The 288,358-nt window shown below is 40.9% G+C and overlaps 1 protein-coding gene across 3 annotated transcripts; it reads right to left on the bottom strand.

Annotated features, from left to right (window-relative positions):
* Nucleotides 1–70,831: 70,831 nt before the first annotated feature.
* On the bottom strand, nucleotides 70,832–250,282 carry Man1a1 (mannosidase alpha class 1A member 1). 3 transcript variants are annotated; one of them, XM_041653404.1, is made up of 13 exons: nucleotides 250,036–250,281; nucleotides 248,953–249,807; nucleotides 206,595–206,691; nucleotides 201,351–201,466; nucleotides 186,889–186,969; nucleotides 146,294–146,388; nucleotides 100,542–100,665; nucleotides 99,322–99,415; nucleotides 91,307–91,422; nucleotides 86,658–86,877; nucleotides 85,701–85,873; nucleotides 74,031–74,146; nucleotides 70,832–73,675 (listed from the first exon to the last, which is right to left on the bottom strand). In XM_041653404.1, the coding sequence occupies exons 2-13, from the start codon at nucleotides 249,559–249,561 to the stop codon at nucleotides 73,549–73,551; spliced, it is 1,968 nt and encodes a 655-aa protein (XP_041509338.1). In that variant the 5' UTR covers nucleotides 249,562–249,807; nucleotides 250,036–250,281; the 3' UTR covers nucleotides 70,832–73,548. The 3 variants fall into 3 exon arrangements, with proteins under 3 accessions (XP_041509338.1, XP_041509337.1, XP_041509339.1); XM_041653403.1 differs by having other exon boundaries at nucleotides 250,058–250,281; XM_041653405.1 differs by lacking the exon at nucleotides 70,832–73,675 and having other exon boundaries at nucleotides 74,027–74,146; nucleotides 250,058–250,282.
* Between the last annotated feature and the right edge of the window lie 38,076 nt (nucleotides 250,283–288,358).

The following is a 288,358-nucleotide window of genomic DNA, read 5'->3' as shown; positions in this document are numbered from 1 at the left end:
CAGAAACCAACATTTATGAAATACAGCTCAGTGTGTGTTAGTGTTCTGTTACTGTGGCATACTTGAGAAAATTAGTCTAGGTGGTGGATAGTCTATCTTGGGTCATGGTTTTTGAGATCATGTCTGAAATAGGTTGGCCCCATTACCTTGGACATATGGCAGCAAGTTCTGGAAGCACAAGGTAGAACAGAAAATTACCCATCTTATGGCGAAGATATCAAAAAGAGAAACAAAGGAGGGAACAAGAGTTATACAGTCCCCTTTAGAGTCATGCTCCCTGGTGCAGGAGAATTGCCTGTATTCTGTCAATCATGTTTTAAATAAACGCTGATTGGCCAGGCAGGAAGAATAGGTGGGACAACCAGACAGGAAGTAAAGTGGGACAATGAAAACAGGAGAATGCTGGGAAGGAGGAAGCCCATTCCTCCCCAGTCCTGTCCAAACACCGAAGAAGCAGGATGTGACCTGCCTCACTGAAAAAGGTACCGAGCCATGTGGCTAACATAGGCTAGAATAAGGGGCTAACATAAGTTATAAGAGCTAATATGAAGCCTGAGCTAATGGGACAATCAGTTTATCATTAATATAGACTCTCCGTGTGATTTTCTTTGGGACCTAATGACTGTGGGAACCAGGCAGGACAGAAACCCAAAAAAGGGGGCCCTCATGTTACAGCTCCCAACTTCTCAAAGGCCTTCACTACACCATTTCCTTTCTAAAGACTCCAACACTTCCTCATAGAGCCACATAGGGACCAGGCCTCCAATACAGTGGTCTTGGAGGACCACTAGGATCTGATCTCTAGCAGCCTCAAAATACAGTTTATACATACCACCTACATAGGCACTGGTGAACAACCTCATATTTCTAGCCGTGATGACATTGGCCTTGTAAAGGATGGTTTTCATTGAACTCTTTTTAATTGGGAAATACCATCACTATGTTAGTTAATAAGTGTTTATTAAAATGAAGGTGATAGCCAAGGATATTGTTTAGTTGAAATGACTTTTACTCCTCAGTTCATTTGCCTTAATTTCATTTGGATTAATTTGATGACCCATGATCACTTAAATCCCAGCAATGGTAAGCTTATTCCTGTGCTTACTTAGCAGCAACATTGAAGATGTCTTCCATATGTGAACCATGCAAAGAGCTTTACGGCATCAATGTTCAGATCATGAGTTCAACAGCTTCTACGGACTGGCAATTCTTTAGGCAAATTTTAGAAATCAGGCCATGTCAAAAGTTGTGGTGGCATCTTTTAAATGTTTAAATCAAGGTAGTAATGATTGTAAGTAAATTATCAGCTTTAACCTTATGTCATTCAATGTAATTATACTTTAAAAATCTACATTTATTTGTAATATTTTACCTGTGGATATGAAAGCCTTCTCAATTTTTATTGAAATGATGATGGTTTTATGTGTAAGTAAAATGAGCCATGCGGAAAACATTGCTTTACCAGGGTTTATCTAAATGAGGATGGATGTAAGAACAATGTCTTTTTTCCCTATCAGGAAAGCCTAATAATACTTGAAGAGATGTTAAGTCACAAACAAATAATCCAATTAAGACCTCAAGTAAACCATGCCCCTAATGGTTTATTTTATTATGTCTTACAAGTACTTTTGGTAACCGTTATTAGTTTCTATATTTAAATGGCTACTGCCACAGAAACTTCACAATATAACTATTGGATTTGGCCTTCTCGTGGTTATAAATCTGATGAAAATGATAAACCTGTGACTCTAGGAAGAGGCACGTGTGTGTATCTAATTCTACATAAAGCTCTAGGAATATATACCTCTTTAGAACTCCTGTTTAATTACAAAACAAAACAAAAGCCCCGTTCATTGTAGCTAAGCAAACTTTCCTATACTTTAAAAAGTGTCCATAAATCATTGTTTTTATATTTTACTTTGCAGGGTCTCATGTAACCCAGTGAGTCCATGAACTTGCTATGTAATAGGGTGACCATGAACTTCTAATCTTCCTGTCTTCTTTTCCCAAGGGCTAGGAGTGTAGGGGTGTGCACAACCCATAGTTACGAAGTGATGGGGTGCTATGGGAGCTCCTTCTGCTCCTTCAGCCAATAGCCTTTAAGATACCAGCCCACTTGGGCATGATCTCTTAAACTGTAAATGCAGCTCTAAAGTGTGCACTCTCTCTTGCTTCTGGCTGCTAGACTCTGTTCCTGTTTCCCATTCATGCAGAGGACTGTTCTCTAGGACAGTGGATATGTAAGTTTCCTCTAAATAAATAACTCTTTATTATTCATAATTCTGAACTAGTGTGGGATTATTTTGTGACTTCTGCCTTCACTGGGGAATCAAACTTATGGCTTCACATATCAGAGTAAACTACCAAATATTACATTCTGACCCCATAAATTATTTTCATAAGCATTCTTGGATCTTGACATTCAGACACATTAATTCATACCAAGAAGTTGCAACTACATAAATAGCTTGCTTATGCTATGTCTTCAGAAAATTTGCTTACAAATCTAGCCTATGATGTGCTGGGTTCATTATCAGTCACTAATACAAGCATTATTACTGTTTTTTTTGTTTGTTTATTGTTTGGGCGGGGTTTCTCTGTAAAGCCCTGGACATTCTGGAACTCATTCAGTAGACCAGGTTAGCCTTGAACTCAAAGATTCTCCTGCCTTTATGAATGCTAGGATTAAAGGTGTGTGCCACTATCGCTTGGAATAATTATTGTTTATAAAGCAAGGACAGTGACATACAGTATTATCATCTATTGTTATATTATTACTATATAAACATTACCCTTTCCTTTAGGCTTATTTAATTACATTTATTAAAAATCAAGCTATAAGTACAGAGAGACAAACCATAAGCTATAATATATATGTATTTCACTATATATGTAAACTATGGATCTATTTATACTCATAATTGGCAGGAAATATTTGAGGTTTTTGTATGTGTGTATGTAGATGTGTATACTTGTGTATGTGTATATATGTGTGCACATATGTATTCATGTATGTATTTGTATATGTGTGTGTGTCTGTGTGCCTGTATATGTTTGTGTGTCTCTGTGTGTGTATGTATGCATGTGTGTGTATAGGCTAGAAGGTGATGTCAGGTCCTTCCTCAAATACTCTCCATCGTAATATTGAGACAGAGTCTCTTTCTGAATGTGGAGCTCATTGATTTGACTAGAGTGGCTGGTGAAAGAGGAAATTATCTGTCTCGACGCTTCTCCCTTCATACTGGCATTTCCAACTTTTACAGGCGTGTTGGGGATCCATACTTAGGTCCCTGTACTTGTGTGCCTGGCACTTTACCAATAGAGTCATCGCTCTGGCTCCTGAAAAAGCTTAAGTTTGAATGAGTTGAAGGGATTGGCATGTATAATGGCTACCCTCACTGTATTATGGGAAACATAGCAAAGAAAATAGTTGTTTCAGAGTCCAAGAAATCATCCCCCAAAGCCAGGACCAGAATATTGTCTGTGGGCACAGAGATGAGGCAGATTAGGAGGAGATGTGGAGACTAGAATCAACAGCGGGCACACAAAGACCAGGTTCACAATGTTGTCTGTAGTCACAGAGAGAAGGCAGATTGGAAAGAGAAGTAGAGACTGGAATCCTCAGTGGGCACTGGTGGCAACGCACACATCTCCAGTTGCAGGTATCTGAATGTGACTGCATCTAGAATACACAGTTGTCTCTTTGTGCTATTCGATGCTTCTCTGTTCTCAAGGTCTGCCAGTTACACCACACTAGAACACTCACTCCTCTGGGATGCAATAGTCCACTGGTAATAGACGACTCCAACCAAACACATCTGCATTCCAGAGTCTGGCTTCCTTCTCTACTGATGAAGGATGGAAACTGGATGCCTAATGGCTGATTCTGAGGCTGGCCTTCCACAGCCCAGGGAAATTACTCAGAGATATGCTTTCTCCCCAGGCAGCTGGGGCTACCAGCCTTGGTAACAGAACGGTTGACACTGACTCCGGAGGGCACTCCATATTCTGACCAAAGGCTTCCCCCACAGAAGACTGCTGACCTATTCCAGGTCCAGGAGTAGGGCAGGCAAGAAACACAGGAGTCATTCCCAGAAATTCAGCTCTCTACTGTGATGTCTCTAGAATTTTCACAGCATCAAGTTACCTGACCTGAACACGGGAAATATTCAGTCAGATTCAATTTTCTTTCTTTTTCTCCTCTCTACGGAAGATGAAACAGGTACAGGCAATGATATGGATTCAACATAAAATGCGGATGTGTTCTAAGACCTCTTGTTCTCCATGTTTGGAAAGTACAGTCACTGGTGTGAATCTGAAACTGTGTAGATAGCAATCTGCAGGGGACAGCCAGGACAGTTCTGTCTCTGGCTCATATTCTTATGTTTGCTCAGAAAGCTGACAGGTGAGACTTTCCCATCATTTCTGGGTCTAGGGTGATTTTTCTGGAAGGCAAAATGTTGTTTTATGAATGCTTGCTGGTTTTTGTGTTTTCATTTGATTTCATTTGGAAAGGTTTAAAGTATAGAAAGTGCAATTTATTCTATTCCACTAGAGGGAACCAGAGGGTCTACACATCGCAGCCAACAAGATTTGTCACAGAGAAGTTCCCAGGGTTCTTAAAGTGGGTTGACCTCCAGAAATGCGAAAGAGTATTCTTTGCTTTATAACTTTATTCTCATTAAATGTTAACTATTTTTAGAGACATTTTACGTTTATGGAAAAAATTTAACAGGAAGAATTGTAAAAATACTTACACTTCTAGGTGATCCTGGTCTTTAAAACCCACAGTTTTGGGGATAAAGCCTAGCAGGGGCTGGGGGACCTCCCTATTGTAAACATTGGTGGAATCTTTGCTCTTGCTAAAAACCCACCCTGCCAGGTAAGTGGGAAGCCCAACAAGAAATGAAGCGACTGAACATTTTAACTTCACAAAGCAGGATGTGAGAACAGATGCTCAGTGGTTTAGCGTAACCAGGAACACCTGGAGATTGCCAGTATTTTGAATATGAGTCATGTGTTTTTCCAATGGAGCAACCCCAACTATTAAATTGAATCCATGTGATTTACTCAGACAGAGGAAAATCCAAAACTATCTTTTGAGGAACTCTTCCGGCTCCAAAAATGAGATGTTAGGGAGCTCCTAAATCAGAAAACGGGGTGTTATTTCTGAAACAAGCCTTTCCCAAAAGATCCAGTGAGTTCTGTAATACTTATGCAGGGAACCAAAATAGATGCCCTCAATCCAGCTGCCATTGACACAGATGTTTCCCTCGTGTCAGCTACATCTGGCAAACTGGCCCAGAGACAAGTCGTGGGATTACATGAAGAAAAGAGGCCACAGGGTTGTCACATGGGAAGACTCAACACAGTCAGTTCCTGTAAAAGGCAAACAAATAGAGATAATGATTTATACGAAAGTTTGTTTGATAATAAAAATTTCCTAAGAATATATATGTTATATACAAAATAAATAATGAATAAATATATGTGTATGTGTACTATCCAGTTTAAAAAAATCTAGCTCTTAGCATTGGACTATCTCCATGTATAAATCTTGGAGCATTGTGGGGGGTCCCCTTTCCCCTGTTGGCCCCCAGGACAAGAGGGCAAGAGGCAGTATCTGCAACAGAAAGTTTTGTACTGTACTTAGCCCATGAGCATGGACAGAGACAGCTCTCCAGGAGACAGACTTCAGTGAATCAGCTCCAGGGTATAAGAACCTGAGGGCAAACTCTAATTTGCATTGAGTGGTACACTCCTCTTACAATACTTTGCATATGACAGTAGGGGTCTATCAACATGGCTAGAGCATTTGCCTAATTATCATGTGGGTTATCAGAGGAAGAACATTTGCAGGTAACTGTGTCAAGGGTCACCCTGGAGATAATTCAGGCATTGTGGGTCAAGAGACATTCTAGACAGAAAAGGGTGGGTAGAGAGCAGGAAACGTTGCTGGGGATGGGGAAGTTTCCATATTATGAAGCTTAAGAAAGCTGCCAGGCTATGGTAGACTGCCACCTCTACCTGCCAGCACCATAGAAACTTATGAATGTATTTGCTTAAACAAATACCAAATAATTCAGATCTACGATATAAACCTGTCTTTGAAAGAGGTCTCTGAACCCATGGCTTGAATGTGGATGGATGGATTGATAAGGTTGTGTGAAGGTAGCCACAGAGGTTGGACTGGCACAGCCGCAAGCCATTGGGTACCAATGACTGTTGCCTCCCACCAGAAGCTGGAGGATGAATGGGATCTGTTAGCTGCAAAACTATGCAGGTCCCTTTGTGAGTGGATTCTTAGACTGATGCAACTTTGAAGTGTCTTTTCCTTTACCCAGCTAAAATTTCTTAGAAAAAGCTTAACATGCCTAGAGGTGTTCCTGTCTACTATCTTTATAATAAAACTCTATCTTAACATGCCTAGAGGTGTTCCTGTCTACTATCTTTATAATAAAACTCTATCCCCAGATGCAGTACTATTAGTCTTCATTGTGGTGAAGACTGGACATATCCAAATGGGTTCTTGTTCATGAGATATCCTTTCATGGACTCCACAGACTTGTTTTAAGCCTGCCTCCAAACGCAAGTTAATGTGGGATGCCCTTCTGTATACTGTGAATATGTTTTATTACCATTGGTTAATAAAGAAGCTAATTTGGCCAGTAGCCAGGCAGAGTAGAGTCAGGTAGAAAATCCAAGCAAAGATACAAGAAGAAAGAAGGCAGAGTCTGGGAGACACCAACAGCCACCAGGGAAGCAAAATGTGAGGTAACAAGCCAGGAGCTTTGTGGTAAAATATAGAATAATAGAAATGGGCTAATTTAACTTGTAAGAGTTAGTTAGAAATAAACCTGAGCTAATAAGCCAAAAAGTTTGTAATTAATATTAAGCCTCAGCATGGTTATTCATGAACTGCTGGGTGGGACCAGGTGGGAAGAGAAACCTCCAGTTACAGATAACACCAACACAGTGCACATATATCCATATAAAGTCTAAAAAAAGCTTTTTAAAAAAGAGGGTTTCTAAACCCACAACACCAGGAGTCAAGTGCAGCTTCTTGGTAGCTACATATTTTCAGATAGGCTCTGTTGGCTTCGAGCAGATGCGTGGCTCCTTTAAGAAATGGCTTCCTGGTTTGTGCTGGTCAAATAGATGTGCTGCTAGAGAGCACCTGAATGGGGTTTGTGGGCACATGCTATAAGCTGCTTGGTGGCAGCATGGACTCGCCTCATCCTTAGAATTGGGGCGGTGAGCATAGCTCCCAGAGCTGGTTGGTGAACAGACCTCCATCATGTTGGTAAGTCAAAGCCTTGGCTTTAGTCCTTCCTAGCCATACCTGCTTAGCATTTTAAAAACTTTCCTGATCAAATAATTACAGATTACAGATGCATAATGAAGACAGATTCAGACAAAAAGGCCTCTAAACAGGTCATAATGTGTTTGATAAATATGGACAGACATGGGGGAGAGAGGGTAAAGGATTGACAAAATCATAGATTAAAATAATCATCTAAAGATAGTAAATGAAATTCTTAAAAAAAAGAATAATAAAATTATAATAAGCCATGTAAAATGGAAAATACACAGAGACTCTGAATGATGTATACTATTGTATTTTCTTTGAATTTTTGACTATTAATGAGCTAACTGCAGAGAGACATTTCATTGTGGGGGCTGGTAAGCTAAATCAACATAAAGGTATCTTGAATTCAAAATTTGGGTTTAAGGATATGTTGCTATGGAAAAGACATTCTGCTTTTGTTTCCACGGAAGATGAGAACCTGTGGATTCCTTCCATGCTAATACGGTTTGATTAAGACCCCCTGGAGAGTTCTCCATGGGAGCAATTGCCCAGGTGATCCAATATCCAGAACAACTTAAAGGCAACTGAATGAGACTATGCAGCCTCACAGACCACTACAGCCAAGATTTAACCATAACCCTAAATTTTCTCAGGTTCCCCATAAGATTACCAGCACTCCCAATCAGTAGAAAGTAGTATAGAAAACTATGCCCAAATTCCCAAAGCATTGTTTATAAATGTTTATTTTCATTTAAAGGGGTTGGTTATAAATAATTAATGATCATAGTCAATCTCTTTCTACAGAAAAAAAAGGGGGATATGATATAGAAATAAATACTTTACTTTGGTATGGCTTTTGGTTTATTGATTTAAATTTAAGGTCAATTTTGTTATACTATATGTATATTTCTACTCTTGTTTGAGGTGTTATGCTTAAACAGTTCATTTGAAAATGTAATGTATAGTTAAGAAATCAAATGAATAGTCATCTATAATAATCAAGCTTATAGATATGTTAGTTAGGTTTTCTAGATATGCAAAGATATATTTCAGATGGATAAGTAATCTCCAAACACTTCAAAGAACTACAGAATATGGCCTTTAAATGTATTAAGAACTTAGACTTTTCTCAACAGTGAAAGACGTCTGCTCTTGGCAGTACCAATTACTTAAAGAGAATGATAGACATTGAAGAAGTTCATTATGGTGTTTGCTTTTAATGTAGGGTTCCTGTTTCACATGGAAGAGTCTGCCAGACATTCTGCAGGACACAGAAGAAAGCAACTGAAAATTTTGCCAAAATAGGTGGGACAGATTTTCAGATTTCCTTTTTCACTAAGAAATCTGCCAGACACTCTAGGCCTATAGGCTGAAGATGGATGCCCCAATGTTACAGAAGAACTTTGGGTGACTGTCCAGGCAGCCAGATGCTTTTGTCATTTCTAGAGTTTTCGAAGTTGCTTATAATGTATTTCCTGTTAACTTAGATAATATTATATTCTTCTGGGGTCTTAGATGAAGTTGAAGACTAGATAGTTATAATTTCCCTTAATTAAGATAAAAGATAAATTAGATATAAAACTTCAGATTTACAAAGACATAATAGATGATAGAATTTTTTAATTTTGTCAAATACAAATAAGTTAAATATAATTATAATTTTGTTTGATATCTGTTTTGTTATATGTAATTTTACAATGTTAAAGTTAAAACCTTCCTTTTTAGTTAGACAGGTATATGTATGCTGTGAATATGTTTTATTACCATTAGTTTATAAAGACGCTGATTTGACCAATAGCCAGGCAGAATAGAGTCAGGCAGGAAATCCAAGCAGAGATACAGGAATGTTGTAGGTGCCTGCTTGTTTGTTCCTGGCTACTCAGCCCTGAAATAACCACATAGAAACTGTATTAATTAAATCACTGCTTGGCCTATTAGCTCTAGTTTCTTATTGGTTAGCTCTTACATCCGAATTTAACCCATCTCTATTAATCTGTATACTGCCACATGACTTTGGCTTATTGGCAAGGTTCCGGCTAGTCTCTTCTGGGCAAAGGCTATGTGGTGTCTCCAGACTCTGCCTTCTTGCTCCCAGCATTCAGTTTAGTTTTTCCCACCTACCTCTACTCTGTCCTATCACAGGTCCAAGACAGGTCTTTATTAACCAATGGTATATACAGCATACAGAGGGGAATCCCATATCACAGGGAGAAAGAAGGCAGAATATTGAAGATGCCAGCAGCCACCAGGGAAGCAAGATGGGAGGTAACAAGCCACAAGCCTCATGGTAAAATATAGAATAATGGATATGGGCCAATTTAAATTGTTAGAGCTAGCTAGTAATAAGCCTGCTAATAGACCAGATAGTTTGTATCTAATATTAAGGCTCAGAGTGATTACTTGGGCTGGAGAGATACATCCAGTTACAACAAGTGACTACTTTCTCTCTTGAGTTATGACCTTGAACTGAGGAAGCTTAAGAGTATAGTTCCTGACTGAGCATGCTCAGGAATGTGCTTTCCCCAGCAGTGCTTAATTGCATGAGTATTTACAGGTCCCCAGATTAAACCACCGTGCTTCCTTTGTTTGAGGATGGCATTGGAAATCACTCCTGTCCTTTATCTACTTGGAGCAGGTAATGGATATTCTTCTTAAAGAAACAATACGTAAGCAAAACTCAAAGCAATGTTCTTCTCTCTCCAGAGTCCATGTCTACCTCATAGGATGGAAAATCTCATGCTATGAGTGATATTTCTTGATACCAGTGTATTTTGTAAATCAAAGACAGAATGGAGTGCCTAGTGCACTTACTTTACTAAAGACTGACATAAAGATTCAGATCTAGTCAGACTTAAAGAACTCACACCAAAAAGTTATTCGAAATCAATCAAGTCAAACAATAATTTTAAAAATGTTGTAAGAAGCAGAAAAAAAAAAACCCGACATCTCGAAATTTGCAGGCAAATGGATGGAGCTAGCAAACATCATTTTGAATGAGGTAACCCAGACCCAGAAAGACAGTTATCATATGTACTCACTCACAAGTGGTTTTTAAACATAAAACAAAGAAAACCAGCCTACAAATCACAATCCCAGAGAACCTAGACAACAATGAGGACACTAAGAGAGACATACATGGATCTAATCTACATGGGAAGTAGAAAAAGACAAGATCTTCTGAGTAAATTGGGAGCATGGGGACCTTGGGAGAGGGTTGAAGGGGAGCATAGAGGCAGGGAGGGGAGCAGAGAAAAATGTAGAGCTCAATAAAAATCAATAAAAAAATGTTGTAAAAAAAAACCCAAAATGTTGTAAGGGCCAGAAGGTTCAATAGACCCTGCTAAATGAGAAAAGCAGGCTGCCCCTTCAAGCTTTTGTCTGAAGAATGCTATCAGATTTATAGGAATCAGCATTCTTCCTTACTCCTTCTTCAAAAGTTTGATTGCAATTTGTGGCAACCTCTTCGATAGCCCAATCTATTGGGTCCTAAAATGCAATTCTGTAGGGTGCTTTGTGCTAGAATGCATTTAACTAGATAAAACAGTAGAGTGTTTGAAGATGGGGCAAGGAGGGTGTGCTGGACAGTTTTCGTCAACTTGACACAAACTAGAGTCATCTGGGAAGAGGAAACAGGATTTTCTTCATCAGAATGGTCTGTAGGCAATTTGGTGGAATGTTTTATTGATTAGTGACGGATTCATGGATGGCTCACCCCACTGTGGGCGGTGCCATCACCAGCAGGTGGCACAGGGTTTTATAAGAAAGGAAACTGCCCAAGACTTGGGGAGTAGAGTTCTTCTGTAGCTTCTGCTTCAGTTCCTGCCTCCGGGTTCCTGCTTTGGCTTGGTACTTTGTACTGTAACCAGGAGGCGAAAGAAACCCTCTCCTACCCAACTTGATTTATCACAGTAACAGAAACCAAGTTAGGAAGACAATTAAAAGGATAAAGATGTTCTTTAAATTCTACTGAGATAGCTTTTTGAAGAGAGGCTACATTATGGAGAGCAGCAATATAGACATTTCTATATTTAAATCTTCTAAGTGAACCCTGAAAATAAATAAAAATCTGACTAACTTGATAATGCTTCCTGTTTTGCATAATATGCCTTATCAATATGAAAAGAGTTAACATTTGGTCCCCACAAATATTTAAGCTATTTATTTCTGCTTTTAAATAATAAATGCTAAATTCTACATAGGTTTCAATGATACTGATTGCCAGAACACGTCATTGCCTTCATGATAAAGAATGAGTTTACATCATTAGATAGGTCCTAAAAATTGTAAAACAACTCAGTCACTTGTCTCTCCAGAATTCAGGGTATTTCTCCCCTAATAGCTGGTGACAGCAGAAGCAATACAGTTGGAGACACCGTTGGCAGCAAACCTGGGTAACCCCTACTAAATGGGCTTGGCTAGTGGGTAAGTGCTTTTGTTTAAAGTCGGCGTATGGCACTGGTGTGGACCGCATGGCAGCCATTGTTGCTTGACACAGGTCCAGCATTTCAACATTGCAGACCACACTTCTCCAGAATCCTTTAAATGTTATTTTTTGAATGATTCTCACTATTAATGCCTTTCCTTTTGGGAAATTTTGTATGGGCTTTAATAAAGAATTAAATGTATACATTGGTAGCTTTTCTAAACAAAATAATTCTTTGGGGGGGGGACCTTGCCTCCAAAGAACCAGGAATTCCTTCATGTCCTCTAATTATACCTAGAATAGAATGTTCGAGATTTACTAGACACATCAGATCCCAAGGATGAACAATTCAGATCCAGAGTTTGAGGACATTAAAGGCAAGAGTCCAGTTAATAAAGACAGAGAAAACGGAATGGTATGGTGTGATGGGGGAAAAGGATAAGACACCAGAACCTTCCCTTTCGGGAGCATTATGAGAACAGGCTCATATAGTAAAACTAAGATGTAGTAGGACGTCTGCTCCCCAGAAGTCATTTTCCCAGGTCAGGCATTCAGCTAAGGAGTTTCCCTGGGAGGCTCTGAGGAAGTACTGATAAAGTACTCATTCTTATCTCTAGCAAGAGGAACTTAAGGTCCTTTCACTCTAGTGCCTATTGTCAAGGTCAGTGTTAGATTCCTCAACTCCTAGTCTCAAGCCACAGCCCAGATCTTGCATCCCCTCTCCAGTTTAATCCGTCATGCACGTGTGCAGTATAAAAGTTGTAATCTTTTCTCAACTCAAGGCTGCTGGCAGCCACCCTTTCACCCTCAGACTGTGTCCATCTCTTCCTTCTCTCTCTTCCCCCAGTGACTCCACACAACCTCTTTGGGACCTGATCCCCTCTGCCGAAGCAGGTCTCAGGCATGGCCCCAACTCCATGAGACTATTACAGGTATCACCTGGTGCTGTGACAGATGCCCGGATCCCAGTCTATTCCAGTTTTAAAGAGAAAGGTAAAATTGCAGCCCTTTCGTTTCCTTGTTTCTTCTCTTAGCTACTAAGCCTCCTGCTTACTAACACCGTTAGCCACTTCCTGCCTTTGCTCTGCCTATACAACCTGTGAGGAATACCTCTAACAGGTTAGAGATAAATGAGGCCAAGGTCCTCTTATCCTTCCAATACATGGTCCTAAATCTTTGAAGCAACTTCATTGGAAGTTAGCTCTTGAGGCAAAATCTACTTATTACCTTTGGTTTAAGTCATGTCTTTGGGAAACCTTAGATTTCAATGAATGTTTCCCTTGGTGAGGAGGAGTTTAGAGAATGGGTTGCACGGGACACACGTGTTCAAAGAATGCTGCCTTTGTTTCAGTCAGTGCTTAGAGCTGAAAATACCAGTGGACAAACAACCAACTCAAACACAGTAAAAACCAGTCACTCATGAGCACACTGACCTGACTCCTTGTCGACTGGAGAAACTGGGGCACAGTAAATCTTCTCTGAGTCTTCTCGTTTGTACTCAATTGAGGGTATTTTGTGTGGCCAATGAGTGATAGTCTCATTAGTGGTTTGAGAATTAGTAAATTCCCCGGTGGAGACGTGTCTTTATAAGACTAATCTTGGTAAAGCACTTGGCACACAAATGACCTCTGCTAATTGGTAGCTGCCAACGGCCTCCAACAGTCTAATTCCCACCTAGCTGTTTTCAAGTAAGTTTTATTTCTTCTAGGTTGTTTTACTAGTCTGTGATTAACTTGATTTTAAAATGGAAGCTGTATAGTTCTGCTCCAGGTAACAGTGTAGGTAAGTCACCCCCAACATCCTTCCTATTGGAAACACTGAGGCCTTGGCTAAGGGGTTTAACATATTTCTCTACCAGAGCAGTGGTTCTGAGACAGAAGAGGGAGTAGCTGGTAAGCTCCACAAACTGAACTAGAACTCAAATCCATCTGAGGCATTTCCACTAAGTGACATTGCAAAGGGCTGGATTCTTAGTGTCAGGAAGCAAGACCTCCCTGCGAGGAACCCAATGAAGAGCTAGGAACTCTCTGGAGATTTCACAACCTGATGTTCTTCTGTATGACTGATATTCTGAACTCATGATGCCCATATGACCTAAATATCTATCCTCCATATGCCCCCCCCCATGTGTGTCTGTGTCTCTGTGTGTGTATCTGTGTAACATAAAGTGGTTCCAAGTTAGTGGTGCCCTTGGGTGACTGGCATACAAGTGGCTTCAAACATAAAAATGGAAGAGTTTTCCTTAAATGATCTTCATGAAGAGGAACTTTGATGTTTCTGCTTACCGTGAGGTAAGGTAAAATGATCACAATTGGAAGCCCTGCGATACAGGGAATAGAAAGCAGACTGTTGCTAAATACGGGGGCGTGTATAGACATGTATTGAATAAATACACAACTGTTTTATTTGTGGAATAAAAATAAGGTTAAATAATTAAATACTATATAGTTTACATAAGTGTGTGGGAGTGAAAAGTTAATATTATCTAATGCTCTTATTTAGGACACGAAGAAAGATATTGATTAACAGGAGTTTTTAAGGTAAGTACGTTAACATAGCTTGGGTTGCCATTAAAAGGCTGGAAATAGTGTGACAAAAATAGACAAGAAAACGAAATGGGAAAACAAAACAAGTCTCTCTCATGTAGGAGAGAAAGCTAAGGGGTGGAGAAAGTAAGCCAAGTAGATCCCACAAATTCTTGCTTTCCTGATTGGCCAAGATCAAAGGAAAAGGGAGGGCAATAAGTTGGCTCAGGGAGGGTCATTTCCACAACATTCCTTTACACACAGAACTAAAGAGACAAGCTCCCAGTCAATACTGCAGTTAGAGGGTGTTCGAAGCTAGGCAGTGGTGGCGCATGCCTTTAATTCCCACAGTAGGGAAGCAGAGACAGGAAGATCTCTGTGAGTTCAAGGCCAGTCTGGTCTACAGAGGGAGTTCCAGGACAAGCACCAAAGCTACAGAGAAACCCTGTCTCGAAAAACCGGGGGAAAAAAGGTTAGGACTACTGAGAAGTCAAGAACAATGACACTGGGTTTTGATCATACTGCACGTACTGGCTTTGTGGGAGCCTAGGCTGTTTGGATGCTCACCTTACCAGACCTGGAAGAAGGTGAGAGGTACTTGGACTTCCCACAGGGCAGGGAACCCTGACTGCTCTTTGGGCTGATGAGGGAGAGGGAGTTGATTGGGGGAGGGGGGTAAATGGGAGGTGGTGGCGGGGAGGAGGCAGAAATCTTTAATAAATTAAAAAAAAAAGAAGTAGGAATAGGGGCGTCATAATAAAATGCAGGCTCCTCCCCAAGCTGGATGCCTGGGGAGTGACTTGGTTTACTACAACCCAAAAGGAATCAAGGGCTCAGAGGCAGTTTGGAAAGGCCAGAATCACCCGGGATGAAGCCAGGAGGATTGTCCGGGGGGGGGGGGGTGGGGATGATGTTTGACAACTAGGGTGAAGGGATTGGTCTCCCCATGCTGGGATTTCCTCACCTCCAGTCTGACAGCAAAGAGACAGCAACATAGGCAGGATCAAGTCTTCCACTGCTACGTGTTCTACGCATGCGGTGGAGGCAGCTCACAAAGGCTTGTGACTGTACTGCTGCCTAGTTTACCACCAGGGTAGAGTGCTCCTTGACCTCCTGGTAAAAGTTTGTTTGTAATTCATGGTTGATCCCTGTTATCTTATTCCTGATGGCATCCATGGCCTGGCATTTATATATTTTATTCTACACACATGTTTTTACATTGAAAATTGTATTCAGTATATTCTGATCACAATTTCCCCTTTCTTATCTCCACTCAGATCCTCTCCACCTCCCACCCTTCCAAATTCAGCCTTCTTGCATGCTTGCTAAAGAAACAGGTAAAAAAAAAAGGAACATTCAAAAACCAAATGAACAGAAGAAACAAAGCACACGAAATACATACACATGTAGAGACACCAGCAAGATCCATAAAAACAAAATTGGAAGCCATAGAAACAAGCAAAAGAACAGTAATATAAAAAATGACCCAAAATTATGAGACAAAAAAACTCTCCAAAAATGCATTTGAGTTTGTTTTGTGTTGCTCATCTAATGTGAGTGTAGGGCCTGCCCTTAAGTGTGATTTGTCTATCCAGTGAGACTCCCTTCAAGTCACTAAGTTCTCCTATGTGAGCCGTGTCCTTGGAGGTAGCTTTTTGGTTGGGACTGGAAGTTGAGGGCTACTTCCTCATCTCAGCGCTAGACCCCATTGTGGTTTGGACCACATGCATGCTGCCACAGTCTCTGTGAGTTCCTAAGTGCATCAGTGCTGTTGCATCTGGAAGATACTGTTTCCTTGATAGCATCCATCCCCTTTGGCTCTTACAATCTTCCTGCCTTCTTCCCCCACAGAGATTCCTGAACCCTGAGGGGAGGGATTTGATGCGGATCTACCATTTAAAACTGGATGTTCCCAATTCCCTCACTTTCTGCACATTCTCCAGCTGTGGGTCTCTGTATTCGTTTCCATTGACGGCAGGAGGAAGCTTCTCTGATGATGGCTGAATGAGACACCGATCTATGAAAATGGATCTATATATCCTAACGATCTAGCAGAATGCCATCAGGAGTCATTTAATAGCTATGTTCCTTTAGTGTAACAAGTGCATTTGGTTTTCCTCTAGGTCCCCAGCTTATCTAGTCTCAGACTATTGGTCAGGCATGGGTTCCATCTCACGGGGTGGACCTTAAATCCAATCATACAGTGGTTGGCTGCTCTAACAACTTTTGAGTCACCATTGCACCAGCATATCAAGCAAACAGGTCGCCATGTAGACTAAAGGGTTTGTAGCTGGTTGGGTGGGGTCTACTTTTCTCCTCTGGTAGCATGCAGAGTTCCTTTTATTCCTATGAACATCATGAACACTAGTCGTTGAGGTGAAGGCTCTAGTTAGGCACCAGCTGGATTTTTCTTATTCGGTGAGGTATAGAGGTGCTGTCTTCAGGAAAAGGGCCTGACATAAGTTTGTGGAAAGCAGCCAATAACCTTGTCAATAGTCTGAATTGTTTGGGGTTTCCATGGGACCCCTTTGGCCAACAACTCAATAGAATATAACTCATTCCTGGTACTGGAGGTTTCTCTTGATGGTAAAAAAAATCTAGTTAGGGCTTTGTCTCTCTCTGGTATTTGATGATTCCATTTATCTTTCTTTTATGTATGTATTTATTTTAAGGAGTTTTTACCATAGTAGGTCTCCATGGACCCCTCAGAAGGCCCATAGCATTAGCTGTCCCTCCCTACGTTCCTTCCCTTACTCACCCTGCCCTCTCCCTCTCTACTGATCCTCCCACCCCAGACTCTTCCCCCCACCAACTAGCCATAACTATATAGTTTATTCCCCATCCTTGAGAGACCCTTTCCTACCCCAAGTTTCTTATTCTATACCCAAACTTTGTGGTTTTATTGATTGTGGCATGCCTATTGAAGGGTTAAAATCTGACATATCCATATAGGATAATACATACCATATTTGTCTTTTTGGGTCTGGGTTAACTCACTTGGGATGATTTCTTTTCTAGTTCCATTCATTTACCTGTGAATTTCATAATTTCATTATTTTGGGAACAGTTGAATAATATTCTATTGTGTAAATGTAGTACATTCTGTAATCCATTAATCTGTTAACAAATGTCTAGGCATTTTCCAATTTTTGGCCATTAGGAATAGAGCAGCAACAGACCTGGATGATCAAGTATCTCTGAAGTAGGATATACCATTGGGTATCTGCCCAAAAGTGGAATAGCTGGTTCTTTTGGTAGACCTATTCCTATCTTCCTGAGGAGCTACAGCACCGATTGACAGTCACTGTGCAAGCTCACACTCCCACAAGCAGTAGATGAGTGCTCCCCTTACTCCACATCTTCACCAGCATGTCATCTGTCATTTGTTCATTCATCTTGGCCATTCTGACTGGTGTAAGATGAAATCACAAATTATTTTTGAATTGCATTTCCCTGGTGGCTAAGGGTGTCAAAACTCGGCGTGTTTCACGGCCACTGTGTTTCATATTTTGAGAACTCTGCCTAATTCTGTACCCAATTTTAAATTTGGTTATTTGGGTGGTTTTTTTTTTTTTTGATGATGACCAGTTTTTCTTGGTAGGTTTTAAAAATCTACCCTAGATATTAATCCTCTATCATATGTGTAATTGGTAAATGTCTTTTTCCATTTTATAGCCTGCCACTTTGTCTAAATGACAGTCCTTTACCATACAGAAGCTTTTAAGTTTCATGAGGTTCCTTTTATTAATTGTTAGTGCCTGTGCTATTGGTGTCCTATGCAGAAAGTCCTTCACTGCGCCAATGAGTTCAAGGCTATTCCCAGCTTTCTCTTTACTCAGAGTCAGAACATCTTGCTTTATGCTGACATTTTTTTGATACATTTGGAGTTGAATTTTGTTCAGGGTGGTAAATATGGATTTATTTGCATTCTTGTACTGCAGCCCTCCAGTCTGACCAGCACCATTTGTTGAAGAGGTTTTCTTTTCTCCAGTACGTATTTCTGGTTTCATTATAAGAAAAATCATGTGTCCATAAGTGTGGATTTATGACGGGGTCTTCAATTTGATCCCATTGACCAATTTGTTTGTGTGTATGTGTTTATGTGTATGTGTGTGTTTGTGTGTGTGCACTTACCAATACTATGTTGTTATTAATATTATTACAGATAGTTCTGTAGTACAATTTGAAATTGAAGATGGTGATATTTCTAGTATTTTTTAAATTCTTCATGACTGTTAGAGCTATCCTGGATTTTTTGTGTTTCCATATGAACCTGAGGATCATCCTTTCAAGTTCTATGAAGAATTGTGTTATAATTTTGATGGGGATTGCATTGAATCTATAGATTGCTTTTGGCAGGATGATCTCTTTTACTATATTAATCCTATTGATTCATGAGCTTGGGAGATTTTTTTGTATTCTGATACCTTTTTCATTTTCTTCAGTGTGTTAAAGTTTTTATTGCATGTTATTTTCTTCTTTGGTTAGAGTTACTCCAAGATATTATTTGAGACAATTATGAAAGGTCTTGTTACCCTGTTTTTATCCTCAGCCCATTTGTCATTTGTGTATAGGATGGCTATTGATTTTTGTGAGGTAATTTTATATCCAGTTACTTTGCTCAAAATGCTTATCAGCTATAGAAGTTTCCTGGGGGAATATGTATACTATCATAGTATATGAAAATAAGGATACTCTAACTTTTTCTTTTCTAATTTGTATTTCCTTGATCTCCTTCAGCTGAAGAAGGCCAGCAGCACTCCAAGCAGCTTGGAGAATTTCTGTATCTAAAAAACGAAAGAGAAGGCAGGGAGCTTGATCATTCCTAAGACTGTAAACAAGACAAGAGGGCCCATTCTTACGACATCAACCCAGCAAAGTATACTAGTTAAGAAAGAGAAAAAGCAGTTAAGGACTGAAAGGCGAAAGTGAAATGACATAATTTTAGGAGATGTAATTGGTTATGCAAAAGATAACTGATGAATAAATGCAATGAAAACATTTGTAAGAACTATTGGAAGCAAAGTAAATTTGAACATATATACATATATAAATATGTATGTCAGTCAAGTTTTCATAAACAAGCAATAATTACATAGAAAACTTTCTATAAAAGTACCACTGTCTGCATAAAAATATATGTAACTGGAAATACATATAAAATGTACAATTCATTTGTGGATAAATGATGATAATTAAAATGGTAAAGAATGCCTATATAAATAAAAATATAATGCTTATGGAAAGGAATGTTTTGCAAATATTTTATCTGAAGTTAACCTATACATTTGATGAAGTCCCATTAAAACAAAAACCTGTGTTATATTTTTCCTGGAATTTGACAGGCTGACTTGAATATCTATATGGAAGAATCAAGGAGGAAGATGGGTAGGAGAGCTGCACTGGCGGACATGAGAGCTCACCAGACTGTGTAATTAAAAACATGATACTGATAGCAGAACAAATCAACAAGTGCATTGGAGCAGAGCAGAAGAGTCCAGGAAAGTCCATTAATTGCAGAAACTTATTTGTGCAGATCTACAGGGAGGGACCAGACTATTTAATAAATGGCTCACCTTCCTAAATGATAATTTAGCTCATTTGTCTATCATCTATCTGTCTGTCTGTCTGTCTTCTTACCTACCTAGCTAGCTAGCTATCTACAGCTACACATACATATACATATAGGAGAATACATACCATATTTGTCTTTTTGGGTCTGGGTTAACTCACTCGGGATGATTTTTTTTTTTCTAGTTCCATCTATTTACCTGTGAATTTTGTAATTTTATTATTTTGGGAACAGTTGAGTAATATTCTATTGTGTGAATGTAGTACATTCCGTAATCCATTAATTACACACACACACACACACACACACACACACACACACACACACACACCTAATAAACTGATGAAAGTAAGAACTCTCTCAGTAGGATCACAAAGACAGCTCACAGGCACTAGAGTTACTGTGCTGTGTGGATCCTCTATCCTTTTGCCATTCTTTGGGGAGAAAGAAAGCATTAGAGCTATGGAGGCACATGTCTTTCCTTGGTCTGAGGACATGGAACTGTTGAAAGGCTATCTCCTGCTTGAGGGAATATAAACTATCACTCCCATAATGAAAGAATATTTGCACATCCTAGGAGAATTATACTTAGCATGTAACTCGGAAATATCACCCAGTATACACTTTAAATGTCTTTCTTTAAACATATTTATTTGTAGTTTATGTACATTGGTGTTTTACATGCATGTATGTTCCACATGAGGGTGCCGGATCCCCTGGAGCAGGAATTACAGATGGTTGTGAGCTGCCTTTTGGGTGCTGGGAATTGAGCCCAGGTTTTCTGGAAGAGCATACAGTGCTCCTAACTGCTGAGCCATGCCTCCAGCCCCCAGTATGTGCTTTAAAGAAACTTTTGTATATGTGCTGTCGATAATGTGTTCACAGAAGGCTGTCTCTTCCGAGCCAACCATTTAAGAGCTTACCATAGTAAATAGACTAAAAGCTGTAGGGGGCTGCTCATTCTTTTCTAGGCCACCCAGACTTTGAAAATCATCACTCAGAAATCTCTATTAATTACAATACTGTTTGACCAATAGCTTAAGTGTATTTTTAGTTCGCTCTTACACATTAAATCAAGCCATCTTTATTAATCTGTGCATCACCACAAGGTCATGGCCTACCAGCGTTTCCCTGACTCTGCTTACTTTCTTTAGATATCTTTTCCAGCCTGGATACACTCTGTTAACATTGGCCGGAAGCAATTCATTGCTTTATTCATTAACCAATAAAAGCAACACATGTACAGAAGGACTTCCCACATCAAACAGTGGTATATATGGTGGTTTAAGCAACGCTTAAGTTCCCTAAGGACCCATGACAACTGAAGGATTGATCTCCAAGGGAGGTAGCAAAACCTTTGGGAGTTGGGGCAGAGTGGGAGGTCGTTAGATCACTAGTGTGCATTAAGTGTTTCTTATGTGACCCTTAAGCTCTTCTGGCAGACTGCTTCCAAGGACCAAGTCAGACTTATCTTTGCATTTCTTTTCTGCTCTTGCTCAAAATGTGGTCAGACATGAGCATCTTCTATGCTACTGATGTTACTGCCATTGCCATCCAACGCATGGTCAGGTGGCCTTCACAGGACTAAACTGATACAGTCATCGTGACCTCTAATTTCCTAAACTAAACTAAACTATTCTTTTTACGAATTTAGCTGCACCAGATATTTCACTGTGGTAAAGCTATTTTTTTGGGGGGGGGAGGGGCTGGGTTTTTTTTTTGAGACAAGTTTCTCTGTGTATCAGTTCTGGCTCTCCTGGAACTCACTTTTGTAGATCAGGCTGGCCTCAAACTCACAGAGATCTGCCTACTTCTGCCTCCTGAGTGCTGGGATCAAACACATGTGCCACCACCATTCAGGTGTGGTAAAGCTAATTTGATTCATAAAATGCTTTTTTGAAGTATAATACTATGTAATTATGTCAAAAATCAGTGGTGAACAGAAGACTAAAGTCACTAAGGATCACACATAATATATATGTAGGGAAATATCTAGATACATCTATGTCTATATCTATCTATCTATCTATCTATCTATCTATCATCTATCTACCTACCTACCTACAGATCATTCTTTCTCTAATGAAAGGAAAGAGGATGATCAATACAAAAATATAGCATGGTAGTCATTTCTTTGAGAGAAGTATCAGGAGGTAACTGAAGATAAAGATTAAAAAAAAAACTCCAAGGAATTGATCACGTTCTATTTCTCAAATGCCATGAGAGCTTATTATTATTCTTTTTGTGCACAACCATTTTCATAATAATACATTATTTTGTTAAAATGATATGCTTAACAATAAGAAACCATCAAAAATTAAATGTTCGTTAAAAAAAGACCCAGTTTAAAATGTCAGTTCTATTTCAGGAAGGAAAGAAATGTTCTTAAATATTCATTACATACCAAGCGTTTTCCCTTCTCCATTCCCCCATTGAAACAGAAAGGGAAAAATGTCCCCAGCCTGGGACATTACTGCAAAAGTCCTGGTGGTTTTCCCTCAGCACCTCCTCATTCACTAGCTCCCGACCTCCTGTGTGGGTTTTCAGGAGATGGGGAAAAACACCAGACGGACAATACGCCCCTGTCCAAAGCTGATGCAAAAGAAAGACAGAATTCTGAAATTGATTTGCTAGGTGAATTCTACTATTTTGTGACCTGATTCTAATTTTACAACACATACTGCTCTTTCGATTTTCCTAATGATGATTCAAATGTTTCAGCAGAGAAATGCCGTCAATTCCATTGTTAACTACATGGGCCCAAATAGTAAGGTTTTCCTATTGACAAAAAACATCATCAGAAAGATCTCTAGAAACAAAACACATGTTTTGTTTTCCTTTAAAAAAAAACTTTAACCTTTTTCTTTGAAAATTACATATGATATACGTAATTTGAAAGAAGCACATTTTTTTTCTAATGCACACACTATTTACTAAATTCAATTTTTGTGTGTTCATGCTGTGATAGGTATCCGGACATAGCCTAGCTGTCCGACTCCCCTCCCCTCCCTCTTCTGAGTGCTGTAGGCATATCCTAGACATGCGCCACCACGATCAGTTAATCACTTAACTTCTTATATTGTCAAATTCCTGCCAAATTATAAATGGCTTTCAATAATGTATGTTCATCCTAATTGCATACTTAGCTAAAAATAACTCACGCGTGTTTGGAACTGGAGCACAAACATGAACGACGCTGTGCTCTTCAGAGCTCTTTGGTTGCAAGTCACCAAGTTCAAATTTGACGGACTCAAACTAAAATGACTTTGATGACTGACACTTCGCCTTTTGACTAAGTTCAAGTGAAGAATTTACGAGAGGGAGCTGGAATGTTCCTTCACACTGGAAGCAACTGACCAGCCAGGTAGTGGAACGGGCAAGCATTTTACTACCTCCAGCAATCTAGGCAATGCGACGTTTGGGGTCATAACTTTTTGTAGGTACTATTATCAAAATGAAGTGTCAATATTTTTTGATTCCTGTGTCATTCATTGTGTTCAACTTTCAAATTCCTGGCATGTAATAATGGCCTGGTTAGCGAAGACGCGATCTTTTATTTTCTTTTTTAAAATATGGTTTAATTGACAGTTTTACCAAGATTGCAATCACCACACAGCTGGGTGTTAAGAGATGGCCAGACTTTTTCAAATGATAATCAAAGTGGCCTTACTGAGAGCTGGGAGTACTGACATATGGCTGGCAAAATGCTGGTATCTATTGTGAACTATTAGTAGAAATTAATTTTGCTGGACTCTTCTCCTTCAGAACCATTGCATAAGAAAAATTAGTGCTGCAAACATTGGGGCTCTGAACAAAATACCATGGCCTGCTTTATCTGAAAGAGCAGATGTGGACTTTCTCATGGTTTTGCTGACTCAGAGTCAGAGCTGGTACTGACTCAGCAGGGCTCTGGTGAGGACGTCTCCGCAGGCCTGCAGGGATTGGCCTTTCCTTCCTCAGTTTAAGTCTGTGGACAGCGGACACTCTCTTTCATTTCTTCTAAGGGGACAGATCTGAACAGATTAGAATCCCACCATCACATCTTCTTGAACTCAGGAAGCACTGCCTTCAAATGCACCTCACTTACCATTGCACCTCATTTAGTCTGTGCTCTCTTCCTAAATACATTGTAACATAAGTCAGTTTATCACTTCTGAGCCGTGTGACTTGAGGAAAAATGTTTAGGCCTCACTGAGTTCACTTATGCCACCGCCTCCTTCTTATCTCCACATTTTGGGTTAGGTATTGGAAAGCCAGGGATATGAGATATGCAGCTTGTGAGAGCTTGTGGTTTGGTGAGCATCAATAGACCTGGAAGATGGGAGGTCAGAAGTCTAAGCAGACATCTTAGTTATTTTTGCTGTGATGAAAGAGCCTGACCAGGACAACTAATAAAAAAAAGCATTTAATTTGAGACTCATGGTTCCAGAGGATCAGAGCCCATGATCATCTTGGCAGAGAGCATGACAACAGGCAGACAGGCCTGGTGTTAACACAATAGCCAAGGGGCTTACATCCTTATCTGAAGCTAGGAGACCCTTGGTTAAGGGGAAGGGGAAAAGAGAGGCTGTTTATCTTTCAAAACCTCAAATCCCACCCCTAGTAACATATCTTTCCTAACAAGGCCACACCTCCTAATCCTTCCCCAAACAGTTCCACCAACTGGGGACCAAATAAATATTCAAATATATGAGCCTGGGGGGGTTAATCTTATTCAAATGGCCACAGCTCAGTCTCCATTCTCCCTGAACCCTGACTGTGAGCTAGACCCCAGTATGACTGTATCCTGGAGGCTATTGGGGGCAGAAGACTTTTCTGAAAACACACACACACATCCAATTTATGGCCCTTTGCATGTTACACATGTGTTTTACCACTGAGATACACCCGCAATTCAGGAAAGGGAAATAAACGATAGGCAAGGGCCACCGGTAGCAGCAGTGGAGAGAGGAGACCCTTTCATGAGAGAGGGAAAAGCAGGAACAAAGGCCTTGGATGGGAGGAGCTTGGGAACTGTGATGGAGGGTGGAGCTGGGCAGCAAGGCAGGCAAGGGCAAGAGTTCTTTGGCCGGCCTTGCAGTTTGTTCATTCTTAGTACCTGTGGCAGGTACAAGGGAGAGGCACGCTCCATTGTGCGTTTTTAAAAAGATTACTCAGACTAGAATATAGTCATAGTGGTGACTGTGGTCATCTTAGTGGAATGCCCAAAGGGAATAGTTAGGAACAGGGTTGCAAGAAGAGGTACATAAATGTTCTAGTTTTTTTGTCACAAAGCTCACTGCATTGTATTGCAACTGCCTTACCAGAGTGTTCTTTACTGACCAATGTGGACAACACATTGTACTAACCAACCAACACATGTGATATGATTGTAGGTACTGAGGGCACAGAGCCTAGAACAAAATGAAGGCTCTGTCCACGAAGAGGCCTAGCCTTTAGCAGTGTAATTTACGTGTGCATGGTTGCTGGAGGACCAAGTGTGGTTTCTGAGCATTCACAGCACAGTGTGCAAGTGCCCACAGCGTGATATGTGAGCACCCACAGGGTGGCATGGGAGCACCCACAGTGTGGTATGTGAGCACCCACAGTGTGGTATGTGAGCATCCACAGTGTGGTATGTGAGCACCCACAGCATATGTGAGCACCCACAGTGTGGTATGTGAGCACCCACAGCATATGTGAGCACCCACAGCATATGTGAGCACCCACAGTGTGATATGTGAGCACCCACAGTGTGGTATGTGAGCACCCACAGCATATGTGAGCACCCACAGCATATGTGAGCACCCACAGTGTGATATGTGAGCACCCACAGGGTGGCATGGGAGCACCCACAGGGTGGCATGGGAGCACCCACAGTGTGGTATGTGAGCACCCACAGTGTGGTATGTGAGCATCCACAGTGCGGTATGTGAGCACCCACAGCATATGTGAGCACCCACAGTGTGGTATGTGAGCACCCACAGCATATGTGAGCACCCACAGCATATGTGAGCACCCACAGCATATGTGAGCACCCACAGTGTGGTATGTGAGCACCCACAGTGTGATATGTGAGCACCCACAGTGTGGTATGTGAGCACCCACAGTGTAATATGTGAGCACCCACAGTGTGGTATGTGAGCACCCACAGCATATGTGAGCACCCACAGTGTGATATGTGAGCACCCACAGTGTGGTATGTGAGCACCCACAGTGTGATATGTGAGCACCCACAGTGTGGTATGTGAGCACCCACAGGGTGGTATGTGAGCACCCACAGTGTGGTATGCCAGCACCCACAGTGAGAATGGTTGCTTTGGGATCTGTAGCTCTGCAACTTTCCGAGAACAGGGATTTCTACCTGTCCCCTGCACTAGGTCCCTGTGGCTGTGGTAACAGCGTGCTACAGCGAGGCTTAAAAGGACATAAATGCCTTGTTTGAAAGTTTGAAGGCCAGAAGTCTAAACCTGTCCTCAGTGAGCTAAAGTTCCAGCGTTGGTTCAGAATTTCTGGAGGCTCTTGGGGAGAGTCCATTTTCTTAACTTTTTCCAGTTTCTAGTGATTGCCTGTGGTTTTTCCTTAGGGCCATTTTCCTTCTTCATAGTCTGCATGGTCAGACAAAAACAAGGCACGATGACAGACATTTACTCCACTTCTTTCCCCATGGGTGGGGATTCTTGTGATTATGTTGGGCCCTCCTGGGAAATCCAGCATTCCTTCCCATCTGAAGACCCTTCATCCCATCGACAGATCCCTTTTGTCAGGTATGATGACATAGTCACAAGTTTGGGGGACTGGGGTACGGATATCTCTGGGAGACTTCATCAGTCTGTTTTTCCCACACATCTTCAGCATGATCAGGTCATGAAACTGAAGCAAGTCTCCTCTTCTGGACTTTTGACTTTCTTGACAGTGTGGAGCTGAGCAGTAAGATGACCGAAATGTGGGTGACCAGAGCTAAACTAGTGTCTCTTTTCCTGTGCCCAAGAAGCTTCAAGGGAGCTCCAGAATGTTCTACCTCATTAGGGAACCCTATGACAAGCCATCAGAACTTCCCAGTGCTGGGGGGACATGGGCCCAGCATGTGGTTTCAGGTTATTATACTTGACTAACAGTTCACAGAGTATTCTGGCCAGCTTTTGGAAGTCTTCACCCAAGAGTGCTCTGTGGATCAAGATTCCTGTCTATGGGAAAAAGAGACAGGCCTTTTAAAAGATATCGGATACAGTTTATAGCAAAGAAAAAGATTCAGTCGAATAAGAGGAAATAAGGAAACATGAAACTCCTTGCCTTCTGGGGGAAAAGATTCCAAACTCTCCCCTACAATGTTGAGCTTTTCATAAAACAGAGTATTTAAGATATGAAAGCAGTAAAGACCACTGGGGATATTCAGTGACTCATTTAAAATGAAATTGACTGGCACTTCCCCATCAGGGGCTCTAAAACTTTCTTCCCCTAACCCCTGTAGGGGAGCAGTTATGAAAGAGAAACAAAGGGTTGCTGTCTAGGTCCCCTTTCCTTTAAATAGATTATAAGGGTTCTTGGGTCAACACGAGCCCTGTGGCTGAGTCACAGTGAGTGAAAAATGAGCCCTTTAGGTGCACAGCTGGGTGAGAGGCAGTCAGATGCTGTTATGAATTTGGGTGCTTACCCCTTGTTTCTGACAGCCGAATGTGAAGGGAATTGACCGGGGCTGTTTGAACCTCACATCCCTGAGAGTCAGAGGGCTCAAGGGCTGGACAAAAGGCAAGAGTAAAATGTGTTCGTGTGAAAATGGGCTGGAGAGGGAGGTTAGAGGCTAAACTGTTCAAGAACATGAGGTGAGCGGGGCTCTCTGCCCTCTTGAGTTGTTGCCCCAGGAGTGAAGGTAGAGGGTGTTGACATGGAGGGTGTGGGGAGAAAGGCGACAGGAAAATGACCCTTTGGCCAAGTGTCTTTAGAGGAAGTGGGTCATTTCCCACGAGATTCGCATCTCCAGTCAAAGGACTCCCTGTCTCCCCTGCTCACCAGAGAGCCCTGAGAGAGACAGAGGCACTAACTTCAGGTAGGATAAGCCTCTCCCTAAAGGGCAACTTCACAGGGCATTTGTGTCTCCCTTTCTCAGTCACCCCCCAGACCCCTGCTCTAAACTTTCTTTCAGCTCCTGTAATCAGCTTGATCTCATCTGCATTATTCGGTCATTAGGAACAATGCACACGGCTTGGCTTCCTCCCCGCCTTGCTGGCTCAAGTCTCAAGGGCACCAGAAGAAGAAGGGAGGCTGTTTCTGCTAGAAGCTGGGAGTGTCCTTTCCCACATGCTGCAAGACAAATGGGCGACAGACAGAGAGGTGAGGGGAGAGCCCCTCTTTCCCTTTCAGAATCCTGGCATCAAAGCTTTGCTGGGATTTACACACGGCTCTTTATCGTGCATTGCTGTGTAGACTACAGAGAACCCATTATCTGCTAAAGCCAGAATTGATTCAGTAGGTAATAAATGAAGGAATCCGCCCTGGGCTCCCCGGCAGAATTCTTTATGCTATTAGTAGCACTGAGCAGGCTTTTACAATGGGAGATAAGCCACCTTAATGTTCTCCCTGCCAGGCTGTGTGGAAGTCAGGTGAACTTCACACAGCTGAGAAATGGTGGCAGGTGTGTGTGAGAGAGAACACTGTGCCCACAGCGGGTATGTGTGAAGTGTGTGCTGTTGTGGTTATAGTGTTTCTTTAAAGGAATTAAAACATGAATACTTTCTAGGCACAGATGATCATCCCCCTAATTTTATCTCTTCTGGAGATGTTGGTTGTCATATGTTAGGGAATGAAGGTCCTCTAGTGCACAGCACATGGGCAGATAAATCATTTAGCGGCAATATGGTTAGAGTGTAAGGAGTTAATCACTTTTACTCCCATTTTTTGTAAATCTGTTTTGCTGTCCCCCAGCTTGCAGGACATTATGCAGGGCAAGGGCGAACATCTGCAGACAGTACATCAGTTGGGCAGGCTGCACCTTCCTGGTGTGTGGTATTACTAAATGGGGCACCATTGAGTGTGCAGGGGAAGGACATAATGACTGCAGGATCTTGTGGTCTTTGACTTCGGGATGCCTTGTCTTCCAGGACAAGGGGAGGATGCAAAGCAGTAACAGTGTGCTCTTCAGAGACCAATAAATTAACAAAAACGCTTAAAGACCATGCTAGATTCCTGAAGTGCATACTCAATGTTCTTCCCCTTCCTAGGGGTGAAAAGGACATTGAACATTTAGCCTCTCACCGTTAGTATAGTCTTGGTTGGAGTCAACATGGCCGTGAGTCAACATGTATGGACAGATGGCTCCATAGTCAGTATGGGGGAAGGGAATTCCAGCATTCAGAAGATATATAAGCTGAATGTCAGCTGTGGCCATGTTTCCTTTCAGTATGATGGTGGCGCTCTTAGAACAGTGCTTCTCAAGATGTAGGTCGAGACCCTTTAGGGGATTGAAGGACTCTCTCCCAGGAGTAGCCTAAGACCATTGCAAAACACAGATATCTACATTGTGATTCATCACAGTAGCAAAATCATAGTTATGAAGAAGCAATGAAAATAATTTTATGGTTGGGTTCACCACAACATAAAGAACTGTATTAAATGGTGGAAGCATTAGGAAGGTTGAGAATCACTGATGTAGGTTATCAAATTCCGAAGAAATTCTGGATGGCTTCAATCATGTCTCCCAACTGAATATGTTAAATATGTTGAAAATTTAACCTTAGTATCTGTGAATGGGAATTTACTTCAAAATCTAGCTTTTGTAGGTATGGCCAAGTCAAGTTCACACTAGATTAGGATGGCTCTTTTTGTTTCTTTTTTTCCTTTTTAGTGTTCCAAAGTACTTTAATTAAAATAAATTATTGAACATTTATACAAATTGATAATTAACTATAGATTTCAATGATTCCAAGTAATTCTCAGGTTACATGTGAATCTAAATAACTATGAGTAAAACCTAATCTCATTATTAAAAATTAAAGTCACTAGAAAATTTTATTTTAATTGTGTCCATTATCTTTTTTTCTTTTCATTGAAAATAGTTTTTTTTCCTTTACATAATATATCCTGATTATGGTTCCCCCTCCTTCTGATCCTCCAAGCTTATCCCTATCTACCCTCCCACCCGGATCCATCTCCTTACTGTCTCTCATTAAAAACTAACAGGCTTCTCTGGGATTATAATATAGCATATGATATGATATAATATGATAAAACAAAAACTATCCCATTGGAATTGGACAAAAGAAACAAACAAAAGGAAAAGAGGGCAAGAGAAGGCACAAGAAACAGAACCCGACTCATTCTCACTCTCTGGAATCCTGTAAAAACATTAAAGTGGAGGCTGTAATATATGTGACAAGGACCTGTAAGGTAAAAAGAGAGAAAAGAAAAATATATAAACAAAATAACAAATAATAAGATAAAATTAAGAAAGGAGGAACCCTAACAGAACATTATGAGACAAGGAACCTTTAAAGCTGATGCTGACTTTATTTTCTGCCAGGCATCCAGCCTGCCCTTAAGAGTAGTTTGTTTTTCCAGGGGACTCCCTTGGAGGAAACTAAAGTTTCATTTGCAAGTGGTTGTCGATTGGAAATAGGTTCTGGGTTAGGGATGGGGGCATGTGTCCACTTCTTCTTTTAGCTCTAGGGCCCCATCTTGTGCAGACCTGTGCAGAACCTGCACATGCTGCCTCGCTTTCTGTGAGTTCCTATGTGCATCAGTCATAGTGACTTAGAGCCTTGTTTGTTTTTGGTATCCTTCATCCCCACTGGCTCTGACATTCTTCCTGTCTACTCTTCTGCAGGCTTTCCTGAGCCCTGAGAAAAGGGATCTGATGGAGAAATCCCATTTAGGGCTGAGTGTTCAAAGGTCTCTCACTCTTTGCATTTTGTCAGGCTGTGGGTCTCTGTGTTCCCATCTGCTGCAGGAGGAAGCTTCTCTGATGATGACTGAGTATACTCATGACTGATTTATGAGTATAGCTGGGTGTGACTAGCAGATTAGGAGTCATTTTACTGCTACATTTTTCTCTTTTCTCCTTCTTCCCTCTCCTTTCCTTTTCTCCCCTCCCCTCCCACTATGCTCCCCTTCTCTTCCTTCCTTCTTTTTCCTCTTTATAATTTTTATAACAGTGGTATCTGGTTTTACCTTAGGTCCCTGGGATACCTAATCTAAGATTTGTAGTTACCCAAGCATTATCCAGCCTGTATGGATTCCATCTTGTGGAGTAGGCCTTTAACCAAACCAGATAATGGTTGGTTATTCCCACAGACTTTGTGCCACCAGCCCAATAGCATATATTTCAAGCAGGACACTATTGTAGATCAATAGGTTTGTGGCTGGGCTGTTGTTTGCTTTTCTTTTGGTAGCCTGCAGAGGACCTTCCTGTACCAAAGATGCTGACATGTAAGTATGATGACTCTCTGTAGGCACCAGGTCCACTTCTCCATAGTCAGTGAGTTGTATATTTGTTGGCGTCATCAATGGGGCCCTGCCATTAGCTGTGGAAACTAATCTATAGTCTTGGCAACAGCCTGGATTATTTGGGGGTTCCCATGAGATCCATCTGGACAACAACTACATTAGATGTAACCCAGTCCCAGTAATAGAAACTTCATCTGGTGACAAATGGTAGCCATTTGGGGGATCGGTCTGCCTCAGTTTTGGGCAATTTCATTCAGATTGCCTCCATTTAGAAAACTTCTTCTACATTAGGTTTGCATATTGCCCTTCAGGTGACCCTTAATTTTAGCTATCTACGTCTTTCCTCCTTCATTTCCCTTTTCCCTTCCCCTCTCCACTTGATCCTCATGTTCCAGTCTGTAGTCCATTCATCCATAACTATTCTAGTCCCCTTTCCTGGGGATAGCTATCTGTCCCCCTCTAATTGTTTACTTTATAACTAAACTCTTTGCTATCATTGACTTAATAGCTAATGTCCACACATATATAAACAAATACAAGCCAAATTGGTCTTTCTGGCTCTGAGTTACATCATTCAGGAAGATTTTTTTTTCTAGTTTCATCCATTTATCAGTTAATTTTGTGATTTTTTTCTTAAATGGCTAAGCAATAATAATTACACAATAATAATCATTGTGTAAATGTATCACACTTTATCCATTTTTCTGTTGAGGTACATCTAGGGCCTTCTCAATATCTGGTTATTATGAATAAAGCAGCATTGAACAAGATTGAGCAAGTGTATCTGGTAGGATAAAGTAACCTTTGAGTATATATCCAAGGGGGGTGGAGCTGGATCTTGAGGTAGATCAAGTACCAGCTTCCTAAGGAAGCGCCACCTTGATATCCATAGTGATTGTACATTCCTGCCAACAATGGATTATTGTTTTCCTTACCTGACATCCTCACCTGAACTGTCATTTGTATTCTTGATCTTGGCTTTTCCGATGGGTGTAAGATAAAATTTCAAAGTAGTTTTAATTCACATTCCCTGATTAAAAACATTGACTCAACATTTCTTAAGTTGTTTCTCGGCCATTTGAGTTTCTTCTTTTGAGAATTCTCTGTGTAGATCTGTACTTGATTTTCAACTTGGATTATTTATTTTCTTGATATCTAGTTTGTTGAGTTCTTTAAACAGTTTGGATATTAGCCTTTTATCAGATGTGCAGTGGGTAAAAGTCTTTTCCAGCTCTGTTCCCTGACACTTTGTCCAAATGATAGTGTCCTTGGTAGTACAGAAGCTCCCAGGTTCTTAAAGTCCCGTTTACTAATTGTTGATCTTAGTGCCTGCACTATTGGTGTCCTGTCCTCTCCTGTGCCAATGGATTGAAGGCTATTCCCCATTATCTCTTCTGTCAGGTCCAGTGTATTTGGTTTTATGTTGAGGTCTTTGATTCATTTGAAGTTGAGTTTTGTGCAGAACGATAAATATGAACTGATTTGCATTCTTGCAGACATCCAGTTTGATTAGTCCATTCTTTGAAGATGCTGTCTTCTTTCCACTGTACATTTCTGGTTCTTTTATTTTAAAAAACCATTTTCAAATGTATATGGGTTCATGTCTTGGTCTTCTTTTTGATTCCATTGATCAATGTGTCTGTTTTTTGTGTCAATACCATGCCATTTTTATTGCTATAGCTCTGTTGTGCAGCTTGAAATTGGGATGGTGATACCTCCAAGTAAAAGTATCACCTTTTTACTTGGAGGTGATACCTCCAAGTAAAAGATACCTTTTACTATGCATTAATTATCCTGGTTTTTTTTATGTTTCCATATGCAACCAAGAATTGTCCTTTCAAGTTCTGTGAAGAATTCTGTTGGAATTTTGATGGGGATTGCACTGAATCTGTAGGTTGCTTTTGGTAGGATGGCCATTTTCATTGTATTAATCTTACTGATTCATGAGCATGAGAAATCTTTTCGTATTCTGATATCTTTTTAAATTTCCTTCTTCAATGCCTGAAAGTTTTTAATTGTACAAGCCTTTCACTTCTTTGGTTACTGTTACTTCAAGATATATTATTTGAGGCTATTATGAAAAGTCTTGTTACCCTTGTTCCTCAGCCTGTTTGTCTTTTGTGTATAGGATGGATATTCATTTTTGTGAGTTCATTTTATATCCAGCTACTTTGTTGAAAGTGTTTATCAGCTATAGGGGAATTTTTAGGGTCTCTTGTATATACTATCAGGCCACCTGCAAATAAAGATATTTTGATTTTTTTCCAATTTGTATTATCTTGATTTCCTTCAGTTGTCTCATTACACTAACTAAGACTTCAAGTACTAGAGTGAATAGTTATGAAGGGGCGGGGCTTGTCTTGTTCCTGATTTCAGTGGAATTGCTTCAAGTTTCTTCCCATTTAAGTTGATGTTAGTTATGGGCTTGCTGCAAACTGCCTTTATTATGCTGAATTATGTCCTTTGTATCCCTAATCTCTCCAGAACTTTTATCATAATATGACTTTTATTCAGTTACTGGTGTCCCTTTAAAATGAAGGGAATTTAGGTTACCCTAGAAAAGAGAATGCATCATGCACACTCAGGTGCACAAGAGGAAGAGGAGAGATTTCAGAATCATGGAACTGCATTCTGAGGACTCCAAAGACTTCTAAACTCAGCCACCAGAGACTGGGAGAAAAAGGTGCAGCATCACCCTTTTCTTCTGAGTACTCCAAAAGGAACCAATCTTTCTGACATGATTAGGAATTTTTAGTATCCAGATCTGTGAAAAAGTATATTTCAAGTATCTAACACACACAGTTGTTGGGGCTTTGTTATGATACCCTCAGGAGTCCAGTCATGTGAGTTACCACTCGTGGGAGTGATCTATACAGGTTGCTGGGATGTTAAGGAACATGTCCAAGAGTGTATAGCCTTACAGCATTGAAATGAGTTTGCTTTCCCTTTTTCACTGCCAGGTCCCCTGCCTCCTCTTCTGCTGCACTTGGGATTATCCTAAGACTTCACACATGCTAGCCAAATGTTTTATCATGGAGATATACTCCCTGCCCTCAAATGGCATCTGAAACCCCAAAGCTGTAATGTCAAGTTTGAGATTATTTCCCCCATAACACCTTGTTTTATGGAACCCACATTGTCCTGTTCAGGAGAAAAATCAACTCATCTATAACTCCAGAACTAGTTAGATTGGAAGTGAATAAAAAGCTCATATAACAGTGATTCAATCCATGATCATACTCAAAGGAATTGAAAACAAAGAGGTTTTTGAAGAGATCTTTGTATATATGGTCACAGCATTATGAATGATGGCTAAGAAGCAGAAACTACCTGAGTAACTTACAACAGGTAAACAGATAAACAAGATGTAACCACACAGTAGACTATTGCTCCATCTTAAATATGAGCAAAATTTGGACACCTGTGACAACGTCAATGAGCCATTGGAACATTATGCTAAGTAAAATGAACCACTCACAAAAATAACTTATGACACCATTTATGTGAGTGGTGTAGAGAAGGTGAAATGAAAATGGAAATGGAAATTGTTTAATGAGTGTAGAATGTCCTTTCTCCAAGATGGAAGGGTTCTGGAGGTTGGTTTTACAAAAATGAGAATGTACTTAACACGACTCCACTGCGTGCTTAAAAATGATGAAGATGGTACATTTTATGTGCATTTTATCACAGCTATGAATGAGCATGAGGGAGGTGAAGTTAGGGCTTGCTTTGATAATGGGACTGTTAGTCAGGTCTTACTGTGAGAAAGTAGCAAGACAGAGCGAGCTGCTTTCTTTACTGGGAAGGCAGTTTCTGTCTGCTTGGAACTTCACTCAGCAGAGGCATTCAAAGGGAGAGGTTGCCTACCCTACCATAATGGGCTCTGGATGCCCGTGACACTGACAGGAAATGACTTTGCCTTCGCAGCTGTATGTCTGCTGTTATTATTCCAAACTGCTGCAAAAAGTTGGCTCATGTGTTCAGCCCCTGCCCCTGAGGCAAGCAGAAGACTTATTCATGGTAGGTTCTCTGCTCCCTCACTGTTGGCTCCATAGGGGAATGAGGTTCAGGGCCCTTTCATGACAATGGACAATGGCTACCTTAGGTCTCCAGCAATAACTTGTTTCCTTTGCCTCCCTGTCTTTAGAGCTATGGCAACTTCTTATGGTTGTTATGACCTTGGTTTGGTTTTGTTTGTTTCTCTTCCCCTCTGTAAATACTTCCTTTGGGTTTTCACTGTTTTCTGTTGGGATTCTGACTGACTCTCAACTTTTTTTTTCTCCTCAGATACCCAGAGAACCAGGTTCTAGGAAAGAGCAGGAAATATTAAATAATATTAAATAAATCCCCCAAAGTTGTCTGATATACTGCCTTTGACTTAGTGTCTTGGCTTTTCAGCATGAGGTTCAATAACTCCATTGACCTTGTCTTTTAAGTTTGGTAGCATGTACATCTTTTGATACATCCACCCTCAGTATATTCTGACCACCATTCCTGTGTATGATCACAGTGTGAAAGTTTTGTAAGATAGCTACCGGAAGGAATATGTGTGCTCGTGGCCCAGCTTAAGGGAAACCTATGTTGTTGATGATGATAATGATAATGGCAGCTAACATTTATTATTTATCATGTGTCAGGTAAGGTGCTAAACTTTTATACACACTTGCTTTGCATCAATTCAGTGAAGCAAATACTTGGTTTTAGAGATGAAGAACTTCTGAGGATTTGTTCATAATTTAAAAGTGAAAGATGAACCCAGTTCTTCTGACACAAGAGCCTTAACTGTTTTGTGAGCAATTCTCCAAATGTGCCCCCAGTTTTGCTTTGGGGGACTTAAAGTGAAGAATGTGATTGTTGTACTCACGCAATGTGATGCATTTATGCTTAGTCTTCCATTTTCTTTTCTCTTTAGAGACAAGGTCTTATTCTGCAGTCCAGACTGTCCTGGCATGCACTATGTAGTCCAGGCTGGTCTGAAACTCTCAACGATCTTCTTCCTTCATCCTCCCCAGTGCTGAGATTAGAAGTGTAAGACATTACATGTGGCTTGGCATTCCATTGGCCGTAGTTGCTGAGAGCCTTGCTCTTAATGGCTCCAGTGATCTGCGACAGATGCATGAAGTCTTGTGAAATAAAGAAAAGTCTGGCCACCTGTTTCAAACAAGTGACCCAAGATAGCCTGAGCCACTTTTACTTACACAGTTTCGATAGTTTGCCTGCCCAGTTTTACAATCACATTTGTTTCCTTAAGTTTCTAATAATAACTACAATAATTGCCAGTTTGTTCTTTTATCTCTTCTTTCCGTCCCTCAGCTTCCCTACCATTACCTACTTGATTTGTATCCTTAATATTAGAAGCATAAGCAGTATAGCAAGCCACAAAGAGAGTTTTCTAACCAGACATATCTACAGGTGGAACAGTGTGCCCAGTTTGAAGCATTTTTGGCTACAGTATCATGCAAAGTGAAAGAAAATTAATGTTTAACTCTGCTCAAATCTAGACTCTCGTGATCATATCATCAGCCAAGGCTAAAAATCAATTTTTTATTCTCTACCATTCTATCTCCTATGGGGATATACCAGATTTTCTCCTATCATCCTATAAGCTACAGAACTTAAGAGCTTACTCTTAATATTTGGCAGTTCTTATTCCTCATTCTCAAATCCACTTCTTCTCAGCTTCCCACAATATTGACTCCCACCTATTGGCACAGTGATGGAAATGAGGCTGTTGTGGGTTTCCGTGATTCCCCTTTTCCTGTTCTTCATTTCCTGTTCTTAGATGCCTCCCATTAGTTCTTGGTATCCTCTATTTATTTGCCTGACTCTTAGACTCCTGTGGTTAGAATCATTCTCTCCAGAACAATCCTGCAAATATGTAATGTCCCGAACAACGGTGGCTCTTTCAGACTAGTCATAAGGTACATTGGAAAGGCAGCATCCTCTTCTTGAGAATCCTAAATTCATGGCCATACTTGAAACATCAACGACTTTAGGAGCCGAATCAGATCCACTGTATATTTTTAGTAACATTCCCCTCTGGCTCACCCAGAGGAGAATCATCAGGGGAGAGTTTTCCTAATACAATAACCATTTCATCTATGGCTCTAAGGAAGTGAAACTAAAGGCAACCAGCAATCATTTGTGTAGGGAAAGCAAGGAGAGCAGGTAGCACATATGCTCCTGGGCTCACGCCCAGAATTATATAGCAAACTATCCATTGGCCTTGCCAAAAATGGGTTAAATTCTCCCAGGCCTTGCCGAAAGGAGAACTTGTTTGTGCTATTCTCAGGCCTTGTCCCCTGAAGAAGTCACATGGCTCCCGGCAAGTAGTGCTGGAATTTCCCTTTCAAAATCAGTCTAATAAAAATAATGAAATAAATCGAAAGAAAAACATTGAAGAACTATTCAGGTGGGGTATAGACAGAAATAAATTATGCTCGGGATTTGTGAAATGTTTTCTCCTTTTGTATCAGCCCTCAAGGAGCTGATTCAAAAATTGCTGGAAACTAAAACAAATATGCTCCTACCCAGAACCAACTTCCTTTCTAGCGAAGTTTTTTGCCCATTTCCAGAAATAGCTTATGGTACAATCCATTTTGCTACAACTCGGGGTTCTGTGTCGCTGCTCAATTTATAAGAAATTGACAACTGAACGCCAGTCGTAGATGAGAAGTGTGTATGTCCACCTCCAGTTGAACGCTGTGAAGGTGGGAAGTAAAGCTGCCAAGAGGAGAGAAAGGAACTGTGGCTTTGTTTCCGCACAGATTAGGATTATTTCAGATCTACGTGAATTCAGCAGTATGTATGCGTTCCCTCTTAGAGATGCTATGTGTAAGGTCTGGAGCTGCATTCCCAGCAACACAAAAGAAATGAAAAGTTCCGCCTTAGAGATGCGAGCCTCTGTGCTTTTTCCAGATTATGGTTATAGCTCAAAAATCAACTGGATCAGGCTAGCACGGAGATACCCACAAGTCCCTGATGAACTCCCTGCACTCCCTGCATGTCTCTCACCTTTCCCAGCTGCTCTCAACATCTGCCACTACCCTCGTCAACCTCAAGCCGCTCCCTCCTCTCCTCTCCCTGCTATTTATCTCTTACAGCCCCTCCCCCCCCCCCCCCCCCCCCCCCCCCCCGCACAGGACTAAAGCAGCAGATACCTGAAGTGTTCGGCTACTAGTCAGGGAAGGTTCAGCATGAGGCCATTTTAGGCTCTGTTATTTCCCAGTGGGCTTCCTCATGGTCCTAGCCACTCAAAGGCTTGATTCTGACCAGGGATAGGATAGGGTGGTGCTGTGGTTCAAATCTGAAATGTCTACACAGGTTTCTCTGTTAAAAACTTGGTCCCCAGCTAACTGTGCTATTTTGGGAAGTGCTGGACAATGTGGGTCACAGGAGGCCGGGGCATGTCCTTAGGCTGGATCTTGCCCTGACCTCTTTCTTTCTCCTTGCTGCTTCCTGCCTAAGGGGGAGACCTTGCTGCTGTGATAGTCTATCTTGCCTCAGGCCCAAAGCAATGAATCTAGATGATGATTGCCTGCAACTGTGAGCTAAAGTGCATGTTCCCCTCTTTGGATGTTTCTGTGTGAGCTTGTCTGTCTCAGTGACGGCAATGAACAGATTCGTGGTCTTTTAGCAGTTCCAACTGTGGCTCAAAAGGAGGTCTCCCAGCACTGACCACTTGATTTCAGGCAGATTATTGGGTTGGAGCCACTCAGAGCTAAGAGACTTACTATAGAAATGGACCAGCCCTTCTGTAAATCCAGACTTGCAGGAAGCTAAGTCTATCTCTACTGACAACTGAGGATGCACGCAATATTTCTGCAACCAGCCCCACATGGCTTGAATAGTGTCTGCCGGACTCTCTGGGTTTGGGCCTCACTTCCAACTGAGGAAAAGTCACAGTCTCAGACAGCAAATATACACTTACTTCCTCACCAATCAGACAGAAAGGGTCTCTTCTAGCCCCTGCTAGGGACACTTTCTCACTTCACCTGTCATGTTCACCTCAGGACATCAGGAGTTTCCATCTCCTCGACTACAAAGCAACCCATGCCGGTGGTGTGGTGTCTGCCAACATACAAGGGACAGTGGACAAGCTTGTCTTTTCTAGCTTGCTTTGGCTTTCTTTGTTTTCGCAGAGCCCGCTTATCCCCCTCCACGTCTGTCTGCCATAGGGTCAGAAAATACAACTCCAGACCTCATTGTCTCCAGTGTAGAAGATTCTGTTCCCTGTTGGAAGTAAAGGGACACAGCAGAAACTGTCAGCTGGAGCTTTTTACCTTAGAAGAACATGCTGGCAGGGCTTGGAAGACTCAAATGTTCCCTCCAGGGAGAGAGATACAAGGGACAACAGATTTTCTGAAGAGCCCCTGAGTGACCAGGCTAGATGTAATTGGATTTCAGCTCAGGCTCCTTCCTCATTTTCCAGTCTCATCCATGATATGATGGTTGCAGCTCATTCCTACCTCTGTGGAATCCTTCTTTTCAGGGATTAGAGCTGTGTGTTGAGCCTAGGCCTATCAGTGTGGCCACAATCCCAGAGGATACATTTTCTCGCGGTCTGGTTGCTTACTATAGGATCCACTCCTAAGCCCTGCATTCTCCCCACACCACACACCTGCTCTGCTTCCGGGGAGCTCCCGGGTAATTCCTTCCCTGCCTCCTCTCCAGCCCACACTGTTGCTGTACTCCACATGTGACACCGGCCAGCAATGCCTCCCTCAGCCTTCTTAACCGAATGCAGTCTGAATCCTGTAGCCTCTCTTGGCCAGGTCAGGCTCTGGCAGGGCTTCTGAAGAAATTGAGAAGCAGCCACATGATGGCACTATAAAACTATAGATGCTTCACACTGCCAAACCCCAGGAAGCCACGATCTGTATTTGCTCCCCCTTGGACTATCAGGAAAGTGAAAACTGGTAATGGTCCACAGTCCCCTGAAAGTCTTAATATTATCTTGCCAACAAGTCCACTTGCTAATCAATAGCCATCCGTGGTTGACATTTGTCAAGCATTAACTCTGCTTCTCCAGGAGCTGAATACAGACCCCTACTTTGCTTTCAACACATGAAAATTCCTGTCCTATTCTCCCATGTGCTACCAAAGCAGAATCAGATGCACCTAGACTGAAGAAAGTTTTAAATGCCTTCCCTAAACATGAGCGAAATGATTTCATGTCTGGGTCCATCGTTATGCCAAGTAGATAGAAGCCCCTTTCGCTTTCCACATACCAACCCGAGCAAATCACAGGCACAAATGAAAAATGCCCATATCGAGAAAATTCCTTCCACTGGCTGATTAGTCACTAGGCATTTACATAGCACCGGCGAGGTTGCCAGGTAATCACACAAACATTTGATAATTCCTTCCGCCTTCTCTTGGCTGATGCAAAATCTTTGGGTGCGAGGCTTGTTTTGTGTGTGCTTTTAGGAACAGAGCACTGGGGGATTTATCTGCACTCCGTATTTCTTAATGTAACCTTATGATAGTCGGAAAGTCCCCAGGCTCTATATGAAAGGCAGCTTAGCACGGTGGGGGAAAATAGATCTTCGGGGTCAAGTAGAGGTGGGCGTATCAGGGGGCAATTCACATTCTCTTTCAATCTGTACTTGTGTTGTGACCTTGGCCAAATGTTCCTCATTTCTTTATTCCTCCATTTGCTTCTCTGTGAGCTGAGATAAAATGTGTTGCTTTTCTAAGTTGTTAGGGTGATTAAATGAAATAATATGCCCACTAGGTGCTTAGAGATGGATAGCGAGTTCTGAGAGCAAAGTGGATGACCACTGAGTACAGCTCGGCGAAGAGAAAGTCCTCAGGCTCCTTTGGAAATACAGGGTAGCAAATAAGACAGCTGGAATTTGTAACCCAAACCTGGCAAGGCAATTTATGCAATCGATTTAGACAAGGCAAGCAAAGCTTTCGAAGCTTCGGTGTCTCCATTTATAGTCAGGGCCCCGCCTGTGGTGCTCAGTAAGATGAAATGCCCGAGATGATGCTCTGAGTCCTTAGAAGAAAAGAAAGTATTGAACTAAGAAAGATGCCTGAATATAGAAAACTGAAAAATGAAGGCACAGATAGGGTGATGCATCTGTGAGCCACAAAGACCAGAGGCTCAAAAACAAACAAATGAATAAACAAACGAACGAGCAGGTTCCCTCCCAGAATCCCAAACGAAAGATTCTCAGAACTCAGAGGTCATTGTCTCTCACTTAGGAATCCAAGGCCAGGGGTGCGGCCTTGGCCAGCTACTCTCTAATTGGACTTTAGACTTAATCAACAAGAGGGAAGCCACGCCTGGTACTGGAAACCCAGCCAACCCCTAGAGCAAGGGATGCCATGGATCTTGGAGGAGAGCCTACAACTGCCACTATACTAAATCAAAATAATCCCTAATTACCTGTTAAATGTTTATCCTTGTACCCACAGGTAAACACAGTCTTCACCCTTCCTCAAGGAAACTTCTCTTTGCAACAGACGGACAGAAAACCCCATCAAGTGAAAATGCAGATTTCTGGAGCCAGTTTCAATGCATACATCTAGAACAACTCCAAACACCCAAGGCTCAGGGGATCTTGGGGAAGAGGGGCAGAATGTAAGAGACAGAGGATTAGGGAGCTGCTGTGAGATTGTCTCTGGTCATATTAGAAGCTGCACCCCTAAAACTCTCACCAACAGGACTACCCAACCACAAACGGAAGAAGGACGATTACAATAGACATGCTAAAGTGGACATAGAGTCCTGTTTTTTTGCTAATATATCTCCAGGGAGTGGACAATAAAATCAGGAAAAGTACCATTAGAAAGATGTTAATAACCAAGGTCTGAGGTTATCCAGTACCAAGTGGGTCAGCCCTGAAATCAAATGCATTGAGCAGGCTGAGCAGGGTGTGTGTGTGTGTGTATTCGTGTGTGTGTGTGTGTGTGTGTGTGTGTGTGTGTGTATACTAAAGAAAAGGAGCCCATAATTTTGAGAGAAGATACAAGGGAGGGCACATGGGAGGAGCTAGAAGGATGAAAGGGAAGGGGGAAATGATATATATATAACTCCTTTTAACTTAAAAGGTAAAATATGTAAAAGAAAAAAAAGAAGAGACAAGAAAAGCACCATTTCCACAGCTGGGCTGTTTCAGGGCTGCAGCTTTCACCCTTGCTCTGTGGCCGCACAACGGGAGCCATCTTGTTCCCTCCGTTCTTCACGTGAAGGGCCTCACAGACGACAGCACAGAAGTCTGGGGAACCCATTTGGTTTGTCTCTTGACTTTGTATCTTGATGTCCACGTTCTCTAGGGTACAGAATCTCTCGAAGCACTCACACATCAGGGAAGGTAGTCCAGTTTCCAGCTCATAGAGATATGCAGCCACGGGCATTTGTTGTAAAAGTCAATGATGTAAAAATAAATATGTGTTTTAATCTATTCGATTCTGGGACATAAAGATCATTAGGGCAGCCTCACAGGCATTTGCAACTGGAGCAGGAAGCCTGGGAGGTCTTTCTGTAGAGAGGAAAGTTGTATTTCCTTCTCATTCAATGCAGTGTACAGACAATCCCTAGATGAACTGTCTGGAGTCCCTTGTTTCTTAATTAATCCAGTTTTGCTAGTTGGTATAAATGGGATGATGTTTGGGCTAAGTGGTAGTACAGGGGAGTTTAGGAGATACAAACCAAGGAGGAGGTTCAACTCCCTCCACAGCTGCTGCTCGGCTTTGCTTTGAATTAGATTTGAAAATTAATTTTTCCTTTGAAACTGCTCCATATCCCCCCTCACTTTTCTTTAGCTGCTGACCTCCTACAAGTATAGGAGTAGAAATTCTACTTTCTCTATCACCTGTCAACGTTCCCACCATTTTTTCACCATGTAACTGGCAGATGGTGTGTTAGTAAGAGGAATGTGGTATGGCTCACCGAGGGTTACTGATATATGAAAAAGATGAAAGTCTCCTCTATGTGTGTGTGCTTGTGTGTGATTCTCTGACGTGTCCTGTTTTGGTAAGGACCGTTATCTTTTAAACATTTAAAACCCAAATACCTAAGAACACAGCTTTACCCAACTCGCCACTGGAAGGCTGAGGCAGTAGTATGGTTTAGCCATGGCCTCCAAATTGAAACAGTCTCTCCAGGAGGGAGAGGGGGACTCATGAGGCACACAAAAAAGTCTCCTATCAGGAAAGAGGAAACTGGAAGAATCTAGAAGGCTTCTCGGTAGCTTCATAAAAGTGGTAAACACCTGCTGGGGGAGAAGGGGAAGCAGACTGAGCTGGGGAGCTCTCCGGCCTGTGGAGCTGCCTGTAACCTGCGCGCCAGGACTGCATCTTTCGTGAGCCATCACCTGGGTAGAGATGGGCTTTTCCATGATACAGCTGTTTGTTTTTTCCCATGACTGCTTCTGTAAGCAACGCTTAGTCCACACAGACCCATTCGTAACTCCAGTAAACACTCATTGGTTTCCCAGGTTGCACTTTGGTGTAATGGTTAATTTGATTGGTCATTGGTTTCCTTTGTCGGGTGAGGAGTCAGGTGTGTTTTATCTTCCCAGGAAAAGTCCATCACACAACAGTGAGCTGTCCTTATAGTTCCCCCCTTTTAAATGACAACATGTGATGTATTTGTTGTTATACAAACAACATTGTGTTGAAACCCAAACCTCTAATCAAATATGGTTTTGACCAGTTGATTACAGGCACCATGCATGCTAAGGAAAAAAATAATTCCAAGAGTCAGGAAATGATACACAATAGTTAATAGTACATAGGAGGTAAAAACAAAACAAAACAAAAACTCAGGAAAATATGTTCAAGAGGTTGAAGAGGAGTTGTCATAATTCAGCTTTGAGGATGACTGTGGGAGTCTTGAAATGTCTAATGGCAACAGTTAAAATATAGGGCTGTGATCAGAAGGAAAGACTGAGCCGTCTATGACAGGATGCGTGCTGAGTCTCCTGTAGCATGAGTACTGCGAGGGGGCTCTTTCATGACTAACACACTGCTCTCTAGCTCTTAGCTTTGGCCTGTCAATCTTACACCTTTATTCCCCATTTTCTATTCCATGCCTCCATACATAATGGCTAATTTTAATCGTCACTTTGACTGGATTAAGAAATACTTAGGAGCTAGGAGGTGGTGGCCATTGATCCCAGCCCTTTGGAGGTAGAGGAAGATCTCTGTAAGTTAAAGGCCATTCAGGTCTACAAATTGAGTTCCATGACAGAGAAATCCTGCCTTGAATAACCAAAACCAAACCAAAACAAAAAAACAAGAGAGAAAGAGAAAGAGATACTTAGGTCTTGAAGGAGGCCAAACATTGGGTTTTCCTGTGAATGTGCTTCTCTTGTGCCCAAGTGGGGACCCCCAGAGAGACACCACCCAAATCCAGTGAAGTCCAGAATGCAAAAGCAAGTTTTTTTTCAGAGCGCTCTCCAGCCAGGCTTGGGGACTCGACCACTACTCACAACGCAGTAGAGTAGGGAAGAGCCCCCTCATCATTTGGGGTTGACATTATAGAGGCAAAAACCACAAACTAGGTTCATTTTGCGTCAAGGGAGTTAGTTGGTCTTGCATAACAGCAGGCATGCCTTACTTCTAACATGCTCCCTCCCCAAAATGGTTATCTCTAGCAGCACCCCCCGCCAAGCCCTGGATTCTCCTGCTTCCTGATAGACCACAGAACTAGGTGTTAAGAGGTGGCCCACTGCCAGGAACACTTTGTGGTCTACACTTTGAGCTCAGCGTCCTAGTTAGCGTCCTGTTTTAAACCAGCCCTAGACATCTTGCATTTGAACCCAGTACCCTAATTAGCTCCTAAGCAAGCAAAAAGTTCCTTAAAATTTTCCATGTCCTTACACTTCCATAATGGAGATGGAGGAAGACCTGCGATGGACACAGCCAGTGCTAAACCTCGAACTGAACTCACAAGATGAATAAAACGGAAAAAGCACGATGTTGGCTGAGCACCAGCATTTGCCCGCCCCCCCATCTGCATCTTGATCTGCCTACATGTGAGCATGCAGCCACCTTCAGCTGGGCCTTCTCCGTGATTGAACTTACCCTGAAGTCATGGGCCCAGTGAACCCTTCCTCCTTTAATTTACTTTCTTTCTGTCAGGTATTTTGTCACGGCAATGAGAAACGTGACTAAGACATCCCACCTCTTCCAGCAGCAACAACAGCAACACCAGCCACCAAGCAATGACTTCCTTCAGCTGCCGTGCAAGTAGAGGGAGGTAGGAAATGGTCTCTGGCTTTGACCAATATTACAAACGCAAAGTTGTCATCCTACCCAGGCTTTCTGGGATCTTCTCCCCAGATACTCTGCTATGCCAAGTCATTTAAGCAAAGGATTTTTACCCACATGTTACCTAAGACTCTTAAAGTTCATGCAGGGGGCAGAAAGAGACGGTAGAGGCAGAAGGCGGACATCAGTAGGGAGTCTTCCTTCCTTTCTTCTTTCTTTCCCTTCCTTCCTTCCTCCCCCCTCTCTCTCTTTCTTTCTTTCTTTCTTTCTCCCTCTTTTAATTTATTCTTTGTGTCTTTCACATCATGGATCTCCATCCTATTCACCTCCCCATTCCTTTGTATACACCCTCTGCCCTTGCAACTTCCCCACCAAATAAAATAAAATTTAAGAGACAAAGAAAGAGAGAGAAGGAGCTCATTCTTGTCCAGGAAGCTGTAGTGGGACAGTGAGTCACACAGTAAACCATATATTTTTACTTGCAAGTGTCCATTGCAGAGAATCATTGGTCTGGTTTGAGGCCTCTGGTTTCTGCTACACTTTCCCCTACCCTACCTCCATCAACACCTGAGGCAGATGGGAAAGCTGGCCAGATAGATGCTAGATCCTCACTGGAACTCTTCGTGGTTACCTGATGTTGCCCTGTGTTGTAGGGAGATCTTGCAGCTCTGGTTCTGTAGGACTATTCCCTTCCCGTGCCCCAACAGATGGGGTGGATGCTGGGGTGGGCCTGAATCTGGGCCTGGTCAGCCTGCCAGCTCTCCTTTGTCCTAACCACCAGGATGAGCTCTCTTGCATTGCCCTGGTGAGTTCACTTTTTGCCCCAAGAGCAAGAGGAGGGACCAGTTCTCTTGCTTTCAAGCCCTCTGGGCCAGATCTCCACTCCTACAGCTTCAGGGCCAACTGTGTTGCTCAGGTGTGGCTAGAGGCCACGCCCCTGAGTGCTGCAGCTGAGGAGGGGCAGGACCAGCTCTCCTGCTCTTGTGACCAGAGCCAGCTTTCCCATCTGCCCCAGGTGTTGATGGGGGTGGGGTAGGGGAAAGGACGTCTCTAAGGGAGGCTTTCTCTGCCTGGAGTGCTAGTGGGGTTTGTTTATTTCTCTTGATTTCCTCTCCACGTGGTTATGCTAAACCAGGTTTCTGCAGGGTTCTCAAATGAACACTGTAGACTCCTCTGCTTCAGAGTTGGATGGATTTGAGCAGGGAAAACTCAGTCTTTCTTGTTTCCCGTGAAAAACAGAGCTCTTCTGAACTGACCTATTTTGAATGCAGCTGAAACCTCTTAGGTAGAAGGAAAAATGAAATAGCTAGTGTGAGCCCAAAGCAAGAGCCCATAAGGAGTTGACCTGCACGGGCTGGGGGTGAGCCTCTGCCCAGCAGTCTGCAGTCCAATCTTCCCTTACTGCTTTGTAGGTCTTCGAGCTCATCCCCCAGTCATTAGTGTATCTGCTCTGCTTTCTGGCCTTTTACCCCTTATCACCAGTTCCCAGCAGAATCGTGCACCGGAAGTGTAGGGAGGTGGTTGTTTCTGTCTCTCTTTCTAACCACTGGGAGATATTTAACATATGTGTCAGTAGTTTTAAATATGAATAATGTATTTTGATCATATCTTCTCTCATTCCTCTTTCCTGTCCACCCACTTCTCACTCACTCTGGAAACTTCTTCCTAATAGATTTCCATCCATCCATCCATCCATCCATCCATCTATTCTTTTTTATATATAACCCATTAGATTTAGTTGAATTTGCTTCTCAATTCATGGATGTGGGGTTATTTATTGATTATGGGCAATTTAACATTGGCTGCATCCTGAGTGAAAATAACTCCTCCCCTCTTCAGCTAAGACTACGGCTTCATGAGGCCCTCTTTAGCCATGCTAGAATATTGACAGGCTTGATCTCATGCAGATCTTCTGCAGGCATCCATGACTGCTAGGAGCGCCTGAACATAACAACCGTGTGTCAGTAGGGACATCTTTCCTGGCAGGTCAAGATATTACAGCATGTAGTGCTGGGTGAGACCATGACCTTTTCTCTTCTAATGGTCTGTACAGTGCTTCTCAGCTCCATGAAAGCTTGGCGGTAGTGAAGAAATTTCCAGGTAAGTCCCAGCTTAATTTCTCTATGTCCTATGATGAAAACACAATGATCTTCAGTGGTTTTGGGAAACCAAATGCAATGGCAATAAGCTATATTGTTTGTGTGTGTGTGTGTTGGGGGGCCTTCTCCGGACACCCTGACCAATAAGTCATATGGGAATAACCCGTGCCTGTCCCTAGAATTTTTACTTAATAACATGTCGTCTCATAGGAGCATTATCTATCCACGCAGGTACCTTCATTCTAACTCCTTCTTTTAAATTACATTTTGAGAATTAGCTTACACATTAGTGGTTTCCGTAAGGCCTTTCAAATCCCCCAGTTCGGGTTAACACTCCATCCCCGACCCATCTGTTCCCAGACCTGGTTAAAACTTTTCTACCCTCTGTGTTCCTCCCACCCTCTTCTCTCCACATCTCCCTGCCTCTACCTACATTTCAGATGGCCACCATTGCCGGGCGGTGGTGGCGCACGCCTTTAATCCCAGCACTCGGGAGGCAGAGGCAGGCGGATCTCTGTGAGTTCGAGACCAGCCTGGTCTACAAGAGCTAGTTCCAGGACAGGCTCCAAAACCACAGAGAAACCCTGTCTCGAAAAACCAAAAAAAAAAAAAAAAAAAAAAAAAAAAAACAGATGGCCACCATTTGTATTTCTTCCTCTAGTCTCATATTCAGTGTTCTATTCTCCCTTCCCCTGCCCCTCAGCATCCTCCCCAATGGCTGCTTAGTATTCTGACTTATTCAAAAAACTAGTGGCAACAATTGCATATCACTATGGGATAGCATGTAGTAATGTTACACATGTGTATAATATGTAATAATGAAATCGGTCACAAACATGTCTCTTTCTTCAGTGTTAATTATTTTTTGTGTCGGCATGTTTTTCTAGTCATTTTTGAAATATAAAATACATGGTTCTAATAAGTAGCTGTCCTGCTCCACTCTAGAGGAATTAGGACTAATTCTTCCTCTCTCGCTGTATTTTAGTGCTCCTTATTGAACTGTTCCTTCACCCCTCTCCACCCTTCCCCTTTTCCACTGACCACTCTTTCATTTGTCTCTTCTGTGGGATTGACTTTCTAGTTTCCACTAATGAGTAAAAGCACATGGTATTTGTCTCTCTGTGTCTCTTTTACTTCACTTAATGCAATGACCTCTGTTTCCATTCCTGTTGTGGGAAATAACAGGACATCATCCTTTTATGTCCCTGAACAATACTCCATTATGTGCACACACACACACAGACATGGACACACACATGCACACGCACCAGTTCATTCACTGATGGACAAATTGAGCGAGTTTGCATTTTAGTGAAGAGGGCTTCAATACACAAGCGCAAGTGTCTGTCCTGTTCCAAGCTCTGTTTCCTTTGGCTGTATACCAGGCAGCAGACTTACAGGATCACGTGGTGGTGCTATTTTTAATTATTTTAGGAACCTCCTTAGTGCTGTCATTAAGACTCTGGTAATTTGCACTCTCAGCAGTAGCGTGGAAGAGTTCTCTCTTTCTGCATCCTTGGCAACACTTGTTATTTTTGCTTTTCTTATGATAGCCTTTTAGGGTGGGATAAGTCATTTGCATTTCCCTAATGGTTAGTGAGACTGAACAATTTATTTCACATACTTCCCTACTTGTGGGACTCGAGAGAAGTATATATTTTGTTCTTAAGAGTAAAAACACCAAGATTGTTATTACTGGCATTCAGTTTTTATGTTCCTTATATACTCTGGCTATTAACTATTGGTTATTGGTGATGTGTTATAATTTCAGTTTATTACTGATAGAATTTTCAATTTGTTTACTATTTTAGATAGTATTGCAGTGAAAAACTTTGAACATAAATTTCATCGCTGATTGTGTGTTTGGATTTCTAAATGCCTTCTTTTTTTCCTCCAAACCATCGAGGGCACCTTATCTGAGTCATGCATTGCTATTTTGTGCCGGCCATTTGTGACCCTGGCTAAAACTGAACACACTTGCTCACTATTACTGATTGCTCCTTTTTAATGTAATGACCCAACGACTTCTACTCCTGCACCCCAAGCAACCATTTGCATTCCAGCTAGGTTTAAAATACTCATGCTCCTCCTCTGCAAAGTCTGGACACTCCCGACATGCCTATGACAGCCGGGGAAAGGCTCTGTAAAAGTTGAGATTGATGGGCTCCATTCAGAAGGGTGCTCTTTAGGTGGAAAGGATAAAAGGTAAGTGGATTTTTATGGTAGCTTTCAGTCACCCTAAACACCTATTGACCTAACCAACTCCCTGAGTTTATGCCCTGGAAACCCCCTCAAGAGGGCTTTGTATTCTCTTCTAAGAGTTTCGACTCGAGTCTAAGAGACTCAAGGACAAGTTGATTATATAACACTGTGCCAGGCAGTGGCTCATCCTGCCTTCTTACTGTCTAAAGTACCCATGAAAATAAATGATGGGTACCTCTTAGTCTAATAGGGCATAGAAGTTACTCTAAATTCCGTAGCAGGAAGGGCACTGTTGGATGAAAACAGTCCATTCCCAGCTAAGACTTACATGGCTGCACTGATATTTTGTTTGTGCTTTAGCAAATAAAGCTTTTCTGGCGATCAGAGTGTGGAGCTAGCCACTAGTTAGCCATAGAAGCCAGGCAGTGGTGGCACACACTTTAATCCCAGCACTAGGGAAGCAGAGACAGATTGTTCTCTGTGAGAACAAGGTCACCCTGGGCTACTCAAGATCTGCTCAGTCTAAAAGAGAATTGGGGACAGGTGGTGGTTGGCTCACACCTGTAATCCTAGTACTTGGGAACCACGTGCCTTTCATTCCAGCACTAGGGAGGTGGAGACAAAAAGGAATATAGCTGAACAGAGAGAGGAATATAAGACAGGAGAAGATAGGAGCTCACAGCATTCAGTCTGAAGATTCCTAGAGACAGGATTGCCCATTCCATCTGAGGATTTGGTAGAGGTAAGAACTAGCAGCTGGCTGCTCTGCTTCTCTGATCTTTCTGACTTGGGCTTATTATTATTAAGACCAATTAGAAATCATGCAACACATGATCCTAGATTTTAAACTTACCCAGAGAGAAATTGCCATGGGTTAAAAGCTCAAAACTCGTTGTGAGCTGTGCACTGACACCTGTGTAAACCCCTCCCCCACTGGCCTAGACACTTCAGTTGGCGCCAGACTAGGGGGTGAGTGACAACGTAGGAAGACACAGCTCATGGTACAGGATGGAGTTCAAGATCATCTTGGGGCTCTCAAGAGGGTCAAGAGAAACACTCGCTTTTCCTTTGGTGATGTTTCCATTGATGATGTTCCAGTCCCCTGAGAGACTGACTGGCCCAGCAGAAAGGAGTCCTTAGGGATTTGGGGGAATCCCGGTGAGGTGCTGAATGTGCCCACCCCGAGTGTGGGATGAGCAGAGGCATGGTGAAGGTTGCCAGTTAATAGCCAGTGTGCTCAGGTTCATCGCCAAGTTCGTTTTGCCACTTTGAGAACTTTTTGTTTGAGACTAAAGGAAACTCTTAGTTTGGAAATAGATGACAGGGAAGATTAAATCAGGCACTTATTAATTCATAGCATGGACTTTAAATAAGTGATACATAAGCTTAACTGTAGCCCAAACACCATGCTTTAAAAAAAAATAATTACATAGCCAACAATCCTTGCCAATATATTTTTACAAGGCTGTTAAATACTGCCAACACTCTGTGAGGTTGAGCCAAATTATTCTGGAATATTGCGGTACATAGCACAACACTATGTTTTTGTGAAAGACTAAAGATATCAGGGGAACAATCATTGCAGCTCGTAGCCATATTGGGGAGATCCGGAGAGCCAGTAAGAGCCGGCTCCTCTGTGCTGGAGGTATCACATCTGTACCTCTGACATTGTGAAAGCAGAGTCAGGTTGATTGGGAAGCAGAGAAGCCAAGGCCTGGGGGTCTGGTCTTTAATACCCTCAAAATGTATTTCAAAAGTAGTGTTGGGGACGTCTCCCAGCCTAACCTTTGCTTTAATAGGTGCCAATGATTTTCCCTTTAAGAGACAAGTTCAGCCCCGGGAGCAATTCAGCTTGCAAGGGCCTGGAGCAGATCTCCTTGAGAGCGTTGACCTCCACAAAGCATTAGTATCCAGCTTTCACCAAATGCTCACTGCATCTGTGGCCAGACCAGGCCTGCTGCCTGCCCTAATAGACGCTGCTCTGGCCAGCATGGCTTCCCACCTCTTCCAGTGGGACTTCCTGCTGACTGCAGCCCCTCTTAGTTCCCTGACATTCAGCCAAATTTTATAGTTAGTACAACAGTAGTGTAGCTTGTGCTTGGAGACGCAGAGGTTGGGAATTTGGCTGAGACTTGAGTCGAAGGCAAGAGCGGAGTAGAGCTATGCCTGGTGGGTGACGGGTTCTTTCCAAAGGTTCTTTCCAAATGGCGTTTTCCACGGTTTCTTCAAGGACATGGTATAAAGGACATGATCATGGAGCCTGGGTCAGTATCCTTTCTGTAGCAGCAGCCTTACTTCTGACCGCAGTGTGTACCCTTTGAGGGGATGCATCATGGAAAACACAAGCTCATGGCTAACATCACAGAGATCCATTTACTGTTTGTTTTGTCCCCGTCTGTTTTGCTTTGGCTTATTTATTGAAACCAAGCCACTGCAAACTGATGTAGAAGGCAGAGGGTAACTCAGTACACGGTGTTTTGTCCCTCTTTTGTGGGGTGGGTGGAAATCAGGAGGAGCTGGGGGAGAGGACAAGGGGTGGCTGTGAGCATCTGGTGGTGGCCTGGAGACATTACTTGAGCTTGGAGGCAATGACCTCAGAGGCCGTGCTCCCCATCCTTCCTGTCTGGCTTTTCCCATCTACCCCAGCTCTCCAGCATGAGATGTTTCCTAAGCCACTGTGCCTGGAACCTGGACATGCAAAATGAAAGAACAAGAGTGTGAGGTGCCAAACAGTGCAGCTTGAGCTTGCTATATGTGAGTTTCCCGAGTGGTTTTTCTTCCAGTCTCCCCTCCAGGGCCTGACATTACTTTCATATGCACAACTCCCCATGGTCTGGCACCTCTCTCCTGTTGCTAGCTTGGTAGCTTCCCCTGTGATCTGACCCACTCCAGAAGACGGTTCCCTGCGGAGACCCCTCAGTGGGATCCTGGCTGCCTGTGCTCTGTGGATAAACCCGGTGCGTGCCATTGGCCCTGCGTGTTATTTGAAGCTGAGAGAGCTGCACAGCTGTTATTTCCCCATCAACATCAGCACGGCACATGAAACCTCCAGTGACCCTGAGTTTCCTAATGGCTGATTTCTAAGATGGGGAATTCTCATGATCCTCTAGCTCTCGGCACTGCGCTCAGCCCGGCCCCACCCGGCTTATGCAAGTTGTTTTTCACTTGTCCTCAACAGCCCCTCCTTAGCTGGATCTTATGGGACTCATCAGTAAAATTCTCATGTTCCATGGACCCGTGTTGGTCTCCTGATGCTCACCCTTTAGGACAGTCAGTGGGAGACAGCTGCCTGCCTTCCTCTCCCAAATGTACAGCCTGATTTCTCTTGTTAGCTTTCTTTTCCCTCAGTCTTAAATCAGGGTGCTGATTCTCCCTATCTCCATCTTAGTAAATACAGATAAACAACATCAATTTGTCAAAAACACATCGGCACCTCCATGGTTGTTATAGCATTGCTCACGACAGCCAATGATATGGAAACAATTACAGAGGAATAAGGGGACAAAGAAACTATGGTGCATTCATACAGTAGAATATTATTCGTCTACGAAGAAGGATAAAACTCTATAGCAGCCTGAATGGAATGAGGTGGTATTATAGTAAGTGAAATCAAATCAATCAGGCATAGAAATGTAAGTGCACAATAACTTCCCTCATTGGTGGGAGCTAAAAGTTTGGTTTTGTAGAAGAGTAGTTACCAGAGGGTCGTATGGAACACAGAGAAAGTCAGATAATAGATAGCAAAACATGGTCAAATAGAAAGATCCAGTTCTCAGGCTCTTCAGCTGGTAGACTGACGGAAGTCTATGGGACTAAAAGAACCATAAGATAGATTATATAAAGCCAAAGCAAGAAAACAAAACAACAGTATAAACCACAAGGAAAAACAAAGGGTGGAGCTTCTCTGGGATAGGAACTCCAGGGCAAGGGACCTATGTTCTTCGCTGTCACCCGCTTTCAGTGGAGAGGGACAAGCAGTTACTTCTTTTAAAGGGAAGGAAAACAGTTGGAACTTACTTCCAGAGAGACACAACAAGTTCCCTGAGAGACAACAGCCTCCTGTCTCTTCCTCCTTCCATGGCCTTCCTTTCCCTTGAAGGCTATATTTAGGGCTTCACTTTGTCCCCAGATTCAGTTGGAAAGGAAACCATAGCCCACTGTGCTTCTGGGAAAGAGTTCACAACACTTCCCTGTGTTCTGTGTTGGCTCTCTAGGGATATGAGCTATGTGAAGATATTTTCCAGAGAAACTGTGAGTTTTGCAACTCTTCCATAGGCTCCTTCAAGAATCACCTGCACACTTTCCATGGTGTGAAGACGGGATGCACCTTTGTCTTCTGCTGCCAAATCATAAAATAGAAGAGTTGGTGGGCTGCTCCAGCTTTATTTCCCCATACAGAGTGCAGGGCGGTAGCACTCCAGATGCCACGGAGCCACACACTGCTCTGTCAGGGATGCTTCTCATCGGCTCTCTTCCTCTTTTCAGTGTGACATCGTTGTTCCCAAGAATGTTCTGACTCGTGCTTGCTTCCCTCCTCCAGGGAGTAAGTGGAGAGCTCTCGGGCACACAACAGCCCTCCAGCATGAAGACCCACATTGACGAAAACTGTTGTATGTGTTTTCCCTCTTCTGGCTTTTTTAAGGGGCTCACAACCCAGTTCCCAAATACTTGCAAATGCCCAGCCTTAGCTTGGCTTGTTGCTTGCCAGCTTTTCCTAACTTACATTATCCTGATTACCTTTTGCCTCTGAACTTTTATTTTCCTCTATTTCTGTATACCTTTCTTTACTTCTTTTTCTGTGGCTTACTGTCTAGCTGGGTGGCTGGCCCCTGGTGCCTTCCTCTCCTTGTTCTCTTGCTCCTTGCTCTCTCTCCTTCCAGATTTCTCCTTCTCTTTATACATTTTGCCCACCAGCCTTGCCTGTTCTTGCTCCTGCCTTCTTACTGGACATTCAGCTCTTTATTTGACCATCAGGTGTTTTCGACAGGCAAAGACTCACAGCTTCACAGTTAATCAAATACAGTAGAAGCGAAAGTAATTCACCTGAAAATGATGTTCCCCAACAGAACCCTGTGCTGCAAGACCTAAGGGCTTCCATGGAGGTTGGAGGGTGAGGGCACAAAAGGGGAGCGGGTCAGCTGAGTGCCTTGTGAACCAGTGTTTCTCCATGAATTCCCTCTTGGATCTTGGTTTGCTTGGTTGCCCTATCTCCATCCATGGCGCGTGGAATGGGGGAAGGAATCAACGTGGCCTTGAATATTGGCTCTTAGTTGGAGTTGAGAGTGTAGAGTAAGGAAAAAGCTCAAAGTGATTGTGGCTGAGGAATAAGTTTTGTTGGTGTTGTGTTTGCTGCACTTGAGTTCAGTATGCAGCACCCATGGAAAAAGTTGGCTATGGGGCTGTGTGCCTGCAAAGCTGAAGCTGGGGCTGCAGAGACAGGAAGAGCATGGTGGGGGGTGGGGCTCATTCGCTAGCTAACGGGTGAGGTCTGGGTCCCAATGGGAGGCCCTGTCTCCAAAAACAAAGAGGGACGGCTTCTGGAGAAACAACACACAAGGTTAATCTTTGGCATCTAAGTGTGCACACAAGAGCCCCTTCCACTCCATGTTCGTTGAAGAAAACTTTAAGCATGTTATTAAGGAAGGTTTGCACACTTCACTACGTTCTTTAGTCTGAGTTTGGGGCTCATTTGAACTGATTATGATTTCTGGGTAAAGAAATGAAAGAAAAGAGTTCACATTTATGGAGGCCTCACTGTGTGTTACAGAAACCCTTCCCCGGCTACCCACTTCTCACAGTTCCTCGCAGAAGAAGAAGTGAGAGGCAAGAGGGAGGTGCCTGATCCTGATAGTGGTTTCCTCATTGCCCTCCGCTGTCATTTTTAGGCCCTTGGTCAGTCCTCTACTGCCCCGTTCCTCTTGTTGCCCCTTGAGTTTCCATACCTCGCCCTGCCTAGATATCTCTCTGTATACAACACTCTCCTCTGGGCATTTTGAATAACCTCTTGGCTTCTTCATCTCCCTCATGCCTTTTCTCCAGTCTCACATTCTCAGTGAGACCCATCAAGAGCGCTCATTCCTCTGACTGGCACAGTGTTCACAGTCCTGGTATTCTGGATTGTCTTTCCTTATTTTCCCTTAAAGAGTTTCTATAGTTCTTGTCAACTCTTACTGCATACTCATTAAACTGTCTTCTAGAATGTAAGGTTCTCGGGAGCTCAGAACTTGGTCTCTTTTGTCCACCGATGTTTTCCCAGCATGGGAATCGTGGCTGGTGGCGACAGGCTCTGACTGAATAGCTGACGAATCCATTCAATGAGGAGAATGTTAGCTTCACTTTACCTCATAAGTGGCAGAGCTGGACTCAGACTCCACAGCTTGTCTTCTTACCACAGAACCTGTATCCTGTTTCCTGGCTAAACAGGAAATACCCTGTTGCCTGTTATCCTTTAGACTATTTTCTTGTAGCAGAGTAGACACAAGCCTTTACCGTGTGTGTGTGTGTGTGTGTGTGTGTGTGTGTGTGTGTGTGGTGAAGAGAGAAATGGGGGGGGGGATTGAGAGAGAGGTTGAGAGAGATTTATTTGCTCCATGGGTCTACCCAATGCCAGCATTATGCTCCAAGAGGTGACACACTCTTGGTCACAGGGTATCAAACCCCATGGCTCCTGGAAATACTGCAAAGGCACCCTTTCTGGAAACAGCACACAAGCTATCAGGCACATACAGGATGTTCAAACCCTGTGCCTTAGACCCTGCCAAGTCAGATACTGTCAAATGCAGGGTTGGTTCCTGGCCTTAGCTCCAAGGACTTGCTCCCTAGGAGATGATGGAGGGAAACAGCTGGGGCTTGTTAGATAAGAACTGGAAGGGCCAGGGCCGACAGAGCTAGGAAGAGCAATGGAAAAGCCAGTGGGGCAAGGAAACCACTTATCCTCTTGAGTGGCTGTTCTGGGTGGTAGTTTTCTGGACAGAAATGTATTGACTGGAACCTGGCTACTGTAGGGGTTTAGTTCTGTCATTTATTTATTCATCCATCTGTTTTTTTTAAACATTTAATTTTCTATTTTTATTTTTTGTTTTTTTTTTTTTTGAGACAGAGTTTCTCTGTGTAGCCCTGGCTGTCTTGGCATTTGCTCTATAGACCAGGCTGGCCTTGAACCCAGAGAATCACCTGCCTCTGCCTCCCAAGTGCTGGGATTAAAGAAGTGCCTCACCACTGCCCAGCAATATTTAATTTTTAAAGCATGTGTGTCATGTCTGCACAAGCACACAGCATGTGCGTGCAGATGTCTTTAGAGTCTGTGATGTCAGATTCCCCTGAGGAGGAAGTTAAAGGTCACTGTGAGACACCTGCTGCAGGTTCTGGGAACTGAACTCATGTCCTCTGCAAGAGCAACAGTGGAAGCATCTCCCTGTGAAGGCAGGATAGGACCAATTGGGGTCCACCAGGCTTAAGGATGTAAGCACTTTAGCTATTTATCTGTAAGCCAATTTCCCCAGTCTCTCTACTCACCTGACTCTCCCGTATTTTGCTTGTGGCTCTGTTTTCTGTTCACTTCTTGCTTTTGTTCATGTTATTAGCTGGTTTCATTTGTGGTAGCATTAAGAACAATTTTCATTGTAATCTCAATAGCTTGGAAATAAAAATATTAACCGTTGTATGGTTGCTAGGTGAGAATATGCAATTTATTCTTATACTTCCTGGATCATGGCTAGTTTCTAGGATATCCAGGGAATTAATGTTTTAATGAAGAGTCCAAACGCCCAAGAATAGCATTCTGGAACATATTAACCCAGTCAGCGAGCAGCCAGTTAGGCTGGTACTCAGTCAACAAGAAGCTTTTTTTTCCCACAAAAGAGAGTAATGGGATTAATTTAGCGTTTCCTAGCTTGTGGCATCTGTTTGGACATAAATCTCTGTATGAAGATCAATTGCACATATAACTATAAAGCAAAGTATTGGGGGGAATATTATGATGAGAAAAATCAGAACACAAGCACAAATCAGGCCTGGGCTTATGACAAACAGGAAACCAATATATGTCTTTGCAAACGATGCTCTGAAAATGGACCCAATGAAAACGGATGCTTCCTATATCACTTACCCACCACAAGTGGGTGATGTCTGCAAATGTCTCAGTACCTGGAATGAGTGTGGCGTTATTTCAGTTAACTGTAGATGGTTTGCTTAGCTTTGTACCCTTGGCATAGACATCCTCCCTTCACCAGTTGCTTTGTAATTTTAATATGTGTCCAGATTCATATTGTCACTTTTGGGTCCCCTGAAGTGTACATGAAACCATGGTGGGGCAAAGAGCATAGTCAAGAGCACTTGGAATTATGCTGAGGCCAGGGCCTCCGAAACCCATCATCAGTTGCTTGAAAATGCCTTTCACATACTTACCAGATGAACATCACAGTTTACATAGCAGGACAAAGAAATAACATTTGTTAGTATACTGTAAGGGGTGGCTGTTTCTCTTTTGATGGTGTAGCTGACTGGGGTGTATGTCCTCTGCTGTACTGATATTGTATCTTTTATGTTTTAATAAATAAAGCTCGACTGAAGATCAGAAGGTAAAACTAAGCCACTAGAGGCCATGCAATGGTGTCACACATCTTTACTCCCAGGATTTGAGAGACAAAAGCAGCGGGATCTCTGTGAATTCAAGGCCACCCTGGGCTACACAAGATAAATGCAGAAACAGATCCAGGTGGTGTGGTAGCTCACACCTTTAATCTCAGCACGAGAGAGTCATATGCCTTTAATCCCAGTACTAGAGGGGAATATAAAATGGGCGGAGACAGAGGCTTAGGGCTTAGTCTGCAGTCACCCAGCCTTGGTAGAGGTCAGGCTTCTCTAGTGGCTTGGCTGTTTTGCTTTTCTGATCTTCTAGCTTGAACCTCCATACCTGTCTCTGGGTTTTTATTATTCATGCTACATTCTATTGCAGCCTTCAGCATGTGAGCTCATCATACTACACATCACTACCCAGGGAAGGATCAAAGTTCCAAAATTCGAAGTGTAGTTTCTACTGCATGCTTATTATTATTTTATTTATTATCATCATCATTATTATTATTATCATGTGTTACTACAAAGGCAAAAATTGATAGATTTAGCCACTCCTAATATGTATTTTGAGTACAGATTTCCCTAAGTTTACAGTCCACGGCCCACAGCCCATATTGATAAACGCCCCTGGGTTAGCAGAGAATTCTCTGGGTATTCTACACAGTAGCAGCTTTCTTCTTCCCTCGAGCACCTCTTCCTTCCTGTTTCCAATAACAGGTCTTAGATATGTAAAGAGGAGGCTCATGGTGCTCACAGAATGTGACCTGAAAGTATAAAAGGAGGTTGGAGCTCATAGGAGGAAGTAGGTCACTAGGAGGTTTAATTGCCTGGCCCTACTTCTTGTTCATGCTCAGCCTCCTGCTCCCACCACCATGCCTTCCCAGACAACTTCTTTTCCTCTTCCCCACCACGATGTACTGGATCCCTCTAGGACTGTAAGCCAAGATGAACCTTTTCTGTCTCAATCTGCCTTTTTTAGGGGATTTTATCATCGCATTGTTAGGGTATTTTATCATAGTATTGTTAGGATATTTTATCATTGCGATCAGAAAATAACCAGGACATCATGACAGAAATGTATTGTCCTTATAAATTCTCTGGGGTGTACTTTAGAAGTGCACCATAGTTACATTGCTTATCTTCAAACATATACACACCCTACATACATAAATAAAGGATATATTGCCCCACTAAAATGAATAAATAAGGTCATAAATGTGAAGTAATATATGTCATAAAAAGTTAAGTATGAGAATGCTGATATCATTGTTTACATTGACATTTAAAACTCAAACATTTGGGACAGTGGTTAAGAGTGTTTGCTACTCTTGCAGAGGACCTGACATTGTTGTGCTCAGATCTTGGATTCCCCCCAAAACCAACTATGAGATCGAGTTCTGTGTGTAAAAATCAATGAGCCTTTATTCTTACACAAGTCTGCAAGCTCAGACTCTCCCAGTGTCCAATGTATTGGATTGATCAGAGAGCCCTGTGCTCAGTTGGGTTGGGTTTTTATAATAGCAAAAGTGGGATAAGAGATTTCTAAGGTTCAGGACCCCGATTGGCCTAGGGGTATCCTGGTGAAAAGCGATGGGTGTGTGCTGGCAGGTGATCCTATCAACAGTGGTTGGAGCTTTAGGAACTTCTTTTGGATGTTCTGTTCCTGGGTGGTGCCTGAGTAGTCTCAGTTAGTATCTTTCTTGGAACAAGGTACTGCCTTAGGGTAAACAACTGAGACTCAGGCCTCTATTGAGCTTGTCAAGGCTGGGTCCTACAGACATAATTCTTAGTACCACGTTGCATGGATCTCAACTATCTGCAACTCCAGATCCAGTGGAACTGGTGTCCTCCTCTGTCCTCTGAGGTTACCATACACACATGACATCTCTCTCTCTCTCTCTCTCTCTCTCTCTCTCTCTCTCTCACACACACACACACACACACACACACACAGACACACAAACACAGACACACACAGACACTTAGAGATACACACAGAAATACACAGACACACACATTAAAAATAATAAAAAATAAGCTCTAAAAAATCCAACACCAAAGCTTCAGGATAACTCATTTTATGGCAACTACTGTAACTTTTATGATTATAATCCCCAAATACCTCTTTATTCTTGTTTCAGCCAGATGATGCATCTTAAAAAGCATTTACTTATCTACTTTTGCAGGAGAGATACTGCTGGATACATATGTATTTTAATTGGTGTGAGGGCCTTCACATCATGTGACTGAGAGAAGACATTTCTCCCCAGTATTCTGAGCAACTTGTTCCTATTAATGCAACCAAGGTCTTGTCAAAATTAATTACACTCAGTCCAGAATTAATAATTTTATTAATTACATGTTAAGCAAGCCAAGCACTTGTTTGTTTAGCTGATTTCGTATTATAAACTGATTATAGACCATTAATGTTCATTAGATACCAAATTGGGTTTTGCGTCTCTTGCAGCATATGCAGGAAATAGCCAGTGAGCACTTTTCCAGGAGCGGCTATAAAAGATGCCTTTCACAAGGCTGTGGAAGCGCTCAAGAGCCATTTGCAATGATATTCAGCTCAGATATGAAGAGCCCTCAAGAGTGTTTTCCAGGTGAAATTTTTAGAGTTGGTCAGAAAATAATTATGAAGTGATAACTGTCTTGGCATTGGGATTATATGTACAATGAGCTTTATGTGGAATATTTGGAGTAGAAGAGGAAAGAAATGAGAGTAACTGGAAATGGAGGAAGCAGAGAACAGTAGCCAAGGGACATCCTGTACCTCCTATATTGAAAAATAGCGTGTTAGCTTAGAGTCATTTGAACTAACGCATTCTTTGAGAACAGTGTTTCTCCACCTGTAAGCCATGACCCATTTGCGAAATGATCCTTTCACAGGGGTCACCTAGACCATCCTGCATATCAGATATTTATTTACATTACAATTGATAACAGCAATAAAATTACAATTATGAAGTAGCAACAAAAACAATTGTGTGGTTGGGGGTCACTATATTAAAGGGTCATGGCATTAAAAAGGTTGAGAACCACTAATCTAGAATCTAGAGATGTTGATAAAGACCCCTGGGCAGCCAGCAGAGACACATCTCTAGACTGCTTAAAATACTAGGAGCTACCTGTTGATACAGAGTGAGAAGGAAAAGGAACACAAAGTTATGTCTTTACTGGTTTACTAGATGTTTATTGTGTGGTATGATCTAAAAAAGTTGAAAACAAATAGGCATAACCATTTTTCTATAAAAGGAAAATATGCTTACATCCTATTTTCCATAAAATAAGGTTTGTATTTTAAAGTTTTTAAATTTCTTTCCTGAACAGTTGCTTCAATCAGTGCCCTAAGTTGTGTGTTTCAGTTGTGACTTACCTATATATGAAAACAAAGTAGTAAAAAAAATTAGGAAATGACCCAATTTCATTTTATTTTTTGAAAAAGGACAAAAAGGACTTAAATTCCATATTCTAGAAGTATCATTAAATAACCCAATTCTGCGTCCTAATTATCAAGTTTAGCAACAGGGACTAGTGGTACTCAGTTTTCAGCAATCTGTGGCACTGACTAACATTTAGTTGTCCAATTCGTCAGGTGAAATTGCTTTTGCTGGCTTCTCTCTTCAGCAGGGGAGAGAGAGACTAGCAATGACTAACTGCAGCATCGTGCACTGTGACGGCTATTCTTGGCTGTCAGCCTGACTGTATCTAGAATGAACTAAAGTCCAGAAATGGCGGGCACACCTGCGATTCTGAACTGGAGGCAGTATGACTACCAGCCTTTGCTCCAGATAAACCTGGAAGATACACCTTTACTCTGGGTCACACCTTCTGCTGGAAGCCAATATAAGGTCAATGGAAGAAGGAAAGTTTCCTTCTGCTTGCCCTTGGCTTACCAGCAGTCCATTCCTTCATTGGTGTTGGCGCCTACTTCCTTGGGATTCCAGCATAGACAGAAGGCTAGCCGAGGCAGCCAGCCTCGTGGGACTGAGCAACTATGAGATTCTTGGATTTTCCATTCAAGCTACCATTGTTGGATTAGCTGGACTGCATCCTGTAGGTCATTCCAATAAATTCCATAATTTTCCATATATATATTCATTCCATAAATTCTGTGACTCTAGAGAGAGAACCCTAATACATGCACTAATCATACCTACAAATGCTTGCCTTATGCACTAACAGAACAGATTATTCGCTAACAGAACAAAGGGGAGGAATGCAGAAAAAGTTTCCCATGTAACAACTGGACTGGTCTTGAAAGAATAGTTCTTGTCCTTTAACCCCATTAAGGAATACAAAACCAACATTCGAAAATGTCCTTTAAAATATAATCAAATAAAAATAAAAAGTTGCTGAATAGTATTAAACTAATAAGACCAACATCCATAACCAATATATATTCTCTTCCTGGCATGGTCATTTATCTTTCTCCGTTTCCATGCTCAACGAAGTAGAGTAGAAACTGATATGTCTGGTCTGGCAGAGGAAGGCTCAGCAAAGCTCTCCCGTCACTCATGAGAAAACTGGGAGTTAGGATCAGCTGGGACTCAAAGCAGAGCGATCAAAGTTTTATCACGGGTATCGACGATGGTTATTTTGATGGCCATGCTGTCTGCAGGCTTTATTTTACTTCTATCTGGTCTTCTAACTTGAGAACAAATGCTTTATGGGCTCATAAATTTCTGCTCTTTGAAAGCAGTTGTTAAATATCCTTTTTTTTTTTTTTGGAACTTTCCTAGGTGCACGAATGTACCTTTTCCCTGTGAAGCTGAGTATTGAGATGTAAGAGATACTGCCTCAACAATATGTCTAGTGTGTTTGCTGGAGCTGAGAAGGAACTCTTAGATTGCAGTAATAAAATTGCCAACTCTATCAGATTCTAGCAGCTGGGGACTTGAGACTTGTTTATCTTGTTCAAGGCCTCTCAAGCTAAATAGAGGGACCACATGGTAAACACTGGATAGCTTTTGACAGCTTGCCTGTTTCCTCTCATTTCTACTTGAAACCGTACAAGGCAGGAACTACATTTCCCAGACTTCTTTATTGTGCCCTCTTGGTACTCTTGACCAATGGAAGGCACTGGTAGATGTCAGGGCAGGTGGTGTGGGATTCTCCTCTGTATGCTTTGAATATGCTTTCTTACCATTGGTTAATAAAGAAGTTGTTTTGGCCAGTGGCTTAGCAGAGTAAAGCCAGGTGGGAAATCCGATTAGAGATATAGAAAGTAGGCAGAGTTAAGGAGACACCATATAGCTGCTCAACAAGACAGATACCAGAACTTTACCTGTTAAGTCACGGCCTTTGGTGATACACAGCATAATAGAAATGGGTTAATTTAAGATGTAAGAGCTAGCTAGAAATACACATAAGCCGTTGGTCAAGCAGTGTTGTAATTAATACAGTCTCTGTATGATTTTCAAGTCTGGGTAACCGGGAAATGAATGAGTAGTCTCAGTTTACAGGCAGGGGACAGGGAGAAGCCACCATGTCTTTTTCCTGCACCTGCTTCATCTTTTTTAAGGATACTTCCCTGTTGGGTCATTTCTTTTCTCCGTGGTATCAGTCCGACTGGAAAGTTGGCAAATGAAGGTCTAATTCATGTTCTGGCCCTTATTTCTGGAATGTGGTAAGATCACTTCCACCTGTGGCTTCCAACTTTCTCTTGATGGAACAACTTTTGAATTCTCATCTCGTTCTACCTCCTGGCGTAGCCTTTCTGTCCCTTTAATTACCTGTGGATACTTTCCTGAGTTGAGTCTTTCAGTTTTGAGATTGAGTAATCTCAGGCTTCTGTGTAAGAATTATAAAGACCATGAACATAAACAACCTTGAAGGAATCCCCATTTCAGGCAAATCCTTTCACTGTGAAGCATGCTTCTCCAAATTCTGTCTAGGAACTTTTATACATTTGTCATCACGAGAGTCACAGAGAAAGAAAGGTTTCTCTGGCATCTTTTCAGTTACAAGGCCCGGGAGTATTTTACAAAAAGGTCACTAGGGAACCGTCCAATGATTTCTGCCCAGGGCAGTGTGAATTGGCTCTTGGTTTTGGTTTTTCATCTCAGGAGAAAAACAAACATATAGCTTATTGTTAAGTGGGTTTTTTTCCCCTGCCTGCTTCCACTCATGGGTGAAAATATTTAATTATATTTCCAGGTTGAGAGGAGGGGTGGGTGAGTTTCATTTTCCCTTCATGCCCTTTACCTCAAAGGAGAAGAGAACATTTACTTTAACAGGTATTCAGGTTTCATTTCAAACAGAATGCCCTCTACAGTTAATCAATAGATAAAAATGTTGAAGACATCTCTGCTCCTGTCCGGACATGCTGAAGCTCTTCTTTAAAGAATGAGCTGAATACGTGAGCCAAAAATGCTTTTTGGTTTTGTGGTTTTTATCTGATCTTTGGGAGAGGTTAAAAGCCCAAATACACACTGTGGAAAGTTAGAAACATCTCTAATGCGATCATCATTGTGTGAAGGCAGCCATAAAGAAGAAAGCAATCTATCCCACTTTCTTAAAACAGCCACAGAAACTGATGACCTTGTTAAAATTCATTAAGTTTATCTACCTTTTAATCATGGTTTTGACATATTATGTGACTTTTATCTGGTGTTTAAAGAAATTCTGTATATTGATTTATAATAGTGACAAAAGTCACTTTTGGGTTTCCGTAGGGACTGATAAATACCTCCAAAATCCTTTGTTTTTTTTCTCTCTCTCTTTGTTCTCCAGTCACTTATATTAGCACCTGTTCAAGAGGTTGGTGAAAAGAAGATAAGGTGGCTGAGGGTAAAATTCCAATCAGTTATTTGTGTCACGGGTTAGAATGACTGAAGAAAGGCTAGCTTTAGAAAAGGAAGCAGAACTTACTTGAAAAAAAAAAAAGTAACAACGTAATTATTAATGGCTTTCCTTCAGCCCTAGAGTCCTTTGTGCCATTTCTAGAGAGGATTACAAAAAGGTTGCTGTCCCTCTATAGAAATCATTTGTTATTTACATCACTGATAGTGCCCTTCAAGTACTTACTCTGTCAGGCCAGGCCTGTTGCAGTCTTTATCACAGTGGTCAAGCATGAACTCCACCCCTATCCCATGAGCAAGCTAGACTCCAATGGAGTGGAGCATGTCTGACAAGTGTTTGTAACAATGGGAAGCCATAGTCAATTACAACAGGGACTATAGCTTGGAATCTGGAAGGTCTTCCCTGAGATAGCTGATATGCTTGGAGCACTCAAAAAGTGGGAAAACGGTCCTATTTTTGGTTAAGTGTGCTTTTGCAAGTACAGTAATGAATTTTTTCCTCCCATTGACAGCTTATAATTAGGTATCTCAGAGTTAAGGTAAACATAAGATTATTCACTGAGAAGAGTTTGTATTCAATGTTGCAGCCTGAAATATCACATTGAATTAGCAGACCCTTGTTAGAGCTGTGTCTTATTGTAGGTACAGTGTAGATGAAGATTATGTTTATGTTTGGACGAAAAGAATGGGAGTTTCTTTTCATTCCTGAATAATTTGTTCACTCTTCAAATTATCATGGGGCCTCCTGTGTGGAGGACAAAAGGAAGCTACCAAGTCAGAAACAAATGCAGTAGTTTTCCAAAACTGCGAGTATGTCTGTTTCAGGGATTCTTTTGCTGTGAAGAGGCACCATGGCCACTGCAACTCTTATAAAGGAAAACATTTAATTGGGTGACTTTCAGTTTCAGAGGTTTAGTCTGCTTTCATGGTGGGACATGGTGGCATGCAGGCAGCCATGGTGCTGGAGAAGCAGCTGAGAGTGGAGAAGGAGCTACATCTTGATCAGCAGGCAACAGGAAGTAAACTGAGACACTGGATGTGGCTTGAGCATATATGAGACCTCAAAGCCCACCTGCACAGTGACATACTTCATCCCACAAGGCCAAAGCTATACCTAATAGTGCAACTCCCCATGAGCTCATGGGGGGCCAATTACATTCAGACTGCCACTGTGACATGTGCCTGCCTCAAAGGACAGATGATGAGTATCAAGCCCTAAATACAGATGGAGCTGGACCGTGAAAGATATATTATACAACTCAGAATGGTACATAATTTAAAACTTACCTGATTCTTCCTCCATTCAGGTTGTCCCTGTGGCTGCTTGCTAAGGACTGCTGCCTCCTGGCCCTATCCCTCTCCCTGGGACTCATAAGATTTCAGCTTGTTTTCTATTACTTTCAATTTTCCATGTAGCATGACATGGAAACACAGCTAGGCTACCCAAGCTCCTCTTTCCAGCCACCTCAATTTGGTATGTACCCCTCAAAGCCTTGGGGTGGACAGAGCCTAGAGCATCAAACCTTCTAGCACTAAGAAAGCTTCCTGCTAGGAATGAAGCTTCCAGGTTGGTGCAAGCTTGATTTCTCCAAGTCCAGTGACTCAAGTATGTTATGCCTTCAGCAATAGGATCTTACCATCAAGTTTTGGAGAGAAAGCAAGAGTACTGGCAATAGTCTGTGACACTCGAGGCTGTCTATGGGACCACATTGACCAACAAAGTCTGTGACACTCGAGGCTGTCTATGGGACCACATTGACCAACAATTTGAAAAGAAGTTCCCCCTATCTGATGATGTCTGTGTCTAGAAAAGGCATTCTCTTTGAATGGGAACTTTAGTTAAATTCCTTTTATATATGTATACATTTCAGGAAACTTCTGCAGTAGTGATTTCTATCCAGTATCTTCAAAGATCTTCAGTGCTAGTCAGCTCTTTATTAGACCAATCAGGTGTTTTCGACAGGCAAAGTAACACAGCTTCACAGAGGTAAACAAGTGCAACATAAAAAGGATGCAATGTATCTTTGCATCATTAAACAGATATTCTACAGCATAAACAAATGTACCATCTTTAACTAATATTCGACGGCAGGTAGATGTGGTGCATGTGTGCTGGTTCTTGTATGAGTACCCAGCCTAGCAGCTCTACCTGACTCACTACATCGCTACTTAACAAAGAGACTGAGATATGGGCTTGAAATGCTCTTTCCAAGTCACACAGCCTGTTTAGAATGGATCTCTGTTTGGGACCCAGTTGTCTTAATACTTGTGAAATTGGTTTTCCACTGACCCAAATGTACCTACTTTCCCTCTCTTTTATACTGTATTGCACATAGAAAAGAGACTAGAGGGATCTAATATGTTTTTTTAATGGGGGTCTTTAAGATGTCTGTATCTTGTAGCTCCTGGCAAAGACTTTGTCAATCACGAAGTTAGCAAGTAGGCAGCAGCAAGATGGAAAAGGAAAATGATGAGAAGAAATGCTCTTGGGGCTCATTGAACACGGATGCTAAGGTGCTACTTGGAATCACTTTAAGAAGTGCATCTAAGGAAGAAAGAGTCAGCTTGTTTCTCCTTTGGCCACTTACTAAGTGTGCTATTGAATTATAACCAACCAGAACCACGTCATCCTTGAAACGGAACCTGCCTGCCTCAAGGAGCTGGCTCCAAAAGGTGATGCCAAGTCATGCTTTTTCTGTTTTCCATAGAGACTTTCAAGGGTTGCAAGATCAAGAATAAAGATCCCACAGAATCTATGAATGAAGTGTTTGTTTCTCCCAGGAGTTTAGAAACTTCACTAAGAGGTGCCAGCCGTTTTGGAAAATGCTATTTGCAACACAGTACATTCTATGGCTCTCTTTCTCGAACTGTGAATTAATAATGTGTTCATAGCCTAAGGACAACATATCCCAGGATGTGAAAAAGTCTTTTTAAAAGTTTTACATCTATCACCGTTTTCAAATGTTTCATGGAAATTTGCATTTGCTGGGGAATTAAATGGATCTGTGACACAAATTTAAGTTAATTTATTCAGCAGGTGATGACATATTTTAAGGGGATTCAAGGTGATCAAAATAATGGCAGGCCAACAAATCTTTTGAGGGTCAGCCTGGAAATGAATTTAAAAGAACCTGGCAAGGTGGAGGGGCCAGGAAATGAAGGTGCTCTTCAGCGCTCCTCCCCACAGATGCTGCACACAGGACATTATGCAAAGCCAACTCAGGAGTCCCATGGATCCTGTGAGAATGAGTCATGTTAAAATCAAGAACAGAGTAACAGGTTGAGAAATGACTTAAAAAGCAGCCACTGGAGAAAAAAAGCTAACAAAATGGTCACTTCATAAAGCCAGGGGTAACAGGTTAATAATTTATACAGATTTCCCCTACAAAGAATTATGTTTAAAAATCCAGTATGACTCTGTTTAAAAGTTTTAGATTCACCACTCTTTGCTCAGAAACGCTTTTGTAGAAAGAACAAATGTTTCCAAAGTGATCAGAATCGTCAAAGTGTACTGAAGTGTCAAGCACCAGAACTTTGTGCTTGTTATAAATCACAAGCTTCTTGGGTTTTCCATCACTCTTTGGCTTCCTATCCTTGCGGGTGTTTATGCAAAGGGGTGATAGAGTCAGTTGAAAGCATTGCAATCTCGTTGAAAGTGAATGAGCACCATGGAGTCTGCATTTTCCATGAGACGCAGCTATAGGTGAATTGTAGCCCACGGCTTCATAGACATATCTAGTGTGAACTCTGAATCAACACCTTCATTTTGGAGTGCCTGATTGGATGTTCATCTGTTGTTTTTCTCTTTAGCATAAAACCTTACCACCCCCTTAGGTCTGGTGTCACAGTGTAGGATAGAAAATGGTTCCTAATGGTGAAAAACCCTCCGCAAATCCTCATCTTTAGAATAACAAAGTTGGATGAAACTCTGTCTTGACTTTCATGTTGTTCTAATACTTTAAATGCACATCTGGAGTCTGGCAAATATTTCCTGAGTGACTTACTTATTGCATAGTGTGGCCGGTGACCTTGGGAAAAATGGATATTGACCTTTGGGCCATTAAATCAGTTGAGGAGTTCCAATGAGGTTCTTTATATGACCCTTACTTTCTGGTATCATCTAGAGAATGACAATTAGACATGCAAACTCTACGTCTAAATGAAAAGATTTATCTTGTTTACTTTCATTAAAAATTGTAAGCATACATCTCATTTTTAGAAAGTAGATGTACTGCCAAGATGCCATTTCTGCAGAGACAGCAGAATAAGTAAAAATCATCTTTAGAACAAATTTTAATAAATCTGCCACCATCAACGCAAACACAACGGATGCTGTGTATGTTACAAATAAATGAACTCAAACGGCTCCCATTTGACTATGTTAGCGCTCAACTGTGTTTGATGCTATTAAAATTATTATATTAATTGTTTTCTATATGGGGCCAGGGCTATGAGATCCAGTCACATGAATATGTAATAGGTTTAAAAAAATAGAGTAAAGAACAAGGGCTGATGGGAACGCGACAGCAGCTTGTCCAATGAGATGGGAGGGGAGGAGAAATGTGAAGAGGGTGAGGGAAGCATTACACAGTGAAGAGCTGCATGGGCCAGAGGGGTAGCGGCTTTCACCAGCCAGTGCAGCTCTTGTCTGCTGGACCTGAAAGCGTGGGCAGACGGCGGTCTACTGCTGTACACAGCCTCACTTCAGCCCCACTGGACTTTTATGCGTGAATGAAACAAAGAAAGCAAGGACCCAAGGAAGGTTGCTTGAGTTCAGAAAAACATGATCAGAAAAACAGGTAAATGAACGCCAGCAAGCACATGCTGAATAGCAACAGAGCAGCCCTTTCCCGGAATGTCCTCAGGGCAGGCCAATCTAAACATGGTTGCCTGGCATGTACTACAGGTTACAGGTGGGAAAGCGAGCAAGGCAGAAGGCCATAGCCAGATTCAGGTTCTATAGCTAAATCCTGACATCCAACAAGAATAAACATGTCTTATGAGTTAAATATAAATGTTCGTCACAGGAGGCAAGAAATCACATCCAAGAACAATCCAGGAACCAAAATGCACCTGAGGTAAAAGGCCCTCTGCCTTTTCCTGGAGTCTCTCACAGTTCCCCACGGCATTGTGCCCCGTGGGTCATTCTTTTGACTGTGTTCCAACAGAGGGGTGGAACATTGGCCGACAAAAGCACCACATAAAATTCCAAACCTAGGTTTCCCATGAACAGCTAAATTCTCTTTTCACTCAGCTTTTCCGAGATCCTGCCTCCCTCCCCCAATTTAAGGACGATTAAGAATTTAACCTATAAAGATCACAACTAAATGCCATTTTGTTTTAGGGTGACTGGAGTGGGGCTAGTTTGATCTTTTGACCAGGTCACAAACTTACGAACACATACGGCATTCTCTGTGCCTTTTCTGACGTCAGTTTGTTCTTTCCCTTGTACGGCCTGGCGCTGAACTTAGGTTGGATTCCTAGTAAGAGAACCCAGTTTGCCAAAGGCCATGTGTACCAAATCATTCTCAATATAGAGTTTTTAATGGTAACTGTTTTCTTGGCAAGGTATGTAATTGTTATTAGGATTTGTTACTTCCATGTGTAACCATATACACCTATATACACAGACAGAAGAATCCTTAAAGTCAGAAAAATATGGCACAGGAGAAGATATAGTAAAAGACTTTATTCACAATAGAGAAATTTTACAAATATAATTTTTAAAAATTATGTGTCAATCTATTGTTTCCCATAACATCAGAGATTTATATAAAGTTGGAAATGACAGAATGCACTTATGAACAAATCAAAAACGATCAATGTAAGAATGATACACACAAAAAATATCCTGATAGAGGTCATTGGGTTCTATAAATTGGCATCCAACTCAATGTTTATAATGTTAACTGCACAAACTATATCAAAACATATTTCACAAACACAAAAGTAGGTGCTATTTTAACTGTCGGTCTTTAAGGATGTGGATGACACATGTAAATTAAATTGCACAGTTTTGTTGAAAATGAATGCGTTGATGTCTATTTGGAGACTTCAGTTGTTTAAAATTAACACAAAATATAAGCTTAATTTAGTTACATTACTATAATATTAATCTCTTATCTTGTTTACATTTTTGGTGTTCTGGTATTTAAAAAAAAAGTCCAAGTTTTAAAACTGAAAAAATGACTCTTGCCATTGGAGAGCGACATTGTGGTTCAGCTTCCTGTCTGCTCATCCTGGGTCACAAAAGGCACACTACAGTGTAGTCGGCACCCAGAGCCTGACTTTAAAACGCCACCTACTGCCGAGTACTTGCCCGCTTTGTGTGCTCCTTCAAATCAAATGCAAAGAAAATGAGTTAAACAGCTCATCCAAAGAGAGTGAAAATTATAATTGAAATACATTGGGCCACATGTCTTGGCAGCAAATTTCAATATTTAACATTGGAGTTCTGGGGAAAGAAAGGTTTGCTATTCACTCATTCCCCCTATAGAAGAGAAAAATTTTACAGTCAAATCAAGTTGTGATTAAGCGGTCAAGGCAGGCTGTTTCTACTTAGGTTCATGAAAATGATGTCACAATTCATGAGCTCCATGGATTAGATAGATTACAGGAGGAAGTTACTCAGGTATGCCGAGAGACTTTTTTCCATTTACTAATTTTACAAATTTATGTATTTTGATGTATTCTAATGTACAATACTGGAAACAACCAGGCCACACAAGGTGGTGATCCTACATGGCATCTTTTGAAACCCACCTGAAAGCTGAAATGAGTAAAACTATGGTTTACTGAGATTTCACAAAATAATTCTCTCAAATAAATATGTCCAACAATATGAAACTGACAAAATTAGAAAGTCTGAAGAATATAAATGCACAGAAATCTATACTTCAGCCTAATCCATGGGTTATACTATTTGCTTTGCTGTTGTTGACCACGGTGGGGTGAAGTTGAGATGGTTAGAGTCATTGTCCCTTGGTACATACATAATCACGTCGAAGTGGTTTGAAACTTTATCCCTTAGTACATACATAATCACATTCTATCTTTCAAATAAAGAGCAGGTGTGGTAATGCAAGTTATCACCAAATCTGTTCTTGGGAAAATAATTCATATTTCAAAATAAGGTAGAAGAATCATACAATTATTTGGATCGCCTACAGAACAAATTATGAAGGCATGTGTCTGTTCCTATACATGTGTCTGTTCCTATACTTCTCAGTTAAGATCTTTATGCTGAATGTAACCACACGAAGCACCTGTGTCCTTAAGAGCAAATCAGATTTTCCTTAGTTGAACACGAACAGATACATTGGTAATGTTTCTTTCACTGGGTAAAAGCTCTTTTTCACAAACTGAAGTGAAGTAATTGACTACATCTGGGAAGAGCCCTTTTCAGATCTGAACCAAGTGCAATGTTTCCTTTTCTTAAAGAAAAACCACAGAGGCAACGCAAACACATGAACCAGTCATATGGACTCCTCAGCCTCTTGTTAGAGACCAGATTCCAGGATGGACTGGATTCAGTTAAGAGCAAAACCTGGCAGGTTAAAAGTTGCATCGTTTCCCTTTCAAAAATGTAATTCAGTAACAGGGCGCGCTGCAGAACTCAAGGGCTCACCTTGCTGTGTAGTGGGGAATGGAGGAAATTAAGCGGTACATGATATAGAGACGCCATAGGGCATTTAAAGCAAAAGGAGAGAAGAAGTTCAACAAAAGTGTGGAAACACTAACATAATCAATACTGAAGACACACTGTGCTTCCTTTGATGAAACGAGGTCAACCTGGCCGGCTCTCTCATTTGAACGGCAACGTGAGGGGAGGACTTATAAGACATCCTATCAAATAACGATAGGCCTCTAAGAGGCTGTCACAGTTATGAGATCTGTCTCTGGTGGCTAGACAAACCAGACTAACATGAACTTGAAAAGGAAAAAAAAAAGCTTTTTAATACTTAATTTATTATTATGGCTTTTTGCAACATGGCAAAACATTACAGCTTAAAGCAGACACCATCTCCTCATAGAGGAGGAAAAAGTTTTGCAGTCAAATCAAATCATAATTAAGAGGTCACTGGTAGACTATTCTATTCTGTTTCATGAAAATGATGTCACAACTTCATGAACTCCAGAAACAATAGATTCCTTAAAAAAAAACCAGACAAACAAAATCAGGTATTCCACTATCTGAATAATATAGTAAGGAATTGAGGTTCACTTAGGCTTATAGTAATAAACACAAAAGACTGCAAAACGATTTTAGAACTTAGGATAATCATAGACTTTTATCGATCAATAAAAGTTCATCATGTATCTGATAACGAGGGAAGGAATTATTAAGGTATGCAGCAAGGGAACGAAGCAGAGTAAAATAGAAAATGTCTTTTATTTCTCTTTGACTTCAATTTCCTTCTTCTCTTCTCGGAGGACAGGGAAAGGGTGTGCCTCGGTATTGAATATCCAGTGTTCTAGTGGAAGAAGGTCATCATCAGAAAATATCAAGTACAAATATCTGGAGAGAGAGAAAAATGAGACGATGAGGCTCAAGAAACCATGTCACAAAGCAACCCATGTCTCTGTACATTTTGTAGAGACCCACTGACAGCAGTCGATTCTCACACCCACAGTCCTCAACATGGCGTCATTCATGCTCTGGGTGCTAGTGCATGAGAACCACACAGAAACATTCCGGGTCAGCAATGACCAGAGGCAACTGCACACATAGACTGTGATGTCAAGGCACCTCATCTGGGATGGGGATTACACACTTTGGTCATAATCGGTGTATGATAAATGTGTTCATGGTGAAGACATCTGTAGAGATCTCCTTAGGGACCTGAGCACAATCTGAGGAAAACTGTACTTACTTTAGAGTCTCTGCCAGGAAGAAACTTTGTTGGACGTCATCATAACTCTCACTAGCAAAGTAAACATCCCGTAGGCCCGAGTAGCCTCCGTTCACTCGGCAGTGACTTTCCAGGGCCTGGATGGTCAAGAAGAGGGTGAAAAGTCAGTAAAGTTATTATCAGGGATTTTAAATTAGACTGTAGACTCAGATAGGACAAGGTTTCAAAGGAAATGGGAGCTTGTGTTTTTGACAGAAAATTTAAAAATTATGCCATATGGACTATATATCTTGTCTCAAAAGAAACACTTGCACATTTGGTTTCGGAAAAGTCTGCACTCATTTCTAGCACTGCCACTTTTGGTCTAGAGCAATGATGGCCGCCAAGCTGTGGGTCATGACCCCATTGGGAGCTGACCAACCTTTCACAAGGATCCCTAAGAGCAGCGGAAAGCACAGATATTAACATTGCGCGACCCTTTAATACATATTGTGGTGACCTTCCCAACCACAAAATTATTTTCACTGGTACTTCCTAATTGTAACTTTGCTACTATTATGAATCATAATGTAAATGTCTTTGTTTTCCAATAGTCTTTGACGACCCCTGTGAAAACATAGTTTGATCCCCAAAGGGTTTGCGACCCATAGGTTGAGAAACATTGCTCTAGAGTAAAGACAAGACCACAAGCTACGTCCAACCCACTATTTATTTCTCTATATAAAGTTTTATTGAACTATGGCTAGACAATGTTCGCTTTTCCCAGAGGGAGAGACTATTCAGTTCTGCACAGCCCTTACAGAACAAGTGTCTGTCTGGGGCTGTCCTTAGTGTCAACTGGGACTGTAAACCACCGGTCAAGAAAGTGTGCCGGACTCCAAAAGTTTCTACTTTAATCAAATATATTAATTCTCTCTCTGTCTTTCCAGTTAAGTCCCATGGGATTGAAGAAACGGAGTGTGGTGAACTACTAATGATAGGAAAATGTCTGTAAAAGCATAAACGCCCCCTTCCATTTTGTTATCTGTCCGTGAATTTACTACTGTTTGTTACCTTGTTTTTCAGAAGATCTCTTTATTTTTATTTTTCTTTGTTTCATACTTTTCAACTTTACTGACGCATTGGTGACAAATCAAAACATCATATATTTAAGATGAATAAATGTGCTGCTTTATGTATGAATTGTGAAATGACTACCACAGGCAAGCTAACCAGCATACCCCTAGCATCATGAGTTGATGTGGGTTTCCCCTCTGTATGCTGTGAATATGTTTTATTGCCATTGGCTAATAAAAAGGCTGCTTTCGGTCAATGCTTTAACACAGTAAAGCCAGGCGGAAAATCTGAACAGAGATGGAGAGAGAGAGTAGGCAGAGTTGAGGAGACACCATGTAGCTGCTGAAGGAAACAGATGCCCAGGAACCTTACTGGAAAACCATGAGCCTTGTGGTAAAATACAAAATAATAGGAATGGATTAATTTAAGATGTAAGAGTTAGGTAATAAGAAGTCTGAGCTAATAGGCCAAGCAGTGTTTTAATTAATATAGTTTCTGTGTGATTATTTCAGGTCTGGGTGGCTGGGAACGAACAAGCAAGCAGACTCTTTCTACAGTGAGTGATTTTTTTCTTTTTTTCTTTTTTTCTTTTTTTTTGGTGGTGAGAATCCTTGAGAGTGACCCACATGCTGTTAGCCCCTGGTGTCACCACGCTGTATAGGAAGCCTTCGAAAGGCTTCATCTTTTAGCTGAAATTTTCAAACCCTTTTATCAGTAAAGGTCCTTTTCTTTTTCTGCCCCAGTCCCTGGTAACTGCCATTCTGTTCTATACTGTTAATTATCCTAAGCTCTACACGGAAGTGCTATCTTACAGCATCTTTCCATGTATGGTTTGTTTCTGTTTAAGACAACGTCCTCCAGGTACATCCTTGTTGTTGCAAAGGGCATCTATCTATCTATCTATCTATCTATCTATCTATCTATCTATCTAAAGGCTTTGTGTGAAATACATTGGCTATGCATCTCACATCTTTATTTATCCATCTACTGAGGAGCATTTGGTTGTTTCTGTGTTGGCTACTTTGAATCATGCTGCAACAAATGTGGGATTGCAGAAAGCCTTTAGATCTCATTGCATTTCCTTGGACATATGCCCAGAAATGGGACTGCTTCACCTTACGACTGCTCTGTTTTTAATTTTTAAAGGAACCTCCATACTGTTTCCTATGATGGCCATACCAGTTTATATTGCCACCAACAGTATACAAGGCTCCCCCTTTCTTCACACCCTTGACACCCCTAGTAAACTCTTGATTTTTTTGATAATAGCCATTTTCATAGAAATGAGGGGATCTCACCATGGTTTTGCTTTGGATTCCTCATGATGAGAGATATTGGGACCTTTTTCATAAAGCTTTTGGCTCCTTATATGTCTTCTTTTGAGATCTGATTGAGATTCTTTGGCCTATTGAGATTCTTTGCTCATTTTCAAAATGGGTCTCTTTCATCACTGAGTTCTATGAATTCACTGTTTTGGATATATCCTTATAAGATATATTCACAGAGTGTGCTTGCAAAAACTTAGCCATGACACCACTAGGCAATTACATCTTATGGGACTGCCACCATCCGTGTGGTCATAAAGAAAAGTCAACATGCAGTTGTGTGGCTGCAAATGACTGAAAACAATCCCCATGCCCTGTTGCTTCAGCTTGGTTGGTTGTTTCCTCTGCTGTGCAGAAACGTTGTAGACTGGTATGGACCTGTGTGCTTTATTTGACTTTTGTTGCTGTGCTGAGAGTGTCAGATCCAATAAAGTCATCACCAGGTAATAGCAAGGAGAGTTTTTTCTCAACATTTTCTCCCAGGAGTTTTATTTATTTATGATCTTATATTTAACTCTTTAACATATCTTTGTTTTTGCATATTGTATGTATTTTCTAAATTATACAGGCCGCTTGCCTTGTTACCAAGCATATTTCCTTCTAGCCAAGTTAATTTTATTAACATGGCAAAGTAAAAATTCCCACTCTGCAAAAAACTGCCACCCAAGACCTTGTTCTGATTCAAAGCAAGCTGAGATGGTTCATTTTCACTGTCAGCTTGACTATGTTTGGGATCAGTTAGGAAACACACCCCTGGAAATGTGTGTTTCCAGAAAAGGAAACCAAGGAAGAAAGCTTACTGCTGAATATGGGATTGACCAATCCGTTGGGCTGGGCTCTCAGACTGAATAAAAAAGAAAGCAGGGGATGGATGAGAATCACCATCCATTGCTCTCTGCTTCCTGGCTCTGGATGCAGTGTGAGCAGCTACCTTATGTTTCTGCCGCCATGACTTCCCTGCCCTGATGGACTCCTTCAATAGGAGGCCAAATAAATCCCCCTGCTTGAAGTTATACTTGTTGGGATTTCTGTCACAGTAACAAGTTCAGGAACTAACAGAGAGGTTGGCACTGAGGAGTGGGGCTAGTGCTGTGATAAATGTGGTCACATGGCTTGTAGGCTCGTGGAAGTGTTGGTGGGGGGGCTATGAAGAGGTTGGAGAGGTTGGCTGAGGAGCCCCACAGTGCCATAAACAAAGCTTAAGGGGCCCTTTTGGGAAAAATGTGGACAGAGGAGATCCAACTCATGATGATGCAGCAAGGAACAAGAATAAAACTAGGAACAAGGCTAGAAGATATTTTGCTGCATTGTTCTTTTGTCCAGAAAATGTGAGTGAGCTTGGAATTCAAGAAAAATGGAAGCCGGGCGATGGTGGCGCACGCCTTTAATCCCAGCACTCGGGAGGCAGAGGCAGGCGGATCTCTGTGAGTTCGAGACCACCCTGGTCTACAGAGCTAGTTCCAGGACAGGCTCCAAAGCCACAGAGAAACCCTGTCTCAAAAAACCAAAAAAAAAAAAAATGGACTAAATTATTTTGTGTGTGGAGTGGAATCTGAAAACAGCATAACATGTAGGCTGGGCTGTGATTATTTCTTAGTACATGCATCCAGATTTACAGTCAAAGAGAAGAAAGTACAGCAGAAAGATTTCAAAAATATTAAAAAGATTAACTCATCTAAGCTACTTCACACCTTGCCCTGGGACTATGGGAAAAGTTCCCTAAGGGTAAGACCTCATCACCCAAAGTTGGAATTTGTAGAATTAGTTTAGAAGGAGAAAGCCTGGATTGAGAATGCTGGAAACCAACTAGCTTGGAAAGTGATTCTCTGTGTTCAGTTACCAGAGTACACACAGGCCACTACAGCCAAGGCAGAGGGGAGCTAGACTACTCCTGAGCTGGCAGTAGACCCTGGCGGTGCTGTCCATACAGTGGTAGTTCTATAGGCACGCAAAACACAAGAAATCCTGGGTAACTAAATTGTATATCAAGATTCCAAAAAAGTGGCTGGGGCTAGCATTGTTGGGCAGAGTTGGATTCCACACCAGGAGGCTCTGAGAGGCCCTTACAAAGTCTAAATTGCAATGGAGATACCATGATGTTGGGTTTGCCTAGACTGTTGGCCACCTTTTGAGGGTAACAGTAGGCTTTATGTGAAACAGCCCAAGGTGAGGGCACATGTGCTGCAGTTTACAAAACTGAAGAAGAAGGGTTACTTTATAGCTTTTGAATCCCAGATTATGCCACTGAAAACCCTAGATGCCAGGCATGGAGCTCTAGGTTTTTTGTTTTCCTTTTCCTTGAGTTTTGGTTTGTTTGATCAGTCTTTCTTTGCTATATACTCCCATTCCTCCCTTTGGAATGGAAACCTTTACTCTATGTCCCTGTATATTGGAGGTATATAACATGGAATTTTGGTTATGGAGAAGATGATGGTTAAAAGATTGCTTTAAGTCTCAAAACTCTGGACTTATGCTTTTGAACAAAACTAGAATTGTTACAACTTAGTGGATAGATTCTTGCAGGTAAATTTACCATTTTACATTGTAAGTGGCCCTGAGTCCTTTCAGAGGATAAGGGGAGAATGCTGCAGATTAAAGTACGGTTGAGTACCAAGTTGAGTTGTCAAGCTGAACTTGTGATGGTTCACTGTCTACTGACGGATTGAGAGCCACCTATGAGAAACACCTCTGAGCATATTTGTGAGGGTGTTTTCAGAGGACTTAATTGAGGAGGAAAGCCCCACTCTCGGTGTGTATGGTACCATGGATACAGGTCCAACAAACAGGAGAAAGCATCATTTCTCTCTGAATCATGTCTGTGGATATAAATAGCAATTCCAAGTTTGCTGTTCCCACCATGATGACTGTAACCTCAAAACATGATCTTAAAATTGTTCTGTTTTAAATTGCTTTTGTTGTCTATTTTGTAAAGCAGACAGACAATTAACCAGTAAAGCTATTTACACAAAAAAGCAAAGATTGAGATTAAGATCACAATACTATAAGGGTAATAGTGAAAAGCAGAAAATATAAGCAAGGAAAAGTTACCCTTAATTTCTCATTCTAATTTCTAGGAACGTTTGTTCTCTCTTATAAATTACAATCTGGTCTTTCTTTTATAAACATGTGTACATGTATGTTCATGTATGTGTGAATTTATGTATATGGAGGCTGGAGAATAACTTCAAATCTTAATCTTATGAAGGCAGTCACCTCCTTTGAGAAAAATCTCTCAATTGCCTGAAGCTAATCAATTAGGTTAAATTGACTGGCTATCCATCATCAGGGATCCTCTTGTCTCTACCTGTAATGTTGGGATTAAAGGTGCATGCTGTTGAGCCTGGCTTTTTGTGGGAATGTTGGGAATTGAACTGAGGTCCTCATGCTTGCAGAGCAAGTACTTTATTAACGAAGCCATTCTTTGGCTACTCTGATGTGGGAGTCCCCTCTGTATGCTGTGAATATGTTTTATCACCACGGATTAATAAATAAGCTACTTTGGCCTATGGCAGGGCATAATAGAGCTAGGCAGGAAAACTAAACTGAATGCTGGGGAGAAAGAAGGCAGAGCCAAGAAGAGCCATGTAGCTGCCGAAGGAGAAAGACGCCAGAACCTTACTGGCAAGTCACAGTCTTGTGGGGATACAGAGATTAATAAAAGTGGGTTAATTTAAGATGTAAGAGCTAGCTAGAAATATGCCTAAGCTATCAGCCAAACAGTGTTATAATTAATATAGTTTCTGGGCAACTGGGAAATGAAAATACAGTCTCCATTTACACTACTCTTTTTACACATTTAATCATACTTCACCGCCCCCACCAGACATTACATGTCTTTTCATGTTAGCTGAGAGAAACTTTCATTAGCTAGAAAAGGGGTTTTAAAAAATTATGCTTTAAAAATGGAGCTCACAAAAGAAGAAAAAGAAAGCATATAGCAGCCACTATGGCTCATGAGCAAGCAGGGTCATTATACCTAGTGCTCAAGCAGATACGGATAATGAGGCCATTGGGTTTTCATATCAGGGACAGAGAACGGAAGAAAAGAGAACAGTAATTCCTAAGGAGAAGCACTTAATTGCTAGGTTAAAGAAAACCCCGCCAGTATGACACATGAACAAAGAAAAATTCTCCATGGTTTAGTTATTAAAAATTATTCTAGAAAATGAAATAATAAGCTTAAAAGGATGCTTCAATTAAATTCCAAATATTACACAATAAGACCAAATTGAGGGAGAACCCTAAAGGCAACATCCAATTCCTATTACTTTTTCCTTTTTTTTTTTTAATTAGGAAAGGCTATCAAAAGCAGCCAAGTATTAGATGCATGGACTAAGCCAAAATTTATTTGTAAAAGGGGAAAACAGTCAGCAGCATTTGATAAAGAAACAGGTGAGGTTACTCTGGAATATAATGGAACCCACTTTCCAGATATTTCTTTAAAACTACCTTAGTCACAAAACCTTTTCTTGGTTATTCCCTTGAAGCTCTTGGGTAATGACCAGCTGAGCCAGCCAGGCACAGTGATTAGCTATCCTTTCTGTACATGGAAGTTTCCATGAATTCGCTTATTTGGTGAAGATGGACAGAGTGGCACAAGCCTCTAGTCTCAGCATGTAGGAGGCTGCGGTAGGAGAATTGTGAGTGTGAGGCCAGTCTGGGCTATCTAATGATACTCTGTGAAGTAGACAACAAAAATCCAACTATCTGCTTATCTAGTCATGCATCTGTCCAACCAACCCCCCCCCCCCCAAAGTCAGAAAATGAAGAGAGATAAAGAGTTGTCTTTGGATATAGCAAACGCATAGACATCTTTCTTTACAGTTTGTACCCAGACATTCTTTTTCCTTCCATAAGTTCTCATAGGGCAACAGGCACAATAATTATGCTGGCTAGTTTATGTCTAATTAACATAAGTTATAGTCATATGAGAGGAGGGAATTGAGAAGCCGCCCCCATAAAATCAGGTTGGAGGCAAAGCAGGGAGAGCATTTTCTTAGTGACTGAAGTGGGAAGGCCCGGTTCATCGTGGGTTCTCTAAGAAAGTAGGCTGAGCAAGTCAGGAGGGGCAAGCAAGTAAACAGCACCACTCCATGGCCCCTGCATCAGCTCCTGCTTCCAGGTTCTTTCTCTGCTTGTGCTCCTACTCTGACTTTTGCCAGTGATGGACAGCGATGTGCAAGTGTAAGCAAAACAAATCCTTTCCTACCTAGTTTGTTTTTGGTCATGGTGTTTCATCACAGCCATAGAGATGCCAACTAAGACAATAGTCAAGCATGCAAATTGGGGAGAGAGGGACACTGACCTCAAGTCTACATTTCCTAATCATGGGCCCTGAGATCCCTTAACATGAGTAGTGCCCTCAACATGGGTTTGCAGTGAGAATGAAAGAAGGCCAAGGAAAGGGTGCCACAGTGCAAAGGCCTTTCAGCGGTCTAGCTATTTACACATTTTTGAGGCTCCATGTAAATTAAAAATAATTTACAAGTGAGGATAATGGGGAGCACACTTTTTACTTTCATATAACTGAAGACCCCATGCCAAAGTCTAAATGCACTCGTATGCACGGCTGGAAATGCTATCACGAGCCCTCGTTTCTTGTATAATTAATATGAGCTAATAACAAAGTCTCCAAACAAAAGTCTAAATGTTGTCTTATCAGGACTGTGAAGCTGGGTACAGCAGGTTTCCTGGGCCTACACGATGGATTCCGAGTCTAGCCATTTTTCAGCAGTGGGTGCTGTCACATCTTGGGCAAATCATTTCATTAGTCTGCTCTGGTGGTACTTGGCCTCTGGGCATGTTGGGCAAGGGCTTATTTGATTAGGGGCCAAATGTGCTGCAAAATGATCTAATAGCAGACGGCAGGACGTAGAGACTGATCAAAGTGACTGTAGCTCGAACCCATGGATGTAAGAGAATCTTTACCCTAAATGATTATAACTTGGGGTTGGGTCACATAGGTCGATAAACAGCAGAATGAGGCAAACTCTTAGGAAGCATTGCTGTGAAGACAGGAATTGGATAGTCGATCCATGGAGATTTGCAATAGTATACCTCAAGCTGTAATGCCACTAAGGCTGTCTGTCGGCTTGAGATTGCTCTGGTCTCAAGGACAGAAAACAAAGACCCAGGTAACACAGACACATCAAAGAGCTCTTGGAAAGAGGGATTAAGTCTGGGGAGTTGGAAGCAGAAATGGGAGCGAAACACTGCTCTCAGATTCAGAATGCTGGTGTGGAAAGGGTGGGGCCCGAGACATAAAAGAAAACCAGAGAAAGCAGAAGTCCCACCAGCTCTGATCTTCTGTGGATCAGTATGAGGTATTACCGGTATGAATAAACAGGCACAACTATTATTCAGATAAATCCTCTGCCAGCTGTCACATAGTCAGTTGGGACCAATGCAATCCAGTTCTTGCCATTGCTGAGAGATAGCAAATTAAGTACCAGCTGCAGGGTTACTTCGTTAGGTGTGTTCACCAGTACCTGAGCGAGATGACTGGCAGACTGCTATGTATCCAGGAAGGCAGGCTCCAGGGGCATATATGCTATCCTAACTTTTAGAAATAATAATCCTATTTGATGAGACGTGGAAATCAATTTTACTGAGTGTCTCAGTGAAAGAATGCTGGGAAAAGGTTTTTTTTTTTCCTATTGCTTTGTTTTGTTTTTGTTTTCTGGTGAGGCAAGATGGCGGCTTACGAATGCTTTACAGACTGAGAGTGGAAGTGAAAATAGTCCGGAGTGAAAGAGCTAGAACTCAGCTCCGGTAACTAACATTGCGGGGCCATAATGTCAGTGTAGGCCAGAGCTTCCTGAATCAGCCAAGAGAACAACGGGACCTTTGGTGAGGGAAATCACACTGCAGAGGGTGGAAGGCCACAGCTGGAAACCATGTCAGACTGGCCTGGTAGAACTTGCTGTCTTCAGAAGACTGAAAAACTGAAATGCAGAAGAACTCCAGCTCACCAGACCTTACGGATTCTGGCTTCAAAGCAACTTCTGTCCATTCAAATTAGGAAATGAACAACTTTGTAGTTAAGTTCTTTCTCCGTTAATGCAAAGTCTTTGAATTGATGAGGACTATCAAAACACAGCAAAAATTAAGGAGGCGGATGTTGTCTTTCAAATTTCCCTCTCTCTGTATGTGACAGTGCTGTCACCTCAATATACTTTTATAAGCATCTGGGAGATGGACTGCCTATGGGGTATTATCTTAGTATCTTGTACTTGGTTGGAAGACCCAGGGAATGGCACCATTCCCTGGATGGGATTCTGGACTACATGCATGGAGAAAGGTCAGTAAGCAACAGCATTTCCTAGTAGTGTGACCAGTTGCTTCAAACTCCAGCTGCCTTGACCTCCCTCCACCATGGACTGTACCTTCTGAACTGTGAGTCAGAACAACAGAATAAACCCTTTCTCCCTTAACTAGCCTTTTACCACCACATCAATGAGAGAAGAAACTAAGACTGTGTGTGTGTGTGTGTAACACAAGTCAGAAGACAACTTTGGGTACTGATTCTCACTTTCCATCTTGTTTGTGATTTGGCTCTCTTGTTGTACGCCCCAGGGTAGAGGGCCCATGGACTTCTGTGGATTCTCTGATCTCTGCCGCTCACCTTGTTGTAGGAATACTAGGGTAAGAGGCACAGCTACCATGCCGGGCTTTATGTGGGTTCTGGGTTCTGGGGATTTAGACTGCTTGCCAGGTAAGTACTTAACCACTGAGCTACGTCCCTAGCCCAGAATGCTGTGTTTGAGGAGACAGTTACATAGGTGATTTTTGACAAGTTCCTACATTTTAGTTAGTTCTCTTAAAAAATAAACACAAACAAACAAACAGACAAAAACAAGCAACAGAGGCTGCAAGTAGGAAGTTTACTGAGTATTCTGTTAGTGAATAGGGAAGAGGAGCAGGGAAGGAGTAGTTCGTGCAATGAGCCGGTTCCAGCTGTGTGCAATGGAGGTCAGTCCCAATGGACGTGACAGGAGGGTTGTACTACGCATCTCTATTTTAAGGTAGGATCTCCTGTAGCTAGAGGTGGTTTCTGAGAAGGACACTGAGCTTCTGATCCTGTTGTTTCTGGAGTGCTGGAATTCTGGGCATGCATTGTCATGCCCAGTATGTGGTACAGGAGTCAGAACCCACATGTGCTGTGATGCAAGCAGTCTAGCAAACGAACCACACCCCCAACCCTGGGATTAGATCTGATGAAATATGATATTCTTGATGCTTCCAGTTTAAACCAGTCTTTGCAATTCAGGCTCATAATGCCTTTTCAGGCCAAGGCACAGCCAGCCTGTTATCGCCGAAACTGATTGGGAATTCACTTTTAACGCATTTGCTTCCAGAGGGGGAAAATGTAAATTTAAACCCATGGAATCACTACTGATTGAATATAATTGGAAAACTGAATATTTTACTTAAAAATGGTTGACGGTTAGTGATAACAGACACACTCAGTAAAGAGAACAGCAAGGAAGGTTCATCGGTGGTTTCCTCAGGTGTTAGTTAAGCTTGCTCGGACTTCCCAAGACCTCTGAGAGAAGACCTTCAAGCTCAGTGTGCAAGCTTTCTAACAAGGACTGGGGAGATCAGAGTGTAATTAAAGCATTTGCTTCTTCTTATTCTCCACGTTTCCTCTCGCTCCTTCTAGAAACATAGCCCTTAAAACTAGACATGGTTTGATGTAGGCAGCTGAGGGCTGCTCTGGCACCTAGCACAACCGACTAGGGAGATGTGTGGTAGGAAGGGACCCAAAAGAAACCGCTAATGCACCACACTGAGACAGATTAGAGAAAGGCGATTAATTGGTGAGGAACCCTTGCCCAAGGAAACCGTTCTCTTGAGTTCTTTCTAGATGTAAGTGAATGACTCATTCCAGGTGAAAGCACAGGGTCAATGGGAAGAGCATGGATTCTGAAGTGGTGACTTCATGTAGCTAACGGCCAGCGCCGAACATCCCGAAGCTGTCCACAATCCCAGTGGAATGAAGCAACCATTCTTTCTACAGTTAGGGTGACTTCATCCTGTCACATGCCCTTCTAGGTCTTCCTGTCTAGACCTATGTCCTCCAGTCTTCTAGTCTCCCTGTAATACAGTTACACCATTGTTCCATAAAGCAAACCCATGGAATGACTTAACCGGCAACAGTCAGTCCTGAACGGAACAAACTTGAAAAAGCTAGGGAAATCTCAGAAAAGTTGCCGTAACAGATTGGTAGACCATGTTGAACATTTTTTTTTTTTTTTTTTTTGTGCACCAAGAAACTGATCTGTAAGAAACACACAAACGCAAACGTCACCTCTACGGCTTCCCAGGCCCAGGTCCTGTACTTGGGGTCATGAGTCAGTCGCCACATGTACATGTAAGTCTCGATGACTTCTGGCCGTAAAATGTAGTACTTCTCATTCTGCCTTGTGGCAATGGCTTCTACACCGCCATCAAATCGGAAAGCTTCTGGTCCCAGCTTCATGTCTAAAGCACAAGCAATCGCTTAATAAGGGTCACCTCCTGAATAAGGCTACACGGTCTTGACAAAATTGTCAAGTACTTGGTCACACTGAAGATAGAAGCAAGAGTGGCCCTTTCAAGGGCTGGTTATACACACCATACAACACACAATAGTCAATAGTCTTCTAAGTCTGAGTTATCCAAAGGAATCTATTTGAGAAAACGGCAACGATTCCTTTTTTTCCTCATTATTTATTGAACACCCACCAGGTGTTTATAAACTTAAAGTTTATCAAGTCCCGCAGCCATTTGTTAGGTAACTGGAAGCCCAGTGGTTGAGAGTTCTCTTAGTATGTCACGAAAGGCCAGTTACTTAATCTTCATGTTTAAATGCTTATTTTATAAATAGGGAGCAGGACATATAGTCTCCTTATGGAACTTTCAGGAAGTTTCTTTTTGTATCAGAGCAGAGACCTTTACTCAGTGTTATTGACAGCAAATGAGACTGACTTAACTTGTATGGCCAGTTACTTGACACACTGAGATGTGCATTTTGTATAAAAGCAATGACTTTTAAGTAAAGGCCCAAGTTCCTTTAAGATATTAGCATCATCAAACTTCACCGTGCTTTTCTTTTCCCCCTCCCTTCCATCCTTCCTTATTTTGCTTCCATCTTTCGTTCCATTCTCCCTCCCTCCCTTTCTTCCTCATCCTCCTTCTTGTTGCTCATAGCTATGGAAAAGCTCTTTATTGCGTACAATCAAATTATGGGGGAATGGACACCGAACGAAGTACAACAAGTACTCACAGGTGCGATTGTAAGATTCATGACAGGTGCGGGCAATTTCAGCTCCAAGTTCAAGGTAATGTTGGGCCCGGGCTTCTGGAGCGCCATCTGCCCCAAGTGCAAACATGCCCCCTGCGAAGCACGTCAGGTGGCCCATTTTGTGTTCCAGGAGGCCGCCCTTCCACTCAGCGATGTACGTTAGTCCCCCGCTGGACTTGCGGATCAGGTGAGTCTCAATGGCCTGGAAAGAAAACATTTTTGATAGTCTGTGATTTTTCTAAAATTTATAATGAGTTCTATATTATCGTCGTATCATCAACTATTTGGTTTTCTCTCATCTTTTTCTTTATGAGACATGGGTTTGCCACAGACCACTGATTACCTTGAACTCATTATGTAGGGTAGGCTGGCTTCTCACAGCAATTCTCCTGCCTCAGCTTCTTGAGTGCTAGCATAGAGGTACGTGCCAATGACACTCTCAGTTTTATACTATAATTAAAAATGTATGTATCCATCCATCCATATATATAGAAAATACTACTTGCTATTTGAGTTTGTTGTCACGAAGCTAAGCTGATCTGAAACATTACTGCTTTCTGTGTTCTATCCTCAACTCCTGCTTCATTTATTTACCTAGTTAGAATCTTCCCTGTTGACACAGCCCCAATGGCTTTGTTTGGCTGCATGACCAAACACTTACAGTTCTCATTCACTAAATGCCATTCCCTTCTCACAGAGAGGACACCGAGGCCATGTCTGAGTTGATTCTGTACAAAGCTTGTGTCCCATTGTCGATGGCGAACAGAACATGCTAGGGTCTTAGTTCGAGTATGGTGGCGTTACTGTTTTCTCCCACATAAGCTTGAACAGGACAACAGAATGGCAAAGATGGGTTGTTCTGGAGTCAGATCATATGGCTCCAAATTATAGCTCTGACACTGTCAAGGAATGCTGCAGGCCATTTATTTCCTGTATCTATGTCTCAGGGTACTCCTCATCTGTAAGATGGGAACAATGCTCTCTGCTGTGAAGATTACAGCAGTTTTGTTTTTAAAAGAAGTCTGTATTGAAACCAGGAAGTCACTTAGTTACATCTCTTCTGTAGTAGCAAGAAGCTGATTGGAGGGTTTGGGGCGATGGTTCAGACAGGGAAGCTGGCAACAAACTGGGAGTGGTGGCGCTTGCTGTAATCTCAGTGTTGGGGAGGAGAAACACAGAAAAGCCTGGGCCCTGCTTTGCTGGCCAGCCTGTGTAGCCTCACCAGTGAGCGCCCGGCCAATGAAAGACCATGTCATACACAGAAAAATGAGGTGAATGGCTTCTGAGGAATGACTCCTGAGTTGACCGCTGGCTTCTCTAAGCTCACATATGCACCCACAGATACAGAGGGAAATTAAGTCAAGCTCTTCCCCTGTTTATTCTATTAAGGAATATATTACTCTATAGTTCAAATTTTAAAACAAATGAATATATTTAAATCTAGGATAAAAATAATATTTACAAAAATTATTTATGTGACAGAATATTTTATTTATGTCCATGAACTATTGATACTATCAAAAACTAGATTAGAATAAAATAAGCCTTGTATTTAAAAAGTCAAAAAGTATGAGGCATGTTCGAAATGACTAATTTCCAATGATCTTAGTAGAGGATGATCCACACATCGGGACACAGGAAGGAAAGGCTCAGGTGGGATCTGCAGTGACTGGTGCTGTCAGGAAAAGGAGGGTTTTCAGGACGCACGTTGAGAAGACAGAGAGGAATGATGGAAAAATATGCCAACAGATGAGACCTTCTCTACCTTTATTAGAAATAAACAAACGAAAGCAAGACAGTAAGAAATAAATGAAGACTGCTGTGCTCATTAGCTGTGCTTAAGCTAATTTTATTGATGGTTTAGTTATTACATTAATATTTCATTCTCATTTAATGCAACCGAACATCTTAGCTATTTACACTTCTCATAACACAAATTGCAATAAAGTCCTTCAAGCAGATACTTGTTCATCACCCAAGAAATTATTCTTTCTACATGGCAAGAGTAATAGCTTTTGAGCACAGATTAAAGAAACATTATTACCCTGCCATGGAGAGCGAATAAAGTACTATATTATTTTCGCATGATTCTGATCAACTCGCTGCCTTCTAAAATAAACTCGGATGAAGGTCCGTGCCTAAAGCCATGGTTTTGTGTGGAAATGGAAAATTGTAATACCCTAATATAACTCTAATAAATATCTTTTTGGGGTCAAATCTATAGGGAATTGACTGGAGAAAAGAGCATGATATATTCTGTGACTGGATTCTTCCATATCTGTATTAATTCGGTGAGGCCTTTGAACTCCTAAATGATCCATCACCTACCCATATATCTTGCCCTACTATGAATTCTTAGTGTTCAGGGAGGGCCATAAAAAGCCAGCTGAGACATCAGAGAATTGTATAGTTAAAGCACACTGCATGACATTCTATCTGAATTCACCGAAAGCTAAAACTTAGTGACCACATTCCCAGTAATTTCACAGTTCAGAACAATAGCATATTGTATCCTTCTCTTGATACAGGCAGGTTTTTGTTTTTCTTAAGTTCTTCAGGCTGCCCTTGAACTCTCCAAGTCAACTGAGCCTTAGGCCTCAGGTGTCTATCTCTGCCCCTGCCTCAATAATCTTGAAAAAAATGTGTTTTATTTATACTTTGACGTTTCATACATGTGTGCAATGTATTTTGATCATATTTACTCCCCAGTTCCTTCAAGTTGCCCTCTCCCTCCCTTCCCTTCTTCATGTCCTCTTTAAGAAAACAAACTAATAATGCCCCCCTCAAACCCCACAAAGTCCTTGTATAAGTGGCTGTGAAGTCATCCCCTGGAGCATGGGCAGCCACCAGTGGCCACAACCCCGAAGAAAACTGACTTTTCTTCTTCTCCCTAATCATCAACTGTCAATAGCTCCTCAGTAGGAGTGGGGGGCTTCTATGCCCCCTCCTAATCCACACTGTAATGTTTATGGTATGCGATAAAGTATAACTTTGGTCAAAGAGATTCGGCTTCGAAGACAATACTACTTTCAAACTCAGAACTTTGGTTTTTTTCTAATTTTGCTCTACAACTTGAAAATATAGAATGGATTGAAAATGTTTTCCCAAGTAAGAGTCACAGGAAACAGTTTGTTGCATTTGCTCTTAATGGATTTTCCTGTCAACTATTTGTCTAATAATGGTTAGGTGGGTACAAGTCTAGAAACTGGGGGAAAACACTTCACTGTTTCAAAATGGCTTTTCTTGGAATAGAGGGCTACTCCTACTCTAAAAGTGAAACAGAGAAAACGTCTGCTAGGATGGCAATTAAGATGACACAATGCAAGCTTGATCATATTGAAAAGGATTCTTCAGATTAATACCTGAAACTTCCCTGGGAGAAGGAAAAGTGACCCTGATTAGAACGAGCTCTCGAGTGCCACCAAATGAGGACAGGAGCACAGGGACCACAGCCTAGCTTGCATTTGATGCTCATCTGGAGCCTAAGGGATTTCTGATGTCTGTGTGTGCGAACTGAGGGTTCTAGTTTGCTCTCTGAAGCTCTCAACTGATCTAGGGAGGGACACAACAGAATGCTCAATTCAGCTAGCCAGGTCAAAGCAAGCTACCATTACATATAAATAAACAAATCACCCAGACCTATTAGAGAAGACAATACTTTTAAGATAAAGACTTAAAATAAGTGGTGTCACAGGTTTCTATGGCCAGGTCTGTGCCTGAAATCCTGGCACTTGGGGGGGGGGGGGGGAAGCAGGAAGACCAGGAGTTCAGGTCATCCTTGGCTATGTAGGCTCCAGGTGATCCTGGGATATAGGAGAGTCTCTCTCAACTCTCTATCTCCAAGAAAAATAATTTTTCCTATAAATCAATAGTATCAATTATAAAAAATATTCTGTGCATTTAACAAAAAGTTTAAGTTTATGTGGATTTAGCTATAATTTTATTAGATCTCCAGAGATGGGTTCAAATAGCAGAAGCACTGGAGTGTCAGTGATCTTCAGCAATTTTAACTTAGTCGATTTTCAGAGCATACATCCAGGACTTCTTTCCTCATATGTAAAATGTAGCTATAAGGAAAGAACATAGCAAGGGATTGCTCAGGGAGAGGGGTATATTCCAAGCAATGCGCCCTTCAGCAATGTCACCATGTGGATGTAACAGAGACGCCGCGATGAGGCTAGAAGATAGTATCACCTTCAGGGAGCACTGTCTTCCACATGATCTGCTGTTGCCAGACTGGAAACTGGTCCACGACTGCCTTTCCTCCGACAGGTGGTTTGTAGCTCAGGCTGACTTGGAATTCACTACGTAGCCCGGTCAGACTTCAAACTCAAAGCAGTCCCTCTGCCCTCCACCCCCAGTTGCTGGAAGCCCAGGGGGTTACCACTATGCCTGGCTGGATATATGGCTCTTAGGGGAGATTAGAACCATACCTTCCACTGCTCTGGTAGAACTAAAAGCCAAGTATAGCTACTAGTGCCATTATTACACTGCGACATTGAGCTCTCCCAACTGGAAATACTTATAAGCCACTCACGTTGTATTCTATTCTTTTCATTAAAGTTTGATTAATATGCAAGTTGCACGTTAGTGCTGACTAGCAAAGACTTAAGATTTAAATCTTGGCTTACCTGAACGGCATCAAAATACATCTTCTTGGCTTCTGTGTCGGTCTTGTCAGACATTAGCCAAGCCTTGAGCAAATATTCATAAAAGCTGTCTCCAAGTCCTCCAACTGACACATGATCTGAAAAAGAGAGAGAAATGGATTTCAGGGTGACTCAGCGTTTAATTCCGATAAAGTGGCAAAATCATATTAGCAACTAGGATTTGAAGCCCGTCAGCTGCAACTCAATGGACCATGTGAATTCCAACAAATCCCGGTTTCAGAAAGAGCTGAAAAGAGCAGAAGGGCTGTGTGGTCATGTGATGTAGCTGTACTAGTCACCTGGGTGCCTTTGCAGACATGATGAGAAATTATGTAAAGTCACTTCAAATTCAAATCACCTGGTTCTCTAGTTAAAACAAACAAAGAAAACCGGATTAAAGCGTTCCAGAGTCTATATTTAAATATTTAAAATTTAGTTTAGATCTGAGTAAATAAATAAGTAAATATAAAACTCTGTCAAAGCTTTAGTCATTAAAAACTAAAGTTGTTAATAAACAATAAAGAGGCCTCTAGGTTCATGTTATTTTTAAGACTATATGATAATTCTTTTGGTGTCCTAAGTCTGAGGGGAAAAAGCTGATGGGCAGGAATCCTAAGAAGGAAGAAAGCAGAACTATCTGTCTTCCCACACGTCAGTCCCACAGTACACCTCCACTGCCATTGACGATGCTCGGTCTACTGCAAAGACCATGTAGTATGTCTAGGTGTCCTCATCCTCGCCAAAAAGAAAACGGGTCATCTAGGCCAGAAGAAACCACAGTGCGTGAGCCATTGCACTCCATGGGCCACACAGGGCCCTACGTTTGGATGTTTGCTTTTCATCATACAACATCAAGTATAAATAAGTCTTCATTTTAAAAACACATCTGCTTCTAAAACCACAAACACAATTGATTTGAAACACCATGCCCAACATTGAGGGAACTCGAACATTAACAAAATGGCCTTTTAGGGTTTCATAACACAAAGCTAAATCTAAAATTAAAAGTCTATTTCTTGACTTGGTTGCTCAGAAAATTGAATACACCAGAAATTAATTTTTTTCCCTTTTCTTTTCTTCTTTGGCTTCAATTTCGCCTCCTGCTCAGGTTTCCATCCTCCCATTCATATACACCGGAATTCAGGGGAATCAATGAGACTGGGAAGGAGCTCAGCAGGCCACTTACCCAGCATACACTAGGGTTCTGGGTTCAGTTTCCTAGCAACACAAACTTCAACAAAATACAGCAAGAGTCATTAAACAGTCATTTGACAAATTATTTTCTCTGACTCTGCCTTCCCACGAGCAGTGAGTTCTGAACTCTACACTCTATCCCTCCCAGGTATCTTTAGAATCCCTGTTCCCCTCTGTTCTTGCCACTCTGATCCTGGCTCAAGCCACTACTACTTTTGTCCCAATTAGCCTGAACCGACAGCTTGACACAGCCTGCGGTCACCTGAGAAAGGACTCCCAAATGAGAGACTGGGACATTGCCCAGGCCAGACCGACCTGTGGGCATATCTATAAAAGACTGTTTTCATTATTAGTTGGTGTGGGAATACCCGCCACGTGTGCTCTACCTCTCTAGGCGGCTGGTGCTAGGCTGCAGGTGCTAGGCTGCGTAGCTCAGGCCTGGGAGCGAGCCAGAAAGCATAGTTCCTCCACGGTTTCCGTTTTAAGTTCCTGCTCTGACTTCTCTTAATGATGGATTGTGACCTAGAAGAGGGAGCCAAACAAAGCCTTTCCCTCATGAGTTACTTCAGGTCGCAGTGTTTCATCGCAGTGACAGGAAGGACACAAGAACAGGTCCTGCTTGTCTGCCTGTCCACTGCAGTGACCTGCTAGCTCATTTCCTGGCTATTTCTACTGAATTTTAGTAAACATGAATAGCAAGGTCAGTTCCTCAATTGTCCAGATGCTCAGCAACTCTCTGCAGTCTTGCCCGCTGTGCTGGACAGGAAGTCAGCATGTCCTTAGCTCCAGGAAGCATGACAGTCTCTCTCCCTCCACACTCCTGCCACCCAGCCTCCTCACAGGTCAGTCTGGTCACCACGAACTCAAAGCCCTTCAACCCCGGCTTTCTGGGGACCAGGGAGGACTTTATGATTCCACTTTTCTTCCTGCCATTGGTCGCTTGGACTCTGCTCACCTGTCATATAGACCTTTGCATCCTTGAAATGTTCAGCTTCCATCTATCACCCTCAGGGATTCTGTAGGCCTTGTTTACTCAGATTTCATATCCAGGGTCACACAATGTTTCCTTTAAGAGACCGTCCCTGAAAACCTCTCAAGGTCACCCTCCTTCACAAGCTTTTGGACGGCACACTTTTGCCGTACGTTTCCTTCCAGAATGTGGTCAAAGTACCTTGCCTCCTCACCAAGTCATGATCTATGAGAGCAGAGACAGGCCTTTACCTTTCTAATCCACAGTGGGCCCTGGAAACCTCATATCCTCAATACTAATGATGTCAATGATCCAATGTCTTGTTCAGCAATGTTACTAAGTGCTGTACCTCTTCCAATTCGTATGGCTTGATTTGAAGGGTTTAAATATGCAATTTTCTTATTACAGAATCCAGAATCGCAGGAATTAAATTTTAGGGAAAATATGTTTTTAAAGTTGTAAGTCTGATTTCTTAAAATAGCAGCACATGACCTTTACGGCTTCCTAAATAAATTACCACAGAAACCTCTGACATTTACAAACTAAATAGACTAAGTAGGATCTCATCAATAATAAGTCCTGCTGTTGTAAGCATGACTGTAGGAGACAAACGCAAGTGATGCATGGCAAAGCAAATCCCTGTCCGGTTACTGTCAAAATAACAAGGCCAAATGAAGTTAGAGGGAATGATGGCCACGGTCCAGACATGCCCTTCAGAGCCAGAGCAACGAGAGCGGAAAGCTAACAGCCAGGAGCAGCTTGCTATTGCCCCCTTTGGCTAGAATTTCACAATAATGGAAGAACAAGCTTGGGTAATTTTAAAGAAATAATAAAACAAACAGGGGAGGATTATTTTAGAGAAGATGGGGTTATATAGTAATATATTTATTTCAGTGAATTTTGGTGTTAATTAAATTTTTTTCTGGCTATCAAAAAAAAGGTACATCATGTTTTGACAATTTAGTATCTCATTATTGAGCCTCCCCATGTCTGGATGACAGTTTATGTGGTACCAGACTTCTCTGTAAATTATTTGAGGCCAGAATTTTTAGGAGGACATGACCCCCGACTCTAGAGAAAAATTTGGTATTTTCCTGCCTCACAGTTCTCACAGAAATGAGTAATTACTTAAATCTTTTGTTCTTCTCTAAAGGGGCAAATTGTGACTTTTTTTTTTGATAGGAATAGGTCCCATAAAAAAGATTCCTAAAAAGAGAAAACTAAAACAAAATGACAATACAAATAGTAAAAGAATCAAGTACAGGAGGATCAAAATTATTAATAATTTTCCTTATTTTTTTAATCGGCTTTACATGAATCTAAATTTATCTGTCCAAAGCAGCATTTCAGTACTGCTAGTGACACACAACACACGTGCGTGCGCACACACACACACAGATGCATGGTGCCTCTCATCTAGAGCAATGGTCACAAAGCCTGTTTCTCCCCTGTGCATAGGCTGTGATGCTTTTTAGCCAGATCTAAGAAGCAGGGACAATTGTTTACAGAAGTGTAAATAGAATTATTGCTGAAAGGGTAAAAGGTCAGATACAACACACAGGGATATGCAAAACATTCAAGTAAATGATCACTGAATCAGTACAAAGTACTGTATTCTGGGTTAGCAAACAAATCCAATGGCAAGCTTACTAACTTTGAAAGCTTTGTATCCCTAGGAAGCTGGGTGTGTGTATCAGGAAGGGGACCGTGGGTAGAAATGGCCCAAAGTGTTGTGCTGGAGAGGAAGACACAGAGGTGTAGAGGATGCTAACCAATTCCAACAAGAGCCTGGAAAGGGCTTCTGGAAGAAAGGACATGAGGTCTGGAGCTTAGTGAAGGAGCTAAGTAAAAAAGCTGAGGAAATAGTATATAAAAGGCAAAACAAAACAACAAAACCCACAAAACCCCCAAACTAACCAACCAACCAACCAAACGAACAAAAAAACCTCCAAAACAAACAAACAAACAAAACCTAAGACCTAGAAATACAAATAGAAGTATTTTTTATGACTGGAACACAGGATGGAGGATGGGAGAGAGCAAATTTGAGACTCATCAATCCTGCTTGTTTTTCCATCAGAAAATTGGCTGATAAGCAATCCAAATATAAAAGACTCTTTGTACCAGGGAACAGAGCCAAATCTACAGCATATGGGTGACCAAGACGGTGAAGGCAGACGTTCTGGAGTAACTGCCTCTTAATATCCCTTTCCATAGTGATTTCTAAACCCCAAATTAAAGAAAGGAAGCCAGAAACCGAAGAGACCTTTCTTAAACTTTTGGAATATGAGATGAGAAGAACTCAGTTACCCTTTTAGAAAATTCTACCTAATTGTGCAGTATCTACATATTCTAGTGGGCCTCAGACATTTGATATTAATCTTTGGGCCCCTCACAATCTTAAAGATGAATGAGTACTCGGAAAAGGTGCTCATCTGAGTAGTATCTATCAGTTGGGGAATACTATTTTAAGGTGTGTGACTTTTGTTCATGCTGCATTTGTTTAACTCTGTGAAGCGGTGTTACCATGCCTGTCTAAAACATCTGATGGTCTAATAAAGAGCTGAATGGCCAACAGCAGGGCAGGAGCAAGGATAGGTGGGGCTGGCAGAGCATATAAATAGAAGGAGAAACAAGAAAAAAAAAGAGCAAAGAGAGAGCAAGGAGAGGAAGATGCCAGGGGCCAGTCTCCCTTCCAAACAGCTAGCCATGAAGTAAGAAGGAAAGTATGACGTACAGAAATAAGAAAGATAAACGACCAGAGGGAAAAGGTAGATGGGTTAGTATAAGACAAGACAAGCTAACTAGCAACAAGCCAGGCTAAGGCTGGGCACTCATAACTAAGAGGAAGCCTCCGTGTGTGTGTGATTTATTTGGGAGATGGGTGGCGGTCCCCCAAAAGAGTTAAACATCCCACAACATTTGTCAATATTAATCATGGTGGAAAACTGAAAGAGAATTCAGTAGCAATTTTGTTGATTCATTAAAAGTAATAGTTACTAACAACAAATGGTATTTGTCACAAAAAATATTATTTTACAAATGAAACAAATCAGTGGGAAGAATGACACTATTTTAATTTTTTTTTTTTTTTTGCCAGTCTCCTGAATGTTTGCTTTACTGCCTGGATGCTCACGTCTGATCCAGGTTTGATCCATGGGCATACATTGCTTTGGCTGAAGTATACTAAGAAAAGTCAAGCCTCACACAGTTATACAGCTGGAATGGTATATCTTAATCATCTCTTCAGGGGCTGGAGATGGAGCTCGGGTGGTAAAGTGCTCATCTGTTCATCATACAAGAATGGGGACCTGAGTCCTCTGAACCCACATTTCAAAAGTTGGGCATGGTGTCACCTGCCTGTAATACCAGCATGGAGAGAGCAAAGACAATCATGTTCCTGGCCTACTCAGCTAGCCTATCCCAGGAATCCCAGGCCAGTGAGAAACCTGATCTCAAAAACCAAGGTGGATGGAATCTGAAGAACCTAATCTCTGGCCTTCACCACACACACACACACACACACACACACACACACACACACACACACATTTGGATGCATGCACATGAGTATAGTCCCCCATGCACATGCAGTTATTTTAATATACATTTTTGATAAAACAACAAAATATAACGTGATGTTTAAAAGGTTAAAGTGTTTTTTAAAGACTAGCCACAATGTAGGGTTATAAATTATACCAATGAACTTTAAAAGATCCATTATTTTATATTGGTCTGAGTGCTTGCATGTATGTATACATATCATGAGGAGGCCCAGCGTCCTCATTAGCCAGAAAAGAAGCGGATCCTTTGGAACTGGAATTATAGGCAGTGTGAGTTATCAGGTGGGGGTTGGGAACTGAACCTGAGTCCTCAGCCATCTCTCCAGCCCCTCAGTAAACTTTTATACACTGTTACATTAAAATCTATCGACTATCCTGTACTTTTAATGATTTCTTTTTGTTATGCATGATTTCATAATAGCATGAACTGGTTGTTTGGAAAATATTGATTTTTTTCTGAGTTATGTAGCTATGCCATGTTGACATATTTTATTACAGAATAAAAACAAAGAACACTTTTGTTAAAGTCACCACCAATATCATCAGGAAACTAATGGAGGCAAGCTCATGGTCAGATACACAAGTTTTCTAAAATTCTAATTTTTAGTTAGAAACTCAAAATTTACCACTAATGCAAACACCATTTTTTTTCTCGATCTTTCAGAACCAACTTCCCAGATTTGAATAACAAGCTGATTTTAGTTGTATTTTAAAGATGGCGACTCACGAAAGATAAACATCCCATAGCAAGCAAGACTATTAGAAATAACGTAATCTTGGAACACAAGATTTCCCCCGACACCCCGGGTATTTCCCATCCTGCATCAGAAATGCTTCTCTGTCCGTTCATTTCCTGACACAGAAAGTGACTGTGATGGCTACTACTGATGGTAGACTCAGCCAGGCCTAGAGTCACATAGGAAACCAACCTCTCAGCACGTAGGTGAGGGAGTTTCTAGACTGGGTTAACTGAAGTGGAAGACCCAAGTGAGGATGGTACTGTCTTGTGGGGAGGCTTCCAGAATAACTACAGAGAACACAGAAAGTGGAGCATCTCTCGCCCTCGGATGCTGTCACAAGCTCTTGCCACCATATGAGAGATTATGCTCGTGATCTGTGAACCCAAACAGACCCTTCCTTCTTTAAAGCTGCTTTTGCCAGGGATTTGGTCACAAGAAGTTGCTCACGTGATTCTATGGCCATACGGGTTATTGTCCACGAGGATCAAAGTTCCTCCTCTGCTTTATCAAAGCACGTATCAGTGAAACTGGTATATTTAAATTATGATAGAAATCACAGTGAGCAATTACTACCCTTTGGCGTCTGTCTTGATTCTCTTACTGAGTTTACCAGTTCCCCCCGCCCCCCAACCTCTCACTCAATGTAAGTGCAAACATGCACAGGAGAAAGGCAAAATGTCCCAGTATTCATAAAATCAGGAAAGGTGCCCAGGATTTCCAGTGACCTGGAGAGCACACTGAGTGGGAGGCTCATTGGTCTAAGGCAACTAGATCCAGGCTCTTTGTAGCGATTACAAACAGGAGACAAGGATTTAGCAAGATTTTTTTTCTTCTTATTAACTTGTTCTTTCAAAGAAGTACTTCTAAAAGAATAGTGAGACCTAATTATCTGAGAATATGATATGTAATATAAAAAAATTAGAGTAAAAGTTCAAGGCAGCGTTACTACCTCCACCATAACTAGATGTCTCACTTGCTTTCAATTGCTACTTAACCTTTCATATTCTTTCCAAATTAGCCGGAGAATATTTCTTTTTACAAATTCCAAGCCTTTCTACCTCTGTTGAAAATTATCTGGAGTGCGGGCTGCTGGCATTAGACGATCTTGGTGGACGCTTGTTTCTATGCTAAAGGTAAGTCACGCACCAGACATCTTTTTCTGGTAGCTTAAAATTATGAAGAGGAAGACCTCTGTCCTTGGTTCTCATTTCCCAACTCCCAGTGGAAAAGGTCAGAAGTCGTCTAGCTCTGGGTAGCCACATCACTGGCGTCAGCACGGAAGACCCTGCTTTCCCTCTAACCCCAGGGCAAGCCTGAGGTCCCCCACCTGACACACACTGGCCAGTTCTTCCTTTTTCTGACTAAGAGTTTCAAATATGCTTACAGTAATGTCGTCAGACCCATGGCTATCAGAATATGAGCTGTCTGGTTTCCCGGTAACGTCTTGCTTCCCCCATCAATGTTCCTTAACAAGAATAGCACGGTGCTGGGCCCCCAGAAGAGAGAAGGATTGCTCAGCTTTGGACTTACGTTGACCCCACTGTCCACTACTGGGGTTCAGATAGTTAGGATAAAGGCCTTCTGGTTTGTCCAGCTTGTTCAGCACTGTTCGAATATTCATTACCTATAAAAGAAGAGCCGTGTTAGTGTGAAAACCTAAGATAAAGTTCTTTCTATCTTGCTCATTATTATTGGTATTATTTGGTCAGGGTGGGAAAAAAAAAGTCGATAAAAGGTTTCAGAATTAGGAGCGTTGTGATTGTCTTATTGTTACGCAAAATGACAAGTGCATATAGACATATCTATTGAGAACCCCAGATCCCAAGCGGAGACTGTGATCTATATAGTAAGGCAATATCAATTAACTCCTTGTTTGGAATTGGGCATCTGACTAGGATCATATGGAAAATAAATATAAATAGTAGGTCAAGAGACGACCACTGCTCGGGGTGGGTGGGGGGGAGAAGGGATTATGTAAATTCTTCTTCATTGAGTTCCACCCCTCAGCCTTAGTGCAAGGGTATTAGGAGTTGGGGCTCTGAGGGATATTCATGAGGGCAGAGCCTCTTTGCCACCCTTGCCGCCTGCGCCTTGGCAGAGGCACACAAGAGGCCTAGGAATGAAATCTTCCTGACCCAGATTCCAGCTGTAGACCTGCAGGTCGCCATAACACAACAAGTGAGGTTGTTATGAGCCGCTCCTCTAGGGCGGTTTTGGCTGTAGAAGGGTGAGTTCACTGGGGCAGAGGCTAACAGGACAGAACCTGATGGGAGGGAGCATGGCTGTACCATGGAGGTCAGGGGGTCTGGGAAGGCTGCGGTGTTTGAGGAAAATTTCAACAAAGTGAACGACAACTCTTTTCTTTCAAGGAGTTTTGTGTGAAAGAGGTAAGAGCTAAGAGCCAAGTGGTGAAATAGAGAAGTTTGGGTGGATTTGCTTCTTACTAACAAATCCATTCCCCTGCCATAGCATATTTGTGTAACATTTTAACCTCTTACATATTCGCTTCATGCACAGTATACACGATTACATATTTTTAGATGGAAAAATTAATACAAATAAGTAACTTATTTAATGTCCAGCAAGCCCCATGGGGGAAGGCAGGCCCTCTCACCATGAGTTACACAGTATCACAGAGAGATGAGGTTGACTGCCTGATCAAGGGAAATCAGGCTTATTCCAGAGCTTCCTGCAGTTACCCAGACCTCGTTCCTTTCCGCTCGCTTTGCACAAGTACTCTCAGGACTCACCTTTTCGGCGAAGATGGGGTTTCCTGATAAGTGGCTCAAGTGCATGAATTCCAAATGCAAAGTTCCAAATTCTGCCAGGATACTGCTGCCCCCGGAGGCCCAGGGCCAGTTCCGTCCAATGCCACTAAGGAAGAGAAGACACAGGAAGACACCGGTCAGGTGAATTCCATTTTCCAAGGTTCTAAATGGCCCAAGTGGCAAAGCTTTAGATATATTATACATTGTTTTCTCAGAAGACTGGTTTTAAGCTTTGACTCCTATCTTTAACCTGAAAATTGTGTTAAGTCAGAAAGTCACTATGTGTCCATGTGACATATTTTGGAACCCAGGTGCTATGCAGCAACATACATATACTCTTTCAAATACTGCCCAAACACTGCCCATGCCCCGTTGCCACATACAGCTCTTCATTTCAATGAAGATTCCAAGTGGTTTTAGATATTTACATTATACTCAAAAATCTATTTGGATAGGAGATGCATTTCAAAGATTCTTTACCTAAGTACTTCTGTCCTTCTCCAAATCCTCCCTCCAATTCCTAGACTGAATTCTTACCTAGCAAGACATCATCCTGGGCCCAAACATGAATTGCATCTTGAGATATGACCAGACTCTTGGGTATGTGCTGTGGGACAATGGTCTATACCCTGTCAATTGCATTTTAATAAATGCTGATTGGCCAGTAGCCAGGCAGGAGGTATAGGCGGGACAACCAGGCAGGACAACAAGAACAGGAGAATTCTGGGAAGAGGAAAGCTCATTTCCGCAGTCGTTACCCAGCTACAGAAGAGGCAAGATGTGACTGCCTCGCTGAATAAGGTACCAAGCCACGTGGCTAATATAGATATGAATAATGGGCTAATATAAGTTATAAGAGTTAATAAGAAGTCTGAGCTACTAGGCCAATCAGTTTATAACTAATGTAGACCTCTATGTGATTTCTTTGAGACTTAACAACTGTGAGAACCGGGCAGGACAGACACCTTAGACAACAGGCATGGTTTGTTTCTGGAGAAATACTTAAAACTTCAAAACATATTCAAATAAAGAATAAAGTCAAATTCCTGACTGATAGTTCATATTCCTTTGTCTGCAAATGCACATCTAGGTTTTGGTTCAGACTTAGGTTTCTTGCATATAATTTGATACACAATAGTGACTGTGAACGGCACACTGAGCCTGCAAATTGCCCACCCGAGAGACTCTACAGAGCAAAAATAGGAGGCAAGTATTTGGGTAGAAAGAAACTCCAGTATGGTATGTAAATGCCAAGGCAAAGGCGAGAAGAATTCCTGGAGTGTCTTGCACGAGGATCTACATTGCAGCATCATAGGCACCACAGGACACTTCCTCTGGGAGGAGAGCCCAGAGTTGAGGCTTAAAGGATAAGATATTGCAAGGAAAGAGCAATGAGGAGGTGAATCTGGGCATGTGCCCACAGCAGAAGGAACCAAGTGCAGAATCAGACAGACACTGCAGATCGAGAGAGAGGTGGCAGGCATAATGGCTGTTGTACCTGAGCCTGGGACCAGAGGTCTGCTGGAAGTCTGATTTCTCTCTTTTTAACACTGACTCCTTTTAAGTGCTTTTCTTGGTGCCCCCTAACCTTCTAAGCTGCCTCCTTCTACGTGGGTAAACGTTCCCAGGCCTGTCACTGCCTCTTATGCCAGGCTGTTGAAGAATGAGGAAACTATGGGGAAACTCTAGGCTAAGCCTCACTCCTATTCTCTTTCCTTTTGGAGTCAATTTTAGGTTTTGTTTTAAAGCTCACAAGTACGGTTGATATACCTAATAAAAGGGAACACAGAGAAGTGTTCATACATTTTAGACAATGTCCTAAATTTGTCAGTTATTGGAATATGAGCTAGGCTTATTTTATAGTTAGTTTAATAAAAGGGATGTTGAATTACCCGAATGGAATGAAAAGCTACCTTCGGGCTTTGTTAACTCACAGCCAGAGAGTCAGTGCCTGGAGCCACTGGACATTTCCTGTCATGACGGATCAACAGATTTATTCTACACATTTCATCGCTAAACAAAGTCCATTAAGCAAAACTCCAAAGTCCTTGGTTGTGGAGAAGTATTAAAAACTAATAAGTCCATATCAGGATAAGACAGACTGACAGCTTCATCCCGAAGAAGGAAGAAAACAGGATGTAGCACTAAGTTCAGCCTACCTCCTGGAATCTCAGGAACTGGTTCTTGTCAGCAGAGGAGATTAGAACATGTGCATACGCAGAAGTGCTAATGAAACAATCTAAGGGCACTTAGATAAAACTCAAATTTATTTAGTATCCATACATTTATTTCTAGTAATTTATGTGATGTGTTAAGAGAAAACTGGCGACCCACTGATCCTTTTTCTGGTGTTCATGGAATAAGGAAAATCACGTTCTTTCCTTTGTCCGCTGAATAAGGAGTAAGAGCATGAAAAGCATGCATCATGCTAAGAGAAAGGCAGCTGGCTTTAGGATAGGTGTGGATGTGGAAGAATGGCTTCGATTATCTTTCAGCACCCAGAATTAATGTATTTCAGGAAAATTACCTACAAGATGAATTGCTGTGCAGGATCTTTACAACTGGGAAGTGGGTTGAAGAAGTCAGAGAGGGACAACTCAACCTAGATCTCATAGACAAGTCTGCAAAGACCAGGAGATTGGCCTGGAGAGGATGGAGTTGACAACACGTGACAGTGACCCACGTAACCTGGGAGACACTTGCTTCCATTCTGGCACACTATATACTGAATCAAACCCAGATTTTTGCTATTCAGAGAGAGGAACAGAAAATTTCCTAATGTTGTTTCACTTAGCATTTTTTTTTTAAAAAAGGACCTGGCCTAGATAGATAAGGAATTCACTTTGATGATTAGACTGACCTTGAACTTGTGATCCCTGTTCCCCAAATGTCTGGACTGCAAGCACCCACCACCACACCTAGTTATTAGGTCCTCTTTGTTCCAAATTCTGAGTCTACGGATGAAATGATGCATTCATAAAGCTAAAATTCCTACATGGACCATGGACATTTGTTACTACAATATGGAGGGTGTGAGAGAGGAAATGAGTTCACGGAGAAGTCTGCTCTCTTGATTTGGAAGTCAGGGTACTCTGGGTAGGCTGCTAGCATAAACCTAGTATTCTAGACCTTCAGTTCGGAATTACTCTCATCTATAGAGTGAGGGATTTAAAATGTGATGTGGGAGTGTCATATATCAATCTGTTGATTTCATTGGTTAAGCAATAAAGAAACTGCTTGGCCCTGATAGGTTAAAACATAGGTGGGAGGAGTAAACAGAACAGAATGCTGGGAGGAAGAGGAAGTGAGCTCAGAGAGACGCCATGCTCCTCTCTCCCGGGCAGATGCACGCGATGAAGCAAGCCGCCAGGTTAGACATGCTGCATCTTTCCCGGTAAGACCGGTGCTCACAGACTATTAGAGATGGGTTGAATGGGATATCAAAATTAGCCAGTAAGGGCTAGAGCTAAAGGGCCAAGCAGTGTTTAAATAAATACAATTTGTGTGTTGTTATTTCAGGGCATAAGCTAGTCAGGCGGCTGGGGTGCTGGGGACCCAGCCCTGCCGCTCCCACTACAACAAAAATGGGTATTTTAGAGGCTGCTGTGATGTTCTTTATCTGGCTTGTTTTACAAACATGAATAATATTCTAGAAAAGTATGTTAAAGACAAAATAACAGCTTGTGTTAAAAAATTATTAGCACCACTAGACCATCCTGAAGGGGAGGGCCATTTAAATATTTCCAACCTTGTTATAATGTCTACATTTTAAGCCAAAATGATGAGATGGTGTGTAGAAATGTATACATAAAAAGGCAGCTAACACGATCAGGGCAGCTCCCAAAGGTTTGGTCCAACGTAGCCTGGGGCAGAATTCCCAGCCCCTGTGTCACTCTCGATTCACATCCTTCCATTTGCTCCAATATCTAGCTCCTCCACTAGAAACAAGAATATTACTTAATACGTGTGTTTCAACTTTTACTTAGCTCTAATTTCCAATATTCTAGTAAGGTCATTATTATTTGAAAATAAAACTTAACCATACAAATAGTTGATTTCAGCAAGTGAAAATAGGAAACTCTTAAAGAAGAATGGACTCACTGGGTCCTTTGGAAAATGTGAAATTTTATTTTCATTACAGAGTTTCTGTAGTTTATTAGCAGTGGCAATACACCCTGGCTATATTGTACTCAAAGCATTTAAGGGGGATTATTTACTGGCCTCGTTCTGATGCTTGGGAATAATGGGCAGCAGGGCCAGAGGAAGGAGCCACATCACCAATGGCCCCATGCTAGTCATGTCTGAGCCCCATAGGAGATACACTAACTCTTCCTGGAGCCTGAAATGATGTAAGTAGGTGGAGGGTCATTCTGAATTGATGGTCTATCCTTTCAAATAATCCCAAATGGAGGTAACTCAGGGCAGTATATGTTATTGTCCCTACCCAGAGATAATTTGGACCAGTAACACAGATAGTTGGCAATGTAGCAGGATCAAATACAACAAACACAGAATTTATAGAGCTGAAATAATTCTCTAAAACTATCAGATTAATTTACAAACAAAGCATTAAACAGCTATACAGTGTCCATTAGTTATGATTTTCAATTTGCTCTTCCTTGAGGCTTCCTAGTTTATGTAAAATGGAAAACGATGCAATTTTCATTAAAAAATGAGGACTAAAACCCATAATTTTTTGTGAGTATTCTTGCCTGAATGGTTTCTGATTAGCTGATCAGTGAATAAACTTTCTTTAAATTAACAGTCTATAATATAGTTTACTCCTTGGGGTTATGGAATCATCAGTCTTTGGAAGAAAAGCTCCCCACATCCTATATATTACACTAAAGCTTCCCTCATGCATGCAAATGGAATGCCCTACAGGGATATTGAATTCAAAAGAGAAAATTAATCTGGTATTACTCCTTTTGGACTTTTCGCCCCAAATTAGGAAAGAATAATTAGAAATTTCATCAATGACTGTTTTCATTTAGCTTTATCCCCAAAGCTAATCGATTTAGAGATGTGTCCATTTCGACTGCATGTACCGATGCCTCCTTCCTGCAAAGGTCTGAAGAACGCTGACAGCTCGGTAAGAGCTGCATCCAGGGGCTGCTATAGTAACCCAGGTCAAGAATGCCCCAAAGCCCATTCTAGAAACACCATAGAGGGCCACCCCTCAGGCAAGGGTGGCTGCTTAAATCTCCCAAGAATTTCCACAGAAGACTTTTCACAATGACTACCACAACACTTGAAACTTGCTATTTTCTGCTCAGTGGCATCAGATACAACTATTTTAGGTTGTTTTAATTTATTCTGATTCTTGTGACTCTTCTTTGTACCTCGTTATCTAAATTTGGGGCTTGGAATGGTAAGTTTCAAAGACTGAGCAGCTAAGGAGCACTTCTCAAGTAACCCTCTTCTGTGATCCCAAGACGCCATCAGCCTTCCTTTTTTGTTCATCCCCTGGGTAGGATCTCATTGCTAACTGCTGTCAAGTGACAGCGGGGTAGGTGAATTCAGCTGTCTCTGGATTCTTAAGTGAATGGTACATCCTATTATTGGGTTCCTGAAACACTATAAGGGCTAGTGGACCTCACGAGAAGACACTTTGGCGCATGTAGGATGTACGAGTGAGCACGCATATTTCTCTATTTTAAAGAAAACAGAATGGCCAGTAGTGGTGGCACACACCTTTAAGCCAAGCACTCAGGAGGCAGTGGCAGGCAAATTTCTGTGAATTTGAGGCCAACCTGATCAATGAGAGCTAGTTCCAGGAAAGGTACCAAAGCTACACAGAGAAACCCTGTGTTGAAAAACCAAAGAAAGAGAAACAAAAGAAAAATAGAATCATATTCTTTACCTTGCTTCAAGTACTCCTCTATTGTATTCCTTTCATTTTTTTTTTATGCCAAATGATGTACATACTTGTTTTTTTTCTTTTTTACATACTTGTTTTTGTTGAGTGTAGTTTCTTACTGAGCGTATATGTTATTTATCAACATACTTATCTAGAGACAAGGGCTCATTGTGTACCTTTGGCTGGCCTCGAACTCAACTGGTTGGCCTTGAAGTCAGATTTACCTGCTTGTACCTCTCAGGTCCTGAGATTAAAGGCTTATGCCTCTACTTTTGGCCCGTTTGACTGACTTAAAACTCACACTAGCAATGGATACTGAAGCACATAGCTTTTATTTCCTGCCACTGTTACTGATTCAACAATATGTGTAGTTGTACCTTTTTACACCAACTCATTTCCAGACAGAAATGGCCACACAGCCTCCACCGTGAAGATGGTAGTTTAATCGGCTACACTGAAAAAGGACCGATTTGGGAATGTGTAGCCGAGGTGCAAATGCCTATCTTTATGTCTTTCTTGTCACATGGCGAGAAATGGAGAACTCATGGGATTTCTCTCCTACATCTGTTGTAAATCACTGCACTAAGCCTTTAAAGTGCAGCCGTTAAACTACTCTGTCACTGTGTACACCTCGGAACGGGACAGAAGTGTGCTCCGGCTCATTGCAGCCTCTTACTCAAGGGCTTGTGCAGTCAGCCCCTGAAAATTTGCACTTACTTGGATTTTTCCATACAGTTGTCCCGCTACTCTGTTTTCCACACACCACACATCAAGACAGAGAAATGGCCATGAGATTTGGCAATGCTTGTTCACCCGAGGGTCAGCGGGGGGATGAATTGTGAAATTAGCTCAGATTCCCGGTTGCTATCCACTCTCCAAATTCTGTAGCACGGTTGTCTGTTGTTGCTATAGTGGACAACTTTTCACTGGGGCATGTAGTCCATATAATTATGAACTGTATCAATCCTAAAAATGTATGAGCTTCACCGTGCTATTTCCATATGTGCTTTGATCATGTCTACCTTACCCCTTAATAATTATGGATATTTTGCTTGTTTCACAAGAGTTGAAAGTCTAGCATTATTTGCCTTAGGATATCTGCAGCAATGGAGCAATTACTATTGGAAACGATAGCTATCTGTTTTGCCAAAACTAATGTTAGCCTTTTGCAGAAAAATCTGTGACCGATCAGTACAGTATTAAATGACATTATTCAACAGGCTAAAGAACAAGCTCTTGCGGATGTCCCTTGCCAAATGCAGGGACAGAGCCAGTCGGTCCATTCGAACTCACTGAGAGCGTACTCTGCACCAGTTAGCGTGTGGTACATTGTCAAAGTCTGTGGAAAATGTGCCTAGGTATTGTTAAAGTTAATCTGGCCTTCACTGAGGGCTGAAGTCTCAACCTCAATTCAAGTAAGGTTTTGTCCAGCCAGAGAAGCAGAATACACAGTTTGGGGGAAATCATTTTTGTCTTTTCTATAAGCATTTCCTGAAATCAAGTGGGTTCTAATGACATTTTTATAAATGTGAGCTTTTTCTCCATGTTCTGTAAAACACCCTGATGGGTTAATACTGAACTCAGTAGATCCTCACTGTTGGTCCCTTCTAGACTTGTGGGAGTAACGGAGGAGGATTCCTTCTTTAATGTCAAAATGAGATGGGTAATAAATTGTTTTTAAGGCAAGATCAGCAAAATGGATACTAAAGAATCTATAGGGAGAAAATGTAAATACTGTAATTATTTTTTAGGTTCACAAATGATGAATTACAAAATGGCTCAAGAAAACAGATGATGTTTAGATAATCAGAACCAGTAATTAGGGTGTTCTTTTAAGCTGTGTTATACAAACTTAGACATCTCTGTTATAACATATAATGTAAATATAATTTATAATGTAAATATAACCAAGAAAAGAACTATCTTATAATTTAAAATGGTAGCTTTTCTTAGATTTGAATTTGTATGTAGAAGTAACACACAAGTATGTTCATTGCTTGTGGTAGAACAAAATGATCCAAAGAGGGGCTTGCTTGGTAAAGTGTTTGTCTTCTGAGCACGAGGACCCAGGTTTGGACCCCTAGAAACTTCATAAAAATATTGGGTGTGGTGATGCATGCCTTAACCCTAGCAATGACAAGGTGAGAGGTGGAGCCAAGAGGATTCCTGGAAGCTGGTGGTCCGGCCCACTTAGTCTAGTCTACTTGAAGACTAGGTCAATGAGAGACTCATCAAAAGAACTCACAGGAGTGGCTGGAACTCACAAGAGGAGTGATACCTGAGGTTATCTTCTGACCTACACATACATATAGACACACAGACACACAGATACACACAGAGACATACACAGACAGACACACGCACACACGATGGGGAAGATAGATATTGAGAGCCGGCTACAATTTACATTTTGGATGTCATTGGGATTTACGAAATAGTTTGGCCACCAAAGTTTTAGACAAAAATTACAACAAAGAGTAAAGAGGTCAGTGAAGAATATAGAGCACAATCAATACATGTATTCTTCTCAACAGAACGGTGATTACTAGCATGCAATCAAGGGGCCCTGCTTTGTCCTTTAAAACCTCCGTACATAACTCAGAGCCAGTGCTGTGGGGCAGTCCGCCATGTATCACAACACACACAGCTTTGCGATACCTTGTGGGTTTAATTTTTCATGCTTCCTTTACCCCCAAACTGGAGAATAAGATCAATGTCAGGAGGACACCTATTTGCTTTGCTCCCCATCTCTCCTCTGCATAAACATTCTCAGGACAGGTACCCAAATTTAACAACTGTTGCATTTATATATGGCAGTCATTAATCCACTTCTAATATAATAATCTTTAATGCTTTCTATGAAATATAAGAAGTACTTCAAGCAAGATTTATTACTCACAGCTAAAATATTTTCTATTTATGTATGGGCAGCTTACATGTTTAATTTACACGTTTACATATTTTCAGTGATTAAATATTCTTCATTTTGGAAAATCATTAAAAATGTAATTGAGTTTCAGGAAATTCTACAAAGGAAGAATCACCAAAACATTCTTATGTGCTTAACGTTTGATAAGAAAGAAAACAGAAGGAAAAAAAATCAAAGTCTGCCCTGAATTTCCTGAGAATAGTGTTAGGTCTTCATGTGACCCTAGGTAACAGTGCATGGCAAAGACTGTGGGAATTTTGATAGCATGGCCTTTAACCTTTGGAGATGTAAATTGGTGATGGGAACAGAGTTTGAAGGTGTGCGGAAAGGCAAGGGTGAACTCCGAACAGATTCTCACAAGCCAGTATGATCTAGCCCGAGAAGGCCTACTGTGAAACAGAGCGAATGGGAGGTGCAGTGGGCTTCCTAGGTTGGGTCTACTCCTGGTACAACACAGCTTAGGATTGCAGTGAGTGCCTGGTTGTTCCTTGAATGTCAATTTAAGAACAATAATGGTGTTTATGGGCTATTTTTTCCTTCATTCAAAATGAGAATGCTTTCTTAGATCCCATGAGGAAAATGTACATTCTTAGAATTTCAGATTACCTACTTCAGTTAATAGCAGAACGCCAATGTGAAAAATAGCACAATTATCTTGTAATGTGAAAAGCTAAGAAGAAAATAAAGCAAGATGATGTGACGGGGCCTGACGGGCCGCTTCTGCAGGCTGGTTTGCTGGAAAGAGCCGTGGTAAGGAGACTTCCATGCCGGTCATCGCATGGACCTGCTGGTGCAGACCTGGGCATGTATTTCCCTCAAGTCCTCAGGAGGACACCACTGCCAAGTATAACAATGTACTGCTGGTTGGATGGAAAGAGGACGGGCAGTGGTGGCATCCGGCACCAGGGATCCACGAGGGCTGATGAAGAGACATAGAAAGCAGGGCCCTGAGGCCAGGGCTACATCAGGCATTTAGTCTAAGTGCCATGAGAAGTCGTTTCAAACCAGATTTTCATTTTAAAAATCAATCTTATGAACTGCAAAAAGAAAGGGTGGCATGAAAGAAAATAGGAAGTACATATGAAAATTGTCCAGAGTGCTTGCATGGCATCTGTAAGGTCCTAAATTCAATTCCCAATACCAGAAAAATAAAAATTAAAAGAGGAAGATTGGGGTAGTTATAATTATCACAGAGAAAAACAATTCTGTGACTTAGATTTTCTGCAAAAAGCTCATTTGTAATTATATGTATAAATCCAACTTTGTGCACTTAAAAATTTCCCTTTTTAGTTTTCTTATAAAGTTCAATTTATTCAGTTGGAGGGGCGCTAGTCTGGCAACAGCTTTTCAGAAATCATTTAAGGATTGTGAAAATAACATGCAATATGGCAGAAAACTGAAAAGATGGAAAAGATTATGTAACAACTGAATCTGCCTCACACAGTAGATCCTATTGTCACTTCTGAGGAAATGCCAACAGTTTAGCCAAGTCCCTCCCTCTCAGCTTCCTACATGGACATGTAGCAACAGGGACAAATCACAGTGCATCTGGATGCGCACTGTGAGCAGCGCACCACGTTTCAGGGAAAGGAGCCATCTTCCCAGTCCACCTCATCACAGTCACAGTGTAGGCCAGTGTGCACGTGCGGTAAATCTGACACTTTCCTGTTGTGTGTGTTCATGGTTGAGAATGCACCTACCCATGCAGCTCTGCAGGCGTCTGCTTGCACGAGGAGGTCAACTTCATGTGCCAGGAGTCCTGCTTATAGGATTGGCTCTCTCCCTGGCCTGGAGTTTGCCAATGAGGCTAGGCTGATTGGCCAGCAAGCCCCAGAAACCCACCGATTTCTGCCTCCCCAGGGCTCGGGGTTCAAGCACATATCACTATGCTCAACTCCTTAATGTGGGCTATGGGGATCAGACAAGGGTCCTCAGCTGTGTGGCCAGCATTTTCCTTGACATTTTTCATTTCAAGTTTTGCTACCATAGATAATGTCGCTACTGAGTAAGTCTCCAGAATAGAGTACCGGAAGTGGAATTATGGGCCCAGAGTATGTGTTTAACATTTAGTGATCCCCACCCAACAGTTGCTATTGAAAGCTTACCCCAAAATACTCCACATAGGCACTAGAATGGTCCAGCTGCTCATTAATTGGGCATTCAGCTAATTTTTAAAACTTGCTCAGTCTTGTAGGTTAAAAAGCAACCCTTTGCACTTTCCACACTTTTATTTCTCTATTATAATCTTCCAATGTTTAGTGAACAATACATTTCCTTTCTTGAGAATTATGTGTATGAACTTATTTCTATAGGCGTTATTGCCTCTTTTAATATATTCTTTATAAAATTTCAAAAATTACACGATACGCATTTTAGTGAGTGATACAATGAACAAATGATTTTGGAAGGGATCAGTATTGTCTTCTCCTGTATCTGTAATTAGCACTGCACCTCCACCAGTCAATTCTACATACCAATGTTACCTATTGGCCTTTCAGACAAATGGAGTAACATACACTATCATGAGCTGGATATACTGTTCCCTCTAAAAGAGACTCAAGGATGTTTGGCCTCCAACATCATGTCCATTTTTGGGGAAATGACTGCATTTTGAGGTCTCTAGCCTAATCATTGGAGTATCAGGAGTTTAAGGTCATCCACAGCTATCTAGTAAGTATGAGATTAGTCTGGGCTACATGAGATCCTGTTTCAAAACAAAAAACCTAAGACAAAAAGGGAGTGCAAACTTTACTGGGAAGCAGGTACAGAACATTCATGTTTTGGAAAACAAAACAAAACTTATGACCACTTTGCCCATATCCCAATACTTTGCTTACATTTAAAGGAGATGAATTCATAAATCAGCTGTACAACACAGAGCAGTATGCAAGGCTACAACCTGGGTCTTATTGACTGCTTTTACCCAGATTACAGTGAGAATCATAAGCAAACAGCAGAGTGGACATATTTTAAACAGTTTGGCTGCAAAATAAGAGTGGAAATCAAGGGCCCAGGGAAGTTATCTCAGCTAAAGACATTCACGCCACTAAAAAGCCTCATGCTTTTCAGCCCCTGGTAGGAAGGATATTCAGAGGGTATCTGAGGGATTCCCCACAGATTCTACCTCATGGAATCTCTGAAATATGAACTAATTTGAAAGACTTAGGATTTTGTTTTCCAGGATTTATTTCATGGTACCCAGCCACTCACATGCCAGTATAGTGATGGTTTGGGGTGAGGGTGGGGCTTGACTCTATATATTCAGGTGGTATCAGATCTTAGAATTGGCCACATGATTCTGCGTTGGTAGGCATAAAGAACCCAAGAAGTGTGGCTCCATGGAGGTCTCTACCAGATTCCGAAGGTAAGCCTGCGAGGCTAGGTATCTTTTGGCAGAGTTGGAAAGCCTGTGGGCACCTTCTTTGAGGGTGATGCATGAAGCTATGGGAATGAAAACGAGCGAGCAGTGGAGACACCCAGAAGTTATATGTCAGTAATGTGGAATGTCTCCAGAGGAAGACAAGAGAACTCGTAGAGATAGTGCAGGAGAGCGGCCATGTGGGCTGGAGCTAGTAGGTCCAGTTGGATACCTGGGGTGCCAAACATGGAGCTGCTGGATTTAAATGTTTGTCCTGATGGGTTTCAATTTTGTTTGTACCCCTTACTACTTTCTATTTCTATTTATCTCCCTTTAAAAAATGGAAATATTTACTTTACGATACTCTATGTTGGAAATTCATAACTTGTTTTTTAACTTTGACTGGGTTGGAATCAGAGTTTGCCGTGAGTCTCGGAGGAGACATTGAGCTTGACCTTTAGTGCAAGGCTGGGCCTGTTGACACTAGAGGAACTCTGGAGTGGGACTAATTGCACTTTTCACTCTGAGGTGATCATAAAGGCCTCAGAGTCAAAAGTGCATTTAGTCCCACTCCAGAATGCTATGGATCATAAAGGCCTCAGAGTCAAAAGTGCATTTAGTCCCACTCCAGAATGCTATGGTTTAGACATCATAGCCCCACAAAAATCTCAGGAGTTGAAGGTTTGCTCCCCCATACAATATTTCGAGGTATTGGTTTGAATAAATATAGGATGCGATAATAAGGGCTTTGACCCAATTAAAAATTAACCTATTGGCGGATTCATAATTTTATGTCACTACACTGGGAGGAGTTGAAAACTAAGGGTTGAGGACTTGTTAGGGGAATCGTGTCACTGGGAAAATGCCTCTGAAGTACATAGTATCTGTGCTATCTACCGCTCTGCTACTCAGTTGCCAGTGTTTGTACTCTGGCCACCATGATAGGCCTCCTCAGTCACAGGCCCACAGTCAGGAAGACAGCTGACCCTGGATTGGCAGTGAGCCCAAAGTAACTCTTTATTCTTATAAGATTTGTCCTCATGATTCTGTCACAGGCATGAAAGCCTAGCTTTCTCACACACAGGGCTTGCCATCCTCAATAAAATGGGATTATATTATGGACAATACTCAGTAACATGCCTGTTTCAATTAGAGCTCTTCACAGACATCTTTCTGAGACAATCACTTTTAATAGCTATATAACAACATTCTATAAAGTGCCTAATCACATTTTATTAAACCCATCTACTACTGACAGGCAGGTAGACCTTTTCTCATTAAAAAAAATGTTATAATCATATCACATTAGCCATGAATATTTATTGTAATTCTCTCATAAGGAGCATTTATATAAGGAACGCATCTTTCATCCATCCCATGTTTTGCAGGTATTTTAAAATGTGTTCTCTTTTGACTTTACACTTATCTTCGTTGTAGCTAATTGTCAGATGATAATTTCTACTGACATCTTTGCCCCTGCACTGTGTATGCTCTGAGGTTTGTGCTTTAGTTAGAAAGCCCTTTCTCTATACCCAAAATTATATTTCAAAAATCTTGAAAGTCTGGGAGATAATTTCTCTTTCAGTCAGGTACAAATGTAAAAATTATAGTAATATGACAAGAATATGTACAAATTTATATTTCATAGCTATATGTATTTTGTTTTTCATATACAATGCATTTAAGTGTATGATGCTTTCCTGTTTATAATAGTCTTGCTAGTTATGGATGCTGAAGAATTATTGGTGTGGGAAGTCCCTCTGTATATGTGTTGCTGTTATTGATTAATGAATAAAGAAGCAGATTTTGGCCAATGGCTTAACAGGTGTAGCCAGGCTGAAAAAGCTAGAGAAAGTAGGCAGAGTAAGGGAGAAACCATGTAGTGGCCAGAAGAGAAAGGCATGAGCTGCCAGCTGGAACCTTGCTGGTAGGCCATAAGCCTCATGGTAAAATATAAAATAATAGAAATGTGTTAATTTAAGATGTAAGTGCTAAGCAATAAGGAGCTAGAGCTAATAGGAGAGCAGTGATTTGATTAATACAGTTTCTGTGTGGTTATTTTGAGTCTGGGTAGCTGGGAATGAACAAGCAGTCTCTGCCTACAATTTATGTATTTTAAAGTTAATTTACTCTTTGGTATTCCTTTTTCATTTAGATTTTACTAAAGACATTCACTGACTGATTGCTTCTTTCTTGATATTTGGTAGTTTCATCAGCATTTCCAATTAGTAGAGACAAAGCTAAGCTGCATTGAACAGTGGAGAACATTATACCCAGAAGGACACAGAGGAAGTGGATGGTCAAATACAGGAACAAGAAGATCACCATTTAATGTTATTTATTTATCTAACGCATCTCAGGAGTGGGCTTGGGTAAGTTTTAAACCCTACAGGGCAGTTGTTTCTTAGTGTAGAAACCAATGTTGCCTACCTCACCTTGTAGGGTCTCAGGATCTCTTGTGGTGATTAAGTGATATGATACACACAGAAAGTGCTTTGGCCCAGAAAAATAGTTTTGTCTTTTTAGATGAAGCAACTGGCATATAGCTAAACCAAATTGGTTTTTCCTTTCAATTTTAGAGATGTCTACTCAATAAAAATAAATTCACCAAATGTTCACTTGGAGACAGAAATTACAGACAAGTAGTAATGAAATAATGTTAGACATTACCAAGATTCAGAAATCTAACAAATTTTTACTGTTAACAGCCAATTTCTTAAAGCAATTTAATTGGTATACAACCACCAATATGTATGCTTTTAAAAAAAACTCTAATGCCTTTTAAATCTTTAGAAAGAGGTAATTAAAATACTTGAAATTATGACAGATACTCATGACACATTAAATGAGGTAATAGGAAGGGCCAGGAAACTCCTGTTCAGAGACTTTTCTCCACAATGGTTAAAACAAATTTTATCCTGTCTTGGCATATACATATCCTTTGTGTAAGATGGCTAAATAACCAATGATAACTACTTATAGATGCATAATTTAAAATATACATTTCTTGTACATTGACCTGTTTTAGGGGGGAGTATCTTTGTGTTAATTGATATTTAATGCAAGGGGAAGAGTCTCTGATGAATGTTGAGAGATGCTCTGATCTGAAATTTCAGAACTGGAGGCTGTAGAATGCTCGAAAACCTGTACTCCATAAAAATTGGAAAACGTAAAGAAAATGGACAATTTTCTTGATAAACATCATTTACAAAAATTAAATCAAGACCAGATAAGGAAATTAAATAGACCTATAACTCCTTTTGAAATAGAAATAGTCATCAAAGTCTCCCACTCAAAAAGAACCCAGGTTTTAAGGTTTCAGCATAGACTTCTACAAGATTTTCAAAGAAGAACTAATATCAACACTCCTCAAATTGTTCCACACGATAGAAACAGAAGGAACATTGCCAAACACTTTTTATGAGGCTACAGTTACGCTCATATCCAAACCACACAAAGTCACTACAAGAAAGAGAATTATAGACTAAATCACTCATTAACACTGATGCAAAAATACTCAATAAAATACCAGCAAACTGCATCTAAGAACACATCAGAAAAATCATCTACCATGACGAAGTAGGCTTCATACCAGAGACATAGAAATGGTTCAACATATGAAAACCTGTCAATATAATTTACCATATAAACAAATTGAAAAACAAAAAAAACCCACATGATCATCTCATTAGATGCTGAAAAAGCCTTAGACAAAATATAACATCCCTTCATAATAAAGGTCATGGAGAGAGCAGGGATACAAGGATCATACCTAAGCATAAAGGCAATATACAGCAAGTCAACAATAAACATCAATCTAAATGGAGAAAAATACTCAAAGTGATCCTACTGAAATCAGGAACAAGACAAGGCTGTCCACTCTCTCCATATCTATTCAAAATAGTACTTGAGGTTCTAGTTGGAGCAATAAGATAACAAAAGGAGATAAAGAGGATACAAATCCAAATAGAAGTCAAACTCTCATTATTTGCTAATGATATGATAGTTTACATAAGTGACCCCAAAAATTCTACCAAGGAACTCTTACAACCCATAAACACTTTCAGTAATGCAGCAGGATATAGAATTAGCTAAAAAACAAAAATCAGTAGCCCTTCTTATACATAGGCTGAGAAAGAAATCAGAGACACATCACCCTTCACAAATAACATAAAATATCTTAGAGTAACTCTAACCAAACATGTGGAAGACCTGTATGACAAGAACTTTATATCTTTGAAGAAAGAAATTGAAGAAGACACCAAAAAATGGAAAGATCTCCCATGCTCTTGGGTAGGTAGAATTAAAAGTAAAAATGCCAATTTTACCAAAATTGTACCAATCTCCAGATTCAATGCAATGTCCAGCAAATTCCCAGCAAACGTCTTCATAGATCTCAAAAAAAAAAAATACGCAACTTCAAATGGAAAAGCAAAAATCTCAGCATAGCCCAAACAATCCTGTACAATAAAAGAACTTCTGGAGGCATTACAATCTCTGACTTCAAACTCTATACAGAGCTACAGTACTGAACACAGCCTGGTATTAGCATAAAATCATGCAGGAGGACCAATGGAGTCTAATCAAAGACCCAGTAATCAATCTACACACCTACAAATACCTGATTTTTGACAGAGAATCAAAATAGATAAAATGGAAAAAAGAAAGCATAATCAACAAATGGTGCTGGAATAACTGGATATATTAACATGTAGTAAATGAAAATTGATTCATATCATTTGTCATACACAAAACTCAAGTCCAACTGGATCAAAGATCTCAAAATAAAACCAACCACACTGAACCTCATAGAAGAGAAAGTGGGAAGTACACTTGAACACATTGGGACAGGAGATCACTTCCTAAATATAACCCCCGTAGCACAGACACTGAGAGAAACAATTAATAAATGGGACCTCCTGAAACTGAAAAGCTTCTGTAAAACAAAGGACATGGTCAACAAGACAAAATGGCAGCCTACAGAATGGGAAAAGTTCTTCACCAACCCCACATTGGACAGAGGACTGATGTCCAAAATATATGGAGAACTCAAGAAATTGGTCATCAAAAGAATAAAAAATCCAATAAAAAATGGGGTACAGACCTAAACATAAAACTTTCAACAGAGGAACCTAAAATGGCTGAAAGACACTTTAGCAAATGTTCAACATCCTCGAGGAAATGCAAATCAAAACAAGTCTGAGATTTCATCTTATACTTATCAGAATGGCCAAGATCAAAAACACTCACGACAACTTATGTTGGAAAGGATGTAGGATAAAGGGAATACTCCTCCATTGCTGGTGGGAGTGCAAACTGGCACAGCCCCTTTTGAAATCAGTATGGCAATATTTCAGAAAATTAGGAAAACAAGCTACCTCAAGATCCAGCAATACCACTTTTGGGTATATACCCAAAGGATGCTCAATCATACCACAAGAACATATGCTCAATTATGTTCATAGCAGCATAGTTCATATTATAATAGGTAGAACCTGGATACAATCTAAATGCCTCTTGACCCAAGAATGGATAAATAAAATATGGTAATTTACACAATGGAGTACTACACAGCAGAAAAAAATGACATCTTGAAATTTGTAGGTAAATAGATGGAGAAAACATCATATGAGTAAGGTAACCATTCAAAATGCATTGTATAAAGTTCTTGAAGAATTAATAATATTGTTAGAAGTCTATGTTCTGTTGAATAGCTGTATAAATAGGAAACATAAAATATTTTCTTAAATTATCCCCTATTAGAACAAGATTTTTAAATTGTTAGAGTAACTTCCAAAAGGATACTACATTAATTCTTTTAAGGCCCAAACATGTTCCTTATGATGATTGTTGTCCTATAGGTAATATATCATGTTTCTAAAGAACACTATGATTTGTCAGCACCACTGAGTCAATCATCTGTGAATCAATGAATTAAATAAAATAGAAAAATTCAAATCTTAATTCTGAAGTGTAAGTTTAACAGGCCAGGATTTTTTTTTTAATTTGGCAAGTTTGAAGATGAACTGATTAAATTTTAATTTAATTAAAATCACTTTCACATATCTTATTTGCATGTGAAATGAATTAAATTACTTTCTCATTAGATTTGCCTATAAATAGGGATAGTGACGTAGAGAACACTGGCCTAGGATGTGGGAGGCACTTGGTCTCATTCCCCCGGAATGTATGAAAAGAAGAAAAACACAAATAAAAATACGAAATTCCAATGAATAGATAAAAAATTTAACAATGTTAACAAATTTCACCTCTTTTTTGATTAGTCAATAATCCACACTTTAAAAATAAGCATCATAATCATCATCACTACTAGAAACCATACAAAGATTAACCAGTGCATTTACATAAGGTCTGCATAAATGAGACTTCATTTCTACAATTCAGCTCCTCTTCACAATACCCAGGTAGACAGCCTTCATTAACACCGGGGAGGCTGGCCCTCAGCAGGGTCAAGTGGCTTGCTCCAGTTACTAAGTGGTAAGGACAGGGTGGGCTTCTACTCGGGTACTACAACTTGTACTCTGCCCTTTTCAGATGCTGTGTGCCGTCTCTCTTCCTGCTCCAATCTAGGCCGGCAGTTCCATTAAAGAATTAGCAGTGAAATTCATAGCTCTACAAGAGGAACTTCATTAGCACTAAAGATTGAGGTATCACAAAGCTGCATTTATTTATTTGAGAAAGGATGACATTTTGAAAAAAAAAAATAACACACCCAAAATGGGCTCACAGGATAGCTTCCTTTAAAACAAAATCATCCAAGGAGAAATGCTATAAAGAGATGCTAACGGGCAAATAAGTAAAGTAGGTCCATTTAAAAGCATTCTTTATGCAAATTCTAAACGGGCTGTCATCAGGTTAAAAATGGTTGCTATATCCATCAGGCCGGCGTTTCCCCACATTTGAAAATTCTCTGGAACATAACCTATCCACCCCCTCTACTTTTAAGGCTCTAGTCTTTAACAGAATGTTGTGACTGCATTCTCTCATTCACTCATCCACCCGTCTATCCACACATTCATTACTCTCAACACTGTATCTTTATTGGGAAAAAGTTTCAAAATACAAAAAAAAAGTGAAACTGTTTTACTTCCAGTCCTGAACTCACTTACTTTTCCTATCTCACTCTCCATAAACCACTGTAATTTATTTACTGAAAACCATTCTAAAGAGATTAGTGTGTCTACAATAACAAACGAGTAAAGACCTCCTTTACATAAACACTAGTAGACCAAATATGGTATCAAGACAATATTCTTATTTCTTGTCTTGACTACTCAAATCTCTTTTCTGAAACTTTTTAAAAATTCAAATACAACAGACAAGGCAAAGCATCAGGAGAATAAATACTTAAATGTTTCCACAACCACCAAGAGTTGACAAATAATAACATTTATTTTTGTTATAATTTCTTTGCCTATATACAAGTGAACCTAACTTTGGGGAATTATTATGAGGAAACATCAAGTCACTAAATATTTTAAGATGCATCTCCACAAAGAAGGCACATTTTCTGCAGTCATGAAAGCGTAAGTCTAACAGGAGCATGCGCAACTATTTCCTCATGTATTATGCGATGCTTAGTTCCTGTTTGTTTCAGCCTCAAAATGTGAGCGATATTCTTTAGAGAGCCCATTTTCTCGTAGTACTGGTGTGTGTGATAAATACTGTATCTTAATCAGCATGAGAAATTTGCCTTACAAGGTTTGGTTTTTGTGGCTGTTCATTACCAGTTCACTCTAAAAAGAGCATATTTTCTTAATTCCACTTCCATACTAACATAGGAAATATTTGCCATGATTAGCTTCTTACAGTTTACCGCACATGAATTTATCTTAAAAAGCTATTTATGCATCGCAGATAAATTCGTGGGCAGAGCTAGAGGGCAGTGGAAAAAAAGCAGTTCCTGTTATCGCAGGAACTTCCTTCTCTACTCACTCACCTTCACAGCACACCTTTGGAATCACTCTATTATTATACAGTGGATGGGGAGTTGCGGTGATACACAACTCTATGAATATGCTAAGAACCCCTGACCCGTATACACCTCTGAATTAACCATGTCGTGCATGTCAATAAAGTGGTTTAAATGGGAAGAGGATGCAAAATAGTAATAACAAATTCACCCTAAAATATCTTCTAAATAAAAGTCATTCCTCAAAGTATAATTTAAAAAAGTCTCATGGATTTATAATTACTGATATAGAAGACTGTTATTAGAAAGCCAAGGTCCTGCTCCCATTATCCTGGCTACACAACCGTATTCCAAGTGTAACTTGCCAGAGTAAACAGCAGGGGCAGAATTTCCTAGAAGAGATGATTCTGGAATAGTTATTTGGCTTTAGAGAACTAATCAGTTCCATTAGCAAAGCCACAAAACATTATCCAGCCCTACAATAAACGTAGTCATCTTGCCTCATATGTAGTAGCACCGAGAGCTAGTACAGACATTCTGCAGGGCCGTTTAGCACAATTACCGAAAGCATTTGTCAGATTCTTACTCACTAAATTAATAGTTCCATTCCCAGTAATTGACCCAAAATTGTTATAATTTTACTCCTCAGTAAAACTACTTATAATCTCAAGTACAAATCTGCGGCTTGTGCGTTACAGTAATATTTATACTATTTTTAAGTCTGATATTCTTAAGAGCTCAGACAGTGTGACGGTTAAGATTGTCAGCTTCACAAAATCTAGAATTATCTGGAAGACTGAGAATATTTCTTGCTGAGAGTTTCCAGATTGGGTTGAGGTCAGAAACCAATCCTAAATGTGGGCAGTGCCATGCCTGGGGTCCCAGCCTTAGTGAAAAGGGAAGAGACGTGAACTGTTTCCGGAAGGGATACCATGTGACCAGTTTTCCCATGACTTCCCCACCAGGATGGACTGTACCTTCAGACTGGAGTCAGGCAATCTTTCCTCTCTTATGTTGCCTTTTGTCACAACAACAGGAACAGGAACTACCATAGGTGTCTGATGAGAACGAGGTTAACAATTACAGCCCATGGAGAAGATCTACTGATATATAGGCACTGCACTGCAGATAATCTTGTAAGACAGTATAATAGTAAAGAAACATGGAGAAGCTTCTACTTTCATGGATATCTACCTGCCTACCTACCACTATTTAAAGGCATTGGTATGTGACCCAAAGCAGTCATAAGCTTAGAGCATTAACCACTGAAATACAGCAACTTCAACAAATCCAAGTTTAGTTTTTTTTTCTCTTTTTTAATATGGCAAAGGAGTATAGGGTAGGACCCCAGACATAAGTAGGCCACAGAATGGGTGGCACCCACGGTCTGAGTATAATCTTCACATGAGCACAAATAAGATGTGTGCAGTGGCACCAGCTGACAGAAAGCAGAGGATATTTTTCTGTGAAATACCAAACGGCACAGAGGAAAGAGGGTCCGCCAGCTGCTTTTCTGACTGCGGGTGCTCCTGAGGCCAACCTAACTGAGGAGGCAAAGAACTAAATTCGGAGGGATTTGAAATGTCAGAGGACAAACCCTGCTCAGACCCTTGGCCAAATGCTCAGCCGTGTAGTCCACAAAGGACCCCCAGGACTCCAGGCTCAGAAACAGTGGCTGCTGCAAAAGGAAAGGACGGAGAGGATGGATGTATCTGCTGCTGCCTGGCAGGGCAGAGCTGATGGTTGGCGCTGAGAGTTGGCTCCCTGATGCACAGCTATCAGACCACCCTTGGAGAGTCCTGTGGTTTGCTACTGACCATATTCATAACCCAGATCACAGAGAAGCAAGGAAATAGGAGAAAGTGACCTATGTTCGAGCAGATGAACATCCAACAGAAACTGATGTTACTGGGTCTAAACGTCAGATTTAGGAATGACTTCAAAGCAATTCTTTCAATGCTTTTAAAGAAATAAAGGAAATACATTAAATGAATGGGCAGAAGCAACAGCAAGTTAAAAGAAATTAATAAAAATGACTATGAAAAACATAGAAAAGAGATTAAATATAAATGAGCAATGCTTAAGAGACCCGTGAAAGTATGACCGCCGTTCTGGGAGAAAATAATGGGCGCATTAAACAAAGCAACAACACCAAAACAAAATACCATCTGATGCCATAATGGTGAGAACTCTAAATCCTTTAGAATTTACTCTAAATCCCCAGGGAACTCAAGCAGAGTGAAAACAAAGAGGCCCCCACTTAGCAGACACGCGCATCAAAGTCAAACTTCTGATAGCCCACAAAAATTCTGGAAGTAGCGAGAAAATGAATAACATGTTACCCACAGGGCACTGACAAGATTGCCTTATTCTTAGCAGAAAGCACTGGAGGCTACAAGACTGCAACGGCAGCTTCAGAATAAATCTGAGGGGCTAGGCGATGGCTCAGGGGTGAAAAGAGGACTCAGGTTCAGTTTGCATCACCTATTGTCAGTGGCTGACAGCCACATGCAACTCCTTTTCCATTGACCTGGGAGCTCTTCTAGCCGCTGTGGGTACCGCATACACAGAGTATATATAGACAGGGCGCGCGCGCGCGCACACACACACACACACACAGACACACACACACACGTGCTCTTAAATTAAAAAAAATCAATTTAAAAATCTGAAAAACAAGTAACTCAAATAACAAAGATGCTTTCATCCAAGAGTGAGAGGAAAGTGTTTTAAGATAAGCAAAACTCCAAGACCATATACCACCAGCAAATATGCAGTAAAATAAATACTAGAAGTACTAACAAAGACAGCTTCAGGAGTTAACATATCTGACAGAGGGTGTTATGGGTGGTGGAAATAGTAAATTATGTTAGTGAACATAAAATCTATCATTCTATTTATCTATCTATCTATCTATCTATCTATCGATCATCTATCATCTCATATATTTAATCAATCAACCCACCTATCAATCTGTCACCCATCTGTCTGTTGTCTATTTGTTTATCTTCTTTTTGCTTTCCTTTTTTCCCGTTTTTCCTTCCTTATATAAATCTACCTACCTGATGTTTCTGAATTTTCCCTTTCTAAAGATAACATCCTATTTCGAAGGTCCTCTAATTTACCCAAAATTCAATTTTGGTTCTAAGTAGGCTGTGACTCCTATGTTAAAAATAGATTTGATTCCCTAGCTCTTAGTTTAATGCATTTAATTAAAACTACACACACACATTAGACAATTAACACATCAAAGATAAATCAACTAAAAACAAAATAGTAAGAATCTTTGATTAACATGAGAGATAAATATGGGAAAGAAGAAACTGGGGTACTGCAGATGGTGGGAGCTTCTCACCTCAGCTCTCCTGATCGTCTACATCACACAGGGTAAGCATGGCTGCTGGCAGTAGGACCACTGTGTTTAGAGTAAGTGTTAATGTCTTTTAAGTGATTGCTAGTAGACCAGCCCAATCTCTGGGTAGAAAAAAAGTGCTGTCAGCAAAAACTTAACCCACTGACCTAAGATATCTTAGTCATTTCATCTTCTAAATTTGTTTACCTTGGAATCAACACTGAAAAAGATGAAGAATAAAAAATGACACGACTCAAGAATTCTACTGCCACGCTTCTGCCTAAATGAATACATGAAGTGTTCACACAGAGATATGGAAATGAACTTTCATAAAAAGCCATTATTATGGTCCCCCCAAACTGGAAATGGCACAAATGTGCATAAAAAGGCAAATAGCTAAAGAAATGATGGTACATGTATACAACAGCATGCTGTTCACCAACAAATAAGAATTATTAAATACATAGTAATGTTCATGAATTGTAAAAGCCATTCTGCAAATAGAAACCTGATAGAATACGGAGTCAGTAGTTCCCTTTGCTAAAGGTGGTTCCCGGGGAGGAGGGGAGCAACAGAAGGTAGCACTTCCTCTGGAGAGTTTTGTGGAAAAGTTGTCTATCTTGATGGCACTCTGAACTTGACAAAATGCACTGAAATTTATATTTCAGATGGGTGCCTTTTTGTATGTAAATAATAACTGGAAAAAGTCATGAAAACGTTCTATGCCTTAGCACCAAGCTTAATGCATTTAACTAAAAGTTAAACAGTGTTGATGTAAACCTGTGAAAAGGCGCAGTTCAGGGGCACTGCTGTAACACAGCTCCTCCGTAATTACTTATCGATCGTTCGCCAGCATATTTATTCCTTGTTAACTTAATTGAAGAAAATTTTACCTCCAGTTCAAGAGAAAGAATCTGATAAGCTCCATTCTAACCTACTGGTGTTTCACATGTCTACAAGGAAGTAAAGCTTCAGTCAATACAAATGATCATACTGAAAATACCATGACACTGTAGTATCGACCCAAGAGTTTCTTTAGTAATATGTATTGATCGCTCTTAAACATCATTTTATTATCTTTTTTTTTCTGCTGCTATTTTTTTTTCCCTGGGAAATTTAGCCATCTAAGCTTGTCATTTCCATGTGAATCATGGACTACTTTATTAGAATACATAAGGCTGCTGCTATTCAGGAAAGGAGAAATCTATGAATAAATACCTCACATTTGTTTCACAGGTTAGATCCTTAAAGAAACATTAGGGGTGCTTGAAACAGCTGCAGGAATCATAATATTATATGTTTAGCTAAAATTACTTGATACGTATGTGCATGCATGCTCATTAAAGAGTTATGATACTAGAGGTGATAATGTCCCACTTGAAGACAGTCTAACAAAAACTCTAGTATCAGGCGTGCGAAATTTCCCTTCCAGCCATTAGTCAGGAGAGTCCAAACAATGACAAAATAATAGGACTAATGCTGGTGCCTTTGGTTGCCTCTCGGAATTTATTCTGAAGACACCACACACGTCGGACACAGGATTGGAAGACGTGAGCTGGAGCTGATCTGGAAGTTTCTCTGAGGACGAGCTTTCATAGTATCTCAAGGCTGCTAAGAGAATAAAGTAATTAATGGTCCTACCTAGGCGTGACACTTTGAAATCAGAAAGGGCCCAAAGGGCAAGCTATCCTCAAAGCTGCAATGGTGGCAATTATAACTTGAAAGTAACCAACAGCTATAAACTGGACTGAAGGGCTGATCAATAGGAGGGAATCCATGCCTGGTATTCTCAATGGAGCCAACACCCTGTGACTGGCCAGGTCACTGAACCTAGAGGAGAGCCTGTTATTGCTACCACATCCTCACACAAGTGGCACCCTCTAACTGCATCCCTACACACAGTGTAGCTCTCACCCTTATCAGGGAAGCTTCTTTCTGCAGCAGACACACATTACCACAGAAAGCTACAAGTAGTCAAGATGTAAGGGATCACCAACCTTGCTCAGCCCCAACTGAAACAGCTACAACACCTAAGGCTCAGGGAAAACAGTGGGAGAGGGGGCAGAGAGACTGTTAAGACCCAGAGGGCCAGGAGATCTACTTTGAGACTATTTAAAATATTTATGAAAGGGAACATAGCCACGGACTCTCAGCAATATTACTGCTTAAACAAAACATGAATAATGGCAACACCGGTTGACATCCCGATGTGGATGGGGGAGTCTTAGAAGGTCCCACTCCTCAGTGAAGGAACAGGGAAAATATGCATTTCCCTAATTAGTTATTAAGTACCAACTGGTCAAGCCCAAGAACATATGCATATAAGTAATACTAAATGGATTTAGCATGTTATATTTATATATTTATTCATATAGACATAGAATAATAAGAATGAACAAAAAAGAGATCATGGATTTGAGGGGGGGGACATGGAGTGCTGAGGGGAGGGGGGTTATGTAAATAAACTATACATATATGAAATTTAAAAAATCATGGAGTAAATCTAGCCAAGCAAGTGGAAAAACAAAGAAACTGTGAAAAAACATAAAAGGAATCTCTTACTTTCTTAGTCACGAAGTTACTACAAACTGAGAATCTAAACAACTTTCTAAAAGCAATAGAGAATGGCATATTAAATTCTTTGCATAGATACAAGTGATGTACATACTGATCAATGAAGATGGAATTAAATACAAATGACACAGGTACTCATCAATGAAGATGGCTTTAAGGTTTTATAAATTGTAAGCCTCATTAAGAAAACAAAAGAGGGTAAGAATAAGTGTATACACAGTCTTTTACACGTGTTATGTGTGTGCAATTATACCTTTGTCCCTATGACACTCTCATGTTCAATGTTTTTATATCAGCCAACTGCAAACCTGATTTTTATTTTTTTTATTTTTATTTATTTTTTATTTTTTAAATTTATTTATTAAGGATTTCTGCCTCGTCCCCGCAACCGCTTCCCATTTCCCTCCCCCTCCCCCGATCAAGTCCCCCTCCCTCATCTGCTCGAAGAGCAATCAGGGTTCCCTGACCTGTGGGAAGCCCAAGGACTGCCCACCTCTATCCAGGTCTCGTAAGGTGAGCATCCAAACTGTCTAGGCTCCCACAAAGCCAGTACGTGCAGTAGGATCAAAAACCCACTGCAATTGTTCTTGAATTCTCAGTATTCCTCATTGTCCGCTATGTTCAGCTAGTCCGGATTTATCCCATGCTTTTTCAGACCTAGGCCAGCTGGCCTTGGTGAGTTCCCAATAGAACATCCCCATTGTCTTAGTGTGTGGGTGCACCCCTCGTGGTCCTGAGTTCCTTGCTCGTGCTTCGTCTCCTTCTGCTCCTGATTTGGACCTTGAGATTTCTGTCCGGTGCTCCCATGTGGGTCTCTGTCTCTGTCTCCTTTCATCGCCTGATGAAGGTTAATATTCATGAGGATGCCTATGTGTTTGTCTTTGGATTCACCTTCTTATTTAGCTTCTCTAGGAACATGAATTATAAGCTCAATGTCCTTTATTTATGGCTAGAAACCAAATATGAGTGAGTACATCCCATGTTCCTCTTTTTGGGTCTGGCTTACCTCACTCAGGATAGTGTTTTCTATTTCCATCCATTTGTATGCAAAATTCAAGAAGTCCTTGTTTTTTACTGCTGAGTAATAAAAGGAACTTAAACATAAGCAAAAATGCAAGAGTCTGCAAAGGGAACTCTTTGAGATTATTCTACTTTCTATATTATTAGTATATAGAATTCTCATTAGTATATAACATAAATGACTTATCTCCAAATTACTTCTAAATATATCTCGGTAAGCCCTGTATTCTTAGGACAATATGGTCACCCAGATGACTATTTGGAAGGACAAATAACAGCACTCATCCAAATTAATGATTACCGAAGAGCATCCGGGGGTCAGGGAATGCAGATCAGTATGCTACCTGCTGTTCTGGATAAAACACTCTTCACAGGGAAAGCAGCTTGGCAAGGCTTGTCTCAGACATTAGCACAGACACCATAATTCCCAGAGACGGGGATATGCACTGTGCAAGTTCTAAACTAAACCAAACCCAAGAACAGCCAACGAAACCCTAACTGGAGTATTTATGACTTAAAACACTGAATTTTAATTAACAGTTCCAAGGCTGTACTCTGGGTCACAAGGCCCTTCAACTTCCATGGCTTCTGCTTATGTGGTTTCTTATCTGGGTGAACACTCGAGGACTCTTAGCACAATAAGAAAAAGAAGATAATGGCTCTTTAGAATTTTAACCAGTGTTAAAATTGGTTTTTTTGAGGGTGTGTGTGGGGGGGCTTTTATACAAAGAAATTTACCTTCAGTTTAAAAACAAAAACAATGACAAGACATGCACTGTAAGCAGTGGAAAGCAGCTGTGACTGAGGGGGACATCTCCACAGTGTTTTCACTTTTATCCTTCCGGATGTGCTGCGGGACCAAAGACCCGTGGTTACACATTCCTATTTCCCACCCAGTCATTTGATTAAAATGCTTGCATGCTAGCAAATGATCAAGATCAGTTTGCAAAAAATCAGTCTATCTTCATTTTTAAAAGAAGTTCTCATTTATATTTGAGGTGAACAAAATATTTTGATACCACACATACTCACACACTGAAATGGTTACTAGAGTCAAGCCAGTTAACAAATACATAGTGAGCATTGGTGTGTACGTGCATGCATGCACACAAATACATGCAAGTGAAATGGAGAGAGAAGAAACTGGCAGCCCGTAGATGGTTTCCACAGCTTTTGCTCATGTGCAGAATTGACTTGATAGAGGCTCAGTCAGGGCAATGAAAGGGAGATGGGAAAGAAGCCTGATTATGAGACGTATCAAAATATAAAAATATAGTGCACAGGATTTGATGACACACTGGATGCGAGGGGAAAGTATTTAAAGATGACCTCAGGAGTATGGAACTAAGGTGTTGGTAGTACAGGAAAAGATTCGTCAGGGAGGGAAGTGGTGTGGGGGTTGAAATGATGCCCAGGACTTACAGTAGGATAAGTTTAGAAGCAACATCCGCTGCAGCTGGATCCAGACTTAATTCACTAGTGAAAATAGCACTAAAATTTGGAATAAGGAGTGTCGGGATCTTACACATGGTAGAGAGATCCGTGATGCATTTGCTTCCAAGGTGTTGAGCTGGGGCAGCAGAAGCTTCCCTATGTTCCCCCACTTCTTGAGTCTACCCTGATTTGAGGTGCAGACCAGCTACTTACACTAGCTACCTGCCACGCTCCAGAGTTGCATTAAGATGTGTGTCACCGCCTTCCCATCGCTTGCAGTTTTTCACTGATGCTCAGAGGTAGCAATGACCAACTAGATACTAAACAATCTGGACACACTCTACTGAACTGATCCAAGAGAGCATTCAGGTCTGGTGAGAGACGTCATGTAGCTGCTCAAGGAGTCAGATGCCAGAACCTCACCCTGGAAGCCACAGCCTCGTGGCGATACACAGATTAATAGAAATTGGTTAATTTAAGAGGTAAGAGCTAGCTAGGGATATGCTGAGTCATAGGCCATACAACGTTGTAGTTAATATAGTTTCTGTGTGATTATTTGGGCCTGGGTGACATGGGAAAAGAACGATCTGTCTCTGTTTATATCAGGGAAATATGGAGGATGAGTGTACTAGCCAGGACTGTAGACACGAGCAGAGGGGAAATTCCTTGGAAGTGGTAAAGACTCATGAGCTTGAACACCAAAGTAAGAAGGGAGGTTGTTCTAGACAGAATAATAGAAATATACAGAAAAAAAAATGGACTTATGACAACATTGAGAAAATGCAGAGATCTGTCTCTCAGAGGAATAGATTATGTAGTATTTTTGCCAGGTAACTTTGGTTTCATAAATAAGGCACCAACTAAACACTGAAGATGAGACGAGAAAGTGATAATAAGATCCTATTAAAAACAATTTGATAGTCTGGGACTTCGAGAACTGGCTTAGAAACGAGCAGCAGGAAGAAGCATTTGTTGAAGTAAACCATAGTGAGGGTCTGTGATGGTCAACTCTATGTGTTGACTGGTCTGGGTTGAGATACCCAAATAGTCAAATATTGCTGGCTGTATCTTGAGAGCATTCTTTTTCTTGAGGTGATCGAAATTAGAATTAGATACCCCCTCTTCTGCTGGGTGAGCAGCACCCAGCTCACTGAGGGCCTGGATAGGCCACAAAGGGTGAATTCAGTTCCCCTAAGACATCCATGTTTTCCTGCCCATGGTTGTGGGAGCTCCTGACGTTCAGTGTTTGAATTGCTCTCACCGCACAAAGGCTCTCTTGGTTCTCAGGCCTTCAGAGTAAGTCTGATTGCAGCACCCACTTTCCTGGGTCTCAAGCTTGCCCCAGGAAGACAGTAGGACTTCCTGGTCCCTGTAGTGGGATGCGCCAATTCTCACAATTAATCTTCTCTCCCATTTCTGTTTCTCATTGTTTCCCCTACCTCTAGATGGGAACTGAAGGGAAGAGAAGTGTGGGAGTCATGGAAAACAGTGGAGAACCAGCCAGAGAGAAGAGAATTTGGCAGAGGGAAGACGGCCCACAGGACAAGCTTTCAGGAGGATGTGAGTGTGTGCGGAGGGCTTTTCGGGGGGGAAAATGAGGGTTGGTGTAAACAACCTTTTTGAAGTAAGTAAACAGAACGGAAGTGATGTGTACAATTCAGGGCTCATGGATGACAGTCGCTGAGATGTTTCACGGGAGACAGCTCACAGATGAGTGTGTACAGAAGTCAAGGGTGAGGAAGGCCAAGGAGAGGCTGTGAGGAACAGGAACCTCGAGGCAGAGTAGGGAGAAGGTCAGGGGCCTGGAAGGAAGGGATGGAACTTTAGAGAAATGTGCCCTCCATCACAAAGACGCCTCCTGAATATAGCTTCAAAATGTGTTCACTTTTCACAACTGGGGAGGCAAGAGCGAAGAAAGGGACTTACAAAGATTGCACAGAGGAAGGAAACCTAGTTCTACAGCAGACGTCTACAAAGACTCAGGTTAATTTATTTCAGAAGAGAGATCGAGGAGATTTTCATACCCTTATCATTTTTATTAAGAAAGATGCTACGAAGTTTCCCATTCTTAACTTTAAATAAGAAAAGATTTATTTGTGTGTGTGCATGTGCCTATGTGTGGGCACTTGAGTGCAGATGCCAACGGAAGTCAAGGGCATTGAATCTCCATAGAGCTGGAGTTAGAGGTGGTTGTGAACTGCCAGATGTAGGTGTTGCAAACTGAACTCTGGTCCTGTACAAGAGTAGCACACTGTTTTAACTGCTGAGCCACTTATATTTCTTAACTCAAGTATACACACTGTAAATTTATATTTGCTTTTAGCTTTAAATAATGGGAACGGGCATAACCAAAGGTAACGGCCATAACAGCAATGCTTAGGGTTACTGATGAACTTTATCTCTGTGAGTTATGTTGATCGCAGTTGGATCTGTGGAGAACCTTTCATAATCGGCAAAGTGTTTAACTATGAATAGAGTAGTTGCAGACAGACACTTGGAGAGCTCACAGTCCCAGGGAAGCACAGAGAAGGTTTTCCTCCGATCTTCTCCCAGTGGGAAGTCAAAAGGTACAGAATGAATTCAGTTCCAACACTTCTAGAACTGGACATTTATTTCTCCACCAGGTTATAATAAATTAACAGGACTTTAAGAAGCCTTCGAATACTGTGGAGAACAGCGGAATCAGGAATTAGCAGTGGCTGTCAGCTACTGTGGCCTGTGGCACTTATTGTCTTAGGATCAATAGAGCAAGAAACATATTTACCCGGCAAAGGGACCTAGGTACTACCACCATCTTTTAGGAAAGCTCACAAATAAACAGTTCTTAAGGATTATTCCACACAGGACTCTGCTTGTTATACGGATTCTATCTCTTAAACTTCTAATATAAGTATGCAGTGAGTGATTACAAATCAGATTAGGAGTTTGATACTTTAACTGTAGCAAAAACCTTGGCCACTAGCACCAATTTAGCTGTTGTTTTGAAAACAGCACTCCGCACATACATCCTTCACCATTTTCTGACTCTGCAGCACTATTTAAATGGTGTGTGTTTCTCCCTTTCTGGGCTATTTCCAATGATAACAACACAAGGAAGAATCTTTGTCTAATTACCAACTTTTACAAGCACACCACCGTGGATGTGGAGCACACCACCATGGATGTTCCACTTCAAAGAGGAGAAAACCGAGACAAGTCAAAGAGAATGTGGCACCAGATTATTTAGTCTTGTAATATTTACATCAAGTTAAAAGTAACTGAGGACTTTCCTCTAAGCCAATTGAAGAGTTCTCAAGAGTAATCTAAACAAGATCAAAGGCCACTTAACATAATGAGACAATGTAGCCATTACAGAGCGCCAAGTGATGAGAAACTGGTCTGGGCTCAAAGGTAAATGACACTTTGGATATTTACTGTTTATGGCAAGAGCCTTTGAAGCCAAGAGCAAGACTTTTAATTAGAGTACAAGGAGAAACTATCAAAGCTGCTATTTCTGAATTTTTTATCTAAAAGTAAGAAAAAAAGAAAACCTTCATTAAATGAAATATTCAGACACACACTGCTCTTCTCCGTTGGTGAGTCCTAGAGGTGACATAAAGAGATGACGTGATGGGAAGGGGGCAATACGCAACAGCTTTCAATGACCTCTGATGTGCTGTGATTTGAGTCCGGCTTAAACCAACAGACAGCAGAACATTTACAGCACCCTTGCTTCCCCGAGAGCAGGAAGCTGACCCGGATGATGCTCTGCAAGAAGTGGCGGTTTAATGCTCGTCATCCGGAGAACTTCTGAATCGAGAATGGCCACATCACAGTAAAGGTCTCCTTGCCAGGCAGTGGTGGTGCGACATTTAATCCCAGTACTCGGGAGGCAGAAACAGGCAGAGCTCTGAGTTTGAGGCCAGCCTGGTCTACAGAGTGAGTTTAAGGACAGTCAGGGCTATACAGAGAAACCATGTCTTGGAAAGCAAAAAACAAAAGTGTCCTCAAATTTGCTCATGCTTTTCTTTCCTTCCTTCCTTCCTTCCTTCCTTCCTCTCTCTTTTTTGTGGCTGCTGGTAAGCAGCTTAGTTTGAAAAGAAGGAAAGAAAAAGGAGAAAAATACACCTGCCCTTTCAAGTAAAAGCTGCAATTTTATATGAATAAAATAAAAGGCCATTGAGGAAATTGGTCTAATAAAAGAATACTTGGAAACCAGGTGCTTATGAAAATGTTTTGTGAGGTAGTTCATTTATTTTTTTAAGCATATTTGTGTAGGCTCAAAAACAGACATTTCTGCCTTGTGTTTTCAGAGGCAGTATTTCAGGGCTTCCTGATTTCATGAAAACTGTGTGTGCGTATATATGCATAGGTATTTATTATAATTATATACACAAACCATTTGCCCATTAATTTACAGAATGAACAGTATCAGGAGTAAAACTTCTTAGCAATACATTTAAGAAAATTCTTTATGTAACTGGAAAAATAGATCATTTGAAAGTGTACGTGTTTTAGGGAAGTCTGGCAGCACGCCATTTTCCTTGTGCATTTGTGTGCTCTCTGTGTGTTTGCGGGTGTGGGTGTATATGTGCATGTGAAGGCTAGAGGTCTGCAGCAGGTGAGTCTTTTGCCTTACTTCCTGGGGCAGCATCTGTCACTGAACCTGAGGCTCAGCGACTTGGTTAGACCGGCTGGCCAGCCAGGTCCAGCACTCTGCCTCCCCAGCACTGGGGTTACAGGTGTGTGCCACTGCACCTGGCTTTTATGTGGGTGCCAGGTTTTCATATTACAATAGTCATGGTTGTGTGTCCAGCATTTTATCAATTAAACCATCCCCCAACTCTTCACTCCCCCCTTTAAAGATAGAAGAAGAAGGCACATCAGCCTGTCTGTCCCAGACAAAGCAGGAAAGAGAAGGTGGGACTGAGTGGATTAGAATGAGATGCTGACGTCCCGTCTTATCTTCAGGTTCTTTTTGAACTTTTCACCAGATGTAAAGACAAAATAGCTCACTCTACTGACATACTCTTGTATCTGTTCTGCTTGGGACAGAGGTTAAAGTCCTGTTGTGAGATAAGCATCAGAAAATAAAAGCATTAAATCACAACGAAAAACAAACATTTAAAAAAGAATGCCCTCTCTAAACCCATTCTCATCTGACAAGGTCCTTGCTGAAATTGTTCTTAATATAGTTTATAAACATCTGTTTCTTCAGCTACTGCTCACTTTTACCGTTTCACTTTTGAAAGTCTAAAGACAATCATGGCCTCATACAGCACAAGTATACATAGCTCATAAATACAAAGGCATATTTGCATTTTTGAGTGGATACACAAAAACATTTTACTGCTAAGAGAGCTTCTGGAAGAATTTAAAGTCTACTGCTCACAATCTTGATGTATTTGTGGAGTGCCAACCTGCTAGATCTTGCAATTAGCTACAGCAATTCACACATAAATAAATAGCTAAAAGTGCTCTCCTTAATACATTGCTACCATTCTTTTTTTTCCCTACTCAATTTAAGAAACACAACTAGATACCTCTCAATATAGGCAATTGCCACATTATTCCTTATTCCAGTCTCATTTCTGAGTATTTTAATAATTTAAATAATCCTTCTTCAGCTGGGTGGTTTCATTATTCATGTCCTTTTGTTGTCCCAGATGATAACAATTACTCCCAGGCCGTCACAATACTGCCTGGTTTGTGGAGGGCTGTGCGTTATAAGCTGAGTCCACGGAGAGCTGCCAGAATTACAAATGTGTGCAGACATCACACACACTTCTTTACACGAGGGGCCAAAGGCAACGATGGCCCCCACCCTGCTTTGGGGAAAGCTGAAAGAATGCTAAACTGGCCACAACCACCTGGGGAACTGAAGTGTCGATGTGAACTATTCTTTTGGGTGCCAGAGAGCACCCTTCCCATACCCCGCTGGCCCTCTTCATGTTAAATTTCAAGGTCCTGTGGGAAATATTCTTCCTGTCAAACTGATACGACATAGCAATCCTACATCCCCCAAAAGGAAACCCACAGCTTAGAGAAAGATGACACTTTGGAAATGTTCGATAAAACAGCACCTTCTATATGGCTTTAGTGTGTTTTGATTTATGCTGCTGGCCTTTCTGCTGCCCTTTCTTTCTGCTGATCTTACTTGAGCACAATCACCAGCATTATAGGAGTGGGCACTGTCAAATATTTTAAAATTATGGAAAATCTGTAACAGACAATTCATTAATTTTCCAATGTCCATTTACAGAGTGCCTGCCATGTACAAAAAGATACAGAAGTGACGTATCTAGGGGACAGAAGAAGACAACACAGGTCAGGGAAGAGCACCGCAAGAGCCCTCCCAAGAACCTGTAACAGTCTATCCAAGAAACAAGGAGGACCTCTTACAAAGAGCTGGGCAAGCAGATTCCATGACGTCTGAATAAACACGTGTAATCATAGCTGAAGAGAAACAAACGAATGCATGTGGATTGGGCAACTTCCCCCACACAGCTGTTAGAAACGGCATGCACCGTAAGCTGGCTTATGGAATTTTGATTGTGCTTCCCGGGATGTGTGTGTGGAGGGGGAAGAACAGCTTTATTCCTAAATTTCGGACAACTGTTCACTGTTAAAGCCATTACAGTAACTGCGCCGGGTCTGTTTATTAATTTGTCACAATTAAGTCAATACGAGCTTTACTAATGTTCTATTACTTGATTAGTTTTGAAAGTGATTATCTTAAGAACTCAACTTAATTGGAAGCCTCTCAATTTACAAGGTACATTAAACTCTCGGTGGCATCTTAAAATTATTCAACACATGCAGGTCAATTACCAGTAATCACTGTTTTGTACAAATGTTCCATAGAATCTATGACATGGTATGACAAAGCGGGAGAGCGAAGCTTAATTAATCATGTTAAACTCCCACTGACATTTGCCGGATAAAAGGGCAATACGAGCACTCGCAAGAGCCTTTCTGGTCCGCTACTCAAAACTGCAGAATGGGACATGCGCAACTCATCACCTCACATATGAAGATAATTTGTCGTGATTGCAAAATCACCAGCTCGCTCCGCCTGTACCCATGCCCAGCTGCACGCCGATTTCCAGATTCGTAAATTACAATTAATTCTTGGGACTGCCCCATCACTTTTCCTTCTGTAGCTAATCAGAGCCCGCTCTCAATTATCACTCATCCCATTTTCCAGAACGGATCGACTGAAGCTTTCAGTGCACAAACAGGAGACACCGTGCAGTTAATGCACCAGTGAGACAGGGAGGCCTTCAAAAATTATTGGCTAAGTCTGAGTATTTTATATCATGCTTTCAACCTCCACCCAAAGACTTAGTGCATTATGTTGATTATTTATAACGATTCACAATCGTAAGGGCTGATAAAGTACCTTTGTGCCTGGTGTAATTTTCAAATGTCTTTTTAAACTCCTTCATAAACTTTCCCACTCGATTAATTGCATATCCGAAAGGCCCGCCCCACACTAACAATCTAGTCTTGAGATCAATCATAGGAAAATTGACTATTAGCTCATTAAAAACCCGGGGAAGTCAATTCCTTGAAAAGTGCACTCCATTGTGCAAAGGCACTGGACGAATTTATCTGCTGTGACTTGTCCCTAATCTAAGTTCCACACACAGCAGAAATTGAAAAGTGCCAGGGCTGATTTGCTAGCAGTTGTATAAAAGTGTGAACAGAGTGAACCGAGCTGAAGCTGTGAAACACTAGCTCTGTGCATTTAAATACTACTGAGTTCCTGGTACCCAAGCACACATGAATGTCATTATCTAACACGGGGCGACGTAACTATTTAACTACTATGGGAAAGGAACTGACCACACTGAACAATCCACTCTGCTGTGTTTTGAAATAAGGTTCTCTGTGCCTGTAACTGGCGGGTAAAGTAGGCTTCTGTAGCTGGCGCCTGCCCTTTGGTTGATACATAAGTACTTTCTGAAGGGGTTTAGGTAAGCTGGATACCACCTGTGATAAATCTTTACACTTAAGTACTCATATTTACCCTTAAAATGAGTACTTCCTAATGCAAGTACAAAAATACCTAAAAACACCTAATTCTTGGTTGAATGCACCACCAACTAAGGCACTGCATTCAGATGGCAATTTTTCTGCCCCCCCCCCCCACACCCCATGGTTTTAGAAGCATAGCAGGTGTCTGTGAGGATGAGAGTTTGGTCAGGAGGGAGGCTGGGGTGCAGAAGGACTGAGCATCTCCAAGTGTGTGCTCACTGGCAGAGAGAGTCTGCTTCTTCCATGGGAGAATAAAGACACTTTAAAATCCATTTACCTGTGTCAACTTCGATTATGACAGAGGTGGGAAGAAAGGAATGCTTAGGCATCCTATGGCTCTTCAGATCCCCACTGCTTCACCCTGGGGGAGCAGCAACACCAAAGCATCCTGTGCTCAGACCGTGAGTTCTTTATTTTTTCATAAAGGAGGCTGCACACAAACCACACTGAGAGCGTGTGCCGCTATTCTTACCACCCACCACAATAAATAAATGTCTTTAATTTGGTTAAGCTTCTGAATGCATGGCAGAGATCTAAGGATTCAAAGATCAATGAGAGGATTAGCTATTCTCAGAGAGATCTTGGTCCCCTTCTCACCTGGTGGGAGGAGGGGCCTTTTCTCTCTTTGGGTCCTCCTTCCGGATTCCTTACTGCTGCTAATGAAGCCTGAAGCCCCAGCTATGTTTCTTCTGGAAGAGGCTTTGCTATTAAAGAGTTACCCTGAAGTTCTTAATTAAATTTAATTAAAAATAACTTTCCTTTTGTTCTATGCCAGTAAGGGTCAATTTTCATCTTGTCTTTACATATAACTAAAAAATCAAAAAGGAAAAAGAAAAAAGAAAGGCAGACAAGCAAAGTATGGGAGTAGTACAAGCAAAATCTACTTTTTTTTTTAAAATCAGTATTTGAAGTTAACTTTTTTTTCTTTGAAAAGCAACAAACTGCTTAGAGGCAAACGGGAAATTTGCAGAAATACTAACAGAAGCAATACAGAATACGGCACCTCCTCTCAAACAGTGGAGACGCCCACCTTGAGAAGTTAGGTTCTAAGAACCGCTGAGGCTTATGGATTTTTCACCATAAGGACGGCTTTCAGAGTCTCGTCCTGGACCAACAGCAGCTTCTGAATCAGACTGAACATGGTTAGAAAAGCAGGTTACCAAGCCTAACTAAATGCCACTGCACTGTAAAGCGGGCACAGGGGATGCAGCACCCAAACAAGCTCTCCAAGCCACAAACACTGTGAAATTTGAAAAGTTTGGTTCTACTAAAGTTGGTTTTTATACACTCATTTTCTGGTATTTGTATATTCAATAACTAAATTGACTGCCATTGAATAAAGAAAAAAATTTCTAAGGCAGCTGAGATAGGAAACAAAGCTATTCTTAGAGGCCTTAGCTTAATATTAGGATGCCCTTAAGCACTGGGACCTTACCCTAAATTGATTTATACAGATGGGACAGAGGATGATGGAGACAGAGTTTAAAAATTTTCCAAGGTATCCTAAAAGGTAGAAGCTGAGAGTCAGTAGCATAAAGTAACTATAGTTATGTAGTTGGAGGCTGCTCGTTCGTTCCTGGCTTCTCAGACCTGAAATAATTACACAAAACAGTATTAATTAAAACACCACTTGGCCAATCACTAGCTAGCTCTTATATCTTAAATCAACCCATTTCAATTATTTTATATTTTACCACAAGGTCGTGGCCTACTGGTAAAGTTTTGGCTATTGCTGGTGAGGACGTCTGTCTCTTGTGGCAACTACATGGCTTTTCCTTGACTTTAGCTTCTTTCCTCCCCTGTCTGCTTGGAATTCCCATGTTGCTCTATTCTGCTAAGCCACTGGCTGAAACAGCTTTATTCATTAACCAATAAAAGCAACTCACAGACGGAAAAACTTCCTACACCATAGTTAGCAGAATTAGCATAACCTAAGAACTGGGAAACAGGTCTACGTGAATATTGACGGCTATAACACACACCTTCTCAGCAATTTGGTTCGTAGCACAGTAATTAGGCAAGAGATAGTGTGTTGGGCCTGGGAAAAGAGCATAATACTTATTGCACCAAATTAACTTTGAATTAGCAGTGCTAATTAATAGAGACAGAAAATTAGAATTTAGGCAATAGCTTCAAGCCTTGATCTCATATATTAGACCCAAAATAACAATAAAAAATATTAAGAGCTTGAGCATGGAGTCGCATGGACTACACAGAGACACTCTTTCTGCATTTCCTGTTAGATCTACCAGCTCCTTTCTTGGCTAAGGGAAGAAGAATGTGCTTCAGAAAGGGGAAATTCATGCTTAAAAGCCAAAGATTATCATAAGGGATTACTCCCACCCCTTTAATTCTGGCTGTCCATTATGGTGCTGTAGAAGAGACCCTCTGCCCTTCACCTCAGTTTTTCTGTAAGCTTTTTGACTACATGTAAGAACCCCATTAATACAAAGTTGATGAATAGGGAAAAAAGGCATTCAAGTCTTTCACTTTTTTTGCGTAAGGGTGAGTCCAAAACAAAATGTTTTATACCTTTCAGAGAGAACAGCAGAATGCAAAGGAATGGCAGGGCACGTGAATGTCTCAACTAGGGCAGTCAATTCCAGGGGTTCACTGAGACATCTGGAGAGGAAATACTAGTTGGGGGTAAGGGTCATTCCCATGAATTTTAGCTCATTCCAGCACCAAATACCATTCTCTGGTAACTAATGCCATTTTTTCCCCATTGAATGTGGAGGGCAGTTCTTCCCCCCAAATTACTGAAGGTGTTGCCTATAGGAAAAGACAGGTCAGCTGGTCCTTCTGCTCCTTGCTAAGTTCAGCTCGAAATAATTAATATGCCAATTCAGTATATTTTGAAATGATACGTCCTTGACTACTTCACTTTATATGCCATTTTTATGTATCCCATTATCCTCAATACTGAGAGTAGGGCCATGCATTAGGAATGAATCCAATGTGTATTTCTTTCATATTATTCTGCAGCATTTCTTTTATGTATTAATTGGATTTCCACAAAAATCTTTTGAGTTCAACTTTATTGCTGGTATTTTAGATTTAGTTATGAGAATACAAACTTAAGAGAGCAAAGAGAATGGCCCGTGTTTTAAAGCTACAGTGATAATGTCAATACATACTAGTTTTAACTATGGCCAAGTAGCAGCTAGAAAGAGGTTGTCATTCTGTTTATTTTTTTCTCACTTTAGAGATTATTTTTATTTTACAAATTTGTACCTGGTAAAGTAATTCTCTGCTAATTAGAGTTGTAATTTCTAAAAGAAAAAAAAAATTCTGTAGCCGGGAAAGCAGCTTGGCTGGGAGAATGCTAGCCCAGTATGCTCCCAACACTGAATAGACTGGGTGTAGTGGTGCTGGGCTGTAATCCCAGCACTGGAGAGCTAGAAGGATCGGAAGTTCAAGGTCATTCTTGGGCATGTGAACAATTTGAGGCCTGCTTCATATATGAAACTCTGTCTCAACTGCAAGAGAAGAAGAGAAGAACCCCATCAAATGGCTGATAGACTAGTTACTACAGTCAACTAGTCCAGACTTGTTAAGGAGAGACGTTTAGTTTTTTCAGGACCTGCACGACTAGGGACTCTTCAAATAATATGAAAGCATGGGCCAAGGACTTGCCAATCGTATTCTCGAGTTAAAATAAGAATGTCTGACTTGCATGGGTCAGCCAGAGTATTCGAAAGGATTACGGGATGGCCCAGGAGCTGAGGCTATGTATAATCCCAACAAAGTCCCACCGGGGGAAAGAAAGACAGCCTCGGAGATGCCCAGCTCACATGCAGATGCAGCCTTCCTGTCCATGACTTCACTTACTACATTCATTTCTCTCCATAGAAACCTTTTTATAGATCTGAGTTCTGTGACAAGGTTAGGACGAAACTGGCCGTTTTCCTGACCACTAGCATAAGTGATTTCCTCCCACTCACCCTCCTCTCCTATGTCCAGGCAGCTGTGTGTTATGCAGAACCAAACCTTGTTCCTACGAGCTGTGAGATTCTAATTCATGACATCATCACTAGGCATACCAGTTTAACGATCTTCAAGCAAGGTTGACCGACATTTTCTGGAGAATCGCTGTGGCTAAGTGAATTAAATATTTAAGACAGAAACCCAGTAATAACAAAATTCAATCTGGGGAAAGATTAGCTCAAAAAAGGAGGTCAACTTAAAATACGTAGAAAAACTCATTCTTCTGGAGTTGGTAGAAGTTGTTTTGGGCTCCTAAAGGCTCCAGAGAACATAAATAAACACGAACTGTCAAGTGAAGCTTTGTGTTTATACGTGCTTAGATGACTGGTAAAATACTGCAAGATAATTAAGCAATAAACTGTCTTTACCAGGAAATCACTAAATCAGCTTGCTCTCCTTCTGCTCAGAAAGTATTTATTGATATTGTTAATATCCCACCTATTTAGTTAAAGTATAGAGCTGTACTTGGCTTCATTTGCAAACAGTGCTCTTCCTTTAGATCTGAAACTTAAAAAAAAATGGGACTCAAATATAAATAAACATTGAAATATACACGTCAATGACCAAGTGAAGTCAAACGTTTAAAAAAAATTAAAAATAATTTAGGCCAGGAAGCAATTTTCTCTAATTTGTCTGTTAAAATTCCCAAGTAAGAATACATAAGCATTTTTACAGCATTCAAGTATTACTCAGTAACTCAGTAAGAGGGTTATCACCATCCATATAGGATAATCTTTCTTTGTTAGGAAACATTAAGCTATGTATTATTCTTAATTAAGATGGTATTTCAGACAAAGAAATTTAAAACTTAATTTTAAGAATATAAACTATAATGTAACTCATAAGTACAAGTATGTGCTTGGCCAGATAATTAAGATAGTGGGTACATAAAGTTTTATCAAGTGGGAGGGAACAGGTGAGGGAGCGGTCCCACGTTCATCATCCTGCAGACTAATGAGACCGTCGCTGAAGAGAGAGCAGTCTGGTCCCAGCACATCCCCTGACGGTGAGCAATAAAAACACACGCTGCAGACAGTCCCACTAACTTAATATACCCACCCCACAAGTGTCTGCTCAGAAAATTCACCAAGAGAAAGAAGGGATAAAACAATATAGCTAAAACGAACTCATTTATCAAGAGAGACGGAATAATTATTAGGAATGCCCAGGCTGCATGTGTGGTGATAGACATGAATAATGGGCACATTAACTACATTATTTTAAATTAAGAACACACTTTAGGAAACCAAAAACCTAATAGAAGCCTTCTCCACACCCCTGCTTGACTTATGCCTAGAAATAAAGAAGTGGTAAAATGCTTGGTTCCACAAACCAGAGAGGTGAGTTTCTGTGGCAAGGTAGAGAAAATTAAATGCCAGGTCCCCCTGCTACCAGTAGTAGTGACATCAGACATCAAACTTGGACATCTATCATTACAGAAACTGGGTTATACAAAAATCTAATCTGCTAGCACAACATTGGTTTTCGTTTGAAAGAGGCATTGTGTAACTTAACACAACCACCCTCTACAGCACCACTGGGGAGGCACACATGCTAGTCTGGTCATCTCTTGTAACACCGAGGCTATGAAATGACCATTAGTTACAAAATCTCAGTTAAAATGCAGCTCTTGAATAAGAATTTGTTCCAGCTACAAGAAAAGCTGCCCCCGTCCCCGACACCCCCCCCCCACTGAGTTCCCAAGACAGCATATAAGGAAATTAGGTTCTCTACATATTTTCCAGCTTATACATAAATAACGAAATTCAATTTGTTCTATTGGTATTTTGGCTCCAAATATATAAACCTTCCCAATTCAAAATACTGCTTGTTCTAAATTCAACCCAGTATGCAGTTATCTATGCTTGGCAAAACTATCCTATATTTATAAATTACAAATGTGAGTGTACAACACCACACACAAAATATATATTCTGTTTTAACAACCGGAATTGAATCCTGAGGGAGTGGGCCTGTCTGTTATCCTCTTCAATAAAACCAAGTGAACAGAAGTAGAAAATCTTCCCAAGATTTAGAACAAAACATTGCCACAGGAAAGACACAAAGAAATGCTTATTTTTGACAAAAGAGAAGTAAAGAAACCAATCTTTAGGTGATGACCTGGATATGTGCACACGTCATAGCAATAAGTTCACGTTCTGGGGGATGTTGGCAAAAAATAGTATTCCTATTTTCAAACCTGAGAAGTACTACATTATAACAACACAGCCATCACTCAATGCCTCCTTCAAGAGAGCCTGTGCTGAGTTTCAAAACCAGTCAGCAATGACAAAGTGTCCTCAAAGCCCCCCAACCCTTCCCCCAGTTACATACCTTGGGCATTTGACAAAGTCTACATTCTCTTGTTTCGAGAAGATAATTAAGAAAATATGGGTTTAATGGACTCAATTCCCCACTTCTCCTTTAAAATATTTACTAGTGGCAGCCTTCAAAAATTAGAAAATTCCCATTGCCAGCTGCCCCCTTTCCTTGAGCCTCACTGTGAAAATATGAATTCAGAAAAAAAATGCCCACTACTAAAATAACAGCAAGACTGCTGCCGATATATGCAAAATGCCATTTCCCCCTTATCCGAAAAGTTTCAGATGAAATCTCAAGCTTTTCAGTTGGAGACTGGGGTCATTTTATGTACTTTAATTAGACAAATGAATATGATGAAGAATCCTACGCTAATTTTGCCAATGCTTATTTTATGAATTTGGGGCATGTCATTGCTATTTGGTGCACAGGACTGAGAGTGGATAAAACATTTAATAGCGAAAACAGCAAAAGCTCATCTAAGTTGGCAACGAAACAAAGCAAAACAAAACAAAAACAAAAGCAACCAAAAAACGTCCCTATCAGCTGCCAGGTGATTACATCATTTCCTTCAGTTTAAATGAAAACATTGGAAATATATAAATGAAAATAATCATTTTTTTAAAAAAAATATACAATATAATCTTTGAAGTGATGTCCTAATGCAAAATATTGTTCAAAATAGGGATGGTCATGAAAAATTTGAATGCCCCAGTTAATGAACTCTTGACCATCATAAACACACACACACAGAGATTCACAATTTAATAAGTATTCCTTTGTGTACTGAAAAATATTTCCATAGTACACTAAAAATCAATTTGATTAAGAAAAAAAATCTACTTCACTATTAGAAATAAACATGAAATAAAGTTAATATTTATAATTATTTCAAGATACATCACAATGTTATAAAATGTTCAATGTATGCAACGTAGGCCCATACCTTTCCTGCTAGTTTAGAAAATCTTTGTTTAATTGCAGAAAGTCACAGTATTGGCTCCAATGAGTCTTAGAACAAGTTAGAGTCATCATATACTCCAGGTTCTTAAAGCCAAGCCTCAGGTCCTAGGTGGACTCCCATGGAATGATAAGGTTTTGGAAATTGGTATGATTTGATTTTCTAAGGAATATACTTTTTATCAGAAGAGCTCCCCATGGGTTGATCAAATCTTAGTTCATGAACCTGGGAAGGGTCACCAAAGGACTAGTGAATTAGCCTACCTTCCAGTTTATAAGGGAGCCTGTAGACTGTAAAGAGATGGTTTGAAACAAAATCTTAAGAAGCTGGAGAGAACCAAAAAGCAGGTCTCTCGGTAAGCAATTAGTTTACCACTATGCTCATAATAGCTTCCTCAGAGGACAGGGGAAGGGAAGGAAGGGAAATTGAATGAAATAATGACACGGTGTTTTTGTGACCAGATCTTACTGAAAGTAAGAAAAGAGTATCTTTGTCAGGATGTTACCTACAAATATCAAGTCTGAAGATACGGGAGGTAATAGAAACGGTCTACATGGGCCAAATACAAAAGGCATCCAAAAGCCAAGCTACTGCAAGCCAAGCTCACATGCAGTCTTGCCTTGAGATCTTGCAGAACATGGAAAGATAATTCAAGTTCACAGATCCACAAGCTGCGCCTCAGGAGCCCTGGTGGGGAAAACAGGTCCTGAGCTATCTTACTACCTGGTAGAAAAAACTAGCTCAATTTAGTACTTAATAATACTTAATAATTCTTAATAATACTTAATAATTGAATAGCCCTAGAGTAGGGCTTCCCCATCTTTCTGCTGCAACATGCTCAACATACTTCATACTTAGACACAAAGATTCACTTAATGAGTTAGACACAATTTCCAAATTTAGTTAGTAATTTACAAATGAAAATAAAACACAAAATCTTGGGGGTTTTCTTTTTCTTTTCGTTTTTTTACTAAAGGAAAAGAGAAAACAATCTAATGATGATTAATTTCCATGATTTTTCATGACTTAGTTGAGGATAAACTGTTGCTAAAATAAGTAATTATATGTTGTTCTACTTTTATCAAACCACTCTGTTGGTTCTTACGGTATTTCTAAGGGAAATAAAGCATTTTTATGAATACGCATGTACGTGGACATAAACATCTGCCATTGACGTACTGTCTGATCTGATAGATTGATTACCAACCTCTCTGTGACTCTAGTTCCCTATGAATAAAACGGAGAAACAATTGGGGTGACTATATTGGGCTCTTCTGGGAGCTATATGTGTAACATCTGGAAGAACTGATCACATTTTATGTTGATCATTGCAGCTTAAAACAGAATTATTTAATTGATGAAATACTAAAACCACAATGTAAACTCAACTCACTCCCTGGGAGAATGCTAAAAAGTATTTGGCTGGCTTGTTCGTTTGTTTTTTAATTAATTGAGACAGCATGCCAGTTTTCTCTCTGCAGAGGGGCTGGTTGATCTGTCAATGAACCAGCCCCCTTCCCTCTTTACAACTGTGGGCCTGACAGTCTTAGCTGCTCCCAGCCTCATAGATTCAGATAGCAGCTTTTTAAAAGGTCTGATTAGTCTAAGTGTTATTTCTCTGTAACATCTCCATCTCCAAAAGTTTAAACAAAGTAAAAAAACCCTAGCGATTTGCTTAAACAAAATGCTTTCCTGACTACTCTTGGTATTTATGGAGTGGGACAGTATCACTCAGACAAGAGTCCTATAAAACAGAGCCAACTTGGGCTCAAGTCTGTTTTGCATGGTTCTGCTAGGACGATGGTAAGTCACGCCAGGAGCCCATTCAAGTTCAGAGAACACTGAAGGCGTAAGAGCTTCCAACACAGTTCTAAGACACTCAATTGTCACTCTCTGTCAGCAAAGTATGCATGTAATAAACCATCTCACAAGGCCACAGTCTCAGATATTCCACCTTAAAGTATGTTGTTGAAAATGAAGACTTTTACCTTTTCATATTCAGCAATGCCCAAGGTATTCCAGAGGGAGTATGAAATGCAGGTAGCAATTTTACCCCAAGTTCCACTGCTTTCTTTCGAAATATCTGAAAAGTTAAACAATTACGTAAGCTACTATTGCATGTAAAACATAACGCTCTCCACTATTATCCATTTTTAGCACTTTACAACTCATCTGCAATCACAATGAGTAGAGATGAACTGATCCAGGGGCCAACGCACTGGGGGTTCTTATGCACTACTTTAGATATACCTTAATAGGAGGGCGTGAGCACAGCACGATTCAGACATGCGTGTCTCACGTCCTCAGTCTTAATTTCTAGTTTGAGTCTGCTGTTTCGGGCCTTTGGAAGCATCATAGACCATCCAGGTAATTTCTATGGGTATGCCAGGAGGTGAACTCTCTGGTTTTGGACAACATTTCTTAGATTGAGAACTAGGTGGGCTACTCTAGACACAGTTTCTTCTTGGGGCATAGGGAAAAAAGAAATTTTAGAAAGACATAATCTATATGTTATCTAAGCCCTTTCGGGTTTTTAACTTTCTGTGATATTGAAGGAAACAGGTAAAAGTTAAATTAGGTACAGATTCTGTCCATAGTGTAATAGGAAGATGATTCCCATAAATACTTAAAACACAGATAAAATAACAGGTGGGGATGGCTAAATCCTGCAGGTGTTCCGCTGGATCATCAAGGCTCTGTGGTGGAGGTGGCCTTTAGATGAATGGTTATGGCACCGACCTGGGGCTAATGAGAGAATGCGGAGAGGTATTAGGGGTGGACATGGTCCTCCCCTGCGGGATCAGTCTATCACAGATGGATGCATGATGAACCTGCAGGAGAAATAGTATACCTCATCTGACCAAATGGGTACACTGGCAGGTAGGGTGGTGTCTACAGTCTAGGTCAAAATCATAGAAAATCATACAATCAAGAGTAAGCTTTTTTGTTGTTAAAATAACGAAGTGCTTGGAAGCAAATTTGGTTGAACTGTGCTTTAGGAAGGTCGATTGAGATGACATTTGTTCAGTCAGTTGTTCAAATCAAAATACTGGCAGATTCACTGAAGGAGGGCCAGTTACCACCTTCCCTGTAACAGTTATGGCACTGGTACCTTGTACCTTCAAACGGTATGACGTCATTTAGTGTACTGCTCATTCCTACTACCTCCTCAACATGGAAAAGGCTGAACTAATCCCATGGAGGACGATGGCAAGGCCCCTCCTCCACCCGTGTGTGAGCATTGGGTACAGGGCTTGTCCAGGAAGTCCTATGTGTATTTCCCAGGGAGAATGGTTCCTCACAATTCCCATCCCAAGACCTGAGCCTCTCTAAAGAGAGACCCAAGGACTTGGCTCCAGAAGGGATGGGGACCTAGTCATTCTAACATGGAAACCCTCACACAAACTCTACCCTTTCAGAGTCTAAGTCTCATTTAATAAGGAAAATTAGAAATGAGTTTCAAATGAAAACCCTGGCAATCAACTGAGGTAAACTGATATATATTGTATATAAATTAAAAAAACATATGTTTGTGGTACATAGAAAGAATAAATAGAGGCCTTTTGACCTACAAATTATCAATTGTCATCAAAAGAGATAATTTCCTGCATCAATAGTGTATGGAAAACAGATAATAATAATAATAATAATAATAATAATAATAATAATAAATAATATCCATGGCTCAATTTCTCCTTCCCATTCTCTGCCTCATCCTGAGAATTCTAGGCTGTTTTCTATGGTAAGGATTTATGCTACCACTGCCTGGCCATCTGTGGACTTTCTGGTTTCCACCCAACTTTTAAAACTGTTAATTAACTCCTTTTCAAGACAGTTACATAAGATAGAAGGCAAACTATGCAATTAAAACACCATCTTGGATATAAGCATATGGCTGTAAGCTAGAGACTCAGGCTTTGAAGGCACAGCGCCTGTGTTTGAATCTCTGCTGTACTGCTGCAAGCTGATTCATCTTGGCCCCATTGCTTAATCTCTCTGTGCCCAAGATTTCTTGCCTAGAAAATGCAGATAACAGCAGCATTTGCTTTGGGAAAGTTGTGGAGAGAAATAAACAAGTCATTATGTTTATGGACCTTAGAGCAAATAGTGCCCACTCCCTAGGTTAGGTGTGGCTTTGATGATCATAGTAACATACATCTCCGAGGACTTTGCACAGTTATAGTCTGAGGCTATTTCTTTATATGATTCTGTTTCGGTCAGAATTATACTCCCCCACCTCCAAGGCTTGATTGAGTTCAAGAGCTTAGCCCCAAGTTCTCATTACCTAACCGCATCCCCATCCTCTTCCAATTCTTTTTCCAGCTCTTCCCTTCTACTCCTAGAACATAGCACAATTTGGGTATCTTGCTGTTTTCTGAAATCTAATCCGTCCCACACTGAGTTAGTAATTGAATATCCCAGATAAACTTGCCTAGTTCCATCACTGATGATGTTGAGCGAATCTCTTGGACTTGGGGTTTGATTTGCTAACCTTCAGTCCCCACCAGGTGTACCAGGGTTAATTCTGACGTGTCCTGTGCATAGCTCACCTGAGATTAGTATAGGCCATGTTCTCACCACCAGGTAAAATAAAAAAAGATGATTATAAAAAAGTTTTCCTATCCTATCCTCAGGCTTTCTCATTTACATTATGCTGTATAATTTTAACATTTTTTTGCTTAAGAAACCATTATGATTTTGGCTGTCCTACTATCTTTGTAACAGCTCCTATGAATCAGGCCTGTCTATCATCTCTGTTCCCTCAAAGACTGCTCTGGCTGTAGCTTGTGAGACTTCATAGTCACAGATTCCTGTGAATGGTCTGACAGTATTACAGTCTTTCTTTAGCCAGTTCTCTCATTTTACTGCCTCCTTGGAACCCATCAAATCCATTCATTCTCCAAGGCCCAAGTCAATTCTCAACTCCAAGATCTTTGCCTTCCATGAACACCGACTCTGACAGCTTGTGTCGCACAATGAGGTGTTTGCAAAGGCATGAAATAGATCTCTAAATGTTTTCATGTCACCTAATAATTTCCCCTTCGTTCTGAAAGTAGAGAGATTTCATTTTTTCCTTCACTTCATGCTTTAGTCAATCCAGAATACCCATTTGCATTTAAATTCGTTAATATCACCACATCATTCAAACACAGAAAGATAGTTTTAGGGGGCTGGAGAGATGGTTCAGCGGTTAAGAACACTGGCTGCTCTTCTAGAGGGTTCAATTCCCTAGCACCCACATGGCAGTTCACAACTGTTTGTAACTCCTGTTGCAGAGGATCTGACAGCCTCACACAGAAAACACCAATGGACATAAAATAATAATAATAAAAAAGAAAGATAGATATAGTTCGTTCTCAGTTAATGGACAGGAAAGTCGTGACTTTCCAGCTCAGATGTTGGTCTTCATGAGGATGGCTCTCTGAAAGCCTCGGCTATTCTTATCTCTGGGAATCATTTCAATATCCCTCTCAAGAGAGTTCTTCTAAACAGCCCTCCACCCAAGTTGCCCATATTTCTTCAGTATTTATCACATTATCTTGTATGCTTCTGTACCTACTTATCACATTATAATTCCTTATTTACTTATTTGCTTTCTGGTTTGTTATTTTGACAACCCAACTAGATACCAATATAAGAAAAGCACTGGCTAATATAAAGCAAAACACAACGCAACACCACATCAGCAACCCAGAAGCTGGAATTCAAAAGGCCCATTTAATAAACGAATGACTGAATCAAAGGTTAATTTACAAGTCTGAGACACAGTGATAAGACATCACTGACTTTACAGTGTTTGTAATGTGGGTCAACACACTTCACCAGTCTGCTATTTTTAAAAATAAATTATCTCAGGAATTCTGGAGTCTCAACCCTGGATGTAATTAGGGGGAAAGTGCAAAACACTTTTGGAGAAAAAAATTGATTGTCCCATTGATGCTTTAGGTAATAAATGTACTCAATTTCAATTCTCACTGTTATTTTCCAATATTTAATTTTTTATTTTAAATTTTATTTCTATGTGTATGGGCACTTTGATTGCATTTTATATGTGAACCACCTATGGTCAATGCTGGAAGAAGTGACAAATCCCCTGGAACTGGAGTTACAAACAATTGTGTGTTGACATGAGAGTGCTGAGAATCAGACCCAGGTCTCCCCCCCCCCCTTTTTTAAATTTATTTTAAAATTATTTATTTATTTAAAATTTCCACCTCCTCCCATCCTCCCATTTCCCTCCCACTCCCCACACTCCCCCTTCCCCCACGTTCTCCAGTCCTAAGAGAAGTCAGGGTGCCCTGCCTTGTGGGAAGTCCAAGGCACCCCCCTCCATCCAAGTCTAGGAAGGTGAGCATCCAAACAGACTAGGCTCCCAAAAACCTAGTCCATGCAATAGAATCAAAATCCAGCATCATTATCATTGGCTTCACAGTCTGCCCTCATTGTCAGCCACATTCAGAGAGTCCAGTTTGATCACATGTTCGTTCAGACCCAGTTCAGCTGGCCTTGGTGAGCTCCCATTAGATCAGTCCCACCATATCCGTGGGTTGACGCACCCCTCACAATCCTCACTTCCTTGCTCATGTTCTCCCTCCTTCTGCTCTTCATCTGGGCTTTGGGAACTCAGTCCAGTGATCCAATGTAAGTCTCTGTCTCTATCTCCATCCCTCGCCAGATGAAGGTTCTATGGTGATAAGCAAGATATTCATCAGTGTGTCTATGGGAGAAGGCCAGTTCAGGTATCCTTTCCTCTGCTGCCCATGGACCTGGTTGGGGAAATCCCCTTGGACATCTGGGAACCCCTCTAGAGCCAAGACTCTAGCCAACCCTAAAATGGCTCCCTTAGTTAAGATATCTTCTTCCCTGTTCCCATATCCACCCTTCCTCCATCTCAATTATCCAATTCCCCCAAGCTCTCCCCAATCCTCCCCTTCTCCCTTCTGTCTCCCCATCTCCCCTTCTCCCCAACCCACCTCCACACCCCTGCTCCCAATTTTTGCCTGGTGATCTTGTCTACTTCCAATATCCAGGAGGATAACTACATGTATTTCTTTGGGTTCACCTTCTTATTTAGCTTCTCTAGGATCACGAACTATAGGCTCAATGTCCTTTGTTTATGGCTACCCCAGGTCTTCTTAAAGAGCAGCCAGTGCCCTTAACTGCTGATCCATCTCTCTAGTACTCCTCCTATTGTTTGAAGAAAGGGTATTTGAAAGAAGAGTCCAGACTCAAGAAAAGAACATCTTTCTCCCCCTCATGATGTGCACATAATAAAAGTAGCTTATAAAATTAACACTGCTAAGAGAGTGGAGGAGGCATATCACAAATCATTCTAAAAGGCAATTAAGCTCCAAGCGGCCCATCTTGGATGATGTGCTAAGCCTCAAATTATTACAAAAGCACACTAGATGGAATTCTGTTGGTTCTTCAAGGGGCACAGCATGATGGCAGGAAGAGGGCTGGTTACAAGTACCTGGGGTCCAGGGCTGGCCCTTTTCCTGCTTCTGTCAGTGTCTGGCTTGATTTCCCCAATATAACAAGAAAGTTGGCTGACAGACTTTGTGTTTTATCATTAGGAGAAAGTATTGCATAGAAGTCACTAAACTAGAACTAAAGTATACCTGACCATATGTGTGTGTGTGTGTGTGTGTGTGTGTGTGTGTGTGTGTGTGTAAATGAGAAGCAAAATCAATGTCAGCTTTTCAAAAGGTTCTGCTAACGTACCACCAAATTCTGAGTCAATCTTGGTTTCCAAGGTTTGTTGGCACTAAACTTGTCAGGGAAGATTTAAATTGAGAGGGCAAGATGGCAGCTCATAAAATATAACCCTGCTTACAACCGAGGACTTTCTATTCCCTCACCCTTCTTCTCCTAAAGACCACTAAAAGAAAACAGTTTTTAATAACTACCCATCCGTTGAAGGTGCGCAGACATTTTAGGATCCAGCAAGAGTTTTCAAAAACATTTTGTGTGATAGAGATTCTGATTGCATTCATAGCAAAAGTCAAAACCAATATAATTTGCTGAAAGAAGGTCAGCAATATGATGAAATAGCTTCTCAAGTAATCTTTCATGCATGTAGCTAACAAATATCTTTAGATAAGAACTTTAATGGCCCAAAGCTAAGAATTTCAGAACAAACACATCAAATCCAAATCTTTTCATTACGTTTAAGTAACATCACCGTGGTCTCATTGAGTTTTGGTTCAATTTTTTAAACACTTGAAAAGTTAAACTCCATCAAGTAAAACATTAATCTCTTTACTTTACCCTTACAGATAGGATCAGACAAGGCTATAAACAAGATGTATTCCTTTCCTTGTCTTTGTAGTTTACAGTTCCCCGAAGAACTGTATGAGAGTCATATATACAACAGAGCAAAGAGCAAGGGAAGAAGAAATGAGTAAGAACAGATGGCTGCAGAAGGGAACACTCCCACCCTGGCATGCTCCAGTTTGAAATGTATGCTCCTTACCGAAGTCTTTCTTAAATTGCTTATGCTGAAAACTTCATTGTCAAAAGATCAAACACTAATTCTCCATGAACATAAACCGAGTTTACCTCTATTCATTTTTACTACATACAGCCTTCAGTGAAAGGTGTCATCATATCTATGACAATATCTTCTGGAAAAGAAGTGAACTGATACGTCATTAAGTGAGGTGATTAACTTGCACATAAAATGAGCCAAATTCAGTCACTCAACCAATTTGCACTAAGAAGATACTCTGGCTTTATTTTTATTTACGGTTAAATTTAGAAAGGTTTAAATATTAAACAAAGATACATAGGAAAGCTAATTTAGCAGACCTTAAAACTCAGTGTTGTCAGAAGTCAATGACGTCCCTATGCTTATAGGCAAAGACCTTCTATTCAGCTTAAATGCTCCTATATTTCACTCACAATTCTATCAGTGCATAGAAGCTCTAGCCATCTCTTTTCATGTCATTCTTTTGTTTTTAATATGATGTGTATGTGTATGCACGTTCCCATGTGTGTCTGTCCACATGTGGTATGTGTGTGTGTGTAGGCCAGGGGATGATGATGGTATTTTCATTATTCTCCATTTAATTTTGTTTTAAACACTTTTTAAATGTGTGTGTGTGTGCACATATGTGTATGTAGGTGCCTACATACATCTACCATGGCATGTGTGAGTATGGAGCTCAGAGGACAACTTGTGGGAGTGAGTTCTCCTGCCTTGTAGGTCGTTTTCAGAGACCAAGTCTGATGGCAAATGCCCTTACCTGATGATCTAGCCAAGATTATTCTTTATTTACTTGGCTAAGTCTTACCAGTTCAGCTCGTCTAGCTTGTCATCTTGCCGGGGGACCCCCTTCTTTGCCTCACGGGCTCTGAGGTAACAGGCAGGCCACCACACCTGCCTAGCTTTTACGTGGCTGCAGGGGAACTGAACTTGTCTTTACCTTTGCATGGTATACCTGTCTGGCAAATGGCTTATCCACTGAGCCACCTCGCTAGCTCTCTTGTAATTCTTTTGCTTAAGAAGGCCTATCCCATGTGTGTCCCACCTGTGTGTTCCTCCTCCTGTATCTTTCCTTTACTTAACAAAACCTAAAGCTGAAAGATTTTTTTAACCTGAGAGCTTTAGCATATTTATCAAACTGTATTATGACTTCATTTAGAAACCATATGACTCTTTCGTCAATTGTTCGGCTACGCTTCCATGTGATTTTCTATGCAACCATTCAACTTTTGGCTTGTAAATAATTAAGTGAGGAGAGTGTTGTGCATTTAAAGCATTAATATCTTTTCGACTTTCCACAGAAATGATGTGTATGGTTTTTAGGTCCATAACCATGGGCCATTGTCAAAGAGAATCCATTAAAATCCCAGAGACATGGTATTTCTCACATATGGAAGTACAGAGGTCTAAGTGAAATAAGAAACTTCAGATTTTAATTTTAAAATGCAAATGCAGATACTCCAGCGAACAGGCATTTTAGGTTTCATCCCCACTGGAGATCTCACAAGGCATTGTACATGCTAGGCAGGCTCTCTACCAGCGAGTTATTTCTTTACCCTGATCTAGAAAAGATATTCTTTTTGTCATAAAAAATTTAACGGCTAGTGAAGTTTTAAAAAGAACTTGCTTTTATGCTTTCCTGTAGTCAAAATGAATAAATGTTGATAAATGAATAAAATTACATTTGATATTGATTTTTTTTTTCCTGAGAGAGGATGATTTCATTGCCTAGCACTTAAGTGGAGGAGGATTTAAAGTCAGGCGGGCAAGGTGGAAAAAGGGAGAAATACTGGTGAGAATTCTAGCTTCTGTCCAAGGGCAGGCAAGCTACCACTACATCGTCTGCTGCCTCCTCCTGAAACAAGTCCTTTGGATACCCTGAGTAAACCATGTCAAGGTTGCCTGGTGACAGGCACAGTGAGCTGGGGATCAGGTACTCTGGGATGTAGTTCAGAATTTGCTGGTCACCAATTCAAATATGAAAGAGGAGTCGGTTTGCTACTTTTCTCTTTTTGTCAAAAGAGGATAGTAGAGAAGATCTGGGGAGTTATCTTTCTGTTGTATAGAATATGGTTTTGAGATATAGTAAGCACATACTCCTGCGTTGTGAGATATTTATACACTGTGTGAAGGTGCATTGCTGTGATTGGTGTAAGAGAAGCCTGAACAGCCAATAGCCAGGCAGAAGGTAGAGGTGGGATTTCTAAGGAGAGAAAGGAGAAGGTGCACAATAGATGCCAAGTGACATGGAAAGGAAATAGGAGGTACAAGATAGAAGAGAGGTGATGTCATGTGACAGAATGTAGATTAATATAACTGGGTTAATTTAAGTTATAAGACCTATGTAGGAACAAGCCTAAGCTATAGGTAAAGCTTTCATAATTAATAAGAAGTCTCTATGTCATTATTTGCAGGCTGACTGGTGGGACAGAAAAAGACTTGTTATACCCCTGATTACTGGTGTGGTAGACTATTAGGAGAGATGGTATAAAAAACAAAACAAGTTTCTTCATTCAATGGGATTCACAAGCAGGAAGGCAAGCCTGGTGATTTAGACTAAATCATGGAAGCATCAATATACAGCATAGGTCATAATGTAAACCCAAATTCAGTACAAGAATCAAAAGGCAAACACTTTATTGTGGAAATGAAAGAGGACTGGTGTTTTGAGAAAGAGGAGGAGAGATAGATAGATAGATAGATAGATGAATAGATAGATAGATAGATAGATAGGAAGGATTAGAGACATGGACCTTGATGTGGGAAGTCCTTCTGAATATGTGTTGCTTTTATTGGTTAATAAATAAAGAAGTTGATTGGGCTTATGATAGGGAAAAATAGAGCTAGGTGGGAAAACTAAACTGAATGCTGGGAAAAAGAAGGCAGAGTCAGAGAGACACAATATAGCCACAGAAGGAAACAGATACCCGGGAACGTTACCGGTAAACCATGAGCCTTGTGGTAAAATATAAAATAATAGAGATAGGTTAATTTAAGATATAAGAGCTAGCTAGAAATATGTATAAGCTATTGGCCAAACAGTATTCCAATTAATATAGTTTCGATGCGATTATTTTGGATCTGGGCAGCCAGGAATGAACAAGCAGCCTCTGCCTACAGGGACTCTCCTTCTACCTTTGTGTAGGTTCTTAAGATTGAACTCAGTTATACCTTCTGAGTCATCAAACTAGTCCCAATTTGGGTCCTTAGAAGCATTTACTCAAAATGGGGCCTGGAAGGAAGCTGTATGATGGATGTTATCTTTTTTCAAATCTGTATTCAATATGAATATTACAAGTGCACAGAAAAGGCAAAGGAACTATGATGGAGGAAGGTCATTGGTTAAATAAAAAGAAACTGCTTGGCCCTCATTGGTTAGAAGATAGGTGGGAGGAGTAAACGGAACAGAACGCTGGGAGGAAGAGGAAGTGAGCTCAGACTCCACAGCTCTCCTCTCGGGAGCAGATGCCTCAGACAGACGCCATGCCCTGCTCCCGGGCAGACACATGCCATGAAGCTCCGATCCAGGATGGACATAGGCTAGAATCTTCCCGGTAAGACCGGTGCCCACAGATTATTAGAGATGGGTTGATCGGGATATCAGAATTAGCCAGTAAGGGCTAGAGCTAAAGGGCCAAGCAGTGTTTAAATGAATACTGTTTGTGTGTTGTTATTTCGGGGCATAAGCTAGCCAGGCAGCTGGGGTGCCAGGGACGCAGCCCCTCCGCCCATAATTACTACAGAACTATGTAAGGTTTAGCATGAATATGTGGACTTCATATTGCATTATTTTAAACTTTCACCTTCCAAAAAACTTTCTGGGAGTAATAAATACTAAACAATAAAAAGAAAAATGAACACTGGCATGAGAAGCAAAGTCACTGCCGCATCTAAAGGTGGGCTGTCAAGTTGCTCATTCCATCTCAACTGATGTTTCAAAGATGGGCAAATCATCAGCATGGTGTTTGGAAAAATACACAGCATACAAGGAATTGCACTTAATATCATTAAGTATGCCAAATAGTTTCTGACCATAGAGATTACATAAAAAAAACTTACCTTTGTTTCAAAAAAAAAATATAATGCCTGCTGCAGCAACAGAGAACTATGAAGCTTCATATGTTATTAAGAAATAACTTTTAATAGATTTCTGTGGAATATACCCTATAGAGGTTATTACCCAATGCATTACCATGGAAATACCAACTGGTATATTTGCCAATGCTTGTTACAGTAAGCATCACAAGCTATTATATATATATATATATATATTATACATATATAATAATATTTATATATATAAATATATGGGCTTGTAAATACTTATTTGCTCAAATGAGATAGAAAACCAAGAGCCTCATCTCTGCAGTCCCTGACACTTCTGAGTTATGAGGCATTCCACGCCAGTGAATCTTTCCCGTTAACTGGACTTCACCTTCTTATTTATATCAGTTTTAAAAGCCAGTCTACCTGTTCTTCTTGATTTAATGGGACACACAGCTATCCCGACTTGGTGACTCAGCATCCCCGTCCTCTTCAGATACTAAATAGGGACCAGGTAACGTGGCTTCCTCACCTGAATGGTCTGTATGATCCTTCATGCTCATCTAAAGCCCTTGATGCCTCAGTTTCTAAGTACGTGGATGGGGAATCATTTTTCCAAACCAGGAAATGGCTGTGATTAAAGGCACGAGAGCTCTTTAAAGGGCAATAATAGTTACTATCATCTTTCTTTGCTGTACTTTAGTGGTTCCCTCAGGAATAATAGACGGTAGTAGGCTTTCCGGACACACACTAAATGGTCCAAAAACTGCTGAGCTTTTATGCCTGTTTTCTATGGCCCTACTCATTCTTTCTGCTGTCAGCGATCAGTTCATTACAATAAAGACTTCTCATGTGGTAGCGTATTTATTTGCTCTCCTTTGAGTTGCAGATTTTTTTCTGTGAACAGTTACCTGCATGAGGGCCTGGGGATAAGTCACTTGTCTCTTTTGTGTCTTCTTTACACGGAAGGGCATGAGCTTCAGAACATGTGACCTTTCTGAGTTTGTGCCACAGTTTGAACTATTAACTCTGCAGGTATGAAAACGCAATGGATTGCTAGACTTATTAGCGGTGGCAGTTTGAAAAAAAAATGTATAACTATCTAATGCACATAGGTTTCGCTTGGTCTGTATTTGTGTGTAAATGTATGCGGCACACATGTCTATGTGGCAGTGGTCAAGGTTGATGTCTTCAGTTGCTTTCTACCTTACTTATGTATTCATTTTTGTGACAGAGTCTCTCACTGCTCCTGGGGCTCACCAATCTGGCTAGGCCGGCTAGGCAGCAAGCTCTCTGGCTAGCACTGAGACGAGACGACTGGTATGTGCTGTCATGCCCAATTTTTGACAGGGTTCTGAAGTCTCCAGCTCAGGTCCTCACGCTCGTGCCCATGGTGCTTTACCAAATGAGTCAGCTCCCCGGCTACAATCACGTTTTGAAATGCTCAGTATTAAGCTATTCATTTTTTCATTCTGCCTAAGCAAACACACACCTGTCTGTCTTCAGGTCATCACAATAGTCTTGCGGTTTTGATTTCATTCATCATGTATCATATACCTAATACCCGCAGATTGCTTCTGGGCACAGTGTTCATATTTCATGCAGAAGAAGGATGAATGTTTTAATTTATCGAATGGTGATGCTACTACAAAGAAAATTTGACAGTAATGCTGCTTTTGCCTTATGTTTTTGTCCTTTCATGCAAATTAGCTTCCCTCTCCCAGCCTCACTTCCTCATTTCAGAAATAGAGAAATGCATCTTAGATAAATACAACTTAGATAAAATCTTTCTTCCTCCAATTCAAATAAAAAATTTTAATTTTTCCATTACACAATGAGTACATTTTCATTATTGAAAAGTCATAAAATTAAGTAGGCTCTCAAATATAGGATGCTATTAACTTCTCTTCCTAACTAACACGAAGATTGTAATACCTTAAGTGTCTACCCTGAGCAGGACAGAATACACTTTTAAGTGGCATCATCTCTTATGTGCTTTGGTGTGCTTTCAATTCACCCTCATCAACTTAAGTCACTCCCTACACAGCATTCTGTACTAAGAGTCTTCAGTTTCTGTAAAGACTTACATGGTAAGATTTCCAGATTGGCAATCACATCGTCTCACGGTCTCATGTTTGTTTTCTTTTATGTTTCTTTAAAAATGTAAAAGCTATTCTTAGGCCTGTTTTCAAAAATCAGTCTGAGGCTGACTTTAATGAGGGCCTGCTGTTTTAAGTCCACAGAACCTTTCTGTAATACCCCACCCTTTAGGGCAAGTGCTTGGGATCGAGCCCAGGTCTTGTGCAGGCTAAGCAAGAACTGTGTCATTGAGCTATACCTCTTAGTCTGTAATAACTGTTAACAATTTCTACATGGCAGACCAATAAAAGAAGTAAGAAAGAAATTAGGCAGCTTATACATCATTAATTGATAATTAGGTTTTGACTGATTTGATTATAAAAATGGCTGTGGAATGAAAGTCTCCACAGATACTTAGATCCATGGACTTTACCAACATAACAATTTTCTCAGGAGTGCTTCAATGTGTACTTTCTGGTTAGAGGAAACTCAGTCACTCATTTACTCACTGTTTGCAAGGTCAAAGTGCATACGCAAGGTCAAAGTGCACAGACCAAAGGGAAAATAAATGTGTCTGAACTTTGCCAGTCCCTGAATGAAGTTAGCTTACTTGAAAGCATATTAAATTTTCTTGTTTAGAGTAAAAAATCTTATGATATTTTCACATATCTTATTACACGACAACCCCACATATGCAATTATACACTAACATTATGTTCTACAAATATTCTACAAGGTTAAGTGACACAAAGCCTTAAATTAACAGCCACTATCCCCAGAATCAAAATAACCTCTAGTTTAAAGGAGTTCATGTCAGGAAATTTCAAAAATATCAAATCAAAGTGTTTGGGAAAACCTTTCCTCTTCAACAACCAAAGAAAACACAATTGTATGTCCAGCGCACCCACTGAAAATTGTGTTTTGTTTTCCGCAATGCTCTTAAAACCCATCGCATACACCATTTCAACATAATTTATATTTTCTAAATTGTAAACTTTCAAAGAGGAGCCTCCTTTACAACTGTGACCTTTTAAAAATGTCAATTCATTTACTCAGCAAATATTTATTGAGTGCCTATGCACTGCTGTGCAGGCTGCACAAGACGTGTGGAATACAGAAGTAAAGAGGACAGCTGTGGCCTGTGACTCCCAGCAACACAAACAAGCCCGAGGAGTAGGAGCTCACGATCTACAGAAAAGGACCAAGAAACAACGTCCATTTCTTCTTCAAAAGCAAATGAAGTCTAACACTGAGTACATCCTGCAGTAACCAGGCAAATCCTCATCCTTGCTTTAATCAAGAGAGTGGCCAAATAGATCCCAGACTCACAGAACGACAACTCTATTAAAAGCTATATAGAGGAAGTTATCATTTGGGTGTATCTGAGGATCTTAAATTCAATCCTTGGACCAAGCAGACTCCTACCAATATGAGTAATACACACAATACAGTTATCTTCACTGAAATGGCCAGCATCTTGAAGGCTATCCATCCTTCATTCAAAAATCACCCTTCGGGACTTACAGTGCTTAAAAACCAGGAAGACCCTGGGTTTGATCTCCAGGTCAAATGAAAGACAAGGAGGGAGAGGGATGGAGGAGTGGAAGGGAGGAAAAAAAAATAAGTTTGAAAGATTGACAGTAGGGAAGCTTCAGATCAACCCCATTGGATAAGGCACAGACACCTCACAGGGATCAGTGATTTGCATATTAAACGACTGTGAATGCAGGGAGGGAAAACAGAATAAACTCAGGGCGCTGTCACTCAGGCATTAAATTTAGTTACTGGAGGCCAGCACTCTTGGGGAAAAACGACTAAAATTCCGGAGAAAGATAAGCTATTCATTACACTCTAATGAAGATAGAAACCTGTGTCATCAACTAACCAGGGGTTTTGAGAAGATGTCTGCTATCTGATTTATTTGCTTAACTGGCATTTTCCCAGATGTAAATAAAACCTCTAGTCATTTAATATTCTATTAATAGATATATTATTCCCAGGCCTTTAGCATAAGATCTTAATTATAATATCCCAGACAGGAAATGCTCTCCTTAATTGTTGGCCTGGTGGCCTCCACAATGGCAAGCTCTAAATTCTAATATCTGTTTCTTAGCTCTTTTTGGAAAGTAAGCATATGATAGTTGAAGGCAGGGACTTTCATTATATCCAGTCAGTGGTTTTCACTGTGGTCCTAGGAAAGGCAGCATTGGCATTACCTGGATCCGGGAAGAAATGGACACTTCAAGGTCAGACTCAGATCAACGGGTCTAGAAGCTGTGAGAAGACTACAAATCTCTGCTTTCACAAGTCACGTGACGCGGAACCCTCTAAATCCCCACTTTCAGTCATTCTGAGATGTGCAGTTCACTTGTATCTCCCATTGCCCTATGGTGCTGCACAATGACAGAAAAATATTCTTCCCTGAACTGTACTTTGGTACCCACGACTCCTTCCAACCTCTCCACTACCTCTCCCTTTGGATTGTGATGTAGGCCACAGCTGGACAGCTACACAACTCAGCAGATTTTGGTTTCCCACCTAAGCATGGGAAACAGGCCAGCTAGAAACCATACTTCAATATGGTTTGTTAGCACACTGCACCATACCGCTTCTGTAGTGACAGAGCAGCGGGATTAACAATCTTTAAGTTTAGCCAACAGCACTAGAGTATAAAGCCAAGTGATAGTGAACTTGCAGCTTAACCGCAAGCAGCTATCTTCAAGAGCAAATGGCACAGCCACTTCGTCAATGCAAGGCACAACATCACCCTGAAATCGCAGGTTTTAAGTGCTGGCCACTGAGGTTCAGGCATTTATTTTACTGTTAAGTTATGTCTCTAAACCACTTAATAGCAGTAGAATGAAAAGATACAGTCAGATTTATGAGGCCAAGAAGGAAAACCCTGCGAGCCCTTTGTCCCAGAATGAGAATCTAATTATTGGTTCGCAACACAGCATTTATTAGGTTTTTTTCCTCACTTCAGGCAGACTGTGCTGCAAATCAGCGTCTAATAGTCTCTGGTTTTAAAAGTCCATTTGCATGTAAAGTAGCTATTTTATCTATTTGTGACAGTTCATAGGTAAAAAGAATTCTATTTTAGCATACTATTAGTAATAGAAACTTAAAATACTTTTTCAATAAAACTATTTCCACAAGAGCTATGATTATACTATAGATTCAGAACAATGTAATTAGGAGACATTTATAAAAAGAGACATAATTTCCACTGCTAATATATTTAGATATAAATATACAATGTGTAACAACAAAATCAAGGTAATGAGCATCTCAAATATTATGTCCCATGCTAGGGATCTTCTACGTCTTCCCTTCAGTCATACTGAGATGTACAATTCACTCGTTTCTCATTGCCCTGTGGTGCTACACAATTCTAGAAAAAGTTCTCTACCCTTGAGCTGCATTTTGGTACCCACTACTTCTCTCTCAGTATTGCTTCTCTGTCTCCCTTTAGTAACCTCTACTTTATATTTCACACAGAACAAAACACTCACAAGAGGGACAAAAAAAAACAGTAGACAATGTTTGTAGAGAAGAAAGAGAAACAATAAACAAGTAAAGGAAGAGATCCTCTCCAAATTATCAGAAATATGGAAACAGCAGCTGAAATACCAATGCATACTGATTAGAATCACCTGAATCTACAGCACTGGACTGCTGACTGCCTTGCTATCAACTGGTATTCTCTGATATTGAGTCTCTCAATGTTACAGCTACTTTAGGAGATGGTTTGATAATGTCTTATGAAACTGAACACAATTTTAGCATACAATCTTGGCTGCCACCCTCTTTGGCATTTATCTACAGGAGCTAAAAATTATATCCATCAAAATCCCTACAAACAATTATTTATAGATGTATTTTTATGACATTTAGAGGATTTACACATCATGTTTGAAGATTTAGACCTAAAATATAACTATATATATATATATATATAACTATATATATATATATATATCAAATAAGCTAAACAGATATAAATCTTATTTGTATATATAAAACATTAATTAAACATTCTCAGACAGACAGACATAGATCCAAAATAAACCCCAGGAGCTGCCAATGGCCCTGTCCCAATCACAGTTCCTTCTTGTTCTCCCCAAAGAATTCACATTCTGGCATTTACTGTCTTTATTTCTTTAGAGTTTGACCAACTAATTCTCTGTTGTAGGTAGATTATAAGACATTGTTACATTTAAAAACTTGCTATAATTTTCTTTTAAGTCATTAACTCCTTGTTTATCCCCTTCTTTTCCTTACAGTTTGTCTGGACAAAGGACATTTGAATCACAGGAGACACAACCTGTGTTTTCCTGGTTGCACATACATCATGGAATCTGACAGACCAAAGACTGATATAGGGGCAAGACCACAGGTGATATATTCCATCATCAGGAGGCATCTTGGTGACTGATTCTCTTGAGCCATCAGTAGCTATTCATCACAGGTTATAAACATGAGGGACTTACTCTCATGGTTCACATCCACTAATGAATAGAGATAATTGAGAGGCAGTTTACTATTTACTGTTTTATCCCCAGAGGCATAATTGATAGAGGGAAGAAAAAAATGACTCATTACTCCCATTGACCTGTTTTCAACAATTTGCTTCTCAGTCATTCTTTGAATGTGATCAATGATCTTCACTTTTCAATATTATTTCAATTCAACTTAAACAGACTCAATGAGTTTTATCTGCTACATGTCTAGATTTTAACGAAACTCAAATCCTTATCTCTGGTCTTTTCCAGTTGACTCTTGAGTTTGCGACACATCTTAGTTCATTTTTGGTCACTGCTTAGTTTCCTGGCTTGTTGAGTTGCTTTACAGCAATCTTATACATTTCCAGGTTCAGTCATTACTCGAAAAAGTACTTTCTGTTTAGTACTACAAGCAAATTCAACCTGGGACCTTCATATTAGGGAATTCTTATAGCCCCAGTTCTCCTTTCTCCCTGGCTAAGATGTTTGGAGAATGCAAACATACATATGCATATGTATACATATCTGTAAAACTTTAGATAGAATACCTCATATATTCATAATAAAGATTTCAATAAAATTCAGAATTGTTAAAAGTTATTAATACCATTACCATCAAATTCAACCATTAAAAGTGTATATCTTAGTGTATTTAGGATATTCACACTAGATTAGTTCACCAATATCAATTTAAGAGAAGAATCACTCCTGAATTGCTGGTGGGAGAGCAAGCTGGTACAGCCCCTTTGGATGTCAGTGTGGTAATTTCTCAGAAAATTAGGAAACAACCTTTCTCAAGAACCAGTAATACCACTTTTGGGTATATATCCAAAGGATGCTCAATCGTGCCACAAGGGCATGTGCTCAACTATGTTCATAGCAGCATTGTTTGTCATAGCCAGAACCTGGAAACAAACTAGATGCCCCTTGACCAAAGAATGGATAAGGAAAATGTGGTACATTTACACAATGGAGTGCTACACAGCAGAAAAAAAATAACAACATCTTGAATTTTGCAGGCAAATGGATGGAGCTAGAAAACATAATCTGAGTGGGGTAACCCAGACCCAGAAGGACAATTATCACATGTACTCACTGATAAGTGGTTTTTAAAAATAAAGCAAAGAAAACCAGCCTACAAATCACAATCCCAGAGAACCTAGACTACAGTGAGGTCCCTAAGAGAGACATACATAGATATAATCTACATGGGAAGTGGAAAAAGATAAAATCTCCTTAGTAAATTGGGAGCATGGGGACCTTGAGAGAGGGTTGAAGGAGAGGGAAGAGGCAAGGAGGGGAGCAGAGAAAAATGTAGAGCTCAATAAAAATCAATAAATTTAAAAAAAGATGAAGACGCAGGACAATAAGTTATAAAAAAAGAGAGAGAAAGAAAGAAAGAAGAATCACCACATTTATGAGCACTCACTCCTGACACTCAACCCTCCCAGCCTATACAATTACTATCTCCAGACTGTCACCATCAACGCACACTCAATGCACCCACAAATGCACATGCACACATTGGCTGTTTGAAGCATATTCTCTGGTAGAAACAACCAAAAGGCTTCTATAAAGAAGACTCCCTACGTGTTTATAACAGTCTGCCTAAGCCCTCTGTAACAGAAAGTCAGTTTAACTGGGTATAAAATTTCTGATGCTTCATTTTCTGCACAGCTGCTAGAATTCTCTTTGCGTTTGTCATTACAATAGGAGATGCATCTGTAATGGAATGCAATCTGCACTGATAATTATGGTAAGAAAGGAGTCAAGGCTGTGGCAATTCCATCAGTAAACAATCAGCATATGTTCCTGACTACTGTGTCTATAACAATTCACCATTTTTTCTCCTTGGGTGCTTATTTTCTTTAATATCTCTATCCTGTTAACTAGCCAGGTTCTAGCCCATAGAACAAAAGTTGTATTTTTGAATGGCCAAGTTTTCAATATCTTTTTCATTTCCAAGTAAACTTACATTTGTATTATCTAGGCATTATATAATAAGAAGTCAGTTTAACTAGAAAGAGTTGTTTGTTTATATCAACAATATAGGTTATGAAATTTCAAATACAGGAGGAATATTTCTTCCACCATATCCCTTATAACAGTCTAAGAACTTGAAAAATCAGTGTAGCTTGGTTCTAGAAAACCAGATTAATGATGATAGTTTAAAAAATAAAAGAAATAATGATTCCATTAGTTGAAATCAGTGAAAAAGATCATACTAAAAATAAAGGGTTTACTTTGGGAAACACAGTGAGTCAAGATCAAACAGTGCCTGAGGGACTGGGCTTCTAAACGTAGAGGAATGCCCATTTCACTCATATGAGATATTCTCAGCTCATTAGGTGCCTTTTCCCGTACAATGACTACTTTAAGAAGCCCTCTAATTACAAATGGTTTCTCTATAGGCAAAACTTGGCAATTTAGAATTACAATTAGAAGTTGGAAGAACTTTAGATCATTACTTAAACGTCTATTTCACTTACAAATTCTCAAGTGGTTAATATCCCATAACAGCCAGGGTGGGGGCCACAGAGTGCCAGGGTGCAGCTGACATTTACAAGTCACACTAATAGGTTTCCCAAACACATTTAAATAGTTCAAAAATAACAAAAAAAATTGCAAAGTCTTTATACCTATAGTTAGGCTCTACCAATTCACACTGCAATCTTATATTTATAAATTTGCTTTGCATTTCCAGAAAAAAATATTACAGACTTGACAAAAAATACACTTTCTAATTACCTTGGGTTTCCATAGTGAAGCGGGTCCAGTTTTTGATGTGTGAAGCCTCACCAGTTTCTGGTAGCCTGTGTCCTCCCCTTTCGCGGGCACCTCCTTTATCTCTCAGGCCAGGCTTCCTTTCCTTCCTGGCTTATTACTGAACAGCTTTTCTCCCATTACCTTCCTCCTCAAGCAAGCATGCATTACATTTGAAGTTCCTTAAAGGGACATTTCCTGCTTGTGGCAAAAGGAAAAAGGCTCACCATTATGTCCTCCCTAACACTTCCCTTTCAATTATATTCTTCCAGGAAAGACAAAGTCACAGAAGGTGCCAGATGCCTCAGTCGCCCCCAAGCCCTGCTACAGAAGCAGTGAACAGAAACTTTGTCATCACTGGAGCCTAAACACCTTTTGAAAATAATTGTGCTCTTTCCGCTTTTAAGTTGATAATGGAAAATGCAAAGAGACTTCATTGCCACACTAAGAATATCAAGTGTACTGTGTATAATGACGTCATACCTGGTGTTGGCACATGTGCATATGTGTAAGTATGGAATCCTCCTTTGTCTTTTCAAGTTGCTTTTGTTAAATGCAAAGCCTGAGTAATTGGATCTGAGGCTGGTCAAAGACTCATGACCAATCTGTTTACTTAAGCCTCTAATCCATTTTCATGTGAACTGAGTATCCTATTAACAGTCATTTGACATTGCTATAGATAACTAACCTTCTGAAACAGACTGGCCATAAAGAAGGAAATTCAATTATCATTAAGTAAAGTCATTTTGTCAGGAAGGGGGGGAAAGGTGACTTTCAAGACTATATGGTTTATCACCTAGTAAGTAAAGTTTTAAAAAGTGAAATTTTAGAAAAGGTGAGGACAATGGACTATTGAGTAAGACTGGAGTCAACGTTTACAATTGACTTTTTGCCCTCCGAGTTTGTTGTGATTTCTACCATTTGTGTGTTCATTAGAGCTTCCCTATGAAACTCATAGTGATATGGGGGAAGATCATTGAAACACAGGGTTCAATAGCGTTACAGGTTAGCATTGTTTCCTATGCATTTCTCTGTCTTGCATAGCTGGACTCATACTATACAAGGAGTTTTGTAGCTTGGTTTATTTATTACACTGCTACTTGCCCATGCCATTAAGTGAACTAACAAGCATACATTTTAAGGCATGCTCAGTAGTCCATGATTTACTTGCTTCTCCAATCCTTTTCTTTTGAATATTTTGGATGCTTTTCTGTTTGTAAGAGCACACACTCATTAATTGCTTGACATCTTGAGTATTTCCTTTGGATATATCCCTCAATGTTGAATAACTAAACCTAAGTAAAACCTTTTTTTTAAAAAAAAAAATCAAGAATGTTCTCATGTACTCACGAGTTTAGATCAGTGGTTCTCAACCTTCCTAATGCTGCAATCCTTTAATATAGTCCCTCATGCTGTAGTGACCTCCAATCATAAAATTATGTTCGTTGTTACTTCAAAACTGCAATACTGTTACTGTTACTCATCATAATGTAAGTATCTGTGTTTTCTGATGGTCTTAGGTGACTTCTGGCAAAGGGTCATTTGACCCAAAGGGCGCATACCACATAGGTTGAGAAGCACTGGTTTCGAACAATGTAGCAAATTCTATTCCTGCCACACATGAGGGAGAATAAGTCTTTGCTTTGCTCTTGCCAAACCTGGTGGTTACCATAGTTTAGTTTTTACTTCTTTATTTTAAATAATACGCTTTATGCTTTCAAAGTGCCTAGTTTTATTTTTTTGTTAATTTGTTAATTTGGGAGGAAGGGCAGTCTTAAGTATTGAAGTTTTATTTTAAATATCTGTAAAGTGGGTATGTAATCGTGGAGGTTGAGTCTCTCTGGGAGGGCAGCAATGGATAGATAAGTGAAATAAGTGGAAAGAGTAGCAACAGAAGTGGACAGAGCCTGAGAGTGGGGGCTGTCCTCCCATCCCAGTGCTAACTGGGCTCTGCAGTCCCAGAAATCCTAGCCCAGGACGCACCTCTGTGAAGAACATAAGAGTTCCAGGTCCCAGCATCTAATTAGCTTAACCACAGGGACACTGCTTGAAACTTCTCTTTTGAGGACAAGAACAGCATCCACAGAAACCACTGTTAATCTTTAAGATGAGCAGACGTTTTTGGCAGTTACTTTTATAAAATGATAATAAATATGACTTTCCCTTTCTCACTTTGTGTAAGTGAAAATAATATAAAAAGCAAATCGAATAGGTTACTGGACTTCAAATTTCTATTCACAGTCTGGAGGTATTTATTAAAGTGCTGTCAACACATGGTAGATTTTTATGCTATTTCTAAATGCTTTCTGGAATTCTCTAATTACATAAAAGCATAGCACCTGCATTGTATTTGTGTCTATCGATAAAGGCAAACTATGTTGTTTCATTTGAAATGCAAAAGTGCTACTTTCCCCTTCATCTTCCTTTCTCAGAAAATACAACCCAAACACGGAGACAATTCTAAGGTGTATACGTCCATATGGTTTAGCTAGTGCTCACAATTAGTTTCACCTCAATATGCCTGACTTATAAAGAAAAGGTTAAATGTATACTTTAATTTTCGGTGTAGATACAAATTTTATTGACATTTTGAATTGCACTTGATCCTAATTCAGAGTAGAAAGGCAGCTGCAACGCTGAAATCACAATTACATATTGTAAGCATTTGCTACTTGTATTTATTGGACAGTGAAAGCACTTTACCCCATTGATGAAGGGGATGAAGGATAAAAACACTGAAGGAAATGGAAATGTTCACAGATTTCTGAATAATCTGAGTCCCTTGTCTCTGTGTTTTGAAACAGGTTTAAGTATCATGAACAAATAATTTCAGATGCAACTTAAATAAAAAGTATGTTATTAACTCTTAAGTGCTCTGACTATATAATGATTAGTTTTCCTAACTTAAATTATTCTTTGTTGGTGAGAAAGCAGATTTTATTGGCTTCAGATTTCTGCTACCTTATTTTATAAGGTTTATATGTTGAGCAATGAATCATGGGCAGATAAAGAAAACTGGTGTCATCAACCACAGTCAACACTGGGTTTGGTCATAATATGGGCTCGGGACCATTGATTTTTAAGATCAAAGATCTAATCCCAGTTTACTGACTCATTAACATGGATATGAAGAAACTTCAGTGTGTCTACAACACAGAGGTTATATTTTTCTCCAGTACTGATGTTGTTAACGAAGTGATGTGTACACACACAGCAGACAAGCAGATACACACACAAGCACACACATGCACACACACAGCTACCTCACAATACAGTCTTCCACTGTTATGTCTTCCTTTCTTTCTCCTGTTCTTCATCCCATATTTGAAAAAGCCAACTCTAAACCCAGAACTCTTTGTGTGACTGTTTAGAAAGGGATTTCCTCCAACTCTCCCAAGGCTGGCTCATGTCCTTTCACCTGTGACTCCGATTTCACCTAAGGTTGAAGATTCATCAGCTCCTAATTTACCGCTCATAACTGTTCACCACGTAATTCTCCAGTCTGAAGTTATCATGTGAATGTACTTAATATTATTTATACTGCCATAAAAATGTCATAAAAGCAAGAGCTCTGTCTAATTTGTTCACTCCTGACTCCTCCAGAGTCTAGGACATAGCCAGGCACACAATAAATGTTCAACACATGCTTGCTAAATACTGAGTGATAAAAGGCATAATCAGGCTAATCACAGGGTCTGATCAGATTAATAGGGGAAGACAATCACAATTAATTCTTCAAACTTTAACTTTGAGTTTTTGTTGTTGTTGTTTTTTTTTTAATGTCTTGTTAGATGCTGAAACAGAAAAAATATAGCACAGCATTGGAGTGGCTGTGTGCCGTGATAGGTAACCCTGAACTGAATAAGCACTATGCTTTCTACCTGATGGGGTGAAGTGCAGAAGAGAAAACCCTACAGATGAAGTTGTTCATTTTTTTATTTCTGCTGCTGTGGATTGAATCCAGGACCTCACATACCTGAGCATACATGGTATTCCTGGGCTACACTTTCAGGCCCTAGTGATATCACTATTTAATAACTGTCATGCCAAGTAGCAACCAACTATTAAAACTTGGACATTAGCAGTAGATTGTAAATGAGAAGGAAACTGCTCCCATGGCTCTAACAAAGGCATCCACAAGTCTCGCAAAATAGGGTAAAGCAAGCAAATGCATCAACCCAAATAATGTTTAGATAGCCAATGAGACAGCCTCTCCTTCTCGTCCTTTCTAGTCAATAGCAAGAATGAAAAGCGAAGGCATTGAGGGTGAGCAGCTGTAGAAAATTCACATATTCTCTTACGCTTGCTTGTCCATTAGAGCTCTTGGCAGGACCCTAGAGCTAGTCACTAACTGTGCTATTTCAGAAGAATGGGGTACTTCAAATAAAGATAAACGTAACTTCTTATGTCTCAAATGAAACATTCCTCTCCACACTTATGTTTACTTCAGTATCAATGCAAATTAATTTTCAGCTAAATTGTAAGACCAGAACTGTTTGGCTTACTCTGATAGAGCAGCGAACCTCTCAGAGAAACATATCACAGTGTAGCAGACACGGATTCTGTTAATAAGATGATTAACCCTAAAGTCGGCCGATGATCCAAATTCTAAAATGTTTTAAAACTAGAAACATATAAACTCGGTCTGTGGCAAAAAAATTTTAAGTCATTTTGCAAACAAAAAAATCTAGAAAACTTACTTTAGAAGGAATCTAATTCCCAAATCAAGAAATTTTAACCAAAACAAAATTGTATATGATGTGGGAGGTCCTTCTGTCTATGTGCTGCTTTTATTGGTTAATGAATAAAGAAACTGCCCTGGCCTGTTGATAGGGCAGAACTTAGGTAGATGGGAAAAACTAAACTGAATGCTGGGAAAAAGAAGGGGAGGGTCAGAGAGAAGCCATGTTGCCCTGCCAGAGATAGATGCCAGAAGTTTTCCTGATAAGCCACAGCCTAGTGGTGATACACAAATTAATAGAAATGGGCTAAGTTAGTATGTAAGAGTTAGCAAATAAAAAGCTAGAGCTAATGGGCCAAGCAGTGATTTAAATAATACAGTTTCTGTGTGATCATTTTGGTTCTGGGTGACAGGGATGAACAAGCAGCCCCTGCCAACATTTATAGATACATTTATAAATTAGGTAAAGCTTAATTTATAGAAAACAGTCAAAACAAATTGATATCACTACCACATTTCATAGAATCATTCATGCAGGTAAAATTCGACGAGTAAGAATTTGAGACAAAGAATCCTAGATCAGGATGCTTGTATTAAAACCAGTTCATTAGCAGATATGTATTTTGCCTACTTTTTTTCTGCCGACTCTAATCATATGTATAACTTTTTAAGGCCTCAGTGTCATGAATGCTTGCTTGACCAACAAACATTTAAGTTTCATTCTACATGGATACTTTTCCTGTTTTTGTTTCAATTGTAACCTTGACCAACATATATTTCCAACAGATTCATAAATTCTATGTAAAAAGTATTTATATCTGAGAAATTTCAATCTACAGGTGTTTGGTGTGTGTTTATATGTGTGTATGATTGTTATACAGTAGTTATATATATTTAGTAACAATATATATTATTTTTCAACTAAATATATTTTATAATCAGCCACTCACGGACTCTGATAAATATCTCCAATCAGCAGTCTCATGATTCTGTCATGGATTTGGAACAACTCAAAGTGTCCTGATTTTTATATTTCTTCCAATCCATACATCCTACCTTATAAGCTAGACATATACCCCTCCAGTCACCAGAAATGACCTCAACCCCCTATATTACTTCAGGCCAATTAAGTAGCCCATCTCCCACGACAACTCTCCTGGCCTCATCTCCACTACTTCCCACTCATCCGACCTTTACAGTCTGCAATTGCGATAAACTTTTCAATACCTTAAAATCTACCCAAAACTCAACTGAAACTGCCTTTTCCATGCTTGTGTCTGAAGTGCTGAACAGTAACTGAGAGAGAATTCATGGCCGGCACTCTAGCTAGCACCCAGAAACACTCTTCTCCAGAACAGCAGTGTCACCTCTCATCTGTTCGTCTAAAATATCCATCTTCTCCCCCATGAGTCTCAGATGATGACTCTGGCATGCCATTCTTGGAGCCCTTAACAGGGCCCTCAAGGTGATAATTTCCTAATAATTTTACCACCAGATTTACACTGGCTTTAAAGGGTACTTTCTCCCCTACTTCTTATACTGCAGAAGAAGAGGGGTCCTCTCACCAGACCATGGTCATCTGCATCCCACATTCCTTATCTGCTTAAAGACCTTGAAATAATCTTCATTTCCTTCCACCAGCCTTTTACTAGAATCAGATTGATTCTAGCCCACTGCTTCCTCAAGAAGACCCTCAGAATACAGTAGGAGATTCTTCTCTAGTTGTCTACCTCACATCCCTACTCCTAAGTAGAGGGGTCACTGGCATAGAGAAGAGTGGGCAGTTACCACAGTCCTTGGCCACTCTGCCGTAGCCCTGTTAAATCTGAAATGCTTTTATATTGCCACATCATGGTAGCCATCTGATAGATACAATGTCAAAGATGAAGAGTAAACAAGATTATTGCTGGAAAACAACCTGTGTTTAAAACATTCCATAAGAATAACTCACTTCCAGGAACCCGTATCTATATGACTTATGTAAAAAGAATATAAATGAAAATGATCTGAAATACTGGTTTCAAGTAGTCATTATGAACTATGAAGTCATTCACACAGAAATGAAATGTAAAATTTGACCATGGTGGTACTGAAATGTCTTCTTTACAGGGTACATTAGAGAAAAATATTGTCAGCTGTATTATTTAAAATCAGAAAGGCCAATAGAGAACCCACAGAGCAGAAGGTCCTACTTGGAGAAGCAGTATTTTGTAAACACTGGCTAGAGGAGCAGCCTTTCACATGACAGTTTATAAGCATGGCATTCCCATGTCAAACCATGACGTTCCCATGTCAAACCATGGCATTCCCATGTCAAACCATGATGTTCCCATGTCAAACCATAACGTTCCCATGTCAAACCATGGCATTACCATGTCAAACTAAAACATTATCATGTCACACCATGATGTTCCCATGTCAAACCATGACATTCCCATGTCAAACCATGACGTTCCACTCTCCCTCATCTGGTGCTCCTCTTCCAGCTCCCTGATCCTTTTGGAAATCATTTACATTGTTTCTCTGAAATAACAGTGATCCTTCCTCCACTTGGCAGAAAGGATGCCCAGCTTCAACTTAAGCCATCTTGTGAAAGCAGCTCAATGCTTCACCTAGATTTGCTAGTAATAACTGCATTTCTCCAACCCTTTCGCTTACACTAACCATGTGACTTACATGCTCTGGCCAACGAGTTTATGATCTGTGTGGTGGTTTGAAAGAAAATGGCCCCCAAAGGAAGTGGCACTATTAGGAGTTGTGGCCTTCTTGGAGAAAGTGAGTCATGGTGGGCCCTCAGAGTGACAGTGTCAGTTGACTTTCTCTTGCCTGCAAGATGTAGCAGTCTTAGCCCCAGCACCATGTCTGCTGGGCACCACCACCCTCCCCATCACAATGGTAATGGACTGCACCTCTGAAACTGTAAGCGAGCCATCCCAATTACATGTTTTCTTTATAAGAATTGCTATGGTCATGGTGCCTCTTCACACCAATAAAAATCTTAACTGCGATGACCTGCCTTCCAGATGGAAGGATGACAAGCCGGTGGGATATTTTCCTAGCAGACTGTCACAATCCAGGTAGACCATGAGGTAGACCAGGTAGACACTGAACCGCAATGAGAGTGCGCTCTCAGCCATCTGAATTGGAAGTCCCATGTAAAGGAACTGTGCTGACTGAAGGGTCAGGAGCTGCTCAGCTCATCAAGACACAAACTTGTTTCCTTTCCTTAAGGTGTCACTCACATGGCCACCGGTCATAGGCTGGACCAATTTTGTCATTTACAGATAACTATAAATAAGCTTTACAGGTGGGCTTACTAATGAACTGGGTTCAGAATGCTTCAAACAATGCTGGGGCAAATTCTCACACTGATAAAACTTCTAAGTCTTTCAAAAATGACCATAAATCCAGGAGTGAGGTTTATACAGTATAAACTATGACAAAACCAAGGTAAGAAATACGTATGATTCTTGCCCTGGAATTTAGGGCAAGAAAAGGCAGCAATTTCATTTAGACTAAAATGCATGTAATTTCAGAGTCAATTCAATATACTGGCATATCACTTTTAAAGTACAAATTAAACTTACCAATTATAATGGGATAGTCTATGTGTGACAGCTATAACTCACCAGCCATGAAAATTTAATTATAAATATAAGCAAAGTGAGTATTCTCTAATTTTTTGCTAAACTAGACCTTTCTATATGAAAATATTAGTTATTTTCATAAAAATTTCAGTAATGAATGTCAAATACTAAGCTAATAAGATGTATGCAGAGACCAATCTAAATGTTTCCCGAATCATAAGGCTAAACACATTAGTACAAAATAGCAAAGAAAGACCTTCATTTGATAAATGGGATTAAAATTGTTCCTTTCCAGGAAATTAACATGAATGTGGCATGAACTGGTTCAGGCAATTTGGTCTGGTTTGGAAAGTTCCCTTCAATTGAAGAAAATGTGCGGGATCCCTTTCACATTTCCTCCTCGGCTTGTAATTTCAGAAAATGCCCCAACAATGTCATTCAATTTAAAAGATCCACAATAAATGACCTAGTATATTTAATAATGATTTAATTTAGATAGAGTCTCTAGCTCACTGGTTTTCAAAACTTATCTCTTTTGGAGAACCACCGTGCACACAACAGATAAAAAGGCAGATGGAAGCTGGGGCTGAAGGGATGAGGAGGGAGCTTGACTGAAGGTGGAAGTGGGTGGAGCCACAGAGCTTAAGAGAGTGGTTTGTGACCCCTGGGTGGGGGGAGGTTAAAGGTCTTTTTACAGGGGTTGCCCAAGACCATTAAAAAACACAGTTATTTACATTACAATTCATAAGCGTTATAATTTAAAAGCAGCAGGAGAGTCACACCATACAAGGCTCACATAGGAAGAGGATAGAGAAGAGGCAGAGAAGCAGGCTGGGGGTGGGGGGGGTAGGCAGATGATAAAGAAAGAGACAGCGAGACAGAGAGAGAATAAAGGAGAGAAAGAGAGAGAGGAGGTTAGTAAGCCCTGCCCCCCTACCCCCCTTTTGGTTTTTCAAGACAGGGTTTCTCTGTAGCTTTGGAGCCTGGAACTAGCTCTTGTAGACCAGGCTGGTCTCAAACTCACAGAGATCCGCCTGCCTCTGCCTCCGAGTGCTGGGATTAAAGGCGTGTGCCACCACTGCCAGGCTAAATCCTGCTTTTTATAAGGAAATGTGGCGAATGTGCACACGGGGTGCTCTTGGTGGCTGCAGCTGGGGACGTATCCTGTCAGGACCCCGCGGGCAGGCCAGTACAGATGCCTGAATACTAACGATAACAGTAGCAAAATTATCAAGTAGCAACATTAATAATTTTATGATGGGGTCACCACAACATGAGGAACTGTATTACAGGTCTCAGCACTAGAAAGCTTGAGAACCGCTGTGATAGCGACCTACTGGTCGTGCATATTTCCAGTCACCTCATTACATCGTTTCCCTCTCACCTACCCAAGACTTCCAGGCCCGCTGCTTGTTTCTGTTGTCAATACACAAATTCTACTACACAAGTCCTTGAAAATCATTTCGGTTGGCATTTTAACAAGTAAAGGTCACAGAAAATTTAATGAGGAATTCAGAAAACTTATTAAATGCTTGCACCAGGCACACAGAGTACTAAGTAAAGCCATACCAAAGCAGCAGAAACTTAAACCTTTATTTTGAAATTACGTTCATGGTATTGGGGAAAGGCTGGTTGGCTTTTCTCAGCTGGGCATACACCTAGATACACCCAGAAAAAAGAGGAATGGCTTCCATCGGATTGGCTCATGGGCATATCTGTAGGGCATTTGCATGATGGCTCATTGTTGTAAGATGGGTATTATCACATCCATCATTTTGGTGTCAAAGTGAGAAACTGTCTGTAAAGATGCTGGAAATGTTCAGGCCCCTCAGTTTAAGGGAGGGGGCAGGAGGGGGGCTTCAGTTAGATTTTGGTGTATTGTCTCATCATACCCAAACGCAAGCAACCCTGTTTCTTTAGGAATCTGTTCAGGTTTTCCAGTTTGGGATTTGAAAGATGTATTTTCTCATTAAAGCTCAAGGCCCACTTGGGCTGTTTAGGACTCAGTAGAGTCTGACACAGGGCTTGGCACTCAGGACACAGTCTGCGGGAGAGATGTGTGGCTTGTCCCACTGCCGTGTAACAGCTTCATCAGACACTGAAACATTCCATCCTGCAGGGAAACTCCTTAAATTGAAAGGTAAACAACTTAGAATAGCTCCAGAAAATCCCCCAAAAGGATGAGATTCACTAGGCCCCTCCCTCCCAGAGGAAGCCATAAAGTTGCAAAGAAGACTCTCAGACAAGCCCAGCTGCAAAGAAGATCCTGAGACTAGACCAGCTCCCTGGAAGAAGCAAACATCAGCAGAGCTACTTGGAAAAGGTTTAGATCAACTGCGGCACCTGGGAAGGACACTTTTCAACATGTTGACCTGGCTGCAGGCTGTGCACTGTGCTCCAGGGTCCCAGCTTTGGGAGCTGTCACCCATTCTGGGGATGGGCTGTGGCTATGTAGCTGTCTTTGAGTCATTCTTGCTGCTGTGAATAAGCCTTGACCGTTTTCCTGTAAGTAACTCCCATAGTACTCAATGGCTCACCAAGCTGGACTCTGCTCTGTCTTGGGTTCCCTCCCTTTGTGGGATGAAGAAAAGTGTGTGCCTTGGCTCCCAATGAAAAGCTTTGTCACACAATACCCACATCATGACTGTTCCTTGAATGCATCTCAGTGCTACATCCAAACACTGCCCCGAAGAGAGCCACCATGGTCAGCCTGGGTTGGGATGACCCAAACATACACCTGAGAAACCTTCATTTTGAAGGGAACACTGAAACTGACACCTCCAACTCCCAGTCTCCTAGTAGGTAAATATTTGGTTCATAGTGCTCTGTAGCTCTTTGCAGGCAATTATCTCAGTGAGGATGTGGATCTAAGAGATAGAGAGGAAACTTCCAGCATTTTCCTTTACAATCTGTGCTCGTACTTTCCATGATGTTGCTTTTTTCTTGGTAGTTTTTTAAATTCTGAAATATTTAAAAATATATATATATATATTCTTAGTGTAGATATTTAAATCTATACATCCCTATAAAACTGACTACAAAATTTAATGTGATACTTAATTTTGTATTATAGATTCATGTCCTGATCTAGCTGTCATTAAATCTGTTATTTAAAAAAAATTTGAATTGTTTGTTCATTTTAAAAGTGCGTAGATTCCTAATTTTAGGCTTGGTGGCATAATGTTTGCATTACTAAAATATTTTTACTGTACTATATGATAAATACTATAAAAATTTGATGTAAAACATTTTATATATCATACCACCGTGCCAATCTTTACTTTAATTTTATTATATAAACTGACTATTCATTGCATTTCATTTTCAGGATGTTATAATCAGTTTTTTTGTAGTTCTTTTACAATTATGCCTTTAGTTGATATTGAAACATTTTTATTTTTCAGTTTTTAATTTTGTAAGGGTGTTTGACATGAATATGTATGTATGTGTACTAGGTATGTGCCTGGTATCCATGGAAGTCCAAAGAGGGCACCAGATCCCCTGGAACTGAAGTTACAGATGGCTAGGATCTACTGTGTGAGTGTCAGGAACTGAGCTTGGGTCCTCAGCAAGAACAAGTGCTCTTAACAACTGAGCCATCTCACCAGCCCCTCTGTTGGTATTTTTGCACTGTAATTACATTTTCAGAGATCGTAATTAAAATACCTTTCATGTATTTGAGAAAGAGGATAAATTTGAGCACATTTTTTTGAATAGAACTTGTGAGTATGGCTAAAAGTGAATCCAATTACATCAATAGATTTTGTTTGCTTATATTATTGTTCTTTGCTTTATATAAAGTTTAGTGTATACATGCTTAAAATTATATGTAGGTTATGTTATGTTATCAAATTTTAGTTTCAAAACCACAACCACCAAATAGCTGTTAAATCTCTTTTCATTTTTGCTCTGGTCGCTAGGAAACCTGCAGATACATTTCTGTCCAACGCTTAGATGATTAACAAGTTGGCAGAATCTGTGCTAATCTTATCTGCAGCTATCATATGCCCTTACTTTCCACAGCTCTGCTTGATCATGCAATATTTTCTTTAAGTCATTTTCATTTCTTGCAGAATGATGCAGGAGACAGACGGCTGGTCTGGGCGTCATCTTTTGCAAGCAGATTGTGACAGACTGAGTGTGAAATAAAGCAACATCAATATATCATCATTTTCTAAGGGATTTCTAAATAATTTTGTGATTATCCACCACTAGCATACATTCCAAAAACAATTTCTAACCTTCACAACATCCCAAATGTCTGCATCTTGTCAAGCAAGAAGGCCCTCCACGATGCACATCAGTTTTTCTCTCTGCTCAGCTTCTCAATCTCACCCTACTCCACGCTTCGCTCTTCCTTGGTGGCCTTCAGATTCGAAGACATAAGCTATTCCTCTTACTCAGTGAGTCTTCAACACCATTTTGTATTGGTGTCTTAGCATGTCAGATAAGGTTTAGGGAACTTTTGTAGCCATAAAAATAAAGATCACCCTCTGTTTCTTCCGTCCTGGACCAAATACCCTCTCTCCTTTCTGCTGGAAGGATATTCTCCCACCTATCATGGAAGAAGTTCTCCCATCATGGAAGGATAGTCCTCCAACAGTTTGGTATCCATGAGATTGGTTATGATTTTCTAGATAGACTCAGCACCAGACTGCTTCCTTCAAGATTAAATGCCTCTAAAGGTGATTCCTTAAAGAATAAGATAGGTTTTAAAATCAGGCAGGTGTTTCGTTAATAGTATGCCTGGCTATGTCCTTTTTCAGTTTTGATCACCTACATGGATTTATATCTTATTTAAATATTTGTTTCTCTTTTAACAGTCACCTAACTCCCATTAGGTGATTATCTACACTCTGTTACAATTTGCTGCTGTAGGATCCTGCAAACCTAGTGACAGCTTCTAGCACAATCCTTTTATCTCAATGCTTTAATTTTATTTTATTTTTCTTTTTTTCCTCCATGGACTTGGTATTTTGAGCAAAGTCAGACAAGAATAGAAGAAATGGTCTGTTTCCTAATTCGTGCTGTCTCAGAGGGCAGTCAAGCTATGGAAATCCTCTATGGCAATGGTTCACAAAGTTCTTAATGCTGCCATCTTTAACACAGTTCCTCATGTTGTGGTGACATCAACCATAAAATTATGTTCACTGCTATGTCATTATTGTAATGTCGCTACTATTGTAAATCATAATATAAACATCTGTATTTTCTGATGGTCTTAGTTGACCTCGGTGAAAGGGTCATTCCACCCCAGAAGGGTCATGACCCACAAACTAAGAATCACTATTCTATGGCAACCAGTGACCGTTTATCCAGATTCTCTTCAGTTTTCTCTTTGGGAGAGCACCAGTGCCACCTTGTTCAACTAAATTCTAAATTCACATCTAGTTCAATATAGTTATTGTTACTTTCTATCTGTCTAATATGAGACAGTGTAGTTAAAAAGCCCAGGGCTGGAGAGACGGCGCAAGAGTTAAATCTGGCTGCTCTGGCAGCGGGTCTGGCTTTGGTTCCCAATGCCCACATGGTGGTTCCCAACCATCTATAACTCCAGATCCAGAGAATCTGATGCCCTCCTCTGACTTCTGTGGGTACCAGATATGCATATGGTACACATATATGCATGCAGGTAAACATACACATCAAATACATTATTATGTGTAATTGTACACATGAGCACGCCACAAGGCATGTGACGGTCAGAGGACAATTCTGTGGAGTCGGTTTCTCCTTCTATCTTTATGTGGGTCCTAGGGATTAAACTGAGGTCATCAGGCTTGCGTGGTAAACTCCACGCATTGAGCCATCTTGCCTGCCATAACACGTAATGTTCATATTCCCTCTTTTCTGCATGTAGATACTTGTTTTGATATGCTTTCCTTAAGTTTATTTTAATCATCTGTATTTGTAAATTTTCAAAGCCATTTTTGCTTTGGTTAATCATATTCTATAGCATCAGTTCCTGAAAATTGCTCCTGGAGATAATTCCACTTTAGTGTTAGCAGAAGTTACATTTTAAAAAGTGAAATCTTATACTTAATTAAGTGCATAAAATACATGGGAAAAGAAAAATTAGGTTAATTCTGTACACTGAAATTTCAAAAATTTACAGAATGTAGCTTTTAGTACATACAAAATTACAGACTTATTTGGCCACCTCAAAGATTCAGGTGAGTACATTCTAAATACTTGTATATTTACTGTCGTCAGGGAGGATACCATTCCCCTGGAGTGTACTAGAGAGCTATGCATAGCATTTTTTATTCTGTTGTTTGCTTTTCGAGGCAGGGTTTCTCTGTAGCTTTGGAGCCTGTCCTGGAACTCACTCTGTAGACCAGGCTGGTTTCAAACTTGCAGTGATCGCCTGTCTCTGCCTCCCAAGTGCTGGGATAAAGGTGTGCACCACCACCACTTGGCTGCATCTTTTGTTCTTAATAAAGACCATTCTATTTAGTATTTATCTTACCTCTTCTGTATGTGTATAATTATTGTGATTGTTTGAATTCCTTATACAGACTTTGGAAAACGTTGTGGATTGACTTAATGTAACTACAAACTGTCTTAATTGAGCTAAGACACTTTACATTTCTGAATGCGTCTATAAGCAGTTTATTGCAGGTGCTTCCTGTCACACTCACACAGCAGGAGACAAGAGTTCCCTTGCACCCACACTTCTTGTTTCCTGTTTCTAATGATACTACTTCCGTGGAGTGAAGTTCAAATGAGAGGTGCCGCTTTCCTAATTTCACAACATGAATCTCAGAATTAGTTTTTAGTTGATGTCAGTGTAGGGCTGCATATATCTACCTGATAGCAATCTATAAATTTCAAAATATTCATAATCCTCAGTGATGAAATCAGAATCCTAAATTATAGCTGCTCAGAAACTCAATGACATAATTTATGGAGAAGAATTTTTCTAGGGAATTCTAGGGAATTCTTTGATCTACATGTGCATGTAGAGAACTTTATGTGTATATGAAATGAAATTATGAGTAACTAGCCATGTTGGTGATATTTCTATGAACTGACTATGTTTTCATTTTGACACAAAGTCAAATAACTGGCTTGGGGGTAGAATAAGGTTTCCTGGTCGCAAAATTCTTGTAAGGCAATTCTCCTGAGTGCACTGGAGAAACAAACAGCAGTGTCAGGTGACAAGGTAATTAGGAGGAAGAGGAAGGGGAGGGGTCTGTTCAACCAAATTAGTACTAACTACTTCTCATAAGCAAACCACACTTTGGAGATCAATTATGTACCGACAGATTATTACCATATTAATCAAAACAGAAATACTGGAAATGGCCTAAATCTCAGTATTTACAGAACACTCATGAAAAAGATATGTAAGAAAATAAACCTTTACGAACCAACACTTAAAAATTCTCTAAAACCAGAAAAGTAGGCATATTTTCCCTCATCTAGTCAAGAAAAAATCTTGACTTTTTCTTAAACAATGTAAAAAATTCTGTAACTAATTTTTACACAGGGAAACTGACAGACAAATATGGAAAAATGATAGTTATTTACCCCCAAAAAGGCATTCTTCATAGTTAAATATAGCATCAAAAACATCCTTATAGCCTTGACCTACAGGCTGCTGACATGCCACATTCATATGTGTCCTGGGTCCCACACCCAGTGCCCCAGCCTAGTCTAGTCACCCCTGCCTGTACCACTTCTACCAGGATCACAATGCCTCCTCCTGACCCAGGCTCCTGCCACACCTTATTCAACCTCTCCAGCCCAGAAACTGCATAGACTTATCAGGGTCTAACCCTGTGACTCTGCCTGATCCTGTCCTCCACAAACACTCCCTAAACCCTAAATATAACGCCACACTCAAGGCTTGAACGGGATGCACACACTGCACAGCAGCCCAGTCCCCTGGGTCCATCTGACTTCATTTCATCTAAGCCACACCCAACATTTAGACAAAACCTCGCCTGTATATCTTCCCTTCTGCCTCAACCTACTCTGCCCATAACAGACACAGAACTAATAAGTTCACATGCACAAATCTCACTGCAAAAATAAAAGTAATGTGAAAGATAAAAGCAGTACCTCCCCTATAAAATTCAGCAGTCCTGTAGAAATGTTTGCCAAGTGAGGTTTATGTAGATGAACTCAGGACACAGAATTTAAAAGAACAATTACAAACTTCATCAAAGAATTCAAGAAGTTTAAAGAAGACACAAACATCTCAATGAAATAAAGGAGAATGAAATGAAGGAGAATATGTACCTGAGTGGAACCCCAAAAATATTAGCATAATATTGATGAAAATAAAAAGACAATCCAGTACTTGAAAATGGAATTCTATAAAGAGAAACACTGAAGAGGACTCAAGCTAAAATGAAATTAGAATTGAAAAACCCAATTATTCAACTAGAAAACTCAAAGGAAGCCTTGCAAGTAGGTTGAATCAAGCAGAACATAAAATAGAAGAATAGAAGATCTCGACCAAATGAAAAAGGAATATTAAAAATACAGAAAAAAAATATACAGGAAATGCGGGATACCATTAAAAGACCAAACCTTCAAGTTATAGAATAGATGAGGGAAAATAAGCCTAAGTCAATGGCACAGACCAGGTATTCAACAATATCATAGAAGAAAACTTCCCCAAACTAAGGAAAGACACATATCATATGTACAGATACAAAAAGCACATAGAAATGCAAATAGACAAGACCAGAAAAGAATATCCCTACTTGATATTCTAGTGAAAATAACATACAGAATGAGTAAAGAGTATTGAAAGCTTCTGCAAACCAGCCAACCAACCAACCAACCAACCAACCAACAAAAAAGAAAACCAAGCACAAGTCACATGTAAAGGAACACCATCAACTTAACAACAGATTTCTCAATGGAAGCTCTGAAAGTCGGAGGAGCCTGGGCACCACCTCACAGGTCCTAAAAACCAGGATGGCCAACCTAGGCTAATACACCCTGAAAAAGTACCTGCCATAGTTGAAGGAAAGAGAAAAAATTTTTCAGACATAAATAGATTTTGTGTGTGTGTGTGTGTGTGCGCACATCTAATAAATCAAACCTTAAGTAAATATATGGACTTTATTAAAAATACATTGCCATTTCAATAGATCTAGAAAGAAGGTTATGATAATATCTAACAAGCTTTATGATAAAAGTCCTAGAGAATTAGGACTAAAGAGAATATACCTCAACCAAAATAAAAAGCTATATATGAGAAACTAACTAATATCATCTTAAATGAAGAAAATCACGAGACGACCACACTGAAGTCAGGAACGAGACAGAAATGTTCACTAGGACACCCTTTTCAATATTGTCCTTGAAGAACTATCTGGATCAACAAGGCAAGAGAGTACAAAGAGGGAAAGAAATCATACTATCCCTGTTTGCAGATGGCATGATATTACTTATTGAAGAACCAGCCCCCCACCAAAATAAAAAACTCAAGAGAAAATTTCTAGAAATAATAAAAAAAATCAACAATATGTCAGGATATAGAATCAACTTGCACAAATCACATCTTTTCTATACATGAACATCAAATATTCTCCAAGAAGTGGAAGGTAAGTCTCTACTAGTGAAGATACTACACAGGGCCCAGAGTCCCCAGAGCTGGAACTGACCTGAAAGCCTCAGGTTTCTGAGGATTAGTTTTTCTGGCACCAGAAGGCTCCAAGCAAGCTTCCAAAGGAGGGAAGCAACCCAGACTCTTATCCAGCTACTGTACATATGAACCAATAACAATGACCAGCATAGCCCAATAACCCCAATGGTACAGTCGTGAGTGCTACATGCACCTTGGCAGTAACCACAGATCTCTAGTCGGAGGTAAAGACCCATTCAACAAGAAAGAAATCATGCCTAATACTGGAATCCTAGTCAACTACTCAACCCAGAGCTAGTGAAGTCATGGATATTAGAGGTGAATCTACAACTTCCATTATACAAAAGCAGAATAATCCCTAACTACAATCTAAATATGTGTTCTTACACCTACAGATAAATAAATGTAATCCTCGCCCCTCAAAGGAACTTCTCTTTGCAGCAGAGACTGTTCATATCAGAAAGCCACAACCAATCAAAATCAGGAGCTGTGGAGTTCAGTCCCAAATGGTCCATCTAAAAAACAACACCTGTACCCAAGGCTCAAGAAGCACCCAGAAACGGGGGTAGAAAGAGTGCAAGAGCCAGAAGAACAGGGTTTGCTGTGAGATTATGTTTCTAAGAAATGACAGAAGCTCCACCCACAAGATCAACGTGCGTGCTTAATCATGAGCTGAACAAGAACCATACTAATAGATATTGTGATACAGATAGGGGAAAGCTCAGAAGGCCTCAACCCTATCCAGGTACTGGGAAATGCGGAGAGTGGAAGACACATTCTTCCACAGGAATGAATACACCAATTGGTTATCCAGTGGTCATCAAATGGTGGGCCTAAAGCCATATACACACAAGTAGCATTGTCCAGTCTGAACAGGTTATATTTTCCATATATGTGTATTAAGAAGTTGTATATATAGACACAGAGATATATACATATATGTATATAATGACAGTGAGAACAGAGGTCATGAATTTTAAAGAGAACAAACAGGAATATAAGGGAAGGTTCAGAGTGAGGGAAGAGAAGGGAGATGATGCAATTATTTTGTAATCTCAAAGAATAAAAATAATTAAGTATAAAAACTCTTATAAGACCTTAAGCTAATAATTATAATTATGGACAAATGACATCATTGTGGACATTCCATTTGACAGGCACATACATTATATATACATATATGCCAAATGTCCATAGAAATAGAAATAATCATACATATAGAATCTTGAAACAATAAGTAAAAAAGAACTAATGAAAACAGGTGCATCTCTGGAAGAAATACACATTTGTTTCTTTCTGTATTTCCTATGACTCCGTCCAACTCAGAAGGGTGCAGTTGTTCTTTCATAATAGTATCATCTACACATAAATAAGCAAGTCATCCTAGCACATCAAGTCAAAAACCAGGAGAAGATCTAGTCTTGGGATGCTCAGAGATCTGTTCAATAGAGAAACCATCATTTGAGCCTGTTTCTTCAAAACAGAGTTGCTCCAGCTTGGGGATGCTAAACTAGACTGTACATATGATAACAGAGAGGGAAAATCTGGGTAGAGTAAGGAAGGAGAATAACACAGCACAGGGCCTTGTTTCCCAGGCTTAGGACAGGGTGACACAGGGGAATATGGGGCCATCTACATACTTAAAAAAAGATATGGTAGCCGGGCGGTGGTAGCACACGCCTTTAATCCCAGCACTTGGGAGGCAGAGGCAGGCGGATCTCTGTGAGTTCAAGACCAGCCTGGTCTACAAGAGCTAGTTCCAGGACAGGCTCCAAAACCACAGAGAAACCCTGTCTCGAAAAACCAAAAAAAAAAAAAAAAAGATATGGTAGAATAAAATCCAGAGAGACAGAGAGAAAGAGGGGGAGGGAGGAAACAGAAGAGTGCGGTCGCTATGATTAGAAAAGCACCTTGGAGACAGGAGCAAAGTCAAGCAGCCTGTCTCATTAAACATTTATTACCCTGCTTAAATCTGTTTGAAGCACAGAAATACATGAAATACTACACAGGCTAAGATCTGCTCTTCCTCCAGCCAGAATGCTGTGGCTAACGTAAATCTGATTGACGTGCAGTTGAAATATGTGACTGTTTTTCCCTTGATGTCAGCTTTTAACATTGTCAATATTACAGGTGAGTCCGTTCCCAAAACTCTTAGTGGACACTTCCCATAATTCACAAAGCTATCCTAATGCTTTCAAGAAAATAGCATCCGGGTCCTTTCTGAGCACGATACAAAAGTCTTTAATCTACCGGGAAAAGAAAGACAGGAATTAAAACTCCCTGCTATGCCCCAAGCAGCAGATAATTCATTAAGCCTTGACTCAGGAAGAGAACAAAGCCTTTCTCCTAGGGACACCGGCCTGCAGGTCCGTGTGCTGACAAGCTCAGAGCCACAGCCCGTCAATTTCACAAGTACTATAATTCGCAAATCTTATTCGTCACGCTTTCTTCACTTCAAAAAGTTCTAACGAAGTGGACATACTAACATTAAAATAAATCTCAAGGCAAAGACTCCCTCCGTAGCCTGCCATGACACTGACCGTCTGCGGTGTGCCTGCAGACGTGTGGGATTTGTACTCCTCATCACAGTACACATGGCGTAACAGAGCCACGCAATGTTAAAGGCTTACCTTCACCTGGCAATCGGAACTCTCAAACTTCCCTGGCTTGCTCATTCAATTCGCACGGATTTTGAGAAATAAAACCGAGCATGGGAACAGAAAAATTTCGTCAGTTTTCCCCTAAATCCATGCCACAAATGGCGTATGTAACCGAAAGAGTGACTTGGAGACATTGCATAATTCACTTTTCGGTTATCACTTTGCAACTCACCTCTTCTCCAGACAAGTAGTAAGCTGATAGCAGTCCGCCGACGAAGCGTATATTTACTTCAAAAACAGAGACTTCAGCGTTCTATGGAAACAAAATGAAGGAGGCTTAAGCATAATGATACCACACATAATGAAAGTACACAGTATGATAAGCTACAGTAACTTAAGGTCTGTTCCAACCTGTGTGCCTGCCCAGGGAGGGGGACGTATACACGAGAGAGCAAGTCCCCTGAAACCGGTGTCAAAATATGGCTAAGCAGATAAAAAATAATTTTGACTCAAAGTAGTATAAAAACACCACAAACTGGAATTCTTCCTTTCTTGTATGTGAAGCCGGCCCCATGCTTGATATTCTGTATCTGTACAAATGCAATGGGCTCGGGGCTTTTATTATTATTTTTTTCCTGTTCTGGGTTCTCATTACGTCACCATTTGCCTCTTTTTCATCCTGAAAGGCCAATCAGACGGTAGTGTGGCTGCTAGCTCCGCACGAGGCCAGCAATCTTTTCCCATTATGTTAAAGTGGCAGAGACAGAATGCGAATGGGACCCAAAGCCCAGGACTTGAGTTCCAGTGCTGCCGTCTGCCTTCCCACAGTCCCAGCTCTGAGATGACAGTCTGTCTTGGCATGAAGCTGATCATAATGTGAGCTGTCATTGCTGGGCCTGGCTCCATTTGTATCCACAGTAGCTCGCTTTTATTATTTACAATGTGGCAGAAGGCTCTGGCCATCCCTTGATGTCTTTTAATCTTCATAATGATCTTCGGAATTAATTACTATTCCTATGTCCAGTCTACAGAGGGAGAAACAAGCCAGGCTTATAGTGATTGTGATCTTTTGAACTTCATACAATCGGAGTAGATTTAGGATTCGAAGGGAAGTGTGTTTATTCATGGTTCAAAACTTGGCTATTTTGACCTCTACAGATACCTCACTGACTATGTACCATGTCTTATTATTAATGGTTGAATAATTGTGATGCATAAGTAGTAATTACTGCCAATAGTTTTATGCTTCTGCAATATCTGACTGCTAAGTGCATCTGTCTTGTAGTTTGTAATTAGGTTATTAGCACAGCTGACCTCCAATAGATATAAGGTATATTTCACTGGGCCTACTAAGTAACTGTCACTTCTGATCAAAATGAAAAGCACTCACAGATAAAGACAAGGGCTAGGAGGCAAATAGAATGGATAGAGCCAGCATCTGGCAGATGAACTTAGAAAAATCATCTGAGATAGCATCAGCTTTAGGGATCATTTATTGAGCAATTACTATGCGCCAGGCCGAGTCCTAGGTCCTATGGCCACAGCAATGAAGACTGACAAGATCCTTAAACTGCTGAGCCTACATTTTAGAAAACATTTTCAGAAACAGAGAAGAGAGAAATTATTTTCTTCCTACGTGCTCTCCCTCAAAGGATTTAGGGATCTAATGATTGAAGCTCCTACATAAGAAAGTTCCTGCAAAAGAAAGTGTATGAAAAGAAGCTAGAGAGAACTAGTAGATAAAGTTGGATAAAATCATGCTGTGAGTTTGTTTAATTGTATTGAATAATTTGTGATTTGCAACTTATCTATTTTGATTAAATACCCTCTGTATTGTGCAATTTATCACTGAAGTGTATTAAGGAATGAGAATCACTTAAACAATGCTGATAGCCTACACAACCTCTGATAAGGAAAAAGGAAAAATCTATTAATTTAGTTTGGCTCATACAACTTACCTCTCATAACTGAAAGAAATAATGTCTAATAAAATGTAATGATTTTAAGTCCTTAAATCATCTTTGCCTCAGTTTGTAGTTGTATGTTTTAGTTTTTAGACCAAAAGTCAGATTCTCATATTTTCGCTTACTGAAGCCTATTGCAATGGTTTTATTTCTTTATTTTGGCTTTGGGCTCATTACATATGCTTTCCCTATTTCTCCTAGGAAAATTTTGGATAGCCAGGTCTTTTCTATAGACATCTAAAAAAATTATTGCAAGGCAGGGGACTGGGCCATGTCAACTGAAATCAGAAATACATCTCAATGTAGATGTCACTTATTGGATGCAGTTACTCAAGCAGCTATTGATCCAGCGCTGTGTATATTTTAGACCCTGGGTCCTATTTACCTTGCTCTGCCATAAGATACTGAACGATAACCTTGCAAAGTCCTGTGCTCAAGGTCAGCGGTTAGGACAGCTGAGTTGCAGGGACTGAATCATCTAGGGAGCCCAAGGCAAGCCTGGACTGGTGAAACCATGCAGATTCCCAGTGATTAGAACGTCCTTGTCTTTGAACCTTTTGCTCTGGAATATCACAGCATCGCGAGTCTGAACTCTCACCATCTTACTGGGCTTGGAAACGAGAACTATATCTGACCGCCCCCACCCCTGGCATTACAGTTCCTTCTGCCTCATTTTTCCCAAAGTCACACATTTATAAATCTTACTTTGATCTCTCCTAATATTCTAGGCTATAGTATCTTTTCAGGCCAGAAGACTGACATTTAGATACTTTGGGTCATTTCTCATAGACTAACCTTAGGTGAAAAGGCAGCGGGTCGGGGGGATAAAATTTCATGCTACAACAAAATGGTTAGCAGCTATGAAAATGCTGGTCAAGGGGCTAGGGAGATGGCTCAGTGTATAAGAGTGCTTGCTACACAAGTATTTGGGCCTGAGTTTGAATCCCAGCACCCATGCAAAAGGGTGGGTATGGCCGCATGGGACTTTGTAAGTGCAGCATTGGGGGCCAGAGAAAGGCAGAGCCTGGGAGCTCCCTGTGCCTGGCCAGCCAGCCTAACCAGAACAGCTGGTTTCCATTCAGTGACAGATCTCTCAAGGGAATAAGGCAGAGAGTCAAAAAAGAGAGCCACATACTTCTGTACATGTAACACACACACACACACACACACACACACACCTTGTATACACATACACTGGTAAATTAATCAATTAATTAACTAAAAATTCTGGTGTGAACTAGGAAGATTAGGTTGAAAGCTGATTTGAGAGTGTGATCCCGGAGAACTGACTTGCTCTCTCTGAATATCAGTTTTGTCGCTGGTAAAAGACAAGAATGAATTCCCAATAAGATACTCTGAACCCAGGTGGTCAGTACACAGTTCCTGGTGAGAGTGATACATTAGTACTCTGTGTCAGCTTAGCCTGAACAGAGGCCTGCCTTCCACGGGCTTGCTGGAAAATCTATTATTCCAAGGCAGTTTGGATGCTCACCTTACGAGACCTGGATAGAGGTGGGCAGTCCTTGGGCTTCCCACAGGTCAGGGAACCCTGATTGCTCTTCGAGCAGATGAGGGAGGGGGACTTGATCGGGGGAGGGGGAGGGAAATGGGAAGCGGTTGCGGGGACGAGGCAGAAATCCTTAATAAATAAATAAATTAAAAAAAATAAAAAAATAAAATCTTTACCATTTTATAAATAAAAAAAAGATGAGGATGTTAATCATTTTATTGGCATGCACCTTCCTGAACTTCACAGGGGAAGCCACATTTCTTCTTTCAACAGTCACGCATCAAGATGTTCTAAACAAGTTTTCCACTTACTTACCCTAATGACAGAAGGGGGAGGGGGCATGGAAAGACTGTAGATGAAGCAAGCCACAATGCTAAAACCTCCTAATGTACAAAGGATATGATTTTGCCAACTGCTTTACATGTAAAATAAATTTAACTGGCCCCTTAAATGTTTCATTTAAAACTGCATTGTAATAAGCTGCCCTGTATATTGTGTAGTATCTAGTGGATAGTCTTAAAGGACTCCCAGTTGGAGAAGGGTATTCAGTTCTTTGTTTAAACCTGTTATGTCACACTGAGTAGCAACTATAGGTTGAACATGTCTAAAATATAATATACTCTTAAGTACATCTTCATTAGAGACCGCTCTTCCGTTTTTCTTCCAGCGTGGCTATGCAATCACAACACACAGATTCATGCACGAGTTTAATAAAATAGATGGTCTAATTCAATTCACATGAGAATATCAGGAGGCCAGTACCGTGGGCCATTGAGAAAGTCTGCTTTGGTTATGAGACTGTCTTAGCAGCCGTGCTGACTAGTTTTACGTCAACTTGACACACACTAGAGTCATTTGAAAGGAGGGAACATCAGCTGGGAAAATGCCTCCATAAGATCAAATTGTAAGCAGGCCTGTAGCACATTTTCTTCATCACTTGATTGATGGGGGAGGGTCCAGCCCTTCATGGGTAGTGCCTACCCAGTCTGGAATGGCCGTCCTGGAGTCTATAAGAAAGCAAACTGAACAGGCCATGGGAAGGAAGTCAGTAACCAGCACTCTTCTGTGAGTTCCTGCCTGGGTGTCCCTCAGTGGACTGCAACCCACGATACGTAAGTCAAATAAACCCTTCTCTTACCAAGTTACTTTCAGTCATGGTGTTTCATCACAGCCACATTAACCTCCATTGGTACTAAGACAGTGGGCTCTTGCTGTGGCCGACCTGACCATGTTGTTTTGGGGAGCATTGCAGAAGGACTTTGGACCTTTGGGGTCCATAGAAAAGCCACTGAGTAGTCAAAGCTTGACTTTGGTTTGGCGGGAGGTTGGAAGATGAGTGTTGAGAGAAATGTAGACGATAGAATCTGGCTTGTTAAATTCCAAAGGGAATTTTGAGAGTCCCTTGAAGACTCTATTAGACCGTTGAATATTATGAATTAAGAATCTGTGGTTCTGGTCTGCTGGGGTTGAAGAACTGGCTGTCACTAACAAGACACCAGAACCACTAATGTGAAACCATGGCTTTGCTGGGATAAGTGATGCTGGCCAACCGGAGTTGTGAAATCAGCCGTGATTAAGAAGAGACCAGCATTGGAGGGGTGAAATCTTCTGGGAAGTGATCCCTTGGAGTTATACAAAGAAGCTGTGTTCCAAAGGCAGCCAAGATTGTACCTTGTACTGGCAGCCATACTTGGTAGTGTAAAGGCCACCCAGGTGCTACTGGTTTTGAAGGCATGAAGGGGTCAAGGGGGGCTGCTGAGGCCTGGCACTGTGTGGCAGGGCTGGGGTCCCTTAAGGCTATCAAATCCCAGTTGCAGCAAGAGATCCCAGCAATTCAGGAACGTCAGTACTAGTGGCCGGCCACCAAGAGAAAAGCAGCAGCCATGGCGTGGAGCGGACTGAACTTAGGAGCAAATCTGTGTGGGCTGGAGAGGGTGGCCAGAGAATTGATCCTAGCCCTTTGGAGGAGACCAGAAGTCATGAGTAGATCTTGGATATTGAATTATTTACATTGTTGGAGTCTGATTTTTGTTTAATTTAGATTGTGAATTTGCCCTGGTTTTTCCTTGAGATAAGAAGGTATTTAATTTATTTTTGATTTTACCAGATCCCACGTTTGAGAGACTCTGAACTTTTAAAGAGATTTTAGAGTTTTACAGACAGTTTGGATTTTAGAAGATACTGGTTACTTTTTTAAAAAGACTTAAACTTGGGGTGTTTAAATTTTCAGACCGTGGGTCTTTTAAAACTTTGGATGTTACATTGTAATGTTGACAGCGACATGTGATCTTGAGGGTGAACAACAAAGAAAGGTTATGGCTGAACAGTGTGTCAAGTTGACAAGAGCTAGCTTCATGTCACCTTGACACAGACAAGCATAATCAAGAGGAGGAAACCTCAGCTGAGACAGTGCCGCCATAAGATCAAGCTGCAGGCAAGCCTGCAGGAATTTTCTTAAGTAGTGATTGACAGGGGAGGGTCTAGCCCATTGTAGGTGGTGCCACCCAGCCTGAAGTAGTGGTCCTGGGTCCTATAAGAAAGCATACTGAGCAAGTCACGAGGAGCAAGCCTATCAGCAGCACCCCTCCATGGCCTCTGCATCAGCTCCTGTCTCCAGGTTCCTGCCCAGTCTGGGTTCCTGCCATGCCTTCCCTCAGTGGGCTGTGGCGCAAGATATGTAAGCCTTACCTCCCCAAGTTGCTGTTGGCCATGGTGTTGCATTACAGCAATAGTAACCCTGACCAGGACAGTACCTATAACTTGGTTCCCTTAGACCATTAAGTTCAACCTCACGTTCATGAATTCTCTTAAATTTTTCTTCTCCAATTTATTAGACATCTAAAATTATGAGATAAATGGACAAAGATTGCTAAACTGGGGGAAAATGCATGTTCTCCTCCCCTAATCCTTAAATTAGCATCTTGCCCCACTGCTGTGCTGGGAAAGGCCTCATCTTAGTTATCACATCATACACCCACGGATGTGAAGACTCTAACACTAATTTGGTGACAAAATAATGACCCCATCAGAACCCTTGTTAAATTGAGTGTCGGAGAGACTCACCAGGCAAGACAGCATGTTAAAGAGCACAAAGACATTCCAGTTAAGTTTCATTTTTATAAGCAACTTATCCATCAAAATGCCCCATAGCATATTTAATAGAGTCAGTAAGCAAAAATCACAGGCTTGGCCAGGAGAATAAGAGGAAATGATGGTTCTAGAACAAAGTCAGCCCTGGCTCCCATTTGCCTGAGAAACTACAAACCCATAAGCTTCCTTTGAGAAGGTAATTTATTTCTTTGAGTCTCCAGGCTATAAGATAGTTATTCATAATAAAGCTTGTTCAGACTTTAACTATTTAGGATGCAACACAGCACAACATTTTCACTGAGTTGAAAAGATCTTTTGGAAGAGAACATTAGATCCCTAAATTCAGAAACTCTTTTGTTGTTGGTTTGTTTTACCAATGATTCAACCAAACTCTGTCAGCTTTCTACTCAGAGATCTGTGACATGGGGCTCCTGTGCTTCTATGACTCACAACAAACACATAAGATTCGGTAATGGCTGCCCCGCTGCATATCAGAGCAATGACTGTGATTAATTACAACTTCCCCACTCCAATCCATTGTAATGATTATGTCCAGGAGCAATGCTACTGTACCCACCTATGTGATAACTAGAGAAAAGTTATCACATAGGTGGGTGATAACATAATGTGCTTTCTAGAGAAAAGCTTGCAAGGCCTCAGGTTACAGGAACTGCCTATGTATCTGGCCTATGTTTACCAGTAATTCTGCCTCCTTAAAGAATGCTACCTCAGAATGTCTGCTGCTTCACACTCATGAATTAAGAGGAAGTGTAAGATTTAAAGTTTAGTAGTGTCTCCTTTTCCTCACTGTGTGTCCTTGCTGCTCTTAGTTTCATAAATAGTGGAAAACATGTCTGAAGACTGTTAACAGTGTTTAAACTCTTAACGCTCCGAAGACAGGCAAAGAAGCATGCTGTCCATGTTTAATAGACTGGTTTGCTATGAAGGTCCAGGAACGATCCAAGTTGCAGCTCAGATCTATCAGTAATCACTGCTAGAGAGACAAGTTCCTATTAGGGCCATGACCAAAAGAATTACCCCCAGCCAGGTACCCCCCAGCATCAAATGGTAAATACCCCATGATTCCATTCAGCAGGAAAACTAACAGTGATCTTCACCAATCAGGATATAATTCTGCTTTGAGACAACCCCTTTCTAGGAGCAGAGTTAAGAAAAATGCCACTTCTTCATGCTTCATAACATGGTACTCATGAGTAGCCAAGTACTCATTCGGGCATGGGGGGAAAGACATTGCACCAGGGTTAAAGTGGACGCACAGCTTTTCCAGAGGACCCCCATGGTTTGCTTGCTTGCTTGCATATTTAAGTGAAACCTAGGAACATGTTTAGAGTGTAGACCTTTACTTTAAAACAAAAAGTCACCTTGCTATCAATACCTTTATCATGTAAAATGCATGGGAATCATCACATCCCTGGCACAACCCTGGCACTTGGTGAACTTCTCCAGCATCAGTGGGTAGGGTCTGGAGCAAGCTAATCCACTACTCTATTCTTGTCCTTAGCAAAGAAAGCCCCATCCCCCACACCACTCTATGTTGCTGCAGGGCTGAAAGACATTGTAAGGACAGCTTTTATCTAGCTTTTGTGTTCACAGAGACTTCGTGTAAAGAATTGCTATCCAGAGAAAATTTCTACATATTCTATAAAATTTGTTACTAAAGATACTTTTCAGTACCTCTCGTTAACACAGTAGTTTTTTCAAAGAAGCTCAGAATGGAATTGAGTAGCACTCACAGGGGAACTAGGCCATTTTCATTATTCTAGCATGTTCCTGTGGCAGGAGCCACCACCACCCTGTGGAGGGGTAGCTAATGCTGTGGAGATCACCTGTGCTTGCATTTTAACTGTCTAAAAATGACTTGGCACAGCTACCACTGTATTCCACGGGCAGGCTTTCCAACCCAGTCTCCCACATCAGTCAGGAAACAGGACAAGACAGACAGCACCTTTGTTTCACGGGCAATGATTGAATTCTTACTAAATGACAGAATCTAATAAACACAGTGATATGAAGATGACATGCCTAAGCCACAGACTCAGATTCTTAGGATGGGTATCAATTTCTCAACTTATTGTATTTCCTCACCACTAAAAAAAACAGGGTGAATGAATTTGACAGAGCTTGCTCACCATAGCTCCTGTTTGCTGCATAACCTTGGGAAGTTTAATTAATCATGCTCATCTATAAACACAAAGAAAATACTACTACTCTTCCGCAGAGATGGAAATAATCTATGTAAAATATTAATCAGCATCAATCTATCAATCACCAGGTGCTAGCCTCTTACAGATCCCCTGTCCTATCTTGCCTTTCTCCTTGTCTTCCTCAGATAACCCAGCTCCAGTTAAAGTATCCATTTCTCCTGCTGGAGAAACTCCTGAAGTGTGGTCACTGATCTTTAGGAAGAGCTTGTAGATAATTAGCATATTAATTAATAGATAATGAGTAAATAAAAATCTGGATTCTTTATCCTACGCTTGCATTGAATTGATATCAGGAAGTTCCTTAGAGTCTACTAAATGTTTCCCATCTCACCTGCACACAGGAGGATACCTGAGCCAAACACAAGCTCCAGCAATGAAGTCCCAGCTTTTACTTCCTAAATCACATTAACCCAATGACTTATTTAAAAGCAGTCATAAAAGACACTTGGATTTTGTACAACCAAATGAATCAACTTGTTAGGCTTTCATGAATGGCAGTATAAACCCACTGAGAAGTATTTGCTAAAGTAAATTTTAAGTACTATAAACTGAGCATTCTGCATGCATACACATTTACTCTCAACTGTAGGACTTATTTACACAGGAACTCTAGGATTAAACCCACAGCAATAGTCTTTCTATCTCCCTTCTAGTTCTCATTTTGCAGCAGCATTGGATACATTTATATGCATTAACTTTAAAACAAACAATAACAACAACAGAACAATAAACCACTGGGCTTTCAGTTTAAACACTTTAAATATTTTATAAGGAAAAGGTATTGACTTAAATGCAGGCAATGGTGTGTAACTGCTTTTTCGTTCCTGGCTGCCCAGACCTGAGTAATCACACAGAAACTGTATTAATTACAACACTGTTTGGCCTATTAGATCAGACTCTTATTTATTTATTTATTTATTTATTAACTAACTCTTACATCTTAAATTAACCCATTCCTATTATTTTATATTTTACCATGAAGATGTGGCCTACTAGTAAGGTTCCAGCTTCTGTCTCCTTTGTCAGCTACATGGTGTCTCTTTGACTCTGCCTTCTTTCTCCCAGGATTCAGTTTAGTTTTTCCCACCTAGCTCTATTGTGCCCTGCCATAAACCAAAACAGCTTCTTTATTAACCAATGGTAGTACATACTCACAGCATTCAGAGGAAATCCCACATCATCTCTCTTTTTCTGTCTAAGTAAAAAAGGTTTTAACTCTACATAGTAAAATTACATATAACAAAACAGTTATCAAGCAAGAATTACAGTTATGATATTTATTTTTAATTTATCTTTTATCATAACCAAGGAAAACTATAAATGTTTTCAACTCCAACAAAGACCCCAGAAGGATATAATATTACCTAAGTAAACAGGAAGTACATTGTAAACAACTTCCAAAGGTCGAGAATTGACAGAGACATCTTGCTGCCTGGACAGTCTCCCAAAGTTCTTCTGCCATACAGGCTGGGCACCCCATCTTAAGCCTAATGGCCCATAGTATCTGGCAGACTGTTTCATGAAGCAGAAAATTTCAAAGCCTGTTTCACCTATATTGGCAGTTTGTCAGTCACTTTTTCTGTGGTCTGCAGAACATCTGGCAGACTCTTCCATGAAGCAGGAACCCTGAAGGACTGTCTCATCTTCTTTAGGCAACTTCAGCAGTCATTTTTCTGTGGGTCTTGCATGTCTAGTTCATACAGCATATCATCAAGCAGACCAGGCAAGAGCAGTTTCTTGCCCAAATGGCTAGCAAACTCCATAAGAATCTTCTTCAATGCCCATTATCCTTGTGAAATAATTGATGCTGCCAGAGCAGGCATGTCTCATTGTTGAGAAAAGTCTAAGTTCTTAAAACATTTTAAATGCCATATTCTGTAGGTCTTTGAAAGATTTGAAGCATAACTATCCATCTGAGATATATCTTTGTACATCTAGAAAACCTAACTAACATGACTACAATTTGACTATTATATATAACTATCTGTTAATCTGTATTTCTTAACTATGCATTACATTTTTAAATGAGCTACACAAACACAATACGTTAAACAAAAGTAGAAATATACATATAACAAAATCAACCTTAAATTTGTATCAATAGATCAAGATCCATACCAATGCATTCATTTCTATATTAATGATTGTAGCCTAGAGGATACAATATTACATGCTATCCCTAAAAGGGAAAAACATTTTTTCTATTTTAGGTAAGGCTTATTGTTCTCCCCTAACATAAATGCAAAAATAAATTCTCAGTCTTTTTTTTTATTCTGAAGGAAAAGTCAAGCAGTCATTGAAACATTCACTTGAAGCTGCGTGTTGAGTATGAAAATGTAAGATAAATTCTCACATGTGGTTTAGAAAACTTAATAAATACTGAGCTAAAGATCTGTATCGTGCAATGAAAAGAAGAAAAAATATATCTTTCTTGAATGTATGCATTACTCTTTTTAATATGAGACGTTCTAACTCTCTATTATTGATATGTGTGTTAAAACAAAGAGGTCTCATGTAGCCCAAGTTGGCTTGAACTTTGTATATACCTGAGGCTGACCTGAAAATTCTGATCCTCCTGCCTCTACCTTCTGAGTGCTAGAATTAGCAGGTACATGCCACCAGACCCAGTGTGGAAGCTCAAAATTGTGGGCCTGTTCCACCTTGACTGAAGGTCAGACAGCCTGAGGTTGCTCAAAGTAATTGACCACAACTGTGACTACACACCCTGACCTAGGGTGTGGTTACTTGGTGTTTTGGACACTAAGACTGCCCACAGAGGTGCAGCCACTCACCCTGACCAAAGGTCACAGAATTCAAGCTCCTTCTTTTGAAATAGGAAGTTTGACCTAGGGAGTGGCTGCCTTCAGGATACTTGGTCTAGGGTGGGTTCACTGCCTAAAGAACAGAATGTTTTTCTCAAGAAATAATGACTTGATGTCTCAAGTATTGGGGCAAGCAACTGTTCTGGTTGTTCTTTGTATCACATTAAAGTATTCCTTTGCCTTCTCCCCCCTCTCCCACTTTGTGCTGGCGTATAAAAGTGTATGGAAAATAAATGTGGGTGAATTCAGCATTCTGGATATGCTGAGCTGCCCTCCGGATACTATTCTGTGTTTCTGTGCTTCTTTCTTATCTCGGTTCCTCCTACCTAACTTTTCTAATCCTCACGTCCTACCTTGAAATGCCTGCCTTGGGTAGGATCAAGGTAGAAGTCACCCCAGAAAGGTGGCTCCTGACAACCCAGTTTTTATACTGTACTGGGGATTGAACCTTGGATTTTGTGCATGCTAGGTAAGCACTCCACAAACTGAGCTATCGTTTCAACCTGATATATTTTTTATGGGGAAATATGGTAATATTTGTTAGTAGAAAGAGGCACAGAAAATGTTTCAAGTCTTCTCATGCTGTGAATAGTATAAGGCTAAGGAGATGGTTCAGCGGGTAAGAGCACTTGCTCTGGAAGCATGAGGGTCTGAGTTCAAATTCCAAGCATCCGTATAAAAAGCTGAGCCTGGATGCATATATCCTTTACCAGAGTACTTGGTGTGGGGGCTAGGCTGGGAGCAGGAATACAGGAGTTTGCTGTCAGGCAGCCTAGCTAAAATGGCAAGCATCCAGTAAAACGAGAGTCCCTGTCGCGAGGCAATAGGTTGGAAGTGATAGAGGAAGACACCCATTGTCCTGTTGTAGCATCTCATGAGTGTTGTGTGTCTCTCTACATATATACAACATCTACCACAACACCACACACACACACACACACACACACACACACAGGCACAGGGGGAAGGGAGAGAAAGAGAGAGAGAGAGAGAGAGAGAGAGAGAGAGAGCGCAAAATAAACAGAAATCTGAGACACATAGAAACAAACAAGACTTACTCAGTATTCCTAAGGGAATAAACTTATAAAAAGAGAAAATTTTCTACTCTAACATTTCATGTTTAGTTCTATTAGTATTATCAGAACTGCCACGTAACATACCATCCAATAGCTTTATATCACCAGCTTTATACTCATTTTTCTCTGCATTTAAAATGAAAGAGCCTGGGACTGGAGAGTAGCTCAGCTGTTAGGAGCACTTGATGTCGAAGAGGCCCTAGGATTAGTTCCTCTCACCCATACGGTCTATCACAACCATCTGCAACTCTAGTTCCAAGGGATCCAACTCTCTCTTTTAAACATCCCTGGGCACCAGGTACATGTATGGTACATAGACATATATACATGTAAGTGAGACATTCATGCACATGAAAATAAATCTAGAAAATTAAAAATAAAATAAGAGCTTAATGCACTGATCTCCAAAAATCTGTAGTGTTGGAATACTGTAATTTATATATGCGTTAAAGTCAAAGTGATAGACAAGGACTTGGTTTACTGATCTTGAGTGCTCATCAAAGTGATGGACAAGGACTTGCTTTACTAATCTTGAGTGTTCTGGCTAGCTCTGATGTTCACTCTTCATGAGAACAGAGGAATGACAACACAGCCGGGCCAGCAGGAGCATCCTCCTCCTCCATCTCATCTCAGCATGCAGTATGCATCTTCTACCTTGGCTGCAAGGATCCCCAGGTGCTACTGAACACTTTCTAGCTAGACAAGAGGCTTACAAAGATTTCTGTACTTATCTGATATTTAAAAGAATACCAATAGTGCAGCCCTAAGTTAGGACTTTTAAAGAGTTAGGGCCAACATGCTTCCTTTTCTTCGAATAAGTTCCTTGCCAACATCCTGATGGGGCAAAACAAAGACTGTTCAGTTAGATCCAAGGAAACACAGTTCTCCTGGACCATGGTAATTAAACACTGGATTCGCCTCCCTCTATTGCTCTGCTCCCTCAGAACACACTTGGTCTCAGGTTATTTGCCAAGAATGCACACATATTAAAAGCTGAAGACTGTTATTTACGCTCAGATATCTAGATGGAGGTGATTTTTTTCTCTTTTTTCTTTTATGAATAGGAGTGTAAGAACAATGAAGTTGGAAGCCTCAGTTAAGTGACAGTGGCTGCCAATGCTGTGTGCCTTGTACAATGTCAAGATTAAGTACTGGGGACATGGCCCTGTGACAGAGTCATGGCTTCAACATACAGCCAGCATTATGCTCTGGAATAAGCCTGTGTGGCTTCAGTATCCATCTCATGGGGTTGTTGTGGTAATTCAAACAAGAAGATGGGTAATGTAGGCTACTTTAAATAACTTTCTTTCGATATACCCTTTTTGACAAAAGGACACATGTATGTATAATAACTGAGAAGGACAGAGCAGAGAATGTCTTTACTATTCAAAGCTGCAGCATTCAGAGCTGGAGAGACGACTCAGCAAAGTGCATGCTTCTCAAGTAGAGGACCTGAGTTTGATCCCCAGATGTAAGGGAAGCCCCAGCCAATCACCTTGCTTGTAGGGTGGGGTCTCCTGAGGATATTTTTTACTAATAAATATTGCGAGTGTGCTTCCCCCCTTCCCTTCTGCTTTCCAGTTCTCCACGGGAACTTCGGTTCTGTAAGTCTTTTCCTAATTAAAGCTGAATATTTTATTATAATTTCTGTCTGCCTCCATTTACGCCGCTACACCCAGAAGCCATGTCAAAAAGCTGGGTGTGTTGGCATGTGCATCTAATCCCAGTGCTGGAGAGCTAGGAACAGGCAGACCCTAACCCTGTCTCAAAGCTAAGGAAATGAGATGGATGATGTCAGAGGGATTACAGCCAATGGCATTATACACACACAGACACACACACACACACACCACGCATGCACGCACATACGCACACACACACACACACGCATACACATTAAAAAGTTAAATTTGTTTCTACTGGCACAGATTATAACAAATGTATCCCCTACAGTGTATGGATAGGCTAAAAGTTAAGGGCTCAATGAGCAACTTCGATTTAACTTACCACATTAAAATCTAAATATTTTTTAATCCATGATTTAGCTTCTTGAAATTCGGTCTTCATTCCCATGATGAAAAGCGTATCCAAGGCGTCTACTATCGTTGCTCCTTTGATGTTGCCTGAAAAATACCAAAAAAAGCTTTAAATGCAAAACTAGAAAAATCTGAGAGTAATTCTCAACTCATTGACAGACAGTGATACTGAGTAGAGTATTCATTTCTTTCAAAAAATAAAATGTAAGAAATACAGCATGCCCAAACAAACATTTTTCTAGGCTCTAGGCTACGAACACTGATCTTTAACATTTGCTCCAAGCTGTAGAAACTAAACCCCTGGGAAACTTCGTCCGTGACTGCATTCTCTAGAATAAGAAAGAAAGAAAGAATAAGCCGAAGCAAAGAGGCAGTTGTCATTAATTTCTGTATAGTTGTGCTGGAATGCACGGGTGTGAAGTTTGCTAGATGTAGAACTATCACCAGGCGAGCTCTTTTAAATCACCGCAGTAGTCATCCTTTATCTGCAGACAATATGTTCCCAGAACCCTGGGAGATGCTGCAGTAGCAGATCGCACTGAACCTCATATATACCACGTTTTCCCTGAGCATAAACACAGTTAATGCCTTTTCCATTTTAACATTTAGAGCACTGTGACCATAACTTTTGCAGTTTGATGTGGGACAACACAACTAATGCAGATTCCTTTTTCCTTCTTCCCAGTTCCACGGACAGAAGATTCATCTTGACTGTAGCTCTTAGCAACCTCAGCATAGGATTTTCCTGTTCCTCTTCCATATCAAGCTGAATACCAGGTACTTTCATTGTTAAAAAAAAATACTGCTTGGCTTCTTTTGGGCTCACCCAAATCGTCAGCATGGTACTCTTGTACTTTTGGACCATTAGTAAAATACGGTGACTTGGGAATAAAGAATAAAATGCAAAGAGCGATGAAGCAAAATGGCTACCAAATGACTGACGGGGGATATCATGTACTGTGGATACGGGGATGCGTCCATCCAGGCCAGGAATGAGCTGGAGGCGGTCACATAGTTCAGGACATTGTTCAGGATTGTATACCGGCTAAAGCATAAAGATTCTTATTTTTAGAATCATCTCAATATTTTCAGCCTGTGGTTGGTCACAGGCGATTAAAATCCAGGAAACAAAAGCATGGGTAAGTAGGAGGTGTTCTGTACTCTGACATGAAATCCCCAACGTCTATAACATTGTGACTGATACTGATTCCCTTCTCATCCTAGTCAGACCCAGGTTCTGTATCTTTCCTCTGAGCTCTCACTGCATCCGCAGGAATGCATCACGTTTCGTCCTCCTTGAGACTACAAACCTTCTTAGGAGAGAGATTATGTTTTCTTCATCCCACATTCTCCATGGCACCCTCCATGACTGTAGAGGTGGAATTCAATAAGTGAATGCTGAGAGACTGAATACTACATTTATTCAGTGCAGATCCATAAATTAAAATGGAACACACTTCAGTGCACATAGTGTTCAAGTAACAATTGAGAAATTTTCATTAGAAAACCAGAAGTAATAGAATACTAAAATGGTATAGGAGGTCCTTCTGTTTATGTGTTGCTTTCATTGGTTAGGGAATAAAGAAACTGCCTTGGCCTTTTGATAGGGCAGAACTTAGGTAGGCGGGGTAAACAGAACTGAATGCTGGAAGGAAGAAGGGCAGAGTCAAAGAAGCCATGGATCCTCTGCCTGAGATGGATGCCTGTTAGAATCTCTGGTAAGCCACAGCCACGTGGCTTAGTAAAGATGGGTTAAACTAATACGTAAGAGTTAGCAAATAAGAAGTTAGAGCTAATGGCCAAGCAGTGTTTTAATTAATACAGTTTCTGTGTGGTTATTTGGGGTGTAAGCTAGCCAGGCAGCTGGGACAAACAAGGGGCCCTTTCCCTTGTAACATTAAAACACTTAGCTTTCTAAAATAGACTAAAGTTAAATCTTACATAATGATAAAACATAAAAGTTAGAAAACATTTAGCCTTACACTTTATTATAACTCAATATTCTCAAAAATACAATTTAGGGAGGAAACAAAACTGTGGGATCAAGGGAAACATTAAAGGGGATGTTTTCAGGTCACATTCTGAAACGTGGTAACAGATTCATATGATCATTTATTTCTAATTTCTCAGTCTTTATGAGCTTTTTTTGTTGTTGCTGTTATACTTTATACTGAATATACCTGATCAAACACAAACGGTTCTCTTTGAGGAATAATTCTGTCAAAACACTAGCTCTGTTTTCCTTTTTTACAGTGGAACTGGGAGGTGGCAACTCCCAGGTCTTTTCTCATGTTCATTAGCATCGTTTTCAAGTTAAGCATTAGCATCAGTTTTCCTTTGCCTGGCTAACAGGTGACTTTCAACTGGAAAGAGCCTTGAGAAAAAAGCAACAGTGTCGAAGGGCTCCCCAGATGTTAATGACTGGCAAAAATGAGGTTCACAGAGCCGATTGTCTCTTGAAAAACAGGCTGCTTTGAGGGACAAAATTCTGCATAAGCCACTGTAAAGCAATAACCACTCTGAAAAAGTAGGCGGGAGGGGCAAGAAATATCCCTGTCATCTATGGTTTGCTGGAAGAATACACAGGTTGACATACTTCTTGCAGAAAAAGCATTTGGCTCAGATGCATCTAAATAAGACAAAAGTTTTCCTCACCTTCAGAAATAAGGACTTTTCATTTTTGCATTAAGTCCCAGATGTTGATTTTATTGTACAAGAAAATGTTCTATAGCCTATTCGAATTTGAAAATGGAAATAGATACCATTTGATTAACAGTTCATTCTGCCATATTAATATCTGAGGCCCCTTGTAAAGAGTAAATATTCATCTGACTCATAACGTGTTTTTACTGATAAATCCAGTGAAAATTATAAAAACAAAAAGATTGAAATGTCTGTAAAGTTTATTATTAAGACCATTGATCTATTAACAGAAACCAAGTGATCTATTCAAGATTATGATTAACATATAACTGAGTTCTCTGATAAACCTTCACTGAGAGCAAAGTAAAAAAAATAGAGTAATTACTGTTAAAGATTTATTTTTTATTTATTCTGTGTGTATAGATGGTTCGCCTTTGTGTGCGTTTTCCAATCACATATGTGCAGTTGCTGTGAGGCCAGAAGGGGACATCAGATCTTCTGGAACTAGAGTTCATAGACAATTTTGAGCTGTCATGGAGGTGCTGGAAATCAAATCAAGGCTATCTTCGCCAGCAGCCAGTGTACTCAAACGCTGAGCCATCTACCCAGCTCAGATTCAGGTTGTTTTTTTTTTTTTAAGTTACAATAGTAAACAATGAAAAGGGAAGGACTTCTGATTCACCATGAAATTTCAGTTCCTCTAAACTTGTACCTCTCCTCTTTCCTGGGACCTGGTCACAGTCCTGAGACTGCTTTAGCGACATCTGAGGTCACTTCTGCTGCAGGCACTCCCAGCTTATGTTCCCCGGCTCTGAACCGAATCATTATGGTGACAGAGCAGTCTCTTCCACTCTTCTGTGCAATGCCCTTCTCCCTACATGAGATCCCATAGGCTCCGGGACCTCCACGTATCTGCTGAACCACCTCATGCTTTGACAAGTCACTGTGCACATGCGCACTGGCTACACTAGCCCATCAACTCTTGCAACAACTTGGATTATCTCCTTGAGTGACAGACTGTAGCTAAATTGATGAAAAGTCCTTAAGACACAGAAAAGCCAGGTACCAGGATTAAGAACATGCCGTCAGTCACACTGTAGTTCCTGTCCCACTGTGCCAGTGCATAGGTAGGCATCTCTGAGAAAGTTCTCCGTTGCTCCAATTTCTTCCTCACCAAAAATGTACAGAAAAAATGAGACCGAATGCTATGCAGCAGAGTGGCTCTGTACAATAATTGCTCCATAAGCGTCACCAGAAATTGTTACTTGTTATATGAACTGATGCCATTTAAGACGTCCCGTTGAAGTACAGAAAGGCATGCTGGTGAGCTTGGCAGTCCCAGAGTTCTTCTTTTCCATTTCCCCATTACTTACAGTTACCGTTCAGTTCAGAAAGCTGAAGAAAAAAAAAAAAAAAGAGCCCAGGAGGTGGCCCTGAGGAGGCCTTTGTTGAAACAAAACCACCATCAAACATTTCTGGTGGTTTCCTCCTTTCCATAATAGGCGCATTATTAATACAAACAGTGCCAATCAGAGTGTTCCTGTGAGCACCAAGTGCAGTAAGGCAAAAAGCAGATAGGTGGAAGCTCAAACAGCTGGCCTAATCTGCCTGCCTTGTCTTCCACAGAACAGTGGAAAGCTGTAGGCAAAACTGAGTTAAGGAAGGGATCGCCACGGCCCAGTGCCTCAGCAAGCTTATCTAGAAAGACAGAACTTTTATGCGGCAGCAAGCCCTTAATGCAGGTAACTAAATACTCGTCTACAGGAATCACCCTAGACCGTAAAACCCTGCTGTGTACTCAATCCCCAGAAGTCAGCCCTGGGCATGAGGATGTTTTACAGTTACACAGGTCTCTCCGACACAAAGCTGGTGTTCTTTCTGGGAGATACTTTAAGTGCAATCTTTCCACAGTTCCAGCAGGGGTTCAGGTTTCCTAGCAACATGGAGGGGCCTGCAGAATCAGAGATCCCCACAAGCTTTCTGACCAGCAGTAAGTTCAGGGAAAAGACACTCTCGATAAAAAGCCAGCAGTGGTGGTTCATAACTCTATTTTCTGGCAAGGTGTGCTAGTTGGAATGACAATGCTCTTCCATTGACCCACATATTTGAAAACATGGACCCCTGTTGGTGGAGGTGTGTGGGAAGGATGATGAGCTATGTCTGTCACTAGGGGTGGGCTTTGAGGTTTCCAAACTCACACTATTACTAGGAAGCCTTTCTCAGTCTCCTGCTTGTGTAAAAGAATATCAGCTCTCAGTTACTGTTTCAGAGCCATGCCTGCTGGCTGCTGCCTGCTGCCATGCTCCCCACCCTGATGGCTACAGACCACCTTCTGAAGCTGTAAGCCCCCTTAAATACTTTCTTCCATTAATTACCTTGGTCGTGGTATTTCTTCACAGCCACAGAAAGGAAACTGTGACAGAAGGTGAAGTCGGGAGCAGGGCTGTGAATTCAAAGCCAACTAGGGCTACATACTCAGTCCTGAGCCAGCCAGGGCTAAGAGTGGGGAGAAGGCCTCTCAAAAACCAAAGCAACAGCAACGACCCATCCTCGAAACAAAGCACATACTCACCGAATAAACTGCTCGAATGGCCTTCTTTGGATATAGGTTTCAGTTCGTTTAAGCCCCAGGCATAACGTTTATAATTATTCCAAGCATGGTTCATCATCTGAGCAGAGATAAAAAGGAGATTACAATTTGAACTGGGATGTTTTTGCTACAAGATAGATCATAGTGTTTGGATTTGAAGGTTACAGCATTAAAATTCAGTGCTTCATCTAAAAGGCTGGTGATTAATTAAGAGAGTGATCGCTACGTAAATTAGGACAGACATGAACAGAACACATGCATTATTTCTTTATGCTTACAAATATAAATTTTCCTTCTTGGAACCTATTTAATCATATATATATATGTATATATGTAATATATATGAATGATATATGATGTATATATTGATTATCTTCATAAGTCAGTTCTCAACAACAGAACTTTAGTTCATCCTAAAATGATGAATCATTCCTATATTTATCTATTTCATTCTTATAAAATATTAGACCTGGAAACTTGGAATTCATATTTTTGTACAAAGTCCTTCCTATTTTGTTTACACAGACAAATGTTCAAGGTTATCACTTGAAATACTTCAATGCCTTTTGACCAAGAAGTATGAAAATGTATTTTGAAATAAGTACAAGAAAGAGAAAGAAATCCTACAGTTATGTCAGGAGTTTGAAAACCTTTTGTGTATTATAATCAGTCTTTAATAAATATGTATTTGTGTACATATATGTTAACTGGAGATAGATTCTACCTATTCTCAAATTAGAGATCAATAATATTTTTAAATACAACCAATTGTCCCATACATTAGTTGAACAAAAAAGTTTTATGATTCAAAGTTTATGTGTAATAATTACTATTTTAAGGACTGAAAATTAAACACAGGGCCTCTTACACAATGGAAAAGCACTCCTTCACTGATCCATCTCCTTAGATCTCTGAGATTTTATTTTGAGATAGAATCTCACTAGGTTGCCCAGACTGAACTTGAACTCAGCATGTAGCCCAGTCTGAGCTCAAAATAATCTTGACTTAGCCTCTGAAATTGTTAGGATTATAGTTCTGTGCTACCAGTCCTGGGTTATAATTATTTTTATACAGAGTTTTAAAGAGTTAAGGGCTATTCAATTCATGTTTATTCAAGCCACTGCTTTATAGTAATAGGCATCAAATATGGAGATGATATGAAAATGTTTTCATCTGGTTCTGTATTTTATGGGACCATTAAAAACATCAATAAGGAGCCTGAGAGACAATGTGTCAATTAAGAGCCCTTATTACTTTTCAGAGAACCAGGCTCAGCTCCCAGCACCAGCATAGTGGATCACAACTATCCCCAACTCCACTTCCAGGGGACCTGATGCCTTCTTCCCACCTCCTTGGCCACTAGGCATGAGCATGTGGCACATACATACACATTCAGGGAAAATACACATGTAAAATTGATGTGGGAGTGACTTCTTTCTAATCTGTTGCTTTCTTTGATTAATTAATAAAGAAACTGCTTGGCCTTTGATAGGACAGAAAATTATGTAGGCGGCATAAACAGAACAGAATGCTGGGAGAAAGAAGCAGAGTCAGGCAATTGCCATGATTCTCCCAATCCAGACAGACGCAGGTGCTCCAATTTTGCCAGAACCCTTTAAGATTTATCTTCACACCATATTGGTTTGGTAGAGGAGGAGACTGAAGCTCAGAACTTCAAGCCAAAATAAAGCTTGACTCAGAGTCAGGACATTATAACCAAGGATCCAGCTCACATGCCCACACTGGCCTGGCTCCAAGGCCTGAGGGCGGGGATTTGCGCCTTCCACAGCCTCACTCTAATGAGTCTGTAACAGAATGTCTCCACTCAGGTATCAGACAGGATCTTCCAGTAAGCAGAAAATGTGTCTACAGGGTAAAGTTTTCAAGGATTTTCCTGTATAGATTATCTTTATTGGAAGGCGGAACAGACTTGAGGTTAGGTAACTGGACTTCTCCTGCCTATGAAGTCAACTGATTGGTCACACATGCATGGATAAGGTGGCTTCTGTTGAGATCACTTTTACTCATCCAAAAAAACCAGGATCACAGTTTCTCACAGGATTCATGGTAGGATTCTAGAAGCATGGTCTGTGTCTTTGCACATAGCACAGTGCCTGACAAAGGACATGTAGTTGTGTGTTTATAAATGTTAAGTCTATATTGAAAGCCAATTGTGTTCATATCACAGAAAATAGAAAGCAATGAGCTTCGCGGAAAGAACAGGTATATGAAATCCACAGAACCCCCGAGATTGTATCCTAGTTTTACCTGTTTTGACACCCACCCTCCATCAAATGCGCCTCATTTTGCTAAAATCCTCATTCTTGTGAATTTCCAAATACGCTTTAAAATTTCAAGAACTTTGAAATATGCTACTCATATAAAACAAAAACATGTTATAGTTATTGTTCTGGCTTTGAATCTGAGTGGAAACTAGTGATATATATTCTTAATGGCTTAAAACAGCATATGGCTTTCCCACAGAGAAGGTGCTGCTCTGTCAAAAATGATCCAAACCAGGCATGGTGACACATACCTGTAATCTCAGCTCTCAAGAGGTACAGGTAGGAGGGTTAGAAGTTCAAAGCCATGCCTGGATACTTAATAAGTTTGAGGTCTGCTGGCTACATAAGACACTGCCTCAAAGGAAGGATTATCATTTATACAATGTACAGTATTGCATAATCCCTGTAAGTATTATCTATCTATCTATCTATCTATCTATCTATCTATCTATCCACCTACCCCACTCACCCACCCACCTATCTACCAACCAACCTATTAGCTTTTCTTATCCTTTTTCCCCATAGGAAGATCAAATGTTATTTGCTGGTATTTCATTAATTGCAACATGTTTCCCAACATGGTTTTCTCATCCCTTGATGAGTTCTCATCTATGAGTTAACGTGAGAAAAGAAGATAATAATGTGATCAGATATCCTGAATGGAACAGCACGAGCGCTTTCTTCAGTGTTCTGCAAAGTGAAGGGAAACAACCATATTGTTGATGGGCTCCAGTGTTGATCACCTTAGGGTGAAATAATCTGCACAGTATATCAAGCTGTAAGATTATATATATATATATACATATATATGCATATATATGTATATATATACATATATGAAAGGGTGTGTATATGCATAGTACAATCATGCTACTGGATCCACAAGTCATACATAAAATCAATTTGTTTTTTCAGATTTATGACATCACAGATACAGGAAAACACAGCAAGTACCTGCCATTCTATAGTATTACCACGGCCAGCTGTGGGACCATGGGGACAAAGACATTCAGTCTCTCCAGACTCAGTGTTACAGCACACTCAGAAGACAAGAAGGCCACTTCTAAACTTTAACTGTCACCAGGAAAGTCCATGAAAGGATTGATCCTCCCTCTTCACGGGCCTCTTATTTGGTTCTGTAGCCTTTTATATACTTAACTGGGGTTCTATAGCTTGTCATTCTAAGAGGAAGGATTAAAGTTGGGCTAAACCAGAAGTTGATTAGGTCTTCAAATGCAGTGACTGAAACCCTCACAAGAGGAATGGAGAGCAAACTAGATTTGGATTTGCACTGGTGGAGAGCAGGGCTAACACAGTATGTAGATAGAAACAAAGGAAGGACACAAAACTGCGCAATAGCAATCTATTGTCCTGACCCAGAAAGGAAGGAATTGAAGCATACAATATGCAAAAAAGCATTTCCTTCTCCTTGACTCTGTGTTCATAGAAAGGAGTTCTCAATTTGTACTCTTCTTTACAGTTGACATCAGGGCTGAGTAATTAGGCAATGTCATTTATTGAGTGTCTGTTACTCCATGAAGAATAAGATGCTAAAGGATTCAAAGGGAAGCAAACAAGCCCATCTCTCCTAAAATCTAAAAGATAATATGTGGAAGCTTAACAGTCTCACATACATTCTCAATCAAAGCTTACAAATACAGAACAATCAGACGAATAAAATACCGCGTACAGCTCTATAGGTGTGCTCAATAATTTCTTTTAAGGGCTATGTCGTTCCAAGGACAGTGGAAAGACAATAAATATGCTTGTATTTCCCCCGAGCTATTGGCAGATTTCATAGCTGTATTTTTGTTAGTGGAACTACCTTAAGAAATAATTCTGTTATTTATATAATTTTAGGATTTTCATGATAAGACATATTAAAAGCATCTTTTTAAAAATCTCACCATTTTTGCCAGTCAGACTTACACACACACGTTGGGCTGTCACTTCTTTCTCTAGAACGCTTGTGATTTCAGTCCCATTTAAAGACCTTTCATTTTGTAAATTGGTTTTTGTTGTTTGTTTTGAGATAGCATCTAAGTATGTTGCCTTATCTGGTGTGTAGACTAGGGTCATCTCTAACTCACAGAGATCCACTTGCCTCTGGTATGTGCCATCACACTTGGCACCCTGTTGCAAATTGTGGTTGACCATGGCAAACCAAGTGATCCAGGGCCTGGTACTTGATTCAAAGAGAGAAAACTGAGTGAGGTCTCTAGTCAGTCACTCTTACTGCTTATGGGTGAAGCCGAACTGACCCGCCCATCTCTATCTGGGATACTTGAGAAGATATTCTGAGAGAATCCAGAGGCCAGGGGCTGTTGTAGAAGCAGTGATGTAAAAATCCACAAAGAACGGTCACACAGCAGTGTAAGCAATGAGAGAAACAGAGGGTCTGGAGGGAAAAGGAAGAGGAGGCTGAGAGGCAGAAATGAAGTAAGTGTTCAGTCCTATGCGGTGTGCTGGTGAGCAGAGCAATTACAGAATTACAAAGGATGCTGTGGATTCCTGGCATGGTCAAAATCTCTTCCTCTCTTCTCTGCAGTGCAGCTTTTTGTCTGATGAGGCTGTTTGCTTACTTCCCTGTGCGTCCTTACAGAAAACCACATAATTATATTTAGAAGTGCTACACAGGGCAGGTCTAGGCACCTCACAAACTAGCTTCTTATGCCAGCTTCGACAACACTGATGCATCCGTGTGAGGCGATTTATCTCTCTGATCCCACTTTCCGCATCCATCAGATGTGAAAGAATGAAAGGATAGCTTCATTGGTTGTGATGATTCAATAAAATTATGCATTTAACAAATGTACGGACCAACACACTGCGAACGCTCAATGCATTTTAAGTATTAGGATCATTTGTATTAAAAGAGAAATATGTCATTGATCTTTGTAATCTCCAAGTTTCATCATAACTGTTCCTAGTATATAAACAGTTTATACACAAACCAGACAAATATGTACTACTGTACCTGAGTTGTATGTATGTGTATATTGTGTATATATATATATATATATATATATATATGTTTAATAGCACGAACAAAAATTTGCTACCCAGAAGGAGACAGAATGAATGGAAATGGTAATTTCTAGATTAGGGCAATGAGCCAGTTTTAGTTTTGAAGTCCCATCTACTTGTTTCCATGGATGAGCCTGTAAAGGGCATGTGTTCTTTTGGATTTTTGAGACAGGGTTTCTCTATAGAGCTTGAAGCCTGTCCTGGAACTAGCTCTTGTAGATCAGGCTGACCTCGAACTCACAGAGATCCACCTGCCTCTGCCTCCCGAGTGCTGGGATTAAAAGCCTTCGCCACCACTGCCTGGCTTAGGATATTTATTCTAAAAGGTCTTTTGGCTGCAAGAACTAGGAAGATATGAACACGAGATGGGCAAGGGACCGTGGATACTTAAGAGTTTCTGGAGAGAACAATTTTCATAGCATGATGTCATCCAGAGGCTTAGGGCAAGAAGCTAAGGGAACTCCTAGAGGAGAGGGGAACTGAGGGAAGGCAGTTCTGGGGTTTGGGGTAAAGGGAGTCTATTAGAAGGGTAGGAACCTCTGAACTCTAAAACATAGAAAGTCAGTAGCCACTATCAACAGCCAACAAATGTTGGGTTAAGTTTCATAGACTATGTAAAGCAAGCAGGCTCCACGGGCTAAAATTGCTTAGTCTATTTAAAAATAATTAATGTGTAAAAATCAGAGTTTCATGCAGAAGCTCTTGAGCTAATGGGCGTCAGCATACAGGGAATGAAGAGCAGTATGGGGGCCGAGACACAAAACCACCCTTGCTGACTTGTAAGGCAGCTGGCTGTGTGGCCCTAAAGAGATGTTTGGTAGCCAGGTAGTATTCCTGTTCCTGTTGTTCTAGAAGCTACTCAGGGGAGGTCTAGGGTAAAAGAGATCTATTTAACTTACCAGTTCTTACAGCTAAAACTATGTGCCCATATGTGTTGGTGGCTGAGGTGGGCATGAGTCTATGTGGGTAACTGCTTGCACATGCATGTGCAAACCAGATGATAACCACGGGTGCTGTTTGGTTGAGACAGGGCTCCTGGCTGAGACCTGGAGTTCACTGAGTAGGTGAGGCTGGCTGGCCATAAAGCCCCAGAGATCCTTTGGTCGCCACCTCCCCAAGGTAGGGATCATCAATGCACACGATCACATCATGCCTTTTACAGTGAGCCTTCTGGAGACAGAACATAGGTCCTCGTGATTGCACAGCAAGCCTTTAGTTACCGAGCTATTTTCCAAGCCCCATTTTAAATTATGCTTAGGCTCCATCCTCCGAAAAACACATAACTTAAAATCTTGCCAGTAGGGGAAAAAAAAAAAAGAATAAAATAAAATCAGGACCGTAGCTTCTCCCAAACCTTGCCAGAAATGACTTGACTGCTATATAAAAATAACTTCTAGAATGTTCAGATACAAGCTCAACAGAAAATATCTTTAAGTCATTGTGTCAACCTCTCCTCAGTCTTTGGTGGCAGTGAGGCAAGAAAGGCGCAAGGGAACAATGGAGAAAGTAAGTGGAGAGCATTAGAGCATAGCCTCTCTCCGCTCACCTAGCCCACAGAAGGGAGTTCCAGATAAGGCAGCAAGGGGCAGCAATCTAGCCAGCCCTCCTCCTGTTTATCCTTTCACCCTGTCTCTCAGCCAAGACTTCTCACCCAGAAGGGGCCCTGGGAAGCAGGAGGCCAGGTGACAGGCAGAACCGTCAGATAAACCCAGAGCCACTGAGCAGTGAGCATGCGCCCTGCTGTTCGAGGGGCTAACCTTTTAGCTTACTCGTTCCTGAAAAAGAGTAATCCTGCCTTGGTGTGGCGGTGCAAGCTTGAAATGAGAAGGCTTGAGAGGTTGAGGCAGGAGGATCACGAGTTGGGACCAGCCTGGCTATACAGAGAAACTGTTGGGAAAGGAAAAACAAGGGATCACTGCTCTGTGGTATAAGGCGCTGACAGCAGGAGAGGTCAAAGGGAAGACTTTTGAACCTTTCTGCTCCATTTTGCTGTGAATCTAAAGCTAGTATTTGCATACCAGAGTGGAGGGTGGCCGCGGCATGAACCTTGGCAGCACAGTCGGGAGTTAAAAGTACAAGTGAGCTGACTAGCAGCCCATTCCCTGGGCACGCTCACCTCTCTTCCCTCACTCCAGCCTCTCGCTCCTCTCCCAGGTTTCTGGAGCTGGGCTGAGATAAGAAAGAACACTCTGGGAAAGGCAAGCAGGCATTTAGGAAACTCAGAGCCAGGGCCGTCAGGGCAACTGAAGGAGAAGTAAATTAATGGGACAGAAAAGAAAGGCCAATGTCGCTTGGAGGTGACAGAATGCAGACCGTGGGATGACTCTGCATTCTGTGACTGCAGACCTGGAGTCTATCATGGTTACATCCAGAAGCACTGAGTGCCCTCATTTAAAGCAGGGATCAAGATGCCACCTACAAGTCTCGAGAAGGCTCTCCACTAGAGAGGCCCCCGCCCTCATCACCTTCTAGCAATCATCCTGACGCACAGAAGAACCCCCTTCCTGGCCAGGGTAGTTTCCAGTTTTACCTTGCATTAAATTAAAACTCTTATTCATATGCTGTATTCAATTTCTCTTTGAATTTCTGAAATACATTAGCTCTTTCTCCCTTTTCCTAAGGCTATGAAAATCTTCTATTTCTAAGGTCCTGGTTCCCAATATTGCAATGACAATTCAACTTATTGAGTACCTGGTGATGCCAGGACAAGCATGGTAAAAGGAGACAGAGACAGTTTGCCAGACTGAAGAAGCAGAGTAACTTCATGAGGCAAATGTACGCATATCACACTAAAAAACAGTTTTGTTTATCAGAATTCTATTTAACTGAAAGTGCTATATTTCATGGCGGTAAAGGGGTAGAGGATAGATAAAACCCACTTGGTTTCTTCTGCAAGATCCCAGCCTTGCTACCTCTGCCTGGCTCTGATCAAGAAAGAGGCTAAAATAAAAGGACCAGGCAAGACGCCAATGGTCTGGTCCAGAGCAACTAGAAATGATGGGGATGCAGGAAATTGAAAACAAAGGCCCTGGCTTTGCTTTAGCACATACTATGCTGGGGCTGGATAGATGGCTCAGTAAAGTGCTTGTCACAGAAACACGGGGTGCAAGTTTAATTGTCAGCATCCACACAAAAAGTCAGGCGTGTGGTGCACACTTGTAATCTCCGGAGGTGGAGCAAAGGGATCCCTGGAGCTGGCTGACTGGCCAGACTAACCAAATGGGCAAGATCTAGACCAACGAGACATTCCATCTCAAAACACAAATCAAGGGTAAGGGTTCCTAGAGGGCAACACAGGTGGATGGGCTCTGGCCTCCACAGAAAAACATATACAAGTGCACGCTGACCTGAACACACACACACTGCCGTGTCCATGTGCGCTTACACATATGTACACCTGTATAGACATGTACCTTTCCACACATCTGTTCCTGCACCCTCATGAGCACTAGCAGTTCCCACCACAGCCTCGGGTTTGCAGGCACGGGGGTCCGTTTGTGAGTCTCTGGATATGCAAATTTCCACAGGTGGGAGTAACTCTCCTCAGCTCATCCATAGTACCAGAATTCCCCAGACTGCTCCGGTCCTACTGTGGGCTCCTTTTGCTCTAAATTAGTCAAGTCCTTAAGACCCGGCATGCATGCGATATCGTGTGCAGACTTCTGGCTAATTCTCTTTTCTGTGGATGAGTAGCACTTTCACAGTTTAGATAGCATTTAGGGTTTTAAACATTCTGTTCTACAAATAAAGCCGTACGAGCCGTCATCACTGTGGGTTTTAGAGTTGGGGAGCTGCAGGGGAGGAAGTGAGTAAGCTCTGTCACACACCTACCACAGTGAACTGTGAGAGGCGCTTGCCTGAATTCGGCACGTGGAAGTCTCGCCAGACCCTGTGGGCTTGTCTATCATATGACTGCCAAAGCTGAGGCCCAGCACGGCAGAGAGGAAGAGGAAAGCTGTGAACCCTTGCACTCCTCCGAGACCACTTCCGAATCTCTGCAGCTGCTGGGCTCTCCAGCGGCTCCCCACACAGGGGGAGGCCCTTTCTAGGGTAGGGGACTGTGGTCAAGACTGGCAATATAACACACCACGCCTTATCAGCCTGCAAGCTGAGGCTGGAGGAAAGAGTCTTGTGCCACAGCCTGCCACTTCCTGTCTCGAAGGTTTCGACTCTCAGGATACTCCTCCATTTTAGCTCTTGGTTCCAGTCCACGCTAAAAATCCTCTTGGTTGCCTGGCCTTGTGCTAGGCAGAAACACGAAATGGCTCCATTCTACCCTAGCAGGCCTGGCAATGGATTTAAAGAAAAACAGGAATCCGTCTCTTCCAAGTCAAGCTGCTGACTGCCCACTGTGGTACAGTTCCTTTCAGCTGTGGCATTTCCTGAGGTTTAGCACCATCAGGCCAACATCTACTAGTTTTGCTTTACGTTTTCTACAGAACTCTACTTCCTCTTTCTGTTGCTATGGGTAGGATTTGTTTATTACAGGATACTGGGGCTGCCTTGGCCCAAGTGGACTTGTGTGCATGTCAATTTTCTTCAGATTTCTATAGCCTGACTATATTCCCTGCCAACTTCAAGATACTTTATAAGAAGGGCACCAGGAGATATTTAGAGAAGTAATTATTTAATGCTACTGTATGAATCTTAATGTGTTACTGTGAATTCCCCTAGGAAATGAGAGTGGTTAGTTAGCAATGGCAATTTCCTTAGGAAGAAAATGCCCAATAAAGTCAGTAAAAAAAGAGAATTCTAGTAATCATTATTTATGAAGGACAAATTGAATGATGGTTTCTAAGAAATATCTTCATTTGCTAAGAAAAAGTCAACATTTATAGCTCTAGCAAAAAAAAAAGGCATGCACATTTAAGGGATCTCTTTAGGATAAAATTCTAATGCTATTTTACAAAACGTCTCAGAGTTCAAGGCATAAACAAAACAACATAAAAAAGCAAAGAAAAGCAATATCAAAACTACACACACACACACAAGAACAACAAAATATCGAAAGGGTAATAATAATTTAGCTGCTTCGAAGCTAGAGGTTAGCAACCATCTTGTTCGTGCATGAATGTCTGGTCACATTTTCTGGAGCAAAGCACTGCTGCTGAGAATAGTTTCTTTACAGGAAATAATCTTGCAAAAGCTGAGGAGGGGCCGTCACTCACACTGCTGCTATTTCCTATAAAAGACCTGCCTACTGGTTAACGACCTTGCTCCCTTTTATACAAAGGTTGCCACTTCAGTTAAAGGTTCACACTCAAGGCTTCCGGCCTTTTTATCTAGCTGATTTTTAATTAACACCAAAAGTATGCTCATTAGATTAGCCAAGCTAGAACCTCTGCAGTCAATGTAAGGCCAGGAAGAGGGCCTTTTGTGGGCCATGACACCAATTGGTCTCCATTATCTGTTTCTTTTTTTTTTTTTTTTTTGGTTTTTTCGAGACAAGGTTTCTCTGTGGTTTTGGAGCCTGTCCTGGAACTAGCTCTTGTAGACCAGGCTGGTCTCGAACTCACAGAGATCCGCCTGTCTCTGCCTCCCGAGTGCTGGGATTACAGGCGTGCGCCACCACCGCCCGGCTAATTATCTGTTTCTTAAACAGATACTATGGAAGGCGTCAGCCACTGAAGATCTTTCTTTTATCGATCCCGAGAAATTGGTATCTTCTGCTGGCATTCCATGGCGTTCCTATTCAATTCAAAAATCTAAAGACTTCCATGAACTATTTGCATACAAAAATAATTATTTTTTAGTTCTTGAATTTATAATAAGTCTAGGGCTGGGGAGATGGTTCCATCACTAAAGTACTGGCCGATTAAAAATGAAAGCCTGAATTTAGATCATGAATGTTTACTCCTGTGGGTCGGAGGCTGCAGTATGAGGAGACATGGGCATTGCTTGCTAGTGGTCCAACCAATTCATGAATACCAGATTTAAAGTGACAAAACCTGTTTGAAAAGATACAGTAAAGAGTGATCCCTGAAGACACCCAGTGTGGAGTCCTGTCCTCCCCATGAAAGTACACAAACACCTACTCACACATGCGTCCATACTGAACACATACACACATAAAATAAGCTCAGTCATTTTTAACATGCATGCCACTATGTAACCATCAAGATATCAATTATGTTTTTCCCGTAACGGCATATGATTATATGCAAGGATGAAATATTTAGGCCAGGGATGTTGCTCAACAGGAGGGCTCTTGTTTGGCATGTGCAAGGCCCTTGTTTGATTCTGAGCACCTGAGATACCTAAGACATACATACTCATATTCCTTTGTGTGCATACATACTGTGAAATATGTGATTTTTAAAAGGAATTTGTTTATGGGTTTGTCAAGTTCATAGAAACTAAAGTTTTGTTCATTTAGATTCATTTTTAAACTTCATAAATACTAAAAAGCCATTAGTACTACTGAGAATAGTTATTAACAGTAAAGTTACTAATTATGAAAACAGACAAGAATGAATGAAAAATAACAAGTACACTTGAATGCATTGGCACAGGAGACCACTTCCTAAATATAACCCCAATAGCACAGACACTGAGAGAAACAATTGATAAATGGGAACTCCTGAAATTGAGAAGCTTCTGTAAAGCAAAGGACACAGTCAACAAGACAAAACAGCAGCCTACAGAATGGGAAAATACCTTCACCAACCCTATTTTGGACAGAGGATTGATCTCCAAAATATACAAAGAACTCAAGAAACTTGATATCAAAAGTACAAATAATTCAATAAGAAAATAGGGTACAGATCTAAGCAGAGAACTCTTAACAGACAACTTTCAAATGGCTGAAGGACACCTAAGGAGATGATCAACATCCTTAGCCATCACAGAAATACAAATCAAAACAACTCTGAGATTCCATCTTACACCTATTAGAATGGCCAAGATCAAAACCACTGATGACAGCTTATGAGGTTGTGGGGAAAAAGAACACTTCTGCATTGCTGGTGGGAATGCTAACTTGTACAGTCACTTTAGAAATCAGTGTGGTGATTTCTCAGAAAATTAGGAAACAATCTATCTCAAGACCCAGCAATTCCACTTTTGGGTATTTACCCAAAGAAGTTAATTCAAACCACAAGGACATGTGTTCAACTATGTTCATAGCAGCATTATCTGTAATTGCCAGAACAATCTAGATGCCCCTCAACCAAAGAATGGATTAAGAAAATGTGGTACATTTACACATTGGAGTACTACTCAGTGGTAAAAAAAATAATAACAATGACATCTTAAAATTTGCTGGTAAATGGATGGATCTAGACAAAACCATATTGAGTGAGATAACCCAGACCCAAAAGGACAAATATAACATGTTCTGGTTCATAAATGGCTTTTAGACATAAAGCAAAGAAAAACCAGCCTACAATCCACAACCCCAGAGAACCTAGACAACAAAGAGGACCCTAAGAGAGACAAACATGAATCTGAATAGGAAGGAGAAAAAGACAAGATCTCCTGAGTAAATTGGGAACGTGGGGGTCTTGGGGGAGGGTAGAAGGGGAGGGGGAGGAAGGGAGGAAAGCAGAGAAAAATGTATAGCACAAGAAAAACAATAAAAAACAAATTTTGTTTTGTAAAAAGCCTATGATTAACTTGAATTTCCAAAAAAAAAAAAAAAAAAAAAAAACACAACCAGACCTGAGAATCAAACTCTGTTCTTCGGCTATCAAGAAAAGTGGCGTACATGTGTTTCTTTATTTCTTTTTTCAAAGTTTTATGTTTTTATTTAAATGGAGGGGTTTTTAAAAGCAGTTTTATAGTCAGAATAACATTAAGAAGAAAAGTACATAGTTCCCCTATGTCCCCCTTACCAACAAGCATACAACCTCTTCAAGATCAACACCGTACAGAGACACATTCATTACAAGTGACGAGCTTGCAATGGTATGCCATTAGTGCCCAAGGTCTGTGGTTTTCATTAGGGTTCCCTCTGTGAATGTTCTATGGGCTTCCGACAAATGTACAAAAGTGTGTCTTTACCACTCTATATAAGTATTTCCACCGATCCCAAGATCCTCTCTGCTGTGCCTGTTATCTCTTCATCATCTCCCCAAGCCCTGAAACCACCATTGAGCTTACTGCTTCATTGCTCTGTTCAGAATATGACAACCCTGGAGTCATCAGCATCAAGCATGGTAACACATCCTTTCCCTTGTAACACACGTTTGATTCTGCCGTTACTTTTAATACCTGAGTGGGCTCATTTCTTTTTAGTACTCGAGTAATGTTCCACTGTTTGGATCAACCGTCTTTTACCACAGACACCCACTGAACAATAAATCCTAGTCATTTCCTGGCTTTGTTAAGAAAAAAGTAAGTTGTTACTAAGAGCACAGTCACAGGGCACATGCATTTCTTTTTCAAATTCACACCAGAAATTGGTATTCTCTGAAACAAAAGATTATGAATTATACCTAATATATTAAAATAGACTGGTTATAAAATGTCAATACTCTAGAAAGCTTGGTTATTTTAGTTTGTGAACTAATTATTCTCCAAACTCTTTATTATTAGTAAAATGCCTATTCTTTTCTCAGGATCCGTATCATTTAAGAGTTTGACAATAATCTGTAAACTACAGAAAAGTTCTAGAAATTTCTTGACTATGAAATACAATGCGTTAAAAGCAAGTACTCTAAAATTACTTACCAAATGTAGTAGTAATGTATCATAACTAGAAATTCTGATTGCAAAGTATGACCTAGGAGTAGCGATGAATGGCTGTAATACTTAATACACTAAACTGGCTGGCCACAAAGTAGCTTCCTTATAACGTTACAATAGACAGGACCAGCATTTATTGACCATTCCATGGCAGGAGGCTCACAAAGCATTCTCCCTTTGTCCCTCACTGTTTACTGAACATTACAGGGCAGGACCCACGTGAGGCAGTCTCCCTTCAGTCCCTCACAACACGTCCAAGAGGGAAATCAAGAGGTTGAGTAATTTGTCAAGGCCACACCTCTAGCAAGTATTAAACGTTGGCTCTGAATTCTGACTGGCCCTTAAGCTTACAATTTGTTCACTGTCCTGAGCCGAATTATGCCTGTGTCTTCCAAAGAAACACCCACATGGGGTGGCGGCATGCTGCTGACACACAGCCTTGTGTGTTTCTGCTACCTAGTTATTCTGGAGGAAATGTAACATCTGACAGGGATACTTCCAGAGGCACAGGATGGAGAGCCAGCTTTTGATCTTTAGAAACAAAAACAAAAACACTGTGGCTAGAGAAACATTAAACCCAAGGACAGACTAAGGAAAAGGAAGCCAGGACAAGTTCTCTCACATACACTGACAAAGAACTCTACCCTATGCAGACTTTAATGGTGAAAACTTTTCTCCCTTGAAAGGTAGTCTGGATTTGGAAAGGTTCATCTGCATTTGGATACCCTGCCTGGTTATTTCATAATCATTTCTTATAGGTGGCATTTTAACACCATCATAACAGCTTGATATTTTTATTTTTTGCCTCTTGAAAAGAAAGAGACAGACACACAGAGGAACAGAGATTGCCTGATACACTAGTCTACATATTAATAGCAGTCTGAAAATTGATCCTAAATTGGCAATATCACATTTCTTGCTAAACCCATGTTTTAAACAAACAAACACACAAACATATATATTGGTTACTTTTCGGAACCTCACTATTTTTAAGACTTGTACTGTTACTCGGGTTATTGAAAATAGCAAATTATTTTGGAGGACATCAGTTTTTAAGGTAAGCACTAACAACTAATCCACCTGTGTTGCTCTTACTTCACAAATGGTATTCTCTTGGGATTAAAGTTCATGGGAGATATTCTGAGTGAGTGTACAGATTTCCTGAGCCTGGAAATGCATTGCTCTAAACATTCTGTTCGAGCTTTCAAATCTGATAAAGCCCATTAAAGAGAAAATCATCCTTCATTTCACTTTTGCTGGATGGCATGGGCCCAGCATTAAATATATGCCGGATTCAGCGACCTGTTAAAATAGACTGCATTGCTTCATATTAGCTCTGAGTGCAGCGGCTTCCAATTTTCCTCCGCTTTAAAAACCAGACAAAGATCCCATAAATTTAAGGGGAAGAAAATATGCCAAGTTTGTCAGGAGAGGCCAAATTATTTTACTGTTCAAGTAGACTCTGCAAATATGTAAAACAACAATATGGTGCAGAAAGCATACATTCACCTACTACAGACAGGATGGATCGAGTCAGCCCACACCTAAGGCTCCCATCACTTGCTTGTCCCTTGAATGGAATAGAAGCAATCAAAGCGAAAACTTCCCTTCTCACCCTCTCTAGAGCTAGAGGTTCTGGCTATGGGCCATTTGCCAAGGTCTGCAGGTGTTTTATTTCCCTTCTCTCTTGAACCAAACTGCTGTAGATTAGATACGCCATCCCACTGACTGCTCAGCTCCTGTAGGGGATGCACAAAGCTAGGGGAATTGCAGCAGCAACATCCAAAGTTCAAATGAAAGCCGGGCGATGGTGGTGCATGCCTTTAATCCCAGCACTTGGGAGGCAGAGGCAGGCGGACCTCTGTGAGTTCGAGACCAGCCTGGTCTACAGAGCTAGTTCCAGGACAGGCTCCAAAGCCACAGAGAAACCCTGTCTCGAAAAACCAAAAAAAAAAAAAAAAAAAAAAAAAAGAAACCAACGTTCAAATGAAGACTCGTTTGTTACTACGGAGTTTAATTTTAAGTGGGAAGACATTGGGTTTCTGTAAAATTGGAGTGGCCAGGTCAAACTTGGACTTTATACCACATACACATTTGCAAAGACAACTTTTTTTTCTCTGCTATCTTTCTGGAGGTGTGATTTGTTGACTGAAACTCCTTTTAAGGTTTCACTTGTATAACAATAAAATATCTGACCTGCCAAAGAAACCAGTGGCTGAACAAGTTTGAAATGACTTACGTGTGGGTCTTGAAGAAGGCATATATATGATTAAATGAAAAGATATAAAGTTGGCGTCACTCAGTAAGCATCACAGAACAACTTTAGTCATTTGCCTCTACCTTGTTAGATAAAAGAAAAATACACATGTAAAGCAGAATATATTGCTGAAGAAAATCCTGTTAGCAAAGAAGCGGACTATGTTATATTCGGGGGATGAAAACCTCAGATGTTAACTAAGTTACCTTCCGTACTATACTCTACTCTCACTGATAGTATCAACTGAAGTACCCCTCAATTGCATCCTGTTTTGTTAAACAGCTTTAGTTTCGTGGAAAGAAGACAAGTTCATCTGAATTAGTATTCTTAGAACTGGGGAGATAGCTAGGTGCATACTGCGCTGTGAGTGTGCCAGGTCAAAAGCTCAGAACCCCAGAACTCTCATAAAAAGGTGGGTGGGCATGGGATCCCACCTGTGGTCTCAGTAGGGGAGGTAGAGATGAGGAATCCCCATGGCAGACTAGTCAAAACTGAAAGTCTTAGGTCAGGGAGACCCTCAATTATACAAGAAGAGCAAGTGAGGAAGAACACCTGGAGGCAACCTCAGGCTTCCACACCATACGCACACACATGTATGTACTCCTGCATAGATACATGTACCCACACACACGCAAAGACACATTTGTTCATGTAAGCACACCACACAAATATACACGAAGAAACCAGGTACATTTATGATTATTGTGCTCCTGACTGGCAAGGCTGATAGCACGAGCTGAGATATTTGAGTTTATCTACCTTTATGGAATGTTATAGCAGAATTACAAGTTCTCTTCTCCATAGATGTAAAACTTTTCTCCCTCATGTATATGTGAAAGGAGAAAACTTGAAAACTTCCTTCCCATCATTTTTTTAATAAACACCATATCTTATTCAAAACAGGTCAGTAGACTCTAGATCTCTCGCACTGTTGATTTCCATATAAACCGATACTCTTAGACTTTGTGCATTCATTGTTTGAATGATATTTGAATTCCATACCCTTCATGTCTGGAAGCAGTACTGTTGTTCTAAACAGAGAAATATGACCTTCTACCATTGACAGAATCTCCCTTCCCAGCACTGAATATAAAACATTGTCCTTGGTTTAGAAATCCAACTTGGACTTAAAATATCTTTGTTTAAAGTGTTCCTTCGAAGCAGTTGAGTATTTTCCTTCCACCAGGAGGCTGTCACAATCTATGAGGGCCCTGTCCATCCTACCTACTTCCTTGGTCTCATCTGTGGCCACTAACTCCTCCCGTGTGAACTTTACTGACAAGTAAGTCACCTAAGTCCTCCAGTCCAGTGGATTAAACACATGACTCACAGATGATTACAATGAGTCACGATGCTCTTTTGTTCCAGGGCCCTCTGCCCTCCACTGCAGAGGCTGGCAGGGCATGTCTGTACAAAGAGAAACCAACCACACATTCAGTAATCAGGCAGAAAGTAAATTCCCAAAGAGACGGAGCTGTGGCAGAGTGGGCCTTTCCAGGCCCAAAGCCATCTCTACCAGGATGCCAGAATGCACCATTCATTCTGCCATGCCTTCAAAACACCTTTCTAGAGGCTTTGGGCATCTGTTCCTGCCCTAAGGGCCTGTGGTGCATGGCTGTGTGTCTGAGATCTCTTAGCACTGCCAAGTGCAGCAGGTCTAGCTCTGCTCCTGCTGCCCAACTGGAAGCATCTGGCCTCAGGCTTTGCTGAACGTAGACTCGTGACTACATGCTGTGTCTGAGTTGTCACTGCTGAAACTCATATCTTGTCTTATCTCATGACTACTGCTATCCAATGGCCTCTTATAATAGGGCTGTCTTTTGATCACAGTCTCTATTTTGTAGGTCACTCTAGTCAATGGCCCAGACTGTCACTATAAAATGTCATTATATATATTTAAAGGAGGCAAGTTACCCAGACTTGTAATCCTGGCCACCAAGCCCATCCCATTTATAATAGTCATTACCCTAGCAGAGCATACTTAATTGCTGACTCGCTGCAATAGAAGGTCCTCCTCGGCCCAAGTCAACCAGCTTTTGAGGGTGATACTCAAGTATGTCCCCTGAAGTTTGTTGCTGAAGCCGAGGTCTTTTCACGCCATGCTGAATGATGGTGTACTGAATACTGAAGAAAGGCTGGATCACAGTTCTATTGCAGTTGTAGGAGGGCCTGGCCTAGCTTTTCAGCTTCTGAGTGTCCAGATCTCTGATGATCAGCAAGCATACAGCTGAGTCTGTAGCATGGTGGCAGTCGACAGAAGAAGCTCTCTCTTCTACTAGTCCTAGACCAGGGGAACAAGCTAGACTTGGCACAAATCCTTGGAAGACGCTCGACACACTTATATCTGAACCTTCTTAATCACACAGTCAATGAGGAAGTAGTTCCCGATTCATTAGCATTTTGGAGAGTCACAAAACCAAGCTAGCAAGGATCACGTTATGAAATGAAGTGATAAGCGTTTTCCTCGGTTAATCAAGATATTAAAATATAGTAGACATTATTTAAATAGAAATGTTTTATCCTTTGTAAGTTAAGTGGGTGACCTATATGCCCTTTATGCCCTTAAATTCAAAACTGAATATCGTTGCACAAAGCACTGCATGCTGATATTAACTGTCACAACAGCTTCCTCTATGTAAGTCAAGAATTTGCTAAATACCATAATATAAAAGTCCTTCTATTATTTTATATATTGATAGTTCAGAGCTATCATATTGGGCATGTCTGGGCATCTACCTGATGTCTAGCACATCCAGGTTCATTTGGACCCATATGGAAGCACAGGTTACTGTTGTGTTTGTGTCTGTGGTTCTCAGTTTCCTTGAGTAGACAGCAGAATGGAAGATGATGCTATGTGCTAGGTTTTTCCTCTCTTTGGGCACAGCGACACAGCCAATCCATTACACTTTACAAATGAACACTCAAAAACTTCACAACTTAAAAATAAAAAAGTTATGCAATCACAGGTGGTAGCATGGACAGGCCTGGACCAGTTCTCTGCACTCTATGCCATGGCAGGTGTTGATGAGCTGATGACTAACTGACCAGGCATCTAGAGGACAATGCTGTGAGCACAAGAATGGATGAAGACTTGGAGTTTGTGGAGTAGCACAGAGAGCTAAACTGAGGCAGATGAAAGCAGTCGGTACAGAGGACAGGGGTCAGAGGAAGCGGGTGGAGAGAGGCATAGCTGAAGATGGCTGTAACTCATTGGATAAGCCTACAGTAAACACAAGCCTTATGCTTCAGGCCTTGCAACGCATGTACTCTAAGCGATGATCGTTACCTGGACTATAGCACAAAACACAGAGTAACAGCAAGTTCCCAAATCCAAGCAATTTCCTTCCTTATGGTCCTCAGAAGAAAGCTCACTAGATAAAGAAATTAAGAAAAATAGACATTCCACTCTATTTATCAGAGAGTTCTAACCCCTATATATGCATTCAAGAGATGAAATATATTCTTGTCTTATGTTTTCTGTTAAATATAATATATACAATGTTACATATAAAATTAGCTACATGAAGGAAATTATTTTCTTAACCACCAAAAAAAGGCTTTTTCTACTTTTTTATTTTATCATAGGACTCAGTTACTTGTGACTTTAGTTTTGAACATCTTCACTATTTTAAATCACTCAGGACACCTAAACATAGTGTTTGCAGATAAAATACATTTAATAACTAAAAGTAGAATAATCTGCTAGTTTAAAACAGGCTTTCTCAATCTCACCATTACTGACATTTGATTTGAAGTGGGTATTCTTTGTTTTGCTTTCTTTGTATGCGTAGTCAGTGGCGGGGGTAAGCAGGAGGCTTACGTAATGCCATATGATTTGATTAGCAGCCTCCCTGACCTCTCCACGATAGATGCCTGTATCCCATCCCGTCATGTGGACAACTGTTATGTACAGTCATTGTCAAATGTAATATGGGGGTCAAAATAGCCCTTGTTGAGAGACAAAGCAAATTGTTCAACTCTAATAATAACCCCAATACATAACACTAGCCCCAGTTCTCAGCACGCCTAAGTACTGTGTGTGCATGCACACACGATTCATCCTTAACAGTAGCTGCATTCAATAGGGCCTATATTTTCTTCTGTTTTACAGACAAGAACACAGATTATTGGATACAAAAGTAGCAGAGAGAAAACCAAACTCAGTGAGTCTGGCTCTGGAATTTATGCTCCTAACTTTTACATTAGGTGTTAGGCAGTGAAGACAAGGACCAGAGATCAGAATTACCGTTCCATTGTGACACCTTCAGGAGCTCTACCAAGTTCAGAACACCTATCTGTAACATATGAAGAATAGGATTAAATCAAGATACTTTATCAAAGGCACTTGGGAGGGCTTCATCAAAAAACCAAAGAAGTCACAGAATCTTCTGTTCATTTGCTCATCTTCTTTATTTAGGGACAACATCTTTGTTTTCCTTTCTGGGTATCTGCACACACAGCAGTGGCTGCTGGCAATAGAAAGGTACTACTTCAGAGTGAGCTTCTTTTGATTCAGGTCACTCCTACCTCTAACTAAAGGCACAAAATAGCTCTTGGGTAATAGCTTATTAGGGGTGAGCACAAATCACAGGCATAGGCTACACAGTCAATCAGCAATGGCTTTTGAATAGCTTTATGTATGCAGGGGACTATGTCTGACTTCAAATACTGTACATCTATAAGTACTTAGTGCAGGTAACCATAATGCGTGACGCTGCAATCCTTAGACTTCTCTGTTACTTTACAAGGAAAGAGGAAATTAGCAAGTAGAGCAAACTTCTCTGTGGTTAATTTAGCTGACCTGAACATGAAGGTTATCCGGAAGTATGCTGGTGAGCCCAATCTAATCACATGGGCCTTTCAGAACAGAAAGCAGGCTTCAGCTCGGGGCAAGAGATGCTACAGAAGGGAAAGTCAATGCTGCGCTGAGCAAGGACTTCATGGGATGCTGATGTTTGAAAACAGAGGGACACGCCCACCACTGCACCTCCTGCACATAACTGGGAATAATGCACAGAGGTGTGACACAGCCCCTGCACACAGAGACACAGAAATGTGTGAAGCGTGTCATATTTTTTAAGGGATTTATAGTACAGATAACAATAAGTGTGCTGTCCACACAAACTTCTAAAACACGTTTTAATTGTTCCCAACACAAAAACCTAGAGATCATGCCCCAATGTGCTATTTATTTATTTATTTATTTATTATGTGTACAGCATTCCTTCCATGTGTCATGTGTGCCCCCAAGCCAGAAGGGGGCGCTAGGTCTCATTATAGATGGCTGTGAGCCACCATGTGGTTGCTGGGAATTGAACTCAGGACCTCTGGAAGAGCAGTCAATGCTCTTAACCACTGAGCCATCTCTCCAGCCCCCCAATGTGCTTTTAAGCAGATTCTCTCCTCTAGCTTCCAGCTGAGAATCCAGATCAGCTGACCCCTTACTTTGAGCCTTATGACAACCAGTTTAGAGAAATCAAACAAGCTGTACTCCACAGAACCTTGAGAGGTAACTGATACTGCTGAAAGCCAGCATAGGTTTTTTTTTTTTTATCATTTGTTCCCCCAGTGACAGAACACTCACAACACACAACATGTTCAAGACAAGAAAGGGAGTAATAGACTTGTCATGGATGTGGTCAACACAGCAGACTGGGGCTTGGGTACTTGGTTTTTCAAACCCTTAATACATTTCCTACATTTCCTGAAACAGTTATTAGTTATTAGTATGACGTCGCAGATGAGACACTTGGGTTCAAAAGTGCAGGGCTGTGCTGCTAACAAGTAACAAAGCCAAACATGAGCTTTGTATCTCACTTTCTGTGCGTGTGCTACCTGGAACAGTAAGAATGCCAAAAGATTATAGAGGCATTTAAACAAAAAATCATTTTAAAAATAGAAAGACTTTTTTAGAAAAAAATCCTGGCTGTCAGGAAAAACACACAGGTGAAAACACATGGAATTGATAAGACTGAGATCTAATCCTGATAGACAGGTAGGGTTTCAAAAGAGGAGGAACAAGGCGTGATTATTCTGTAAAGTTGGAATAAATGGCACAGTGTATGTTCATGAATGATGGCACATGCTCCCATTAACTGGCCACCATTAGAATTTGGAGTTTTCATCACATTTTGAAACAGCAAGGGGATAAGGTGTTAAATAGTGGCCAGCTGTGAAGTCTAGCATCATGGTTGTCAACTTGAACTTGACACATTACAAAGAGGGAACTCAAATGAGGAACTTCCTCCATCAGAACCACCTGGGGGCATGAATGTAGAAGGGACTTCTGGACTGTCAATTAATACAGGAGGTCCCATGCCACTGTGGACTGTCTTATTCCTTGGGAGGTGGACCTGACTTATGTAAGAAAGACAGCTGACTATGAGTCTAAGAGCAAAGACAGCACACAGCTTTCCTCCATGGTTCCGGCCTCTGTTCTTGCCATAAGTTCCTGTCTCACTCCCTTTAATGATGGGCTACAATAAGCTAAAACCTGTTCCTCCGCAAGCTGTTTTTGGTGATGCTATTTATCACAGCAAGTGGAAGCACGTGACATAGCTTTGGTTCACTCTATTACTATTAATGGGATAATGGTAAGATGTTAACGCTGATCAATAGTCAGTTTCAGAACATTCTGTAGTGCATATTACTGCAGAACCCCAGATGAAGTGACTCTTACAAGCAGGTCTACACCAACAAAGCAGGTGTCTAGATAGAGCAGGGGTGTTTGGAAGCCTCTGTGTAGCCACGTAGTCCTGTGCCCATCATCACTCAGGAGGCTATACTGTGGCTACCCCACCAGTCCCTATGAGTCATTGCTCCAACCCCAATCGTAACTGATTAGACATCTAAGGAAACCTGGGCCTGAACTCTCCATTCCAGGAATTTTTAATTGAGCCTCTGTAAAATGAAAAAGAAAATTGCATATTTCCAATATGACCATTTGAACTCACTGGTTGTACAAACTCTGAGATGTGTTCATAGAGAGCTTGCTTGCACAGGGAAGACTAAAGCAGTTGTAGCCAGTCACAAAAGACTGAATATTTCAGATAAGAAAAAGGTGACCTTAGGTTGTGACACATTCCAGACCTGTAGATCAATCCAGGCTCCAGGCAGGCTCTGTAAGGTCTTGCTGCCCTGAACTCACAAGACAGCCATTCTTTTCCTTATATCATACATCGCCAGCCTCTTCTTTACCTATGCTGAACGGATATATGTTTTTTACAAACAAACAGTCCCTTATTTTAGATTATCTAGAAGTCCCTGGGACCATGTGCCTTCCTTTTGTTTCAGGTACGTAGGAGGGCAGACTACCTTGGCCTGCTTGCCTGCCGTCTTCACAGTGGCAAGAATGGCGGTACTTTGTTATTGCCATGATAAAGCACAGCAGCCAGGAGTAACTTCAGGAAGAGTGTTCCACTTCCGGTTCCAGAGAAGTAAGAACTGATCACATCCCAGAAGCATGGCAGCAAGCTTGCATCAGGCATGGCTGCAGGAGCAGGGAGCTGAGCGTTCACATCTCAATCACCAACACAAAGCAGGGAGAGCAAAGCAGAGATAGCCCACCCGTAGTGACACACTTCCTTCAGCAAGGTTGAGCCTCCTGAACCTCTCCAAACAGTGCCACCAAATGGGGACACGTGTTCAAAAGCCCAAGATAATGGGGGACTTTCTCATTCAAACCACCACATTCCACTCCCTGACCCCCACAGGCTCATACAACAATGCAAACTGTTCAGTTCCCAGAGTCTTTCACAGTTTCCACACTATTTCAAAGTCCAACATCTCTTCTGAGACTCAGGGCAATCTCTTAATTGTAACCTTTTGTAAAATAAAAGAGAAAATTGTGGACTTCCAATTTCTAATGGCACAGAATCTACACTACTGTTATATGTTGGAAGTACGTAACTCTTCCATGCCCTCTGCTTCAGCTGCCATCTCTAAGTTCCTGCCCTGGGTGCTTGCCATAGACATCCCTTTGTGGTGGACTGTAAGCTGTGAAGTGATATAATGCCGCCTCCAAGTTGATTTTGGTCGTGGTGTTTATCAGAGAAACAAGAAAGTCACTAATAACGTCACTAAATGATGGGAATGAAAAAGAAAGCCATCTACTGAGGGAAGAGACCTCTGCCCGCCAATTCCACAATGTTCTTCACAATGTCAACTTTGCCTGTGTCTCTACTCAGTCTTCCTGTAGCTACTCATCATATTGCCGCTATCACCTCAGTTCTCCATACCATCCACAGTGACCCTAAGAGTACTTTGAATGTCATTCCTCTAGTGCAATATGAATCTGCCCCAGTTGGAGTCATGTTCATCCTACCTATTATCAACTCCAAAGGACAATTCTAGGTCCTCATCCCTTAGAAGTGCTGGAGACAGCTGAAACTCATTCCTTTAAAATATTAAAAGTTGGAAAATGGTCCAGGGTGCCACACTCTACAAGTTTCTTTTCACATCTCTTTTTCTTTGCTTGCATATCCTTTAAAATATGATATTATTCAGACTTCTGGGCCCTTGTCTCTTCTAATAGGAAAATGTACTGGTACTTCTTATTGGCTTTCAGGATTTAATGATCTCAACATGTACGTCTCTGGGTTAAACCTTTCCAGAATTATATATTCCCCCTTAGAAGAGTCTTCATTTGGTAACTTCCGCCTGCCTGAAGCATTCTCCCAAAGCATGGTTACCACAGGTCTACACACACACACACACACACACACAGAGTACACTCACCCTTCCTTCACCCACCATGCTTGCGAAAAGAACCTACAATTTTCCACTTCTCTATTTCTCCTCTCATTTTCTCATTTTAGCAGTCACCAAGTTTTACACATTGTTTTTTAAATATGTGAAGGGTACACTACTTTGTTAATCTTTACCACCCAGTTATATGTCACCACAATCATCTGGATCACCGCCAAGTCTTTGGACATGTCCTTTACTCCCCCAGGTAAAATCTGAACACCTGGCAAGGACCCTCGCCATCTATCTGCCCTACCACAACACTGCCTACACTGCTTTTGTGCCCTCTACCCTCTTTATCCCATGGTGGCAATGCTGGATCTCTCTTGATCACCACAGACTTTCCAGTGCCTTTGAGTGATAACTCTCAGTGTTTGTATGAGTATTGGCAGTCATTCCTAATCTGTTCTATTAAATGAAAAGAATTGAGTGCAATGGTTACTATTATTGGTTAGTATACATATTCTGAAAAGTGCTATAATGTGTGGATGTGTCTCTTAAGAGGAACTGAACGTGGCCTTTGTTGTTGCTTCTTTGCAAGTGCCAGGGATGGCCCCAAAGCAGCACACACGAGACAAGTGCTCTACCATTAAGCTTACCACCCACCTTCTGGATCAAAAACTTCAACGCCAAGTCAGTAGCATTATCACTTAAATTTGTAGATTTTCTTTGGGGGGGGGGGGCAATGTACCTCATCATGAACTTAAAGTTTGAGCTTCGTTTGTGTTAATATGATCATACTCTATAGACTGATTCCTTGACTAAAAATTTAACTATTATATATTTTTAAAGTTCAAGCATCATAGTTGTCCTATTTGTTTCTTCCGGTGTCTATCGTCTTTCTCTTTGCTTTGATATAAACAACTCTCCACAGCACCTCATTACTTTCATGAATGTTTAAAGCATTACTTTAAATAATTACATGCATACATACTTTATTTTACTTTAATTATTACTTAAATAAGTTTACTTACATATATTTAAATATAATAAATGCATATAATTATTTAAAGTATTGCTTTAAACATTCATAAGCTATCCCTTAAAATTCTGAACCCTAGGTATATATAGTATTAATGTATATGCATATACTTATCATTAAGGGTTGCATATTCATGTCATTATGATATATGTGTGTGTATCTATGTATGGATGTATGTATATATATATGTATATCTATATATATGGAAGTATTCACAGTAATAAACATGCCTGATGTTGAACAAGCTATTACCTTCAAGAGAGTCTTTTCCAAACAAACTGAACACAGATTTTCCTTTTATAATTGAAGTATGGGATGAAGGTAGCAACTGTGACACAGGCTTCTTTACTCAAGGTAAACAAGACCCTGGAGAGACCCAAGCCCTGCTGCTGAGGGGAGTCAACAGACATAGGGCTTAGGAGAGAAGAAAGGGTGTTGGGACCAGGCAAATATATATAGTGAAGCACACAGGAGTTATGCAACCATGCACATTTTGCATGACTTTTCTCAGCTTTAATTTCCTAAGTGTAAAAAGGGGAACATAATATAAAACTCACAGGGCTTTCCAAGAATTCAGTAAAAAATGTAAAAAGGTTTGCATAGTACCTCCATAAATTCTTGACGAATGTGACACAGTTGTTAGCTGGTAATTCTTCACCAATCCAGAGCTAAAACTGCATGTGTTTACTATGCATATACATACCCAAGTGTTTACTATACATATATACACCCTGCACATATATAACTATGCACATATATACTGTGCATATACATATCATTAAAGTATAATATGCACATATATAGTCATACTAATAAAAATGGTTGATGTTGAACAAGCTATTACTCTCAAGAGAGGCTTTCCACAACAAACTGAACATAGATTTTCCTTTTGTAATTAAAGTATGAGATGAAGACAGTGCCATCCCTCCTGTCCAACTTCTCCCTTCTCAGGCAGAAAAGGAAAGAAATAAATCTATGCAAAGATGAGATTTAAAATCTACACACTCTGCTTTAAGTTCGTACAGACGTACAGGTTAAGAAAACAAGAACAGCAGACCCATTTCATTCAAAGAATGGAGCTCGCTGGGGAGCACAATGGAAAAGCCATTTTTAATAGGTGTGTGGCACTAAATAGCCACCTGGCTTTTAAATCTAGGCACAGAGACGACATCATCAGGCAATGCCATTGTTGTGATCGTAAACCAAATATACCTGAAATGTAAAAGTGGATACTTAAAGAGTCAATTAAGAAATACTTTTAAAACATCAAATCAAAATTGATCATTTCTCAAGGTCTCACCCCTAGACAAAGAACTGCAGACAACAACTAATGAGTGCTGGGAGAGGGAGAATTAGTCCCTCCTAGGGATGAGTCCCCTGTTTGCCTGTCTAGTGCTCAATGGTCAGCCTTGAAATCAGATATACACAAACAACAAAAAATGAACTCAGCAAGCTGTACATATATATGTGTGTATGTAACAGTAATAATGAAGGAGAAGCTATTAACTTGAGGGGGACATGGTGAGGGTTTAAGGGAAGGTAGCAGAAAGCGGATGAAGGGAGGAAAGGGAGGAGGGACATGATGCATCTCTATTTCAATTAAAAATCCATCTTTAAACCTAGACAACAAAGAGGACCCTAAGAGAGACATACATGGATTTAATCTACATGGGAAGGAGAAAAAGACAAGATCTCCTGAGTAAATTGGGAGCATGGGGATCATGGGAAGGGATAGAAGGAGAGGGAAAAGGAAGGGAAGGGAGTGGAGAAAAATATATAGCTCAATAAAAACAATTAAGAAATACATTTTTTAAAAGGGACATAGTGGTAGGGATGTAGCCCAGTTGGTAGAGTGAGTGCCTAACATAAGCAAAACCTTGGGTTAAAACCCCAAGCATCTAATAAATCTGGTATTGGTACCACACACCTGGAATGGTGAACCTTCAGGGATGGAAGTAGGAGGACAGGAAATTTAGGGTCATCCTTGGCTACATACTAACTGGGAGACCAGCCTGGACTATATAAGAAACCTCATTCAAAATGACTAAATCTAACTTGGAGTCCTGTTAAGTAGCTATGGGAAAATTTTAGAATGCAGGAAACGTACAGATAACTCTCTCCCACAGCCACTGATACACTCGGAGCCCCTGGGGTTTGTGAGATGCTCCAGAACGCAGTACAGGGCATAGGCTTCCTGAAGGTCCAGAGGAAAACCTTTCCGGCCTGCCAGTTTTCCTTGCCTCCTTCACACCAGCCCTTGAAAGTCCATCTGTGAAAATCCCCTAGTGTTGTGGCAAACACTGTGCACACTAAGGTGATGCCTAAGACCACAGATCAATCAAAGGCACTGCTTCCTGAAATGGCCTTCAAGCAACTCCGTGGAAAAGAAAAGGCCCCCAGATATGCTAACCAACCATGCACCTTGACAGCTTTCTCCCTCAGGAATTCTGAAGCACAGTAAGAGCCCTGCAGGTCAAGGGAATGGTGATCTGTCTTTGTACAAATCGCACGTCTGGAATTTCCCTCTTTGGCTTCCAAAAAGGAAGGCACTGCTCTCCTGAGAACTGGAGCCAGGCCTTGCAATTAAGGCGGCTAGCAATCTGACGAGAGTACCGTGCACAGTCTCCCTCTGAGAGAGAATGCAGGGGATGGAGTGCGATGAACAGTATGGGTGGAGGATGACAACAAGGCAGCTAGCAGGGAATCAAACAGCATCATGGAAATTAATTCCCGATTGCTTGCGGCATGCTGGGCTACAAAACCCTTAATCGCCTTCCATCTGCGACAAGCAGGGGAATCCCTGAAAATCTCTAAGAAGCAATACATCCAGAGTGGCTGCCCGAAGGAAGACTCTACTAGCGTTAACTCAAACCAATACCTGGCAGGCCAGTTTACAATGCTTGCAGCTAGTCCTCGAAGAAATCCTTAGTGAACCCTGACTCTACTGTTCTCCTTAGGAAACCTGGAGTGCAATTCTCCAGATCACAGGTGGGTGGAGAACTACAACCATAGAAGTGATTTTACAGATTTCCAGACCTGTGGGCATAGGCCTCTTGTGAAGGGCTTCGAGAGGAGCATCAAGAAAGACAGGGACAGCACTGCTCCCTCCCCCAAGGCTCGCTCTAAACCACCTCATCTTACTTCATTTTACTAAGCTGAATCTTAGAATTCAAACTGTTTTCTTGCCTTATAAAATTCAGGACTACTAAAGGGCAGGGAACTAGAGAGTTACTTTCATGTTAGCTGTACTCTTTCCCCTACTCCTGAGGACAAACATTCAAAATTCTAAGCCTGCAAAATATACATTCAGGGTGGAGAGGTCAAATACAGTTAGGAAAAAGGGAAGTCAAATAATGTTGAAACCAGCAAAGAACATCTTTGACTTTTCTGTGTCACTTTTCATATTTAAAAAAATCCTGCTTTGAATTTTTATATTAAAAATCCTTAAAAGCAAATGGTAATGCTATAGATTAAAAGCTATTATTTTAGGTTACATCTGAAGAATATATGTAGCTTCTTTGGTTAAGAATAAAAAGAGTTAAGTGCTCTTCAGAAAGTCTTCAAAGTGTGACATTCACCAAGAGGAGGCAAACTCTGAGGCTGTTTGTTGACATCCTGTTTTCAAATCTAGTCTTTTAGGTACGAACTTCAAGGTTAATCAGGAGCAGATTAAAGCTGACCAAATTATTAATGCTGTTTCCCATCTGACTCTTTAATTCCTATTTTAAAGGCACTAGAACCGTCTGCTGCCGATGTGGTGGAAGCTACAACAAAACTAATAGGGAGCATGTATTATCACTAAGGCTGTAGATGCACTCCAAACCGAAAGCACACAGACCTAAGTTATCGAGCTAAATTTATGCACAGGGCTAAAACACTCGCAGCATTTCAGTTCACAAAATATTTCTTCCAATGCTTGCATAGTGTCATCCAGACTCAGCCATCTCCTGGCTTTCTTTCCTGCCTCCAGAAATGAGCATCAGGCTAAACACCAAAGGAGACTGGACACTGATGAGCGGATGAAAACTGGGTTAGCGCCCTGGGTGGCCTTCCTAAGGATGACCACTGTTTCTGTAGGATGGCAACTGACTGGAGCAAACGGTGTGGTTTTTTTCCTGCCATGGGAAGCAAGTGTTTGGGCAAACACAACTAAAATGAAAGTGTAAACAAAAAATTGAAGATTTTGGTTAATACACTATAGCAAATACTTGCATTTATATCCTGTAAATAACTTCTTATACTCAATTTACTTACTATGTAGATTTGTGTGTGTGTGTCTGTGTGTGTGTAGCGTTTGTGTGTGCATTTCAGCATTTCAGTGTGTCTTATGTGTGTGAGTATATGTGTGGTATGTGTATGAGTGTGTCTATACTTGTGTATGTTCCTATATGTATATTTGGTGTGTGTATTTGCTTGTATCTCTGTGTGTGTGTTGAGAAGGTATCACTTTGCATTCCAGGGTCCCCTCAAATTCCCAACATGATCCTAGGTTAGAAATGCTTTTTTCTTTCTTTCTTTTTTGTTTTTGTTTGTTTTTTTGTTTGTTTGTTTGTTTTTTGAGACAAAGTTTCACTGTAGCTTTGGAACCTGTCCTAGAACTCGCTCTTGTAGACCAGGCTGGCCTCTGACTCACAGAGATCCACCTGCCTCTGCCTCCCAAATACTGGGATTAAAGGTGTGCGCCACCACCACCTGGTTTCAAAATGTTTTTCTTAATGAAAGTCCACACTTATTACTCCAACCAATTTCTACTTGCTACCAAAAAAAATTTGCTGTTTAATAAGTGATATCACTTGTCAAGCATCATGCTGAGAGATTCATATGCTTTTTCTATTTTAATGCTTGTAACCATTCTGTAAAAGAGAATTAGTGGCCTCATTTCACAGGTGTGGGAAAGAAGGCTATGAAAAGTTTCCTCTCTGGCATACAGCCTCACTAGGTCGGAAAGATGTTTGGCCCTGTGCTTAAGTTGATCCTCATTTTGGTTACATTTATGATGAACTATTTTCTGCCATCCACTGTTGGGCCAGAAACCTACTGGACAGAAAAAGGTGTCTCCACTTGTAAGGGTTCTGATGTCCATAGGAAGGTGATCGATAAAGCAGTGATATTGTCACCTATAGGCTCAAGGAGAGAAATAATAAATGGCATGGGCACTTAAGAGACAGGAGAGCTTTTAAAGAAAATGGAGCAAGGACTTGCTAAAAACACAGACTGAGCAAGCAAGAGGATGCCCTTTTTGCAAGAGAATGAGATAAAGAAAAACCCTAAATGAGCTGCGTTTCGGAGACAGTAACTATACAAGTTCAATGAAAACAGAGTCTTTCCCAGTGAGCAAAGAGGGGAACAAAGCAATGTCACCATGCTACCCAGACAAAAAGAGCAACATTCCAGAACACTGTTCTTCGACTCAAGCCATTTCACCAGAAGCTTCAGCATTACCTGGAGTCATGCTAAAAATACCCGCCCAGTCCCACGAAATAATAAGCTCAGCAGAGCCTGGTCATCTATCCTGGCTTTCTTGGATTCTCAAGGGAATTCTGATGGATGTCAGCTTAAATCACTTCTGAGGAGAAATGGGGAACTGTTAGGACACTTAGTGGGGCAACAGGAGAGAAATGCTATTTTGAAAAGATGAACTTGCAGAACGGATTAGAAAAGAGACCATTTGCAAATGTGTGTTCTCCACAGAACTCTGCCATGCTCTGGTAAAATGAGACAGCGTGTTTTTAGGAAGTACGACATTAATCTGGTAGGAAAATACTAAGTTTCTCTTTCAACGCTTTTCTTACAGGAAGAAGACACTGAGGAAATTCTGATTTCTCTGGTTAAAAAAATACTTCCCCATAATTTTATCTTTTGAAAGTGAGAACGGAAAAGCCAAGATTTTTACAGTCCCGCTGAGGCACGACCAGCACGGCTTATTAAAATACTTTTATCTCAAAAACTTTCTTAAGAATGGAAAAGCGAAATTTAATTAGATGTATCATATACAACAAGATCACAATACAAGGAAAATGACGGCTCTTACAAAATATAGTCATGACCCAAGAAAATAATCAACAGAAATAACTGAGGACTCTTTAAGAACCACAGACCTGAGAAACAAAATGTTGACTGTAAAACAGAGGCAGAGTGACTTTTCAAGTGGCCGCAGCTTTTTGACTCTGAAAACGTCTTGACCTTTAACAGCATCCTGCAGTCATTTACGCTTTTTCCATATTCCAAACAGTCATATCACATTTATTTATGCTACATTTGCTCCAAGGATTTTTTTTTTATGAACCACTTTTTCAGCCAGTTTACAAGTCACATAATAGAACAAATACTGTTTTCATTGTATAAATCATTCTAAGAAATAGCTTTAAAACTGGAAAAGGTCATTTTCTATATTCATTATTCTCCTCAGCTACTAGATATCATTGTTATGACTTTTGACTGGGGGAAAAAAAAACAAAACAGAACTCAAGTCCTAGTCAACGCCCAGTGGCTGGCAGCCCGGGAGTACTCGCGTGATTACTTAAAAGGAGGTCAATTAGCCAGAGTTCCTCCTGCTGCTGTCTGAAAATGTGTGTTCCCTGACCTGTGGGAAGTTCAAGCTGATGAGGGAGAGGGGCTTGATCGGGGGAGGGGGAGGGAAATGGGAGGCGGTGGCGGGGAGGAGGCAGAAATCCTTAATAAATAAATAAATTAAAAAAAAATAAAAACAAATTACACATAAGAAAAAAAAAAGAAAGAAAATGTGTGTTCATCTAGCACACATCTGATGGGTCCTATTTAGGGCAAGGCCTGGAGCTGGCGATCGGCTGTCATTCGGTAGAATAAGTAACAGATTTTCTCCTTCTCCTGGCATGAGTTCTGGAATATATTAATGACCATAAAGAGCCTATGCCACAGAAATCCTGGATTCTTAAAGTAAGACAAAGACAAGGAATTCTAAGCTGTACTGACTTTTTCTTATTACTCAGACAATACCTAATACATCATAATTTTATTCACTCTATCTGCTAATGTAGTTCTCAATAGCAGTTAATAAATCATCTTCATCCCCTATGCTCCTCGAGTCCACTGACCTTCCCTTTTGAAGCTACTGAATTCTTCTAAACGCATTCTATGTTGAGTAACCCCAGGAGGATTACATAATGAAGACTAGCCAAAGTGCTTCATAGGAGTGAATTGTACAATTTATTAACACTCAGCCGACCATCAAAGAAAGCGTCCTTTACAGTACATAAGAGTCCCCTTATGTTTCTTAATAAGAATCCCGTATAAAATTGCTGACTCGTGCTAATAACTCCTTAAATCAGAATATGCACTCCTCAGGCATTCTAATTGTGAACTGAAAATCTATAGCTGACGAGATACAACCTTCAACACTGCCAGATGACTACAAAAATAACATGTTTCCGGAATCAGCATCTTAAATATTCTAAAACTGCCATCCTCTCAAACCACTGTTTATAAAAATAATATATTAGATTCATGTTAATCGTTATTCATCATGTCAACACAGTCTCAAAGCCAAATCTGAATAGTTCTGGTGTCTAGCAGGATTGTATGAACTATTCAAGGTCTGGATGAATACTGATACGTTTTCAAATAGGTAGCTCTTAAACATCCTATATACTGCAACTACAAACATTTGATTTGAAGGAATTAGCCCAAAATCAGAACAAAGAGAGAGATCCCTAACTTCATTAACACCAGGCTTTCCTTCTATTTAGAAATAACTTAAATAAAAAGCATGCTTGTTTACACCACCAAAGGTCTTTAACCCACAAAAAGATTAGCCTGCTCTTTCAAACATAAGGTGAGTGGTTACAAGGTGTAAATGGTGTCCTATGGGTAAGTTTTTTTTAAGAATTCAACTCTGCAAGGACTTCCATTTTTGGCATCAAAAAAGTCATTCTGAAAGGGTGTTTGGACTATTTTTAACCTTCAATTTTTATTTTAAATATTAACATGCCAAATGAATCTGAACCAAGGAAGATCTCTCCCACCACCCACGGATCGGCAGACGCGCAGCACTCAGGGACTCAAGGAGAAAATACTAACTTCAATTTCAAAATGAAGACCAACTGCTAAACTGAGTGGGGTTGAGCTTCTGGAGAGTGGAGCAATCCAACTCAAAACACTGTCTCATCACCACAAAATCCATAAAGATTTAGTAGACTGCCTTCAGTATGCCACTGATGCAAAGAGAGATGCTTCGAGGAACACTCCGGCTACTGCGATCTTTCAGTCCAACCTACTTACAGGAAAAAGGAGATGAAGTTACCCGACAAAGGCTCATCTTAGCAGTTTTAATATTAAAAATAATTAATGCTCAGGTTCAAAGAAATGGTAAATCATGATGCTTTTATGTGATCAACTATGCTTTCAGAACGCAACATAAGATAATTTAAGCAATAAAAGCATGCCTCGGTAGTATGGTCGCAACCGTGAGTGAGTTAGCACATTAGACAGACACAGAGTGCTAAATCCACTTGCAACCTTCACCTACACTTCAGCTGTCTTTGCAAAAACAGGCCTTGGCTTACAATGAAAACAGCACAGGAAAGGCATGAGTTGCTTCTAAGATTTACTTTCTCCCTTGCTAAAGCAAAGAACAACAATTTCGACCGAGCACATTCAATGCCGTAGCCTTTTACATGCTCCACATCCATGAAGGGTAAAGTCCTAACAGCTAAAAACAAGGCTGAGACAGACAGGCACGCACCCATGCGCTACCTTAAGCATCCACGCCTGTCTTTTTCACTTATGCCCTGACAAAGATAAGATGACCAAGCACAGGTGTTTAGTGGCTTGAGCAGATATATTCCCCTGAAAGGAAAATGAACTTCAGACCATCACAGCCTCAGGTTCAGCTCAGGAATCTAGACTGTCACCCTCAGAAAGGGCCAGGAGTGTTTATCTCTGAAGTTCTCGTCCCTTAGGTTAGTGCTCCTCGGGAGATCCGGAAAAGACCATTCACTAGAAAGGATCTGACAAGAACAGAGACTCCATCAAGAGCGGTGGGGCTTGCAGGCCGTGAGTTTGTCCCTCAACCACAGTCATTCATAGGCTGGTGTAACAATCACTGCCACACCCGTTCCCATAAACCCTTGGCATATACAAACAGGCTTCCCCAGGAGTGTGGCAACAAAAAATGTCTTAGAGTTATGTTGTACTGTATGATTAAACTCTATTCTTTCACAACCGGGTGTTATTCATTTGATTTCCACCTCATTTTCAAACCTACCTTCACATCAAGTTCTCATGATAAACAGTCATGGGAGGGCCTGGACTCTAGGCAATCTAATTTTAAAAAAAAAACTACACAGAAATACATAAAAATGCAGATAAAAGTTAGTATCGTATTGCTCAGATCAGAGAAGAGTGTAGCAACTTGGGGGCTGAGTACTTAAGTATGATCTGCGAAGACAGACTGCAGAGAGAGAGAGGGGTAGAGAGAGGGAGGGAGAGAGGGAAAGAGAAAAGCAGAAAGTGAGAGCATCAGGCTTACCAAAAAAAAAAAAAAGCCACAGAAACACAAAGGCCATTGGGTTTTTCTCTTTTATCTATCTGCATTAAGTGCAGGACTGCTGGGCTCTGATTTACCTGACTCTCTGATTCACAAGAGGCAAGCACTGATTCTTAAATGCTCTTAAACCGTAATCTCATTTGCTGTTCTTTCAGGTTCCTGATGATCACAGAAATCTTTATCACGACCCTGTGGAGGTGGGGTGGAGTGGCCTCTGTTATCTTAAGAGCAAACATCAGCCAGCATTGCTTTTTCAGGGACTGTCTGAAGCTGCTCTGTCTCTCTCCAAGCTGTTCTCAGCAGGGCTGAGGAGGCAGGAGGGCCACAGCAGGGCCAGCCCGTCTCCCAGGCACAGGTGCCCATTAGAGTCACCCTGGGAGCTGGTCTACTCAGGCAGTGATCTGCACTGCTGCAGCCCATCCTTCAGGGACCGAGGGCATTCATGAAGTCCATTGGAGCATCCTTACGGCACCGAGGGCATTCATGAAGTCCATTTGAGCCCCACGGCCAATAGGTGAGGTGAGTATGAGGCCTCAAGATATCCGAGGGTCTTTTTTGATATGAAACCTGATACAGTTAAATTCAATATGAAACTCTCAAAAAAAAAAGCCAAGAGCTTTTATTATATAAAATATAACTAATTTTCACAAACTGAGCATCAGGTGCTTAGCTCTTGTTATAGAGTTTATCATAGTTACACAATTTTGGCCAAATCTAAACTATAATTTTCTTCTTACTTCTTTGCCACATCCCTCCACGAACAAAACAAGTTAAAACTCAACTTTGCTCAGTCTATTCTGAGGACTGATGTCAGTACTTAAGGGGGCAGCTTGACTGTGAAAACCCTGAGAACTTCCGAGAAAGCCTCTCTGACTGTAGAAACGAGTTCCTCTTTCACTCATGATCCCGAGTACAGAAACATGAAGCGTACACCGGGAGTAGTCAAGTTTAAAGGTAGTTTAAGAGACTGAGGCTTGTTGGAATTTAGCAATGTAAGGGAATTAGAGTTGATCAGAGTACAATTAAAAACCACACCTATCTGGTAAGATCATTTGGAACTGCGCATGAATCTCCTTCATCATCAAAACCCAATTTTAATTATTATAACTGTCTTTTGAAATTCTATCACTATATCCTTGGCTTATTAATCAGCGTAGGAAATAAAGTCCCCTGGGAAGGAACAGCAGTGACATAATAGCAAGTAGCATTTGCTGTGTACCAGATGCACACCAGTTACCATGTAAGCTCTTTGTGCAAGATCACTTCTACACCTTATGGTCCAAAGTAGGTGCTAACATAACCCTCATGTGATAAATAAGGAAAATGACCTTCTGAGACATTAAGCAACTTGATGAAGGTCACAGAGCTAGTGTGTGATGAGGCCCAACTCAGATCCAGGTAGTCTGGGTCCAGAGCCATAGTTCTAACTCTCATTTGGCTGCAAGTGGACAAGGCAGAAGAGGGGATTGCACAGTGCACTCAGACAGCCTTTCCAGGACCTAAAGGAGACAGAGAGGCCCATGGATTGGTGTGTGTGTGTTTTAATGTATATATACCAACAAAAGCCTATAGCATCCTCTCACGTTAACTATGAATTCTGCTATCTAAAGAAATGGGTGGAGAGCACATGCATTTACAGTCTGAAGAGCTCCCCCAGTCATTGTACCTCTCTGTCTTTGGGCACCCACATCTTTCTGTTTCTCCCTTTCTTCTTCACCACTTCTCTCCACAAACATATAGAGTGTGACGGTTACAAACGCTTCTACTCCTGTAGAGAACTTTATAAACAGAGAAAACACATCACATCACACTTAGATGTGTAATCTTAAAAACAATCTTGTGAGTCACGTCCACAGTACTATATTTTTAAGCTTACTATGGCTTACTTAAAACCCATCAAGTAAACTTTACAATAAGACAGAGTTGGGTCTCGTGTGTTTTATGCTCATTCTATATTAGGGTCTGTAGAGAACAAATATGACCATCCTGCTAATACTCATTTTGGGAATCCATTTAGGAATTTAAGTATAAGAGGGACAGTGAACTGTACTCAGGACTTCTATTCTCAATCCAACTCTGCCACTAACTGGTGATTTCCAGAAAAATCTTGGTGTTTTGGATACTCCACCACAGTGCACATGATGAGCCAAGGTGCCAAATGGGTCTCGTGCAGCTGTAATCTTTTATGATCTAACTCATACGTTTAATTTTTAAAATAAAAAAAAACCTTAAGGCTAGTGTTTTCCTGGTATATTGTTGGTAACCAAAAACTAACTTTCAGCGTTAGTATAAGGGATTTTTAAGAGAGCATGAGGCATGGAGGTGATTTTAGGGAGCTCAGATACTGACCATCAGGCAAGGCAGCGGGCTATCAACAAAGGGAAAAGCCATTTCCCCTCCAAATAACATACCATCTCCCTTAAATTAGCCTTTTCCTTTCTTATTTATTTAGGTAATTTTGCCAATCATTTCCTTTACCTCTGTTATCTTATTGTGGCTAATTAAAACATATTATGTTTATGGTTCCTATATGGTATAAAAGAAATTAAAAGCCTATTGAGTTAGGGTGTGAAGTTAGGTCCTGGGCACTTCACATCCCTCTGCATTTGAGCCTTCATCCTTCATAGGCATCTGTCCATATTCTTCCCTTGTGACCTTGACACATACCTTGAAAGCCCCTGTTAGTACCGAAGTTATGTATCAAAGCTTTGAAAACATTATAATTCAAGTATGTAAGTTCTGCGGTAAATCCCAAGAAACTAAGATCTCTCAGACAGGCATTTTTTCAGGTTCTCAAGATGGTTTAGCTGATTAGCTCACCTGAGGACTGCTACAAAAGTTTCAGTATGGGGTGGATATTTTTAAGCTGTTTTTTAGCACTTTTACCAGGTTCTAAATCCTATGCACAGTTCCTTTACGTGAATCTTAGCTGCCCGATGGAAGGGAATCAAGGTATCTCCTTTCTAGGACTTGAGGCATGGCTTGCAGAAAATGAAACTGAAGACAATTCACTTCCACTCCCAGCCTTTCGTGCTTATGTAACTTCAACAGCTAGCACCTACTCTAGTCTTTACACTGTTGAATTCCTGACTTCATCTTCTTGGTGAAGACAGAACCCTTCACAAATCTCAACAGTTCCCTTGTTGTGGGATCCCTGCGTGGGACGGGCCCGTACTAGTTAGTATCTGTTTTATAAGGAGCATCAAGTAGCAGGGCTTGAGGGGCCGAGGGACTGGCAAACAACCCAAAAGTGTCCTAGCCCCTTGGCACAGGACTTCAAAGGAGAGCTTCATTATGCTCTAAATGTGCTTTTCCACACTGAAACCCATAAAAGTCACCTGGAAAGCTGTTTCAAAATAAAAGTGGTTTTGTTTCAGTTTGTCAAGGTAACTTATCCTCACATCTGAGCCAAAGGGCAGATAGTTAATGTTTAACATAAGCTGTAAACTGTGCTCAGTACACATGGGCACACACACACATACACACACACGCACACACACAAACACACACACACAAACACACACACACACACACACACACACACACACACACACCACTAGTGCTATTGTAAGATGTAACAAAATGTGTTTTACTTATTAGTCACCTTTCTTATGTGTCTGAGTATACAAATAGGCCTGGAACGAAAGGGAAGGCAGCTGTGACTATAGCTGCCAGGTCTTAAAGCCTCACGTGACAGACCCAAGTCTGCCAGCCTGCAGAACTCCACGCCCCTCTTATGCTATGGGGACTCCAGTCTGAGAAGGGTGACTTGTTTTCTTCTATCACTCAGAATACTCCCCAACTTCAGAAAATGAAAAGTATGTTCGTTGTTAAAGTAGATAAGGGCCTTCATCCTAAGGTACAGTGTAGGTTCACCATTGTGACTGCCCCACAAAAAAACTTGAAAAGCCTTGATAATTTATTAAAAAAGGTGCAGTAGAAAGGAAAATAGAACCCGTTCCTAGTAATTCTATGAAGCTACTTAACTTTTAACCTTTTTTTTTTAATGTACAGGATAACTTGAGTAAAATCTTATGGAGATCAAATTCACGACAATTAAAAAACACATTTGGCATGTAACAGAAATCAGGGAAATTCTAGGATAAATGTTCTTACAAGGTTTTCACATGGGTGGGAAGATGAGAGTTTACATCAAATCCATCATTATTGGAATTTGTAGAATTCATTCAATACCTTTTGTCTGAGGCAATGTCCTGTTTCAAATCAACAGCCTACCTCCCCTAAGACACAAACTTATTAAAAATCCAGTGTGGTACCAACAACACAATGACGTCAGCAATATAAAAACAGTGTGAACTGCCTCCGAACCAAACTTACAAAATAAAAGCTTGACTAAAATTCAATTCTATAGCTTCTAAACTTTAACTATAAAAGTTTTAGCATATTCAAGCACAATAAGGAACGTAAGTATGAAAACAACTAGAACATACAGAAACAAGAACAGAACCAAGGTAAAAGCTACTGAGACCACGGCAAGCTGCCTATAATGCAGGAAATAGAAGCTAATATATAAAAGTGGAGTATAATGTGTCACCCTCAACTGACAACCACTTTTCCTCCCCATGGTCAAACACCAGGTCCTGTAGAATTGCTTGAATTGAGGGTAAGGGTATGTGTGTGTGGCGGGGGGGGGGAGGGATACTACAACTAATTACACACTCGCACGAAGCTGTCAAAGAGTAATAACAACAATGAAAAAAGAGACTAGCATGAGGTATTGGTTTATAAAGGACTGTGTCTGCTTGAACTATTCTAATGGAAAATCATAATTCATTTCTCCCCTCTTCCTGTTGGCCTTTGACTAAACTCTGAAGCAAATCATGCTGACTGCTTGGGGTTTTCGTGACAGCTTGGGATTTTAAAGAACGCATTTAGTTCTAACATTTTATGTAAAACTGGGCAGTCTGAACTAGGTTCTAAGATGTTGGCACCGCATGACAGAGGGCTTCATAAATTTCCTTGACATGGTAAATTAGGTTCTTTTTCTGATTTAGAGACACAGATAAGAAGGGTCTACAAGCCAGCGGATATACATACTGCTAAAATGCTGCCCTCATGGACTGCTAGTAGACACTGTGTCTCTTCTAAATCCACTTTTCAATCGTTAATGGTCAGCTTCTTAATGCTTTAGTGTTTAATATTTCTGGTTCCTACAACTATAGCCCAGATTAACTGGCCACTCACATGAATTCAGAAGCATGCCATGCATAAACGAGTTTCTTCAAACATCGACAGTAGCAGATACTGACCATTTGAGGGTAAACTTTAATGGGCTGTATTGGTTAAGAAGTCCAAGAGGTAAGGATGGGGAGATGTTTAGGAAGAGGCAGAAGCGTGTTCTGTTCTCCAGGAAGGGTAGTTCTGTCCGGATTTCACAGAAAAGGAAAACTGTTGGGAAAAGTTGCTCAGGATAGCAGAACCCATTCCCCCACTGTGCCTGAAGAGGGCTGGCTGTAAAGCGGAAAGCCGGAAGGATGATTAAACAAAGTCAGGGGCCTGGAGGGTTAAAAGGCAGGATTCTCAGAAACGTCTAAAAGGGACCCAAGTCCACTTGAACTTGCTCAACGGCACTTTATCCAGTTTCAGCTGGTCTTAGGCACATCTAATGGCAATCAACCTGCCTCCATTCTGCAGTTACCTTAAATTTCTCAACAGCCTCCAGATTGTGTTCACTTCCTGAAAATGCTATCATGACCCTTTCCTGATAACTGAACCAATATTAAAACAAAAACTCCAGAAAGAATAAATCCCCTTAAAATGCGTTTTAGAGGATTAGCCAAAGTTGGGATGTCATGCTTTTACCATAGCCCTGCAGGTCTGGAGTCCCAGGAAAACACAGGGAAGCAGCCTGGAAGGAGACGTGTCCCCAGATCATGGTGAATGGGAAGGAAGCCTCTGCTCCCTCTTTCAGGTCTCAACTTGGTCACTAACTGCTTCTTGAGCTGTAAGTCCTCAGTTTTCACCTTTGAAATGACAGCCTGAAAGAGGATTTCCTTCACCTTTAAACTTGACAGAAGCCACTCACAGGCTGCAAGTGAAAACAGCCAGAAAGAAATGACGCAGGACTTAACCAAAGTCCACGTTTGCTCTAGGATGAGTTTGTTACTGAGCTGCTGTGGAGGCGGACCTGTTGCGTCACCGAGAATACCCCTTTTCTGAAAATGTTCCAGTAATACAAAAGGCAGTAGGTCTCCCCCACCCCCGTGTGTGTGTGTGTGTGTGTGTGTGTGTGTGTGTGTGTGGTGTAGTTCTCGGGTTTTAAATCGGTAATGGATAGTAAGTGGCCCACTGACAGGAGGTCTCAAGTTTCACGTTTACAGCCTGTTACATACACACAGAATGCCACCTGGCAGGAGAAGGTCATATGACTGAACACTGGGCGTACTGGCTCACTGTTATAACCTTTGTACCACGCGTGATTGATGCCCTGCGTTGATCGTCAGCTTCAATTTGAAACCACCTGCAAGCCTTCGTGAGGGGGGCTGCAAGCCCAGTGCAGTGACTCTTCTCAGGGTGGACTAACTGCAGCAGGCGGGGAGGCAGTGCATCACCTGCCCGGGTAGTCCCTCACACCTGCCTCTTATAGCTTAAGCTCAGCACCGCATGTAACTTCAACCAGATTCAGCCTCACATCCTAACCGGCCACATCTCCTAAGGTAGTTAGAGGAAAACGTGCAGCCTTTGGCAAACAGTGGGAGCGCAGATCTCCCTTGCCTCTGCGCGATAACGTTGAAGCCCTAAGTTCCTACCGTTTATCATCCCTCTCTAGAAAACAGCAGCGTGAGTGGGATTTCTGGCAGGGTTTACGCACTCACCTCTTTGATCTTTGCTCTCTTCTCGCGGATGGTGGCATCAGCTGGTTCCCGGTTCTCTACCCCGATGGGAGGCTGGAAGTCCACCTTGGGCAGGCCCCCAAACAGCTCCTTGTCACGAAGCTGGTCTTGGGCCACCTTCTCCTTCTCCAGCAGAATGTCTCTTTGGATCTCCTCGGGCAGCTTCTGCAGGGTCTCCTTGGCTTCCCTGAGAGCCCGCTCGTGGTTTTCACGGATCCTGGCTAAGTTGTCTTCCAGGATAGCCCCGGGGTCCCCGGGCACGCCTTCCTCGCGGTGCCATACTCGCCCCGCGGCGGCGTCCTCGGCATGCGCCCCGGGCCCGGGTTTGTGCTCTACAGGCGGCTGCAAGGCGGGGTTGGAGTGGAACAGGACCCCGCTGAGCAGCTTGGAGGAGTCAGGCAGGAAGAAGATTGCCCCGAAGCAGAGCGTGATGAAGGCGCTGAACACCAGCAGCAGCACGAACTTCTCGGTGAGGCGGAAGGCGGCGGGGCCAGACCCCTTCCTACTGCCACTAAGCCCCCCGCCCAGGCCACCACCCAGGCCGCCGCCCCCGGAGCTACTGAAGAGCGGCAACAGGCCCCCCACGGGCATCGCTTCGGTCGCTGCAGCCGCCGGTTGGCAGTCTGTCCAGGGGCCAGGCGCCGAGCCGCTTATCAGCCAAACTTCGCTGCCGCCGGCCGTCAGCGGCTGCGGGGCCGATTCTTGCGCATCCAGGCCGCCCAGAGCGCGTGTCTGAGCTGCCGGTCTCCCCTTTGGAAGCGGCTTCCCTCCGGCTCTCCTCGCCGGGGCGGCTCCTTTGGCAAACAGGCACGCGCGACAGAGCGCTGGCTGCAGCCCCTGCGGGGAGAGGAGACAGTAGAACGCAGTGGTTAGGAAGATGGTCAGAAAGTTTCCAGCGGGTCCCCGCCCTCCCCTCGCCCCGGAGCCGCAGGACAGTTCCCTCGCAGGCAGCCCCGCGGTCCAGCTGCGGACACCGCCCTCGGAGCCCACTTTGGACTTGGGGTGAAGTTTTCCAGTAGCGGAGGCAGGGTGTCCCGCGCACATCTGAGGCAGGGCGGCAGACACCTCGGTGGCAGGGGCGGCGCACCTCTGGGCAGCAAGGGCGCCGCGTGCGTGGGGGGCTCGTCAACTTCTCCCGCTGCCCATCTCCGTGCGTGTCCCGGCGGGCGGGGGCGCGCGTGCAGCCCGGTGGCCCTGCGGCCCCGGGACACGGCTCAGGTGAGCGAGCGCGCCGACCTGCCGGCGAGTGCGAGCGAACCAGGCACTGTGCTGCCCTCAGCCTCGGCCCCGCCGTGCACTAATAGCACTGCCGGTCTCCAGGCGGTCGGAAATGAGGGCGGTGACGCGTCCGGAGAGTGACAGCGCGTCCGGGCCAATCTCACGCCTCCCAGGGTCCCGCGGGGGTGGAGCCGAGGCGGGGAGGGGGCCGCGCAGGGCGGGGAGTTTACGGGAAGCGCAGCCTCGCGGGGGCCGGGCCGAGGCGCGGAGGTTGCAGCTCCCCACAGAGCGCGAGGGCGGGAGCTGAGCCCCGGAGCCTGGTCAAACCCGTCCAGAGACGCAGAGCCGGAGCTGGTCCGAGCTTAAACGGCCCCAAGCCCACTCAGCCCGGAGCCCCAAAGCTGGAGGATCTTCGAGTGACCGCGGCTAATGCGGTAGCGCTTGCATGCTCCTGCGCTCGCCAGTTAGTGATCCCGAGGAGAACGCGGGGGATTGCGAGGCAATGGATGATTTTGAAGCGCGTCTTTTCTCCAGTCACCTCTTTTTACCCAAGATAGGGATTCCCCGGAGCCCGGTAACTCTCAAACCCAGTCCCTAGGCTCCACACAGGGCTTCTGAGCCCTCGGCTCTGCCTCACTAACACAAAAATCCACTGAGACTTGGGGTTTGGGGATTGCTTGGTGCTTTAAGAATGCACCCTGTTCCCCTTCCAAAAACAAAGTTCTATGCCTCCCCCACACTCCCCCACTTTCGAAATTCATTTACCTCATCGCAGTTGGTCAAATTTTCCATTCAAAGAAGACAGTTTTATGCTGCCAGAGCTCCAAGCAATAAATTGAACCCTGTTGAAATTAAGTCTTGGATGCGACAACTCCCAGCGAAGGAAAGACTTGGTCCAATAGAGATTGTTTTCAAGACAGCCTTGCAGTATTCAGTCTCATGGAATGTCATGGAGACTGGCTCCACCTCCCATGACATCGCTTGGAATGCCCTGCTGATATTGCATAGATCTACATTTTGACTTGATTGGGAACCCCCTGCCTCCGGGTGAAGGGACAAGAGAACATGTTCCAAACCGTGTTATGAATTCCCTGTCTCCCCAACAAGAAACAGTTGCCAGAAAGGAAAATTGGACATACTTCCCACTCCTGGAAGCTGTTTTGTAGCAGCATTGTTCCCCATCAACCTTCTCCGAAACAGTGATTTTAGTTTGCCCTCTACTTGTTGGCTTAGACCAGAGGAAAACACCTGGCACTTTCGAGGAGAGTGCCCACGGTACAGTTGTTTCCAGGTGTTGGGCTGTCTGCAAAAATAGAAAACCCAGTCAGAAATCCTATGGCTGTTTATGTTTAAGGTTCAGGCATCCTTATTTGTTGTGTGCTGGTTTTGTGTAAAATGTGCCAGGTACGCATTCAAAAGTTCTGGTTAATAAGAAATTATGGCTTGATGCATCCGACTTCATGGCTTGATTATGTTGATACTTGCTATGAAATTCTATGCCCAGAAGAGTGCAGCATACCCAAGCAGGGTAATAGATTTAGCTTTAAAAACGAAAGCAACAATGCTTTCTTTTAATGATGGAAAGGTAAATTTGTTTCAAATTATATTTGTAGGATGTGGGTAGCCTGAAAACTTAATCACTGTGAAATAACAGTGTTTATTCCCAGCAAGATCCTAGAAACTGAGCTAGCTCGCAGAAGAGAAGTCAGATCTCTAGAAACTGGGACAAACTGCTGAGGAAGTCAAATGCTTGCATCCTGGTCATTTGGGTCATTATTTTTCCAAGAATGTTTTAAGAATGGGATTACATTTACAGAAACAAAAATACCTATGAACATTCATTCTAAATTGCTATAAGTATATATTCCAAAAAATAATAAAACCCACCTTTAAGTACATGTACTGGAGAAATCATACCTAATTCTGTTTCCAAATTTTTTATTCTTGCTGCCAAACCAATTTGGACCTTTAGGATAGTGTCTGTAGTGGAAGCATTGAAAAAGTTAGCACATGGATTTAAGGTTGATTTTCCCCTTAGAAATTTAAATTATAATATATATATATATTATAGAAACATTTATATATTTTTTTCCTAAATTTTTAAGGTGACTGTTCTTTTTATTTTGATTCACTTTTATGAAGCTTGCTTCAAGGTAGTGGTTTTTTTTTTTCTGGTTTATTCTTATACACAGGTTTATTGTGATCAAAGTTTAGTTTTGGTAATTTACTAAATGAAAAGTTGATTTGTGTGGTGGAATATAAGTCTACATTCAAGGATGCCCATCTGTGTGAGGCAGGTTGAGAATGTGATGGGAATGCCCATGCTTGGGCTAGAGCAAGTTTGAAACAAACTCACAGAGAAGTTATTTTAAGACATATGCTTATCAAATGTGCCCCACCACCTTCTTTGAATAGCCACCAAGGCCCCGGGTATGTATGGTAAGCAGGGAGGACAGACAGGAGGAAGGAACTACATGGTATAGAAGCCGGGCTGGCACTGTGCCTTGATCACGGTACTCAGGTGCTCAAAGCTTGCCACAGTCTCCTTCAGAAAAACGTGCAAATGGAAAACGAATGTGAACAGTTCTGGTTTCTCAAGCCATGAATCTTGCTGATCCTCCAAGGCAATCTCCAGCTTACCTACCTGAAGGAATGCCTTGGTCTTTGTGGATGCAGTGTTTTTGACAGGCCTGCTGTTTACTCATTGTAAGCCAGCCAGTATAAACTTGGCAACCTTAACATTTGGGGAGGATTGCCTTCCTCCTGTTTGCTTGCTTTCTCTTTCTTTTTTTAAAATTCGATGAACTAACCCTTCTGATAGAGAGCTCCCATGTACAGTTCACAACTTGCTTAGAAATGTCGTTCTCACTTTGCCTCTGTGTTTGTCTTTAACAATTTGTAGATACTTGTGTTTTGTAATTTTAAATGCACTTTAGAATAATATCATTAAAAAAAAAAACTTGGATGTAGTCAGAGGTAAACCCAAAGAAACCTCTGATTAATGTGACTGCTTGAATGTCAGGTTTGGTTTTTTTTAAAATAAATTAATGAAAGGTAGATTTAACATTTACAGTATGATAACCATGAGCATGTTTATATGAAGGTCAAACTGGCAATATTTTAATGACTGATAATTTTATAATTTTGTAAAAATCAGTGAATTCTTGCAGATTAAATTACAAAAGTCTTTCCTGGGAATTTTCTACAGTCTTCAAGTTAGAATTCTAGTAACTAATTCTTTTAAAGATACTAATATTTGTTTTGGGTTCAAAATAAAATGCAGCCCAATGAAGTAAGTAAATTTAATCTATATAACAATCACTCAATATTTCTAACAAGTTACATCTTGATTAATGGAGTTTCTAATTCACATCAAATTTCAGGTCAGAACAGGTCTTGGATCTTATTTCGAAAGTAAAATTTAATATAAAGAAATGCATTATTGTAAATGTTAATCCTGACATTTTAGTACTTCAATGGACAACTCTGAAAAGTACATTAATTGTAACAAGGGAATTAATTAAAGGTTTTAAAGGAATGATCAGTAATATTGGTATTTAAATTGGAGTCTATAGTCTATTTGTGATGCCACGCTTTTTTCCTCCCCTAAAGTTACTTTGGAATGACTAGGTACCGTAATAGAATGCTTTCATAGACATCCTGTTACCATTGGAAACAAGAACGGAAGGAGTAGCTGTGCAGGGCTGAATCCTCATGTTCATCTTGACACTGCAAGGCCATGTTGAGACTTCTGTTTTTGTTTTGAAAACTTAGTTATAGATATCTGCAGTCCCTAGTTTTAAGACATTGTATAACGCAAATATTTGCCAGTTGGTTTTGAGGAATTTTCTGTGGAACTGTCCATGGAATGGAAGTTGTAAATGGCGCTTCATCTTGCCAGTCTCCTTCATGAACATATAGGACCCTGCAGAAGTCTACAGCATTGGGGCAAAATGCTCTTGCAATGCCAATAATCAATGTAGCACTAAATTAGAGGTTTTCATTTATGTTGAAGGTTATTGCCTGAAGCTAAAGTTTATTTGAAAGAAGAGATGTAATTATAGTCTCAAAGAAGTTTTAAACCAACTTTCAGGGTGGGAATGATGTATGGAAATACTCAGACATCATATTTATGAGATTAGCAAAGGGTCTCAAAGAAATAAACCCATAAAGTAACTGGATAAAGGTTTAAATGAAGAGTTTATTGTTGAAGATGTCATATGCCCTTAGTTGTGCGACCTTGTCACGTGAGTTACCCATGTTCTGTGGCTCTCATGTTTTATCTACAGCAATGTGGTAGATTTAAGGAAAATGTCAAAAATGAAATAATGTTTGGCACAGTAGGCATTCAAGGTTGTAAGTAAATCTCTCCCTTTCCTTCGTAAGGGAGTTCAATGCTAAGCGCGGTGAAAGAATGAAGTGTGTGGGCTTCTCACATGGAGTGGCCTAAGGAGAGGGCAGAAAGATACTATGGATGTGCCAATTCTTCAGCTCCTATCCTCTGAACAACTTCCCCCAGCGATGAAGGGCCACATGGGCACTTCCACTCAGACCTAACTGGGAAAGCATTGTGTGATGTTTTACCACTCTTTGTGAGGTTCCCAAAGCCTTGAGAAAACATGAGTGATGGCAAAGTCCAAAAGGAGCAGAACGGCATTCAGGACAGTGCTTGGGGCTCAGGGCAGAAAATCTTCATATGGGGACGTTAGCCTCAACCATTACGACCCTTGTATGGGAAATGTTTGCATTTTATGACTTAACAAGATACTATTTTGACAGAGTGAAACAAAGAACAACCCTCCAAGACTATAAAAAAGACAGTTTTTCTGTTTTTAGTTTTTAATACACTAGATATAGTTTAAAATAATTTTTCCTTTAAAAATAACATTTACTTCATTCTCTGTTACAAAAAGATCACATGTTCTTCCAGAAAAAAGAAAACAAACTCAGAAATAAAATATTTTTGATATATTATTCTGTCCAATTGAAATATTTTCATGAAATAGAGTGAAATGAAACCACATGTGCCCATTCCTATTTTGGAGAAGCTATCTTCAGGCATGACCCAAGAGCACTTGGCTTTTCCCTTTCATTGCGAAACAAACATGCTGTTTCTACAGCATGCTCAGTCTCTCTTATTATCCTTGAAGACAGAATCTTGACTTCACCCTGGGTCTCTGCGACTAGGAATTCACTTGAGGTTCTTTGCCTATATAACTTTTTTCATGTTTATTTGGTATTCATGTCTTCTGCAACATATAGATTCACTTAAAGATGAGGTAAAAGTGCATTTGTGTTGCAGACTGAGCCTGAGCAAATTGTATTCGCTGAATTTGTGACTGGCAGACTATTCGTTTGGTAGATTGAAGAATTTTCTAGACTATGGTGATGATATATTGATATATGTATAGAAATTACCATAGGAAACCAAAGGAAAGAAGTTCAAATCACTGGTCCATATGTCTTATAGACTTAATTGACTTGAAATGATCGGGTCTCATAGTTAAGAAAAAAAAATCACAGGAGTACAAATGCAATTCATTATCTCATTAGATACTCAAGGTATCCCAAATATTAAATGGATATGTTACATTCTATTATTATATTACTGTGGTGCCCTCAATAGTAATTAACACAAAAAAAAAATAATCAAGTGCCCCTAAATGCCATTCATTTCACATTTTTAATGTTAAAATCTGCGTATATGCCTAGCAAGAAATTAATTTAACATACATAAAGAATTTACTAAACAGTACTAATTTCATTCATTGCATAAGTACTATAGAGCAGAATAAATTATGATTGAAAACAAGGAAAATTTGTAAAGGTTGTTTAGTTACTGCAAAGTTACATATAGTGTATCATTAAGTGGATTCTATTAATTGTATGTGGTTTCTTCATTTCCATTTCTTTTAAAAAAATGTTTTAGGAATGTAAAATGGCCCAGCTGCTGTGGGAAACAGTCTGGCATCACCTCAAAAGGATAAATATAGAGTTACCATATGATCTGGCAACTTTACTCCTAGGTACACAGCCAAAAGAACTGCAAATATACGTGCACACAAAAGTCTGTGCGAAAGCTCATGGAAACCTTATAAGTTATAGGAAAATGTGGAAACAGCACAAATGTCCACTAACTGATGAATGGATAAACAAATGTAAATCCATACAAGAGAAAGCATTCAGCAAAAAAGGACTGCAGCAGGGACACACGTTCCAAGACTGCTCTTTGACCACACTGCCCTCAGGTGCCATTCGCAAAGACTGCAGGAAACGTCTAGACGAGGGGCAGGCGTGGGCATGGTGAGTGGATGACTGGTTCTCAGGGGCAGAAGGGATAGAAAGGTGGAGGGTCAGCATTAAAGGAAGAAAGAGTTTGTGAACAGGGATGGCTGCCCGACAGTGAATGTATTCAAATATATCTATTCAATTTTAGGATTTAAAAAAAAATATGTGAATTACAGTTCAGTGAGTATTCAAAATGTTTTCCTTTCAGAACCGGCTGATAAGAATCTTTAGAATCACAACATACCTAGTAATGAGATGAAGCTGACATACTAAATAACAACACTATATATTTCAGTCCAAGAGCTAATAAGTAAAGAAACATTTCCCCCAAACAGAACGAGTCACCAGTTTCTCAATTTGAGAAATATGTATCTTTTTGGACTAGCCAAACCAAGGGACTGTTTTAAAAAGTTATGAGTCACTACTTCCACGCTGTACACTTATCCTCATTAAATAAAGCCTAGACAAGCAATACTATTTGCATTTTTGATGCATGGAGACCTACGGCCAGCTGTACCTCTCCACACCGTGGTGAGCAAGATGTCTCCAGCTTGCTTGTGGTCTGTGGCTTGTAAGCAAAACCATGCAGAGACATGAGGTACATGAGCAGTCAGAAAGACATTAGTTTCTTCTGGAATTACTTGGGATTTCTTTCAACTGAAACAGTTATGAAAATCAAAATAAATATCTATGTATACTTGGGGACTGTATAGCAGCGAGATATCACAATAAATAGTTGTTTGACCATGATAAAACATTAAATGTTATATGATATTATTATTCTTATTAAACACATGGAGGAACCTACCATCAGAATCCCGGGCCATAATGATAGGCCAAGTGGATAAAGTGTGTCTTCAACATCCTTAAATAAAAAGGTTAAAATATTTTTTAAATTTTACTAGTATATTTTTAAGAGGAATATAAATATTTCATAGAACCTAATATCACCTCTCTAGCAAAACCTCTGTATCTGAATCTTCTTTGTTTAACTGGTTTTGTCAAAACAGAAAACGCCATCTTGTGATTCTTTGGTGATATCAATACCAGAGCATCCTGTGTTTTGACTCTGTGTGTGTATAGTATTCACACTTCATGAAAATGACATTTCTTCTTCCTTAAATAGGTGTTTGTGTACCTTTTGCCTCTTAATTGTTTCATATTCTTATCATAAATGTACCATCTGTATTTATCATAGAAAATCCAAAATACATTGGCCTTTAAGAAGGAAACTGCTTAAAATTCTTAGACTATTGTTTGTGCTTGCCTTTCAAAGCAGTGCCGTTACGTTTTCAGTGTGCTCAAAGGAATATTTCTTTTTCTTTTTTTTTTCTAGAATTCTCCTTCTGGTTCTCTGCTTCTTAAAGAAAAAAAAGAAGTATTTGTAATGAGTAATAGCTCTTTTCCCTCCCTGACCTTGAAGGCAGATGGGATGTGTAATGCTTTTCCTAAAAGTAATGTTCTCATTTTTACACAGTGATCACCAATGAGGAAGGAGACTCTCTAGCTCAGATCTCCTTTTTCTAACCAAATATGCTTCTGTTTATTTTAACCTTCTCTTTCTTTACTTCCCCTTGGTGCTAGGTCATAGAAAGGGAGTAACTCTTTTCTACTTAGTACAGTCGTTGTAAAAAAAAAAAAATGGAATAAATAAAAACAGTAAGGACAGGGAAACGAAGCCATTTATTTATTCTTGCTTTTCTCTCAAAATAGTCTGCACTAAAAACACACTGAAACACATGAGTATAAAGTTGTTAAATAACCTGGTATCATTCTCGTTCAAACCACAGGGACCTGACGCACTAATCATCAGAACTAGTCAAAAGAAGTTTGCCCCTTCAGGGCTGCTTTCTTTCTCCTTGCCTATTCGGCTCTCCACAGCAGATTTAAATTTCACAAGCTTTGGTGGCCAAAATGATGTAGCTGAATTTCATTCTCTCTCTCTCTCTCTTTCTCTCTCTCTCTCTCTCTCTCTCTCTCTATCTATCTCTCTCTCTCTCCCCTTCTCCCCCTCTCCCTCTCCCTCTCTCGTTGTTGTTATGGTTTGTTTTCCCCTTGTCCGGCAGTTTCAATTCAATTAAGAATGTATGGTTACTTTTTCATTTTGTTTTGTCTTCCCCTCCACATACTATATCCAGATAGGAAACACTGGATCATTAGTTCTCCCCTTTCTCAGAATAGATTCCTTGTTAACTTCTCCCTCTGTCACTGCCTTTTCTAAAAGACAATGACTTAGGACTGGGGGATGTAGCTCAATAGAGTGTTTACCCAGCATGCATAGAAGCATGAAGTTTGATTCCCCACACCCTATAATTTGGGCGTGGCGATGCATGCCTATAATCCCACCAATTTGGAGGTGGAGGTAGGGAGGATCAAGTGTTCAAGGTCATCCTTAATTGTGAGGCAAGTTTCAAGGCAGCCTGGACTATATGAGACCCAGTCTCAAGACAAAAAAAGATTTCGTACTTTTAGACACCGCCTTCTGGGAGTCCTATAGGACATTTAAGTTGACCTATATTTTAGCAAAACCAAAGTAAGTACCTCACTGTTCATAAACCACTCTCCCAGTCACTGGGAGAAGCAGAGATCTGAAGAGCAAGGATAACAATCGTTGCAAAGGTTTTTAAACTTAATGAGAAACTGCATACTACCAAAACAGTGAGTCTGAATTAGTCTACAAAATAAAAAGAACACATTGTTTTCTCTTTCTCATCTTCATTTAGAGCAAAAGGAAAAGAGTAGTGTTATAAGCCGTCTGGGGAAAAATGTTTTTGTCTGTTTATGCCTGAGTGTCTCAGAGATGTCTGGAGCACAACTTCATCCCAAATCCTCCAAGTTATCTAAATATCCTGTTTTGAAAAGATTTTATCCCTGCCCTCCAACCTTTTTAGATTCTGTATTTCATAATTTCAATAAACGCCTTGCCAATTTCAATAAACATATTTCCATTGCTACAAATTTTTGTTCCTTTGCCTTTTCATCACATTTATGAGGCAAATTTTCCATTCCTGGGGAACCCAAGCATCTACTTTTTCAGTATTTGCAACCTGGGAGCCTGACCTTAGTAGAAAAGGCTGATTCCCCTACAACCTCAAGTCAGCCTCAGTTGGGGGCTGGGAAGATGGCAGCCAGGAACGTGCTTGCCTCCAAAGCCTCCCCAGAACTCATCTATACATGCTGACCTTGGTGGCACATGCTTGAAATCCCAGTACTGGAAAACTGGGGATCGGCAAGTCCCTGAGGACCGCTGGCCAGTCTGTCTGGCCTAACTGGGAAACTCAAGGTCAATGAGAGGCCCTGTCTTAAAGGAGGAGTGTGGTGTTGCTGAGGAAGACATGCAAAGTTGCCCTTTGGCTGCATGCACCTCCCGCTGACACACCTATGTACACGCACATACTAAAAATGAAACAAAATCAGTTCCAATCAGTCTTCCTGTGGCCGTGCCGCCCGGCCATTTTTCAACTCTGGAAAATGCTACATCAGTGCTTCGCCGTTCTCCTCTAGTCTGTGTTCTAGTGAGCTGGGTACAATTATGCCCCAACACCCAGCGGACATTTGATAATGTCAAAAGACAATTGGAGATCTGATAGCTGGTGGGTAAAGGTCAGGCTAGCCCCATGCAATATAGAAGTGTCCTGTTAAAGGTGTCAGTAGGCCAAGGTTCTGACACCCCACCCACCTTGGCTCTTCATACTTACCATATGCCTGCCTTCCTGAACAGAGCAAACAACAGCCTCATCTTCTCTGCTTGAAATACAAAACACTTACTTATTTCTGCACTCGGTCTCACTTCCTCTTAGGGCTGGGCTGTGCACTTGAAGCCAAGGCCAAGCCTGCCACCTGTGCCGACGCTTTCACAGCGGCCTCACTTCTCTGTAATGCTATCCTATGTATTATTCATTTTCTGTTGATATTCTCTCTTCCCTTTTGATTTTCAACATAGCACGCTTTAGACTGAAAACAAGACAAATATCTTTCCCTCCAGGTCCTGCCCTGTCCTCTTTTACAGATCTTTCTCCAAACATTTGTTACTAATGACAACTGTCTGCAATCCCTCACTTCTCCCTCAAACTCAGCTTAACTCCAGTCCAACTTCTGGCCCTCTCACCCCATTGAAAGCACTCTAATCAGGTCACCATTGCCCTTCCAGGTTGGAAGTGCTTAACTAGACTTCAGCTTTCAATCATATTGGTCACTCCCTGCTCTCTGAAACAATCTTCCCTTAATTGCAGAGACCTCTTGGTTTTCAAAACCCTCTTGCTGGTTCCCATGTTTCCTGTGGAGTGAGCCACCCTCTGGATGCACCCATTAAATGGGTGCACTTCCTTAAGACTCTCTCCTAGAGATTTACATCTCCCCCGTTTTCATTCTCTTCCTAACCAGTACTATTTATACCCATTGCTTCATAGATGCAAAACGTTTTCATTTTCGTATGAGCTTTTCTGGTTCAGTGTTCTGGTTTCAGGTCTAGACATCTAGTCACTTTAGTGTTTGTAAGTATGTCCGAACATCAAAGTCTCAGCATGTGTCTCTTGACATCTGCTTCATCTTTGATCATTTTCTTTTTATTTCCTTTCCAAGTAGGGAACATTCTACGGTCCAGGTAAGAGGGAGTTCATAGTTGTTTGCTGTTCAGATGAGAACAATCTTGTGTCATTTCCCCCAGGGTCAACATAGCCAGGTGACAACACAGGACTGGGGCCTTTCTCATTGTTTCTCTGATTCTTGAGCAAGTGATCCAAAGGTAGGGAACTGTTGAGCATTCATCCCAAGTTTAGGTGGTAACAATGGTTTTTCAGCTGCACCAAGGTAAGGAGGTGTTTATGGTTTCTCTGTGGGGTGCTTCCACAGAAGGGGCCTCTTTCCATCCCTCATCTAAATTCTTTGGCAACAACTCTTCCACAATCAACTCATTTTCATTCAAAAACTATTTAAATTGATATTTAAATGTGTCAACCTCCAAACAGATGACTATGGGGCATGATGCCCTTGTTAACTTGACAGAATACAGAAAGAATCGCCTGGGAGGTGGCTCCTGGGTAAGCCTGTGGGAGATTATATTGGTTAGGCCTTTGGAGTAGGAAGATCTGCCGACTGTGGCTGGCAAGGTTTCTGTGCACTGAGATGGGGGATTGTATGGAGGGAGAAGTTGAGCCGAGTGCAAACATTTGTTTCTCTACACTTCTCATCTGTGGATATAATGTAACTAACGCCCCAAGTTCCTGCCTTTGGGACTGGGCTGTGCTTCCAAATGGTGAGTCTAAGGATAGATACTGTCTCCCTTGGGTTGTTTGTGTCAAATGATCTTACCTGAGCCACAGGAATAGGAGGAGGGGGCACAGGGGGTATAGTATGAAAATCTAGTCTGGATTTGAGCAAAACATCTCAAAGTTTAATGTTTTAACTAATAGTGTGAATTATAATTTAAGTCATTTAATTTGATAATCTCTCTAATTTTTAATACCAGCAAAGGAATGAATTTCTACTCATGGTCTGGGAGTTAATTTTGCCACAGGTGAAGAATTCAAACCGTTTAGTGACTATACACCGACAGCAGTATAGCTAGAACACCAAGACCCCTGCGGAGGGAGGGGTGGGAGCAAATTTATGACCAGAGGTAGTAGCCCATAGGATTCGGGCCATCTCACTCACAAAAGGATTGCAATTCCTAATACAACCAACATGTGCATTCTGTTGTGGAAACATCTTTGTAGGACTGTGGTTTTTGAGAAGACACCTGTGAGAGTGTGTATGCTGGCTTGTCAAAAGGGTAGCATACATTTGACATTCAATGTTTTCATCAATCCAGCATTTACACCCATTTCTATTTAGTGGCACTCTTCAGTGAATATAGTCAGGTGGGTGATACAAGCTCCATGTCTCACTGCTAAAATTGAAGATGTCAGAGCATCTCTCTCCCTGTCTCTTGGAGCGGAGGAGTGAGCCTATCATGACTATTGTGAGGGGCAGTAAACTTGACTAGGGAACATAAAGATGAAGGTTGGACTGGGCCTAATCTTTGGTGGGATGGTTATTATAGGACCAGTGTTCTGCATTTCCCATGCTTTCTGCTTGCTAGATTTCTGAATTTTACTGGCCCAGCCCTTATGCTCCAGAGTTGATTGATTTGCTCTTGACTGTCTTTTACTTGCACTTCCTTACTTTTAGATATTTAGAGGTAATTTATATTACTCACAACCTAATGGACATGGGATTTAAAGCCAACCCCTAATTCTGGCCCTCATTTGAAACCTTCTGTCTCTGTCAATAGTGAAATAATTCATCTAGTCAAAAGTCCAGACTATGTCATTAACAACGCTGTTTTTGCTGGAATCTAATTCATTGTTTGAATGACTTCCCTCATAAGTGTTGCTTGAGCCTGTCTACTTCTCTGGCAGCATCAGCTATCTGGTCCAAGTGACCATGCTAACCCACAAGGACAAGATGGCCAAGAGGCAAAGGAGATAGACCGCTGCTGATACACTGTGCTCTATATAAGTGGGTTTGCATCCCTGTTGGAAATAACTTTGAAGAACCAGTGAGATAGCATGTATTCTGACATGTAGATCTGCAAAACACATCATGCACACACACACACACACACACACACACACACACACACACACAAAGTTATAAATACATATTTTAAATCACAGGGCCTTATAGTTAAGAGGACTGGCTGCTTTTCCAGAATACCTAGGTTTTATGCTCAGTACACACTCAGCTCAGAACTGTCTGCAACTGCAGTGCCAGGGAATCTGGGCTCTCTTCTAGACATATATGTAGACAAAAACAACCATATGCATAAAATAAAAAATGAAAGAAAAATTTAATTTCAGAGTTAAAATGGTAAAATAGTACAAATTTGTTTCTCATAGTTTTAGACACTGGAAGAAAACTTGTAATTTTATTTTTGGTGATGCCTGTCGTCTGGCTTGTATGTGGCCGGTTTCTCATTGTGCCTTGGTGTAGCTGTATCTTTCTCTAGTGATGCTTAAAAAAGACAGGATGTAGGGAAAGAAGAAAGAAAAGGGGAGAGGCCTTACTTTTTTTTTTTAAAAAAAAAGCCTCCAATCCTGTAGGGTTAGAGCCTAATTCACAAGGCTTTATTTAACCCCAGTACTCTCCAAATATAAGCACACTGAGGTTTAAGACTTAAACTAAGAATTTTAGAGGGGATGCATTGTAATCCATTAATAATTTCCAAACTAAACTCCAGAAAGGTTTAGAATCCCTATTACATGTTCTTGCAATATCCTCATCTGTGTTCTTAGCCTTATCGTGAAGGTACTTTGTCAGTACACACACTTAAATGACATTGTGTGTAAAAAAATTCATTTGCTATACCTAAGTGACAAAATAGCCAAGCTTAGCCACTCAGTGCGTTGTTAGATACGTGTTGGCTATATTCATGGTCAGGTGACTGAGAACTGTGGCTCATAGGTAGCCAGCATTATACAAGCACATAGAGATGTTCTCTTACTTAATCTGAGATCAAATCTCAAGTTCTAGTTCCTAATGAACGTGTCTCTGTTGACACTTTTCAAAAGTAGACAATTCCCGAGTGGAAACCATTAGAAACCGGAAGCTATCTGTGCTGGTCATGGCCACATTTAACATTTGCTTGCCTAATGTGTGATTAATGTCTTGTTTCTCAGAGAGTAGATTGCATGTGGACAGGCCCTTCTTTAGCTTTGCTAGCAGATGTTCCCTGGTAAGAATGCTCTAAACCAATCTGGAGAAGCACAGTGGTTAACTCATATTTTACTATAAGAGAAGCTACCAATAGCTAGATTGAGATGGTTGTGCCCCCCCCAATCTCTTTTCTACATAATAATGACAGCTAATCTTAAACAAAAATTACCATCCAAATAGTAATATTGAAACAAATATGGTAAAACTCAGTGTCGATGACCCATTCTGGTAAACTGCATGGAACTCTCAGGTCTCAGATTTCTCATGTGCTCTATTTACATCTCAGAAAGACATTTTCTCTGAAACAAGAGGCAGCATCAATTCAGAGTCGAGTTTCGCTTAGCTCTATGGTTGGTGTCAGATGTCGGCATAGTCAAAAGCAACGAGTAGCTTCAAGTGCAACTAGACATGGAGCCTTCATTTCTAAAAGTGACAGAAGAAGGGTCAAGATGCGCTGTTTGCCACATCCGTGTGCTTTGTTCTTGCTGACATGGAAGTGGGACGCGGGAGGGCTCTGCAAGAACATCCCAGTCCCGTCACACACTGCAAATTTCACTCATTTATGTCCATTTGAAATATCCATTATGCTAAGTGAAGAGCTACTAATGTTGCCAGAGAAAATTATTTTCTCCATCATCACACTAATTTGCAAAGACCTCTGTCTGAGATACATGAGGGCGTGTGTGTGGTCATGAACACGACGCAAGCTCTTCTTCTAGTTCGTTCTAACAGTGACGTTTTTGAGGGTATGTTAGCCAACGCTACGTGGAACAGGATGAGGTAGTTCCTGGTTAGGAGGACAAAACATACACGGGGTGAACCTGAATGTTTGTAGCCCCCATCTAATTCATGCTAGAGCCTTAAAAGCCATTGGCCTTTTCCAAGTGCCCAGCAGATGTGTGAAAGATGGCCAGTGGACACAGAGATCAGTGAATGCTCATCAGCCCAGTGGATAGTCTGAGGAAGAGAGCAGATTAATTTCATTCTTCTGGCATTAAAAGGAAAGGTAGTCTGTAGTCAGCTGAACGAGAGCAAAATTTTCTTTTTCACTTAAAATAGGCTGTCCCCGGGGCATAAATTTGGGCCTCCTTGCGGCGTCAAATGTCCCGATGAAGCACTGCTAAAGACCTTGAACATGACAAGGCCTCAATGGGAAGGGATTTTCTTCAGGTGGGCGCAGGGCTGCTGGGTTCTAGGACTGGCATTGAAGAATCAAGGACTTTCTGCCCCCCACACAGAGATGCTCAGTGAATACTTAGAGGCTTGCCAAGGGGAACAGGTAGTTCTCAGCAGGGACCCCAAAAAGCAATGCGGAAGCTTCTAGAAGGTGAAACCTTAAGGCTATTGCAGTATTTCCTAAATTTTCATGGACATAAGATTTAGAAGGAATGCATGATTATTGTCATAGGTTTCGGAGTCTGGACCCAGATCTACGAAGTCAGAATTCCCAGAGACATGACCAGGAAATCTGTCCATAATACTCTAGGTCAGTGGTTCTCAAATAGTATCTGCTGGGTGGGGGAGGGGCGATGGGGGGGGCGAGGTGAGAGGGGGTGAGAAGTCCTCACTAAAGCAGGGAAGGGGAAAGCAGAAAGCTGTTCCCCTCTCTCCTCCAGTTTCAGTTCAGCAAGTCTCTGTGGCCTTCCCGACTTTGCATTACTAACCTGGAGAACCACTGTTTCTGGGCTATGCGTATGCTTCTTAAACTGTAACATGAATGTGGATCTGTCGTGTTGGTTCCTAGTTTAGACACTGATCCTGGTTCTGGACTTCTGGGAGATACTGGTTTTCATTTCTAGCAAGCTGCCCTACCTGTCGCAACAGAGTGCCTGTTGAAGAACCTGGGCACGGTGTGGACACTTCTCCATAGGCCTGCCTCCTGAGTCAGAGTTTATTATGGTTAGCAAAGTGTTTCAGCCCCATTCTGTGCTAATAAGTGTTCAAGAAGCTCCGTCCCTAGGTGTTTGCGTCAGGAAATGTACAGATGCTGTACTGCCTCGATGATGTGCTGGATGAGAGTTGCAGGGAACTTCTGGCTACAAAATGAAAAGACTGTTGACCGGCTGGGAGGAAATGTTTGCTGCGGCATAGCTGATGAGTGATGTACAGCTTCCTGTCCTCGTCTTGTGACTAAATACCTGACAGAAGTCACTTCTGCAAGGACAGAAGTCCACGGTTCAAGCTGTTAAGGGTCAACATGGTGGGGAAGGCAGAATGAGGACCCTGACCCAGAGCTCACCAAGAAGCAGAGATCTCAACTTAAGGTAGGGCTGGACTAAACCCTCCAAGCCCATCTCTGCAAAGTCATTAACATCTTTCAGCTGGGTTACTCTTAAAGGTTACAAAATCTCTCTAAACAACATATGTGGACTGCTATTCAAACATAGCCTCTGGGGGCGTTTCACACGCAAACCATAATAAAGGTTTATTAGCCAAAGTTTGAGACTAGAAAACAGCAACTAGTCTGATCTTAAAATGAGAGGAAGACTTAACCCCCATCTTCTTGTCTTTTCTCCTTCCCTCCCTTTCTCCCTTGCTCTCCAGCTCTTCATAGCTCGTTGTCTTTCTGGCTATGTGACTCTGACGTTCTCCAATAGCTTGGAGAAAATTTCAAGGATGCTCCTTGAAAAGACATTTATTTAGGGATGGCAAGTAAATAACCAGAAAGCACAGGGGAAAAGACTATAAGGCCACTGAACATCAGTGAAATAAAAATTGTAACACAATGAGACTGTACTTTAAACATGGCGTGATGGCTAGCATGAAAAAGACCACATAGCGTGGAGGAGAGCATGGAGCAAAACCAACAGTGTGCGCTGTTGTTGGAAATGCACGTGGGAGCAGCCTTCATGGTACCCAATATGGAAGTTCCTCAAAAATGTGTGAGTGGGGTTTCCATGTGATTCAGTTATATATGTGTGTGCGTGTGTGTGTGTCTCTCTCTGTGTGTATGTATACACACATACATACATATATTCAAAAGACAGTATCTCATGAAGACATCTCGCCTCTTGTGTTTATTATGACATTATACCCAACATACAGAAACAAGTGTCTGTCAACAGATAAGATGGGAGAATTGCGATAAAGATTAAACACACTAGTATTCGGTCTTTCAAAAGGAGATCTTGCCATTTATAAAGTAATGGATGGGCCTGAAAAACTTTATTTTAAATGAAATAAGATAGACACACAAAGAAGAGGATGTGTGATTGCAATTATGTCTGAAAAAAATCTTTAAAAGCTGGAACAGAGAAAAAGAATTGGTACAAATAGGAACATGTCAGTCCAAGAGTTCACAGTTAAATAATGTGGGGTGAATAACTAGAGGGACCGGATGTGTAGCAATGATAACTGATGTTAAAACACTCTAATGTGCTAGGGATTTCTAGGAGAGTATGAACTGCCAGTGTATGAGATGGGTAACTTAAATTGCTTAACTACAATGTCATCTCAGTACTGTGAGATAGTCAGACATCATATTCTATGGCTAAATATATATAATTATTTTTTGTATTTTTTTTAAAGATTTATTTATTATGTATACAACATTCTGCCTCCATGTATGCTGACACACCAGAAGAGGGTGCCAGATCTCATTACAGATGGTTGTGACCCACCATGTGGTTGCTGGGAATTGAACTCACGACCTGTGGAAGAACAACCAGTCCTCTTAACCACTGAGCCATCTCTCCAGCCCTGTATTTTTGTTTTTTGAGACAGGGTTTCTCTGTAGCTTTTGGAGCCTGTCCTGGAAACTAGCTCTTATAGACCAGGCTGCCCTGGAACTCACAGAGATCCACCTGCCTCTGCCTCCCAAGTGCTGGAATTAAAGGCATGTGTCACCACCACCCAGCTTTAAACATATAAAATTTTTATTTAGAAGTTGAACACTTGTAAACAGATACTCTGCACATGGCAGAGATATGATGTTGAGGCAGTCTGCTCATGATCAACCTGGAAGGTTTATCTGCCTCTCCTATGCTGTATCATTTTCTTTAATGTCATCTGTGTTAGGTACACAGAAGAAGAATTCTTACTTCCAGTTGATAGTGAGAAATCAAAAACTAGTATATACATTTCAATCACCTATTCAAGGTCATACAGCTAATTCATTCCCTGTCTTAGGAATCATGTACTTTGTTTCAAACTCCAGTGTCAGTTTCATTAAGAAACTTTTGCAGATCTCATTACTTAGTCACAAATGCAGCAGTTGGGAAATTGTGTTATGTGAGAGAGCTGATCTTTCTAATAAAATCTTTATACATTGCTTGACAGCCTAATCCTTCCAACTCCCTAAAGGTGGCCTTCATCTTTAACACTATATCATCCTCTTCCAAAATGATCATTTTGAAACACAGTTAAAGACAAAAAAGGACAGAAAAAAATAGCATTGTCACATAAGACTATAAGGGAACTGAAGAACTTCTGTTGTCGGGTGATGTCACGGTAGCTATCAAATGTCTTCACATAGCTCATTATTTATGTCTTTGTAAGGATGCTGATGCAAACAGACATCTAGGTCTTGTAGAATCAGCAGAGTGCAGTACTTATATTTAAGTTTATGTGTAATATTTGGGAGTGATAAATGACAGCTATGTTACTGGTCTTTGTGTTTAATATATTAAATATGATATGTGTTTTTTTAAAGTATGTTCTTATATAAAAAGAAATATTAGCAAATCAAACATATGCCATATTGCCCTAGCAGCAGCCTCGTGCATCTTTTCTTGTGTTTTGTTGTCTGATATAGGTTCTCTCTACATAGCCTCGGATATTTTGAACTCTTTATATTCCTGCTTCGGCCTCCTGAGTGCTGGGATTACAGATATGCACCACTGTGAGCACTAACCTCATGCATCTTATATTGAAATTATACTATGAATGCATCTTGAATGGCCGACCTGTAACACTCAAGTTTATATAAATACATTCTGTAACATTTGCACAAGAAAATCACCTAACCATATTTTTCTCAGTATATACTCCCCTCACTATAGCTCTCACTAGAGATCTATAGATGTTTAATGGAGGAACAAGAAGATCAGAGTAAAGTGTATGAACTATGTGAAAAAGATTCTGGCATCCTCTCCCTGGGGATACATACTTTCAAATGAGTCTGAACTAATAGGAATGTCTATTCTCTCTTTTCCTTCAATCTAAGACAAAACAACATGCAGAAGGGGACAAGTTGTGCGTTGTCTTACTGAAGGATAATATGGTATATGGTATGAAAACAAATTGTAGTGTGGTGGAGAGGGTAGCTACTGGAGGAATTATCACAATGTGAGGAAAAGATTTGGCAAGAAGCAATGATTTTTCTCGAAGAGAGGAAATTAGAACAAACTGGGTGGCTGTGGGCTGAGGGACGAGGAATGAAAAGGTATCAGGGCTTGGCAGTGAATCAGAGATGCTTTTACCCGCAGACTAGTCTGTCCTCTTGTAAGGCTTGTTGTTGTTGTTGTTGTTTTTCGAGACAAGGTTTCTCAGTGTAGCTTTGGATCCTGTCCTGGCACCTGCTCTGTAGACCCAGGCTGGGCTAGAACTCACAGAGATCTACCTGCCTCTCTCTCCCAAGTGCTGGGATTAAAGGTGTGCCCCACCACAACCCAGCTTGTGAGGCTTTTTGAAGGGCCTGTGTGCTGGCCCTGGTTGAAGCAAGCCAAAGTTCAAGGAGCCTGGGGACTTTGGTATCCAAACTCTGGTCAGCTAACGTTTTGTTCCCACTGATCAATGGGGTGAACAGTTTTGCTGATCATTTACGAGGTGAAGAAAGAATCCAGCAAGCCTTTGTCCATTTCTGCACAAGGAGAATAAGGGAAACTGAAAGTCTTAACCAAAGTCAGACGGGAAAGGACATTCATTTCCTAGGGCACAAGGGGAATGTGACTTCGTAACCTACACTGTTCTCCCGAAGCACAGGTCCCAACTAAAGTTCAACGTTGTTAATATTATATAAATATTACTATGTTGACTGTTCAGCTTTTGTAAACTTAAATTTTTTTCCCCAAGGCAATTTTAACTATGTATAAAAATCAAGAACTTTAGAATCTACGTTCTGTTCAAGATGTCAGTATTATAATTACTGTGACGATATAATGTTTGCAAATTTCCTTGTTAATATTTCAAATCTTTAAAAGAATTCCATTTTTATATAACTTGACAAAATACAAAGTCATACCTTTTTTTCCTCACTGAAGCACAGATTGCCACCGAGTCCAGAGGCCTGTTGCTTGCATTCCTCAGTATTCACCAAAGTTCCAAAGCAACCACTTAGACCTCTTCATGGTAAGAAAACTCAGTAGGGATTGAAAACCTACCAGGGTCCTTGTCTATGTCCTTGCACCTGGTTTTTAACATATTCTCAATTCATAATTGTTGGTGGAATAAAAGTACTTTGAATATTAAAATTATTGTTGCTACTAAAGAAAGGTCTATCATTTCATGTCTTCCAGCATGGATTGTTTTGGTCAAACCAATTTAAGTTTGTTAAAGCTGTAGGGAGTATCTGGAGAATTCACACCACAATATTCTTAAGTCTATGTAGGTTGACTATTAAAACTAATCAATAATGATATTTAATAGTTATTAAATGTTTATCATGCATTAAGTACATATTATATGTTAAATACTTTAGATAAATCTTGCTTTTATTTTCAAAGCAATTTCGAGTAAACTATGGATTGAATTTTAATTTTGGGGGGTAACTTATGTGCAAGTACAAATTAGGATGGTAAACTTATCTAACCTCCTATTATAATGAATAAACCTGTGTCATAAAAATGTGTTTTAAGCATGTATTGAACACCCTGTGATCCTAGCTACTTTGGAGGCTGAAGGCATGATGATCATGAGTTTGTAGTCAGCTTGGGCAATGTAATGAGACCTCATCTCAAAAATAAAGCATTATATGTCATCGGTATCTTCATTTCTTGTAGTTAATTTTTATATTATTGCTGAGATATATAAATTATGAAAATGTAATGTTGCAAAAGGAATTTTGACAATAGCTCTTGCTTACTTTGTCCCACAGCTGTAACAGTTTATAATGGGTTTTCTGTCGGTTGTAAAAATGAATATTTTGTGGATAAACAATATCAAAGAGGAAATCATTTTCATTAGATAGAATTTACATAGCATAAAGTCACCTTCAAAAGTCAAAGAAAATGACAACTGAAAGTGATGTAAACTAAAAGTATTAACTGTAGCTCGGGCAGTGGTGGCACAGGACTTTAATTCCAGCACTTGGGAGGCAGAGGTAGGTGGATCTCTTTGAGTTCGAGGCCAGTCTGGTCTACAAGAGCAAGTTCCAGGACAGGCACCAAAGCTACAAAGAAACCCTGTTGTTGCCCACCCCAAAAGGATTAACTCTAAACCAGGAACCAATCATTTGCCTTATCAAGGTAGCAAATCACAGGGAAGATCAGCAGAGGTGCAGAGGTACCACAGGCTATAGCAGTCTTTCCAATAAGCTAGGCTTCCATCTGCCACTTACTTCCTCACAACACTAGCAAAGATGGAAAGGATGGAGCTATTGCCTGCTCCACAGATTTGCTTGTCCTAGATTCACTGGTCTCTAAAATCTGGTTGAACCGTTGGGTCATGAGGCCTGAAGAGGGACAAAGAGGTTCTTCCTTCTGCCAATGAGATTTTGCACTCCCTCTGTTCTTCCCCTTCTGCCTTCCTGAAGCCTCTGGGTGCTAGAGACACATGGAGCTTGAAGGATGAAGGAAGAGTCCAATGGAAAAGAACCTCTCCTGGCCTTCGTTCTTTGCCCTCTAGAGTCCCAAAGGTGGGGCCTTAATTAGACTTTTGAAATGCAAAGCCAACTCCCAACTCATTTAGATTAGTGGAAAAGAACTGCTATTTTAGAATAAGCACAACTGAAATCATTCTTAAATCATACCAAGAACATAATTTACATTTTATCTTCTTATTTCAAAATTCGTCTAAAATAAGATAATGCTGGCCATCAGAACAAACCGAGATAATTATTAGAAACTTTTGTTTTAAACTAGTTCTGCACATAGGGCATGTGAAATACCTGAGTAAAAACAACAAAAAGCCCGTATGTTTTCTGGAGTCTCATTCTAATGATAAATACAATAAAAGCATAATGTGATTTCAAGGAGCCTTAAGTGCTCTGACAGGAAGCAAAGCAAGATAAAACATAAAAATTATGACAGATCATCAATAAACACATAATATGATTTCAAGTAGCCTTAAGTTCTCCGAACAGAAAGAAAGCAAAATTAAATATAAAAGTTTATGTGTGTGTATGTGTGTGTACATGTGTGTTTGAGTGTGTGTGCACATGTCTGTGTGTACGCATGTGTCTGTGTATGCAGCCTTTCTTATAAGGTGATGCTAGAGCAGAGAAATCTACGAAATGAGAAAGCAAGATGAGCAGCGCTCTGGGGAAAGGACTGTAAAGAGTCACGGATCAAGTACAGACTTTGGCGGGAGCTGGCACGACAGGAAGTCAGTGTGACCAAAGCAGAGCTGAGGTGTGAATAAAGGGAGGAATTAAGTCACAAGGGGATCTTGGAATCTGCACTTACACAGTCTAGCGAGTAATGAGTGAGAATTCTGCATCTTACATTGTTATTGATATTCGCTGAAGAGCTATTGTAGAAGAATAACATACACATTTGTAAAAGAATCTTACTGGCAGAAAAAAAATGAACTGTATAAAAATTTGCATCACATGATAAGGGAGAACTCTGAAATGCCAGCTATGACGCTAAATGAAAAACCCTTGGTTAAATGGCACACTCCTATAATTCTAGCACTGGAAAAGCTGAGGCAAAAGAGTTGTGAGTTCAAGGCCAGCCAGGCCTAGATGAGAAGGTTCTGTCTCAGAAAACTAAATCAGATCAAACAAAATAAAACTTCTTTTGAAACCAAATAGAGTAATCTACCCCAAACAAAATACCTTTATTTTCTACTTTCTCTATAAATTGTCCAGACAACTGAATGTAGAAAGCAAATGTAGCTCTACACTGTAGGGCATATGGCATAGACAGAAACAAAAGGCAGCCAGGGAGAAAAGACGTGGAAGTACATGACATTATCAGGACACGTGTGGTCGGACGACATTGAAATATTTGAGGCGAAAATCCTAGAGAAGCTAAATAAGAAGGTGAACCCAAAGAAAAACATATAGGCATCCTCCTGAATATTAACCTTCATCAGGCGATGAAAGGAGACAGAGACAAGAGACCCACATTGGAGCACCGGACTGAAATCTCCAGGTCCAAATCAGGAGCAGAAGGAGAGAGAGCACAAGCAAGGAACTCAGGACCGCGAGGGGTGCACCCACACACTGAGACAATGGGGATGTTCTATCGGGAACTCACCAAGGCCAGCTGGCCTGGGTCTGAAAAAGCATGGGATAAAACCGGACTCTCTGAACATAGTGGACAATGAGAACTACTGAGAACTCAAGAACAATGACAATGGGTTTTTGATCCTACTGCACGTACTGGCTTTGTGGGAGCCTAGGCAGTTTGGATGCTCACCTTACTAGACCTGGATGGAGGTGGGTGGTCCTTGGACTTCCCACAGGGCAGGGAACCCTGATTGCTCTTTGGGCTGATGAGGGAGGGGGACTTGATTGGGGGAGGGGGAGGGAAATGGGAGGCAGTGGCGGGGAGGAGGCAGAAATCTTTAATAAATAAATAAATTTTAAAAAATTAAAAAAGAGAAATATTTGAGGTGATAAATTAGAGCTATATCCTATAAAACATAAGCAACTAGTAAAGTAAAGCAAAAATTTAGGTTGATAAATCAACAAAAGAGAGAAAAGTGGAACCAGATAAACTTAAAAAATACAAAAGAAGAGAGAGAAAAAAAGATCGGGGACAGATGACTGCGGGAAATTGAAAACAACAAATAACAGTGTGATAGGTTTAAAACCAGCCACATCAACAGCCAGTAAATGTAAATGGTTTGATTATCCAAGTTAAAAAAAAAGAAATCCATGATATGACGAAAAATAAAGAAGACCCTATTATGTTTGACTTATAAAACACTTAATGTTATATCTAAAGGCACAAAGAGATTGGAAGGAAAGTTGGGGGAAAAGATAGAATACAGTAGCACTAATTTAAAAAGCTTGGTTTGGTTACATTACTTCAGATACAGTAGATTTGGGGGCAAGGGATACTAAAAGACACAGATAATAATGATGCAGAGTATCATGTGATTTTGAGACAGGCTCTCGTGTAATCTCAGGATGGCCTCCAACTTACTACACATCTGAGTTTGTTGTACAGAATGAACTCTTAAGGGCTAGAGAGATAGGCCATTGGCAAGAACACTTCCCTTGCAGAAAACCCACATTCTGTTGTCAGCACCCATCCCTGACTCCAGTTCCAGGGAATATGAATATGACACCCTATTCTGGCCTCTATAGGTACCAGGCCTACACATGGCGCACACACACACACACACACACACACACACACACGTGCGTGTGTGCACGCACGCAAATATGAACACACATGCACAAATGCACACACATGCACACACACATATGTAAAACACTCATATACAAAATAAATATCAGAATATATTATCATTCTTATAAATTGTTGAAAATGTTAACTACGTTTTACTAATAATACTTCATGATGGATAATACTGGTATATAATTTTTATCTCTTAATGGTCTAATTTTGGTATCCTATTCTAATTATCTCAGAAAATAAAAAAAATTTCATCCTCAGCAATTTTCTGGAACACCCAGTAAATAAGATAAATTGTTGTTTTCTTATGTGTGCAGAAAAATTCATCAGTGAGAGTGTCTCTGAACAGAATTTCCCTTGTGAAAGTTGCAAAGTACAAGTTCTTTTGGGGGATGGATTTGTTAGACCTTGGGTGATCACTATCATGAATGTCTGATCCCCCTCCTGCACTGCTTAAGGTCTGGGATTCCAGGCCTGTGCCACCATGCTTGCTCACTTTGTCTGGTGCTGGAAACAGAATGTAGGGTCTTGTGCAGGCTGGACCAGGATTCTGCCACCTGAGCCACATCCTAGTCTCAAAGTATATTTTATGATTCCCAGAGCACTAAATAATTTAATATTAGAAAAATATATGGCAATTCTTAAATATTTAAAAACTGAGTAGCACTCCTCTAAACAGATAAAAGGAGGAGGAGGAGAAGGAGGGACGGGGGAGGATGGATGGAAAGCAGGAAGGAGGAAAAGAGGAGAAAAAAGTGTTCTTGAACCAAAGAAAAATTATGGTAGGTACTAATGTGATCTCCAGAGACATGTCTAGCTTAAATTTTTATGGTAGATAAAAAAGCCTGAAATTAATGACCTCAAGAATATATAAAAGACAAAATTAGTTTTTTTTAAATGGAAAAAAAATCAAAGAAAATATGAGTTAAAAATTATAAAAATGAACAGCAAAACCCATCGTAATCCAAAGCAGGTCTCTGAAATAGAAACAAAATAAAACACCTGACACTCTTCAAAGGCCACTCATTAAGGAAAAAGGAAATAACACACAGCGGTGACATGAGCTAAATGGGTTGTGATTGTAAAGCCAACCTTACGCTAACACAGTTGACCACAGTTGAGATCTTCAAATTCCTGAAACAATCCCAACCATGGCAGATTAGCCAGGAAAATATAGCCAGTCTGAGCTCATAGAAATGCATTTTAGAGGGGAATTTGTAGTTTGCAACTTTCCTCAAGGAAAATTCCATTCCAAGATGCTTTCATTAATGCATTTTATCATACACTTAACAAAATAACCATGTAATTTCTTCATTAGCTCTTCTGGAAAGTGGCTGAGGAAGGAATTATTCTCTCATTCCCTGAGATGCTTTTTTATATGGTGCCAAAATTAGACATAAAAGAAGAAAATTATAGACCAATATTATCCATCATGAAAATTAATGGAAATATTCTTAGCAAAATTTTAGCTAATACTCAACTTTTAAAAATAATAACATATCATGGCCATGTAATATTTATATTCCAAGACATAAATATATCATTGATAAGTATATATTACAAATATATATTATATAAAAATAATTTTGCCAATCTTATCACCTAAAAATGGGAAAAAAGCATTTTTTTTCAGTGTTTTGACCAATTGGGTTTGCTGTAAGAAAATGCCACAGACTGGATACTGACAACATAAGAAACATATTTCTCATAGTAGCATATGCTGAGAAGACAAAGGTCAAAATCTGGCAGGATTTAGGTTTCTGGTAAGGGTGCTTTATTTATTTATTTATTTACTTACATATTTATTTATTCTTTCCTTCTTTATTAATAATTTATAATTATATTTATAATATAATTTATTTATTAAGAGTTTAGAAAGAGATACTGTATATATGGCCTTATGCGCAGAAAGAGGGAAAGAAGGAGGGAAGTCGAAGTCACTGTGCTGCGTTCTCAGGTGGAGAGAAAATGATTATCATTACAGCAGCAAAGAACTTGGTGTAGCTCTGTTCTCGTTCTAGATTTACGTGGAAAGCAAGACCATCAAGAGATGGAATTAGGGGTCCAGCAGAACAAATTCCTCAGGCAGTTCTGGACTGTGGTGGGAGCACACCTCACTGTAGAGTCCAGTGCTTTGAAACTATCTTCTTTTTCAGTGCATGTAACTTTGAATTGATTCAGGTGTGTCCAACTCACAGCCCAGAGTCACAGGCGGCCAACTCAGCCGAACGCCAAAGATCAGTTTCAGGTATCTTGTTCATTAGTGGCCAAATTTTTGGAGGCAGGCTCGCTCACTGGGACGAGCGCTGACTGTTCCAGCTTCAGTGGCTGATCAGCAAACTTCAGGAATCTTTCTGTCTCCTGCCCCTCAGTGCGGGAATTGCAGACTTGTACTGCCATGCTCAGCTTTTGACTTGGATGCTGAATCTCTGAACTCAGGTCCTCTTGTTTGCACACTGAGCACCTTACTGTTTAAAAACCCCTCTCAATAGTACAAAATTCCACAAAATGAAGAAATGGCCACTGTCTTTAAGTACATACTTTTTCCAAGGAAGATATACGAAGATATACGAATGGCCCACAGGTTATGAAAAACAGCATATTAATCATCAGGAAATGTCAAGTCCAAACTACAATGGTGTATCGTTTCACTCCAGCTAAGAATGGCGATGGCAAAATGGCAAAAGACAAGCCCTAGCAAAGACAGAGAAGGAAGAAACCTTCCACATTGTTGGTGAAGATGTTCCTCAAGAATTTAAGATAGAGTGGGGATGTGACTAGTGGTGGAGCGCTTTCATAGTATACACAAACACCTGAGCTTGAATTGCAGTACTGTAAAACCAAAACATGAATACGTATAGGACTACAAGCAATGGGCTGATGCCATGGCTCAGTAGATAAGGGTGCTTTACCCAAAGTGGTAGAGTACAAGGTCAATACCTAGGATACACATAGCGAAAGGAGAGGACCGCTTCCAGAAGTTGTCCTCTAACCCCCATGCATGTGTTGTGGCATGTGAGTACATACAGTCACACACACACACACACACACACACACTCACACACACACACTCACTGTATAATACTACCCCTCTAAGACATTATAGAAGAAGGAGCAGGAAGCATATGAGCAGGGGAGAACTTCTATGAAATGCCATCCTTTAGGTGGGACACTATTGCAGCCATGAACTCCCAGAAGCTGAGGTTACCACACAAACAAGCACTGCCAACAATTAGTCATTGATGTGGGCGGGACTCACAGTCCTTTACCTCTTAATGAGAATGCGTTGGCTATTGGGTTCTGGGAAAGGGTGAGTGATTTTCTTCAGTTGTATGCATACTGATGAATCAGCCCATCAGGCTCCAGCAGATAGCTCCAAACCCAAGGCAGCACAGATGGCTCTGGCTGAACTCACTAGATCACAAAACAAAACAAAGAGACAGGAATGTTAGCAAGATATTGCTGGGAAGGAAGGACAAAGTGCACTGAGGTAGAAAGGAATTAAGAGCGTGTAGGAGATGAGTGTAATTAATATGCATTATATGCATGTATGGAATTGTCAAAGAAAAATAAAGTCATTTTCATGTAAAAATTTTTAGAAAAACTACCCTTAATCCAGAAATTCTATCTATAGGTATAAATTAAATCAAAAGGAAGTGAAATCAGTGTGTCCCATAGAGATCACATGCTCATGGTAGCGCTATTGATAATAGTTCCCAAATGAGAACAATACAAGTTCCTATCATGGTTGAGTGTGCATGTGCACAAAAGACTATAATTCAGCCACTGAAAGGATTCAATCCTATTATAATATCAATATAAATATATGATAGGTCATTCAGTTATGTGAAATAAGCCACACATACACATGGTTGCACTCATAAGCAGACTCAAAAAAGGTTGGTCTCACAGAAGATCAAAGTGGAGGAGCAGTTTTAGTTGCCAGAGGCTGGGAGAGTAGGGGGAAAGGAGAAGTTAGGGAGAAAGGATAGAGAATACGTTAGAAAAGAGACACTCTGGTGTGCTACCATACAGCAATGCGACTATAGACAATGTATTATTATTTTTGAAGCTAGAAGAAAAGATTTTGGATGTTTCGCCATAGGGAAGGAATACATACTTGAGGAGACAAATAGGTTTGCTATATTATGAACATTATACACTCTATCATTGTGTTTCAACATCACATTGTACCTCATGAATATGTAAAGTTTTGAGTTCCAAGGTGTGTCCAATCTTTTGACATTGAGAAACAACATTCTAACCTACAAAATCCACGGTCAAGAACTGTGCAATGCGATTGAGTTACAAAATAATCATGAAAACTTCATATTGTTTTGGTGTTAGGGTGAGTTCATTCTTTCATCTGCTGCCTATGACCCTGGGCTGTGAGTTGGACATACCTGAATCAATTCAAAAATTCAAATCTTATCTTTTTGTCTTCATGAGAACTCAGCACAATGCCTTGGCCATCCATATTCCTACCAATGTTCTGCTCACAAGGCTTTGTACATAATCCTCTCTTTCTAAACTCTAAGCAAGACCACCTTTAATATCTTTATATCAACAGCACCTTCAATGGCACCCTCAGCCCTCTCTCTACCACATCTCAGAGCTCCTGGCCTTGAACCATGTACCTCTGAGTGCCTAGCTTCTAATCATGAACCTCGGAATATCTATCATCTAAGCACAAACATCAATCCTAGGCTAAGCAATACCCAGCTGCAGAGCCACCTCCGTGTTTCCGTGTTTGTTATAAAAATGTTCCACTTCAGGTTACCATATCTGTCACCTGAGGCTACAAACCACCATAGACTTGTGGACACGCATTATTGAACATAGTAATTTCTCTTATAATTCTGTAGACTTGAAGGTCCAGGGTGGTGGTAAGTTTGGTTCCTGGTGATAACTTTGTCTCTGGTTTGTGAATGGCTGCCTTCTTGCTCCCTGGGAGAGAGGTGGGTAGATAATGAGAGAATTCTTATATGGACACTGATCATATTAAAACAGGGCTCCATTCTTAGGACTTCTTTTAGAATTAACTTTTAAAGTCAAGAAAGCCAGGATTGGTGGTGGGCTTCCTTTTCTGCAGTCCTAAGGCTAGCACATGCTATTTCCTGGTGAGACAGGAAATACCCCTGTATGGAAGGTTGAACCAGTCATGCGTGCTAGACAAACGTCCTATCACAGAGATGCTCCTAAGCCTCTCCTTCCTATAAGGCCGCCAGCATTTCATCTTGTAGCCTCACCTGACAACCCCAGCTAATTCCAGCCACCTCCTAGACCTCCATCTCTAAATGCCATAATAAGATTACAGTTCCAGCCTTTTCATTCTTCCCACAGGTATCAAGCTCTGAGAGCCATTTCAAAGGTTATTAATCAGGTTCAAAGTACAGCACCTTGATGAAGCTGTGCACCAACATGCTCTTCCACGGAAATGGATGTGCTTTTATTAGCATTACATCTAATCAGTTGTGGAATACAAGAACAAAATGGGCACTTCTTGCCTGGTATAATGGCTTATGTAACTGCAGATCTCAGATGCAGGAGGATTGCTGTTAGTTAAAATGCAGATTTGAATACACATAGAAGCCTTGTCTCAAACAGAACAGAAAGGAAGGGCTTTCTTTTATTAAAAAAAAATCAAGAACTATATTTGTAAAATGATTGGTTCAATACATTTAAGTTGAAATATTTAGACATAGATTCATTTTTGTAAAATAAAAAAGTTACATAAAGACTTCATGATTCTCTGTAAATCATGACAGTAAATCTGACTGCTTAGTTTGTGTTGTCTGCTTGCTTTTGTTTGATTGTTTGTTTGTTTTTCCTTAAAATTGGATGAGAATGTTGGTTGAGACAGCTGGTTCACTGATGAGCTTGCTAATATTGGGAGGAATGAGTTCCAGCATCAGCATTCTCTCAGGTTTCAGAATAGGACTGGTTTGTGAGTGGGATCTGAGGAGCAAAACAAACTGACTGACTTAGGCACGTTTTTTTCTACAAGTTTCTTTATTCCTTAGGGGAAGGTGAGCATAGGGGCATAAGGCGTAAGGCATATAAGGGTAAGGAAGGCATAAGGGATAAGGCTAAGGGTAAGGTATAATGCTTAAGGTATAAGGTTAAATGAGAGCATAAGAGCATCAGGCATAAGGCATAAAAGGGGGCGATCTCCACAAAGCTTTTAGTCTGTATAGGTGTAAAGACAAGTTAATAATCCCATATGCAGTAACAAGAGTATCAAGCATGAATCTTCCCGTCATGAGAAACTGGTGGATCTGGCAAGGAGGTGCTTTACATCTCAGAGAGGCATGCTGTGAAGGTCCCCTGAAGCTGGGAACGCATTAGCATCTATCTGGTTGAGTTAAAAGGAATCTCTTCTGGGGACCTTGCTTTTGACTCCAGCAGGGTGCCCAGGTGAGAATTTTCCTCTCTGAAGCTAGTTTTAGTGACTCAGGCCGTTTTCCTGTACAAACAGTTAATTTCCTGGGTTATGATCCTATGTTAGCTGAAAGTAAATATAGAATATTAGTAGCCTGATAAGTCAGAGCAGAAGACCAGTAGACTGCACCTTCCTGAATCTGCTGTTAGATCAGGCATACTCCTGTATGAGCTCCCTTTCTTATCAGTGACTATTGCCAATAAAGAAAGTTGTGGGGACTATTTTTATGTAGATTTTAGCTATGAGAAAGAAGACTTACCTGAATCCTTTTTACACCATGGCCTCATGATGTAGGGGGAGGTATCTAGTTGCCCTACGGGAAAACTCAGGTTTATACACTCCTAGGACACTATAGTAAAGAGAAATGCCATGATTTCACAAGATTTTTTTTTACAGAATTGGCAGTGACTTATTCAAAGGACAGGTGTCCCCCGCAGCTCTGCAAAATGGGTTCTCCAGATGGAGTGTACGTATACATGTACTGTGGCTAGTCCAGTAGATCTGTCAGCTGAACGTTGACTGTATAATACTTGTGGGCTCACCACATGCTGGATGTGAATGGCTACATCACTATTCTTTGCATATTTCTATTTCTTCTCATGGAAGGTACCAGACAAATCCTCCTATTTCACTTCTGTAGAATGGATATCTGTGTGTATGCATGTGTGCATGAGTCTGCGTTTCTAGAAAGAAGGCTGAAGGCATTACTTCAAATTAACTCCTTGTATAGTATGGTTTCTCAAACATAATACCAGAGCAAAGTTTGAATCTTGAGATTGACTGGGTGTGCACTCTTGAAGTAAGGAGGGAAACAAAATTTTTTGGTCACCAACCAAGAGCCTGAAGAAGATACTATAAGCCTACTTCCTAAAGTTCTAGGGAACTTTTGCTCCTTGGGCCTTTATTTTCCTGTGTCCAAGGTCATCTACGTCCCAACTTAGAAATGGGGTGGATATGATGGCTTGTATAAAATGATGGATGTGTGAGTGGCCCTTAATTTCTCACAACTCTCCTTCCAGCCTTGGCTAGGTCATCTCTGAGCCTCCATTGTATACAGCCAGGGAAACAGGTAAAGCAGAGATTATGTAGATTTGAGTGATTTATGTTGACTAGAGCAGAATGGTTCTTCAGAAGGAACAAAGGCTAAATCTAGGGAAAGATGGAAAAGGAGATTCAGTAAGGGCTAATTTTCAGGGGAAGTTTTTATAGGACTATTGGGGCCAGATGAACAGGTGAGCTATGTATGCCTGGAGGACCACTGAGAAAGATGTGGTAGAGAGCCTCCAGCTGTGCCATGTATCATAGATGGAGTGATACAGGCTCTTTAAGAAACTATTCAACATGTTAAGTTAATTGGTTCCACTTACTTTTAGAGGCTGAATCTTTTGAATGGTGTGATGGCTATTCTTGGTGGTCAACTTGACTTCACCTGGAATTAACTAAAACCCAAGCTTCAGAGGACACTTGTGAGGGAATTTCCTTGATGGATCATTGGACATGAAAAGTCCCACCTTAAACCCAAACCTTGTGACGTGGGAAGATCTATCTTAAATCTGCTGCATGCCCACACTGTCTGGTGGAAGCCTATATAAAGAGCATGGATCAGAGAAGAAGGAAGTTCTTGCTCTTACCTGCTTGCCCATGTTCTTGCTTTCAGCTTCATTCCTTCACGAGTGTTAGAGCACACCTCTTCAGGCTTCTGTTATACACCAAAGTCCATAGGAGACATCCAGCCTTGTGGAATGACCAACTATTAAATTCATGGACTTTCTCTCAGGAGATAGCCATTGTTAGAATAGTTCAGTCACAACCTGTAAGCTACTCTAAGGAATATATATATATATATTCAATCAGTTCTGTTTCTTTAGAGGAACCCTGACTAATACAAATGGGATACTGTATAAAAATTTTCCTTAAATAAAGCAAGATGACAAATGCCCTAGCCTTATTCCAATTAGTCACTGTCCTGTTCTAGTGGTATTGGGACAACTCCACTTAGGAGCTGGCCAATGCATCTCCCCATACCAACGTCCCTTAAGTGTGAAGGGCTGAGGTAGGTGTGTGGGCTGAGGCAGAAAGAAAGGGTGAGAGACTCAGCCTTTTTTCTTTACCTTTCCTATTCTCTAAACTGTCTCTTTATCATAGTCTGGATTCCCACGTGTACCAGAAGCAAGACGCTAATACGTTTCTGCCTGATTAACTATTGATAGATGAGGTCTTTCTTCTGTCAGAGAAATACTCAGCTGAGAAGAGCAAGGCGGCTTGAGAGGCAAGAACAAAGGAGGGCAGGGAATGTGACAGGAGAGATTCCTGTCTGCTCTCTACTCCATTCATCTGTGAATGGGACAAAGGTGAAAACAAGGCCCCTGATGTCTGCGAATTTGGCCTTATGCATCCTTCCTTGACTGTAGGGTTCTGTTCATATTTCTTTCCCTGGGAAATTTTTACCTTGGTCCAGTTTTGCATTTATTTGCTCACATTTTATTTTGCCAATTGTTTATATGTTCTTACACCCCATGAGGGTCTTTCACATAATTTTTTTTTTTTGTATTTTGCTTTACATTATTCACTAAGGCTGATAATCCTCAGGAGTTTGTGTGCACAATTTAAAAATGGTGAGCTGATAAGCATTGGGCCGATCTCTCAGAGCCCAGTCAAAGAGAAAGAGGGGTGATAATATGAACAAAGGGGTCAAGACCATAATGGAAAAACCCACAGAAACAGCTGACTCGAGCTAATGGGAGCTCACTGACTCTGGACTGACAGCTGGGGAACCTGCATAAGACCCAAGTAGGCTCTCTGAATGTGGGTGACAGTTGTGTGGCTTGGGCAGTTTGTGGGGTCACTGCCAGTGGGATCAGGAATTATTCCCTAGTGCTTGAACTGACATTTTGGAGCTCATTCCCTACGGAGGGGTACCTTGTTCAGGCTAGATACAGTGTTGGGGGGGATGGTTCTGCCTCAAAGTGACATGACAGACTTTGTTAACTCCCCATGGGAGGCCTTACCCTCTCTGAGGAGTTGATGTGGGGTGGAGTGGGGAGAATGTGGGGAAAGAGCAGGAGGAGGGGGAGGGGAAACTGGGATTGGTATGTAAAATAAAAAAAGATTGATTAAAAAAAAGATGGAGAGCTGAGAATGTGTAGTTCTCAGCATTATTCCTGTAATTTGTTCTATTGCAAAGCTCAGAACTAAAATTTTCATTAGCTCTTCTTTCCTGAGCTAACAGCTTACCCATTCTGTAGGTTCAGGAGGCAGGGTGTCCCAATCCTTGCCCAACTACTGTCTCTCCCTGTGAACATTATTGTATCTCATGATTTATCCTATAAATACTTGGATGAAGGTCTGACCTGAAGTCACCATCTATAAACTGACCACTGACCTTGGGTGGGGTGCCACCTGACAGAAATACTCTTTTTCAGTGGGTTCTAATGATCCCCAAGCAGAACCTGTCTCTGGAGAAATTGAATGTAGGGCACCTAGGTGATCAGAGGGGTTTGGAACACAGGAGTGCAAAAGAGGAAGCATGAAGGGAGGAGGAGGGGGATGAGAAAAATGAGGCTTGTGAGACCCACTGAAACTAATACTATCAGGGTTGTTAGGCAGGGAGCTGTAGTCTTCATAGGGTTTGGTTGCTTTTCCATTTATGAGGCTTACACTGTAGTTGCTAAGAGAAAAGTGATCAGGAGTATCCTCTTTTCCTTGGCAGCCCAAAAGACCAAAGAAATCATAGTATTTAATATAATCTTAATAATGTCACATAGTTATTCCCATTATATTAAGGATTATTGGGGACCAGCCTCAATAAAAGTACCTCTTTCCAGGGTAGAGGTGTGGGAATTTAGAAATATAGTAAAAAATATGAAGATGTGAATGAAAATAATAAAATGGAGAAACATACAAAATAGTATCAGGAGGGAATCCCAATGAGGACTGAAAATTCACCAAGTTTAATTTCCAACTGCTTAAAATACCTCTGACCCCAACAGGTAGGAGTAAGATAAAAGACTGCATTAACACGATACAAGGAAATGAACATACCAATTGAAGGTCATGGACTACATTCATATTTAAACATTCTGTTGCTAGAACAAAAAAAGTCATGCTCACACATTAGACCAAAACATTCTGTAGGCAAACGACTCCCTGAGTGGAATCCCAAGTTATGTCCATAAAGGGAACTGGAATTTAGTTAGATCCTTAAACTCTTGTTTGAGGTAGAACAATCTACTTCTCTATTCCTGGAGCACAAGGCCTGGCTATTAGCCACACTTGTTGACAATAACCTTGAGAGAACAGAACTCTCTGATCAACCTCTAGGTTGGACCTTTGTTTGAGGTAGAAGCACAATAACCTTGAAGGAAATAAAGGCAAGTTCCAACTCTCTGACTTTTGGTCAATGTGGAAATAGGCTAACATTTTTGGGCCTCCACAAAGGCCCAGAACTGAGACAAAAGTTCAGAGATAACCTAACCTGACCATGGTCACACAGAAACCTCCAATAGTTGCTGCTAACAAGCAGAAATAAGCAAGTACTTTGAAGCTAATACTTCAGGAAGACTAATACAGGTTTGTTTCTGTCATAATTCTTTTTCCATTCATATTCCAAGGTAACTATAATACTTTTCTGCCTTTCTGAAACTGATACTGCATTCAGATTACTTCACCAACATTTCAAAGATTTGTTTTGCTAAACCTCAGTTGAAATGTCCTATATTTACACAATTTACAAAAGAAAGCAGCTTGGTGTTCAATCAGAGCAACACTTGATGCTGGTCCAACATAGGGCAAGAATTTCCACATAAAACCTGAGACAGCTTTTTAGAAAAGGATTCCAGACAGACAAGAACAGAGTCAAATGCAGCTTCTTGGTAATTGTCTTTTCTCCAGTAGTCTCTGTTTGCTGGCAGCAAGCAGAGGCACAGCTCCTTTAAGAGAGGCTTTCTGACTCAGCACTAGTGGCAAAAAACTTGCAGCTCTTATAAGAGGCTTTGTCACCAAATATTTAAATAGTGTTTATGAGCAGCCAGCAGCATGCTTTTTGATGGTAGCATGGACCTAGAAACTCCACAGAGTTGTCACAATAAATCTGGCTCCTGCCAGTACCTCTACCATGAAGCCAGACTCTCAGAAAGCTAAGGAATGGGGTAAAGACAGCAGTCAAACCTGCAGATTCTATCCTAGCCATGTCGCTTAGCAGATTAAAGACTCATGTGGTCAGAAAAAGATAGTGATATAAGTGAAGACAGATTCAGATGAAAAAAATGTTTACTGTGTATTTAAAAATATAGGTAGGCTTGGGAGAGAAAAGAAAAAGGATAAAGTCCTTAAAAGAAAAGAAATAGTGTAGTTGAGCATGGTGTCTTATGCCTTTAATCCCAGCACTTGAGAGGCAGAGGCCGGTAGATCCCTGTGGCGTTGAGGCCAGACTGGTTTACAGAGTGAGATTTAGGGCAGCCAAAGAGACACAGAGAAACCCTGCCTCAAAATTTAAAAAATAAAATTAAAAGAAATAGGGTAAAAAAAAAAATAAGCCATGTAAAGATGGAAAATACTGTTGCAGGGAATCACTTGTTTGTCCTGGCCACCCAGAACCAAAATAATCACACAGAAACTGCATTAATTAAATCACTGCTTGGCCCATTAGCTCTAACTTCTTATTGGATAACTCTTACATCTTAATTTAACCCATCTTTATTAATTTGTGTATCGCCACGTGGCTGTGGCTTACCGGCAAGATCCTAACTGGTGTCTGTCTCAGGCAGCGGATTCATGGCTTCTCTCTCTGCCTCTTCTTCCCAGCCTTCTGTTTAGTTTTCCCTACCTAGCTCTGTTCCTCTATACCTCTGCTATAGGCCCAAAGCAGTTCCTTTATTCATTAACTAATCAAAGTAACACATAGACAGAAGGATCTCTTACACCAAAATACCCAGAGAATCTGGATGCTATTTGTTATTGTGTTATCTTTGAGGAAGGAAAAACAGCTGTTAAAAGACATTTGATTATAAATGATGCTGGATTAATCAAACCTACTTATCTTGAAAATGCCTTGACTTAAAAATTTAAGTAAAAAAATATGTTACATTGAATAAGAGGTTGATGTGGGATTCCCCTCTGTATGCTGTGAATACCATTGGTTAATAAATAAACTGGCTTGGCATGATAGGGTAGAACAGAGCTACGTTGAAAAAACTAAACTGAATGTTTAGAAAAAGAAGGGTGGAGTCAAAGAGAAGCCATGGAGCTGCTGCCAGAGACAGACACTCTGAAATTTTGCCGGTAAGTCACTGCCACATGGTGATCCACAGATTAGTGGAGATGGGTTAAATTTATATGTAAGAGTTAGCCAATAAGAGCTAATGGGCCAAGCAGTGATTTTAATTAGTACAGTTTCTGTGTGGTTATTTCGGGAGTTTAGATGGCCGAAAAATTAATAAGCTGCCTCCTACTATATGAGGTTTTGATTTTGTTTCCACAGGAAATGAGAGGTTGTGGATTCATTGTTGATGAAGAAAAATAAGGTTTAATTGAGGAAGACTACCAGAAACATCTGCAATGAGAACTAATGGACCAGGTGATCCAATGTTTCAGAGTACCTCTGTTGTAGTTTCTTCTGAGTTATGCATCCAGAACAGTTTCAAGGCTTCTGGCTGAGATGATCAAGCCGCACAGAATACTTCAGTCAGGACTTGACCATAATCTTAAATTTTCTTTGCGTCCTCATGAGATTACTAGCATCCCCATTCAGCAGGAAGTAGCCTAGACCACATTCCCCAAAGATGAATTATAGATGTTTGTCTTTGTTTAGCATCTTGGTTACAAGTTGTTATCGATAATGGTCAAGAAAAAAGCTAAACAAAGGAGATTAGATTTAGGGTTTTTGTTTTGAAAAAAAAAAGGAAATGCTGTGGGATAATGTTCTTGTAAAGATTTATCACTCATATTGGTTTAATAAAACACTGATTCATCAATAACCAAATAGGAAGTATAGGCAGGGAAATCAGACTAGGAGAATTCTGGGAAGAGGAAAGGCAGAGACACAGTCACCAGCGAGAGGCAGAGGAAGCAAGATGAAAATGCCTCACTGAGAAAAGGTACCAAACCTTTCATAATCAAGGAATTAGAAAATGAAAGAAACTATTTGAGAAATAGTATGAGAAAAATGCCTTATTTATTATCTCAAGACAAATAACGTTGTATGTATGCATATAAGTTTGTATGTTTGTAAGTATGTATGTACTCCCTGCTTTTCCCCTTCTGTACCCTTTCTCCTTAA

This window comes from Microtus oregoni, unplaced genomic scaffold, assembly GCF_018167655.1.
Source record: "Microtus oregoni isolate MIOR12 unplaced genomic scaffold, Mior012 000006F_ref0000085, whole genome shotgun sequence".
Classification (NCBI taxonomy): domain Eukaryota; kingdom Metazoa; phylum Chordata; class Mammalia; order Rodentia; family Cricetidae; genus Microtus; species Microtus oregoni.
This window is presented reverse-complemented; position numbering and strand designations above follow the sequence as displayed.

Excerpts from the sequence above, each read along its gene's own strand:
- Man1a1 (XM_041653404.1), bottom strand. The coding sequence starts at position 249,561 with ATGCCCGTGGGGGGCCTGTTGCCGCTCTTCAGTAGCTCCGGGGGCGGC. Across the intron at positions 186,970-201,350 it reads AATATTTAGATTTTAATGTG|AACGCTGAAGTCTCTGTTTT; the intron begins GTAAGTTAAATC and ends TTGTTTCCATAG. Across the intron at positions 86,878-91,306 it reads TGTATTTTGATGCCGTTCAG|GCCATTGAGACTCACCTGAT; the intron begins GTAAGCCAAGAT and ends TTTTCTTTCCAG.